Source organism: Osmia bicornis, chromosome 10 (assembly GCF_907164935.1).
Source record: "Osmia bicornis bicornis chromosome 10, iOsmBic2.1, whole genome shotgun sequence".
Lineage (NCBI taxonomy): Eukaryota > Metazoa > Arthropoda > Insecta > Hymenoptera > Megachilidae > Osmia > Osmia bicornis.
Window position 1 is genome coordinate 9,776,510 of NC_060225.1, and position 223,491 is coordinate 10,000,000.

The following is a 223,491-nucleotide window of genomic DNA, read 5'->3' on the forward strand; positions in this document are numbered from 1 at the left end:
TATCAGGATAAAAGAGAATTATTACGTCCGGCTCGAATGTACCCCGTCGCAAACAAATAATAGATTTCAACGATAGAGACACACCTACTTATTCCATAACTAGAAAGAAAGACTTTTTCCTTTCTTTCGTTCTTACTAAATCGTTGGATCTTCTCGCCCCTACCTAGTATTCTCCTTTTTCTATTCCCCTTGGTACGGTGGCATAAGCCACATTATACGATATCCAAGAAAATCGAGAGCACATCCTGGCCAAGGAATGCCCCGGCGAAACCTGGGGCCAACAATAGGGGCCAGGTTTTGCGCCATTATGTCTCTGGCGGATCGCATTACCAACCGATACGATCGCGCGTTTTCAGCAGCTTTTAGATCCTATCTTCGGATATCTTTTTTTCCTTCTCGGTGAACGCAACCCAGCCGGAACCACTGAATTTCGCAACGGCCCTCGAAATCGAGGGTAATTACGCGGATTTACCCACTCGGCTTCTTTTCTTTTTTTATCTCGAGAGTCCTTTGAAAATTTCCCTCGACCGTTGCCCCATGTTAGTTACAGAAACGCGTAGAGTAGTTTCTTATGTGAGAATAGTATTCTGAAATGATTAGAAAAAATAAAGTGAAATTTTAATTGATCGAAGAAGCGTAGAAATTGATTGGAAATTGAAAAGTACCTCTTTTTTTTTTTCTTTTGCCGTTGAAACACGGTTATCGCGTCTTTCGAAAGATCAGAGCGGATGGAACGAGACCCCCCAATGTTGATATTGAAACGGTGGAAAACAGAGGAAACACAGACGAGCTGACTGACCGATCGGTATGCTATCCCCCGGTATTTCGCTCTGGTTTGCGAATCAGTTGCTCTCTGGTCTCGCGAGCCGAAAAAAATCGACTATTCATGCGCAACACCGATAAAATCTGAAAGCTGCTAAAAGCACGCGCGATCGTATCGCCCAATAATGTCGTTTCCGCAACGGCAAAATACAGAGGCGCGTTTAAGCTGGCCGGATTCACCGTAATTTAACAATCTCCGTATGGCAAAGGGATCAGGAACGATCCGTGCACGTTTTCGTTATGGGCCTTTCAAACGATAGAACGGAAACTCAAAATTTTGTCTTCTCGTTAGGTGAAATGTTCTGAAACGACTTTGATCAAAATAGATAAAGAAAAAGGAAATGTGTTTTCGTAGGAGGAAGAACATTTTTTCTTCTGAGTTTTTTTATCCGTTCAGGAAACATTCGAACCCTTATCCTTTTGGAAGTATTTTTTAACACCACAGCGATGATCACTGGAGAAAAAGGGAAATAGAAAAAGCGAGTTCAGGTTGTTGAAAGCTGTCGCAAAGCATCGATAATTACTCGTTGATCAGGGTCTCCGTGAAGAAATCGCGGGGAGACAGTTCATTATGCAGTTTTTGCGGCGGCTCCTTTCAACCGCGAGTTTTTCCGCGAGTTTTTCTTCGCCTCCGCGCGTGTCGGTCATCCTGGTGGTCGTTTCGGTTCCTCGTGCGAGCAGAAGTGCTGGTCGTCATCCTAGAGAGAAAAAAAATTTCTTTCCAAAGCGGCCGCAGGGACTTTACGATCCTAATAAAACGGCCACAGTGGTGGCCGGGTTAGAAGGAAAACGTCTACGGTGTACGCAACGCCTTTTTAACCCGTAGAATCCCATAAAAATTAAAAGCATCGTCGGTGCACCGAGGCCTATTGTCCTGCGGCTGCTTCGTTTCCCCTCGCGGCTCCTACTGTTTTCTCCACCCTCTGTTTTTTTTTTTGCGCATGCCAAAAAAAATCGAGCCTTCGGGTTCGAAGAAGAAGCGCGAAGAGTGCGCGCGGAAAAAGAAGCCCGACGCGTTGCTTTTCCGCGTAGCAGAAAAAAAAGGCAGTTGGAAAAGAGCAGCAGAAAAAAAAGTTGCAAGGAAAGCAAAAAAAAAAAGGGGCGAGTTGTCTTTTTTCCGGACTGTAAAAACGAAGCAATCGTCGCTGTTGTAACTCCGTAAATCGTCGCCTCGATCGTATATCACTCGTTTGAAAAATAATATCCAACCTCTCTCACCTTTGCTTTTGCAATTTTTCTTTTTTTTTTTTTCTTCTTCCTTTTCATTTTGTTATTTTCGTTTGCACGTGAACGAACACGTCGATTTCCTTTTTCTTCCAAAGCACCCACACACAGAATTGGCCGTTCGATTCGCGTGCGCGACACTTGAAATTCTAATTCATGCAAATACACCGTCTAACGGGGTAGAAATGTTTCCCTTGTATTTTAATGAAAATTTACCGGCAGCCCTTTCCTCCCTCGCCCTTCTCTCCCTTCTCTCTCTTCTTTCTCTTGCAATCTCGCGAACCTGGCTACTCTTCGACTCGAATATGAAACGACACCGAGCGTACCTACGCGATCCTCTCCACGAGTATACAGTACTTGAATCAATTTTCGCGTTTCAGCACGGTGCGAGGGAAAGTTTCGCGCGTGATTTCCGAGCCGAATGTAACGCGAGCAACGGATCCACGAATTATTTATAAACGATTCGTTGGGCAACTTTTGCTCTCTTCCATTCTGTGTTTCCATTCCGTGACGAACGTTTGCGGTATTTCAAAACGGCTGTTCGAATGCAAATTTTCATTTCTTCTCTTCTTTCAACCCTTATTCGGATCGATCATTTTCTAGGGCCATTATTTCCCTTAGATACCATTTTACCATAGGTTAAAGAACTATGTAGAAAAAAGTAAACATGCCGGGAGATGTTTGTTCAAAAAATTACAAAGTGGTAAGGGGTTAGTGTTTCATAAAATTTATGTATCTTCCGGATCTTCGTGTTCCTTTTTCCTGGGTAAAGAAAGAAACAGGCGACTATCACAATAACCCTTTCTCGCGAAGTGTCTTTATGACGAGCGAATGTTCTACAGGGAAGAAAAGGGACTACCCCTATCTACTTGTTCTCGTTCCATTTTTTTGACTGTTAAATGAGAGACTCAAATTCTCAGCGTAAATAAAAAGCGACAGAACAGTGTTTCTCTTGGAAACCGAAACAGAATGTAATCTTGTATACGAGAAGATGGATCGATATTTTTCTTTTTTCCTGTTCGTTCGTCGGTAGACACGCGAATGGCTTTTGACTATAACGAAGTAAGGCAGGATGAATTCAATTCCGTCGGATGAAGAGATACGCTTTTTATGGGTGTCACGTACGCGTTGGGAAAAAGTTCTAATCGATCGACAGCTCTATTTCAAGCTGGCTCTGCTCGTATATATAGAGTTGTCCGTGCGTATCCGCGAGGCTGTGTTTAGAAACGGTATCCGAAGAGGAATCGAGTGATCTACTGCTTTTAGGTTGTGTTTACGCGACGATCAGCGCCGCCAATTTCCCCCCCGGACTTTCCACGGAGAAAGCTTTCGAAATGGACGTGCAACAGCTGTTACCGTCACTCCTGATGGAAACTGGCACACGTTCCTCCCCTTTCCTCTCTCTGTAGAAACGTTCACGAGCACGTACGACTTATGCCTGTCTACGAACGACAGTTATCGATTGTTGTACGACCTTCCCTGGCCTTGCACACGCCGAGTCTTGCTTCAACTTCATCCACCCACCACCGTTCCATCCTCTTTATCAAGATCCATCTATCCCTCCAGCTGTGTTCCGTTTCTTTCTGGCCATTTAGATGCGTGGCAGGTTTTTTCTTTCCTTCACAGGCAGAAACTTTTGAATTTTCTGCAACTTTTCATCTATACCCGAGTCTTCCTTTAGTTGGCTTTCATTTAGAGATCTTTGGTAATTGGATGCGATGATTCTCGTTGGAATTTGAACCTGTTAAAGTCTGGAAAAATGGTCGTTAGTTGTTCGAAAACCGGATGCTGTCGCCACGACCAGTCTGCCTGACGATTCGCAGACATCTTCGGGGGCACCGTAGGGCCAACTGTTCCTGACAGTTGCGACAACAAGGGCACGCGCTTCTAGCCGGAAGGCACCCCCTGCGACCCTTACCAATCATCCAGAATCCCACTCTAAAAGCTCGCGCAATTAACCTCCTTGATATCCTTAACGCGAGTAGATATATCTGATTCGAGTGATTTGTTGATGTCGAAAAAGAAAGACAACTTGGCAAGGAAGAGAAATTTGAAAGAACGCGTTTGATGTCTTTCTTCGCGATTCGATTCGATGGTTTTACGATGACTGGCTTTCGTAAACAGGTAACGAAAGGATCGTCCATTGTCCTGGCCACGGCATGAGTAGCGATCGGGACGCGGTGTTTACAGACAAAACCTAGTCAGGCCCCCCGTTACGGCCCCTTTTCCCTTCTCTTTTTCGTCTTTGCCCTTTTTTTTTTTTTCTTCACTCTGCACCTTTCTTTCGTATCTCGCTCTCTCACGAGCTACGGTAGCCACACCGTTGACACGCAGGGTGACAACATAAATATAATGTCACGCTTCTGCGCCCGCCAATGCACAGACTTCGGGGATCCTCTTCGGGGACCGGCTACGTTGAAAGCTTACCGGGGGCCCCCATTCATCCGGAGATACATGGACGACGATTTTTATGGGGCAGATGAAAAATGAGGTTAGCCAGAGGGGCATTTATCGCGAGGCCCTTTCTGCTTTGCGTCTTCTTCGTGTCGTGGAGAAACCTTTGGCGGAGTGCCTCTCAATATTTTGCCACTCCATGGGTCGGATTCTCGTTTCATTGATGGCCGTGCAACGCTTTCCTCGCTAGACTCGAGAAACGTTCGCGAGCTTTTGGATTAAACTTCCACCCATGAAAACGATACGGAGAAGGGGTTTAATTTTAGGGAAGCATCTCTTTTCTTCGAGTTCAGAATAATTTTTCAACTGTTTACGTTTTGTACGGGATTATCTTTTGTATTATTTATATTTTCAATGATTGTAACTTCCCAGTCATTCTATGACGAGTATCTTTGTGCTCTCCCTTTTCACCATACGAGCACTCGATGGGCATTATGGGGGGTACCGCGAATAGAATCGCGTGAATGGTTCAGGCCCAATTATTATATCCGGCCTATTTAAAGCGAAGCCAACGAAAGGTCCAAGTTTCTCTTTCGATTCCACGGGGGATCAGTTCTGGCAATGGTACAATGACATCCGTGACATCGTTTACGCGCACCCCCCGTGGTCTACCACGGGACCAATGGGCCCCGTGTACAGAGGACACCCGTGACGAGACATCTTCATTACTCTGTGGCAATGGGGCCCACTTTGGTCACCTCACGAAGGGACGAGCAGAATTTTATTTATCTCTTCTACTTCCAATCGCACAAGAGAAAAATTACAATCACAATTAGGTACTGGTTTTCGTTCGCTCTCTGATTAGGCTTTGTTCATTCCCGTTCTTCGCTTGCTACGCGTATAAATAGAATATGTAACGAGACGATTGAAACAAATCGACGCATCGTTCAACACGATTTTCCAATAAATAGCTGGGAAACAGGAAGCTGCTGGTCGATACTTGAGATGATTACACATGGAATTCTAAAGTGTAAATAGAGCATAGCATCGGATTTCTGAATGTTCGAATTTCACTGCATTTCGTGTACCAAATGTATCGTGTGACATTAATAACGACCCTGTGTTTCCTCGTTTGTTTAATCCAACCTTTTCCATCGATCCTTTACACTTCCATAATGTTCATTCTTTTTGTCTTTTTTATCGCAATTTCGTTTTACGATGTCATGGAATTGATGACCATCACGAACGCATCCGTGGCAGCTGGACGATCGAGAAGGTTATAGATATAGATAGGTATAAACGGGGTAGGGGGTTAAAAACGAGCAAGAGGGTCGGTGGTGTGGTGCCTTGGTGGCCACGGGTGCGGTACAGCTTCCTCCGTAACGAGGGCCAACCTTTATGACCCGTAAAGATACGTGCCGTCCAGTTTACCACCCTACACCCCTTCTCTTCACCGTTGAAAAGCCATTGCACCCCAGCGACTTTCACGCGATAGCCATACGAGGCTACGGTAACGTTGAACTCACGTACCGACATTTTCGACCCCCTTCTCGAGATGGCGAAATCTCCAACAGAGTCTCTCCATAACCAGCTCCCTCCTGACCAACCCTCTCGATCGAGCCCCAATCCAACACCACCAGCATCGAGAATTCCCTCGGGGACAGTTTTATAATACTGGCCGTGATTGTGCGTGATTGTTCGAACAGCAACCGGCTCCTGCTGCAAAACGATTTTATTCTGCTTTCGGGGGTCTCCTTTAATCCCGACGCGGCAGAAAGGTAATGGTGTTATTAGGTTGATTTGATGAAACCTTTAGTCCCGTTCCTTTTTGATTTACAGATAGGAACTTTGCATACAAGATGATGTTCTAGCAGAGAACTAAAGAAGTACACTTTATAGTTTGAAAATTTTTCAATTTTCCGCTAAAGTATTAGCCGGACACGTAGGAGGCGGTGAGAAAATTAGGGTTGGTGTATTGGTATGGAAGCAGGAAGGAGGCCTTGGCTAGCTAGGTTGATGAACGGGTGTAGCGGGGTGTGTAGCTCTGGGAGGGCAATCGTGAATCAAAATTAGCCGCTCTTGTAGAGGAGTGTTGAACGTGGAAGGCTCGCGAGCTCGAAGGGTGCTGGCGCAGAGTTTCACCCTCTCGCTGGAAGCCACTCACCCCCTTTGACCCTGTTTCCACGTCGTCGCATTCCCGTCTTTCCAACATCGGCTCCGAAATTACAGGCTGCAAGGCGTTGTAAATCCCGTTGCATCGGGAGGAAATGGATCCCCGTCTGGGAAACGGTGCATCAGAATTGATTGCACCGATCTTCGTGTTTTGTTTTTACACGATCCTGCTTGCCGGTGAACGTCGCGTAAATTAGTGACACCTGTTTCTCACAACGGAATACCATTTGTGCTCGAACGGATTAGCTTTACTTTTCGGGGCTAATTAACATCCTAAACCAGTTAAACGCGATTAATTCGATATCTCAGAAATTCTCGTCGTAATTTCCTGATTTTAAAAAATATCTGGAAAAAGAAGTCGAGGAGGAAAATCGATGGAAAAAATGAGAAGGGACAAGCGTTGACGAGTCGATCGACTAATTAGCAAAAAATATTTCCTGTAAGGGTAGCAAGAGGGAGAAAACGCCTCCAGATGGGCAAGGTAAGCGAAGCGTTAAGTCGAGACGCATTAATTGGAGGATGTGATCTCTCGTCGTCGCTGGAAAACCCGTTTATCCGCGCTACACCGTGCTTTCCTGTTGTGCAGAATCTCGTTCCTCTTTTTTTTTTTTTTTTTCCCTCCCCTAAACCACCCACCGCCACCTCTCACCGGGTGACGGGAATATTCCAGCGTCAAATACATCCGCGTTGTGTTGTACGCGTGCACACGCACACGGACCGAAACAATCCACCCCCTCGACACGCATCGACGACCAATCCACAACCCCCTCGCGTGTCTGTACGTAGCTGAAGTTCACCCAGACCAAGCAACATCGATGTGGTGGTACGTACACGGGAACAGAGGGGGGTTGGGTGCAAACGGAGGCAGGGGGTTGGAAGCGGAGGTATTGAAATTAGCCGACCGGTCGCTAGTGATGGCCATTCGATTCTCTGTGTCGCGAGTTCAAGTAATTTGGCCAGTCTCCGCGCTCAAGTAATTTAGCACGGGATCGAGCAGTCGCTCCAACTATGCAATCTTCCATTGAACGATGTTTCGGTGATCTTGAAAATATTTCAACGTCCAATGAAACATGCTTTAGGGATTAGGCAAATTAAATTAATCACGCTCTTAGACTATTTTTCTTCTCGATTAATAATCGTCTGACAATCGCAGTTCCCTTTAGAGAACTGACTCCACCGTTCTGGAGTTAACAGAAACATCTCCAAGCTACGTCAAATTGATCAACCAATAGAATCGAATATTCGAAAAAGTTTGAAGTATTCGGGGCCTGTTAAATGTAAAATTTTCGATGGAGATGATAGGAAGCGTGTGTCGAGGCCATCGCTAGCGATCGCTGAAACTATGTGTGCCCCGAACGTGCTCGTCGATGGTGGCAGGGATCGGGATCCGAGAGGCTTGCATATATTCACACCGAATTAAGTCACCAACACACCGACTAACCGGTTGGCCACACTCTTTGTGCATCCACCAGCCCTTTCACGCACGCAGTGTCAGTCTGAGCGTTGACCAGCCAGAGCGGTCGCGTGTATGCGCGAACCAGCATCCTGTACGTGTGTATAAGAACGCTGGGCGTCGCGTCGGGACGCGGACAGGGGGTTGCAATGTTTGAATTTGGATGGTGGTGGTCTAGCTTTGGCCGTAGACCAGCGAACAGAGAGAGAGAGAGAGAGAGAGGAACAGAGGAGGCTGCGTGCGTCGCACGGTTTACTTTAAAACGTTCATTGTGGTGTATTTCCTTTCTACACCGATGATATAGGCTTGTTGGGATTTCGATGTTTTCGGACCCTATCCGTGCAATTTTCGCATTGATTCGATGCGTTTCAGAATAATAAATTATGCTTCTGGTCGAAGAAAATCATTTGCATGTCTGTGAAAAGTAATTTAAAAGAAGCTCTTCTAGCTGGAAATTAACCATAGATTCGTTAATTAACCTGTAACCTCAACGAACCATACAATCGACCTTTTTTTCACTATTATATGTACAAGTCCTTTCACACAGAAGGTATCGGTTTTCAATGGTACGAGTGTGTTCGTTTGAACAAGGGATGTCGAAAAAGCGTGATCTAGCAGCTGGCACATCGCATCACGTCGCGCATTCGAAAGCGTGTATTAGAAGAGATTACCGTCGCGATTAGCATCACACCGTGCTTCCCTACACTTCTCTGTTCTCTATTATTCCGACGATTTTCATAGATAAAAGCAATACATTTCGAAAGAGGAGTCCGTTGAACGAGCATCATCGTCGTAGAACGAGAAATATCCTTCGACCTAACGCGGTGCAGTGTCCTGTTTCGTGCAACAGTCACCACCGGAAGAATGAAAATTGTAAATCAAAAAAAGGAACACTTCGAGTTTATTTCTTTACGGCTGCTCGTGACAAGAAAAAAAAAATGTTCCAGATTCTATGAGGGTCGAGGCCAAAAAACTGCCCTGTTTTGGTTAGAAATTAGTCCGGATGGTAGGACTTATGGTCCCAGGGTGAACATAAACGCGTAAAACCGTCTCGTACATAGTCGTTTTGGGACTGAAAATAAATGGAAAAAAAAAAGGAAGACTCCTGGCAAAATATACGACACCGTTATTAAAAACAAACCACCGTTAGGTGGCCCTTGATCTAGAAATACACGAAACGGGATCCCACTTTTTGGGTCTGTCCATTCATCGGTGTCCTTGTAAAAGCATAAAAATCGGCATAAAAATCGGCCATAATGGTCGACACTGTTAACCGAAACTGGGTCATCGTTTTGCCTCGACAAAACTTTGCTGACCTTTTTTTTTCGTACCTGAACGTAAAGAGAAGTTTCCCGTTAACTGTTTCGAGGCGTTTTGCCTTCTTTGCTCGTTTCGCTCATTATTCTCGTCGATTGCCTACGATTTCACTTTTCAAATCGTTTTCCTTCTATTTCCTTCGAATTCATTGATTTATGAGTTATTAACATATAATGCTTTCGAGAATGTAATTTTAGTACTGTTATAAAACCTGTAGAAACCTGAACAAAATAGTATCTTGGCATAAAACGTAATTTTTATAGTATCATGAATATCAATAAATTAGTGTAAAAGTGTATTTTCTTAAGAAAATTAATAATAAGGATATGAAATAATTTTGTTCCAGATTGCAAGAGGCGTAAGAAGCAATATCAACATAGTCAACTGTTTGATCTGTTTATATTTTGAAGTTTGGAATGTACAAAGGACGCATGAAGCTCGCTGTTCAGTCTATCGCGAACCGTCGCCTGATTTACAACCGGTCGTTAACGCGATTCCTGTAAGACGCGATTGTGCTTGCATTTGATTGACAATCGTTCACTAACTTCATTTAGAGACTCATTGTGTATCGGATAGTGCAATTGAAAGACTAATAGTGCATTGTGTTTTGTGGTTCCCTGGTCTGCAATTAACTGGACGATTAGGACTACTCCAGACAATGGGCTACGAGTATCTCAACGAAGAGTGAGTTTTTAATTTTATATTATAATTTATTCAGCGTTTTAATTGAATATGCTAGATAATCTCTTAGAATATTACGTTATCGCGTTAAGAAGCGTTAAACCATAAAGATATAAATTGGTTTAAGCGACACAGCAAAACGCTGGTAAAAATATGCGAGTAAAAAGAGTGTCCCTCGGTGTCGAATGATTTGCAAGGGGTAAATCGATCGTCCATAACCCTAAAACGATAGGGTAAAATAGCCGATGTACCTGGATGTCCGGAATGAAGGGTGAACGGGGAGGAAAAAACGGTAAAAATGTAGAAGTTGATGTAACGGGCCGTGCATAGTGACCCACATGCAGCACAGCGAAAAAGAGGAGAAAAAACGGTACCTCGACCCTTTCCCGAAAAATCATAAAACATCTAAAGGCGAAAAAGAGTGACGGGTTAGAAGTTCCATCCAGTTGACTTTTCCACCGCTAAGCCTTTCGGTCCGTAATAAAGTTAATTTAACCCTAGGCGAAGAAAGAATGGCAAAATCCCTGTCGAAGGTGGTTGTAAAAAAGGAAGAAAAAATACGCGACAAGCCCGCAACAGTCTTACAACCCTTGAAAGTCAAAAACGCGGATGGTAAGGGGTTAGTCCGGGTCTCGACTTGGCATAAATTCATAAAGCACCGTTACGTTATCGTAAAACGTGTAGACAACCCGTTTTTTCCCCTAAATTTTTACAAAAGAAACGGTAAAAATTTCCTCTTCGAACGGTCACGTAGAAAAACCGTTGTTTTTTTCGCCTGTTGAAAAACATTCTCCGGATGGCGACTGTAAATCTTGCTCGAGATTTTTGCAGAAAAATCTTGTCGATATTTTTGGCTACTAGCGAGCCCAAGAACACCAACTTCTTTTTCTTTTTTTTTGTATTTCGAGGTAGATAGTAATTCGTCTGAAAATAATCGTCGAGTCAAAGAACGGTTCTCGTGTAGTAATTTCGTCGAAGAAACTCGGACTTTCGTTGAAAGGGGTGAAAAGGAAGAACGAGTGGTTGAACGAGTTGCACGCCATGGGTAACCCAAACAGTCAGTAAAATCGTAAATTTTCGCGAACCCGTTATGCGTGCTCCTTTTACAGTGGACCCCCACGAGCGAGTCTAACTGGTTCGGAGCCGCGAAACTGGATAATTTACAGGGACCAATGCTTTTCTTGGGGTTGAATACCGTTTTCGGGGTAGAGTAGGCAAGGGTTGTCTCGGGGTCAGCTCCCTTCAATTAACGAAATAACTCTTTATTGGTCTATTATTAGCCCTGACTCGCACGCCTTCACGATTTCCTCGCACCATTCTTCTGATTTTCATCCCTCAATACTGTACTTTACTTTCTAACGCCCTTTCCGACTCGTTCCTTTCAAAACTCGATGCAATAAAAATGCAACCGTACACCCTTCCCTTTGAAATATCGATTTATAGTAAAATTCTTGGGGAAATTTTTCATTTTTCTACTAGCAATTTATCCGAATTTTATCTCTAAACGAATTTTTCGCTTTCGCACTGCAATAGTCTCGAGCGAGCTTTTATATTCTTGGGAGATTTCGATTTTACGATGCGACCGATATTCGCAGCTCTAACTGGTCAGAAAGTAGACTACCGTGCGGTGTTCCCTCGTTGGATTGCTGTTAAAGGTAACAACGAGCCTTGAATAGAAACCCTTCCCAGAATCGGGAACGCTTCTTCTTTAAGCGCTACTCTAACCCATCCTCTCTTAAACTGTAAACGAGCAATTCGCCATTCTATTTGCATTTCGTTCGACCGATAATGTCCCCGTTGTGACGTTACAACGACACGATTGCACCCTCGATACAATGTCGTAATACCATAAAAGTTGTGGCATCCACGGTCCGACTAGGATATACGTCAGGCTTCGTGGAAACTTTAACAGTCATTGTTTCCCCGTTGATTTACATCGTTTAACTGTTTGGTAGAACGAGTTTTACGATTCGGTTCGATTTTATTTGAAACACGCATTCAGCAAGATGGTAGCTTTTATTCGCGAGATATTCGGTGAAACGGTACCGGTACCTTGTGTAAATTTTGAGTGAAAATTATTACAGCCGAAAAATGTTGAAAAATTCTGGCAATCCGAAAAATTGTGTACGAACTGGATAGAAATATCGAGCGATAGCACAGGTGTTTTCCAGCTTGCTAGGACCACCCTGTGTCCCCGTCGATCTTCTTCGACGCTCGCTACAAAAAGGGGGTTGACGGTGGTGGTAATACTTGACTGACGGTTTTATTTGAAGTCAGCTTGAATTACGAGATCGATGGATAGGAAGGGAGGGGGTTGTACGAGGAACGAAAAGCTCAGGTCGAAGGAGATTTAATACGATCAGCAGCGCGAGTATATCGGCTCCGTTCACCACCTCTCTCTCCTACGGGCATCCTGGACTTGATCGTTCAGGTGGTCGTTGTCATGCACTCCGGTGTAGGTACGTGTACCATATATATATATATATATATATATATATATATCGTATATATCGAGAGGGGTTCGGGGGGGCTGGCGGAAGGGATGGTCGGAGGGTTATGTCGCAGGCCGCGCGGACGTTCATTAGCGGCTGCACAGGGTGGATCTCGGAATTCGTGTAGCAACGAGCGTACACGAGCAAGGAACGAGAGAGGAAGTTGAACGAGGAGGTGGAGTACACTCCACTCGACGGAGAGTTAATCCACGTGTGAAATTCGAGCGACCTCTGACCCCCTACAAGTGCCTCTTCTTTCTCGTTTTACTCGCTCCTCCTCCCTCTATCTCTCTTTATCTCGTTTTTCCTCCCTCCTATTTCCGTCTCTTTCTTTCATACGCTATCGTACGATGATCGCGGCTCGTTCTTTGTCAGCTGGACACCGATCGGCGACGAAGGAATGCTCTCTCGCGCGAAATCTGTGCCGGGGAATTTTTTCACAGCCGGCAAATTAAGCTGGAACTTTTTCGCTGAAACGAACTTCTTGCTGATGATAGATCGGGTATAGGGGGATGGATTTGTGCAGTCGGGATCCGGAAAGTCGTGGCTGGGAATATCGGAATCGAGAGAGGGGGTGGAATATATCGGAACGCGATGTTCTACTCGCAACGTGATTCTTCTGGCTAAGTCGCGTTCGACGGAAATTAATTGGGAATCTCGAGGCGCTGCTTTTAACGAAATGTAATTTTTTTTCTGATAAAAAGAATTTTAACAGAACGAAGGTTATTAGAGACCTCCGCTTCTTTTTCGTTCGCGAATGATTTATCAGATTTCATCGGAGTATTCTTGAAGCAAGTAGCCTGGTAATTTTCTCGCGACATCCGTGATGCGTTTACGGGGTACGCCGGAAGACCCCTGGACAGACGCGGGAGGTGGCCGGATCTCGGTGTGAAACAGGGTCCATTGTTGAACCCATTGTGAGCCATAAGTAGTTGCGAGTCCCTTGGACTTTTACAGCTTCCGAGGAAACTTACGAAATTCATCTTGGTTTCGGGGTTGAAGGGAGAAGAAAAATGGCCTACAAATCGTCGCGTTTACCCTCGCAGAGGGTGTTGCCGTTTAATTTCTGACACCGATGCGTTCTCCTCCACTCGTCGCGCGTCGCGCGTGAATTCGATCTTGCATCAATGAAACGTTTCTCTGAAAAAAAGTTGATCTGTCGGGAAAAGGAAGGATGGCGAAAAGGTTTCGAAGCGATTCTGGAAGGAAACCAGGACACGGATACCGCTGGTAACCGGCGTGGAGCAGTCGGTTAGCTTATTGGGAAGCCGATATCTGGCCGCAGGAGGTTAGAGAAGGAGGAAGAGGATTGGGATACCGGGAGAGCAGAGAGTGGTTCGACGTATCCAGAGGGGAGTTGGAGGAGTATTGGCTCCTGAAACTAGGGAATACCGAGGAAACGAGTTGTGTCGTATAACGGGCTCGTTCCTTTTCTTTTTCTATCTCCATCTCCCTTTCACGATAAAAGTGTGGGCCGATTTTCGCGTAGGATACACAAGAAGGGGGTAGAGGGCTGTATTGTATCCCGGACCGTTTGTTCGCCCTTTCTCTTTTTCCTCGTGGTATCCCTAGCAGCCGCGTGCGACCGCCCACACCCTTCGATCCATATATTTAAAACAAATGCTATCTGATGCGGCGCCGCTTTGTGGAGGCAAGATGAGACCAAACTCTCCATCCCTTCGTTCTCTTTGCTCTTTCCCTGTCTCTCTTTCCTCCCCGACCGAACGAGATGCTTGCTTCCTTCCCTCTTCTCTCTTTCTTCCTATCTTTTTTCTTTTTTTTTACACGCTACCCACGCTTTACTCTCTTCTATCCGCTCCCTCTTCTATTCTCTTTCGACGGTGTCGCTGAAGCAGGGGTGCTTCCTGCACCATCCAAGTGCTTCCTGTTCGTTGCATACGACGGTTATCCTGGACACGCTCGGCATACCGTTTTCCACTCTCGCTCTCTTTCCGCGCTGTAAGCCACCGATCCATTTCCATTCCGTACAATGCTCTGTAATTTAATTGCTGCTGGATGGTCCAGTCGCAGGATTTCAAGGCTTTTACGTGTGCTTGGAAAGTCGAGACGTTTCGTTGGTGAAATTTCAAGACGTTAGATTGAAAATCGCTCTTGTCAGAAGGGACGAAGGAAAAATTCTTTGGCAAGTTTGAGGATCGCTGAGAAATCGTGAGAGGGTAGGTGTCGCGGGTCTATCAGCCAATACGCGAGGGTTCTCCTATCTCCGCCAGTAAATCCGGCCGTAAGTTAAACTATTGGGGAATCGAGGCGGTTCTCCCGACGCTTCCAGCCGCGTACTCGAAGCGAGTATAGGGTCGCGGAAGATCCTCCAGAATCAGGTTTACGTATATCTGCTTGCCTATCATCTCCATCACCATAGATTGCCCATAAAGAACCCCCGGCAATCCGTGGTTATACGCGGCCGGGCCACCGTCGACTCCGCTTTATCCTCCTTTTCGATCCTTCGATCCGGCAAACTTACTTTGCTCGCGTATCCGCCTATTCTCTATTCTATCTCTTCTCCTCGATGACGATTTCGAAAGTCGATTCGCTTTTTAACCCCTAACTATTCAATCGTATCGTTTTCTCGTCGCGTTAACGATCCTGATTTTACGATTTCATTGCTTCGTTCGATCATTTGATTCGCGACGAAATGAAAGAGAAAAGAGAAAACTAAAGTCTAACTAAATGTTGCGAGAAAGCGAATGACGATGATCGAGGGAACGTGGAGGATGAGCTAGGTCGAAGCGGAGTCTGTCCCTTCCGTGGGGGGTTGCTGTCGCACAAAACAGAGTCTTTAGGTCTCCTTAGCACGTCCAGCGGGTCTATAAGTTGGGAAGGAAGCGTGACGGGCGCGGGACTGCCGGACACGCTGCCATAAACGCATTACAGCCGGAACGAATCCGCTCTGTTAGCCTCGAAATTGGGGAAACTCTCTCTTGTGCACGGTCGCGCGACTCCTGCCTCCACCTCCTCCTCCACTTCGTCGCTTCCTCTTATTGTCATGGAACGGGACGGATAAATGGGCGAAATTTGCGACGATGACCGTGCAAGCACCGAACGAGATAAAGGAAGCGTGGTATAAACGAGTAAATATATGGATGGAACGATGTTGGGGGTCTTTTGCTCGTAGATGATTCATTTTTTTTCTTTTTATCGGACGATCTTCTTCAGATGTTAGAGAATTTACACATTTTCTCTTCTATGGGGGATGATGGTGAACATTTAGGTGATTTTTACTTTGATTTTACGTTCGACAGCCTCGTAAGATTGAAAATCTTTTTGGAAAGTGGTAACAGCTGCCGCGGTCCTGTCAAAGGCACACGGTCAGTAAGGACGAAAATCCTAAGAGAATACAATTGAGGTTTCGGAGGATGGGTGAAGAGAGGGAACTGAAGGGGCGTACTGTTGGCTCCATAAACACCCGCAAAAGCCAACCTCCCGGTCGCCTCGAGGAATGTCTCTGTTGCGGATGACTGATGGTCCAGAATTTGGTAACGATCAGCCCTTTTGACTCGGTATTAGCCAAATTTTCTATCCAACCTGCCCTTTTCATTGATTTTCAAGACTAACATTGCAAACAGAGAAAATAGCATTCATTTTCTTGCCACGTAATTTATTAGTTATTATTTCACGAGTTTCTCTGAAATACATTTCAACGAATGAATGAAATAATCGCTCAATAACGTGACGAATCTCCGTGACATCGTTGAGGATCATTTAAAATCGTCGTCCTCGAGGGGGAGACCGTAATTTTTGGTCGAAAGAAGTTAAATCGGAGAAATATCTGAGGAGACAAATTCCAGAACGACCCCCTGCGAGTGTCGAGGTCGAGCTGCAGGGGGTTGGCAGCTATAATGAGCCGACGCTTCTCGAAAGTGTCTCCTTCTGCAACGACTCGTCCCCTTTTTTTTTTCCTCTCCCGCTTTAGGGATGCCGACTGGCAGGAACCGATATCCCACAGTGCCGATAACGCTTCTCCCTTTGTTCGTCGAATTTGTATTTTTAAGTGTCGACCCACCGTTTGGCAAGCACGAGGTTTACTCGCGCAGACTCTGAGGTTTCGTCTCGGCTCAGCTTCCGACACAGACTCTTTCTTCCGGCTTTCGTGTTCTTCCTTCTCTCTCGGTTTCGAAAACCACGCTGAGGTTTTAAGTTCTTTCGAAATAGGAAGCGTTGCTTCTCAGAGGATTTCGAAGCGTACAGCGCGTGTTGTTTGCGGTTTAATTAAATTTCAACCACAAAATTACATTTTTTTTTTCTTTTTTTTTCGTATCGCGAAGCAACCAAGTATTCGGACATTAGATGTAGGAAGCGTTGGAAATTTACGCTTACCTCGAGTTAACCAGCGATGACACAAGCGTGTGCTGGTGTGTTCGTCTAAAAATATGGAAACCAGAATAGCCCCGGCTGCGGCACCAGTGCGGTATTCCGCTGGTGGATGAAGTTTAACACGAAAATAACTTGTTGCGAAGAAGTGTTACTTTTTCAACAAACGAAATCCCTGTTTACTTTGGAACAACGAAACTGACGCTAGCAAACCAATACCTTCCGACCGAACCAACGTTTTACGACACCTTCGAATTCCTTTTGTTTTCATTATTTTATCGCTCCGAGCTATTGTAAATTATTTAAACAACGGGAAACGATCAACATTTAGAGTTTGTAATCAAACAAAACTTTTACAACATCATTTATTTGAAGAAATTTCAAGGAAAATCTTTGCTTCTTGAACGTTTCAATATTCCGCCCAGAACGGGCTTCTCTTACGCAACAATTTAGCCAACAATGGTCAGCAGGTCAGCCCCCGATGGTTCGGTCGCATTCAGCCGAATCTTTCAGCAATTTGTTCGGGTTTTTAGGCTCGGTCGGCCTCATTTTTCCCCGCGTTCAAGCGGGTTCCTCTTCTCGCCGCTCGAAGAACACGCTTTCCTCGCCGAACAAAGCTTCGAACTCTCTCGCACGAGATCTCGGTTCCGCTTCCTTTCCCATGAAAGCTGTCGACTTCTGTGTAATCAAACGCGACACGCCCCTTCAACCTTCTCTTCACCGATCCACGGGGAAAAGATTAACGCGCTAGTCGATGCACGTGCAAATGCAAGCATTTGAATCGCGTTAGTTAGACGGGGGTGTTTGTTGATACGCATTGCGATTCCAGAAACTGGCACAGTCACAGCTTTTTCGTGAAGGATAAATACGGAGAAAAATAGACGAATGGATCGACGTGATCGATGACATAATTTTCTAGATAAATCAGACAGCAGGTCCGAGTTAGACTTAGGTAAAATAGAAAGGAAGCTGGAAACCTTTCCATCGGGGCAAATAATAATTCGAGCTCGCGTTCGTTATCAAAACCAAACCCTTTAACAACGATATTTTTCCCGCGGGCAGTTCGCGTCTCCGTTTCCCATTACATCCTCGTATCATCTCGCGTACCGAATAAAATTCCTCGCTGCACGCGCCGCGCCTCGCCGGTAGCTCTGGCTGGAAAACGAGAAGAGGAAAAGCTCACGCGAACAGAGAAAGAATATTCGTTTTCCCAGAAGAGACAGTAGGTAGAACACGGTGATTTCGCGATGCTCTTTTTTCTCGTTTTTCTTTCTTTCTTTTTTTTTTTTTTTTTTTCAACCAAGAGTGGCGTCCAGCACCGCGAGTAAGCGAAACAAGAGGGTGGTCGAGGGTGCGCGAAGCCAGGCTAAGCCAGGCCCACGTTCATTTATCTCGCGTTTTGTCGAGCAAAAGCTAGCCCAGTAGAATACGGCTTTATTTGGCGAGAGTTTTGCGTTTTTCCAGGACGTTGAGTTCTCGTTCGAAAACGTGTTTATTATGCGATCTGGCCAACAGTTACGCGCGTCCACGGCCGCATTGTCGGCCAGTCGAATGCGGAGAGGCGGGTTCGAGTTGCTGTTTACCCTCTGCTCTGCTCGCATAAAGCAGATTTTCCCAGTGATTTATGTCGAGTCACCAAATAGTCAGGAGCCGCGTGGATGGATCGGATCCTCGTGAAAACGCCTTCGACTACGCTTCGCATTCTCCATTCATTCGCGTGCTTTTCCACCCGCCTGCCTCGAACTCATTCATGAGCCTACAGGTGTGGGAAAAAAATCGCGTCCACGATTTATACGTGTGCGTGAAACACGGTTGTTTGTACGGCTGCACCTCGGTGCTGATTTTTATTTTGATAGCACGTTTACTCGCGACCTGTCGATTCAACCCGCTAGCGTTTCGTGTTTGCTTCGAATCGTGCCGTTGCTTCGATTTAGATTGCTCGTGGTTTTTTGTTTCGGTCCATCGAACGGTTCGTTCAATTTCGAAATTACTTATAATTTATTGCAAAGCCCAAGGAAAAAAATTTCAATGTAACTTTACCGGTGTCCGTGGAAAGTTGGAAGGGAGAGGCACGAGAGCGGGTCCAATGATCTTCTCGTGAAAGTCGTTACCTTTCCACGCGACCCACAGGACGAAGGGTGTGCCCGTCCTTGACCATGACGTGACGCTGCTTATGCCTGTATTTATTACTCTTAAAACTCAATTATGCCAGTGACAATTGACGGACCGTTAGTTGGACCCGAGTTAGCAGCGTCCTCGACTCGGTTGACGCGTCAACCTTTTCCAATTCGTTTCTACAAACAGCAATAAACATAGAAAGTTAACCAAACAGCGGAGAATGATTTCGTACACTCATCTTTCGATTCGCTAGAAGAAAAAGTAGAACCAGCAAGTGCTAATTTTCGAACACGGTCACGGTAGACTGGCGACCCGATGTTCGTCGGAGGATTCTCCCACGTATCGTTGTGGGTGGATCGACAGGTAAAAGCAGGTAGGATCAGGTAATTGAGACGTCTTCGATCCTCATAGAAGACGCGACGTCGGGAATCCGAGCGACAATCGTTCGTAACGTTAGACGATGTCTCCGAGGACAAAAGCGTGGATGCGTATAATGGTAGCGTCCTGGTGCGACCGATAGTGAACGGGAGAACGTCTCTTCCGGGACATTCAGGGAACACTGACACGCCAAGTGCGGAATCCCACGGGTCGCGTGGATCCCCGTTCGAACTTTCCTGTCGCGAAGAAAAGTATAAAGGATCTGAAATTATGGGACTGTTGGCTAGATTTTCTTGACACTGTCTTATAGAACATAGGCTTGGAAATAAAAACGATCATGAACATCCCTCGTTTCTCCGAGCAGCACACCCTTCGAGCAAATAAAACCACAGAAAAGAAGTCTCCTACGCTTAACGATCCCCCACAGACGTCTGCTTCTTACGAGTCTCGATAATCCGGTCGTCGGAATCAGATTTTCATCCCACCTTGAACCCTCGTAAACATCCCTTAAAGGAAAAACGGGGATGCTTTCTCGTCGAAAGTTGGAAGCACGACGCAATCGACTCGTCGCCGTTCGTACGCCTTTACGATCCTTCCGGATAGAAAAACCGGAAACAGAGAGACAGGAAGAAGGTCCACGCTTGGAAAGTCGTAGATTTTAGGTCAGTGGGTCTGCCTTTCACGCGAATATTTATGCCTGACTGGGATTTTCGTACCCGCTCGCACGAGACAAGGAAAACGAACGCGGAAGCACGTGTTGGAAGAGTGAAAAATAGAAAGAGGCTGTCGTATTATAAACCTGCTCACTGTTCGCAGAGGGGATAGAGAGAGAGTTTTCTCTGCCGGAAGATCGTAAAGGTGAAAACAGAGGGCACCGAGTCGAGTGGCCTCAGTGTGTACTTTGTGAAAATTTTCGGGAAAACTTTACGATTCTTCGTCTCTCTGTTGTACGCGCGCAAGATCGCGATGCTGTCTTTGTTGGACGAACGGGGAGGATAGTTTAGGACAGTACGGTGACTGGCGGCAAATTTATGACGAGTCGTACGCCCGGCCCTTTGGATGAGCCGCGTTAGAAAGCTCCTGTAAAGTTTTACGGCGCGAGCGCACCTCTTTATTCGGCTGCTTGGAAATTATATGGCGCGTGGCCTGCTGCTGCGACCACCATCGGCCACACCGAGGCTCACCCAGTACCGACCAAACGAGATGGATAATTTACACGGAGGATGCAGTTAAGGATGGCGAAAATGATGAAGGGCGTGCGACTGCTACGCGAAAACTTTCCCCTCGCGACCTTCGACCCGAGGATTTTTACGAGCTTCAGATTACCGTGAAAAATCTGACACAGATCGCGATATTTGAAAACCGGAAATCCCTTAATCCGATTCCCTGGACGTCTTCTTCGTGCGCAGGGAACGTGTCTGTCTATGGTTCAGGTATTTGGGAGCAGAATTTTGGCCGGCGTGCAACCTAGGAAATTAGACACGCGTGGGCAAACGTTGCGATTTCGCAGGGTGCACAAAGTTTCGAGGGCATCGTTTAACCGATACGACTGCCAAGGCGTGACGAACGATCTTGAATCGAAATGAAGCGCAGGTTGGCCCTTGTCGCGCACCACACCCCCGCTTGCCCTTATTTGTTCCGCAACGGTCCGGAAACCGGACGAATTCGGAAAGTTTTGAAAACGAGGAAAGCATCCTGTGCTCACAGATCTTTTTCCTACGCTTGATGGAACGAGATAATACCAAATAACAAACTTTTCTTTTTTTTTTTGGAAAAAGAGATCTGCTTTCGTAAGATGTAGACAGGTCGAAGTATGTAGAAGGGTGAATAGAATTCTATTTCGTTTCTTTTTTAATTACAAATTTTTTACTGCAAAATATCAGAGCTTCTGCAATCCCGAGCGACTCGGCGCGTCGCTCGACGATAAATCGAGGATCGAAAAAAGAAAATTGCATCTTGCATCCACCGGTGCCACGCCCTGGCTGCTCGCGCGATTGTTTTATTGGTCGTGCGAAAAATGAAATTAACGCGAGAATCCCATTGATCGAATTGCGCGCCACGGTAATCCTGTAATTCGGATCGGTTCATAGTACGAGCGACAACGACCCGTGTATTACTTTAGGATATATAGATACAAGCGATTTCTATGCGACGGACTATAGTCGGTGTTAGCGGCGAAAGGGTTAATGAAGCACGGTCGAAAATGTCCAAATATTTACCTTTCCTTATAATTGCATTAATCGAGAAAAGACAAAAGAAAGGTGCGCAGCAAGGGGTATCCTCGAATTTTTATACCTGCGGTGCGATTTTATAGTCTATTGTTTTCGATCAATGACAATTCCTCGAAGCTTACGAATCGAGGCTTTTGTGTATCGTAATTAACGCTTTACGGTCGTGAGCGAATAGCGATTTTCTCTAAGATCCGTTTCCGACAACGTAATCTCGCGAAGCATCGCATCGGTATAACGTAACAAAGAATCCGCTTTGCAGCTTGTTATCCGTAATTAGGGCGGGAGTAGGGTAAATAACGAAAGGGGGAGGGTGGAAGTAGCAGGGTGGAGGATAACAAAAGAAATAAGGATGGGGTGAGAGTCACGTAGGATTGGGCAATCGGCAGGATGACCGTGGAGCCGAGGTTTTCGAGAATGGTACAGTGGCTCGTAGCTGGAGCACCACATATGGGCACCCAGGAGTATTAGATAATGGTGTTAGCTCTCCCCCGTATATCCCAACCACCCTCCGGCCTCTGGCGCAGCCCTTAGTACAAAGAACCCCATCTACACAGAGGGGTAGAATGCACGCCGCATGCATTATTGCTGGCCCCGTTGCTGGATGCCCTTTATAGGGCCCCTGATTGTGTTTCAAACTTCAGTCTTAACTTGCCACGGTGCATCGAGAATGCAAAGGGCGCTCTCTGTCACCGCCGCTATATTTGCAATCCCTTTTAGGATCACCCGACCTGTCGCTTGGATTGCATTCTTCTTAAAGGAGAGCCGATCGAACCCGGTACACGTTATATTGCAACACCACCTATATTGCTACTTTCGAATTTGATCAAGTGCCCTGTGTGTGTCGCTCTTGTTCCCTTTATCTTTTTGTTTCTTCTCGTTGAATAAAATTTCAAACTTTGCGCTTCGTTCACGGTTTCCTCTCTTTCTCTTTTTCAGTGAAATTCAAACGCCCCGATGCGATGATGGGGAAATTTTCCTGGGAAATAGGAAACAAAGTGTCTTTATTTAGGAAATATTTTCATCGATAACTCCTTTCGCTCCTTTTGAACGAAAATAAATGCTCCGAATCTTCATGATCTTTGGATCTTCGATCGGAAGGTCCATATTAGCCCATTATACTAGGAGGAAGGGTAGCAGGAGCGTGGTCGGAGTAGGTTTAGGTTTCCGAGCGAGAATAGGGCACGGGTGGATGCCTCTCGCGGTATTAACGTCTACAGAATGGATCCTGAGTTTCTAGAAGGGTAGAGGAAGGAGGAAAGGGGGGCGACCGAAAGGAGCACGCGGGGAGTAGAGTTCGGTTGATTTTGAGGGGTTGCTACGGGGGTTGTCGTGGCGTACCCCTGCGGGCTCCCGCTCTCAGCTCCTAGAGGCCAGGGTGGTTTACCCCCGGACGACCGTAATACGGCTGTACGAAGGGTGAGAGTGGAGTGAGAGTGTGCAAGTTTACACGTACACCGTACACGTATTTACAGCAGTCTGTGTATTAAGAGTGTAAGCGACTAGACGCGTGCTTTCGCGAATAGTAAATGATGTTAATGGAAGAAGATTTTCTTTATTCTTTTATTTTCATAATTAATCTACAGGGCATGTAATGTTTTAATGACAAAATAATCGTTCAGGTCAGGAAGAACGATCGATAGAAGCTTTGGAATCTTTTCTATAGCCAATAGAAGGGATATTACGGATGTTTGCTGTCGTAAATTTCGCGTGTTGTACACACACACGCGCACACGTGGTGCTACATTGAACGAAAGGGGACCACAGGACTGGGAATAATCGATAAATCTGTCCTCGATGAGAAAGACCACCCCCTTCGATCTCTTTGTCAGTAGATTTTCGTGAGAATTAGAAACAGGTCATTAAAACAAATGATTTACAAAGCTTCGTGGTGTCGAGTCGAAGGAAAATCTGGGGAAAAATCTGCATCCACGTTCGTACGTGCTTTCTCGAGCTGTAGATCGGTGGGTGTAGGGTGAGGAGGTTATAATCTACGTGAGAACCTCTGTAGGGTAAGTCTCACCCCATCCAGTCATGTGTGATGGACCTAAATGGATGAGACGCACCCCTGTAGCGGCTGCTGGCCTATCGGCTGTCCATAATTTTTGCTGCTATTCCAAAGGGTAATATCTAGAGAGGGTGGGTAGCCGGGGTTGTGTGTTCTGCCTCAGAGAGGGGTGGGCTACTAAGTACCCTCTTGCTTCCGCGTGACGTTAAAAATGTCGCTGGCTTTTGTACTTTCTAGACGCAAGTCTCTCTCTCTCTTCACATCGCTCCCTAACCACCCCTGTCTCTATTAGCTTTGCCGATTTTTCTTTTGCTTGCGATTTCTTCTTGCGCTGCTTTCAGCATCGATAGGATCGCGTGGTCGACGTTATTAAAGGGTGAAGTGCTAACAGGGAGGAATAAAATGAAACCATCCTTCTTTTCTTTGTGCTGGGAATTTATTTTTTCTTTTTTTTTCTTTCTTTAAATTTCCGTGTAGGATATTTCCGACGACCCTTGAATATTTTCTTAGGACATTTATTTATGTTTCAAACAGTTTCTTACTGTTTCTTCTCTTCGTTGTTCTTAGAATTTGTCGATTTCTCGTAATGGTAGCTAATTAAGAAAAAAAAAAAAATCACAGTCAACTGGAGATAGGGGTGGTGCGAAGAAGCGCAAGGGAGAATGTCGGCCCTCGAGATATTACGTAGGTTCATTTCGACGTGAATCGATTCGGCAAATTGGTCAATCGCTGAGGGGGTCAAAATTTCAGTAGCGGAAAGGGTGGTAACGGAAAGGTCGAGAGGAAGAGCGCGAGGGGTGAGGGAAGGGTGCCGTGCTAGAGCGAAGCAGAGACGGTGTAAGGAAATTGTTCCGACGTGTCCACTTCCTCTCGGCTTGATGAGTTCCGTTTTGCTTCTGGATGGCAGTCGGCGGCTCTTGAAAAGAATTCAAGCCTTCGCCAACGTCAACTGGATCAAACTTACCTACCGCTTCGATCCATTGATTTATCGAGTTTCCAACCCCCTGCTCGGCCTAACGGTGTCCACCGCTCGATTAACAAGCCTGAAATTGTAAGAAAAAGATATTTCACGAAGCAGCGAAACGTTCACGCTCTAAATCGTGGAGAATTAACGGCACCTCGTAAAAGGGTAATACCGTAAAACAGGCAAACAAAGGGTAAATGAAATCAAACCACCGTTGGTCAAAAGATTCCTTTATCCTATTCACAATACAACAGCATTTAGCAAATGAAAGAGGATTAAGAATGACCCGAAGACAGTAAGGCACCGGTGGTATAAAGATTTCAATACTAGGAAAAGCGTAAAACAGCAGGGGTGGATTGTTAGGGAAGAAAAAAGAAATGGAACGGAGGAACGGCTTACGAGCCGTACGGTGAGCAGTGGCACTAATTAAATTAGAATTCTTCGCAAGGAATCCTTAAATTGGTTAGCCAGTTATTGGTTCAGGTCTTTCGCCGGACCCGCACGGTCGTCAGGGGTCCGTGGGAGGTAAAAAGAAACAAGGGGGTCGAAGGAAAAGGCATGGAAATGGCTCGTTATAAAACGAAATCATAAAAGTTTATACGGGCTTTCGCCATGCAACGACCGCAACTTTTACCTCAACCAATCGTCCGTAAGACCGGGCTGGCATGAATATTAGCTCTAGCCTGCTTATTTATACAAGTATTTTCCGTTTTCTTGCTGTTTCCTCGACTTAACAGGACTAGAAACGTTTGGGAACCCTATCGTAAAGTCGATGATCAAATTGTACTCGTAAACGACCGCGAGAAAGGGACTCTCGCGTCCACCTTTACACAGTCCCAAACATGCCCTAGTCCCTCGAACGGACCCGCCTGAGTGTGGTTTTATAAGCGGTCCGCGGCAAATTTTTGCGGTTTATTACCTTTTACGACACCTCGACCCTATATTGCTTTTCTCTATTTCTCTAATACTCGAGGCTCGGTGAAAACGCGTTGCTACACCTAAATTACTTGTATTCGATTTTCTATATTTTCCAGCCGATTGCGGCAGGGCTGGTGAACGGGAATCGTGTAGCCTAGGTCTAAGGGCGACCACCCTTTGCGGGATCCGTTAATCCGACGAAAACACGACTGGTCCTCGCGGCCAGAGGAAATCGCAGAGGAACGCGGCGCGTTGACAAATTGCCGGGCAACCGGTATGGTAATCCGATAATAGAGAGCACAGGTTGATTCGGGACTAACGAGATTAATTATCTTGTTTGATCTTCTGACACTGGCCCCGTTAATGCAGTCGCGCCTGACCCCCAACCACTTCTCGTCACTGCCTGCCTGTCCGGTGACTTGTACTCGCTCGAGAGACGCTCGTTACTCCGCTTGTTGGTGAGCTCGATGAAGTTGATTTGTCCTGCTGCTGCTGCTGCTGCTGCTCTCGTTTGTCTTCGCCCTCCATGATTTTCCTTCCTTTTTTTCTTGTCCTCGTGTCTCTTGATTGGACGCGAATGCTGTGGAATCATTATTTAGAGTTTTCTTTTTACCAAGAATCATTTAATATTGCTCTGTGAAATGACTCAAGGAAAATGTACGTGCTACATCGGTATACAGACGAAGAAACTGTCGATAATTGGAGGTGGACGTAACGCAAAAACGTTCGGTTCGTTTAGCCAGGCATCGATCGTCGCGTTCCCCGTAACAGCGAGAGCGGTTCCTGCTGATTTAGCAGCGGCCGCCTGAAAATCGGTGGTTTCCGCGAAACGATGCGCCTTTTCACCGGCTCCCGGTTCGCAATCGGTCAAACAAGCGTGTATGGGTGCTCCGCTTCGAAATATGTTTGCAACACGCGTGCACTCGTTTCCTGGGTGGAACAGGCAGCCTAGCCAGGGCGCAGCTACTCTTTAATCCACGACTAGTCAGCTAGCGCGTTCGTTCGTGACGGATCGATAACCGATAACGAGGTCGAAGCATTGCTATGCAAAACAGCTCGTTAGGCGTCTCCTAAGGTCTCGCGGCTGGGTGATCGTTCTTATCTTGGAAAGACGCCCCGTGCCTGAACATCTTGGCGCCTTTTCCTCAGATCCTCAGATCCTCTGACGAAGGAACGAGAACGAGACCCTCGAAAGACAGGAGGCTTATTATTCCCGCGGTCTCCTTCGAGGAGAGAGACCCATCCTCCTCGAGGAGGAGGACCTCGTGTAATCCTCGACACGTTTCGCGGATACGGAAGATGGAGGCAATTAGCGGCAGCCCTCCCTTCGATTGATTCTGTACACAGGACACCACCGTCCACCGAGTAGTTTTCAAGCGGCTCGAATAATGATTAAAACGATCCTCTGAAACGAACCAATGGTTCCTTTCGATGCGGTGACGGACTTTTAATGATTATCCATCGCTTTGGTTTCATCGTTCCTTGGATTTCTTGTTCGTCGAGTCCGCTCGACGATCCTGTAATTAGAATCATTGTTTCGTTTGACAGGGAAACAACGCGGCTTTCGACGGACTTGTACTGCATCCGTGTAATGAATTTTTAGAAGAATTATCAAAAGCTGACATTGTTTCTGCGATAAAGAGGAAAGCACTTTAGATGAAGCGTGATCCAGACATAAACGTTCGCTCGCGTCGAACAGTCTCTTTCGCATGCGTGGTGGCTGCGGTCGGTGCGTTGTTAGGCAGTTTCACTGGTTGAATCGGAGGCTGAAGGTGCGGGAAGATACGGGGGCAGGGTGGTTACTAATTGTCCAAGCCCTTCACCCCGCGAGAGAGCCCCCTCATCAACGCTGATTGCCTAACTCTAGGACCCTCGAGCTCTGTCCTCACGATCCTGCAACCGGCAGGAGGATTCCTCTCTCTGACGTGTCGACACGCCGTGATCGTTCGAATATTTTCTCCCCTTCTACCCATTTCGCGCTCCTGTTTACCCTTTCATTGCCTTTGATGATATTTCCTCCGATAGAATCACTTCCTTTCACTGATTCTTTTGTTTAAGTACCTACCTTTGTTTCATGGTGAAATTTTCAAACCATGATCGTCTATTTTTCAATCGGAATATATTAAATTATTCTTCGTTAGGCGAGCTCACGGATCCGTGAATTAAGGGAGTCAAACATCATCCATCCGTTTCGAGGCTGAAAAATCGCGAGTCGGAGAAGTCCGTTCAACAAAAGTCGATTATTCCGGCAGTGATTCGGGCGCTGATTTTTTCCTCTCCTCTCCTCTCCTCTCCTCTCCTCTCCTCTCCACTGTTGGCTGACTCAATTATTCGTCGCGATTCTTTGGGCAAACATTAGTTAGCACCGGCTGGCTCGTGTTCACGGATTGCCTCCGATCGGTTTGGCCTCGGTTCGTGCGGCGACCCTTCATGGTTGCTTGGTTCCGTTGTCTACTCGTCAACGAACAGCCCTACGGCTACGGGGTGTTAACGCGGTTCTCATTTCCCTCTTTATCTACAATTCCATGGAATCTCTATAAAGATCACTGGACCATCAGCCCTTCCTTTTCATTTTTATTTATTCGAAATTTAATATGTGTCGCTCATCAACGCTAAAAGCAATTATCATCTTCCATCGATTCCAGAAAATGACAACAGCTGTCTCCGTCGTCGCTTTTTAATATTCATTCTATTTTCCCGAGGCATTCGTTATCAGAACCGATAACTCTGATGCCCGCTTTTCACGGGAATTCCGATGGTTTTCTTCGGGACACGCGTCAAGTATTATATTGCCATGGGGCGAGAATTGAGTTATACCGTGTCACCGGGATTAACTGTCCTCGACTTCCATGCACTAGCTTGACAAACGTATCCGGCAACGATCGAACGAAAACGAAAACAACCGGTGGTTTAAAAAAAAAAAAAAAAGAGAGAGAAGAGAGAACTCCCTTGTCCTAGGTTATGTTTCACAGTGACATAGTGGCGGCAATGGAGGCTTCGACTATCGTAACACGATATCCGCTGGAAACGTCGAATTTGAAGGATTTCTCGTCGCGTTTTGCAACGAAAATCACTACTGTCCCCGAATTTCACAACGAAAACCCACTTTTTCGCCATCGAAAGATTACATCGTTGAAAAGCAAAGAGTCACTTTTTAGACTCTTCAATTTTTAAGCCGTCCGTATTAGATAGAAAAAGTATTACTTTTCGAAATACTTTGGACTTTGATAGAATACGAAATAGTGTTGTAAAATAAAAGCAAAGTTTTAGTAGCACGATCGAGTCAATAAATAGAATGAGAAACACTGTCGTTCTGCTGGCCTATCGGTACTAATACAGATCTCACGCACTCCCCTCGATATAAACCATTCTCTACCCTTGTGTTCGCCGTATGGGAACCCATACGTGCACACGCAGGAACCTCGAACGACCACGGCGGAACGGCCATTCAGATTTAAATCGCGACAAAAAAAATATGGCATCCCCTTGCAACGGCACGAAGCGACGTTCAGTCTCTTTCACGCTTCGCTCCGCTCTCTTCTGCTTCTTCGTTTCGTTTCGAACGCGTGCAAGACCGATCTCTCTTCGTTCCTTTTCACCTAAACTGAATCCCGTGACCGAGAGAGCGATAAACAGAATCGTGTTAATGGGTCGCTTGAATAGGGGACCAGTTAACTCTTTCCAAAGTTCCTAATTTCTTTTTTTTTTTTGGTGAAGGAAGAAAATAAGTTAGTCAGAATTTAAATTTTCGCATCGATTTCGTTTTTATTCGTCTCGTTGCGTATCTATATAATAGCATCTGTGTTTATACATTAAATTAGACCTCTGGCTTATAAATAATATCAATATCTCTGTGTCTTTTAATCTCTCTTTGCTCCATACACTCGCTCACGCATACACACCCTTTCCTATACACAACGAAATTTACATATAATAATATCTTTCTCCTCTACATTATTGTCCACGAACTATCTACACGAATATATACAAGCTATCCATCTATATTTACAATAATTAATGATACGCGAATATACACACGGGTTGATTGATCGAACGCGATCAGCCTTCGATCGAGCCTCGTAAGGTTAGCATCCTCGTAAAACCGAGGACGATGTATCGTTGTCGTTCATTCCTGCCGGAGAAGCGACACGGTAGAGAGCAAAGAAATCTCGTTCACTCTTGCAAGAGCCTCCGTTTAACGTCGGTCCACTTTTCCCCGGCGGAAACGCGAAGAGACTATACAATCCACCGACGACGTCTAAGTAATCACTAGCCTTCCAGCGAGAATCCTATCCTCGTTTCACCGAGTCCTCGACTTCGCGTCCTCCTAATAAGGTCTCCAGACTGCTTTCGTTGGCAGCGGCGAGGAGATCTTGGTCGGCGATGGACTTCTGTTGGGCGACACTGGCATCTTCAATTTGTTCCTCGTACCCTCGGTCGGTTTTTTCGGCACGATTCTCTCCGGCGAGGAGGAAGAAGCGGTGATTACCGAGGTGGTGGGTGGCAGGGTGTTCAATCTGATGGGCACGAACGCGCTGCGGACCTCGTCGCCGTTCGATTCGCTTCCAAACTCGCTGGGACTCTTTGGAGGCGTCCTCGATGGACTGTTAGGGATGGTCGCCGGCGTGCTGCTAGTCGTGCTGGTTTTCGCTGGTAGAGTCGCGTATTCCGTCGGGTATTTCACTGGCTCGAACGGATACGACGGCAGAACCGTTGGAGGGAAGGTCGGTGGAAACAAATCCGTCGGTGGCATTGGAATAGATCCTACAGAGAAACAGAAAAATGATACCATTATGCTTGCTTCCAACGTACGACAGTTTCAGTGGATTATATTGATCAGCTGTTCGATATCGGCAGTCTGATTTCGTTTGTTATCAATCAAGCGCGATGATCAGTGTATATCTTCTCCATTATCATACTGTACATGTGTTGTAACCAGGTGAGATCGATAGGGTATGATTTATCACAAATGCTTAATGATAGGGACTGTACGAAGCAGTTAACCCTTCAGTTACCATGTCTGAATCCTACGTTAGGCTATAGTATTATAGTAGAGAAAGATAAATTTATGCTTCTTGACATGCTGAAGGGTTAAATTATTGCATCGTTAACGTAGCGGCAACACTTGTCGCTCATCCGAATAGGGCCTTGCAATCTGACTAGGCGATTTCCGAGACGCTGCGTCGAAACAGAGGAGACGAAGGAGGCGGAGGAGGAGAGAGTTGGTGGGTGAAAGGGGAGCCAAGTCGTATTGTTGTTGCGTAGCTGTAGCAGGGATGGTTGGATGGGGGTCGAAGGGGTCCGTTGTGGGAAAAGGGAGCTCGGGCTCACCCCTCGGTCCAGCCACGGGGTATGAATCATCGCCGGGCGTCGCGGACTCTGGCGAAATCGATAACGCGCGGACTAGCTCGTGTGTCCTCTCATTCTCGAGGGCTTTTTTCGAACTGAAATCAACGTCGTTTCGAACGGCGGCAACCGATCCCGATTCTTTGGCCGCGGACTAGCTTGCCACGTGCATTGTTGCCCTTTGATTGATTGCGAGTCGGGCTAGGGTGAAGGGCTGTTCGATGGAAACGATTAGGTGCACTCTCCCAGACTGTTTTGATCATCGAAAGATACCCCCGGTTGGACGCGTTTCTACCCGAGTTCGATTCGTGGAAATTTCGGACGCTATTGTTTAACCCTTTCGTGAAACAAAGAAGTTCGGCTTACCTTCGACGAAACCAGGATAACGAAGATGCCACGCGTGACCTAAGTACGCGACGTCCACCCACGGGTTGAGCAATCTGAGTCCAGGGAATCCGTGTCCGTACTGATAATCTGTAACAGAAAAAAAGCAATATCCGTCAGCATGATCGAACATTTCATCGTTGAAAATAGATCGTAGAACACGCGCCTGGTTCGTGTATTTTCTCTATAAATAAATCGTACGATCAAGGTTTCTCAGGCGGAAGGTGGAGGAACCTTGACGAACTTTTCAGCGCTATTTCGCCAGCTTCTCGATCTCGACCAATAAAAAAACGGGGAAAAAAAATGTGCAAGACTGAATTATCGTCGGCTAAGCTGATGTACGTCTAACGAACTGCTGAAGAGTAGCGATGGGCAAAGAAAAAAGACGGGGGAGTAAGGCAGGATCCATCTCGTAAAAGACGGATTAACGACGCTCTCCGGAGGCGAGCTAGCGATCTATGTTTACAAAATCGCCGCGTTCAGACGACGCTTGTTCTCCTCGTAGCGAGCCACATGCTACCGCCATATGTGGCGCGATAAACAAACGCATAAACGCGGCTCCTTTGCACACGATGTTGATGCTTCTATACCTCCCGCGGCTTTCGTTCGGCTCTTTTGGCCGACCGAATGCCGCCCAATAAACAGACGGACCTTTTACTGTTCTCCAGACCAATCGCGACTCGTTTCCCGTGAAAATAAGCGAGCACGTTAAAGGACGACGATCGTGGCTTGAAACGATGCCAAACCTTTCGTAGACTGATCCACCTACGCGCCTTCTCATCTAACTCTCTCCTCTCTCTGTGTACGTGTGAGGGTTGGAGTGCGTGTGCGCGGGCGCACACCTAACAACCCTTATGCACGTGCACGTGGAAACGACTGACTGAGAGGAGTCCTGCGACCGCCTCGCGGCTCGCGGTTTGAGGTACACCGGATTATTAAACGCCTACGAGAGGATCCGACACCCGTTTGTGGATTCCTCGTTGGTCACACGGATTCTACCGATTTTCTCTCATTTACCGACGCGATTTTCAGATTCTACTCGAATACTTTCTGTTCAAAGCTAGGGGACTTTGAAGATTAAAGTCAAGAGCTTGTTAATTTAGATCGTTTCGATAAACTTACTCGACTTGGACCTCGGTTCCCTTGGCCCGTCCACGGTAACTTTGATGGCCTTGGTGTACGTAGCCACTTGGACTGGTATCGTGTTGATCTGGATGGTCAGAGAGAACAGTTTTCCTGTAACCAGGCAAAAATCACTCGATTATTATCCGTGAACATCTTTGACGATACGGTTTGTTGATTTTTGCTACGGTAAAGAAAAGTAGGGGTTGATCGGACACTGACCTCTACCACTGCGGCCAACGAATCGCAGATCGTTGAACTTGGCGACTTGATTCTTCATCACTGCCGAGCAGTTCTTTAGTTCGCCGCAACAGTTTTCGTCGTTTCCGGCTCGGATGGTGACCGGGGTGCCGTCGCTGACCTCGTCGAGGGCGACGACCTTGAAGGCCACGGGAAGCGCCTTGTTCGACCTCCAGTGCGATGGTAACGCGCTGCAGAGGATGGCGGGACTTCCGGTCCTCACCAGCTCACCGGACTGTAGAGTCTCGCTGATCACGTTCAAGTTGTCCATTCCCAATGATCCTTCCGGTAGATGCATCGTTCCAGCGCGTTGCGATCTTTTTTACTCGGAATTGCAACGATCAAGTCCAAGAACGATAATCCAAAGAATAACACAAACGTTCGCGTATCCTTGGAACAACACTTTCGGTAAATGTTCGATCACTGATGCGTCCCTGTCTTTCAGTTCACTGTACTTAACGCACTTACATCTAATTAAAAACACTAATAATATAAAAAAAGAAAAGTCTCTGCTTGCTCGGATAAAACGTCGGGCTTCTGGAGCCACCGATGACCCGTGTTCCGTTTGGAATACTAAAAAACAAAACGACTGGAGAAAAAGTTTTTGCGGATCGAATCGACGCGCACTCGATGCCGGCTGAGCGGATTCTAGTTTTTCGCGGCCGCAGCCGCAGCTATTTAGAGGGGATTTTTCTCCCCTCCAATTTTTCCGGAGCCCCACCCAGGGCAAGCGCGTCGACCAATGAGGACGGCGGTCGTGTTGTGGCCTCCGCGGCTCGCCGCCTTCGCCCCTAACCAGGCTTAGGGGGTGCCTTGCGAAAGGGGCTGCTAGCCTGCTGCCTCTCGCTTGCCAAGGCTGGCTTGTGCCTACGTTCTTCCTTACCGTATCGTCACGCGTCTGTCCCACTCTACCCTCTCTCCGTTTCTCTTCCTCTCGTTCGTTTTCCCTCCATCTTTCTCACCCTTTTTCTACGTCTCTTTGTTCGTCTCCCGTTCGTTGCATCATCCCTCCTCGTCAGCCACGCGAGTACGTTTCGGTTGCAACTCGGTTTTCCCTCTATCTCGGTCTTCTTTGCTGGTCTACCTAGCCAGCCACGCCACGCTTACTCGACGACGTAAATTTTCACGCGCACGTGTTCCGTCCACCCCACCCGCGCGATCGTCCACGCTCCTCCACTCGAGGAGGACTTCTTTTCGCGCCATCAAGGAGCACGCGGTTCTTCCTTGACCTCGACAAGTATTTTTTTCTTCTTGAAAAAATTAGATCTTTTCCTGTTGGACCACCGTTCCTGGAACAGCCTGTACAATCAAGTGGTTAATTAGCCTGTCGCGGTAGAAGAGGGGCAGAATGAAAAATAAAAGCAACAGATCCGGAAATTTAATCCAGCTTCGTTAAACCCGTTCTCCTCTTCTGGAGCAGCGTGCCGGACGAGAAAGGGGTAGCAGGGGTGCAATTTCGTTGTAAATCTTGCAGCAAAGCCACCGTGAACGACACGCTGACCCAGAAAGTCAAAGGGTTGGGATTCCGTCAAGATCGATTCGAATTTCGTGCACGGCCAACGCGAACGCTTTACGACCTGTCCTTTTCGAGTTTCCGCCAAAAGGGCTGAATTGGCGCGCCTCTTTTGCGCGAAAATCGGTGAAATGAGCCTGGACACCCTAATAAATCTTTTCCCACCTCTGCTCTCCCTCTTTCTCTCGAGCCGGACGTTCCTATCCAAGGCACCCTACAAAGATACCACCTCGATTCTTGTCCAAATATTAGACCCTCTTGCTAGTCGTACGATTTTCACTTAATAAATTATACCATTCAATTTGGTGTAAAAATTCGATTGAATACTTTCCACTTTTAAGTGGGCGTATTAGAAAAAATTACGAAACGCTTGTGTCCACGGTCTCCATTGTCGGAGAGGTAGTATTTTATTACCCTTACTTGGGGTTGTACAGCTTGAGGGAAGTAATTAATTCCGAGGATAATATACACTTTATTGGCTATTTTTATTATTTCATTGATACCAGGCTATTTGCCAGTGAATAGGTACTAGGAATTTCTAAAGGGGTGGGACGTGGAAAATTTTCAATTCTCTCTACCAAATATTCAAAAGTGTAAAATATTATACTTTGTTTAATATTTGCATAAATACCGGCAGTCCGGCGATAACTGCCGGAAAAGCCGGAGGTCGCAGCGATCAGGGTAGAAGGACCCCCCTCTGGAGGACTTATGCAAACGTCTGTCCAAATATTGTGAAGCAACACGATTTACGCCGAGTAAATCCGTCAAAGCGAATAAATTTGTCAAGAGTTAATTCAACGCTTACCGCAAGCTTATCCAGACTTAACGAGGGCGTGATTTTGGAATTTATACCTTCTTCTGTTGTTCGGATCGGTTGGATTAAGGCAGTCTCGTGTCTCGAAAAATAAGAACGATACAAAATTAAATGGTAATTTAATTAACTCGATCAACTTTGTCGATATTCGTAGTACCTGTACCTTCGAAAGGAAAAATCACCGATATTGTCGTGCTGTTTCCCAACCAGAGTGTTGTATAAAGATACAGGGGTGCCTTAAAATGATAGAAGGAATTACTTTCTATGGAAAAATAGCATAGCCATCGGTAGCCCCTTGGCAAAATAGAGGCCACGATCCATAAAGCCCCAGTTTCGGAACTTTTATTACCGATCGTCACGACCGACTTGCCTCTGAAAGGTTCGCAGGCTAATTTCTAGGTAAAAGTAGGTACGAAGAAAGGATCCCTTCAATTTCGTTTGCTTTCACGCGTTTCGAACCTTCGTGTCCTTCAGCCAACGTTTACTTCGGTGTCTGATTCTTTCACCTACCGGTGGATTAGCACCAGATTAACCCCATTTTTTCCACCCTCTCTTCGTTGCATCATTTTTTGCCCTCCTTCAAGATGCATCTGCGACGATTGCGTTCCCTTTCTCCTCGAATCCGTTTCAGAAAGAAATTTTCTTGTTAAAAACGCTTTTTGGACGGTGAATTTTTCAGCATTAATTAGGAATTTATAAACGGAAGCCGCAGCTTATGCCAGGAAGCGATACAATATGTAAAAAAGTGGTTTAAAAAATAGAAGGTAACGATAAATTATTTAACCCTTTATCCACTGAATATTTTATGAAATTCATGGCTGTTGTAATTTCACGTCCTTTTTTATATTTAACACGAGGAAAGCAAAGTTAGTAATTTTTTAATTGTAATCAGTAGCTGAAAGAGCGAAGAAAAAGTTTTTTGATCCCGCGTAATATTTTAGCAAAATGTTTGAAAGCAGACAGCTCCGATACACCGGCGAGAGAAGAAGGTGTGCGGATTGTCTGTCGGGTCGATTGTTCGTCTGTCAATTCACGGTGCAATTAATTAATAGTAGAGAGAAGAGAGAGCGTAAAAAATTGTAAAAGGCGACCGGTGGAGTGGCATTTCGCGTAACGAGGCAACGCGTACGACTAATTTCTTAAAACGTGCATGCACGTTGGGCATCCGTTTCCTCGCCAGTGACCAGCTAAAGGCAGCAGCCTTTTTTAATAAAGCCTAGTGCCTCGCCTGGACAAAGACAATGACTTGCATGCACGGCATCAGCGACGCCACGGTTAGACGAATATGAAAAAAAGCGAGAAAAGACGCACGGCCAATGCCGACAGGGACGTCGTTTGATCTCTTCGTTTGCTCCGTTGCTTCTCACTTCCAACGAGAAATCTCTCATATGTGTATATTTTTTATCGCGGCTGGATCAACTGGACAATTAAACAGGAAGTAGAAAAATGGTTGGAGTAAAAAGCTGGCTTTCGGGTGTCACCGGCTGAGCTTGAAATTTAAACGTTACTTTGACCAGCCTCTATTTTTTATTCACCTCTCGGAGCTTCGCTACATTTCCTCTGTTTTAATACTGTGCGATCCTTTGATTAAGTACTAAACTCTCGCGAAATGATGTAGGAAATGAAATCTGGAACTCTTCTAAAAGGAAATAGTGGACAGTTTGGTGGAATTGTCTGGCAAGCACGGCACGAGAAACTTGTTGCTCGTTGCGGAAAGGAGCAAGGGCGCGATTAAACGTATCGTCGTCCCTGGCTGGCGCGAGACACCCACGAAATCGCCGCGTTTCGGATCCGAAGAGAAGAGGGTGTGTTTCGACGTCGTCGGATGGAGAACGAGGCACGAAAAGGGTCGATGGTTGAGGAAAGGGAAGAGAAGGTGGAAGAGCAAGCACACGGGGCACAGAAGTTAACACGGGAGAGTGCATTGTGTGCGGTGAGCGAGCCGGAAGCGTCGCCATACTGCGTATCGCCCCGCGTCGCTTTTGTTTCCGTTCTCGTTGCCCCGATCGTTTTCTGCCCCCACCTCTCTCTCTCTCGTCTACACCCACCTACACCCACCTACACCCCTCTTTTGTTTCGCCGCCTCGTCTCTTTCGCAAATCTCTGACGTTCGAGATACTCGCAGCTCGTATCGCGAAAGTTTGTCGGCCGATAAAGGGATCCAAGTCTACCCTTTCCTCTCTTCTGCATCCTCCCTTGCCCTGTTCTTCCTCTTCTTGATTGTTTGCTTGCGGCATTCAACGGCTTCTTGCCAGGAGTTGCTTGGAAATTATAGGGTTTGTTCGTTAATTAACGGTAACACGATACGTAAGTTTAATGAAGCTTTGCCACAGAATTTTTGAACCACTCATTGTTTGCGACCGATCATCCCACAGTATTCTCTAATCGCGTGTGAGGGTAGTAAAAAATTAGTGTCGAAAAAAAAAGGGGAAACGCGTGCCGAAAGCAAGAGGAGGATTGATTAAATAACAAGGTAAAAGCGGCTATTACTATTCCCCATGTCGCGCTAAAACACCGCCCTTTGATACCCATTATCACCGTCTGGTTACCTGCCATTAATACCCGATATCGATGCCTATTAGCCAACACACCTAATAACCTACAACCAGACTATAATGCTCTCAGCACGGGCCAGTTCAGATTCCAGTGTAGCCTGTGTGCCACATTCTCGAACCAAATGCCAGCCTCGCTTCCCAATAAACGTATCCCGACCAACCCCTTTTCCCTTCGACTCCAACACCCGTCTCTCTCGCCCTCTCCTCCTCAACATACACCCCCTCACGATCAGCCCGCTGTCGTCCTTAATTCGAGTCAAGATTACAAATTGATTCCGTAGCAGTCTGTGTATGAATCAGGCGTCACGTGTTCGGGACGCACCCCTCGAACGTTGCTCCTGCACTCCCTCTCTCCATCCCCTCTTGTTACCCCGTGCACGGGGTGCACCTACACTAAATCTAAATCCGCTAGTGTACAGGAACGACGGGAGAGACTAGCTTCTACCTACTAGCCCGTTTCGATATCAGATTTGCTTTTTAAGATTGTTTTCATAAAAAAATATCTTGCTTTTTTATACATCTCTGTTTTGTACGTCTTTTTTCTTTTTTTTCCCCGAGATCTCCTGCAGTTTGTTGGTCGCTCGAGTCGCATGATCGATGCCTCGGGCCATTATTACTAGCAGACCCCTTACGTAGTATTGTTACGAACCCCCATATACACGGGCTTTGTCCGAGGGGCAAGAGTCGAAAAAGAGAAGGATGCGTGTGGAAAATCGACGCTACGTGACAAATCGTAATTGAACAATTTTAGTTTGACGCGTTCGCGCGTTGATTGGACAGCGTCGAATCTTGAATCACGACGATCGATGTTTCCAGAGGCTCATCATCCTTTAAATAAAGGGTCCTCCTAGATCGTTTGCGATATAAAATCTCCGTAGGTGCGGTAATTTAAGGGGGTGATAATCCTTAGTTGCTCAGGGGTTCGCTTCAATTAGCTTAAACAGGCCATTTAAGTCTGAGACGCTCAAAGTTCTTAGCGTAAAAAATCCAATAACTATCGTTGATTTCACCCTTCTTGGAACACCCTTCATCCCCCTTAAATCACAAAAGCAACTACGTAAACTGGCGAGCAAGCACTGTTCACACTTTCGGCGAACGTTAGAGACTATCCTGTTACGAAATGTCCGTTGAAGACAATGTAATTCGTGAAACGACTCATCAAGCTCGGATGAGACAGAACTCCTCCGAATTCCCTGCTACTATTACCTCATTAATGACCCTATCTTCCATCGTATTCGACGATATGGTAACCCTTCGTCTAGCCTGCCATCCCCGTAAGTTTCTACTGCCTTCAAGTCCTAAGTAAGGTCACCGAGCAATTTCCGGTAGCCATCTTGGCCAAGAGCCGTTGCTGTATTTCCTAAACGCGTTACACAAATTCGTAGCACAGTATCCACACCCTTATAACCATTGGAGACTTTGGGATACTTGGGGGATGATTCGATTGGATTATGCGGTGGTACTTTAACGTTCGAATCGACTAATATTTTATTGGACTTTTGGAAGAAATTGGAAAATCGTTTAGCTTAAATTTACTACGTGTTACGAATTAAACGCGTCATTCGCGGCAATTCGCTTCGCTAATAGACTAGAATGTGAAAGGAGGAAGAGGAATAGAAGAAAAAGGGTGAAAACAAGGGAGCGATAGAATCGATCGAATATCGGGACAAATATTAATTAATTACATTCATCCGGTGAAACGAGCTCGGTGGAGGCAATCACAGGTGGAAGGACATCGAGAATGGGGGAAAAAATCGGGACTGGGATAAAAATTCGCGATCGAACGGGCGATCTCCGCCGGTTTCTGTGGGGCTGCTTTTCGCAAAAAGTAATGACGATAGTGACGATAATAATCCGTTTAATTGGCGCACCGCCCAAATCCAGACACAATGGGATTAATTTGAACCAACAGCGCTGTTCGCAACGGCGGCCGCGCCTCTCTACCGCGCATGATTTATTTTATTAGAGTAGCTGCGCTTCAATCAAACAAGCTGGCCATCATTAGAATCGTAAAATCCGCCGCGGATGCGCCCGCTCTGCAGACACTAATGAGACACGGATTAACGGTTATGGCTTTCAACGAAAAAGAATACATCCTGTTCGGAAAATTATCTCTACTTTGCGTTCACTTTAATTCTTCGTCAAACGATACTTTTATTTTTATTTTTATTAAAAACCTGTTTCATAGAAATTATGTAGTAGAATTTCGAGTAAATTCTTAACCGAGCGTTAATTCTATTTTAACGACTGCCTCGAAGCGCGGATCGAAACTACCCCCTAAGACCGATGCATATTTCATGACATTTCGCAGCCTTCGTTGAAGTTCAAAGTCTGAAGACTCGCTTGATTGATAATTTAACGTTAGCCCTGCGATAATATCGATCACCCTGCCGTGGCTTTGACGAACATCCCTTCCTTAGAATCTTCCATTTCTTCGCTTTTGTTCCTCAAAGAAAAAAGGAAGTTAAGTAGACCAACTTGAAACGCAAACTGTTGCACGGACTTTTGCCTTCGTATAAAATCCTAATCGCTCTGCAAACGTATGCTAGGTAATACTCTCCGTAGATAAAAAAAAAGAGAAGAAAGGATAACAAAAATAGTCGAGAGGCTTCCTTTCCTAATCCTGTCAGTCTGAAGCGATTACGAGCGAAAGAAATAGATAGACTCCCCAGAAAAGAGTGGTAAACATTTCTATCGAGGCATCGTTTTGTCTGCTGGCACGAAAATCGAGCTGATCTTGTCTAGAAGTGTGCAGGGTGCTTCATGGTGCCCCGCAGATAAACGTTTGTGTGTGCAAACATAACCAGAGAGGGGTTTGGGCTCGATGCGGCGCAACCCCCGTGTGTCGTCGAAGGAAAAAAAGAGAGAAAAAAAATTATTCCCATGACATACCTCGACGCGGTCTTTGTGCTTTTTGACGTGTTAATCGTATAGGTCGTGCAACCGGGGATGAATCGTCTATCGGGGATGAATTATCCGGCCTGGAAGGGAAAAAAAGAGAAAAGAGGAGCAGATGCGCGTGTGTCGTCGACGTCGTCGTCTCGTGAGGCCTCGGAGAACACGCTCGTGGGCATTCGTTTGAAAAGTTTTCGACCTCCCTGCTTTTTCTCTTTCTCCCTTTTTGACCCACGTTCGTTCGGAATCTCGCAAGTATTTCGTATCGCTCGGAATGTATCCGTGGCCACAAGGGATGATTTTTAACGACGCGACGATCGGAATACTAAATTTTGAATCGATGGAAAATTTGTGTGATTCTGTATCGGTAAAGGGTGAATGGTACAGATCTTATAGAGGATCAGGTGTGTCGTTTAAACACACGATAATCTATTTGTCGAAACATTTGTAAGGCTGTTCTTCGACAAACGCGTCTGCACAACCCTTCGAAACTAATTCCTCCTGCTTTGAGGCTTTGGAGATAGTTCGGTGAAAGTTTAAGACGAGCTTGGCACACGACCTGGGGCTACTAGCTGCTTTTCAGAGGAGAAAAGCGAGGGAGAGCCTCGAAGGTTGACCACCCTGAGCCATCTGTCGTTACGAGGGTGAACCAGAGTCACGTGTGTATATACGAGGGTTGGATTCGTATGAACGTGTTTGGAATGTTGTTTAAGAAGATTGATTTTTCAATAGTTAACATCGTAAAAGCTCTTAACACCTGGATACCAAGTTTTCCAGTAAAAAAAAAATATAAAAAATTCCCATTCTTTTGGGGGATAATTTTTTATCCGTGACTAGATTCGAAGTGGAACGACACGCGAGGAACGTGAAAAGAAGACGGGAGGGGTGAAAAAAATAGAAGAGGCAGAAGACTTCCGCGATGCTGAACTCGGACAGCGTCCTCGAGAGGAGGTCCGGATCGTTCTTTGTGCGAATCGTTCACCTGATTTAACGCGGACACTGGCTCACTAGGGGAGTGATACCTGACAGATGTTTGGGGATTTCGAGTGCTCTTGCTTCCGCAACAATGGCCATGACTTTGAAGTAGCCGATCGTCTCGTTATTCCCGATTTCGGAACGCCTGTCGATCGCTGATCGAACCCCCGAAAATTCTTCGACTCGAATTCGTTAGGGAACAGGGGGAAGAATATTAAAACACGCGGTTTTTTTATGTTTCTTTCATCTTTGAAACCAGGTGCGTTCTCTTCTTCCTTATTTTTATGGTTATGACGAATTTCATGAGTTTGGCCACGGATTTGAATCGGTATGTTGACGATCCTGAACATTGCGGTTTCACAGTCAGCCATTCCGTCGACAGTTTCGTGAACATTGCGGTATTCTAGTCGGCTATTCTGCTTTCGATTTCGTTTGAACGAGAGTGAGCTTTGTTTGAATGCGAAATGCATGGACAATAGGGTTTCGTAAAATTCTTAATATTTTTGCTGATATTAGTAAAAAATGGGTGTGAAATCTTAATTAGTAGCCACATTTGGTACCTGGCTATCGGTATTCACGCAGAACTGCAACGCCGCGTAAACCGGTAATTCCATTGCGTATGAATCGTGAATGCCTGGCTCGAATGCACCGCGTTGCAAACTGCATCGTCCTTTCTCATATAGCCTCTCTCTCTCTCTCTCTCGCTCTGTTCGAAAGTTATATCGAGTAATCAGCGGTGCATTGTTTTACAAGCCGATGAATCGGAACGACGATTGAAACGGCGATCGCGATGATAGCAGGTCGAACTAATCTGTCGAGGGCGGAGAATCGGTGGAGCATTTTTTCGGGCGACCACGAGGATCGGTCTGGAAGTGGCTGGCCAGTGGCCAAATTGCTCGAAACTTTCGCCCGAATTTCTGCCCCCGTCGCACGTCGCGGGGCTGGAACCTTGTTTGAAAAATGTTTCATCGCGGAAAGGGGTGAGAGGCATCCCTATCCCGGTGACTTTTTCGGCCCGACGACGAGGGACGGGTGAACACCCTCAACAGGTGGTGTTTAAGTTTCTGGAATTTAATAAGCCGACACGACTACCACGCGGATCCTTTCTATTCAGACTTTGCGTTTGACAGATTTTGATTAGTGTCAAAAGCTTCCTTCTTCTCTTTGTTTCTCATTGCTCTCTTGAATAGTCATCGACGCGTGAATAGCGTAGTAATTAATGGTTTCCTCTATTAGGAAATCATCAAGCAAAGTGTTGATCCGTGATTTTTTCTTCGGCGTGTGTTATCCTGATTTATTTATCGGTCTCGAAACGGGCACGTCGATGTTCACACGATAAACGCGGGCCGATTGCTTGGACTGTGTGTCGTCGGATCACTTTGAGGATATTTGTCGGATCGTTGGCCAGACGAGTGGCCTGTGCTGCCGTTGATTAGCGGTCGAATCAGCCGTAATTGTCTGTAACCGAAACAGAATTATCGATCGATCCCTTTGGCCCCGGCTATCCCATCCGGTTCTTGCGAGTCGATAAAAAAGTCATTACGACCTACACGCAATTATAACGGCATACGTATGACTGCTATTCCCTTCCGTTTTTCGTGTTTTCATTTTCCGAACACGATATCAGGTGTAATTTTTAATGGATCGTACTCGATAATTATCAACTCGGCTACTTCGGTATTGCGATAAACAGAACGTAAAGTTCATAGTCAGACACAGAGTAGCATGTAAGCAAAAACAGTCGAAGAAGATAGGGAAATAATTAAACAGCCAAGCAGAAAGTTAACCGCAAGCGTCACCCACAAATCACCCTTTCACGAGGGTCTCCTTTCCCGGACGATAAATCAGTTGGCTAGTCGACGCGACGGGGATGGTTGAAACGTCGCAAAACTCGAGGATTAACTGAATCGAGAATCCCCCCGGTACAGTCTTGACGATCCTCCGGCAAATCCTGCCTTGTAGATTCGTCGAAGGAAGAAATCCACCCCCTGGTGGCAGGTGTGGTAGCTGGTGGTGCACGCGGAAACACGCGACCGCCGGAGACAATTCGTTTAGCATCGGTCCATGGAAACTTTATAATCACCCTGTACAGAGTGGCGGAGAGGCATCGCAAGGGTAGTTGGTGCCCGGAGGGTTGGTCGACGGTTTCAGCGAGAGGGTGCACGGCGAGGGGAGGGGTGTACTGGTCGGAGCAGGGGCGGTGGGGACGGGACACATATACCTACCCGTGTTAGCAACCCCATTGATCTGGCGGTGGACGCGGCAAAAACGAGCTGGAATAGAGGAAGGGTTGGGGGTTAGCGAACCGTGGGTGGTGGTGTGAGGTGGAGAGTGGGTGGTGGTTGAAAATTTGCGGAGTGCCGAGCTGCACTGCCTCTCTCTCTCTCGGTTACTCTCTACCCTCGAGTTTCTCTTTATCTCTTTATATCTGACCACGTCTATCGCTCTCGCTTTTTCCTTCCTTCTCTCTTCTTTATCTCGCTTTATCTCTCTCTCTGGACGAAGCTTTCGTTGGTCGTAGCCAGTGTGGCGGATCGGTGTGCCACGTTACGGGTAACTATACCCATCCACACACACGAAATGGTGACCCGTACACAGATAGAACAGCCTACTGGAAACTGGCGCGGAGTGGCAACGGTGAAAACGCGGCCTACCCATTCGTCCTGTCGAGATTCGGTCGGTTTGTTGGCCCCGCGATATATGGATGGATTCTGCCGGCCTCTGTACTCTTGCTCTCTCTTCCCAACCACACACACACACACACACACACACATCCACATACATCAACTCACCTACAAGTACACATATAACTTGGCTCACTCGTGATTCTGTCTCTTCTCTTCGCTCGTGTCCGCCACGATATCAGCCCTGGAGAGACTATCTATTTCACTGGGTTAGCGTTACGCTGCACGAGGGTGTGCCGGCCATCTCCGAGGGGACCAGCATACGTGTTCTCCGTTGTTTCACCTGCTAAATGTCAGGAAGTGCGGATCCACGCTCGCGTTAAATGGATCCCGACCGGAGGACGGACTTTGATCACCGTGCATTTCGAATTCGTTTCTCCACACGGATGGAAACACGGAAGGGTTTCGCTCCGATTCGAGGATCTTTGTGATTTATCGTGGTAGAGAAGGCAGCAGTATAATTTTAATCAAGGGTTTAATTCGCTTTTTTAATAATTCGTATTTGTTCTCGAAGGTTCAGATTTTGAAACGAGGTATATTATATTTAAGTAAAATTAAAGCGTGTAATTTATATCGTGGTAGTTTCACGAAGGAATTTGCAATTTGGAATTCTCTTTTAATCGTAGTTGTTCAGTATAAAGTTCAGACACTTGTTGCTAAAGGAGCAATAACAATTCTCTTCATTTTTATTGTCGATAGTTTCAAAATAATGTGTCATTTCCTAACGCAGAAAATACGAATGATGAAGCGTCATTCTTTCACAATACAGAGCCACGACGAAAGTTATCAACCCCTTTCGATTAACCCTGGTAATTTTTCCGTTCTCTACCCTGGCAATTAAGCGTGACGCGTGTTTCACGAAGAGCCAAGCGTAAAATATGAAATATTAATTGTTGCTCGCTATACGAATATTTCGTGAAACGAAACCAAAAGAATCTGGAATTTTGCCTCGACTCCGTTTTCCTGTTAATTCTTACGCATCTTCGTTGATCAAAAAAGAATACACGGTCTATGTTGAAAGAAGAAGAAAAAGAAAAAGCGTTCGATGTCGGACACATCTCGATTCGCAAGGAAAATCGAATCGCCCCTTCATTATCGCTCAATTTCATCCACGCAAATACGTCGGAACAGCGGCGGAGAGTAGGAGGATATAGGAGGAAGCGGAGGAAAGGGGTGTGACGAAGGAAAATCAGCCGGATTGAAAAACTGATGGAGTCGTTGGGTATGTGTTGGAGCCGGTAAAGATAGAAGAAGAGGAGGAGAGAGAAGGGACACAGAGGCTTCGGTCGGTCGTATTATAAAAATCCACAAAATAACCGACGCGGTGGCCATTAGCGATGCTCTTTTAACCCTCGCCATTCAGCCATCGCCCTCGTGATGCGTGTAAATTTTCCAGCGGCGGTCGCTCTCTGGCTACATTTTTCGTCGAGTGCCACTGTGTGTGTATTGCGGACCCATAGCAACCCCCTACCCCTCGGCGAGCCGCGCGCACACCCCTCACCATCCGAAAGAACCCCCCTCGAATCACCCTGCCGGTGGTAATCCGACTGGCTAGCCACTCGCGCCAACAAATACCCTCACCTTCGGCCACCCACTGCCACCACTACCGCCTCATCCCCGTCCGCTCACCCTTACCATCGTTGCCGGCCAACCCTCTCGCTTCAACTCCCGCCCTCCGTTCACTCTCCACTCTCCACTCCACTCCATTCCACTCCACTCTCGGCCTAGCACAGCGTGGACGCGACTCATCCCAGCGTGACCCAACCCGCGGTACACTCTCTGGTGAACCACCCCCGACACCCCGAACACCGCGAAATGCGCGGCGTTAGCCTCGTACACGGGCCACCACACGTCGACGGGAAAATTTTTCACGGCTACTTCCGTCTCTCCAGAGGAGCACCAACGTTGCTAGATCGACCGGGATCCCGCGATCCGACGATCAACCCTGACCACCCTCTCTGCTCCACCTACCCCTCTCTCTCTCTCTCTCTCTCTCTCTCTCACTCTCGCCAACCAGCGGGACACGATTTTCGTCGTAGCCTGTCTGACGTTGTTTGTTCCACGTCCTCTACGCTGTTTGCCTGTGTTTTTTTATACTCTTTTTCTTTATTCTTTTAACCTCGTGTCCCCGCGGAGATTGCTTCTCTTCCCATTTCTCTCGACGGATCGGTTATGAATTGCGAATAGAAAGTTATCGGCAATGACCGCTTGTCGTTTTCATCCTCGACAGCTTTCTTTCCTAGTTGATATTCCATTCTAAAGCGAAGTCGGACGTTTAAAAAGGGTCAAGTATCGAAAGTTCGATGGCTACCCGAATACCCAATTTATGATCGAACGATTTCAGTGTCTGTGGAATACCATTTTACGCTCGCGGCTTTCGCGTCGTCCCTTAAATACCCGAATAGTATATCTCACGATGTAGACGCAACCATAATGGGTTAAAGTCCATCGACGTGGTCGGCTGCGTGATGGGTGCAAGCATTAACTAAAAACCGAAGCGAATAGTTCGCTCGTGGAACCCAGGATGGAAACGGTGAACGAGAGGGGTTTGAAAAGGGGGTGAAACGGGGATGCCAGAGAACCGTGACAGGTACCGCGTTGGACCTCGCTTTAACGTGGAAACCGAGGCCAGTGTGTACGCGTACACCAGACCGAGAGCACGTTGTTCGACGCTGGAAAATGCCAATCCATGTTCATCATCCCCTCGCGACCATCAATGATAGCCTGCCATAATTTCGCAGCCAGAGAAAGAATCCTTAATTACATTTCCTACTCACTAGTTTCTTCGACCTTGCTCTTTCTAGATCACTTTTGTAAAAATAATTTTTTTCTTTTATTAACCTTTCACCTTTGGATGGTGAATTTCTAAAGGTTAACATTTTCATATTTTTCCCAATTTTATTGTATAATTTTATAATTATGAAGGCTGTTAATTACTCGAGCATTACGCACATAAGCTTTCCACCCACGCGTTGTATCGAATTTTTATAATTGAACTGTTCTCATTCGAGAGTACTCGACGATTATCAATAATTTTTGAAGCGTTACACGGTAATTTGTATTCTAATAACATTTGTCTGAAGTTGTGACGTATAATATACCAGGAAGGTAAATAAAAATGATGCAGTTCGCTCGATTAATCAACACGGCGGTTCTCGGACAACGTCATAAATAAAGGATGCGAGCTACGGATCATTCGGGAACGGATAATTGGTTTTTTGTTTTTCGTTCGACCCGATCAAAATTAAAGTTTCATCTTGCTAAAGCGGCAGAGCCGGTTGCGACAGAATTAGAGATGAATAGCGAGCGACAGGGCAACTCGTTTACCAACGATAACACATTGCGGCGACGAGTTGGTTCGTTGGCGCCTGTATCACGGTTTACGTTTTGCTGCTCTTCACGGGCTCCATATCACACGGTTGTTTGTCTTCTCCTATCTCTCCGTCTCGCAGGCTACCGGAAAATTCTCGTTCAACGGAACCGTAGTCTAACCATCTATGTATTTTTATTTTTCCAGGAGAAAAACGGCGGAGGAGCGTGCAACGAAGATTGCGATAATCGACGGAACGAGGAGGCCTGATGCCGGTTCTCACGGGCGAACGACAGTTGTATCGGATGGCAACAAACTACGAACCAGGTATGTCGTTGCTCGGCCAACCGGTTAACCGGCAATTAGCCGATCTCGCTCGTAAATGTAAATTAGCGCCGCTGCCCGCTCGAATCGGTGACCGAAAAAAGAGTAAATTATCGCTGGGGCGAAAGCAGGTGAGCGGATGCTCCTAAAACGCTCGGAGGAAGCGGCGTTTTACTCGCTGACCCGCCACGTAAACGATCACCCTAATGTCCCTGTCTAACCATTCTAAAATACTTTCTGAAACTTTCGATTCTTTATACATCGTTTCTAGCGAAATGTTTAAACAGTTTCTAAGGATCATTAGAGCGCATCGTTGCGAATGATACAAACGAACATGGTAGTTTAGGATTAACGATGCAACGTACCGATAGGAGGCAATTTACCGTCCTCTGAACGAAACGTCGACGATTCTATCTCTTTCACCCTCCCGTAATCTCGAGCCTCTCCGCGTGGGCGAATTGTTGTCGAGCTGACGGTACAGATTCCGAGGTGCTGATAGACTTCCGGTCTTCCGCTGCCCGATCGCTTTCTACGTCTGCAGACGTTCTTGGCAAAAACTAGCTGGCTTCGGTGCCTTCAACGCGAAGCGTTACTTTCAGAAACTATTTTTCTCTGTCGATTCGAAAAATATAATATAAATAAATCGTTGGTGATAGCTGAAAGATTTAATCAGTTTCTCTCGCCACGTTAGGGGAGTTGAAATTTTGCTTTGGATTGCCATAAGGGGTAACGTTTTCACGCGCACTCCAGTTCCCCAGGGCTGAAAGTTTCTAGCAGTCGTGTTCTCTGCTGTTTCTGGTTACCCGTCGACCTTATGTCGCTTCCTCGTGGCCGTTTAATAATTCCCGGGCAACGCCGGCGTGGCTGGCAGCTGCGTAGTGAGATGCCGTTCTTAATTAGCGCACGTCTTAAACGTCTGTCTTATACGAAGGGAACTTGAAGTTTCCAGGGTCAGGATACGGGGTCGCAGGAATTCGAACAGGTGTGTAAAAAGCCGTTCGGGATTAATTACCATTTCATTCTGTTTGCTGACCATCGAGAGTCCCGCGAAGTAACACTTTACCGCCGAGATTGACCCGAAACTTTGTTGGACCTTATCACGGTTAATTTAAATCATTAACAGCTTCTGTTGAAAACGTTCCAACTCGTGAAACAAACTTTTGCAATATCCATCCACGAATCCTACTCGCGAAGGATTAATGGGCGAAAGAAACAAACGACGAAACCGCCGCACCAATCTTTCCTCTCGTTTAACAGGAAACTAAAAAACAAAGGGGTGAAAGGGAGAGATCAGAAAGCAATTAGAGCGTCCAACACGATCATAGAGTAGAGAGGAGTAGTACTCGAGCCGCGTCAACACTAGCGGCCAGCACAAATTTCTGGCCCTGCTCCGAAAAAAATATGATACCCATCAAGCTACCGCGACGTTTTTATCGTTGCGAAAAAAATGTATTCTACCATCCTCCTAGTTCGCTCGCGTCAACGAAATTTCCGAAGTTTCGTTTTTTGTCACACGCCGCGACTTCGCCGCTGCTAACGGCAACCGAAAAAAGGCAACGAGCAAGCAAAACCAAAAATAAAAAAAGAGATAGACAGAGATAGAGGAAGCCAAAAGAGGAGGAGAGTATACCAGAGGGAGAGAGAGAGAGAGAGAGAGAAAGTTGGATAAAAAGCGGGAGGGAGAGAGAACACGCTTGACGTCACGCACTGGTAAAGGCGCTTTATCGAACTCTCATTACCAACGGGAGGGAGGAGGTGGTGTACGGGGGTGTAAAAGGGGGGTAGGTTTGGCGGAGAGTGTGTTTTTCGGCCTCGTGTGGTCGGCCGCCACTCCCTCGTTGCACACCACCGTTCCAACCCTCTCCCACTCTTTCCTCTCTCTCTCATCCTTCCATCCTGCCCCAGCCACCTAACCCTTTTCAACCCCCCTCGTCGCGTAAACTACCCCGTGCTCTCTTCCACACCACCCCACACGACCGCTGGACGCAATAATAAACAACCGCCGGTCGCTATGGCGACGCGTCCATCGCGCGCGAACAAAACACTGCACCCTCTCTGTCACTCTCACCCCCTACCACGAATTTTACTCTTTCTACCCCCGTCCCCCTCTCGACGTTCATCTTTCTCTGTTACACGCCAACTGACCACCATACTCACCCGTTATTCTTCTCGCTCTGTCTTTACCTGTACGTACACCGCCGTACACCCCGTTCGCAACTATTCACCCTCAGCCCCCTTTCGCCTTCCTCTCTTTCCCACTCGGAGGGTGTCTCTTTTCGGCTCGCTAGCTGGTCGACGGGTTTGTCGCTCGCGCTGTTACATGCGTGCATGAGCCGAGCGACAAACCGGTCCTGGAATTACATTAAAACAGTACCATTCGGGTGGTTAAGGTTTTGCGGGATGTTTGCCGTCCCCCTTGTCAGAATCACGGATTTTTTCCCGGATCATTATGATGCTTGCTACTCGCATGACGCCGTGAAAAATCATTCTGATATAGTGGAAGTCGATGAGTATTTCATTATTATCGAGGTACTTAATGAATTTCTTCGTGGTCTTTAGAGCGAGAAATATTGGTCCAAGTTGTTATTAATTAATTAGGGGAGGGGTTAAAAAAAGAGTGAGCTCGTATAGATTCTATGTATGAATTCAGCCCTGTGGTATGTCACCGGTCTTTCGTCTCCAGGGTGATGTTTACCATCGAGTTAATTTCGTTCTGGCCTCATTTCGTGGAATAATTGCAGCCGTAGTTTCACGCCTGGCTGGAAACGCGTTTTAGAAAAATTAATTAGCATTTCGTTTTAATATCGACATCGGTGTCGTTTCGTTTTACGCGCGTGTTTTCGTTCGGTTGAATTTTATTGAAAATTCCTCCTCCATCCTGGATACTGGCCCCGGAATTGTTGAAAGCGAACAAGGGTTTTACAAATGAATAGCATTTAAACGATACGTTATTGTATAATGAACAAAAATGCTGCGTTTGTAGTCGAGTTTGTTTGTTACAATGATATAAAGACGCTTATGAATTTATGTTTCGTTAAATGAACCCCCCCGGGGGAGAATCGCGGCAACGATAATCGATGAAAAATTTTCAACAGCGATACCGTGTGCCGTCGATGCGTAATCATCGAAGCTTCGTTCGTTTATTATGATGATACGATCGGGAGGCAGTAATGGCGCGTGTCGAAAAAGGGGTTTCGCACCCCCGTGAATGAAGGGTGATAAAAGTACCTCGGTGTCGCCATCTCTGAGCCACACTTCGAACAGACCTACCGTTTTCCAGCAGCCCTGCTCGAAAGAGCGCTCGAATATAAACGATTTTATTTATGCCATCTGTACTGAAACATTCAAATGCGTTAAAAAACGAGACTGGCAACGTGTAACTCTAATTTACACCCGGTTACATTATTCCTTCGCCAACGTCCAACGCTGTAACTTACTGCTGGATTTTGGCCGCGTACGTAGCAATTATTCGCAAACGGATTTTTTAAAATTATACCCTCTGTATTTTATTTGTTTTTACATTTCACCAGCTTACACGTGTTTTTTTTTTTTCGTACTTTGAAATTAATTTATGCTTTGTGTTTATATTTATTTATAACCGTGCTAAATTTTTACCTTCTTCGAAGTAATCGTATTATTCAACGAAGATTTGAAAAGGACCTTCAATTATTTCTTATGTCAGGAAGACGCTATAAAATTTCTGTAAGAGTTAAACATCACCGCCTCCGAAATGCCATTGGCCGTCGATTCGTCCGAAGAAACGCGTAAAACGTAACCAGACTTCTTTAACGATTCACGGTTTTCTTTGAAGCAGCCGCCATTCACGATGTCTGGGCGACGCAGGAACTTTTCCTGTCTACTTTTAGTCGTTCGAAAGGATCCATCTTTCTCAGACACGCGTATCTCTCGCGTGTGCTCGTTTCTGTCGCACCCCCTAGTCTGGAGGCAACCTCCGCCCTCTGAAACCGCAGCACCCGTTCACCCTCTGCACCCTCTTCGCCCACCACATCGCTACTAACCGTTCAGGAAATGTTTATTCTGCCTTTTTACCGGCTATTCCAAAGGATTTTTGGATCTCACTCCCCCGACACCCGCAATCTGGAAGTCGACGACCCCTTTTTAATAAAGGAATGGGAAGGGATTAGTCAAAATTTGAACACAGTTATTATGAAATATTTTATTGCAAAACTTTCATCTTAGGAAATAGTGAAAATACAGCGACAGAAGAAAATAGAGGTCTTATGTTTTCGCGAACGTAGATTCTTGGAAGATCTTAGGCCAGAATCCGAAAGAGAATATGAGGATGCGCCAGTGGGCTGGCCAGGCCACAGCGCCGCCCCTCTCGACTTACTTTTGCCATCTTGCCTCCGATTCTGCGGTTAGCCCCACTTCGGTCAGAAAGCAGGGAAGCCGCTTGTACTACTTCTCTCGGTCACAAACTGGCCCCATGCATCGAGTTTTCGCGATTGCGTGCCCCAGAGACACCTTTTATTTCATCCTCTTCCAGTGGATCTAGCAAGTCTTTTGATCATGCAAAAGCCATTTCCAATTTCGTGACGAGGTTGCTTCCCGAACAGTAACAATTATCCGGTTCACGCGTTATTTATTTTATCTCCTATGGAATATAATTCGAATAATGGGTCGGCTGATGAGCTGCTGAAGCAGACAAACGGTGGCCGCATCGAACAACTGGCATGGAACGGTATTCTGATATTTTTTCCCCTTTCATTGAATGCACAGGAATTAACGCGGTTTCCATTGATCAACGCTGTGATCTGGTTTTAATGTTTCTTTACCAGGATACATTTATGAAACCAATTATTATTTCGTTTGGAAAGCTACAAGAAACACACGAATTATCGGGGAACGTGAAACGAAACTGTGCGAACCCATCCCTTGTTATCTCTACAGAAAATAAAATTTAAAAAAAATAAAAAAATTCAGTGAAATCACCGTGACAGTGAAACGATCACCGAGGATCAAAGGTCAAGTGACGCGTGGTGCGCTTAACCATTGGTCGAAAAAAGTAGAAAAAACGAAAAGGAAAGTAAAATTGGAAGGAGAGAGGGTAGTAGCACGATCAGAGGCTATAATAATAATTTTTACAAGGCCGCGTGTAATCAAGACTGCGTGTTACACATGTTCGGTCTGTGGCCACCCCTACTCGTTCCACGCACGACCCCCATCGTCGACGAGGTAGGGGTGGTCGTGGCACGTGGTAGGGGTGTTTGGCCACGGGAAGGGATCGCATTGGTGGCACGGAGGGGAGAGAATTGCAACGAGCAGTGGGGCGTTCGTGGTCGTTAGAAGGAAACTACCCTCTGTGGAACAGAGAGAAGGAGAAACCATCTCGGCGTGGGCGAGAGGGGCGGGAGGGGGGGCTGGTGTAGTATTCACGCGGTACGGTTGCTGGTGGTGCTGTGCTGTTCTGTTGTTGCTGCTTCTGCTCGTGCCCCGGTACCGTTCTTCGTGTATTGTTGTCCAATCGAGCGTACCGACGAATCGGTTTCGAAGCACGCGCGTCCGCTCTCCACCGCATGGTACGCGAGTCGACCTGTTTTTCTTTTTTCTCCTCTTTTCCGCGATCCGCGATCCGCGTCCCGTGACACGTGCCGTTGCATCGTCGTTGTTATTTCACAGTTTTCACAGAGTATCGGTAAGAAAGCACCCTGACTGCTTCTGACGTTCAGTGGACTCGTGGTAGGATGCAATGAGAGTGTCATCTTTGGGATAACCGTGTCTTTCGATGACCTTAGGTCAGTTCCATTACTATGGTAACTTATCTTTGATACGGTGTTGCAACTATGGATGTGTCGAGATTGAAATAGAATATTTATAACAATCAGGGGAATGAATGGTTTGAAGTTTGAAGGGGAATTAGTCGGCATTGGTCGGACGCGACGATACCTCTTCTTTCGCGTTTCAATCGCTCGTTTTCCATGTGTCGTTCGATCGAGCACTCGTTTCGCGAGTAATCGATTGCCGCGTAACGCGGTTTTTCGTTGAATCGCGCCGTGCTGCGTGATTCCGTTCGCTTCCTTCAACGACACGTGCTCCGGATTGCGTTTCCATTAGCCTCGTTATTATCCGTTCGACTTTGATCGTTTACACGTACCGTATTTACTTAGATATTTCCGACGATTCCCCGTGCACAGACGTCAGCTCGACTTCTCCATCAACAGTTTTGATTGTGAGTAATGAAGCCATTAATTACCGACGCTTGTTTGCTTCTCGCGCGATGCCTCGGCTTGATCCAACTATCCGTATGAATTGCGAGATCGGTGATAATTGGTTGACCAATTATCTCTAAGTCTTCGTCAGTCACCTGAAATTTTTGGAACTGAACCACGTGGATTATTCTGAAACGATTAGCAACTTTCCGGTCGCTCTTCTCAAAGCGGACGATTTAATTTAGAATCGCAAAGAATTCTAGGGGGAATATTCCGCGGTTTCCCGTTCGCGCGCTGATCGGAGCGTGACGAGCGGTAATTGAATGTAGGTATGGCATTTGCATTGACAGGCTGGAACAGAGATAATTCGAATCTCGTCGAACGCAACGGTCCACACGGGCGTTAGGTCGTTTGTCAATACGACGACGGCCGTCCAGTTTCCACGTTTCCAGCGTATCGCTGTTTGTCACCGTCTCGTCGACGATCGTTCGCCGCTACTTCAACGATTCATTCGCGCGCCACCTCGTTGCCTGCTGTTATTCAAATACGCGACAAATTGCAGGGCTACCGCGGCGCCGTGCCTAACTTTCTCCTCCTCCGTTTCTGCAAATTTATTCCCTGCAGCTTCGGGAAATTCCAATCGGTACAGCATAGCGAAAGGATTAAGGGTGGCTTAATTCCTTCAGAAAATTATTATGAAATAGGTAAACGCAGCGATTAACCCTTTGCGGTCATGCGGCTGGATTTAATATGCAAGGGGGAAAAATACAGAGAGGGCGTTTTCTTGCAAGTATTCTTCCGATTCTTTGGCGAATTCGATTGAAATCGGCAGACAGATCGGGCCGGTATACACGGTGCCGACATACGTTACAATGGAGGTTCACTTTCGAAAATCAAACAGAGAGAACCGCCGAGCGCATCCTCGCAGCTGCACTGTTTGTACGAACGTGCAAACAATCGAACTACCCATTTCCTGTGCGAATATATCCTGACGATAGCCGACCGTTCGCGGACTTGCCGCCAGGCAAACACACCTACCGATGACACGCCGATTTCTGCTCGAAAGATCGATACTTTCCTCGTCAATCTGCGATACACTTATTTCCCCTGGCTCTCGTTAATCCAGCGATCTTTGATCAATCGCTTGTCGAAAGAACCTTTCATTCGAATCCTCTCCATGTTTCTTTGATCTGCTACTTAACTCTTTCACATGTTTGACAATAGTTTTCGCTAATTCGTGCGAGTAACTACAAAAAAGAAAAGCGAAGGGTTATAAAAGCTTGCGATATTCAATTTTATCATCGTATCGAATTCTCCACAAAATCGAAGCAATTTCATCCCACCGGGTTTATCTAACAATTATCTCGCGACCCAAGTAAAATGTTTCCAATCACTTTCAGCCAATTAGACGGCGAAAAAACATCGCCGGCCCCGTTCGAAACACGGCGTACATCGTCGCTGGTTGTCGATATTAAATCGTTCTCCGAGTTCATATCGATGTGTAAACAAGCGGCGGGCAGCAAACACGCGAGAACAATGATGACGCACGCGATACCGTCTCCTCATTAACTTTCGTCCTGGTCGAGCGACTAATTAAACATAAACGGCAGGCTCGTTACGAGATGTTCGCGAAGCCGCGAATTTCCAGCGGTCCGAGAGGATGAAAACGAAGGAACGGGAGCGGAAGAAAGATAGAAAAAAAAAGAGTGACTCGGTGAATCGCGTTCGATAGATCGATCGAAAGCTGAGGTCCGCCCCAGCAGCGACGGGGTGGTCCGTCAGACGCACGCGAGCGAGCGAACCACACCGCAAAAGGGTCGAACAGGGAGGAAAAGAGAGAGGGTAGGAGAGGGTTAGCGGTCCGGTGGGAGATAAAGCGATAAAGAGCAACGAAGGAGAGCGAGAAAGAGGAGCAAGGCTAGCGGTGAACGAGAGACGAAAAGAGAGAGAATGCCGAGGCAAAGTGAACGACAGAGAAAGATACCGGAGATCGGAGAGAGAGGAGCCGATGAGAAAGAGTGGGGTAACTGAGGGGTGTGAGAGAAAGCAGGAAAGGGGAAAGGGATGCTGCGTGTGTTGGCATGGACCAGTGCGTCAACGGCTGTTGCCTCACACGAACCGCCGAAATTATAGTTAGTGGCCCCAACGGGTATATTCCGAGAGACTGTTTCGACTATCAAAACACTGGAACCTCTTCTGGCTCTTCCGGCGATCCTACAAAATTCTGCCACTCCGTTCGAAGCTTCACGCAACGGAAGATCTTGCGAGGATCGTTCGATTCGCGTGTGCTTATTCTTTTAATCGGTGTCGCGACTCTCCTGTGATTAGTACTTTAGTGAATGAGCGTTTTCGAATTGGTGACACGCACCGGCAGGATTTATTTAAATTAGTTGCTTCGATACGTGGGAAAAAGAAGGTTCGATCAGAGTGATTTTGTGCGGAAGAGAGTGACAACGATAGCCCGTCGCGTCGGTTGCACTGGTGAACGCGATTTACGAGTGAGTGCACCCTTCAGTGGAATTCTTTGCCAAAGAGATCGGATGATTAATCAAGAACATCTTCACGATTTTTCCCAAAGAATTTCGTGTGAATCGTGAAGAAGGGAACCGATCGCTTCCTCAAGATAGACAAGAAATTCAACGAATCGCTGTAATCCTCTAATCAATTTCAAAATAACATCTTACAGTAATATTTTCAAAGCGAGGGAGAATATTTTCGCCGGAAGTACGAGCACGCCGCTAGCCGAGTAAGAGATTTGAATGCGAAGTTAAGCGAGAATCTTAAGCGTAGCCGTGTCGTTCCACCTTCTTTCTCAAGACTCTTCATCCCCTCGAGCTTTCTTCTCTCTAATCTTCGATCAACCCTCCAGATTTTTATCATCGCGATATTCTGACAGCATAATCTTTCTTCGAGAAAACCGTGTAATCGTTCTCGGCAAAGGACCCATCGGTCGATGAATCTCATCGAGGACCGTCATCAATGGTAATTGAGAGGAATTGAACGGCTCGTTGATCGTTGTGTCCACTCTCCAATCAAACGCTTACGCGTACGAATGATCATCGTGCGTGTCCAAGTGTCGGAACGTTTCGAGTTTCCGATTGAAAGCTGATCCAGTCTGGGTTCGCGGGAATCTTGTGTGTTGCGTTAGGTGGTTGTCATTGACGGGAACGCAACGTGGTAACGTGCCACGTGCACTTTGACACGCGGTGGTTGTACGTGCGTAGGGGTTGGTTGGATATCCGTGTGGGGGGTTGGCTACCGGCGGGCGTTCTTTTTCCCCTATTTTTTCCGTCCCCACCACGGCGCGGACGGTCCAACCCCTCCTGGAACACCACCTGGATCCGGTGTGTCAGCCCCGGTGACGTGCGCAAAAATTACTGAATGAACGGTGACGTCACAGGCCGACCCGGTTGAAAAGTGTGCGAATCGTTTCTGTCAACCTTCCTCTTTCACTCCCGTCAGCTCCCGATCGGCATGGCGGTTCCTAGTCACCATCGACTTTGTTAAATGGCTCCTCTCGCGAGATAAAGCACCTTCCGAACCCTCGTTAAATGGATTAGAAGGAAGGAAGGGTTGGTCGCGTCGGCGACGGGACTTGGGGTGCCGTCGCCTGCTATTCGAACTGTCTCTTGGGACCAACCCTTCCCCGCGGCTAGCTGAATCAATTTTTGACCTTGCTTCCGGTTGGACAGCTTGATTTTTCATTTTCCTACGTATCTTACGCTTTACATCTTCTGACCAGGTGTCAATTTTTTTCTTGGTTACAGAGAAATTCAGGGGAGGACTGTTTTTGGTAGCTGAGAAGATGCTTAGAAAGAAAGACTCTCGAAACTCTGTTAGCTAAGAGTATAAAACGATCTTTGAAATAATCAGCAAGTTCAAGAGACAATTGAAAAAGAAAGTCTTGAAAATAGTGATCTTGGTTGATAAAAGAGAAGAGGCGTTAAGAAGTATCTCTCACCGAGGTGTCGGCGATAGTTTCGTGGAAAAGAGGTTGGTGAACAGGAAGCACGGTATCCGGAAGTAACGCTGGCACGGTGAGGGGGTCCAGCAACGAGTCCAGCTGTGGAACAGCGAGTTCCGGCAGCGGAAGCGGTGAAGCCAGCGGCAGAATGCAGTTGACAGAAGCCTCGACTCCTGGCGCTGCCGCGTCGCCGGAGTCGGGCGTTTCTCCTCTGACCGATGCCTACACCAAGATGACCAGCGACATTCTGGCGGAAAGGACCCTCGGCGATTTCGTCAGCGAGCATCCTGGTGAACTGGTTCGAACAGGTGCGAATTCACCGGACAATAATAGTCGTTTAGTTGTAAACAGTTTGAAGTAGTAAACGTGAACGAAACTGTGTTTACAGGTTCACCCCATTTGGTCTGCAGTGTCCTACCGGCGCACTGGAGGTCCAACAAGACCCTTCCGGTAGCGTTCAAGGTGGTAGCCCTTGGCGAGGTCGGTGACGGCACATTGGTGACCGTTCGTGCTGGCAACGACGAGAACTGCTGTGCCGAGTTAAGAAATTCCACCGCACTTATGAAGAATCAAGTTGCCAAGTTCAACGACTTGAGGTTCGTCGGCAGAAGCGGAAGAGGTGAGTGATATTTTCCATCCCCTTGTTGGCCCATATTGAAATTCCGAGAACGTCAAAGTCTCGCGAAAGTTGGAGTATCAAACAGTCAAACGGGCGGGTAGCAAACTGGAAATTACCCAACGACATTTCCTCCCCCGTTTCTTCATTCACGAAACTGTGCAAAGTCGTTGATCTCCGCGTTGACAGACCACCTTGCGGAAGAAAATGCTTCTTAGGGTGAAACGATCGGTCGGGGGGAGAAGGTTCTTCAAAGAATTCGGCTATAGTAAGGGTAGGTCGTGGACGTCTCGGGACACCCTTGTTTTTCCTCGTTCCTTCACGAAAAGTCTACGTAGGCTGCGAGGTGTAGAAAGGGGGGTTGAAATTGGACGTTTCGCTGGGGTTGCTGTGTAAGAGAGCAGATTCGAGGAGAAGACGACGCGTTGGAGTGGGTAATGGGTTTTATTTGTCCGCAACTCCAGCTAGCAACCTCCTCTCTTTACTTTCCTTCGTCGAGAACAGGCTCGTTTGGGAGAAAAGGACGAGACACGGGTCGAAGAAGGCGACGCCCCTCGAAACAGGCCTGCTTGATATTAATTGAGGTTTCAGTTAGATTTTAATTAACGTTATTAGGCCAGCTGTCTTCCCTTGTCTTTCGAGCTCGTGCTTTCTACACGATTTCTCGACTACTTGCTACGACCTACTTTCTGCTGAACTCGTTTTAGTTTATTTTAATTGATTTTCGTTTTGAAACTTTCGTTTATCGAGAAACGCGAATAGACGCGGACGGGGTCGAAGAAATTGGTTAGAAGAGGGAGACCAGGGCGTTCGGAAATCATGAAATACCGGAATTTTCTGTCCAAGGGAGGAGGGTGAATCCCTTCCCTAGAAGCACGTCAGTCATTTGTCTGGGATTAGCTCTCAATTGTTTTCGTCGAGCGTGGAATTAACATAAGCTAGGATGAAGAACGTAAGAGAAGTGTCTCTCGTCAGGATTCCTGCGACTCCCTGGGCTCCTTGAATATTCCCTGGGAACCGAACTCTAGCGAATCCTTAATGATCCTCTCGTTTGTCGAACTCGAAAACATTCCTGTGTATGCACGTGCATGTGACGGAAAGGCTTGCTTTCGGAGCTCCGGAAATCATTAGTTTATTCATTTATTTCTCTGAATCATGATGCGATAGAAAGGATCTTTCCAGAAAATAAATATAAAATAATTTTCCTAGGAGAAATTATTCGGTAAGATTCAACGCGATCCCGTCGCTAGATTTAGATTTAGTCGCGAGAGCAAAGTTGAAGGATACCCGTCTACCACGGGCTGAAACTATAAGCGCCCAAATGATCTATCTCGTTATAGGGCTTAGGGTTGAAGGGGGTGGAAACGATCCACTACCTTCGGGGTAGACTTTGCCACGATGAAGCTGGCATTACAGACGAACGTGCAGGAACGAGGCCATAGCTTATCATCGATATTACAAAGCTCTCGACTATCCTGCTCGGTTTTGCTCGAACCATGAGCACTTTTGAGTGGTTTCCACAGGAAAATGTTGGATCATTGCCTTTCGAATATCGTTGCTCGTTTTCTGCCTTTTCGGTATGATTTATCCAACGAAATTACAGAGCAGAATAACGAGGAAAATATAAGCAATGTTTGAAGTCTGCTGACGTTTTTCTAATTAATACAAAAATCATTTCACTTTACAACGATAAGTACGGAATCGAAAGAATAAAGATCATGATCAACGCGAAACAGAGAAATGCAATGAACATTAAGAGGACGAATTGATTTGGCAGCAGGTGCGACTGAAAATAGAGATAACGCCGGAAGTGAATCGAGATCGATTTCCTGATAATGCTCGTTAGCATACGATTCTCTGGGAAAATGTGAACCGGCACGTGTACACACTGGCCTATGCACGGGGTAGACTGTCGCTGGCCCGTTGTCGAGCCAATTAATTAATTTCAATTTTCCCCAAACGAATCGCAAATGCGCTATTGTGCGCTGACAACGAATTGATTATGGTCAGGATGAACTGTCGTCACTGCGCTCGCTTTTCTTTCTACTCGAAATATCGTTTATATAATATTTATTAATTACAAAAACAACAGCGTTCGATCCTTTTCCCTTTTATCTTTTATTCGATCATAAATGATGCGAAAATTCGGAGAACGAGTTTGTTTGTTCAAAAATTGTTCTCCAGAAAATCGTGGAAGGTAAAGGGGTAGAAAAGGGCTGGTATAGCCGAACGACTTTTAATGATTCCACGGCGACTGGCACCGAGGGTGATACCCTACGTGTAGGTAGCTAACTGTGGAACCACCAACTCCCGCAATAGGTGAAAAGGTTTGCCAGACTAGACCATGGTGGATGCCGTGACTTGCGATAAACTGACGGGATCCCCTACTGGAAAACGAGAAGCTCGCGTGGTGAACCACCGTGTGGCCACGCTCGACACTCGCCATTATTCCCCTCCATGCTTTTCTTTCTTTCTTTCTTTCCCTTAATCTCGTAAACGTCGAAGGGAAGCTCAAGATTCGTTTGGAAGACGAATCCGAGTAGACGTTTTATGGTTAGATATTCGTAGAATGGTTTTGTTTTTCAAATTACAGAAATTGTCGAAGATTCGATAAATTTATTTGTGTGAAATTAACGCGTTCATTTTAAATCCCGTAAATTGAGAATATCGCGTTGCTCTGCGTCCGATTTCTCTGATTTTCACCCCTGTTTTCGTCATTGAAACTGCAAGGGTCTGAAAAAAGAGGCAATCGATGCGACAGAACGATACAAATTATCCGAACGTGTCGAACACAACACCCGCTCATTTTTCGACACGTTTGCCGTATCAGAAAGGGCGAGATAGAGAAAGGCTGGCGATCAGCGAGCCGCTCGGGGTGAGAAACGATGGGGACGAGAGAAAGAGTGAAAGAGTGAAAGAGGATGTACGTGGAATTGCGGTGAACCTCTGCGTGTGCAACCACTGTGTTCTGCGTGGCGTCGTTTTTTTTTCACGCAACATTGTCCCCTTTTTAACGAGCCTTTCATCGAAACATCCCTTTCTTCGTTTCGATACAACTTTTCGCATTGATCGTCGACGTTAATCGATGACAAATTAACGTGGAAACTCATTAAATTACAAGAGCCATCGGTTTCAGGTGGAATCTCTCAAAATATATGTAGTTAACGGGGGTTGTTTTTCGGGATAACGCGTTTAATAGGCTTTTTAACATAACTTAACGCAGCGAACCCCCATGATTCGGTCGCGTTGGCTGGCCACCGTCACCGTCAACGACGCCCTCGATACATTACCGACGGTTAATTCGATTACCACCGAGTTTCAACCGGCTAACCACGTTTGCGAACTTCCGGCGCCGTTTCAATCGACGGTGATCCACGGAAAAAAATCCAAGTAACATTTTCCTCTACGTTGTTTCAGGGAAGAGTTTCACGTTGACGATCACCGTATCCACCACACCGCCGCAAGTTGCTACCTATACAAAAGCCATTAAAGTAACGGTGGATGGGCCAAGGGAACCGCGATCCAAGACCAGTGAGTATCACTGTAAGCATTACTGTTTTTTATTTATTATTTGTATTGTAATTTTCTTAGCGCGTAACGTTCGTTAAGCTAGTAACACGGTGAACGGAAAGGGGAACGGTAGGGTCGACAGAAGGCATTCGAAGCCGCAAGTTTGAAATGGCCCGAAGCTGGTGCGGTGGGCCGTTAGCTCGGGAACGCTAAGTTTCGCGCAATTGCCATTATTTATAACCGCGGCCGGCCGCCATAACATTGATAAAGGGCTGCGGCTGTTTAGCCGCGGAGATATTGTGCGACGCCTACCAAGTTTCCCGGCTCGTGTCTCGCAAACCGGCCACCGGTTTCTCCTTACCCTTACGCCATTGCGCGGAACATACAATTACCGGGTGCTCTGGTTATTTGGTGGGTCGCAAGCCCCGCAGACGACGCGACGCGGCTCTGAGCTTTCCACGAATCAGGAACTATATTCTCGGAAAACCTCCCTTCTCTCCCTACATCCGTTACTATTGTGTTCTAGCGACGATCGAAATTTACTGTCTTCCCCTTCGTAAATCTAGTCTGACGAGCATTCTACTCGAAACGGTTCTCTATATCACTGATCTTCTAATTTCTCGAATCGTCGAGAAAATTATTTATCGTCCATATAAAAGTTGAAAACACGATTCCATGCCAAAAATATCTGCTTTCAATACATTGTGCCAGTCCGTGCGACAGAGATAGATCTTGGCAGATTGCAACCACATCCGCTCGTCTGTTCGGACCACCCACGAAATTTTCATCGTAAAATAACCAGAGTACGTGAACTTCAAAGTGCGCTTTTGCGTTCGTCGAAAGTGTACGCGAAGCTTATTCGAAATTACTGTAGAATGTGACAGAAGATTAGACGTGATTTCATTTGAATAATAGGACAGGCGCGTGGTGGAAAATATTTTTGAATAGGCGGCGCGTTATATCTTCTATGAAAACGAATGTTTTCCCTGGATAAAGGGACTACGTCTAGCCGAAGGGAAGCGGTAAAAGATGAAAGGGCTACGAGGTGTGGGTGGTCGATCGGCGTTTCTTTAAACCAGCCGCTTCCTCGTCTTTGACACGCTCCCTAATTTTATTACGCTCACATCCTCTGAAAGCAAGTCGTTATCGTGACAACCAATTATTCTTCCTTAGATTTTCCGAACGGATTTCGTGTGTGTATCAACGGGGTTGGTGAATTACGAGCCTTTCTTTCAAAGACAACAAGCAATAAATCAATCCTATGAATTGTATTCAATTGGGAGACACGGGCGTAAGAAGGAAGGAAGGAAGGAAGGAGTTCCGTTGTCGAAACGAACGGCGTGTGGCTCATCCAAACTCGAGAACGACGGAACGGGCGTCGTTCGAGGGTCGTAATTAATTAAACAAGCAATTCATTACACATTCTACCCTCGTCCCGTAGCCAAAGGTGGCCGCCGCAGAAAGAGGATGCAGGGCTAAGGAAATTGATCGAGAGAGATGTTGGAGGCGGTAGCTCACGGACGCCTCTGGCGGAAGTTGGAAACCCCCGAAATCCGGGCTTGAACACCACCACCTTCCATCGGGGGCTGCCGAACGATCCGTCGCGCCGTTTGTGTTAGAAAAGCTCGAAAATGGCCGGCCACATAGCGTCTACACTGTGTCGACGGGGTAGATTGGGGCCGACTGAACGAAATGAGGAGCTGTCGTTGCCAGCTGGTAACTCTCGAGAAATTCCCTGGCAGTCACCCTGCACGCGTAAAAGGGTGTCCAATGAAATCGATAGTAACCGAGTCTGGAGAAAGTCCGAACGGTTTCTGAGCTCGACGCTAAAAAATTTCAAACAAATCCAAGGGAACTATCGAGCATAGTTTGACGTAATATAAGAAAACGGCAAAATTTCTTGAAGGGTCGTCCGCGAAACGTACGAACGGCCGGTCGTTTATCGGGTAGATCTCGTTAGCCTGGTTGCCGGTCCGTATTCCGTCCTCGCGTCCCCATTGTGTGCCCAGGATCGAGGCAAGCGTACCCTATTCAGCAAACCGGCGGGAATTTCGGGTTGCCGAGTTCGAATTAGGGCTTCGATTGGATTATCAGTACGGTGGGGGGTCAGCGGTAGTTGCTCTTCTCTCTTCGTCATCCTCTGACTCGATCCCTCCTGGTTTCGGTCTCCGGTGTGCCTTCGGTGTCGGTGTGTGGGTTCGTTCGTAGATTTCGACGGTTCACGGGGTTGTAGGGAAGCTCGAGCCACCTCCACGTATGGGGCAGACTGGCCTAACCTAACTTAACCGACTGCTGGGGTGGACGGTAGCCTCGTCAGATAGGACGGTCGCCTGTTGGGACGTCTTTAATTGGGTTGGCGACACCGTACCCGGGAAATAAAATGAATCGGTGCCTCGACGTGTCTCTTCTTCCATCCTTCTCTCTTTCTCTATTCGTTTCTATCTCTCTCTCTCTCTCTCTCTCTGTCCGCCGTCGCGCCGTTTAGTTTTACCCGTTCGTGAATGTTAGCCAGCTTGCAACCCTAGGAGAAGCTGGACACTCGGTGTGTCCGACAGGGAACTGGTTGCCTGGGGAAATAAAGGCAGCCGATCCTTCGAAAATGCGAGAATTAGTAGACTTTTTGAGAGGTTCGAACCCGATCACGGGCTCTCCAGGGTACGCGAGGAAAACGAAGTTCGTGAACCGTAGCGATTAATCAGGGTTACAGAGTTAGCGGCGAAATTCTAGACGTAATTAAATCGTCATCGAAAAGTGATTTTGAAACGCGTAGATGTTTAATGCGGGTACCGGAAGTCCAGTGGACAGGCGCACGGTTGATCGCAGTGTTGTCTCTTTTAGGGCAACAGCAGCAGTTCCACGCGTTTGCGTTCGCTTCCCAGAGGGGTGGTCCATTTTTCGCATCCCCTTTGGTGGATCCTCTGCAACCCTTGCCGAACCTTCAACCGCTGTCGAATCCGCTACCACGGAATCCATTGTCCTCGTTCAGGCACACGATGCCTGGAAACTGTCAAAGTAAGTACCCGATCGTCTTTTCTCGCATGTCGCATGTTGCATGTTGTAGCTAAGTCCTGGCACACAATGATAGCCTGTGTTGAGCATAAAAATTCCGACCAATGTTTGTTCAGTTTAATTCGCGACGAGCTGGAGATTCGGTGTTTCGTTATCGAAATGAAATTTCATCGCTGATATTGTAAGAAACGTTTTCTCTACCGTGGAAGCTGGGAATATTTCCAAGCAGACAGTGTTGGCCTCCGTTGGATATAGGCAGAGAGCTTTAGGCTTGGTAGCTAGCTTCTCGACTCCAGAGGCGGAAACCGCAAGCCTGTTCAAAGCTAGATTAAATATTATATTAAAGGGGTTGCCACGAGAGCGGCGAGCTCGTTGAAGGGGGGTTGGTTCGTCGTTTTATGCTTGCCTAACCCCCGTCCACCTTCTCTGTACGTTTGCAACCAGATTCGCGAATTTGTAGCCGAAACATTACGCTTACAGTTGCCTCGTTCGTTTTCGACGCTTACTATTCAGTTTCTCCTGACGAAAGAAATTATCAACGGCATTAATTTTCACGTTAGGGATTGATTATCTTCTCGCGGAAAGAAATCCTCGCGGAAAATATTCGAGAGGGAATGGAGTTAATGAGTCACGCGATAACGCGGAGAATTCCTCGATAAAGTATCAAGCATGCTAGGTATTTCCTTTATTAACTTTTTTTCACCGCATCGAACATCGATAATTCGCCTTCGCGTGTCTTGATTTCACCGATGAACGTAAACGGTGAACATCGTGAGCATCTTTCCCATAAACGTTACCTAACGTAACCAATCGAACCAATCGTTTCGTTTCGATTTAATTGACGGACCACGTCGAATTAGCGCCGCGTTAATCAAAGGTTCTCCTTACGTGGCGATATCAGGAGGATAGCTCTGCCGAAAATTGAACGAACGAGCTGAAAGCATGCTAGCTTGCACTATTTAGGGTTAGGCTGTCGTCAACGACGGCCCAGTGGCGCTGGTCGAGGGAAGCCCCGGTTATTTGAGTTGGCCAGAGCCACGCGGGGATGACCAACCCTTTGATCTCGTGCCCTCCCCACGTTTTCTGTCCGGCTGCACCCCTCTTCGCAAACCGTGCTCTCGACCTTTCTACCTTCAACCCCGTAACTCATTGGAAAATCTATCGGGGGATGCTGCCTATCCGCCGCAAAAATAAATCCACCTCTCGAAGGGTGCAAAAGAAGTTCGATTATGGCGTATATAAATCGGTAAAAGTCATTTGCATCGAGTATTAACCTGACTTTACCTCCCTCTCTTTCGTGTTCTTTTGCAATTGCTATGTTTCGCTTTTTAAACCGCTTTCCATGCTGTTCCTTTAATTTTAACTTCTGGCTGCGCTATGTTGTAATCGTCGTCCTTATGTTTCGCTTTATTGATGAAAAAAGATTTTGGGTGAACGATTGCGTTAAGTTGCTCGAGCTTGCTTGTCCAAAATTTGTTATTTCTTAAATCAATTACCACGGGTTGTGAAATAGCAAAGATTGCTATTTTGATGCTCAAACGAGCACAATCTCCTCAGACATGTCCCAGTTCGGTCTGACTGCAAGTAATTCATGGGGATATGGGAGCACGGCTGGTTACGCTGGTTATCTTCCTGGCCCTTTGTCGTCGTGCGCGGCACAGGCGTCGTTCCCACCCCCGCCACCGCCACCTCCACCTCCGCCACCACCCCCGCCGTCATCGTCATTGGCGTCTTTCGCGGGCGCCGCGTCTATGAACACACCGACGGCGCCCGATTCCACAGCGGAATCCACTGTCACTTCCGGTACCGGTGCGGGATCCACGGCACAGCAGGATGCGTTCTCAGCGGTATCTTCTCGTAAGTCTTGTCGATTTTCCTTCCTTCGTTCTCGACCAGTTGCTTTTCATCCCTCCGAAGGACTTGTTTATGGAAACAAAATATCATTTTAACTCCGTGAAATTGCGGGTGCAATGAAAAAATTCCCGGAAAAGATTTTTATGATTGCAAGGAGCAGTTTAGCTAACAAAATTTCTATTGGAACTTTGAAAAAAACTTGTTCCAATACAGTATAAGTGTAGTATCAACTTTGATCGTAAATTTCAACCGGAAGGACCAAACAAATTTTATAGGATATTTATTCAGAGGACAGAGGAAGGTGCGCTGAAGATAACGCACTTGGTTTCATGTCGATATCTCAACTGGTTCCCAAGATACAGCCATTTAAAACTGTAGCGCTCCAATGATGCGCAGCGCAGGGTTTTATGAATGGGGCGCGCGGTGCGCGGGAAACTCCGTGACCTACATTTTTTCCAGGAAGTGCGTACGCACGATAGTAATAGTAAAAATCCTGCTGACTCGGCTTTAGCGAATGACCGGTCACGTGACTTGGGGATAGGTCAGTGACCGAGGTGTGAGCGCGACAAGGACGGACATAGTAAAATATTAAAAGTTATGCTTCTCTTTGAACGACGATATCTCGGGAACGGGTAGGTGTATCGACATGAAACTGATACCATTGTAAACTAGAAAGTTCACCGATGCTTTAAATGTCCCAGTTATTAAAAAATATTAATTACCTTGTTAATAACAACGGGTTAAATTTTTAGTAATTTTAGTACGATTCTTACCTGTGTTTGAAAGTGTATTGGACTTGTGTACATCATTTTTTATCACTGAAAACGGGTTTAAATGTTTAGTTATATTGTTGTTAAATGTAATTGTTTTATAGGAATTAGTGTTAATTTGGCTTAACTTTTTGTCTTACGCACAGTTAGATTTATTTTTCATTGTTTGAGAGTTGAAACAAAGGGACAAAATGAACAGGTTCTCCTTAATTTGTTGTTGCATAAAGTTTATTTTTCAATTATTATTGGTACAGCTAAAAAGCAACTTGTAATTATAACAAACAATAGGATCAGAGAGGAAGAGAACCATGGAGGTCTCAATTCAACTGACTTTAAGAATGGTTATCTCGAAGAGTATAAACGATACGAAAGTTATCTTTACAGATATTTATTAAACAAAATCCTGTTTACAATTTCCAGTATTAACATATTAAAGAAAAGATAAAATGGCTGCGTAGGAGCTAGAATGGCAGAATGCCGTACATGATGTAAATATTGATGGTGCAAAACGTACAAACTGTGATTGTCGCTTGAAATAATTTTCAAAAACCATTCTTAATCTATCATTCTGAGGCCTCCAGGATAATTTTACATTACAAGTTAATACGGATTGCAACGTGAAACACCATCTGCATCATTCTCCCAGCCATCCATGTCCATCCTTTTCCTCGACGAGTGGAAAATTAACGCCCAAAAGCTGTTTTCTCTTTTGTAAACGACAGTGGTGCCAGACTCGACGACGACGGGTCAAACCGATTCACTGGATCCACTGAGCAGCCTGATGTCTGGAACGTCGATCCGGTACCAGGAGTACATGTCACCGAGATCCCTGTCGACGGACTCGAGCACCACAGAGAGTCCCGTACACGAGGAGCAAGCCTTTGGACAAAATTATGGCAACTACTTTCCAACTTCCGGTGTGCTCCCTAGCATCCTGTACTCTCAGCTGTACGGGAATCAATTCCAAAATTCTGAGAGCCCTGAACAGAGAGCAGTGACGGAAAGTTGCAGCGTCAGAGAGGGAGAAGTCAGACCGGACAATAACGTGTGGAGGCCTTATTGAAACAAAGGTCTTCTTCTAGGAATTTCGTCGAACGAGCCTCTATCGTTGGGTATCGTCATCTTTTTTCATTGAAAAAAAAAAAAAAAAAAGAAAAGAGAAACAATGAATTATCGTCGACGAGCAAAACTGTGATCGGTGAGATGTGCTGGCTCGATACGAAACTAGCTACTTTTAGTGGGCATTAACGAACGAAAGATTTGGAAACATAACAAGTTACGGTATTATGGTGCAGGTTCGGTGGTGAAACGAATCACGATCCTTTCGCTGGTTGTGTCTCAACGAATCTCCAGGGTGGGTTGATTTGTAATTAAACAAGAGAGAACGAGATTTTTGCGAATGAAAAATACGGAATGAGTGAGACGCGCGTGAATGTGCTGGTGCTGGTCCGGTGATAATGACGATGATGATGATGTATATAAACACTGTACATAGATAGAGCATTGTCGTTTCATCGTGTCATTCATCACTGTTGACTGACTACGAGAGGTGCGACGAAGTGTACCGACTGCTTTGACGATGGTTATTGGTGTTCTGTTTGTCCGTATACATATTTCTCTGAAATTACTTTTGTTTCAAGCTGAATTGGAGTGTGAAAATCATACAGGCCGTTTTTGGTGAATTATTTTGTTGTAGAAAATTTTGATGGAGAAAAGGTGTTCAGGTACGACTCAATCAGCGTCATGCGTCTACGAAACAGTCGGTATAAGTTCGATTTCTTTCGATTATGTTTTCATAGTATAACGCGATCGATTTGACTGCGGGCTCGTGCAATGTCGTCCGAGCGTGATCCGGCGTTACAATTCTCGTCGAGTTAGAAACGTGGAAATTTGTTAAAGAGAATTGTGCGGACGGGATCGCGTTTCGGTCGAGTCGACGATAAAAAAAAGAAACGTCTCTCGCGAACGAGGAATGGAAAACTTGTCACGATTCAACGAAGGAAAGCTTGTCGTCGCGACGGTACGCGACGCGGAAACGTTTTCACATCGAAATTCTTCTGGTAAAACGAAACCGAAACCGAAACTTGCGTCACAGTGTCCTATGGCGTGAATCAAATTGAACGCGTCGGTGGGTGATTTAATCGTTGTTTTTTTTTTCTCACACCGACGACTTAACATTCTGCGCCTCCCCCTCAAAAGAATAATTTCCGATATACATATCTACCGACCTATTGTTATCGTAGTTTTTAACCTAGTCGAAATAAAAGTGTATTTCAAAATACAGCAGAGGAGTGGTTCTTGCCGGTCCATATATTGGTTCGTTCTTAGTAATTTTCAAGTTGTTTTGGTTTAGTTTGGTTTCTTTGATGTTATTTTCTATATTCTATAAGAGTATTGTGCAAAGTATTTTAATCCTTTGCATTTTTGTATTTTTCTTCTGTTTTATGTTGTACAAATGGTACTCAGTTATCCACCTCCCATAATATTCCTACCTTCTAAATGACAGAAAAAGGGAAAAAAATCCGACGTTTATTCGTGAAAGTTGGCAATCAAAGGAGTTAATCGGTTTACGGTTGCCGGTCAGGTGTTCAAAACCATGGTCCCCTGAACAACAAGGGATCGACGTTATGCGGTCCGTAAAAAGTACATAAGATCGGTCTCTTTAATGACGTGTTTCAGTCAGGTAAAGGGTTGCACAGGTAACGATACGAATCTCTACAAAGCTTCTCTCCCCAAAAGCCGGCGTGTTCCAAAGGATCCTTGCCAACGTAGCTGCGTGTATGTAAATTCGCAAAAGATTTAATTAAACGTAGACCCCGAGAGAAGACTCTGCCTTCTGCTTTCCTCTGCCACCGCCTGTGTAAGCGGCTAACGAATTCGCGTTTCGAATTTACCGTTTCAGAGCTTCGGTTGCTCGATATTAGCGATCCTCGAGATTAAATTTTCCTGGCGGACGTGTTTTAGTTTCCTGAATAATTCGCTGATTACCAACCCCTTTACCATCGATCGATGTTTTCCAATTCAACTTGAAGAATTCAAATGGAAATGTTTAGGAACCGATTACGCGGAAACAGGAAAGCCCAAGCCTCCCTTCTCTCAAATCGTTCAATATCTTTATTATTTTTAGAAATTTTACAAATTTCATTAAAAAGGTAACGTTTTCGTCACGTGTCGCTGGTAAACTAGCCCCCACACGTCACACAGAGTGGTGTTTATCGGTGTTTCGCGAAGGTAGTCGGCTGACGGACACGACGGTGGCGCTTGGAACCGCGCGACTCCTCGTTTATATACGCGTTGCCAGCATAATGGAGCAGAGTGGAGCGGAGCACGGATAATGGAGTATGAAGAATAGCGTGCGGTAAACGTCGGGATAGTCTGCGTCCCTCTTTCACCCCCTTCTGCCTTTTCATCCCTCTCCTCGTGTGTTCCACCGTTTTCTCTCTCTTTCTGCCGACCGATCTATTCTTCTTCCCTCTCTGTACTATCTCTTCCGCGAACACAGGGAGGAAGAGAGCGAGAGGGAAAGAGAGGAATTGGTTGCAACGAGGGACACGGCTCGTTGGCTCGACCAGTTGGCCATACCGATTTATTGTGCTGCAGTCGAGCCGCATTACCAATTGCCGGTAAATTCAACCGTGTCATCGAGACAGCCTCGCGATTTTTCTTGATACTTCTCTCTTCTTGGAGACGCGGTCTCGTAAATCGAATCCGGGACAAAGAACAATCGCGTTCGGGTGGTTATTGTTCTGTACTGGAGAGAAAAGGGGTTGCTTCCTGTTCTGGTTCTTTGTTGTTTTGTCCAGAGCAAAGAGCGTTGCAAGCTCATGGTTGTAAATTCATAAGATAGAGTACAGTTTTCTTTTGAAAATCAGCAGAGGAAAAATCAAAGAAATGGAATTCGTAAATGGTAATCGTTAGCGAGTTAACGTTACTTGGCCCTGCGATTTAATCGTAGAACGACGGTGGTCGGGTAACGAAGCACGAGACACCCCTTCTCGCTAGTATCTCGAACCAAAGCCGTATCTCGTTCGAAATGATCGGGTCTCGTTGTCCGAAAATTCACCCCGTAATCGACGGACAAAAAGTAATTTCCTATCGAGACCGGGACAAAGGGTGATTTTGCATGGGGGCTTGTGCTGGCGATAGCCAACGGGGGTGGCAGTGACCGGTGCGTGTAACGACCAAGGCTCACCCTGTTCACCCCCCTCAACCCCTTTCGTTTCTGGCTTGCCAAGCCGAACGAACGTTTACGGTGAACGCCACGTGCACTCTATGCGTGCATAAGGTGAGAGAGGATCGACAGGGAATGAGAAACAGAGAGAAAAAAGGGGAAGGTTTTTCGATGAGGCCGTGTGTTGTGTGTTCGATCCGTATGGTATGTGGGGCTCTGGGGCATTTTTCGTTCGCGTTTTTTTCACCCCCTCTGCATACTGAACAGACATCCGATAGTTGTTTCGAGATCGACCAGCAAAATTTGGTCAACTCGATGAAGCTTCAGGGAAAGCGATTATGTTTATCAGGGGTGCATAATTGAAAAATTAATTGAAGTTAATTAGACGAGGGTAATTCATAGAAATTTTAATAAGTTAAGATTCTATGCGTCGAGACGAAGTTTTAAAAATTCCCTTTACAAAATTCACGAGAATCTCGAAAGGGTTGGTGGTAAGGGTAAGAGTGTCTGACGGATCGCGGATCGCATGACGACGGCCAGAAATAAGTAAGACTTGACGAAGTACGCCCGCGGGGCTGCAACCCTTGATTACCAAGATCTTCATCTACATGCTAAACATCGTTCCTCAGCACCGTCTTGAATACTCTTGTACTTACGTATGTATCTAGATTCCGAGTCTGCAACCACCTCCTACTCCTTCTACCCCCTGTTTCCACCCTCTATCTTCCAGCGAGTTCCAACCCTCCTTCAACCTTGCCTCTACCCTGTGCTACACATTCACCTACCATCTATATGATGTTTGCTTAGATTAAATTAACCGACCGTCAGCCTATCCTTTGTTCTTCCTACTGTTGGAACACCCTGGAACATCCCCGTTCCATGGGGTGGTTGGAAAAGAGGGTGAACCTGGGAAAAAAAAGAGTTTCTCCTTCTGAGGGAGAAGGTTCCACGTTTATGTGCCAGCGAAATACTCGCTCTTGGATTTAAATCGTAGTAATTTCGCTGGGAATTATAGAAATGTCTCAACGTTTTGTTTAAATTATTTTGATTGTTAGATAGTTGACAGCAGTGGTTTGGCTTTCGAGAAATGTAGGGAAGATTATTTTTTTTGAGGGGGTTGAAGATCTGCCGGAGGGCAAAAAGGGGTAGTTTTCTTCAGCATAGGCGCCATCCTTTCTTAGTGGTGAACAGAAGTACTAAAGAGTTCTTAAAAGGAGGCGCCACTTCTTTAAGAAAGTCGTCTTATTCTTTTCCTTTCTTACCGACAATTCTTTGAGATTCTTCTGCTTCTTTACGCACCTTTTTTAGAACTATCCAACGGTAAATTATTATACATTTACATTTTGTTTTTCATCTCATTTTTAATTACTCATTTAGTATTTGATGATTAAGATCGAAATAAAAACACAACCCCCAAAGTATTTATTTCTCTTTCATTTCATTTTCTAACAATATGTTAGATACGTTTATTTTTAAATGAAATGAAAAGTATTTCAGAATTTTAAATTTGGTCCTTAGTTTAAAAGAAATTTTATTTTTTAAATACTTATTGCAGGTGGATCTTTACCGACTCGTTCGTGAGCTGCCTTACCACGAGGGTGGAGACTACTTTCTTAAGGGTGGCGAGAAGAAAGAGGGTGAGTCTTCTTAAATGTCTTTGCTGTCTTGCTCGCTTGAGGGCGGCACTAGTACGCGTTTTGAAAAAGAAAGTATCCCCACTTTTTTTTTATTTCAAATATTCAAAAATTTCAATGAAAAAGTATGAATGAAACAAAGTTCTTACAACATTTTATTTTATATTTATTTTACAATAACTTTGCTCCGTCAGTTTTTATCAAAGTTAATTTTTAACATATTGGGGATACTTAATTTTGTCCTTTTAGCTAATGTTATGAATATGGTGTGCCCAGTCTTGAAAAAAATTCACACTAAAGATGTAGTGTGACAGTCTATATACTAGACAAGGATAGTCTAGAAAGTAATTATTTGTCGAAAAATATTTATATTCGGGTAAAAGGGGGAAGGGGGTGAGTGGTCTTGTTAAGAAACACGGGAATAGCTTTTCACGTGAAATTTGCATCGGAAACGAGCAAGAAAAAGTACACGGGATTTCACGAAGGGTCAGACACTCAAGAGTTTCCCTCGCTTGGGCTTCAAAAGTGCTCCCAATTATTTTCCTCCTACTCGTCGTGATTTCTTTTTCTTCTCCCCACCTCCCTTGGATTGATGTTCAATTTTTTATTTCCCATTGCCTATGCAAATACGAAAAGAAGATTTCCTCCAGTGTAAAGAGCACCGTGCTTGCCGGAGGAAGGAAATTAATTTCCCTCGTCATCTTCGATGCCTTGTTATCCTTCTCGTTCCATTCGGAAAACGTTTGCTCAGACTTTTATTCCGTTTTATCGACATTTATTTAATCGTGTAACCCCGTGTAACGAAGAAAGGAAAATTAACTTCGAGTACATGTTTCCATACTTTAAAAAAAATTATGTTCAGGGCCCATAATTATGCTCCAAATCTTTAGAGAAGATGTAAGTGTTGAGAGAAGGTCTATTTGAATATTTTTCGTCGTTTCGTCGTTTCATTCCCGTGGTTGTTGACCAAGTCAAAGTTACCGAAAGAACATGGTCAAACTCGATGGCAAAATATGCGAAGCGGACCTAAAACAGTACAGAGAGAGATCTCCGAGTATCTTGGCCGGGTCTCGCCGGTAGCTAGGCAACCCACCCCCGGATCCACCGCCTCCTTCTCCTCACTTTTCCTCACCCTTTACCCCTTTGCCAGCTTTTACTCCACGAAGCTGCTTCTCCTTCGTCGTCTCCACCTCCACGTCTCCACCTCGACCACCGACCCTCTTTCAAAATCCCTCCTCCCACCTGGCTCCTTCTCGCCCTCATACCCTGACATCTTCGCACCCACCCCTTTCGGCTGTTCTCTCACCGCGGGTGCGCGGCATCCCCCAGCCGCTGCCGCAACGGCCACGCTGGGGTACCTCAGAACCCCAGCCTTCTACCCGCTACCTCACCCACCTCTCCGAGGTGCCAACACTCATGAGAACTCACCCAGAAAAATTCTAGTCGATCCACGAGTTGACGACGATTACTCTTCGCCGCGTTGTACCTCACCTTCTCCACCTTTTACATCTTCTCCTTTTCTCTTGGATGCTTTTTTAAATAATTACGAGTGCAATTTCAATTTTTTTTCTATTTTGACTCAAAGATTTAAAGTGATAGATGGAAGATCGAAGGGTTAGAATTTCAATTAAGTACAACTATTGTACGTTCCACCTTTATTCGTATCAAATATCTCAACTCTGATCAAGTACACCATACAATTTTTTCATTTTTATTGCCCTTAATTTTCTTCTTCTTCCCCCATAGCACCCGCTAGTGCAACTATTACATCACCTGAATCCTCGTTACGCACAGCATACAAAAGCCTCCATCCTTTCAAGCCCCCCCTGGAGCAACCAAAGACATAGTTCCTCGGGGGTGATCACGGTGGAAAATCTTAACACCCTTCTGGGCACCATTTTGTTTTGCGGTCGGAATGCGCGGTACGTGCGTGAACGAGGCGGTTCTGCGCATCGTCTTGCGGTTGGTTTGTGGTCCTGGGGGTGGCTAGGCCCGATCATTGGCCGCGGGGGTGCCAGGGATGGTTTTTGGGGGTGTGGTGGCACCTTGCGGTTTGCGGGCTGATCTGCCATCAGCAGGGGGCGGCCCTCTTATCGACCTTCCATTGGCTCCCCTCGACCTGTTCACAGAAACTTGGTCTCCGTTGAAGAATTCCACGAAGATGTCACCTGACTTTCGAACCACCTTCCCTTTTACCCTCTAGTAACATCGCGAATTTGACGACGACGAGGTAAGACTGCTAGTTGCTTCGCGAGTAATTTCGTTCCGATCGAAAAGGGGTGAATCTCGGGTAAAGTTCATATTCGAAACGCGAAGAAAATGGTATTTGAATATTTTTTTATTTTTCTATGTAGCAACTGAAGTGACTGAAGTTGAAATTTTGTGTGATTTTTAAAATGATCTACAGTGGATTTATTTTTGTTTTTGAAATGATTGTTAAATTAATCGATCGAAGTGATCGATAAATCAGTGAAAGAAAGTAATAATTAGAAATTGTAGCTTTTTCAACTGGGCAATGTGCTACATTAGCCAGTATGCGGGGCTGGTAACGAAACAACCCTCGCCAGGGGGAAGCTACTCCCGACGTTTAATTACGCGTCCCTCCGTAAACCAGGCGAAGGTTCCCTTTCATTAAGGCAATAATTTTAATAATTTTTATCTTTCCGTATAATCTGCCTAATTAAAATTACGCTTTGATCGCGCCGCACTCGGCTACCCTCCTCGGTACCGTATCCCGAGACGCGGCTGAATTTATGCGAATCTCGCCACCCCCTTGCTTTCGCTATTTTAACTCCTAGAACAAGATTCGGTCAACGTTATCTCGTTTTACTTTTCCGAAAGTTTTCAACTCGATACCACGTCTCCCAGTTTCTCGGAATCTTTTCAGTCCGACTATTATTCTTACGTTTTTCTAGGTTTGTTAATTTGAAAATTACACATGAAATCTCTTAAAGTCCTTCTTCAAATTTGTATCAGATCCTCTGTATTCCGTTTCATGTCCATTGCTTAATTAATTATACATTTGGTCGACCGATTAATCGTATCCAGGGCAAAGGAAGATGTTTCATCCGGTCGTGGGAAAGGCTCGAATCCGTGAAATAGAATTTCGCTGGAAGAATCCTCCGTTTGAAAGTTGGTGGAATCAGTCGAAAAGAGCATCGCGTCAGTCGGGGGATGTCTTTCGGAATGTTCGAGTTCCACGTTATCGGCGCATTCGTCTAACGCTTCTCATTTTACCCAACACTTTTCAAAAGTTCTCATCCCCCATCCTCTTTCACTCCGTTTTCCCTCTCTTTCTCGCTTTTTCACTCTGTCTGCTAGCTTCTCTCGACTCGTTTCTCTTGGCTCTTTTCGCAGTTCGTGCAAAGAGATCCAAAAGGCTGGGGTTGTTTCGTTGGCTCCGGCGAGCGGGAGATAGCGGAAGAAACGCGACGGACAGAGAGAGAAAGAGATCGTATTCAAATGTTGATGAAATTGACCAGACACGCTTTGATCTGGCCTCTTCAAATATTCCTCGAAAGATTGAAGTGAACATCTGAGGAGAGCGAGAATTATCTTGGCCAGCCTGTCCGCGTAAAAAGCGAAAATCTGATGGTTGGATTTTACCATCCTTCTCTAAACGTCCACGCGAAAAACTTTTATTTAGTTAGAAATTTTAGAGTGTTGCAACATGAAATTTCGAAACGTAGAAAGTTTAACGTATCGCATAGCGAAGGCTATTGCCCCTTGGACTGAGCATTGAAACAATGCCAATTTAAATTGAATTTCACATTCTATTTCATTTTCATTTTCTCAATTTTATATTAATTTCATCTGGTAGCAAACTTTTCCGTTCCCTTTATTTTCGAAGAAACATTCGACTGGGTATCGAAATGATTCGGGCAATCGAAGCACAATAAACTCGTCAATTCCGGGAAACAATACCAACAAGCTTCGAACGGCAGGGGGTGAGAAACATTCTGCAACCCCTAGAAGTAGCTCCATCGTGTCCCAAGGAGGATCAAAGCGGCAGCGAGGAATCAATTTTTAAGAAAGAAGATGTCGAGCGGATGTTCTCAAGTCTGCCGTTCACCGGGGGGTGACTGCACACCCCCTCCCACCCTCGTCCTCTTTATTCTCAGTCGAGCTTTTCTGCAGTCCATAGCAGCTAGCTAGCGAGGGTTGGTTTTGATTTATGGAAACCGGCCGGCAGATTTACGAATATCAAATTCACGTTTAAGAGGGTCGATCGCGGCGCGGCTGGGAAGGACCGCGAGGGTTGCACTGCCACCCTTGGTCTCATGTGTGTACATTACCGGTGGATTTACAGTGCCATAGGGTCGAACGTTCGCGCATAATTCTCGAAGAAGCCGGCTGTCTGCTCCTTTGCGTGGAATTTCTGACAACCACCCTTCCTCGACACGACGGGGTGACTTTTCTAATTAGACGAAACTCCCTGTGTGTCCAATGGAAAGTTTCCTAGTTCCTGTTCCGTCTTTATTATCTTACCTTCTTGTTCGTCCTCGGTATTTCCGAATCGATCGACAGAGAAAATTAAGTTTCGATAAGAGTAAAGAATACGATACGAGCATACGTGTTGGCTGAACAAATTTGAGAATTCTAATTTGGTACGAGCCACCCCTTGAGGGAAGTCACACCCGAGATGAACTCATAGGTCAGGAAGTAACGCGAGGAATAAATCATCCAAGGACGCGCTATGGTGGCCCTAAGAGGCAACCCAGTCCTCGAACACCCTCGTGTTTATGTTCCACAATCGACATATTTCAGATGCGCTTTTAAATATTAAAACTTGGGGGCTGTGAATATGCTTCTCTTCTTCGACTTTCTTCTTACTGTATCCTGTAGTCTGCGATATTTTCGATGAAGGAACTTTGCCAAATTTATATATGTATCTAAAGAGAGAGAGAAATAATAGAAAATTAGATGAACCACCACAAAAATGACGATGCTTCTGAGAAAATTCAATAGTCCAGGTATAATATATCCGTGAAGAGGAAAGAAAGTAAAACGTCGATCGGAAACGATCGAATCGGTGGTTATTAAATAACGCTGGCCGAGGAAGAGGCCAGTCCAACGTAGCAGCTACATGGACGAGGGTACAGGGGGTGGTTTTTCGGCAAAATACCTCGCACGATACCGTGCATTCTTGGCGTGGGAGTCACCGCCGCGGCCTTAATTAAAAATCCAACGAGCCCCCAAAAATGAGCCGCGAGCGAGAGAAAAAATCCGGCTACGTTGGCTTTTTAAGCGAGCCAGACGGAGGAAGGGCTAAGGGGTCGGGCGAGAGGGGTGGCCTGGTCGTACGTCGAGGCAGACCGCATTCTTTCGTTTAATTCCCGCGAATTTATAGAAGCGAGAGACGACAAACCGTGCCGCAATACCCGGTTGTACGGGCCTTTTCCGTGTTCTCTCGTTGCAGACGCACCCCTTAAAAAGTATTGCCATCCCCGACAGAGCTGCGGGACGGGGGTGTAATTGGATTCGACGCCGTCGTAGATGGGCACGCGCCTTTATTGCGTTTTCCTCGCCTGCACCTCGATGACCTTAGCACCGTGTTCAGGCTGAAAATGTTACGGGGTCGATCGTGGACATCGATTTTTTTTTTTCTTCCCACCCTCTCTTACGAGGGAAAATATAAACTTTCTATCACGCACCCTCGCGAAATCTTCTATCTAATATCCTGGGTGTTATTATAAAATTTTATCTCTTGACAATTCAAAAAGGTTTAAATACATGAAAATAGAAATATAATTAACAATTCATTTTCGAAAACGTAAAAATTAAAAGGACGCGTTTAAGAGAGGGTGAAAGTGTCTGCTAATCGAAAAAGAAATCTTCGGCTGTTGTTGTCAGTTCCGTTTAGCTCGGAGGGTGGTGTGGAGAACAACAACCCCCCTAAAAACGAGGGTAACCGAGCAAGGAGATCGGCAAGGGAGGCTGCTCTGAAATAATTAAACCGGCGCAAGTTTTTACGACAAGGTGTTCATTACGGTGGGTAATTAAGACGCCCCTTAACTAGACCCGCTAACCACCCCCGGGGGTGGTAAACCAACTTCTCAGCCAAGGAAGCCCCTCCAACGTCTTGGAAGGTGAACCGACCAGGGGATGGTAGGAAAGTTTTCCCGTTTTTAGAAGCGGACCGACTATTATCGGTGATTATGTTGGCCGAGGGAGATCTTCGGCGAATCGCTTTCAACGGAACACCCCTCGTTCGTACGTGGCCACCTTTCTTCCTGTCTTTAACTTCTTCATTAATCAGTTGACGCTTTTGTCGGATAGAAGATAGAGTGGTATGTTAAATGTTAAATTGTTTCAAGACATAATCCACGAATTTGTTAAAAGCTACACGATCAAGTAGTAAAATGTTAGCAAATCGGGGATTGCACTCACCGTAGAAGTTTGTTCTGCTACGAGGACAGTTTCTAAGTATCTGATAGGTATTAGCGAGAGGATTCAAATATTGGCTAAGTCCTTTCTAAGCTGAACCCTGCCTAGGGAATTACTTTGGCCCTGCGCCCGCATTAATAAGTGACCGTCCCCAACAAACACCCTGATCCCTTGATTTCAAGACTACGTTTAGGATCTTCCGTGTTGGCATTAAACTTTAATCTCGGATCAAACGTAACGATTCATCAGACGACTTTGTCTAAACAATTATTGTAGATTTCTGACACAAATACTAGACGAATAATCTACTTTCGCTAAAGAAGCTGTTCTTCCCAGATCAAAAGATAAGCCCTCAAACAATAACGTGGTCGATCATAAATCTAGCCGAGTTTCCTTTCTCTCTTTTGCTCGCAACTCGCGTGCACTTTGGCTTATTAAGGGCTGATTCACCCTTGCCACTGTCTCCACCCGATAAACCTCGTCCTCCTCGCTGTCCCACAACCGCTGTACATCACTGACGTTGCCCTCAGGGAATGAGTTATGCGCCCCTCTAGTATACAGCCCTGTCTTCCACCTACCATACAACCCCAGAATCCTCCAGCCTCTGTCAGCAGCTTGGGTACACGCCACTATTTTCGATATATATACATATATATATCAAGATCTGTCTGAGGTTCGCCAGTCGAAGATTTGTGGATCGTGCGCGAGAGGGTTGAGAATTTTATTGAATTGCATGATCTTCTAACCTGTTCTCTTGGAATCTGGATAGCAACGAGTATAAATCTGAAGACGAGAAGAAAAATGACTTTTGGAAATAGCACCTGCAATAATTCATCGACGTTCTAACGATTCCTCCTTATCGTCGCACGCTCCCAGTGTCCCATGAATCGAAGCTTGCTGAAAAACAGGAAACGTGCACAAAGAACATTGTAACCCTTCCAGGATGGGCAGTAAAGAACGTAGAAACGAAACAACGAACGAACGTGGAGACACCGACCACCGCCATCACTATGGGGTGAAATTCTGTGTGGCAGAATTATGGCCCTCCGAGGTACTGCTCGAGAGAGCCTGTCTCCACTATGACCCCTTCCTCTTCTTTCGCTTCTTTTTTCTTTTGCATCCACCGTTCCATTACGAAAAAAAAAAGGAACGAAGATCGTAAAATCGAAGGGTGGCAAGAGAGAGGAGAAGCGAAAGACTGTTGAAAGACGAAGAGAAGAGAGAGAAAGAGTACTTGCAGGCTCGTTTAAAAGTGATAAATGCGCAGCTGGGAATATGACTGAGAAAAATAACATCAGGGGTTGGTCTAGGGAAGGGGATTCGGCGGCGGCTGAGTCGTCGATCGGGGCTCGAGGAATCGAAAAACTAATATCCGCCCCCGGGGGCCGTTTGTTTCGTATTGTTTCGGACGCTCGCCTCCCAGGCGGTTGTCTTTGGCGTGATTGAGTGTCGCCATTCTTCATGGCTTTCGCAGCTTTCTTTTTCGCCACCAGGATCGGGTAACGATGAGACGGAGGGAAAGGGGGTAAATACGGTGGTCGAAAGATGTAAGAATCTCTGGTCAAACTGGTATTCCTTTAAAACTGTTCGATAGAAATATCAGTGGGAGAATGAAGAAACAAGGGGTGGGAAGAACGTCACGGTGCATAAGCGCGACACTTTGTTCTGCAAGCCGGCTAATGACAATTTAAATGCATGGAATTAACGTAGTCGAAGCGGGAAACGCGCAGGCAGGCAGGCAGGTAGGCAGGTAGGCACGCGACAGCCAAATAATATCGTTTCATCCCCTATGGGACGCGCGTCGATTCGGCTAACTAGAAACTTGCCCCCGGACTCGACCGCGACGGTTCACCGACAAAAAATAATCTCGAACGGCCGCCAGCCGAATCGACACCCGCGCAGATTTTTTCCATCCCCTACCCACCCCCTCGTTTCGATCGATAATCGACGCGCGACGATAAAAACACGCGGCCGGAAAAATAGCGCGAGCCTCGTTTCGATCAACTTTCAAATTTAAACAGCGATCGTGGCGCGTATTTTTTCGCGAATCAAACAAATACTAAATTATTAGATAAATGAATATTTTCATAAATCCACGATGCGTGCTAATTAATCAAGAAACTTTCTCGACTCGTTAAACGCGCCGCCTCGGCGACGATCCGAATTCCGACGGAAGCGTCGCGTTTAGCCACTTGATCGTTCGACACCCATTCTTTCCGGGGTGGAGCTTTTAATTCGATGAAATTCGCCGAACGATTGGCTCGGTCCTGCTCTGAGACAGGGGCTGCGAGATGAAACGAAACGCGCTGGCTGTGTAACCGAATTTAGCGATTTTTAATTCCCAGAGGCAGCCGGCCTCGAGTCAATACTACAAGGGGCGAATCACCCTAAATCGCTAATAAGGCTTCGCAAACCTCCGTACATCCCACCAACAGGGATTCCCGTGCTTGGTTCTCATTCACGATGGTAATCCACGCTGATCTGATCGAAATCCTCGCGAACAAGATCCCCTTCTTGCTCGAAAAGAGTCCTTTGAAAAACTTTCCAACTAGAACTATCTATCATTTTTATAAAATAAATTTTGTCGAAAATTCGATGGTTGAAAGTGATGGATGTGCTATCTCGTTGGAGATATACTCGTTGCTCTGGCCAATGCTTTGAATCGGACGAACAAATCTTCGTGCATCAACGTGCACGAGAAATGGATACGCATCGGTCGTAATTCGTGACCGCAGAAGTGCAGAGCAATTAATTTTCTCGCTGCAACCTGCATCCGCAGTCTTTCCGCGTTTCGGCGGTCGCTCGTTCCGGCCAGCCTTTAATCTCAAAGCGACGGTTGCCTTCCAGAATGAAACGTTCGTTCTTGTCGGAAATATTCATCGTAACATCAACACCAACGTCATCTAGAATCTCGTTTAAAGCAACGATCGTTTGTTGAACGATCAAATTTCATTTTATACTTCATTTACTAAAATCTAAGCCACGGGAAATTCTGTATCAACGATTAGTCTTGCCTATTGCCTATCTAAAGTGCAATTGCAGTTTCAAATTATCGAACGGAAACGTGAACTCGACGAAACACCTAAAAGGGAAATAAATAATTTAACAAACTGATTATACAATCAACGTCCGACTGTGATTCAATAAGTCGGAGAACCACTGGGTATTGATGCTCGATCAGGCAGCCTGTGGAGGTTTAATTAAATACAACCCCCAACCCCTGACAGCGCAGCCTTGCTTCTACCGCCTGTAAAACGAGCGGTATTTTTCACGAAAACCACCTCACCGGACGATCTCATATCTGGCCTCGGTATCACGAATCAGACCTACAGACCCGATAGAATTATTAAGTTCTACTCCAACTTCTCTGATTAATGCGAATGGAATACACCAAAATTTCCAATTACTAGTCATTCATATACTTGAAAGGTGTAGTCATACTTGGAAATTTATCCAGTAAAAGATACCGAATATTCAGAGTGTTAATACGGAAAGGAATCCCAAAGGGATCTGTTTAAGGAATTGTCGAACAGATGATATCTGTGTTAAGATAGGATCGTTTCGCGCATATATGTAGTAGAAGGGCGTGATTCGAAATTAAGCTGATCGCGTCAGGATACGATCCTGTCGTACCTATGGGCGCGTGACGTTGGTAGCAATGTTGCTGGGGATATGACAGGCGCGCATGGCACGGAGTGTTGCAACACCCCCCGCGTCAAGAATTCATGCAGCCTCGATGGGGGACCATAATTAACCGAATACCGATACTCACCAGCTTACCCGACTCCATCTGCGACATACGCCATGTATATGCGTGCGTGGATCTATATATACATATGCGGCCGGGCGCGTAATTCTGCGTGCATCTGTTCACGCGTCCCAGCTATGCACCTGAAACACGCGACCGTCGGAAAAATTTCATGTTTGCATCACTTGATTGCGCTCTCCCACAGAACACGCATCGTCACGAAATTGCCTTTGCTTTTTTTAGAGAAACATTCTTGCAACGATTTCACATTTATAATTGCAATTTGGAAAGCTGGTAAACATTTAATTTACTACTTATGTAGATGTCAACGTCTACTAATGATCAAATCATCGGTAACTATCCAGCTGTAGACTCAAGTTATCGCATCAATAACCAAGCCACCCAAACATCATCCAAGTCGATCACCCCAAAACAAACCTCGTACACACCTCTCAGCATCCCAACATGCAAAACCACCGACGGGACAGGAGAGCAGCCAGCATGCTAATTCCCGAAAACCAGCCACCTCCGTGATAATGCCTATCGATATCAGTGTCGTTTAGCAGGTCAGTATCCAGGAGTTTTAGGCCGAAGAAACTGGCGGATAGAGCGTATTCTCGGTATCTCGGTGATCGCGAGTTACACGGAGTGCAACCAGGGTGGCGTAAAGGTGGCTAGATAGTCGTGGAACGAGCAACGAAGCGAGACGGGTGTGGAGAGGGTGGGTGGGTCGAGGGAAAGACAAGGAAACCGAGGTAGAGAAGGTGAGCCGAGGGTGGCTGTACGTCGATAGAGCGGCGCGCCACGGAGGCCAAGATACGACACCGCCGCCACCGCCGGCAGACCCGTAAAGGGGCGGGGGTTTTCTCTCCTTTCCTTCTCGTCTAACCTCTCTTTCCGTTGGCCGTCGAGCGGCAACGCTTTCCAACGGGCTGGAGTCTAAGGGGTGAGCAACCGTTCCTCGTTCCTTTCGAAGCTTCCAAGGAAGCGAGAGAAGGACGAACGGAATCGTGCATCTCCTCTTTCTGCTTGGAGACCCACGTTGCTTTTCGTTTTTGTACCTCGGCAGATGTTACACACCGGGGACTCGAGCACGTAGCGCTGGCCGAGGGCAGACGGAATTTTTAATCGCTGTCTAGTCTATTCGTTTCTTCGTTTCCTCTTGTAGAAAGATCGCTTCGACTTATACTTTGCGGTCATCGAAAGTAACGACGTTTCACTTCCCGTAAATCTTGTTCAGAAATAAGATTATTTTTACGATGGTTAAACGAAGGGCCAAACGATCGGGATCAGAGATTCGCGTCGAAATCAGGCTGGAATTGGTGAATGGAAACGTTGCAGGATGAGATGTATTATCATGAAAACGCGTTATTGAGATCTCTATGGGTGAATTAGCTTCCCTCAACAGTTTGCGATGCACGGAGCGTCGGTGTACGTTCCTGAACATCGGGGATTTCCTGTAGGTTAGTTTGACACGACGGAAAATAGATATCGCGGAATGCGAGATTGAAGGAAGACTGTTGCTGTCGGGAACCCGCGATTACCTAGCATTATACTCTAAACAATTATATCAACCGCTTCCTATCTTCTCTAATTGATTCGTCAGTGTGTCTATGCATTGAACGTTCACAGTCGAATGCTTATACTTTTAGGAAATCATATTATCCGATTTCACGAGTTGGAAAATTGAACAAAGACGAAATGAAATTTGTCAAAAACTTGTTAACCCCTTCGATCCCGAAAACAGTTAAAAGGATTGTAGAGTAACACCTAGGTATATGCTTCTAGTCGTGATCTGGACGAAAGGGTTTCGCCCTTTGCTAGGTCCAAGCACCTAGAACGTGTCGTGGGGTTTGAGAGGCCGAGAATTCGAAAGAGAAGGAAGACAGGGTGGAAAGGATGGGGTTAGCTGTCAGGGAGATAAATCGGCCCCGGCTTAATTAAATCTTCTTCCGTGCTACCCGGCCAAGCCAGTGCCTGCTGCCGGACACCATCCTCGGAGGGTCGAATTGTTTCGAGGATATCAACCCTGATTTAGGACCACGCGTATTCCCCAAGTACATCGCGAGTACCTGACCAGCACTCGTGATCCTTGTGGACGATCCTGGTTACCCTGGTCCCATGAAAAAATATCCTCCAGGACCTTCTCTCTTTAGTTTGAACAATGTCCTGTCGAGATACGTGTAAGTTAATCTTCTCATCTGTCTCTGTTAATTATTTCAGTTATGGAATTTACTCTAAGATCTTGTAGAAAATTCGGTATGAAAATTTCGAGAAAATAGGGATGTTTGTTCAGTAATAAGGGAAGAAAGATCGATAACGATCGGTGATCTTCATCTAGGAGAAGCGGTTTCCACCACGTATGATCCTCGTCTTTCGCTCTATCTCTGTCGTCGTCCCTCCTAAGGGACCGATGGCACCCTCTAGCAATTATTAATTAACGCTCCCCTCTCAAGGCATTAACGCGGCTAAGAGCAACCCCCTTTGCATCTCCGCCGCCTCTGTCGACCTTCTCCAACCCCTTGCCACTGGCTCAAAGCGCCACCAAGTAACGATACACCTTTGGCTATGAAACGACACGCTCGAGGAGGTCAAACCTCCTGGACGACTTTGTTCGACAAAGAGACGGATACCGCGTTACCTACGCGACACCCTGTACCACCTAAGACGACCCAACTTATTACCTGTCATCGTAGAATCCCTGATCTTCAACCTGTTTCCTCTTTGAAACAATCCTATCCTCCATAATACTTCTTTTAAGGTTTACTTCTTTCAATTTTCTTTTCTAATATATAAAGAAAAGGGTGGGAAATGGTTTTCCACGTCGGACTTCCACCACTGATACCCATCTCTTTTATTCGTCGATTTGAAATACAGAATTTCTGGTGTCCGTGAATCCACACACCACCCACGCGGCAGTTTATAGTGCCAAGGTTCCAATAAACCGTCTTCCAGCTCGTTTCTCTTTCTTTTTTAACCCCTCGGTTACAAGCCATTCTTTCGCAAGCGACCTCCGACTCTCTCTTTCTCGGTGGCGGAACATCGATCCCTAGCACGCGTTTCCAATCTAACGAGCGCATTTACACGTCTAAACGGCCCCATCAAACCGAAACAAATCTTCCTTGGAATCCTGGCAACGGTGATCGTTGGCGCAGGTTGCTCGGTCAAATAGCAAGGAGACAGAGAGAAGCGGAGAATCGAATGGTTAGGTTGTGTGAAAGCCTAGGAGAATCCGTAAAAGGGGTGGCTTCCCGAGAGGGTGGCTGGCTCTCTTGCTCGTGTGCGGATAGTTTCTCTCGGGGCTTGAAAATGTGACGACGACCCAGCCGGCCGAGATATTAAACTATAAATCCTTATCCCGGTACGCGGACCGCCACGACTCAGACCACCCTACATGCTCGACCAGGATGCTGTCCTCTCTGTCGCAGCGCTACCGTGCCACATTCGACCCGTACGCTTACCGCGATGACAACTCGTTTCCAGCCCCTCTTTCGCCCACCAACTCGTTAAGCTTAACCTTCCTCTCTCACTCGGGATATACGAGTCGAAATGAACATTACGTTTCCGTAATTCTTTAAAATATTCAGTGTTTGCAAATTTTCCTCGTGTTGCGCGATTGATAAACGAGGAAGGAAAGTTGGTAAACGGAAATATTCCGTGTGCGCGTCTCGATTAAAAGTTTCGTTGCGACACCAGCCGCGACGGTCGATTAGCCAATGAATCGGACAAGCTTCCGGCAACACTTTGAAATTCGATAGCTAAAAATTCCCTCGACACAGCTGACTCGACGGATGATAGATTTTCGAGAAGAATTCAAAGTTATGAAATTCTTAGGTCTCTATCGGATGGAATAAACGGAAGCAAAGTTGTTTCGAAAGATAAGCAAGAGCGGACATTTTCATTTAAATATACCGAGCACCCTTTCGATCTACCCTTTATTGGCCAAATCTCTCGCAGCACACGCACGTCATTAAAGCTGGCTCGGACTATCGATATCTAGCCTACGCTGGACGCCAGTGCGTGGATCGTGTTAAGCGAATAAAAAGCCTATTGCCGTGAAATAGTCACCAGTAATGGTGGAAGTAATGTCCGTGACGAAATGGTCTCATCCTGAATCTATGCTGTTTGGAAAATGCTTCGCGTTGCATCTAACAATCTGCAAATATCTTTTCTAATCAATGGAAAAATGTAGAAATTCAATTGATTTAAGAACGCTATTAAAATTTTCATCTTTCGAATTCTATCCACACTTCCAAGGGAAAATTTCAAAGTTAAATATTTTCGTTCAAGTAGAAGCCAAAGATTCCTGGAAGTCGAAAGCACGGGGGTTGAAACATTTAGGCGGCGGATGCGAGACTCTCGTCGACGGTATAATCTCACCGGAAGTCCCTAAGACTCGGTAGGGTGGCCATCTGCGGATATTAAAGGAAATGGCGGTATGATTAGTCGAATACGTGCGCTGGTTTCGTTTTAAGGGAACACTTCCTCCCTGTTACTCTTCGACACGATTCTACCCTCGTAAAAGCTTTTTGATTCTTACGAAACTTGATATTACTTGATCAATTATGACACACGATAACATTTTTAATAACGTTTGCACAAACGTTCGGAGCAATGTTCCAGCAAACAAAAGTGAAAAGTTGGGCGACAGAGAGTCGAAAGATTCGCGACATGGTAATCCGGAGCATTGTCGGGACCGCAAATGACCAGCCGGCTGCGTAACTGCTCGGCCTTGCCTGTTTTCAGGGGGTTGTTTGCTTGATTTAGGGGTTGAACGCCGCGTTCCTCAACCGAGGAACAAGCCTTTCTTCCGTCTCGTCAGAATGGAACTACGCATCGAACGAGAATACCATTACCCTGTGTCCACTAAAAGTGTCCCAACGCGATGACAAATCTTTATTACGACCCCAACGGCAACGCGAACGTCCAAGAAATGATATCTTTCTCTTTTAAGTGGCAAGCAATTTGTTTGTACGCTCAAAGAAATATTTTTACCAGGATTTTTATCCATACATCGTGTATTGTTGAAACAGAAAGATATTTAGAGGGAAGCAAATCAACGTGCAAACATTTCGGTTATTTACATACGTACAATATTCGTTGGCTCTACCTCTCCCCTCTCCTATGGTTTGTCTTATAATATTAATAAGGGTAGTTTCCGGGCTGGCGTGCTGCGGAATCGTGGAAGGGGTCTGGCTATGCTCGCTATGTCCGGCAAGGGTGGTATGTTGTAGATAGTCCTCGGTGTAGCCCCCTGAGGGATGAAGTCTGGACCTTGTTAGAACGAGAATGCTAATTTATTAGGGCGCGTCGGGAGCACGGAGAAATGCGGGTGCCTGCGATTTTCGGATGCTTCCTCGAAAGAAAACCGACGAGTTCTCACCCTTCAGATAAATTATCAAAAATCTGATGATCTATACTGCGGCCACCTCCCAGCATCCGAGGATACGAAAGCAATTAAAGCTATCGTTAACGAGCAAAAACGAATGCACAAGAATAGACCAGGTTGAACAAATCTTGAAATAACATTCTCTGGAAAACCTACCAAGATTCTTCCGCTCGAAAAGAAGAAGAAGAAAGGAGCAGAAACTACAGTCTATTTAAAACTAAAAACAGAAAGGAAAGAACAAGTAAGAAGCCACGATCAATGCTGATGGCGAGGATATCGGGAGTTATACTTTTAATAAAGAGCGAACCGGCCATCCGACACCGGTATTCACCACCATCAGCAGCCTCAGCATCGTCGACACACCGATCTCTGCGTTGGACCGTGTTGGAACCGTGTTGGAAGTGGGTAGAAAGGGGGATGGGGGGGGATGCGCGAGCGCCACACGTGTCTTGAGGGTGGTAATTACGCGGCATCTGCAGCCAAGCCCACACCACCATACCGTCCGCCAGTTCTCCACCTCCACCACCTTCTCCGACTTACTCCACAACCTTAGGTGGGCTGGTGGGTGGATTTGGGCGGTAAGGTGGCGGGATGAGGCAAAAGGGGTGGCAAGGGATGGGTGGCCACAGTATTGATTTTGTCCAAGACAGCCGACGCCGCCGCCGCCGACGCCGCGGCCAACCAGACCCACCTCTGGTGGTACCCACTCGGCTACAACACCAATCCCCACCCCCACATTCCACCCCGTCTCCTCTATCTCGCTCCTTCTCCTTTCCACCCAACCCACCCACACTTAACCCGCTCTATCTGTCTCTTTCTCTTTCGTATTCGTAGCTCGCGTGTATATCTGTTCAGAGTGGCGTGTTCGCGCTGGCTGCTAGATAAGATGCCTGGCAAGCTGCTGCGAGTCGAGTCGTTTTATCGACACCCTGTCATCGACTCTACCCTCCAATCGATTGCGGCCACTTCTGATTGATTCGACTGAGATGTATTAATCCGGCGTTACAGCTAGGTTCGTTCTTCTTTTTTTTTTTCGATCGAACTATCGCGAAGGTTGATCGAGCACAGGTGTGGGATTTGATCTGTCGAGATCGTAAGATTGACAGACAAAAAAGGAGAGAAAGAGAGAAGGAGAGAGCGAAAGCTGACGAATGTCTTTAGAATTCACGAGCTCTCCACCCTCGGTCCAAGTAACGATAGTTTAGAAACTTGACGATGGCTGGGCGACGACGGGGCAGCGTGAGAGCCACGGCATCTGGACGGTAGTTAAAATGCATGTAGTCCTCCGAGAGTCTCGTATTCAAATACAGGATCAGTCCTTCTTCGACCTCTCCGTAACTGATCCCGATCCCGATCTCGATCCTGTGTGCCTCAGGAGAAGAAGAACTTTTCGTCTTGTTGGGAGGGTTCCAGGATCCGCTGCCTCGACTTGGATTTTCCCACACGGGTACACCGTAACCCGTCCCCTTCCTTCTTTCCATACGAAAGGATTTCGATTGCGAGGAAAAAATTCTTTCATTCTCAAGGCAAATTACAAAAAATTTTCAACATCTCTTTAAATCGACGAACGAGCGACAAAATAAAAAGGGATTTATCATTCCCTCGCGGAAGATACAGCCTTCTGGACAGCGGTAGGATGACGTTCGGAAAGGGGAAATGAAGAAAAGCACTCGATGGCTGTTTCGCCGGTTCGTTTTTATCGGCAATTCCGACTTCATCCCATCCGGCCTGCCCACCCCTCTTCTTACCATTCGATATTGTATTCATAGGCAGCGTTAAGAGACAGAGAGATATCGGAATGATTCACGAGCGAGGAGCTGACGGAATTCGTATTAGGAGAAAAATCTCGCGTACCCTTCTTTCCACGATTCACCACCCTCCGGAGCTAACTGCTTCGATGTCCACTGTCGAGCGTCGCGTCGCCTCCCTTCTCCCTTACCACATCGTCGTCGTCACAATGTTACACATGACAATTGTGAACTACGAACCGAATTAAATGGAAACGCTGGGAATATAACTGGAATACAACAAAAGAGAAAGAGAAGGGGGTAGCCGCGCGTTTCGCGAAGTAAACGAAACATAAATGTCCCGAGGGCTTTCAGTCGCATCGAGTTGTTGTTGTTACGTTGAAGTTCATAAGGAGTAAAGAGGATCACGCGATCCAGATAAAAGAGCGAGGCTGGGTCCACGGGACCCTCGCATGTATCCAGCTTAGCCGAGACCGCAGTTTAAGGAGCTTTGGCTTTTGTTTAATCCAGAGTGAGTAAAAACGAGATGAAGCGATTCAGCCCTGCACCCAGTCACTTCTGGCCCTTGATTCGCGGGAAAATCCCTCTCGTTCCGTGACGCTGATACCTCGGGGGATCAGACCGGAAGTTGACAGCCCTCTCCATCCCGAATCCGTTTCCTTAATCATTTTTCTTCCCCTCTCCCCCTTAATCCTGGTCGTGCTTAGCTTCTCGGATTCTTTTCCTCGGCAACTGTTGCTGCGAATTTCGTTTTACGCGATACGAGACCGACGATATCCGATTAATCGCGGACGAAAGGGTGGTGCAGAGGGTGCGAGGGCGGCTCGAATATTCCGCGACATGACGGCTCGCGTCGTGTTTTCTCCTCAATTACGTCAATCCACTCACGACCCCCGCGTAACGGACCGACTACTCGAATCGAAGCCCTCCGCTTCGGTCCTTAATCGGTCAAGTGATCGTAGACTCCGCCCGACAACCGGTTGCCTGACCGACGGAGAAACAGAGACGGACAGGCGAACGATAGGGCAATGGGGGAGGGTTACGCGAGGGTGAGACCGTACAAGAGAGGGTAGAAAGAGAGAGAGAGGTCAGGAGAAATGGCTAATTCCGGATATTTATGTAGGGGGTAAAGTAGGGGTTGTTACGGGCCTCGAGATCGCCGCTATAACCCTGGAGAGCCAGAAGCGACCAACTGACCAGAAAATTAACCCTCTAGCCGATCGGACGGAGCCGCGCTACCGGAACAGGCCGATGCCTTGACTCGCGTCAACCTTTCAGACTTTTTCTACTTTCCGTGAATCTCGTCCCTTTTGAATTATCCACCGCCACATACAACAGCCCCCTCTTCGGGCTGGATCTTCAATCGGCTATCAGAGAATCGTTTGCTCCCTTCTTCCCTCCGTGTCCCTTTTTTAAAGTGATTTTATACCGGACAAAGATATATGGTTGATCGTTGAAGTTCTTAGGCTCAAGAATACAGTGTAGTGATAATCGAAAGCAGACAATGCGAATCGAAAGCGCGCACCAACACACCGTGCCAGCCAACGTTCCCCAATAAAAGTCAACAAAAGACTAACGATTCATTCGGCTAATGGAAAAGTCCGAAAACAGAAGCGAACCATTCTCTCTCCTCACCGTCCCTTGTCACCCTCTGGCGCGTTTCTACCGCTCATAATTAAGCAGACTTTTAGCAGATTAGATCCGCGATTTCGCGTACCGTCGTGTCGCGCGAATTCTTTTTTAACCTGACCGTGCAAAATATCCCGCAAAAACGTATCAGGGAGGTATGAGAAAATTTTCTACTTATCAGTAACGACAAGATTTTTCTAAAAGTGTCCTTTTGAAAAATAGATTTCATCCTTTTCTTAATGGAAGCCTGTATCCACGATAAAAGTCCACCGTAGCCCGTGAACGACTTAACCCGTTCCGTTTCCACCAAGACGGGAGAATTAATTATCCTTCTTTCCACGAAACCCTTCGAGCGTACGACACAGGATTGTTCCAGCCTCTCGTGGACCATCGCGAAATCTGGATTAGTCGAGCTTAATCCGTTCGACTATCCGAAGGATGCCGACCAAGACAGGGTGAAGGGAATGGAGAAAAGAAAAAAGAAAACATTCTCGAGCACCCTCTTAATCTGTCCTCGAGTTTCAACCGGTTGAGTAACGTAAGCCCCTTGTCGGCATATTGCGACGATTCGCGGCTATAAAAACGCGCGAGAAATGGGAGGGAGAGATTCGCGAGAGGGTGTCGGAGAAACGAAAGGGGTTGTCGGGTTGCCCGAGTGACAAATGGTTCGGAATAATACCAGCCGGGCGAACGGGACGACACCCAGCACCCAACATCCGCCTCTGGTTCCCCTCAAGTTCGCCTCGGAGGAACCGTGGCTAGCCCTCCAAGGGCTTACTCTGACAATATCGTTAAACGATCTTCTTTGTTTTCGTTCCGTTTAAGCGGCAGACTCGCCGAGAAACCGTCTCGAACGATCTCCTATCTACCGTGCTTCGCTTTTACTTCGATGCCTTTTGGAAATTCATTTTCTTTCTTCGACGGGTTGAAATGGTGATGCTTTGTTAATTCTTGCGAATAATACTGATGAAATTTGTTTAGATAAATTCCCCGTACAAGGTGAAAAATGTTACAATTGATTTCCAAGTACCTACACGTTGAACTTAAAGAACGTGCTTGATTCAGGATCGAGGAAATTTTTCAGCCGATCTTTCTTTGCCGCATCACCGTTTTTTCATTAACTTGGCGAAGCCGCCGTTAAAGAAATTCGATTCTTCGGGGGGGTAGAATGGACGATCGAGATTCGAACTGCACAGGCAGCTGGACGAAGGGGGTGGAAGAGATCGGAGAGGACACAAAGCTACTTTAAATAAAGGAGCCCTCCATCCATTGAACCTATTGTCAACCTCTGACGTTGACTGAGCGAACGGCAGGTCCACCGAATCCATCATCTCCATAGAAAACCTTAATTATTTTCTGATGAAAGAAACCCCCTTTCGGCTTCGATTGCTCTTTTACTTCCATCCTATCGTCTCTTCTTTCTTCTCACCCCTCTATACCGTTTCATCTGTCTTATCAAATTTTTCCAAAGTATCTTTAAACGTGTCGAGAAATGACTTTAAAAAATAATTGAGAGAATAAGGCAATTTCTTCTGTCGTTGTCTACTTTCGTTTCAAACATTTTTCAACGTCCCTTTCTCTTTGACGAAAATTAGAAACAGTCACACGCAGCAGGGGGTGTGCCATCCAAGGAACGCGATCTTCCGCAGGAAGGTGGATCCCTTCTCGAAAGCTTTGCGCGAGCCATTAAGCAGAATCGTTTGGCTAACCGAGACAAAAATCCGACGGTGATATTTTTTTATTCCATCCTCCTGCACCCCCGTTGTACGATGTAGCTATAAGGAGGGGTGAGAAGTTGAATTCCGTGCGTGCCAGCACGGACAAAAGACAAACGCCGTCGTCTTTCGTTTGTTTCAAGCGTCATTTGTTTGGTATACTGGATGGGCTTGTGTCTTGGTCGCTCGTAGCCGCTCGAACGGCTTGCCGCCGCTTTCTGGGGGAAAGGATGCGGGAGATATGGGGTTGCATGGTCAGAAAGGCCACATTTGAATGCCAACGGAAAGGGGCTGAAACGCTCTTTCATCTCTGCTTTGTCGTGCCACCTACATCCTGAACCGAGCCCTGAAAACACTTCAGGCATGATGGGACCCTAAACTTTTGACCTGGTGTTCGCCAAAACGCGACCGGATCCGGAAAATGTTGCACGGAGAAATTTTTATTGCCCGATAAGAATTATTTGCCTCTGGGGAATTTCAATTATTCGACATTTTTTGCAACTTTTCAAAATTATGTTGGAGTTAAGATGTCAAAGAGGATTCGTTCGTCGCGTCGCGTCGTCAGGATGATCAGAAACGTTGATCGTTTGCGGAAGGGCGACGCAAGGGTGAACGGAGACACCGTTTACAGCACCCTTCTCCCTTTCTTTCAATACCTTAATGTCAGCGAACGTTACGAGCCTTTGTCTCCGATTCACTCTCACCCGCTCCTCCTGCGCCCCTCTGCTGCAAAGGGGTTTTCACCGCCGCTTGAATCCTACTCGAGGATGAAGCTTTATTTAGCAGATGATATTTACGACTTCCAATCCTGCGCAACCCTCCCAACTTTTATATTGTCTTTGGCAAAGTTCGCCGCTGTGTTTTGTGCCTTCCTCTTCTTCCCTTCTTCTTCTTCTACTCCGTGTTCATCGATTGCGTCTTCGAGGTTCGATTCCATTCAGGCATGCTTCTCGACGATTCAGAAAAATGATTCTTTTTCATTTTGTCAGCATACGAGGGTGAAATTAGTCGAAATTATAGAATGTTTCGAGAGAAGGTTGGCACGCGTTATCCGATACTTTGTTCCGTCAAACGTTTCCAACAGTCGACCTGGAAACAAATACGCGTCTGTCTTATCGTCGAGCCACCCTTCATCCGAGATTGTCATCCGGGGTACGAGCAGTTGTAAACACCAGCGGCAAACATAATATAACGAACGCTCCGGGCTATGCGTGAAACAAACCCTCTCTCTTATAGTTATTCCTGCGTATAGATTAATCCGCGACGAAGAAATTTTTCCAGAAGAAACGATAATGAAAGATACGATAAAGGCTTTCAATAAATCAGATGTTAATTGTAGCCGATGGTAACGACGCAGCAAAGTTTTGTCTTTTTCCTCGAGAAACACCAGATCCCGCCACCCCCGATAAATTATATGTCGATAAATTAAAGCCCCGGACGGCGTCCGCCGATAAAAATCGAAGATGCAAACCGACCAAGCCGATGGAGGAGAAAGGCCGGCGGTAACAGCGATTCATTTTTCATCGACCTAACCGAATTTGTCGAACTCGGACCCGCGCCAAGGGTGGGATCTAATTTCAGGGCCATTACGATGTATACGACCTTCTCTCTACCCTCTACCGCCCGATACCCGTGAACTATCATTTGTACGAATTACATCGCCCACCCCACCCTCTATATCGGCGATCGTTTATTATTATTAGCATCAACCCCCAACGTGTCACGTTTCCGTGATACCTTTCCTCACGGATATTCCATTAATTCTTCGAAGGAAACTTGACTCCGAATTTCTATCAAGCATATTCGATGCAACTTGAATTTTCATACAATTAACCCTTTCCCGATGACGAGGATTAAGGCTACAATACTCGCGAGACAGGCGAAGCCAATTAAAGTGTGCCGAAGAAGGAAAGAAGTTATCGAGAAATTATTTCACACGTGCTCGAGCTTCTTCTGATCTCTTCCATCAGATAGATGAACCCTTTCATCCCGCAAGAGTCCTGATGGGTTTCGTGCAAGCTTCCGATCCGCGACGATGGAAATTACACGCGTACATAAGAGGAAGGCGAGAGACTGGTACGTTAAAGAAATTAGAGAGATAATTCCTCGGACGAATACCCAATTTACCCTTTCGTCCGTGCCGAGCGTCCTGGCCTTATTATCTAAAGTGCTCGACTGCGAGAGGCTGGCAGAGAGAAGAAAAAAAAAATAAAAAGAACATACACCCTTCTGGCAGGGCAAGGCGGACGGTTCGGTAGGGGGTGGTGGCCGGTTGCAAGGACAAAAAGTATTAAAGGATACCTCGAAGCTTCTCCTCACGGACTAGCTGACTGGAGATGCTGGCAAACTTTTTTTTTTTTTTTGGCTCCTATCATTTATTCACGCCAGAGTTATTTTCCCTTCCCAGCTTTCAACGTCCACCTTCGATCCTTCTTTTTCGTCTTTATTTTTATTTAACCCTTTTACTGGAAAATTTCTTTGACAATAGTGCGGCAGAAATTTATCCTGAAAGCATCGAGATTAGGAAGAAACGAATATTCATCAAATTCCACTGATGAATATAGGTGCAACTATCGCACAATGGACGCCGCAACGAAAGGGTTAACCCCCCTAATCAAGTACTATCGATTCCCTGCGATTCTCTATTTTCGCGCAATCACCTGCAATTTTGTCCCATTCAAAAATCAAGATACGTAAAACTACTCTACCCAAACGAAATCAATTTATCGATCGATCAACGGAGGGCAGATTCTCGTCCCCCCCCTGCGAATTTTACTCTCAACCGGATCGGTATCTTTATGCGACACAGTTTAGAGGATATGGGCAAGTCGCGTGCAGTGGCGAAAATGAATCCTTGCATCGCGAAGGCCGAAAACCACCCCCGGGAAACGATTCCATTCGCGATTCGGTGAAAAAGAGAGCGGGAGCCGCATGCGGCCGCACGCGATTGAAAGAACGGCCCCAATCATCCCCCTGGTGGAAATGCATTTTCCGTCTCTCTGGCTTCTGTGCCCGACGCCGTGGCGGCGGTTTCGTCCATGGCTTCATACGACCTGCACCACCGCTACAGGAGAGCTGGCCAGTCTTTGTCGCTATTTTGGGGGGATGAACGAGCCGGGGACACGAATACGTGTTCGATCGATGAATCACTCGGCGTGCACCGTTGACGTTGACGTGGAACGAGACCAGGACCAGGCCAAACAGTGCATCGGAAAGGGAGAGAGAAAGTTTTGTGACGAAGCGGGAAGAGGATGATAGAGAACAGAGAGGTTGGATCAGGGGATCGAGGAGAGGGATTCGATGCACCCTCTGGTATACAGGGTGTACCACGCAACCGAGGCAAAAGATATCTTTAACAATCAAACGATGATGCCCGAGTCAATCTTGACCCAGACCTCTGAAGCTCGTAAAATGAACCTTTGATTAAAATTAGACATTTAAATTTTAAAAAGAATAAGAAAATTCTACTTCTCAAGAGTGCAACTGCATCTTTTTCTTTTGATACAGTTCCACAGTTTCATAAAAAATGATTTTAATTTAAAACGTTACTAATTATGAAGCAAATGATAGCTTGTTCCAGTTGCGTGGAACACCCTGTATAGAGGAGCAGCTCACCGGTTACGGGTGTAGAGTATGCAGGCGCGGGTGTATTAAAAAGCGGGGGTGGCTGCGGTCGCGTACCAATCACCCGACGGGGATGAGGGGGGTAGGAGGTGGCTCTTCGTGAACGAGAGGGGGTCAAAAGGTGGTCTGGGGTGGCTCGATGGACGGGAGCAGTCACGGTGGAGAGAGGGATCATACAGAGAGACGGTTTGTTCCGAGAGAGAACACGCCCGAGCCACGCAACCCCCGTGAAATTTTAATCGTGTCGTCATTGGGGTAGTTTGTTGCGATAACCCGACCAGCATGGACGTGTACGGGTTTTGCCGAAAAAAGGACCGCAGTGATCGCTGGAACACGTTTCTACCGTTCTCTCTTTCCCTTTTTTCAGAAGGGTGGAGAGAATACTGATTCTCGTCTTTAAGGGTGATGAATTGTATTTTCAGTGTAGATTTTGGGATCTGTCGCTCGATCATTCGGTGAGTTCTTTTTTCAGGTTAAGATTTTTTTTATTTATCGTTGAGATAAAATTTTTCGTAGGTAAATTAATTTACCTAGTAAAATTTCATTATCAATTTTCCACTCGTTCCCAATAATCATCGTCCCAATTTTTCGAGAATAAAACTCGAAATATTAATCTACTTTTACTTTCACCGATCGGATTTCACCCCATACGAACGAACTCTTTTTTTTTTTTTTTTTTTTTTTTCACGCCGCAGAACAAGCGCGTATATTTACCAGTGTCGTAATTAGCAGCGTTGACGGGACACGTTTTCATCGATGAACGCGTTTGTGCACACGGGGGAGGGGGTTAAAAGAGGGGTGAGGGCCACGGGTGAATGCATCGTTTGAAAGATTCATGGAGATGCGGTGTACCGGGCATTATTGCTCATTTGATCGGGCGGCGCATCGGAAAATAATGTAGAAAATTGTTTTGCGGTCTTTTTATCTCGATTTCAGAGACGTGACGGCTGGTATGCTGATAGCAACACAACCGATCGCTTTTCGAGGGAACAGTGGGAAGAGAGATGCTTTGTGTATCCCATCAATCACGCGGACCTTTTCACCGACCGGATATCGGGCCTGGCCGTTTTTGCGTGCGGTGCATCCCGCTCGATTGCAATCGCGGCGAATTATTGAATCTGCTGCATCTCGTCTGTCCGGATTAGGTTGGGTTAGTTCGCGACTTCTCTGGGACGATTTTGCATTTTCCGAAACGCGCTCAAACATTTCTATCCCTTTCTCTATCGCGGACACCGAAGACTATCGGTCAATCATTTTGAAATCGCGTTCAAAATTTTGCATTAAAATTTTCTGAATACCTCAACCATAATTTACCAATGAACTTGTACTTACTGGTCGAAGATCAGCCGCACCTTCTTCAAGGATCGTTGAAGACACGCTGCGTAAAAAGATCATTCATGGAACGGATGATATTACTTTATTTGATGACGGTACTTAAACAGTGAAAGATATTTCTTTTTCCAAGCCAGTCACGTTTAACACAGAACGTCAACAGGCCTAAGTTATTACGCTCGATCTACTCCCTGTTACATTTGCTGCCGATCGTCGGTTAATATTCCTTGTAAAAACAGCCGAAAAAGAAAAAAGGAGTAGACTCGCAAGAACGTGACTTAGCTGGTACTTTGTATCCTTAATTCTGCGATATTTACAACGACAGTAGCTCTTTTTCTTCGAACGATTCGCATCGCGCGATAACTCTTACGCCTCGGTACGATGAGGATCGTCGAGAAAAATCGCTTAATCTCACTCCAAGTGACAATGGATAGCGTTTAACACGTACGCGAGACATTAAACCTAAAGTGATAATTGGACGCCGCTTATATTTACAAGCTATACGAACGTAAACCCTGGTTAGTCCTCGAGTCCTTGATCGAAGGACCAAGTATCTCTCACGATTGACTCCTGACTAGTACATTCAGTCGAAACGAGTCGAGAAATTCGATAATCTCCGCGGACCCGATACAATATCTAACGTAAACTGATCGAGATTCGGGCAAATTTACAAGCAGATATCTTCGAAGATATTGCTGCGTTCAGATAATCCTTTGAGCCGACTAATTTCGTCCTTTAATACGGTCTCCAGACCTGTCTGGGCTTAGGGCTCGTCTCTCTTCTCGCTCTGACTTCATCTCTCTCGACCTCGCTGTCTTCTTCCTTCTTCCTCGTGGTCAAATCCTGTCCCATGTTTTCTTTATCCTGTCCCCTCTTCGTGCTTAGATCCACGGTACCCTCCAATCGGATTTTAACCGCCAGATCTCGTCGCGAAATCTGCTCGTCGCTGAACGTTTCCTGATCGTTCGAATTCTCCATGCTGGGCCTCAGGTGAACCGAGGCATCTTGAAACGTTACATCCGTGGTGACGTCTTCGAGGTCGCTTCTAACCGGAGATATCCTCGGAGAATCTTGTTCCGGAAGAGACTCGTCGCTTCTCGCGCGATCTCTGTTTGGATCGTGTTCGTTCCTGTCGTCGACCTCTATACTTCCGTCAGGGCTGTCGAGACCGGATCTAGGGAACGGATCTTGCTCGTCGTCTCGTTGTTTCTCTTCTTTCAAGTCGATTTCCGGGCTGTTGCTGTGACTTCGAAGCTTCCTGGTTTCTTCCAGTCTGGCTTGGTCGGGCCTCTGCAATCGTTGCTGGGCTAGTCTCAACGCCAGAGCGTGCCATTCGGGCTCCAAAGCGTATTGCTGCGTGTGATAGAGAGGATTGTAGAGCCAAGACGATTGTGGCAGCAACGGGGCGAATATCGATCCGAAGATTGACCCTGTGGCTCCCAGAAGATGAAGACCTGTCGTTAGAACGATCGTCAACTCGATTACTAAGATTCCGATCCGCTATTCGAAAGTTAACGTACTGATTATTTTATCAACCCCAGTACCTTGAAAATGAGAATGATGTCCAGAAGGGCTGGGCGTGGTGGTGGTCGTGGTAGGTTCGGCAGGTGGTGTGGGTGCCGCGACGGTAGCCGTCGTGAGCAGGCCAGGTCCGGGATTGCCAGGTGACGATGTCGGTGTCACCACCCTGACGGAAACGCTGATTGGAACCAAATCGTTCCTGGACGACTCTTTAAGAAACCCATTAACCGGTGAGCTCGAACCCATCACCCAACGACCTAACGATCCTTCGACACTGTCTCTCGATTCTGACATCCTTTCGATCGATTTGGCTAAATTAAACAGGACTTGACGCGAAGGATGTCGTCTCGCGACAGTGTCAGAGAAAAGTCTTCGAGTTCTTACCAGTGTTAGGTGCAGGTAGTCTAGGAGATCTTTGCTCGATGCTGTGGTGGAAGGGATTAAAGGCCGACGCACCAGCTGTTGGTGGATGTGTATGCGAGTGGTGACCAGGAGGTGGTGGAAGACAGTGGGGTGGCAGAGAACCTCGGGGTAATCCACCCCACCCTTGACTTGCTCCTTGCTCCAGACTCAGGTGTTGCAAGCCTGTGCAATCGAAACGATCTCTGAAATTATGTCTGTCACTCTTTCGGCTTCTTGCCCGGTATCTTGGTTACTAGGAAATTCCGCTGGACCTGTTGGCTGGTCAAATTTAATAAAATTCAATAAAACTGGAAGGAATCAAAGGGTACTAAATAAAATCTGTCAAAAATGTCAAGTTCGAACCTCGATTGATGCCTGAAAGCGATCGTAATAAATGACCAAACAACTTGGTACGAAGAGAAAATAGAAACGTCCTCGGAAGATCTGGAAATGTTGTATGTCGGACGGATAAGCGATCACCCGATGACAGATAGAGCTACAGAAACGTTTCCCTTTGACGTAGCGAGCGTTTGACGTGGATGGACAGTTAAATTTATCCAATAGAGAATAGAGGAACGATCGATTTCCTTTTTTTTCTTTTTTTTTTCAATGGTAGCCAATGTCACACGACCATGGAGAACGTTTGCGTATAAACGTTACGTGCAGCTATGCAATTAAATTCACCACATCGAAGAAATTAATTTATTCTAACGCGATTACATCTCTGATCGTTGAAAAATTTCATCGAAATTCTGCGAAGAAAATAATCGAGCAAAGAAATGACTAAACCGCGAGGAAAGGAATTAAAGTTGGTCGTACGAAGGTACGTAGGGTGGAAAGGGGTGAAACGAAGCCCGTAGTCAACGGTATAGTATCGGTTTTTCGAAACACCTTGATCAATAGCAGATTATACCGTCATCTGTGCAGGGCAGTTTAAAAATTCCGTGAAAGCTCCGAAGCCACCGACTTCGAGGGGTGGGGATCGCGTCGGAGTGGCAAATAGGGGAAGCTTTCGAAATGGTGGGGAGGGTTGTCTGGTCACTGGAACGTGGGCGTGGTGTATCGTGCTTGCGAACGCTACGATTGGACCGTCGTCTATCCCCGCCAACCATCAGACAGCCGATGGTAGGGATGTAAAAAGCTCGGTAGGGGTCGAAGGGGTGATTTTTAAGCTCTCTTTAAGCCGAGCTTGCCAGAGAGGACACCACTATCTCGCGTTCTACCACATCGTCGTGGAACAGCGAGCAGCCCAGCTGGAAACTCGCAAGGGTAGAGAGAAAAAGAGACAGAGACAGAGAGAGAGAGAGAGAGAGAGAGAGGGAGAAAAAGAGAGAGCTTGTAGCTGCAGCTATTTTATGAGAGGATTAAGAAAACGATAAGAGGCGAAAGCTACGCTGCCTGCGAGCTTAAGGAGGCCAAGGGTTTCCCTCTACCAGTTGCAACATAAGTGATGCGTTTCCTCAGAAAAATCCTCGCTTGATATTTCTTTCGAAAGATACCCTATGCATTCGTATTTAAATTCGAGCTCAGTTCAAAGACTTGGTAGAGCAGCTGATCGTTAATAAGACAGAGGGTTCCCGAATTCAGAAGTTTCGGTATTTGACAGCGGCGCGTATCTATTTCAAACGGCTCGTAACATACTTTCAATTTAATAAACCCCCAAAACGCCTGGCACCCTCTTGGAAACGGTGCTCGCGTGCCAGGACGGGGGAGGGTGGCGGGCGATAATTCGGAAAACAAATGAAGACTAATGAGGGGAGAAGCCTGGCGAGATCTGTGAAAGAGTCGGGAGAGAAAGAGACGGAAGGAGGTAGGCGTAGAGCCTGAAAGGGTTCAAGGAGCCGCTACCCTTTAAGGGGTGAGAAATGTTAAGCTTAAACGTTACGGCCCTAGGGTTAGTTGCCTTTATGTGTACCTTCTACTGGGGTACCGAACCTTTAAGGGATGATGTATTATCGAGCAGCATGTTCAAAATGCGCTCTAGCTGTTTCAACCACGCGCCACATTTCCCTTAACTTTAACTTCACGCTTCCTCTCGATATTTGTCGTGTTCAATGATGAAACTCGATGATATACCTTCATAGTTGATTAAATTCTTACGCCACTATACCTTAATCAATAATCAACAGAAGAAAAGATAGAGAAAAGCAGCGATTCCCTTCGATGAAACCAAAACAAGTAGTACAAGTCAATGATATGTCAGACATCGGGGAAAAATTAATCCTAACGCTACAACACTCGGCCCTGACGCGAATTTTTTGTAATATAATCCATTCTGAGAACTACGGTTGTTTTGTTGCCATGTAAATAATTTGTTACAAGCAAATATGCATTTGCCATATTAAATTTTGCAAAATCTTTTGTATAGGAGAAGCGAGTGCCTTTCCACGAAATTGATATCAAGTGACATAGAGAAATATACGCGACGCATTTTTCGAGCTGCACGATACGGAAAAGAGTTACGCTTGTCACGGCCGAAAGATAGACAAAAGAACGACGGTAGAGAAACTTAAGGGTTGTTTAAAGACGTTGGGTTAAAGGCTGACGTCCGGGGCCGAAAAGTAAAGAGTAAAGCCGGTTCGTTCAGGTTGCTCGCTTAAAATTCCCCCGCCATGAAGAAGCCCAGCCAGAGATACATAATAAATTAATTCGCGTATTTTCCTGTCCTCCTTATCTATTCAAATCTATGCAAAACAGGAGTTAAAACGCCCTTCTTACTGCTAAGGCATTAACCCTTGTGGAGCTTGCACACCCTCCCCTCTTTTCAGCTTCTTCTCTAACCCCTGCAACCTCCACACCAACCCTCATCCTCCTTTCTCACGTCCTAGCCTCTCGGTACCGTCGGTCGGATGTCTTTGCACACCCACCCTTTGCGCCCGTTCTCATTATCGCGTCGCAGCAACCCCTAAAATGCCACCCTGGAAAGGTCCCTGGTACCGATCTAAGCTCTGCGAGGAGATATTTCGAGAAAGGACGAGAAAATTGCTGTCTCTCTCGCCACCTCTCGTGCCACCACCTTTCATCCCTTCTCCTCGGATCACCCACCCCTGTTTCTTACTCCTACCACCGACCTGTTTTCTCCTTCTCTTATATTTACGCTTGCATCCTCTTTGAAGTTACGAACGCGCGCTGATAAAAACGGCCAACTTTCGAAACGTTCATTGTACGCTGCTTCTCTTTCGTCTTCGGTCATGTCTTTCACGGACTTCTTCTTTTCTCATACCTTTAATGCTGTTGCATACGCCGGAAATGGAGATTGAATGGACGCTGCAGCTATTTCGAAAATGATACAGTTTTATTCTTTGGACATGTAAAGAAATTAGAAATCAATTCGTCAAAATTTAAGGATTCTCGTGTCGCGCGAGAGAAGACGATACGAGTAAGGGGACGAAGAACGACGAAAGGTATCATTAGTTACCGTCGCCTACGTCGAAAGGTCCTGGTCACCGGGCCTGATTAAAAGACGGGACACCCTTGCAAGACACGCAGGAGGGTGAAATGTGACGCGAATTTAAAGGATCCGCCGTGATTTGACGCAGGGGTGGACAGGGACAACCCTTAAAAAGGGAACCTTTAAGGATCCGGCACCGCACTCGTCAAGGGTTACTTGGTTTTCCATGTACGTGAAAGGACCTTTTAAAGACAACTCCCAGGAACCGAATCCCTGAAAACCGACACTTCCCGATTCAATGCCTTTTCTTGTCGGTATTCCTCTGTCTGTAATTAGGAAAAGCTTTCCTTCGTTCTCCGGTGAAAGTCAATCAGACAAATTTCAAAGGTAAAATTTTCTTAGTAGGTCCTCTTTAAAGAAAGCTACCGAATTTATTGTAAAACGATCGGCAGAACGGAACGCGACAGTTTTAAACTGAACGTTCCTAACAATCTCCCCCAAATGAGGTAAAGGCCACCTTATTGAAACAGGGGTTGCGATTTTTCCGGTGCCAGCCCAACCCCTGCTACGCGGTTAATTGACACTGGAGGGTGAACAGAGGGGGTTGGGAGGTAAAGTGGGCTAGCTGTGCGAGCTGTTCTTGTTAACTCGAATCCAGAGTCTCGCGATTTTTCATCCCCTTAGCTAGACTGACAAAGACGGTTCCCGAGGCCTCTCGGGAGGCACGCGATCAGGGTGTTTTCTTTCTTGGACAATCTCAGCGAGGATCTTTCGCGTGTTGCCAGTCACCGAACACATTAATTTTCTTCTTGCTTCGAGACGTCACTCTCTCTTCTTTTCTTTTCAACGACTCTTCATTCTAATACGCGTAAATTGAATCGTGGAAATTTGGAACAACGTAGTCGCACTGTCAACTTTTAACGGATGACTATTGAATAATCAAACGTGTCGAATAATTGGTGATGAGAATAAAATGACCGTCGTTCTCGGAAGAACGCCACTTAATCGACCCCCTGCTATTTCTGTCTTCGACGAAAAAAAGAGATAACGATCGGAACGGATAACCAAGCCAATTAGAAAGCTGCTGACCAAAGTGTCCTTAAATAGAAGAAAGACAGACAAGGAATGTAGCGGAGTTGGAACCTTCTCGTCCTCGGGGAGACCATAAAATTCAAGCCTCCCCTCGAGCTAGACCCGAACGAAATTTAATAACATCCCCCTAGTTACACCTCAATGGGCACCTTAACAACCCCTGTTCGGGTAGCCAACCGTCTCACACCGTTCTCTCTTTTCTTATCAACCCCTCGGCGTAGATATCTAATAAACCAGCTCTCGAAACGCATCTTTATCCGAGCGACGATACACCACCCCCACGGCGTGGCTAAAGTTCGGAAGCTGGCCAACTGACCCCTCGGCAACCGACGAACTGGACAGAGGCGCAACCTGTGCGCTGCTCCTCGAACTACCAGCGAAAGGGTTGAAAAAGTGGTGGACACAGTCGCGAATAAACCGATCGATATGCGGGGGATGTTGGTCGCGAACTAAGTACACGCGACCTAGTTACGATTTAAAATTCTACAAAATATATGGTCGTCTCTTTTTCTGAGGGATTACACCCTTAAAACGATGACTGGTATTCATCATTTTTTGAAGGAAATTTTATTTCTTTTTATCTAAACTATCGAAGAATCAAAGAACACGTTTCTTCACCGGTGCACAGTTTCTCCGCAAAATATTCAACGTGTCAAAGTTTCATCGGTTGGAGAATAAGAGAGACAGAAAACTCGCGTTCCACGGTAATTGAATTTAGTCGAGCTGCACAGCCGCGTTACGACACGGGGCTGCGACACTTCCGCACCCCGATTGCCGTGGAACAATTTTATGCAAGCCGGGTCTGGAAATTGTTGCGTCGGTCCTCGTTAGCTGAAATTACGATGGAAATCTGAAGGAAAGAAAAGAGAAGTCGAGAGAGAAGCGGGCGCGGCACCGTTGGTCCTTGATTGAGTAGAGCCCACGGGGGTGGTAGCGGTGGTGATGGTGGTGGTGGATGGAAGGGGGACGAGAAATCGACGGCAGGACTGCATACCATTCCCTGAGGGGGTGAGAAGGGGGGGTGGTAGCAGAGAGTGAAGCTCCGTTAAGCCGCTTATCATGCCGAAACAATACACTGTCGGTGCACCAGTATCAGTAGCCGACCCTCGCCGCTCAGCGGGGGGTTAGTCCCATCAAAATTTCGAGCTTCGAACGAATTCGAATTGAAATCCGCGCCCCCAAACTTGCCCGTCGATGCGCCACCAACGGAAAACACTGCGGAAATTGCTCGGTTTTTCGCCAGTTATTTAATGAAAACAGAGGGTTTAGTTCTCATGCTCGAGATGGTAAAGTTTTTTTCTATCCAATCCTCTGAACATTTCGTCGAATTGAAAAGCCAAAAGAATCGAAGAAGGTGCACGCGCTTGCATCAGCTCGAAGCAGCTCGCGTTACTTTTCAAGAAGGATCAAGAATTTCACGAAGCAGCCTCGGTACAGGAAGTTACTCGTCAAACGACAGAGGAGAACAGGTCGCAAAGTTTTGGCGAAGAGCGAGCGCGAGGTGTCGACAAACGAAAAGGCAGAGAGAGCCGGTTGCCGGGGCTTAATCAGAGTCCTCTCCACTTAGACGCCCGCTGGCAAAACTCAATTTTGACTCGGTGCCTGCCGACGCTCAATTTTGACACCCTTCCTAGCCACGAAGCCAGCCGGAGAGGAGAGCAACGCTCCTCCCCGCTTGAAAGGAACAGCCTCGCCTTACGCGCGACATCGTGCCAACGGAAGCTACACGCTTGCAAACTTAGTTATCCGCCGAAGCGGAGACGTTCTCAGGGATACGAAGGTGTACTTCGGGGATACAGGTAGATCTACGCCCACGGTGAAACACTTACCGGACAGCTTAAATCCCAGAGGATCCTGAGGGTGTCCGAAGGGGAACGGTCTGGGTCCGAAATGAAAAGGATGAAACGCTTGGTGTCCTGAAACATAACGAGGATTCGTCAGCTGATACAAATTTATATTGTTTAAGTTTCGTAAAACGTTCATCCGGTATACAATGGCGTGTGAAATTTTAAGCAAGCAGATATTTAAATGAAGGGTGATGTATAAAAAATTAATGTTAATCTATTGAAACGACGGAATACTTGGAGACAGAGTTACCTACAGTTGGTAAAATCCTGTAAAACTCACTTGTCTTGGACCTGGGTTCTCTGGGTCCATCCACGGTGACCTTAATCGCCTTGGACAGGGTGGCTATTTGAGGCGGTGACGTCTGTAGCATGATCGTCAGAGTAAAACTCTTTCCTGAAAAGAAAGGATTGGTCAGTTTAGGAAGGAGGGGATGAAATTATCACCTGGCGGTAAAACGAAGGGATCAAGTACTTCTATTCTATTAGCTCTTACTTTTTCACTAATTGATTTCCATAACTTTCGGCTATTAACTAAATTCTGAAATCGTAACCATATCGGTGTAAGATCCATACGAGCGTGACAGGAAACATCTCGACAAAAGTTCGAGAGAAACAAGCCCGATAGATCGAAGTGGAAAGGTGGAAGAACGAAATCGCGCGTAACAAGCGGCCGCGTATATTTGTCGGGGTGGGTTCGCGTTTACCGTCCCTTCCCCGACATTAACATATTCCGGCCGATTCGGGCCAAACATCGACGCAGCGGCGCCACTCGTTCACCCCTTACTTCCGGCACATTTGTGTTTTGTTTCCAGCGAACGCACCCTCTGCGCTTTGGCATTGCTATTCGGCTCGCTCTCGCGAACAGTTGGCCGCGTTTCTCGCGAAAAAGCATCGGGAAGAAGCGCCTACTAAACGACCAACACACAAGGGTGGTTCGCGTTAGGGATGTTTACACCCTGACAGAGAAAATTCTCTCAGAATATTGTCTCCTTCTTTTTTCGTTGTTTCGATCGAAACAGATTTATTTGTTGGAGAATTTATTCGCGTTCAAATAATGGGCTGGCTATGTTTTTCTACGTTTCGTTAAAGCATTTTTAATAACGAAACTTTCTCGTCGATTCAAGACATTTTAACGACATATCGTAGAGGAAAGAAAAAGGATAGAAAGCGAGAAGAAATAGAGGCTGGTAGTTAAGCGTGTTCTCTCGCTACGAGCATGAAGTTATACGGCTTATAATGGGGTCGGGGTGCGTGTATGCACGCGGTTGCGTAGTTTTATTTCATAGTGGCGTGGCTTGGACGGCAAACGACCGGGTTTTTACGGTGAACCACGACATTTAACCGGCTTACCGCCGTCGTCCAGCGAAATATTCAGCCCCGGGACTTGAGCGTCGCCGAGGGAACGACGCTCTTTTATCGCGTACCACTCTTGAAACAAGGATCGCTGCTTCTACCCTTTGAAGGATTTTAATTAGTGCACGGATAACGGGCTTCCTGCATTTTCTTTCGAATTCAGACATGTAAAAAAGGGGGGATAATACGCGCACTACCGTGTACAAAAATTTCATATATTTCAGAGAAAAATTTGAGGAGAAAAAGCAGAAAATGGAATAGGAATTTCAAGTTGGGAAAGGGAAGTAGTAACGAGGCTAAAGTTTATTGCCGGTGCGGTGTCAGATTCGCGATGGCGGTAGCGGCACGAATCGAGGGTGATGGCAAGCGTTTTGAGGGTGTTTATGAGGCATTATGTGTAACTCGCTGGAAGAACGATCCTCCCCCTTGAGGTCTGCTGCCCTCCACCTGTCTACGCTTCCCGAAATCGTAATTCGTTGCGTGTTAAACGGCGGCTTTGCACGCATCAATCTGCGCCCCTTCATACACTCTTACTTCCCGCATCATTTCTCAATCTACTCGTACTCGGTTATCTACAGATTTTTCAAATATATTTTCGTTTGTCCATTCGTTTCTTTAAATGTATTTACTTCTTGTAACTGCGCCGAAAATACTCGTTCAGAGATCGATGAATTTCTTTTTTTCTCTGGCGAATAAAAAGTAGCATAATGGTCGCGCGTTTATGGGCTCGCGATGGCCCATGCCCATTTGCGACGACAAGGATTTGCACACCGCGAGAAGACACGAGAACGCTCGCGTACACCCTAAGTTTGCCCAGGGATCATGCAGCGTTAAAAACTCCCCTGTTTGCCGGCGAAGCTCGTAGCCGAGGGTGGCTTGGATCGTTATTTCAGAGTGTTTGTCGTGTTTTAAGATTCTGACGTTTTGACTGGCCGAATCGGTTGTGAAACGATGCTCGGCCGTCGTGTACACTTTTATCGACGCTCCTCCTCTCTATACCGACTAAAGAACAATCCTCGTTCCCGTTAATCTTACCTCGCGTGCCACTTTTTCGGCTCATTATTTATTCACCGTGCAAAAGAAACAGGTCGAGGCAATTATAGACTGTCCGTGGAATGTGGAACGTTGTTACTTTTAAAAATTCTGAATAAGATTATCGAAAATCTGGAATTCACGATTCCCTTAAAATCTTTTAGACTTGGAAATGATTTAATAAGTCGTAAAGACCCGTCGACGTTGAAAAGGGTCGACGCATTTTTTTTCGTAGACCTCTGAAACCCATCCCCGCATTGCAACCTTGAAACAGCTGTTGCGATTCACGTTCCCGAAATTTGCTTTTGATCGCGCGTAACTTACGCGAAACATCACCCTTTGTCTCCTAATTAATCGCGAGTGAAAAACCACCCTCTAACGATCCATCTCCGTATTCCGTGGTTCAATCAAGTTTCAAATGAAATTTCCTAGATAACGAATATAAAAATGAAAGTATCGTTTGTCTGGTCGCAAGAAATCGACAGATCGCGAGAGGAACAACGGGGGCAGCTCGGTGAAATGCACGGGCAGCCCGGTGGATTTCGTCGACCGCCTCGACGACGTTTTTTTCCCAATTAAAAATTAAAAAATCCAACCCTCTCTCAAGTAAAGGATCGCGGAAGAGGGTGAGCGGGTAAAGAGGCGCGGAGAGAGAGAGAGAGAGAAGTTCTATGGCGGATGACTGCACCGAGATTTTCTACCGATTAAACATTATTTTTCCCGCTGGTCTCCGCTCGTCCTACGTGCCTGGCCGCTCTGTTTCTTTTTACATATGCTAATTCCACGCTCTCCACGTTTTTTCCTGGCCCTTTTTAACCGTACACCGTGCTCGCTCCGATGAATCCTCGACTCGATGTCGACGAGCTTGTACCCGTCTCTTGTCTGAAAACTTTTCTCGCTCGCAATCGTTGCTTCGATTAGCCATAAACGCGACCCCCGGCTTTTCGTTTCGCCACCCTCGCGTTTTCTCTTCATTCTCTTTTATTCCCGTGTAATCGTTATCCATCGGGGAATCGTTCTTATTCCAAATACACGGTAACTCTTCTGGTAAAAAAGAAAAGGCGTCACTGATCTTTTCGGTCCGTTTGAAAAATTTCACTAAAACTCAGGATGGGTGGCAACACCCACCAGATGGTCCATCGAAGATCAAGAAAAACGAGAATCGACGAGAAAAAGAAGAAGAGAAGCGGGCGTGAATCATGAGCTAAAAGAGTGGCGAAGTGAGAGGAGGAAAAAGGGAATGTATCGGGCGAGGACATCGGTCAGGATCTGGCTGTCGATAGTTGGAGCTTTGCCTCGGGATTCTCGCGTTCTCCTGCCGCCTCCGAGCACGTCATAAAACACAGGTAACTCCGGTATTTATGTCCGTCGTTTTTACGCCCCTAGCTGGCCACCGGTTCCAGCGCAGCCGAACGCTACATACGCGCGTGCTAACTCGCGTCTCGACTCCTAGACACGATCGTGAGCTGAAAGAGCAACAGAGCGACGGAGAGAAAGAGAGGCAGCCAGTTTCACGCTAATCCCTGTCGGAAACGAAAGGGGTGGCCGAGTGATATACGCCTCTGCGCCGCTATGATAATATCCCCTCTGACCCCTCGCCAGACCGCCCTTTTGTTTCGCGACTTTCCGCGAGAGATCCGGATGAAACCTACTCTCAGATGGAAGACAACCCATTCTTATGCTGCAACTGTTTTCAAGGCATCCCCCTTCCGGAGTGTAAAGTAGACAGACGCGTTTTCGAAACTTTACGGCTGGTTAAATGGTTGATCGATCAACGAAGAATACAGTATCTCGTATTGCCAGGAGTTTAAACTAAAATTTCAATCTACTTTCGTTTAAAAATCGATCGACTAACAAAGTGTCGTCGTTCTCTTTCCATTGGATGATTCGAAAGGCGTTAAAAATGGTCGAGAGAACAGATGGAATCGAGGGCAGCCGGCTCATTTCAATTTTTCGAGCAACGCACTCGTCGTTTATCTCGACTAAAATCATTCCTCATCCGCATTCGCAATATTAAATTGGCATGGCGAAGCCCGCGAGCGAGCATGGAACAAATATTTGCCCCAAAATGGTCAGTGAGCGCGGGCCGCGTACAAAATAACGGAGGCGAAAAAAAAAAAAAGGAACGGGGGAAAAATGTACACGGAATCCGTATATGAAGCGGACCAGCCAACGACTCGTCTCCGTGGTATTATGCGCGATACACCACGTCACTCGCTGGCAAACATCATAAATTTTCGATTTATTTAGCAAATCTGTTTGCGCGACTCCGTAGATGATAACGATTACCTCTGTTATCGGTGATCGGCGGCGAGCAATCGTGAACGTTGCGTGCTTGGAAAAACGCGTCCCGGTGATATTTTTTCGCGAAATATCGAGTGTGGTTGATATCGCGAGGCGTTTAAAATTGTCCAGAAAAAAAAAATTGCTTCCTACAATCGAACATGGATCGAACATATTGCGCGTAGATTGTACGACATTTGAGCATGTAACGATTGCCCCGCCACATGCTTCATCAACTTATTGTTAGATTCGTCACGAAGGTCCATGGAATGGTTTTCACAATTTTTTCGCGAAACTCGTCGGATGAGGAGGATATCGCGGATACATAGGGAATCAGAGAATAGGAGGGTGAGAGAGGAAGGTGGGTGTGGGTGGTCGAGGGGGGTGGTTTGGGAGTAGAGTGGTTGGCTGTAAGCGGCTTTGGTTTCCATGGCAGTAAGCCCTCATTACTGTATTACGGGCAGCCCCTAACTACCAACCGTACGCAACGATTTGCCTCTAGAACCTCTATGAGGGTGACGGATCATGCAAGATTGTTTTCCGCGTGTCCGGGAAACGCCGATATCCCAATCTGCCGGAAATATTTCCTCCTGACGGTGTTCATCTCGAACCGGTACGCGGTAATTTGCGAATTTATCTTCTTTTCAAAACTGCTGTCCATTTCTCCACCGTTGACGAACTTCAAGTAACCCGAGATCGTTTGCAAAATTTTCACCCTTCGCCAGAGGAAACAACTTCATCGAGGAAAGTGAGCTTTCGTTGGGGAAAGACTGGGAAAATATTTGAAAATTTACGTCCTCCGCAGACGCGCGAGTCAAGAGGGTGATCCATAAAAAAAAAAGCTGGCATTTAAACCACCACCGTTTAAGATTCGACCTCGTCTCTCAATCGACTTCGGTCGAAGGAAGAGCGTCGATACCGGGCCAGACCCCGCAATTTCCTTTTCCAATTTGCCATAAACAAGTCGACCAACCCCCCTCGTTAACCGAATACTACCACCAGCAGCGTCGCGTTCGTCGCTACGAAAGTTACCGATCGAAGGAAGAAAGACGAGCCTGAAGAAGGGAAGGGACGTCGTTGCAACCCGGTCGAATTAAAGGAATTAAAGGACGCCTCGTTACTCGTATCTCTCGATCCTTGCCACCCTCTCGGGTCGGGAAAAAAACAAGGGAGCGAGTTTCTTCTTCTAAGTCCTACTAGTTCGAGCGCTCGTAATGGCAGCGATTATTAGGTCGCATTATTCAACGAAGCTAGGGCCCCGTTGATCTTTTCCTTTCCCTTCTCCGTTCCTCCTACGAACTCCAAAGGAATGGCTGAATTATTGAGACGCGGAGGCGGGAAATTAAAAAATCTCGACGACGTCGGCCAGGCCGAGATATCGGAGTCGTCGTATTTGCCGGGTGAATTAAAAATGAGGATGAAACGAAGGGGCCAGCTGGTTCCTCTTTCTCGTCCGAGGAAAAACGAGGCCATCAGTCGGCCCACCGCCTTAATGTACCGACTGTTGAATGATTTAAGACGTCTTGGAAAAAGCTTCTTTTCTCGGTACGAGTCGCGCTGATCGAATCTTTCTTTTTTCTTTTTTTTTCAATCGCCCCTAAGAGAACGTATCCTTAATTGGCTCAGTTGATTTGACGTTGCGATTTTTACCAGGAAGGGGTTGAAATATCCGGCGTGATAAAATGATATCAGAAAACGACTCACCTCGACCGCTTCGACCGACGAACCTGAGGTCGTTGAATTTCGCTACCTGGTTCTTCATCACCGCCGTGGAATTTCGCAATTCCGCGCAACAATTTTCGTCGTTGCCAGCACGAACCGTCACCAGGGTCCCGTCACCGACCTCGCCTAGGGCTACCACCTTAAACGCAACCGGAAGGGTCTTGTTTGACCTCCAGTGTGCTGGTAGCACCGTACAAACCACGTGCGGCGAACCTATCGTAGATAAATCTTCATTGAAACAAACCGTAAGCCGGAAACTAAATATTGCTCGATCATACGATCGACCATTCATTCTATTCCAAAGTTTATGAACACGCTATCCAGTTCAACTAGTTTTCTACTTGTTGAATGGGATCGAATACGTAAGAAACAACATGAGTCGTTGAAAGTTTCTCCCATAGAAAAATATGAAATTTTTCATATTTCTTACCTGTTCGAACCAGTTCCCCCGGGTGTTCCGCGAACAGCCCGTCCAAAGTTCTTTCGGCGAGCAGATCCGCGGTAAGGGCATAGTCCGGTAGATTATTTCCGCCAGTGGATCCTTGCGGAGGGACCTCGTTCGTCAAGTGCATTCTTCTCCTCGATGACGAGGTCCTTGTTCGTCGGATTCTCCCGCCACCGATCTGATGCACCGAGTTCCCTTGGTGATCCTGATGACCGTTGCGAACTAATCTAGGGTCAGGATAGTCTAAGCCTGGAGGCCGATCCTCGGGGCGTGCATCTCGTAAAGGATTCGTCATGAGAACAAGATCATCGGACTCTTTACTCGAAATATCCTGCTCGCCGGCAAACTGCTGCGAAGAATTCGACTCAATTTTCTTTCTTTTTTTCACTCGATCACAGCACTGATTAATCTCTATAAACTGACTAATTAATTCGAACTCTGTCTCCTAACGTCTTTGAATCGACAAGTTTGTTCAGCAACGATGAATTAATATATAATCATAGTTCGGTTGGTTTCCTCGGACGACACGCGCCAGTTTCCGCGTGGTCCCAACGATCCTTTGATCCTTATTTCATTATCCCGCGACAGGGCCGAGGTAAGAGAGCATCCGTTTGCAAATTCTTCCTCGTCTCGATTGCCAAGTCGCGGAGAAAATTCGTTTTATTGGAATCGTCGTCGAATCGACCCCTCGTTTCTTCGTTTCTTTGATCGGTTGCCCCTCTCTCCAACGCTTTCTTTTCTTCATTCATTCATTCGTTCGTTCGATTCGGCTATCCTCGCTCCGACTATTAATACGATTTGAGATCGATGACTTGCCACGTGCCGATCAAAATTATCCGCCACTAATATCACATCAGCACTTGCGGTCGACCATCTAACAGGTGTTAATTCCGCGCCGGGAATCCTCGAAGCCAGCTCCGACCGCGACACAAATGCCACATACGCACATTATTATTCTTGCCAATTGAAGGAACAGCACTGTATCGAATCACCACATGGACACGCGTGCTACCTCGAAATCCAATTGTCACTGGAAGGGTAAACGCGTCATTCGAAGAGGACATCCGGTTCGTTGTTATCCATACCGGAGGAAAATTGAATTTTCTTCGCGCGTTGTTGGTTGACAACGGTTCAGGCTGCCGGTCAGAAGAAGCAGAGATACTTCTTGGTGGCTGTTAGTTCGGCGGGTGGCAGCGGCAACTTGCACGGGGAAGTAGGATAGGGTGTTTAACTCGCGCGGTCTCGTTTCGGTTCGCCGGTGGAAGATGGCGGCTTCTGCGGTGGAGCCGCGCGGTGTGGTTGCGGTGTATTTTTGAGGCTGCCGCCCCCAGCCACCACCGAGACCACCCTGGCTAACCTACCCCTCCGTGCCTCTCTTCCACGCCGCCGCCGCCACCGCCGCCTGCCCGTACTAAGCGACTTGGTGGGGGTTCGTTTTTCCAAGCGGTGGGGAAAAATCTCTCTCTCCTGCTGCACCCTCTTCCACGATATCCTGATGCTACTACCGTTCCTGTTCTCGCTACTCTTGCTACTCTTCCTGATCGCAACACACCTATCCTTTATCTTTCTCCCTCGCACACGCGTCGGAATGTCTTTGAAGAGTAGACGATTCGCTATGCTCTAACTTCTAGTTCATCGTTCACAATTAACACCTCGATTGACACGGCACCCATATTCGGCTGACGTTCGAATTTCGATCAGGATCTTATTTACCTTGTTTAGTACTTGTACGCGAACGTTAATCGCGCAAGTTAAACGATTATGCACCACACTGTGATACACTCGAAGCAACACTGCGAACGATCATCGGATCGATATTCGTCGGTACGCTTCATATTCACTTTAAATTTTTTCTTCCGTCATCAGAATTTGCTCGTCCCCACTTTCGCGACGTTTCGAAGAATCCGAGTCACGTTTGTTGATATTGCTCGATCAGCCTTGGATCACGAAGAGATTCAACACGTCAACAATCACTTTACAATTAACTTCGCGACGTCGAACGCGTTTCGTTTTAAAATTCGTACGAGCAAGTGCAGTTTCGTTGGTCCAAGCGGTGGTTAACCCGGACCATTCGAGGGTTAAACCGGCACGCGCTCCACCGCAATTTCCAGCAAGCAGAGGAAAAAAAAAAGAAAAGGATCCGGTGTAATTAGTGGACGATCTGGTTGATCGTTTCCACGTTGCGGTTTCTCGGTACACCGATAACGAACTTGCCACCGTTTCGATTGTCCTTTTTTTTCTTTGTTTCCTCGTCGAGTCGTGGCCGCTTCCGTCGTACAACGACCTCCCCGCGCGAGACTGCAAAACGACACTGGTGAAGAAAGGGAAAACAAAGACGGCAGAAAGGTCCCTCGTGTAGTTGCGTTTTAGCAGCGAGCATCAACCGAGGGGGTTGTTCGGCGATGCTCGGGGGTCTTTGCGAGGGTGCACAAGCGAGGAACGAGAAGCCGACGAGGGCTGAACAGAGATATCCGAGATAGAAAAGCGGTGAAAGAAGGGGAACGGTGAGACTTTGTCTTAATGTCAGCGTCATACGTGTTGTCGGCTCCTGAACGCATCCAACGTCTACGAGAAACCTTTGCAGCATTGCTCGGAAATTGGCAAGGATCTCTTTTCTTCAACCGGTCACAATTATCGTTATTGCGATACGTCGCCGAGATTAAACGGTTCCACGGAGATGCCAACACCCACGACCAGACGCTGATGAAGCTTCGAAATTAGCGCAAACACGAACGTAAATCTTTTCGCTTGAGTTTTGTTAATTAAATTATTAATTATCCTATGATCTTGAAGAGAAGATTTCAGCTTTCGAAATGAAATACAGTGAACGGAATAGTATAGAGTTTCTCTTTCGACAAACGATAGAAGACTATCGATCATGACGGATCTGTAGCAAGTTACGAGGATCCCTGTACGACACAGACCACCCCATATAACCCTACACCCCAACGAGTAACAATGCAACGCCTCCGCGTCCCTAAACGTCGAGTTCCCGAGATGCATTTCGTCATACATCGGACCCTCGGGTGATACATCGTCTCTCTTTTTTCTGCCCTTCCATTTTTCTGCCCCCGTTTTCGACGCACAACGATGCGTTCGTTTCTTATTTCTATCGTGCGTGTATCTTACAATTCTTCAAAATCATTTCCTACTTTTCTTTCCAAGAAAGATGCGAGGAATTTTGTTTCTTTAAATTCTTCGCGCGTTCAAAGTTCCAAGAGAAAAGATAGAGAAAGAAGCATTAAGACGAATAGACGGTGTTGCGTGGAGGGAATTTTAAATTCGCGAAAAACGAAATCGAATATTCGAAATACAACAACTCGATGAAGTAGAGAGAGGTGAGCGAAGCTAGATATTTAGCAGGTTTCGAATATTTCAATAAAAACGTGCCCGACAGTGTTCCGTGGCGCGTCAGTTTTTCACGGAAAAACAGGTATTTAATTATATCGTCCAGTTTGACGTGATTTCATGTAATTAAATCCTGTCGCCATAAAATTACCGGTCGAAACGGTAGGCGACGATATTTTTCAATTAAAAGAAAAATATATTCGATTACGTGACCGGTGTTCGTGTTTCGACGGGATCACCACCCATGTTTCACTATTTTCTTTTATTTCCTTTTTTCCCCTTTTTTTTTTGTTTCGTTTCTCGGCCTTTTTCACGGTAACGATATTCCATAACCCGCATCTGACACGGTCCACATAATCGGTATCGCGGCGGTGAATGCTGGACGATTATCGACGCACTTTTCCGTACAAATTAATTGGCCCAATTATCGACACCGAACAATTACCTACTGGCGACCAATTAGATCAACGCTGCTCGTTGTTCCCGTGCTGCCTGGCAAGAAATAATTGGTGCTCACACGTTCTCGCCTCATCCCCATCCCACACCCCCTCACTTTGCCTACTCTCGTTCAAAAAATGAACACAAAATCATTGAAACAAAAAAAAAGGCTTGATATTGTTTATCGGTACGAAACGAGAACTTGAACAAGAACTTAAGAAATGAACACAAAATTTCACTGAAATGGAAAAGAAGTTGGTACAAAGGGAGGGAAAACTCCCCTTTCCTCTTAACACTTAACAAAAGCTTGACATTATCTATCGGTAGAAAACCGAAGGGAAGGTTTCGAATCACCCTCACTTGACCACCCTTTCTCTTCCCCAAAATGAAAACAGAATCTCTGATAAAAATGAAACGAAACAAATTGCCAGATAGATCCGGATCGATGACTCACTCACAACCCTTCGTTCACGAAACTATCCTTCGTTCCTTCACCAGTTCCATCGCGAACTCGTTATCCTGATGATTCTTAGTTGTCGGATCTTCTCCGCGTTGGATGACACTTTGATTTTCGCGGCCACGGTACGTCTCCGCGGGTGCGGGTGCAAAAGATAGCAAGGAGGGGGGTGGTCGCGTTTTCGTAGCGAAGGTAATCACACACGGTTAGCACGTGTTAGCCGGGGCCAATTGTCGAAAAAGGCCGCTGCTCGTCCTCCAAGACGACCGCGTCTTGAGGGGGGGAGGTCTAAGGGGGTGCGGGTGTCTAGGTGAGAGGGTCGTCGCGGGGGGTGGAAAGAGGCTGGAGGCGGCGCCGGAGGCGGGTCGCAGTTTTTCACGAGTTTGCGCATGCGGCTACTTTTATACCCCACCAACGTTACCCGCCGCCTTGACGTTCTTAAAGGCTTCTTAGGGTGAGTTTTGTCCCCTGCCGTCCACCACCCCCCTGTCATCCTGGCTGTGGAGGATGGCAAGGAACACGGTGGCTGGCTTTACGCCGATTCCAAACGGTTGCACCACCGACACGATGCTTGCCGACCACGACAGTCTTGGCGAACCTCGATCAACGAGAAACTTTTTCTCCTTCGTCGTTATTCGATCGATTCCATTAACACCTTTGCTAACGCGGGTAATGACTGTTGATACTTAATAAATAATTTCTTTAATATTTGTATTTATTACAGGATAAACTGTTTGTAAGAACTTAAGTACTTAACAAGCTTCTGACTAGTCTTTTTATGTTTCAGGTTGGAAAAATTCCCCTCTGGAAAGGGCTGTATATATCAACCAAGGGATCACGTGTAAGTATCATCGGCACAAGATTCCACGCTCCCAACTCCCCCGTCTATCCTACGTAACAAGATTGTCGAGAGAAACCAAAGGAGTAGAGCTAAGGAGTTGTTGGTCTGGAGGTGGCTGAAATCAGATTAGCAGCCAGACGCGTAATCGGGGCTTCTCACCAGCGGACATCGCGTTTCTCAGCGAGAAATTGCATCGTCTGATCATCCCTGCTCCTCGTAAAACAATTCCACGTACAAGCACGTTAGAGACATTTTATTTTTCCTTACAAATTTTCGCGTTTAACCTTATTAAATATCAGGATCATTGCTACACGGTTTTCTAAAGAAACTGAAAGACAGCGATTCATAAAGAGAAAGGCATCTGCAACCCCTCGGCCCGCGAGGAACCGTCCAAATCCGACTCGGTTACAACTAGCAACCCCTCTCGCCATCCCGTAACTTACCGTCACCTCATCCCAACACCCTCGATCCCGAGGTGAGGGTGCAGAAAGAACGCGATGGGGTGGCGTTTCATTTTTTGACACCCGGTGTATTTGATTCCACCCTTGTAATAAACCCCAGGGGTTGCCAGCCGTAGGTCCCTTGTCTCCCTACATGTCATATCGACACCTCACCCCAAGGGGTAGATGACTGCTAGGTAATTTGCTTTCTTATTTTCTCCGCGGCCTGGCGACGCGTCCTTCTTCTTCCTCCTTCTCTCTTTTCCCTTCTCGTTCGCACGGTACCGTCTCGGTTGCAATCCCTATCGAAAAATCAGCCTCCCCGTATCCCTGCTACATTTTCCTTTGCCAATTTTCTTCTCGACGGAAAAGGTTTGGCGCTGTTGAAACGCGTTGCCACGAAATCACGTGTGCGTTAGCTGACTTAGGTAAATTTTCGAAGAAATAATCAATTCTCCCTGCAGCTTATTACAGAAAATCGTTGTCTCTCGCGGAAGCATCGGTAAGGGTGAAGTCTGAGGGGTTAGCGGCGTTCCACCCCTGCATCGTCACCCCATTTGCCGGCTTCGCGCTCTTGTTTGTTTCGTAATCTTTAAGATCGGAAGGGTTCGGAGCTCTCGAAACGCCTGATAATCTATTGTCGAGTTCGCCGACAACTTTCCCACCTCGGTTGAACCGATAGAATCGAACCGACTCGATGGGAAATCGAGCCACGGAAAATGAGTATCGATCGTGAAAATCACTCGAGGAAAAATAAAGAATTTTCTTTCGAGTCCGGACAAGAAGATCTAGGAAACACTCTTCGTAACGAGGACGATTCATTTCCGTCGCTGAACGAAGAAACTTCTTGCAGAGAATGGGGAGAAGAAACGAGTAGTGATTAAATATTATGACCAGCGCGATCTTCGAGGACGCGTCCACGAAAAACGTTACTTAGTATAATTAAAAGAACTTTTTGCCAACGGAATCTGTGCGCTCAGCCACGCGACGGGGACACAATTTTCCCATTCCGATCCCTTGATCGCGTTAATCCTACCGTGCGGACAGTTCGCTGTTCTATTTTACTTTGCCCTATTGTCTCGAATCAATTTCACGAGAAACAGAGGACAAGATTTCGCGTGGTACAGCGATCACTCGTTCTGTGACTAATTATCCGAACCAGGAAAGGTAATTAGAAATGCGCGCTCGTATGATGATGATGATGTACGATGAATATGTCTCTCAGACAACTGTAACGTCGTCTTGGACAGAAGCAACAGAGAGACGAGGGTCTGTTAGTGTCAAGAAACGACTCGTCACACGAGGGGTGTACACCCCACACCTACTACAACTTCACCTAACTTTCTCACCGTTTCTGAGCAACCTCCGATTACCCTGGTTACGGGAACAGTCTCCGGTATCCCTGCTTTTGCACGGGATCTCCTCTTAATGAATACTCGCGCGTAAATGTTCGAAACTTCTCGGTAAACTTGTACGAAGGGTCAATAGTTGAATACTTAAATTTTTAACGACGTTACAACGAGCGTAAGGAGACACGAGTGAGTCGTTCGATGGGTTAAGAAAGGAGGAGATTATCGAAGGGTCTCTTGACCACCATGCAAGCGGTGTTTAGCCAGCAATTACTAAGAATCGAAACGCCGCATGCGTTAAGTTACGGGGTTAGGGACATCATCGGAATGCGACCGCTCCTTAATCAGGGTAGTTGCGTTCCCCTTCTGCCTCGCAATCGTCATCGTCTCTGACCAAGAACGACCCAAGAGAGAAGCGAACCGGAGGCGATCCTAGGGTCATTTCCATTCGCTCCTTGCAAAGTGGTATCATTTCCCAAGAGGCTGGGGTCTGCTTTGCTGGCCTTCAAGGTCCTGTGCCGCAGCTGCCCTTCTGCTCCATCGAGTACAGTTCAGTCCACTGGCTCTAAAGATCGATATACTCTCGCCGGGTACAATTCGCGATACGAGGCTATCACTGATAATGAAATTGTCCCTGACAACAGATGTAACCATCAGTCTGGAACTAACTACAGATTCTTGTAATTTTTTCCCCGGCTGCCGCTCGCTGGAATTATGGCCAAACGATTTGCATGGAAATGGGAAGACTTCTGTGTAGATCAACTCAACCAGGAAATTCGAACAAGAACTTTGCGAGTATACAAGGGTAACGATATAAATGGATAGAAATTCTTTGTTTGAAAAAAGCAAAAATTCTATCTGTGACAGTTTATCAAATTGCAGGGCTGCCCGGTCTGGCCGTAAAGGGATGTAAGGGTCGTAAGGTGGAAGGAGGTTTGGGGGTAGCTTATTAGAGGCACGACAGCGGGTCGAGCTCCACCTTGAAACCTCCAACCAACCGCCATCCTGCCGTGAGTCTTACCACCTTGCTTCCTTCCATCCAGCCGTCGCCTTCCTATCTTCTCTCTCCACATCCCCTTTCCCTTACCATCTCTCCCTCTTCCTCTTCTGCTTCTATATAGTTCAAGCACCGTGGAAACGTGGCTGAACATAAAGGGTCGCCTGGGACCGTCGTACTTGCCGTTCGTCTTTAATCTACGAGGTCACCAAGCAACGACAACGACGACGACGAAGACTACCATCCTCCAAGTAAATGAGCACGAGCTGGGCGAAGATGTCGAGGCACATTCGAAAGGTACCGAGTGTTAAGCCAGATTTAATATTCATCCTGACCAGTGGAGATGGAAACATCCTCTTTTTACGTGTCTTTCACTAATACAAAGTTCTTATAGCGTTGAAAGATCTCCCTACGTATGTTTCGAATTGAACATCAGGTCGTCGATACCGAACGGAAATAGGTATCGACGCGTGGTCCCCGGGGATTTGTACTCCTTTACGCAACACCGAGTCCCCCGTGTGTAGCAGTGTGATTCAAAAAGACGGGCCTCGCCAACTTGCCGTGTCTCTCTCCAGGGGGTAGTTTTAAAATTCAACCTCCATACGATGTCTAAGGGGCCACACGCTACACGGTACTCATATCAATCCGTACGATCGATAGAAAAGTAGTCTCCCTGTGTCTAGATAGAGTGGATTCGGGGCCAGGATTATCGACGATTCCCTGCGAATTACACGCGATAAATTCTAACCCCAAGACACCCCTATCTCAAACAATTATCGTAACGCTGTAACTCAGATTTCAATGGGTTTCTTCTCTCTTCCAGCACCTCTTTTCCGTGTAGAAACACCCTGTTACCAATAATCTTATCGACGATCATTTGGATTATTGGTACATTTGCTGTTATTAAGAAATTATTTAACAACGATCGATAACAGCGTCCATAGGTGAATGTTGATTCGTTCGCAAACAGTCTTTCAACCCTTTTTCGATCCTTCATCCGTGTTTCTGTCAGTATTCATCGACTTTGTTCGACAGATCAGCCTGCAGCTATTCTTTTATTATATTTTTTATCACGTCAAACCGTTTACACTGTCCCTGCGCGCGCCTTCTAGCCTCGAGGGAATCCTTGATAATCCAGATTTATTTATCTCTCCCGATAATGTCAGCTACCGCGTACGTGCATTTACAGGACTTCTGTGTTTTTCCATAAATCAAATCCGTGCGTCTGCGACAAAAATTGATCGGCAATTGGGTTAAGTTTCGATTCGCCTCGTTTCTCCCACGCGTCACTCTAATCGTATCGATCGGCTACACTTAATCCATTAATGAACTTCCCTAGCGGGCTGGTTTTACTCTAGCTATCTAGGCTTTTCGTTACACTCTATCGGTTACACAGGATGTAACCTGTAACTGTATCCCTGCCACGATAAACGTTCCCAGTTCCAAATTCTCAGCCTTTAAATTTTCTTTCCCACTCTGGGATTTTCAAGTATCAACGTTCCGCGTAAAGGGTTAACGAGATAAGGATAAGGAAGAAAAAATAGAATCATGTTTTCTCACGACAATTAAACGTTCAACCCCTTATTTCCATCGCTATTCACCCTCGCCAGTTTTGTGTACAATGATTGACTGAAATCCTTTTTTACAGGGCTGGTAAACAGGCGATAGGTCTCCCGATCGTCGCGGAAGACGACGACAAATTCCTCAAATATTTATCTGTCTTTCCCTACAAACCCTTCAATCGTCGCCGCCCCCAAACGCCACTTCCGTTTCACGCTCACAGACTGTGTCAACGCTGACGCCTATCGACGTATGACAAATACCTCATCCCAGATGCTTGCACTTTCTGTCAGCCCTGACAACCGGGACAAAAGGACGAGTCGAAGGGAAGAAAAGATTGGTAAGGGTGGCCGAGTGGGTGTCGTAGAGACACCCGTGGCTTGGCATTTCATCGGAATAAAGTGAAATATCGTGCACACGCGGTTTGTCGTACGAACACCAGAACCTTTTCGCGTATTCTCTTTTCCCAATGTTCTCAGAGTTCTGAAACTTCGCTAAAACTTCAGTTACGTTTCAGAGATTTCGAGAACAAGCTGTACAAGAGCCCTCTTCCTCTACCCAACGATCGAGATTAGGCCGCGTGTGCCTGACACGAGGCGTTAGATTCCAATTAATTTATTTTTCAGCCGTTAATTGTTAAACTTAGATGGGCGGTCGTCGGCAATCCCGCAGTTAGGACTTGGAAGAAAAGAGACGAGATAGGTTGGCGGTAGCGACGATTCAGAAAGGAACAGAGGACCGAGGTGAGAAGGAGACGAACCGTTCGCGTTCGAGAGGGTAGAAAATTCGCCAGGCAGGGTGTAGGAATCGAGACGGGAGAATCGAGAAGTTCGAGAGAGGGATGGAAAGGCGGGAAGCCAAGACGCGACACGAACACTGGATTGGGTTACCGAGATAATTAGAATGATGATTAGGAGCGAAGCACGCCTCGTTGACCAATTCTTTCCCAAACCCTTTCTCCCAGACGAGAACTCTCTTTGCGAAAAGATCAACTTTCTTTTTAAAGGGTAACGAGCTGAACAGGAGGTAAGAACAAATAATTGTACAGTTATCTTATCAATAGGGTCATCGTTAACTTCTTGCGATGGAAATTGATTTACAGATGAGCTCGTCCGTCCTAACTCGACCCCAAAGATGATCAATCGAAATTCATCGAACAGCATCGACAACCATAGGCGAAATCGCTCTCGACAAGCTTCTACGAGCAATATTACAGCACCCCAGTGACACATTTTTACGTTTCTAAGCGTGATTGGTCGTTTAACTTGGTCCCCGTGAGATCGCTTGACCGAATATGGGTAACCATCGTAAAAAAAGGTAAAGGAAAAATAGCTGAGAGAAGGCACGATGGTTCTGAATACGAACATCGCTGTCATTGAAATTACTTATCGTTTCTTCTTCTTCTTTTTAACCATCTTCTTCTTCTTCTTTATAGGTAAGGAGCAGTTCCAGAACACGTATCAGACAATTGGACCTGACTTCGAAGATTCTTCTTCTCTCGGTTACGTTTACGTGCTCGACGCTGCTTAGCTCCATCCGTGTTGAAGTAGATGTGAATATTTGATCGGTCCTTCAACCTTCGCCTCCTTCGCCCTCCCACAACCTTCGCCTCTTACCTAACCCTCGGTCCCAGCTGCGGTGAATTATTTAACGCCCCCAGGGACACCAGTTACCAGCTCTGTATCCATGTGTCAGCGAGATTTTTCAAACTCTTTGTTCGCCTACCATTGTTCTAAGCGTCACCAATGACGCAATGGGTAATTAAGAAATAGTTGATTCATTTTTATACCGTTTATCGTCGTAGAAACTTTATCGATGGATGAATGTAAAATGTACAGCTCATTATTCCTTATTTAAATCTTCAGTTTAATTTCATAGATGATTTTATTATATTAAGCGTCATTTTATTATATTAGTTAGATATAACGAAATGTAAAGTGCTGTACTGTTCGATCAATATTGTTAACAGATTAAAAAATCATTTTTAGATAGGAGGAATATATTTCATGGAAACACGCATTCAAACGATACAATTTGCTTTCATTGTTTTCGACGTCAATGAATTCGCGCAAATGAATATGCGGTCGAGCGTGCAATCACGTTTAGATTGCTTTAATTAATCGGCAAGTACAAGGTGAAAGACAAGTTTGGAATGTTTAACAGCCATTCGGTTTAAATTAAATTATGCTGACCTACATAGAACAAAGAGACCACGTACAGCGATCTCATACGGAAGAGTATAGAAACTTCTAAAGAAACTTAAATCAATGCATCGAGCATAAACTCAAACAAAATTATAAACTTATAAATTTGTCGAAAATAAACTTAATTCTGCAAAATGTTCAATGTTTAAACCATTAAATTAGCCTACATAACACTACATCCATAATAAGATCAGTAAGGTAAGAGCAAAAAATATAATATAATTGTCCGCATTGGCCTGAAATGCGTCAGTCTGTCTTTAGACCCTGAAGAAATAGAAGTCTTTATTATTATCTTTTACAGTCGGTTTACAAATTAGGACGTTAATTATAATTTAATTGCAAAATTAAATCACCCGTAAAAAGAAGTCTCAAATTCGACATTAGCGCCAACTATACAAAAGAGCTTGATACTACTCGACGACTTATTCACTTATCGATCAACCCATTGGAAAGTCGGTAATTCATTAATAGCAGAACATCGGTCGATAAATTCAGTTTCCGCGCATTGCATACAGCTGCAACAATGACCGAATTCGAGACTACCATTACTACCGCGAGGGGTCCTCGACACCCCAAGTGCGTTCGCATGGGGGCGCCTAGGACCCCTCGTAGACCAAATTGAAGACCACGTTTATTACCATATGGGATCCTAGGAACCCCAAGCGCGTTCGACTGGGGCGTCTAGGACCCCCGTAGACCTAATTGAAGACTCCGTTTACTGCCATCTGGGATCCTAGAAACCCCAAGTGCGTTCGGCTGGGGCGCCTAGGACCCCTCGTAGACCAAATTGAAGACCACGTTTATTACCATCTGGGATCCTAGGAACCCCAAGCGCGTTCGACTGGGGTGTCTAGGACCCCTCGTAGACCTAATTGAAGACTACGTTTACTGCCATCTGGGATCCTAGAAACCCCAAGTGCGTTCGGCTGGGGTGCCCAGGACCCCTCGTAGACCAAATTGAAGACCACGTTTATTACCATCTGGGATCCTAGGAACCCCAAGCGCGTTCGACTGGGGTGTCTAGGACCCCTCGTAGACCTAATTGAAGACTACGTTTACTGCCATCTGGGATCCTAGAAACCCCAAGTGCGTTCGGCAGGGGTGTCTAGGACCCCCCGTAGACGGAATTGAAGACTTCATTTGCTGCCATCTGGGGTCACATTTATTTTACTTTTTCCAGTTATTTATATAATTTTATCACTCATTAGAGGCCATGGCCATCTCGGTATCCCTTACATCGCTGCATACTTTTTATCCCTATATTCTTTTCATCCCTACATTCTTTTCATCCCTACATTCTTTTCACCCCTACATTCCTTACGTCGCTTCATCCCATAAATCCCTTCATTCTTTTCACCCCTACATTCCTTACGTCACTTCATCCCTTACATCCCTACATTCTTTTCATCCCTACATTCCTTACATCTCTTCATCCCTTAAACCCCTACATTCTTATCATCCCTACATTCTTATCATCCCTACACTGTTTTCATCTCTTCATCCCTTACATCCCTACACTGTTTTCATCTCTTCATCCCTTACATCCCTACATTCATTTCATCCCTACATTCTTTTCATCCAAAAATTGAGCAAAATTTAGTTCCTTTTTTCGCCACCAGATGGCGCTGATTCGACGTCGAAATTTTAGTTCACATTTTTGCCGCCAGAGGGCCAAAAATTGAGCATGATTTAGTTCCTTTTTCCAAAACCAGATGGCGCTGATTCGACATCGAAATTTTAGTTCACATTTTTGCCGCCAGAGGGCCAAAAATTGAGCATGATTTAGTTCCTTTTTCCAAAACCAGATGGCGCTGATTCGACATCGAAATTTTAGTTCACATTTTTGCCGCCAGAGGGCCAAAAATTGAGCATGATTGAGTTCCTTTTTCCAAAACCAGATGGCGCTGATTCGACATCGAAATTTTAGTTCACATTTTTGCCGCCAGAGGGCCAAAAATTGAGCATGATTTAGTTCCTTTTTCCAAAACCAGATGGCGCTGATTCGACATCGAAATTTTAGTTCACATTTTTGCCGCCAGGGGGCCAAAAATTGAGCATGATTTAGTTCCTTTTTCCAAAACCAGAGGGCGCTGATTCGACATCGAAATTTTAGTTCACATTTTTGCCGCTGGGGGTCGCTATTTTCGAAAATTTTGCGAAAAAATAAACTTACCTTTACTTACCTTTACTTACCTTTACTCGAAGCAGTCTACTCGAAGCAGTCTTTACTATATTTATTATAAGAGATGCAGAGATGTAAGGAATGTAGGGATGAATGGAATATAGGGATGAAAGGAATGCAGGGATGAAAAGTATGTAGGGATGTAAAGGATGTAGGGATGTAAAGGATGTAGGGATGTAAGGGATCAAGCAATGTAAGGAATACTGAGTGGTAAGGGTTGCTGGGATGTAAGGAATACAGTGATATAAGGGTGCAGAGATATAGTGGAATTAGAGATATAAAGAGTGCAGGCGGAAGTAACAAAATCAACACGTTCGTCCTCCCAAGGAGTTTATTCAATAAGCTAAGAAGATAATTACAGCAAATTAAATGAACGCAGAAAATAAAATAAGGGTATATGTATGCCCAGTCGAACGCACTTGGGGTTTCTAGGATCCCAGATGGCAGCAAATGTAGTCTTCAATTCGGTCTACGGGGGGTCCTGGACACCCCAGTCGAACGCAATTGGGGTTTCTAAGATCCCAGATGGCACTAAATGTAGTCTTCAATTCGGTCTACGGGGGGTCCTGGACACCCCAGTCGAACGCAATTGGGGTTTCTAAGATCCCAGATGGCACTAAACGTAGTCTTCAATTCGGTCTACGAGGGGTCCTAGACACCCCACTCGAACGCACTTGGGGTTTCTAAGATCCCAGATGGCACGAAACGTAGTCTTCAATTCGGTCTACGAGGGGTCCTAGACACCCCACTCGAACGCACTTGGGGTTTCTAAGATCCCAGATGGCACGAAACGTAGTCTTCAATTCGGTCTACGAGGGGTCCTAGACACCCCACTCGAACGCACTTGGGGTTCCTAGGATCCCAAATGGTAGTAGTAGTAGTCTTCAATTCGATTTACGTGGGATCCTAGACACCCCAGTCGAACGCGCTTGGGGTTTCTAGGATCCCAGATGGCAGCAAATGTCTTCAACTCGGTCTACGAGGGGTCCTAGACACCCCAGTTTAACGCAATTGGGGTTTCTAAGACCCCAGATAACAAATTTTAGCAATCTACAGAATAAAATCTAACCGAGAATGTTTTGATATCGTCGTGTTAGTTAATTCATAGTTATATGTTTATTCAAAAAGTGATAATAAATTATCGTTTATGAAGTACAATGTGGTTTCGGTATACCCTTTCGAATGCTCGTGCTTTTCTCAGTGTCGCAAGTGCTGAAACGTGTAAACAATGTAGCAGCCGAGGTAAAATAATCACGCCGATACAATCGGTGCAACGTTTGTTTGCAACAAACGTGCAATGCCCCACGGTCGGTGAAGTTATCGAACAATGGAGCGAACGGTTTAAAAAGGAAAGTATTCCAGAACCCGTAGAATCGATCGAGCACATCGTTGCACACATTCTAGGCACTAAGAAGGTATTAAACGAATTAAATGTTGAATTCATTCATTACGTACTTTTATTCTTTTATTTTGTTTTGTTCTTTATTAACCGGCTGTTGCGGTCATCAGCCGGCCTTTGCTCTTTTCAAGATACTTGCTTTATTGACCTCGTTATGATTATTTATTATAAAAGAAAATAATAAGATCTCGGTGGAAATTTATTTTCAGATATTAGATCTCGTTAACACGCGAAATAAACGACTTACTTCGAAGCAATGTGATAAATTGGAATCACTGTGCGAATGTCGATTATCTAGGTAAAAACGTTATCATCAAATCCTTAAATAACTATGTTTGTTACTCCTTTTTATATCCTCCACAGAATGCCAGTGCAGTATATAATAGGAGAATGGGATTTTCGAGATATTACTCTAAAATTAGTTCCACCAATTTTTATTCCACGGCCGGAAACTGAAATGTTAGTTCATTATGTTTTAAAGGCATTAAATTCTTCTCAAAATAAAAACCATGAAATTTTAGAAGTTGGATGCGGTTCTGGACCGATATCTCTTTCCATTGCGCATACTAATAAAACAGTAATTATCATAATGTTAATGGAACATGCGCTATATTTTAATTTAAAATAATGATGTTATGTTTTAGGCAAATTGTATAGCGATCGATTCGAATCCAGATGCTTGCGAACTAACTAAAGAAAATCGAGACAGATTAGGGTTAGAAAAACAAGTTGCAATTATGCATGCGACACTACAAGAGAATGGAACGATTGATCTTTCAAATGTATTAAGTGGCCCGAAAGACCTTGATTTAAATTCGAAAACTTTTGATTTTATCGTCAGCAATCCCCCATACGTGTCGACTAAGCAGATACCTACCTTAACTCCCGAGATTAAAATGTAAATCAATCATAATTTCCATTTAAATGTCGCAAATAGTAATCTTTAATTATTTAATTTTACGCTTTAGTTTTGAAGACTTGCCAGCACTTGATGGAGGAGAAGATGGTTTAAAAATCATTAAACCCCTGTTGAAATACAGTGCTACAGCTTTGAAGCCTGGTGGACGTTTGCTTTTAGAAGTTGACCCAACTCATCCTGAATACATACAATTTTTCACGAAAAAATATTCAATGTTCAATCTTCGATACGAACATACGTACAAAGATTTTTGTAATAACGAACGATTTGTTGAAGTATCAAAGATATCATAAAAATGATTTCCACAAGACATTATTTACATTTATATAATTAAATGCGATATTTAAAATAATTTATTTGCCCTTAATCAATTATAAAATTGCATGTGTTATAAGAAATCGATCCTTACTGTTTAAATAAATAATTCTTAACGAAGAAGATGAACCTACTTGTATGATATGTACAATGAAACAAGCAATATTATTTTTCAACTATGACAATATTATTGCAATGTTATATGAATGAAATATCTTTTATCGGATGTTAGAATGAATAAGTTTATATAAATACGTTCGATGTGATAATACAAACATTATCAATAAAAAGTGTACGTATAAAAAATTCCTGAAATATTTACACGAGTATAATTTTTAAATACCGATTTAAATATATCTAGCATCGAATGTATGCATTCCTAACTTTCAAGGATTAAAAAGACCTTGCTATCACTCACCAACGTGATCATTTATCGTGGAGAGAATTTGTCCAATTCTTTTTTAATCGAGGCTATCAATGGTACTGCCGGATCCTCTGGCGAAAGTTGACAGTCAGTAAGTATACGTCTTGTGTCTATATCTGGTAAATTAGGTCTATGAAACGGACCAGCACTCAATGGTCTGCTCCCCCAACCGCTACGAGACTGAGGTGGTTTACAATGTTCATTAACACTTTCCTCGACGGATTTTCCCGGTAATGAAGTACGGGGTCTTGGCTTGATTTCGGTTACCGGTGTTGTCGTAGGACTGAAAAGAAAAATAATCGATGAGTTTAAGGAGCCAGGAAACGTTGGATCACACTGGTGATATAAAATAAAATTATAGACACCTGATATAGATAGATCTTCCTTTGGTCTCTGAAAAAATTGTAAGGACATCTGGGGCATGTATCGCGGAAGTTGGTCGAGTTGACTGCTCATTCTTTGGATCTCTACTTCCAAAAAGACTGAAGGAATCCTCCAGCAGCTCGTGAAGCCTTCTTCTTGCTCTTCCTACAGGACCAGATGGTGCTACATACGTTGGATCAACATCGGTTCCAGATGTACCATTACCTTAATAACATTAAATAAATTTTTCATCTAAATTACACAGTGAACTTAAAAGAAAATCATACCTTCTGTGGACATGTGCTGTCTACGAAGATTCCAAACAATAGGACCCACAACTCCAGGATCTCTGATCGCGCTTGAAGTTCGCGCAAAAATTCTATCAATTGGTTCATCTCCTCTGAAAACATTCGCGTAATCGTTATCCCGTCTCGCCAGTTCTGGAGAATCTATGTCCAAATGTTTCACCTAAAGGGAAAAAATGTTGGTTATTCTTTAACTTCCAGTAAATTGTACAAGTAAACATACCATAACTGGTTCAAGAACTCTGGAAAGTGGCTCGACGCTTTTCATGCTGGGGAACTGTTTGCAAGAGGGCATGGAGAGGTAAGAATGCGGCGAAGCAGTGGCTTCTTCGTCTTGCCTGCTATAATTGTTTTCCAAAGAATCAAAAGTTTCTAAGTGATCGGCAATCACATCTGTTGAATCGGAAGTCCTAGACGTATCCATAACATTTGTCTCAGACATTCTCCCATGTGCTAATCTATATATTGTATAAAAAGCAATTAATAAAAGACATTATCTAATAATTAAGTGTTTCCCTTTATTTATCTTTGATTTTCCTACCTCGATCTCTTCGGAGGATGTTCCCATGGGCTTGGTTCACGCGCCTTTCTTTTCTGTTCCTCGTCGTTGTCGCTTGAAACCTCGTGAATACTTGCGTCTAGACTGTCAGGACTTTCAAGAGACACCGGAGTCCTCGATAAACTGCCAGGAGTCTGTCTGTGACTGGTACCGTCAGTCTGCGAAGAAGGATCGATAAAGCTGTATACATGATATAAAAGTATATACCCAAGAAAGATGTAAAATACTTTGGCTTCTACTTCTGATGTCGAGAAAGCATTGTCAAGATCGGCAGTGGCTTGTATGTAATCCCGTTTCTTCTTCAGAAGATGATGAGTCGGTGGCGCAGCTACCGCGCTATGCGCTCTTTTTCTTTTTGCCGCAAAAATTAATCCCGCAACAATCAAGGCTAAGAGAATAAAACCTGCACTTGCTGCACCAATTAACAACCAGGCATCCCTTCTTCTCGAAAGAGCCAGTGGTTGAGTTTCTTTCAAATAAGCTACGTACATGGAAAAATATATAAGAGAATATTATAATATATATAATGCATGACTAATTACAAACACTTACGCTCACTTTGAATAATAACTGGTGCACCAAGCTCCAGTGCGACTTCCTGAGGTGATAACAGAGCCATATCTCTGGCTGCTGTTTCAGCAGGCACAGGTTTGCCACCTAAGTGAACAGAATAGATCAACTTGGTAGCACCACTTTCGGTCACGCTTGTATTTTGCATTCTAACTTGAACGGTTTGATCTCCAGGATGATCCAACAAACGGAACTCTGAACGTTTATTCACGTTTGTCTGCTCTGTACTAATATTGTTTAATATCTGCTGTTTGGAACGATTACTCAAGGAAAATGGTGACAAAGAAGATGAATTAGAGGATACATCTATATACTCGGTAGTACTTTCGTTGAAATCCACTGGTGTAGTTGTAGATACATTTTCATTTAATACTTCTTCTTGAATGAGACTCGACGTTTTCAAGTACTCGTCCACTGAAGTATGATCTTTGTGATTCTCGATATTACTGATGTCAGGTTTTGGTAGAAGAGTATTTCTGAACTTGGATATTTGGAATTCTGAATCTGTTCGAGCTGTTAATTTACTTTTCTCAATCATTTCTTTCTGGCTATGGGCAACGTCTGGCTAAAAACGAATATCGATAGAATATTGATAAAACAATTCTATAAAACATCTTTAACAAATATACCTTTCTTTCAACAAGTGTTTGATCTCTTGCCACCCTTCGAAGTCTTGGATCTGTTTGCAAAAGACCTAAGTGACGTTGCTGTTGTCTCGAGAATGCGGTTCTATATAAACGTGCTAATCTCAATTCGATCTTAGGCGGTACAGTTTCACCAGCTCGTAATACTGTCAGCAACCAGTACCTGAAAAAAATATTACACATTAAAATCAGTGAGTGCTTTCATAGAATGTAATCGTTAATAAAAACCTAGGCCCAGGATCTTCTCCGATAAGAACTCCGATATTTTGATCCTCGTCCTCGTCAAATGTAGGGGTTGGTTCGATACAGGAAGTACACTTTGGGTCGTAAGAGTCAGTTCGATGCGGGGATATTGGTTCATGATTATCTTTATCTTCGACAGGTGAGTAAAGCGTTACCGTATGATGAATTGTTCTAGTTTCATAAAAGGTCAATCCTTGATTAGGATCCACCCATGGTGGAGCATCTTTAGCGTCGGTCCAGAAGAAGTCTTGAAGATGAACCCTTCGTCCAGGCAGGTGTTCGATTAATATAATCTCGTCCTCTAAAAAAAAAAAGCACCGAGTTAGAAATTTGCGAAAAATGCTTAAATGTCAGGAATAAAATTTATTAGAAATTCAAACCAGCTGCAAAATTTTTATTGAAAGTTACAAAAAGAAAAGGATGAAGGTGAACGTATTGCTGTGCGAAAGCTTCACTTTCCCAGGAATTTATTGGACGTCGATAAGGACAATGACCTAAAGTCATGCGAATCGCTGGCAACGACATGCGACATCAACATGACAAAGATGAGCCGATTGTAAACTCACTGCCACGCTAAGCACAACTTGTACCTGTACCAGGAGTTTAAAAAATGATGTGCTCGTGGAAATAAGCAGAAGACTTTAACCCTTTGTTAAGGGGAGCCAGATAGAGTCTGGCATGTGGCATTCATTGCATGTCCAATCATTTGAAACGTCCTGTATAAGTATGGATAGGGTTAAAATACTGTCTTCCGTGTCTGTAGAAGGGAGAAAGGAGGAATAGTTGAGGAATTATTGAAATTCATATTTCGCTGGAAACAGGAAACGAGGAAGTTATTGCCATCGTATAATTCATCGCGTGCTGTCGCTCGGTTTACTGTCCTCTAAGATTAACAGTGTCTCTTTCAGTGTCATTAACAAGGACATTATTCGCAATATGTTAGTCATGCAATCTCTAATTTAATTATATCCGCGTTTAAAGGGTGAAATCAGAATTCCTGTAATACAGTTTGAACATTTTTTCCTGCATGAAATTAAGGCAATAAACTATTTCACGCAGGTTTTCGTATGTACTTCTGAACGTATTGTTTTGTTTTGTAAGGACGACCTGATTTTATGGTCCGTTTGCGGTTCCGCTCCGGAAGTATCATCCAAGTTCCGCGTGCTCAATGCCGTCTGCAATTTTCTGATCAGACTATACGCTAATTCGATGTAGCTATCGATCGCGATATTAATTTTCTGAAAATTGATCGATCCCAATGGATCGTCGACCGCTGAAACTTTTCACACGTTTATGTAAAGACTCGGTGATGCACACCTTGGGTATATTTAGTCGGTGGTGGTAGTGTTAAATCGATAGCGGGGCAAGTTCCTATGGTGAAAATAATGTAAATTGATTCTGATTCAAGCACGCGGCTTTACCTTCGATTCCGCTACACTCTTTGTCTTTTCAACCCCCTTCAAACCCGTTACGAATTATTGCTGATTGTGTAGGTAAACTCTCACCTGTTATCGAGAACACGGAAGTTTGTTGGTAACAGCTCGATCGCACGATATTGTCAATCTATCGTCACGAAAGGGATGTACTAAGTTTCCCTAACAAATTTCCCTTTGCATTATTATATTCTCTTAGAAAGTTTACAAGATAAGTTGATGCAACTTCGGTGCACGCAGCTCCGCTATTCAAGTTCAATATCATTCGTATCCAACAGATAGTTCCGGTTGCATGGAAGGGTTGAAAGGCGGCGTGACCGGGACCGGTACGAAATCCTCGTCGTGTCAGCAAATGGTATAGTACTTACATAAAACGCGACGTGTACCTGTACGTATACGTACGTAGTTACGTACGAAGAAGCGTGCCGGCGATAATAATATCGATTTACTCGACGCACACCAGCAGCTGACCGCTGAATTACTTAAGCTGTCTTCTAGATTTCTGCCACCTAGTTTCCTCGGCGACACCGTTTCGAGTAGCCCGACACGAAACTTCGTGCGGTACTCTAATACACACGGTCACGGAACTTTGATTCCTATGACGTAGGAAGCTGTTCAACCTCGCCACAAAGCACATTGCGATATAGGTGTACGTATACATATATACCTTGATGAATCTGTTTCGAAAGGTGCGCGCCAATGGTAGGGCGAATGAATCGGAATCGATACGTCTGACTAGATTAAATATTTCCCAGTTACATCCCTATTTGTTTTTTTTTTTGTTAATATTTCAAATCGTTCCGACGTGTGAATGATTTAAAAATAATTAGCAGTTCGTCGTGGTGGAAACGATACAAAGACAAAAGTGAAGAAACGAATGAGAAAGTAAAAGGAAAAGAAACAGGCATACGCAGATTTAAATGTATCGCAATTAGCTAACATAATTATTTTAATCAGTCTGTTTCGTCTTACAAATCCTTTCCTTGCCGGTACATAATGTACCAAGCGACAAAAGTTTGAATTAAAAAAAAAAAAGAAAAAAGAAAAGGGAAACTGACCAGCTCCCGGTGGAAGGGAAGCTTGTACTCTCAGGATGTTTGAATTTTCTTGTAGAAATATTAGGATTTGTACGATTGCGCCGAAAGAAACCGATAACACAGTACGGAAAACACCGCACACCAGCATCGCGCCGGATGCGCTCCGGTCTACTAAGAATACGCTGTTCACGTTTCTACTACGCTACATCAGAGATGTCCAAGGGAGCTATGGACTTCTCCCACTTTCTCTCGTTTCCCCTCGAATAGTTTATGATAAACAAGGTAGAGAACAGAGTCTATCTTCCTCTGTCACAATCTATTCGAGGGGAAAATGTATAAAGTAGGGGAACCTCGAGCCCCCTTGCATATCTCTGCGCTACATGCACGGTTGTACAACATTGATTCATGGCGCAGGCGCGTTTCCCCGCGCATGCGCACAGTATACTTTGCTTTTTCATCAAACGAAATAACTATTTTTTTTTTTTTTCAATTTAAAAAGCGTAGCAGCTTACCACATCACTCGGACCACTTGTTAAGAATTCTTTTATTATACCATTGCTTAGTTAATCACATTAAAAAGCGGTTCAGGGATCAAAAGAAGTATATTAATCATTAAAAATCTGAGAAACAAAATTCACGATACAAAATAATATGGCAAGAATATACTGTATTTTTTTCTTTTAATCGTTATCATACGAATCACTACCATTTAATCATTATCATTACTTACAAGTCATACTGTGGTTGTTTTTTCGGAGGATGTACGTGTTTATGTATGTGTATATTTCATTACGAACTTATTATTACTGTTATTACTATTCTTATCGATATCAGTACGATGATTCATATTTCGTGTTCTATTACATTCACTGTCGTCGTTTTAATCATTGCCATCGTTGTCAACATTGTCGTCTCCATACCGTCTCGATACCCTTTATTAGCATCGTTATCGTTGCTCTTTCTTTTCCTTTTAATGTTTCTATTGTTATTAATATTTCCCTATCATCGTCGCTAATCAACACCATCATCGTTACACTTGCTTCGACGCAGTTAGACACAACGTCACACTGGTATATAATACATTAATAATAACGCGTTAATTAAATACATACATACGCGTAATAGGTTCAATACACTTTGTGTCGATGTAACCCTACTACACGTGTTTTCGAACATTTCATGCTATCAGTAAGAAAACGTTGCACAAACCTTGTACACGTACATTTTTTTTACCATGAAAATGTATCCTCGCGGCTGATACACAAATTTACCGCGTAATTTCACTGTCTATATATATATTTATATAGATACATACATACATTATGTGGACACAAGCATACCAACGTCCAATACGTAGACGTGCACGCATACGTTTAACATACATAGTTAAATGTATATTAAATCGCATCTGCACCTTGAAATTTTGCAACGCTTAAACATGATTGTCGGATGCGTATATACAAAGTTATTTACACTCCTGCTGTTTCCAAGATTTTTACTAGTCACCCAGAAAATATCCAATTCCTACCAGGTTCCTCGATTATTGTATAAAATGATATTCGAAATATTAAAACTTCAATTTTTCATGGTATCCTTTCAATTTCATTTTTTCTTATTATTATTAATTCTAAGGATCAATAGACGAAGAACGAGAAGCGTACAAATATTCAAAGCTAATTGTGAACACGTTGGAAAATGGCAATAATGGAATCGAGGCAAAATTCAGCCAACCAGGGCGACAATCTTTTCCTCTTTCCCCTTTACCTTCTTTTCTCTATTGGATTTTCAAATTGCAGTCCAGCTGCTCGGTGGGGTTGTGTGTGTGTGTGAGAGCTCGAAAACGCAAGGGAAGCGAGTTTACGCTGAATGAACCGGTATGGTGTAGAGGAACCTGATGGAATTCGATTAATTAAATAATTCTCGCATAAATCTCATTTAAATAATTTACGTTCTCGTATGTACAGAGCGCTTGGGTCGCGCATTTTTCGCTATCGCCTCAAAATCTTCCTAGAATTTTCACGGCATCGCGTCGTCACGTCGATAACCAATAACAATAACAATATCGGCAACACTTCGTTAAATTCGTTGTACTAGTTACACTAACATTACATATTCACCGTTATATGAAACGTTAAAATGTATTTCGGTAAACAGTCCTTTTTTTAAAAATCCATCTTCATATTGTGCATGGCACCTTGAATTCGATAAAAGCGAGGAAATAACATTTCCCTTCTTCTTCTTTCCATTCCTTTGCTGATTTAAATTATTTATGGTAAGTCGTAGTACGTTAATTAACGAGTAATTCGGATGGACCGAAAGGTCCATCTGTTAAAAATCAAATAAAAAAAAAAACAAAAGAAAAGACACCTAATGTGCGAACGTTACACTTCGACACCGAGAACTCTGTCTACCACGTACTCGTATCTTCGTGGCTCTTCACCGTCAGTTTCTTCGGATGTCTTCAGGTTCTCACCTTGACCGTTCTCCTGACAGTGCGCGTTCCCCTCGTTAGGTCGACCTTTTGCGTTCACAGATTTATTTGTACTGTTCGTCGGAACGTCTTCGGCTATGTTTGTAGTCGTACTCGCGTTAGTGGTCGCGGCACCGTCAGTTCTCACCGCAGACGCATTTCCGCTAGGAACACTGTTTGACCGTGTAGCCGAATTCAATGCACATTGAGCACCAAGTTTACTAACCATGGATTCAGTGGTAACTGGTTCCGAGGCATGTCTTTTGTGTTGAGCGGACGACGGGGATGGTGATAACGCGATCTCGCATGGCGAATCTTCAGGCGGAAGTACAGGAACATTGAGATTAAAGCGCGTGAAGAAAGCCATCTTTTCTCTGTAACAAGAAATCAATTTTCATTTATAGAAATAATTTTTTTTTTTTTTCTAACCTGTCCGACCTGTATTTAAGTCGAATTATACGTACTTGAAAGAAATAATATCGGGTTTTCCTTTGCCAGCCTTTGTTTTTCTTAGTTTGTAAATCTCTTTCGAAGTTTTCTTCAGCATCTTTTCCACTCGCTTATCCTCGGCACTTTTACCGTTCTTCCCGCTTTCAGCTTGCGCCATAAGATTCTGGAACTTGTGGTCCTCCAACAACCAGGTAGCAAAGTCGGTATCTCCTTTCTCTCTAGCTTGCTCTAACCTTTGCTTTAATTCGCGCAATCTGCTTAGCTCGTCCTGGAGATTATTTAATCTGGCGTGTTGCGCTTGAAGATCCAGTTCGAGATCTAGCGAGGTTCTAGCGGTAGGTGGCAAATTGGTGGATTTCTTCGAAGCGGTTTTGCAGCTCAGAGCAGACGAGGGTCTTCGCCATCGAAGGGATCGTCTTTCCACTGAATTTCGTTGGAAAGGACCACCTCTGCGATAAAGCGGCATGCTACTGTCGCTGTCGCTTCGATTCAACTGTAACAGAAACCATGACATCGAAGAAATGATTATACGAAGTCAGAGCGAGGGATCGTTTTCAATAGGTCCGATATTTACCCGACAAATATAGTGATTTTTGCTAACCGCAGCACTGGGCGAAAATGTTTGACTTCTTTTGATTACGATTGAATTTTTATCGTCGTGCAGGGTATTAGAAACAACTCCGGCAGCGGAAAGTTTCCTCTGTTTTCCCTGTTCTGGTATAAAAATACATTCGGTGTTCGTTTCCTTGTCTTGAGTTTGCCTTGCTTCCTCGTTTAGCTCTTCATCCTCCTGTAATTTGTAATTTGTTCAAAGGATTATAATAACATGAATAATAAAGTACTTGATCACGATAAACTGTAACGCTTGTCATATTTATTTACCTCGTGTTCCAAGACATCCTCCAAAACATTGTCCTCCATCACAAATTCCACGATGATGCCCTCTTCGTCACTGTCCTCGCTTCCACTTTCACTGCCGCCATTCTCATCCTCTTCTTCCGGGCTGCCCAAGCAATTAGCTAACTCCTCGAGCCTCAACGAGATGGCCGTTTGCAATTCGTCGCAGTCTTGATTCCTGGTCAAAGTGGACGTCTGAGAGCTGATGATCGTGCTCTCGTCGCTGCTCTCCTCCTTGGCGTTCTGTCCACCACGATACACCGATATATCCGACTCTTGTTTGTCATGCTTAGCCTGTCTCGCTACGCTGGTGGAGATGCTGTTGCTGTTGCTGTTACTTGTGCTAGTGCTAGGGCTATCGGATGGCTGCATGAAGCGAAAGGAGAGTATGTTGTACCATTTTACGCTTGGCAATTCTGGACTGAAGTCTGCAAGCGATACTTGGGCGGATCCCTGAAACAGAAGTTTAATAACACGATGAAGATAGTGATTCTGGAAAATACTTGAGATCCGTTTCCAATGGTATCTGGTTATTTTACAGCAAATTCGACTAAGCACGTACCAAGCACTCCTCAGACTCATTGCCCGTGCACCAAACGTTAACCTGCAGTGTCTTCGTGTATAGCTTGTTCAGTGGTACCGCGATCGGGAAGGTTTCACCGAAAGTTGGTTTGCGCAAATCCACAACAGGTTTCGTACAACACATGTGATTAACGGGAGGCTGCATCGGAAGCAACGCAGCCTTAATGTACCTAAACATAGACGGATAGACAACTGTCATTTTGATTCTTCTCAATTTAAAAATACAAAATCTCATTGAATACTCACACTTGCGCGTTGTTAGGAATAAAAAGGGCAGCTAGATTCCTCGCACGTTCAATTCCAACGTGAAGTAGACCATCACTTACAGAGTATCTAAACAAATAATTAATCCGATTACATTGAAACCACTAAACTACCACTCACTGCCACTGCCTAGTCTAGTTCGTAAAAAGAAAAAAGAAAATGAAACCAACCTAAGCTTAATTTGCACCTGCGCCGTCTCCAGGCTCATCTCCCCGAGCGCCAACGAATCCACGTCTCCGATCACTCCAAGTACTTTCCTGCGATTAGAGGCTTCGAACACACCCGAATCACCGGCAACACTTTCGTCGGAAACCGCAGCTGAAACGGACCTGGTATTGGTACCGGAACTGCTGGCTCTCGATCGAATTCCGGTCGGTGGAGGCGTCTCGCTGATCGGCGAGAGAGGCGGAGGCTCCTGGGAAGGCAACTGGTGTTGTATCATACACACAGGCCTGCCTAGACCGCTGCCTTGCGACATATTTCCGGACTGCAGTTCGACGGGTGGATGGGGACCACCGACCAACTTCAATCGGTCCTGAGAGCCAAGGCAGGATTGTTCGTGCGACGAGGTTTGCTGTTGGCTGAGCCTGAGCTCCGCCAATCGGTCCTCCAACTGATTCCCATCCAAATGAGCATTCGACGAGGTGGTAGGTCTTTGATGCTGCCGCCTTTGCATTTCCACGTGTTCGTACGCGGGAGGTGGCCCCATCGGGGCATTTTCGTAGAGCGGCGAAACAGGGGGACTGACGCTGGACAAACTGGATCTCGGTGACAAACTGGGCTGAGATCGACCAGGCGACGGAGTACTGACAAGATTATTCTGTTCGGAGCCTCTGAGCAATCGTTCGACGCGTCTGTGGAGGTCGACCATGTCGACGGGTCGGTCTTGTTGCGAGCTAACAGGACCCAAACACTGAGGACCGCCATAGATATCGGTGAAACTCAGCCCAGAACTAAGAGAACCCTTGCTGCTGGTCGTGCTAAGGCTTCCCAGGCTGGAACTGCTGCTCACCGAAAGGGTGCTCGCGCTCAAAGTCTTCAATTGACCTTCGAGCACCGCCATGGAACGTAAAGCGTCGCTTAACTGTTGAAGCAGTAGCTGCTTCTCTTCGTGAAGCCGTACACGATCGGTAATGGTCTTGTTCGAAAGCTCGAGGGCGTTATTCAAGTCCTGCTCGAGACGACGGATCTCGCTCTGGATCTTCTTCATGTCCTGCTGCGTCCTGGTGCGAGGAGTGATGCTCCTCAGCTCTCTGAGCAACTGTTCCTTCTCCTGGAATAGCAGCAGCTTGTCTTTGTCGCTTTCGGTCTGACCCGGTGTCACTTTCTCCTCGAGGTCCGCCAATTGCTGTTGAATATGCTGTATCCTCTTCCTGGCCTCGTCGTACTGCAACCTGATACGCGCCATCTCGGCCAAACGGGTACCGATCGGCACCAATTCGCCGGACAAGTCGGTCTGGGATGCTGTGCTCAGTTTCTCTTGCGGTAAGCTCAGGGTGCTAGCTTCGGGGCTACCCTCGCATAGCTGCAATCTCGTCAGCTCGTCCTTCAGCTGCGCCAGAGATTGCATCAATTCAGCCTTCTCCTTCTCCCCTGAACTCAACGATTTCTGAATGTTGCGAAGCTCTGTCATGATCGCCTGGGCCTCGGTGATGTTGTAGCAACCTCCATGATGTCCACTCAACTTTTGTTCGACACTGCATCAATAACATATCATGATAATATCGTTAAAGGTACCGTAACGAACCGATGCTGGAACTGTGACGAAATCCTAAAATAAAACGATGTTATACCTTGAAAGGGTGTTCACTCCTCGTTGCGTACAATTCATTTCTGCTCGGATCTGCTCGAGTTCTCGTTTCAATCGAGAAACTCGACTCCTCGCGAGTGCAACGTCGGATTTCAACAGATCCGGATCGTACTTGGTACTCAAGGAACTCGAACTGGAGCACACTATAGGCAAACGAACGAATAGCTTTGTTAATTGAGTTTCGTTTCGAACGCCTTTAAAATCTTCATATTATTATAAATGTGAACCAAATCCGAACTGAAAATCCAGTATCTAACTAACTGTTAATACAACCGTAAATACCATATTACACTTCAAAGGATATTTCGAACGCTAAAAAGTTCCGGAAAATAGATACCGCTAGGGTTAAGGTGTACTCACAACTTGTACGCGATGCGCCGAGCGTCGTTAGAGCGTTGTTAAGGTGATTGTACTCATCCTGGGCCAGACATAGCCTCTGTTGCTTCACATCGTAGATTTCCTTCTTCGCCTGCAACACAATTAAAAAAAAAAAAAACTATTTTTAAAACCATACCGGTATCAAAGACAATTGCGTTTAATTAAGTGCTCTGAGCCAACACTTTTCACGAGGAATTTTTCGATCAAAAGTGACCTCGAATTTTCCTTTGCGCCTAATGTGGCTTACGATAAAAAATCAATTGAGATTCAATTGAAATCACGTTCAGGTGGAATTTAAAGTAGAGAAACGCTATTACACGAGGTGCTGCGAGCATCATAAGATGCTGCATCCTGCATTCCTCCACCGTCAAACGTCGTAAACATGGTACAGTACCGTGTACTATAATTTCGAAGAATATTTCGGATGCACGGTAACATTTTATCGGAATCTCGTTCCTTTGGAATGCTCTGCCCTGCTATCGAGGTACCATTCTGTTTCGCATCACTCCACTGGCGAGACACGAGCGTGTTCGAAAGGGACACACGAAAACAACTTGAAATTTCTTACAGAGAATTCTTATAAAATCATATTTTAATTTATCATATTTTCGAGCTCTGTTCTAGCTGAGTATTCCGGGGAATTTCACTTGAACAGAGTGGAAAGGGCGATTAAAACACACCGAAGAAGCAGTGTATCGAGATTCCTGTAATCCTTACGTATTCACAGTAATAGTATGCGGTGGCGTCGGTGTCATCACGTCTGTAGCACTGCTCCCAGTAGAATCTCTGTATCTGCTCGTCGTTCTCGTAGTCGTTGTGGTAGCACATTCTCATGCGATATTGGGAGACGACGTTCTCGTAAATTTGCTCCGGCTGATAAGGCTGCTTGCAGGAACGTTGCTGTTCGGGATATTGTTGGCGTTGATGCTGTTGAAAACGCTGATGATGAGCGTGCTGATGGTAATTGTTCACGTAGGTGCGGTACTGGTGCGCCGGTACGAGTACGCAGAGTGTGTACTGACGGTCCATGCCGGGTACACAGTAGACTAGGCACGGTTCCTCTTCTTCTTCCTCTTCTTAGTCTTCTTCGTCGTCGTTGTGCACGTCGTCGTCCTTAGTCTCCTTCTTCTTCTTCTTCTTCTTCTTCTTCTTCTTCTTCTTCCTTCCCTTCAACTTTTTCTACTCCTCCTTCGCCTCCTTTTTCTTCTTCTCCACCTCCTCCACCTTTTCGTTCTTCTTCTTCTTCTTCTTCTTCTTCTTCTATCCCGTCGGGCGTCTATCTCCTCTTCCTTCACCTCATCTTCGCGAAGGCCTCCTCGAGACTGGCCGGTTTACGGGGCCCGAAATTCCGATCCCCACCTCTGTGGGTCTCAATTTTTAAGGGATCCCACCTTTTTTCCACCTTTTTGCCTTCTCTTCCTTCGCTTCTTGCACCACCCGGTCGAACCTCTCCTTCCCTTCTCCTTTCCATCCTGCTTTTACCTACCCTTCCCCCTACCCATATCCCAACATCCTTCCTTTTTACTCTTCCATATCTCCTCCTTCTCTACCTTCTTCCGTTTAATCCTTCGATCTCTCTGCTTCCTTCTCGCTCCTCCATAACACTGGACTTGGGCCCGATCTCCGTATAGGCATTCCTTCTATCCTCTCTTTCTGTCTGCTCCTTCCACCGTCCTTTCATTTGTCTCGCTTCAACCACCGTGGCCTCAAGCGGCTCTTTCTTACCCGGTGTAAAAAGGCGGGCCTCATCCTGAGGCCCCGCAGGACCGTCGCAATCCAGCCCTTGCTCCCTCTCCCACCTCCATTACTTTTCCTATTCTCTCTTTCTTATTCTCATTCCACCTTCCTACCCCCCTCTTCGATCCTCTTCGATCCTCTTCGATCCTCTTCGATCCTCTTCGATCCTCTTCCTTTCGAATACTATGCATTTCATGCGACATTCGTTTTTAGTCAATCTAATTGATACTAGAACGTACGCACACGTGCTACGCGAACTACCCTACCGCCTGTCAAAATTCGATCTTCCCTTCTTCACTTTCTTTCACGGTTTTACGCGCAGTTTCCCTCGTGGCAATAGAAATTCCACGATACCTGCTAATTATCTTGGTGGAACGTTCTCCCTCAGCGTAAAGGGAAGAAAATGATTTGTTACTTGTTATCGCAAAGGGTAACTAGTAGAGAGAAATTACAGGGAAGAGTAAGAACGGTGAAATATCGAGAAGGTCGCTCGTCGAATTTCAGCATCGTTATTCGTCATCGAGACTACCCCCCCGAGGGCGTACATTTTTTCAGCGATGCGGAATGTCGTGGTATGCAAGCTTGACATGCAGGGCGCCGCGGGGAGAGCACACGATCCTGTCGCTGGCGGAGGCCAGCCTGTAAGGGACGACAGAAGGGATGGGAGTAGGGGCTCTGAGAAGCGGGAGAAGAGGGGAAAGAGGGCCTGACGAGGTCACGGTACGACCCTGTTGAACGTGGTCCCATCTCGGACTCTCTGATCGGTAGTAGAACCGACCTTGAGTCGCGCATTATGCCTCGTCCTTGTTGGAATTTCTGGGGCCACTACTGGCCCATCAGCCGTGTCTTTGATCATCTAAGAACAGGCCCGGTGGACCTTGGTATATGTCCCCTCTCCGTCAGAAGGCCCGCTCTGAGCCAGTAGCGATGGCACCAATTTCTCTTACTTTGCACGCTCGCAATCTTTTCCCCGATATTATTCATTAACAAATCACCATCTCGCTTAATAATTAATTAATTGCAACCAAATTAAATTTATGTTGTTTCATCGAATGATAAATATCGTAAAGGCATCATTGAAAATCCAATTTGCAGGTGGTTTTTTCAACCAAACCATTCCATTTTAATGATTTTATAACAACTTAACGAGGAAGAAAGATGGAATTGCTCGGAAATTCCAAGTATCGACACTCGATTCCATCGCTATCCTGCGGAGAATTTCGCCCCTCCACGGGCTTTTGCCTCCGTACCAGCACACCACCCCAAAACCGCCGAAGGATTCACGGGACTCAGGCCCCGCGCGCATATTTCTCGGTCCACACTATTATTGTCGGAGGCTCCGTAGATGCTATCGAGTACGAGCCGGTTCGCTCGCCTCGCGGAAAGAGCCTCTTATTTTTCCCCATCCTCCCCTCTCTCCTCCTCCCTCTCCACCTCCACAAGCGTACCTCTTCTTACCTCAATCCTTGCATCTCCCTATGTATCTATCATTTCTTTTTTCTCTTTCAAAAGATCCACTCCGCTTCCTTCTCGTCCCGTGGCACATCCGAAATCTCTTCCGCTTTAGGTGCTTTTTACACCATCCCCCGTCACCCGATACGATTTACACCTAGTCGCGTACGGAAATTTTGCGAATGTAATTTCGAAAAACGAAATACAAGGCATCGTCGAGAAATAAAACGTGGTCGAACGAGCAGGCAATCGAATAAACACTTTCTCCATCGCGACTAAACTTTAACTCGCAAATCACGTGCGTGTAGCAACCGCGGAGGGAGGCTAAAAACGAAGCAACGTAGAGTAGGAGGCACGCAACACTCGTGTATCATTAAGGAATTCCTCGTCGAAAAATATTGTTAAGGAATTCCTGGTTGGCAAAAGGGGCAGGATCTTCGGGCAAAGGGGTCATACGCCTCTGTATTAGAGTCCCGTATGCATTTTGATGGAAGATCCACCACCTACAATAATAATTCTTGCGAAACACAACGTGCACGCACGGGCGCATTCATGAGTTGTACCCCTCGTCTGTACGTGAGCGTACACGTGTCTATCGATCCCCCGATCTTGAAGCTGTAAAAACCAGAGAAGAACCTACCTTTTTAGTACACGAGAAAGAGAAGCAAAAACTACAAGAAACGTAGGAGAACAAAGTAAGACAATCCCTGTAAGAAGAAGAAGAAAAAAAAAAGGGACGGGGTTCTGGACGAAGACGAAGGAAAAGACGAGCTTGGCATCTCTTCGTGGCCGAGCGAAACAGCGAAATGAATATCTTTGATGGGCCTTCTAGTAGAGACAAGAGAAAGATGGCAGGGTAGTCGTGAACAGCCGAGTGAATAACTGAGCAAAAAGGAAATCAGCTGAACAATCGGGAATAACGATGAAACGAGCGTTGAAAAAGTAAATTATACGTAGGCCTATTTTGCAAAAAGTTAAAAAACCATTGGTGCAGAGATAGGAAAAAGTTGTGGTTATTACTGTAAGCTATTGATGCCGATACTCGATGATGCTTCGTATCGCGAATAGAAAAAAGATATTGGAGTACATCTGGAAATACTATTGCTGCCATTATCATCATTATGATAAGGGAAAAAGAACGGGAAGAAAAGTCTACTCGGACCTGCAGAAATTGATAGGGGTGCAATGCCCATGTACCCCTATTCGACGAGCCAGTGTACACTCAGGGGCAAAGGAGTTTATTGTTGTTCTTACTGTCATCGACATCGGTGTCGGTGTTGCGTTGTGTGGCGATAGTGGCAGCCAGGTAGTAGTAAAGGTTGCAAATAACAACGCCGGTGGGGCTGTGGATGGTGATGGTAGTGGTAGTGGTGGTGAGATGGCGGAGGAGGAAGAGCGATTGGAATGCAGCCGAGTGAGGAATTCCGGCCCCTCCCGCATATTTATCTGAACGCTGCTCGCCGGGCTCTGCGGAGCCCCGTTCCGAGGCGAAGGGCCCCCTTTTATAGTGCGCCAACTACTCGGCCGCTCATACCATGAGGAGAACGAACGAAGAAAGAGGGATAGATAGCCAACGAAGCCAGTGTCGGGCCCACTATACGTATGGATCTCTCTGTTCAGGAATGCCCGCGGTGTTTTGTAATTGGGCGCATTCGTGAGATTTTCTTGTGAATACGCAACCCGGTGGAAATTTCGAAAGCCAGCTTCTTCCGGCGAATACGAAGGGCGACGCTGAACAAGGGACGCAAAGGGGCTTCGTGAAGAATTTCCGACCGTTTGAAGATTGAGTTGCTAGCTTGAAATAATTTTTTTTTTTTTTTTTTTATGTATAGATTTATTAGAAGACTGAATGATTAATTACATTTTTTGATAGGTGGACGCATAGTAAAAAGATCATAAGTCTTCTACGCGTCCACCTGCAAAAATAAATATCTCGGTACTGTAAAGGCGTTAAAAGAAATTCTAAGAAACAGATTGTATATCCGTAAGATTAAATCTGATTACGCATCAATGACGAATTTATTTTTTTTCCCAAAAACAAAACCGTTTCGAAATATCTAAAAATATGTCGGCACAATCAACTCGAAAATCTCGTTCCTCTCTTATTCATTCAGGGAAAAAGAGAAATGTGAAAAATAAAGAATGAATTCGGTAATCCAATTGAAATTTGGTCGTTCGGTAGCTGGCATGCAGGAAAAAGAATCAGGAATGAGTAGACTGACGATGGAGAAAAGCATTTCTTCGGTCGGACAGCTGTTGCCGAACAAAGGCCGAAGGATACAAAAGAGGAATTTCTTAGGGCGCACGTGGCTCCCGAGAGAAAGAGAGAAGAAGGGGAAAGAAAAAGAAGAATTCACGGCTAATGCAAGGGATCGACTACACACGTGACCCGATGCACCCTTTCGGGAATTCCTTCTCTTTCCCTCAATTTCCCCCTTTTTCATACTTTCCATGCATCATTCCTCGTCCCTTTTAACCCCATATGCTCTTCCCTACTACCCTCCGCTTACAAATGCAATTTTATTTTATACTTTGCAAACAATTATTAAATTTGACCATCTCATAAGGGGGATAAGTTCATCGAATGTACTTAATTAATTTAATTAAGCTTTGTTTTTCATTATATTTAAAGAACAAAGAATAAGTTAGAATTCAGAGGAATAATGAACTAAATTGCACTTCATTCAGCTCATTAGAAACGTTTTAAAACGGCCAATAAGAAGAATACAGTAAAATTACATAGTCCCATTAAAAGAAATGAAAGTGGCATTGGAGTCTCGAAAAATAATTACTTTTCAAGGAATTTATCCTGAATAATATACATCACGCTCGTACCGGATGATATTTTTATTATTTTCACGATAGTTTTCGATTTTTTACGAAAATTCTTTTCGAGTTTTAGAACTTACTAGCTACATCCGGTATTAACATGTACCAAGTGTACTATGAAGTACGCGATTTTACCCATAGAAGTCGCCACGATCCCCGACTTCTGGCTGATTTACATGAAACATTTATCCTTTTAGCAGATTATTCATTTTTGGAATAGTAGTATTTTCGAAGTGTAACTCTGAGACCCCCTTACTTTTTAAAAGTGCGAATTTTTCGGACGACAAGAGAATTTTTCGCGCGTCCTGCGCGCGCAACTAAACCGGGAAATTATAGATCACTCGTTATTATTTGAAAAATGAAAAAATCAAAGAAAACGTTTACTATGTGCATTCTCGGATAATCCGCAACAAAACAATTCTTAAACTGAAATAATACCGACTCAGACTTTATATTTACTGATACATGCAGAGATACCAGAAATTAAGATTAAACAATTTTAAAGTCCACGATCTTGAATTCAAAGATTATTAGATACAATCGCGCGAAAATCCTGTTATGAAAACAGTGTCGTTTCGAAATGCATTTAAAATTTAATTGAACGTATCTCTTGACTTTTAGATATACATGTTCAACGATAGTGAACACATGTATTAATGAACATGCTTTTCCTGTTACGAACTTACTTTTATCGTACGTTTACCTATTCTTATAATTGTTGCGTAATTAATACGTTATTATCATTATCGAAACAAGTATTAGGATTTGTTTACTGTAAACATTTTGATCTATATTATTATCAACATACCGAGAGGATGTCCAAAAAAACAGAAATAATTTCATCGATTCTAAACCAATGAAAAATTACTGGAATATCTGGTGACAGTCTGGTGACAATCAAAGTGTTAGAGGTAATTAAAATGAATTTCTTATCATGTTTATAAAAAGTATCATGTTTATATATGTGAGTCATGCGTACTCGTACACAGTGGCACGTGCACATTCACATAATAATAGCTGGCATCTTATCGGTAAGATAGAAGAATTCTTCGTAGAGAAAGTTTGGATCTATATTGTGCGTTTGCTATTTATTGTTTTTCGCATGAAGCACGCACTTCCTCTCGCAACTCGCATTCCACGTTCACACGTAACGAGTGTAGAAATGCTAGTCAACATAAATCTAGATCTTTCATTTCCTCGACTGACCACGTCAGTAGATTCGCGTGAAAAACAATTATGAGAATGAGACTGGTACTTGTATTTCCCTGAAATCTTGCATAAATTAAAGAAAATTCGATTTCTGAAAACGTTCGAGTGTTATCGGTTCCCGGTACACCCGGCCAGATCGCGTTCTCGAGGAAACGTTTAATTATAAAATAGGAAAAAAGCGGGCGGAGTGTCGGGACGAATGGGCGAGCGATCGCGAACGAGCCGAGCGCCTCGAAAGAGATAAAGTTTCCTCCGCGTGCTGTTTTCCAGCAGTTGTAGAAGGAATGCGCACCAGGTGAAGTCAGCATGACGATCGGCCAGGTAAAACTGCGTTCACAATTGGCGAACGCGTGCGTCGCGGTTGAACGGAGCGGCGAGGCTGCGCGATGCGCGCGCGTCGCGATGGAACGGGCCTCGAGGGCACCTCTGACGGGAAGTGGTCGGAGGGGCACGGGGCACGGGGCACCGGGGCAGAGGAGACAGGGAGAGGAAGGGAGAGCTGCGGTGGCGAGCGAGCGATGCTGATATGAATGGAATGCGATGCCATTATCGTGGTGTACATACCGATAACTCGATGCCCCGTTGAGCGAACGAAGGTGTCTGCAGACGAAGCAAAAGCTCTTAACTTTCGAGCAATCGTATCTCCTTGCACGAAATGTATCCCCCATCTTTCTTTCCATTTTTTTCTCCCTTTCGAACCAACCACCGGCAACCAAATTGCAAACTGAAAATCTCGGACTCCGACGCGACGCGAATTCCCTCGTTCAATTTTCGCGGAAAATATTCAAGGTCGATTTCCAACGGAAACAAACAATTGGATGAATGGTAGCGATTGAGTAACCGATGAATACTGGAATGTAAATGGGAATGAATAGGACCATTGGAATGCTTATAATGACAATGGATTTATATAACCCAAAGTAGGATGACTACTTTTTTAATTAATATGACAGATTGGATGATTAATTAAACGTTGAATAAACCGCCTGCTACGGGGTTAGAATAAGAAAATTCTAACGTGCTTTCGGAAAGCTTTTCTGAGAAAAGCAGATGCTGGAAGAGGCTAGAAATCCTGACGAACGTATTCGGTATGCATATCGCTTTACGGTGCTCTCCCTTTCGGAGAAATCGGCATCTGATACTCGTGCATTCCCTTTGGATGAATGTTCAACGTTATATCGAGATTTCGAGGAAATCGTCTTATCAGGGAAATAAAAATGACCAGACAAAGTGGCGTGTTTCATCCAGTTGCGATGCAATTAACCTAGTGTCGTGTATTTGTAGATACATACTTAGAAACGTAAAAGGAACGAGTCTTCTAAGGAGAGCTATTGGTCATTTGTCGTAAGACGACGTATGGAAACTTCAATTACTAACAATACGATTATCCCTTATCAGTAAAAGAAATGAAAGAAAATTCTTTTGAGAAATAAATACGTTCGCAGTGAGTTAACAAAACAACAATGTCGATTACATTATCCATTTTCCACGAAGAAACAGAATTTCGTCGTAACGACGAGGTGACGTCTGAAACGCGAATATTTACAATCATTATCTCGTGACTGACGAAAATTGTACGAGATACCAAGTTTATTAATGTAACGCGTTGATTACTCTATACACAGTGGCTACAAATTTTCATCGTATCCCTGTTATTTTCGAATAATACAAGTTTTTCAATATCGTCTGTTAAAAAGATAATTGGACAACACATTTCCTTGAGGTGTCACTATTTTTTCAGGAACACGATGATAAACAGTAGCCAGATCTGATCCGGACTACGTCACTAAATTGCTCGTTATCATTCGATGATAACTCTGATAATCAAGCTTCGTGCATTCTTTAGCTGATAAGAGACAATGCACGAAAGAAGCAGGTGGAATTTCGTTCGAGAAGCTTAAGTTTCTCGCACGTAGCTTCGTTTTCGAGAAAATTGAACATTTTCCAAAATATCCGTATTAACTTCAACCTGCTGTGCAACAGTTGCTCCGATATTTCTCGTCTGTCGATTTACGCGATAAAGAAAGAAGAAAATTAAGGGAACTTCCTTAATTATGATCGATCGATCCCGGACGAGAACGATTTGAATAGACGAAAAGATGGATGAACGAGGAGGGATTAAAACGTGGAAAGAAAGAAAATAAAGAAGGAAAAGCGAAGCGTGAAATTCCGCTGGCGGTCTCTAAAAATAGTCGGTTACAAAAAGGAATAATAACACGGGTACGTATCTATCTGGTCGCCGGGTAAAAGCGTCGGCCTATTTATGTATCGCCCGGTAGAGATGGAATTCCGATCTCTTCGCGTGGTCGTTAACATTGTTTGCCTCTGGAAGAGAGCCGTAGGAATGTGAAAAGCTGCGTCGGCAAATGGCGAGCAACAACGCCATAAGGCCTGTCGCGTTCCTTTGCCGCGCTCTCTATTTTCTTCTATGGCATTTCCAACCTCGGCCCTTCCTTCCCAATGCGTAAGAATTTCACGCAAAATCCACCCCCTTTTTTTTCGATCAAACATAAAAGTACACGCGACACGCTTCACCCTTCGAAGACCGATGGGTCCTGGATTTAAATCGCGGAATGTACAGTACCGAGAATGGAGGAGTTCGCTTGAGAAAATTGCGCTGCAGGGGAAGGAGGCCCCCCACCGCTCGAATTTCCGCGAGGGTTGATGCAACTTTACGAAAGAAGAAAACGCGAAGCGAACTTGAACTTGACGGTTGGTTCTGAAAGAAAAAGCAGAGCGATACGTAGACTCGCGAGCGTACATAATGGAGAAAGGGGAAAAATGCGAACGGTGAGGCAGACGCGTCGATCGATATGTAACGATAATATTCTGCGTTCCTCGGCCATCCTATTTCTTTGGTGCGAGTGGAAAAGAGCGAACGGTATAGTCGATTCGCAGCACCGCGGGGCATCATCCAGAGTATCGAAGGACAGTAGCACATCCGCCCGTGCACACGATCGTACACCCTCGGGAGTCCTCGTAGCTCTTCGTGGATCCGTTCGTGGACCGCCTGGGGGCCCTACGAGCGTAACACCGGTAGCCACTACGCCAAAAGGGTCGCGTTGGTGCGGGAAGAGAAAAAAGAGAAACACACAGAGGGACAGAGGCTGAGGAGAGAGAGAGGGAATTAAAGAAGCAGGCGAGGACGGAATATCCAGGGCCGAGGTCCGAGAGGACAGGCAGGAGGAGAACTTGGGGGAACTGGCATCTTTTCTTCAAGATGCATTCAAACTTGGGAGAAGAGTACGCCTTAGCGATGGGATCAATATCCTTGCGTACTCTTTCCACCGTTCTACACCATTGATCGAACCGACTTATTTTCATTGGAATTCGTTCGATCTACCGATACTGCTGCTAATGTAATACCAAGTTACGCTATTAATAAATTCATTATCTACAGTAATGTCTATTTATTTGCCCCTAACACTGAGTCTCACATTCCAAGATCATCTATTTCCTCTTACGACTTTTGCCCTAGGCTCCGCAAACTCTAGGGATAAATGAAACTTCCAAAAAGATCCCTCTATGAATTTACAAATTATCCGAGCGAATTGCTCGAAAAACTATAAGCCAACCGTTGAGTTAATCCTATCACTAGCTAAGCTTTCATCTTTCTCTATTTCCTTCTCTCTCGCTCTATAGCCACGCATAAACTTCCTCTCTCTTTCTCTCTTTCCTCATACATAGCCGCTACCTTCCGCGCCGGGCCCAGCGAGCACGTCGTTCAACGAACAGAGAGGAAAAAGAGAGAGGAGGAGAAGTTAGTGGTAGGGGCCAGTGAGGAGGAGAGGGGAGGAAGGGGTGAAAGAAAGAGCGACGAGGAGGGATGGGGGGAGGAGGACAGGGTTCGAACGGACGGGAGACATTCCAATCTCTCGTGGCAAGCTTGCCTGCTTTGCTTCGCTTGCTTGTCTGCTTGCCCGCTTGCCAAGATATCGTCGTCCTAAAGCCGGCCCACGCTACATCCAATGGCACACGGATATCGTAACCGTGTAATCTCGCGACGCGATCGTTATACTCGATTTTGCGGGATATAGTTAGAGATGGGATCCAAGTAGCTTCGAATCTGACTGGATAGTCGAGTAGACTCGAACCGATCGCTTGATAATGCCGCCAAATTACGGAAAGCTATCTTTTCCAAGTTAGACTCTCCCTAGACTCACCCTCTGAATCAACGAAAGCCTCGATGCACCCGAGTGTACAGTAGAGGGGTAGGCTTTCCTAGGGGAAAAAAGTGGGCACAACGCGCGGTAACTCTCCGGTATCGGAGTGAGTGGGGAACGCCTCCTTCCCCTGCCATTTTCTCTAGGGAAATCCTCCATCCTCGGTACTGTACGCATTGAACTTGATCCCATCTCTAGATAGAGTAGACGAAGCGAGCGTTTCTTTGAGCATCGTATCGGTATAAATATCGCATTAGTAACGTATTATGAAAAAAGCCTGTCCTCGGGGAAGGCAAGAAATTGTATAACGTCGTGATACGTTAAAAGAGCTAATGGTAGCGGACGAATATATCGAAACTGGTTATGTAACGACGAGAATCCTGCCTAACAGATGCTGGACCGTTTCTTTCTACGTTTTGCATGCTTATGCCAGCTTTCTATGTGTTCGAGAATCGTAATCGAGAAATTGTCTGAACGTCCGGCGCATGCGTTCAGAATTTGGTTATACCGACGATACGAATGACGATGTCAATGACTGCTGACTTCAGTCCAAACCGTTATAACGTGTAACGTGTATGTATGTACATATAAAAGGATGTCTTGGCTGAAATACACGCGTTACATACGGTAAGCACTATTTCAGGAGCAAAGAAATACGTATCACACGTATAGATAGACTTTCTACAGCATCATTTGCGTTTACGTTGCTAGGTAATCAACGCATCGCATCGGGCCAGAGATTACACCTGTCGGTACGTTTTAAATTAACAGCCAGACGGTTCCTATTTGCTGAGAGTCACGATGTTTCTTATTTCGTTTCACGAGCTAACTTGGACGAGAATCATTGAGATTGGTCAGTGATGAGAGCTGTTGCATAGGAGTTACGTGACGATCCATAGATTTTTCATTAATTAAGGTGTACAGCTGCGAGGATGGTAGTCCTTTCTAGGATAGATGGCGCTGCTGTCGGAGGAGGTCCCTATTTTCCTTACTAAGGACTACCATGCTCGGTACTGTACGCGCGGCAAGCGAGATTTCTCTTAAAAGTTCGCGGGAATGCGAAAAATTCGCTGCTGGATTTCTGCGAAGGATTCGAACTATATAATTTAAAGCATCGGGGATTCGCAACTTCCTCCGGCGGTGTCATAATCGGTTTTGTATCTGTCCGCGCGAGACTTGCAGCGGTACGAGCAACTGAGCGAGCAAAAATAAATGGCAATTAAAATTCCACTCGCATCTCGCTGCCTCGTAGAGTAGAGAGTCGTGAGGCATCGTAAGGCACTGGAGGAAACGAGACATCGGGATACACAGCGATGCGAGAGGAAGCGAGAAAAATAGAGAGAAAAAAGGAAAATCGTTGGAAACGAAGAGGGACGACGCGATCCTGCTAACAGAGAGGAAGAGGGAGATACGAGAAAGACTTAAGCTTTAAACTTTGAGATCCGAGCCAAATTTGAACGGTCTTCAACCGTTCAAGGTTATTCCTTTCAATTTTTTTAATGAACCTCACTTTTCTTCTTTTTTCACAACACATCGTTTCTATTCAATTTTACTTGAACGAATGTTCACGAATTTCATACTTTTTATTTTATTGTTTAAATATCATTTCAAAAGAATAAAGGGTGTTTTTCACGATCAGAGTGTTCCGAGTATGAAAGGGTTAACGTATCAACGATGAATCAATCAGGTCGGTCTTACTGTGTTTAGTGCTATAAATCGTTTTTATCAGAACACAGTAATAATTCTGTTATCGGAACTATAGATAGGTGAGTATTCGGATAACAGAATAAGTATCCCTGACATTTAGCTTGATTTATCGGAACAAAAAGTGAAAACAATAATTAAAATTCCATTTGTAAAAGATGAGCTTGTAAATTAAAGATGCCCTTCGATTCTAACTTGTTCGCGTGATTAATTAAAAACCGAGGAACAGTGACCCACTTGGATCGATGAATTATTAAAATGGATAAACGATTTCAGTTATTTCTGTTCCTCTGTTTTGCTTTCAATCCTTTGAAACCTAATCTTCCTTTCTGGTTGTTTCAATATTTTATTCAACCTTCGGTGGGTGCCATTAATTCTCTTAATCTTTTTACTACCGCGAGGGTCGCGTGTGACCTCGTTCAAAAAAATTCATTAAACACCAAAACATGCAGCGTAGAATGACTTTAATCGTAGCCAATATATCAGTCGTGTCTCGAATTAAGAAATCGATCGTACAATCTTTGAACGTTAAATAAACTTTTTCACCAAGGTTAATCATCTTCCTCTTCGCAAATTCCACTCTAAAACTTTCGAAATTCCACGAGATTACGTCATAGCCTTGTCATCGTTGTTCCTTGGTCTCATTGCCATCGGAATCACGAGGATTCGGTTAAGGATATCATGATCATCACCGGTCAAAATAATGTCGCAAATAATTTGTGTCGCTTCGGATGGTCAAGGGGTTGATGTGAAAAATTTGAAAAAATTCTCGGTCGTCCCGCAAGGAAAGGAGAAAATGAAAATGAAAAATCTCGTCTAATGGATGACTTGGATCGAACCAGATGCCTGGCAAGAGTAAGTGACGATTTTTGTAGCGAGCGAAGAGCAATGATGAGACGCGATTGGCCACGGATTATCCATTGCTCAACAGAGAGAACGGAGATCCTCGGGGAAAGGGACACGGAGATGGAAGAAGGTACGCGATGAAGCGAGAAGGAAAGACAGAGTGGCGAGGACGAAGAGGAGGAGAGGGCCATTTGCATCGGAATGCAAGCCTGGCTGAGCCAATGTGCTGTGCTCGGCAGAACGCGTGCACGCACCGCGCGTATACACGAGCAACGCGTGAAATTTCCAAGGGAGGAAGCCAACCACGCATTTCCTTGTGGCGAACCCTCAAATCTTTCCTGTCCAAACCGATATGAATTGCCTTTCAACGTGACTACGCTCGCAGACCCTTCCACTCGTACTTCCGACAAAGCCTCCGGAATATTAACCCTTTCGATGCTACGAATGCATTTAAAAAAATTTGTGATTTATAACGTAGCAGATAGCTGATGTTAAAAATAATCTTAAATGAAAATACAATCGATCAACATCCAAGAACTATTCGAGAACTTCAAAGTCAGATAAATAAACTAAATTAATTTTGGACCTCCCAGCGTTAAGTCATCGATCGAAATTGCCAAAAATCCTCGAAAAACTGTCCGCTAGATTTAGAATCGTGCATGTTACAAGATTTCGAAATAAAAAAGAAAGAGAAAGCTTCGAAACAGAAGCGGCGAGCAGAGGGTGGCGATGCCACCCTCCAAGAGCCGCGAGATCCTACAAAAAATGAATAAGAAAATAAGTAAAGTTTCTAGATTCGACACTGTTCCGGGCAGAACTGTTGTCGCAAGGTGTTGTTTAGTCTGTGGACCAGGGTTACCCCCTTGCCTCGCGAAACTCGGTTTCGCAGCTGTCGTCAAAAAGTCTCCAGAGGTAAAACTGAAAACTAGAATCCGAGCCGCTTTGCCAATCTCGAAAATCGACGATGACATCATGCAAACAGCATTTCGACCGAAATAAATATACCGTACATCGACATTCTCCCACTTCCTGTCTTCTCCCACGTGAAACACAGACTCCCTTCTCGTGACATTCGACCAATTTCACCAATCAATATTACTTAACTTTCCATTTACCATCGTGTGTACCAAACAATTTACAAAATATACGATATAACAATCAATCTTATAGTAGATATTTTATCGTTCCATTAAAAAATATTAATTTACTTGTTGCGTTTCGGAATTATCCAAGTTAACCGATTAATTAGAACATCCCGCCGAGATAATTCAATCTAAAGAAGAAACAACTAGTTAATCCGATGTTAATCGCTGTTCCAACGACAAATATGAATTATCGGTATGTGAGGGAGCGATGAGGGAGCGGTGAGTGACCGGAAGTAACATGATTTCTCACGAAATAACTTCCTGTCTAGAGCTCCCACCGTCCCTCATTTAAAAGTTCATCGGTCCCTCGCTGCATGTAATCCCAACTAACGGAGAGGTTCATCGGCACGAGGGTTAGAAGAGAAATATCTCTGCACTACTAACAACGCCGATTCCACCATGTCACTATCGTTTTTATTACTACACGGTATTAAAAATATTCCTTCGCTCTTTAAAAAAATTGCATTTGGTTGGAATCGTGAAAAAAAATACTGAACTATTTTTCTTTCTTTCCCCACTGAAATGATGTACGTAACAGCTGATATTTAGACGCTTTGAATAAACAGAAGGTTACTGAAAAGTCGCCGAAGGTGGTAAGATAATGATTGGTTGCGTTATAAAAGAAGTTGAAGGTGACGATGAATTTGCATCGGCACATTGTGCTAACATTTATAATAGAACCATGTGTTCTACATTTATAGTATCCACGTCCTTGGATTCATTATTTTCTAATGATATTTCTTAATTATTGAGATTGGAAGTTTCATAGTTCGTAACATTCAGTCTGCGTGATCTTGAACGATGTGTAATTATCACTCGTAAAGGTTCTTTTTATATTCTTACCGACGCCTCGCGTGTTTAAGGACAACGAAAATAATTAAAAGGACTTCCGGGACTTACCTCGAGCACGTCCTGTGCGGTCTGAAGATATTCTCGAAGCATGGCCTCCTGAATGGCTCGCCATTCCTGCCTTGGGTCTTCGAGCTGTGTCGTTTCTGAAAATTAAAACGAAACAAAATGTTAGAACATAAATTGCGCGCAACTATTATTCCTCTAACAATCCAGCGGGGAACTTTGAACGAACCGCGGGAAGACTTACATCCGGCCGCGTCCGCGTATGCGCCTAGCTTTACAGGAAACATTAACACCTTATAAAATTATATAAAAGTTATACTCACGATTGACATGGTTAATGTAGTATGCACCAACGTGTTTATCATAAGCTTCCTCCCAACCAAGTGGAAGCTCGTTTCCGATGCAATCTGCGAATGTTTGAGGTTTTGTGAACCTGTAATTAGAAGAAAAAGATGGTTAAAAAAAGTTCTCTTACCTTGCCTTTTTTATTATCATATAATTTTATGGACGTGAATATATAAATCTGCCTGATTACACTCTATCATCTAAAGAAAAAATATATATATATAGCATATACCATTTAAAATAATGTAAACGGCCTTGAAATGTCCTCCGGCTAAGCAAATAATCAAGTACACATTCTGATGTTCCCCTTGAACTACTTCAGTCTCTAAAAAGCAATTTATTTTTTTTTTCCTTGTCTTCAATGGATTCTCGCGAAAATACATTAAAAGGGGAATTTGAATAATCTTGAAATGAAATTGCAAATAAAATAATGTCCAACTTTGACCAAAAATTTATTATTATTTCCACGACCTCTGAACACCAACGACACCATTGCGTAATCCTGAAAGATTTCGAAGGTTTCGAGAGGAATTCACGAAGACGAACACACATCAGCCTTGGTACCAAAGAAGAGTTTAACATTGAACGATCAATTTCTTAATTCAAGACGCAGTAAGTGCCACTAAATTCTGCCAATTTCTGATCGTTGCTAAACATCACTATCCATCGAGTAATACGAAATCTTTTCACAAATTTTTAATAAATAAACCTGGGATTTTTCCATTTGCTCCACGAATAATCTATTCGATGGAGAACGAACATTGATGTTTGAAAATTTCCTTCGGCCTAATTCGATCATATTTTCATATCGTATATACGGGTATGCGCAACAACGAGATTGTATCTTGCATACAAAATAAGCTGACCTCCGCAGGCCAGCGACCAACTCGAGTTTATCGTGACGAAAGTGAAATGGAATCAGTAATCGACACAGAAGAATGCGAATACCAACGAGTAGCTACGTAGCACAATGAAAAAGTTCAATTGCTACCTTATTTCTCAATTGCCTTTGCCATCGTTCGTTCCTTTAGTTTAAACAAATGATTCGTTGCTGAAACTTTCAAGTAAATTAGGGATGTTGAAAAATCTTTCTTTCGATATTTATCGAGAAAATTAAATCTGTGTCTCTGGGTAGCACCGCCCCCCATGGTAGATCAACAGATCCATCAAAGAATTTCATAGACGACCCCCCTTTTAATTCCTTTTCCGCCGCGTGATTCACGATTTTAATGTGCCCTTGGCCTTACCCCGAGCTGCTGCCCTACAATATCAAGCAGGGAGGAGGCGAAGGAGGGTCAAGAACGTACATCACGAGGAAGGAGGAGGAATAACGTGAATAATGCGGCAGAGGTGCGGGAAGGGAATTAGGGGAAGGAGATACAGCATTGAAGGAAGATGAAGGTGGTGGAAATATAAGTATACCGTAACGTTATTTTCCACATAGTCGTTTCAGAAATATCATTGTCCTTCGAAATGGCCCTTCGACACCCCCTCCGGTATCCTGTCATTGAAACAACGCGGCGGTTAATGTTACATCAACTATTAACAAGTACAATAGTAATTGTTAGTAATGTTACACCATCAAGAGATACCACTTGTTAGAAGTTTTCAAAGGCTACGTTTATAGTACGTTCACCTTTATTTTGCTAGGCTTCTTCCTGTGAGGAAGCTGAGAAACGATGTTTGCCGAGGGAAACAGAAAACGAAATGTAAATTATAATCGCTGTGTGTGTGTGCTTTAATTATACCCGATCCGTTGTGGAATACGCAAACATCGCTAATTTCAAAAGAACTAACGATGTAAAACGAACTCCTTTTTATAAATATTTAATCCTCCGATGGCGAACAACTGAAATTAATTCTAAGTTTTAAATTACTTCTTTAACGAGACAAGTTAATCATCGCTTTTTTTAAAAATTGAATGTTTACTTGATAAAGCGAAATTCCTGGAAGCCTCATCACCTAAACCATGCTGATTTAGGATGGAATGTTTCCGAGGTGTCTCGAGGTTATCAAACATAATGCAATATAAACTGCATAAAAGACTGAAAGCACACATATTTCGGGGACAATTTTATGGCATTCGTTCGTCTGTTTGCCGAGACGTTCGCAAAATACACAAGGCACTCGTAAAAATGTTTAGTCGCTCAGAATCATTTCGAAAATGAATTTTAATTAAAATTTTTATACCAGACAATATTTTTCACCAAAACCATCACCCATCGGAATGCACTGATTGGCTAAGCTTATGTTAATTTCAATTTGATTAACGACTGTTACATAAACGATTGATTCGAACAATGGTTGAACATTTTTTCTCCTCGAGTAACGCATCAAAGAGCCTTCAAGTAGCAGCAGACAGAGTCGAAACGTTTCCTTCGAGCAAACACAGACGACGACAAATAAAAAATGATAGAAAACGCGAGGAATGATGTAAGGCAAACTAGAGGAATGTTTTGAAAGAAAGTTTTTATGGTGTGAGTAATATTTGGAAATTTAATAAGAAAATTGTTTGACTAATAGAGCAAGCGTACAATTACAACCAAGGAATGTTATTAAACCTTCTATTTATCGAATGACCCTCGTATATCAGGTAAGCATTACGTTTAAAGATAGAATCGTGTATGTGAATGAAATTCAATGATTTGTTGCCGCATACCTAGCGTTGCGCCTAGAGAAACAATGGGCATAGAAAACGACAGATTATAGCAATAAAGTAATCTTGTTAGGTTTCCCGATGGATGATTACGGAAACACGCCTACGCGCTCGTGGTCAGCTTTCATGAACCCCATAAACTCTATTTTAATAAGGGAACAGCTCGTTTCGTATTAGCAGTTGAACGAGCGAGAAGTGTCGCCTTTATGGCTATTGAAATATCGAATGGTTGACGGTTCAGCTGTTTATGGTGTTTTTATCGTATTTCTATTACGTACGCGGAATTGAATACCGTCGTTCCGTTCGGGATAATGCAAAATTTTCAGGACGTTATCTCCGGTACCCCATAAAATTATACGTCCATTTCGAATTCTAAATTGATACCCCATAACCGTTGGTTTACTGTAATTTAACGTCATCAAATTAGTTTTGAAATTGGCAATTTAATGGTTAAAATATACTTCGGTATACGTAAGTAATCCGAATCAATTTCAGTTTGTACATAAAGGGTAAATCTAGTAGAAAACAGGTGTGACTATTTATTTGGTGGCTAGGTGAGACACACGGCCCTGAACGTAACGTCAACGGAGAACAAACAAGCACCCATGCGTGGGCATACGGATCGCGTAGGTGTCCCTCTTCGACTACCTCGCTTTGACCCAAGGGCATTACTTGTGCATCACGGAACGCGTGCACCAACTTGTCGATATCTGTCTCCAAGTGCGATTAGAAAGTTTCGAAATTTAATGACGACATCGAGGTACCATAAGTTCCGGAAGTGGAAACATTTCAAAAGCGTCGATCATTTCGTCCCTCCATTTTGGTACCAATCACGTTTTTACCGTTTTCATAATAAAACATCTAATGTCCTAAATTCACGAGTCACCGAGTAAAGCATCCTTTACATTAGCAATCATCGAGAATTACGTTAATCTATGCAGCTGATGTGACATTGAATTCTGATATAAAAAGAAAACGTCTAACATGATAAATGTACTATCCTTCGAATAAGAATGATATAATAATGAATCGTGAAAATATGTTACAATTAATTCAATAATGACGATTTAATTTACACGAGCGTAAATTCTATAAATGAAATGCGAACTCATTACAGAAAACAACATATTATTGTGCGTTAAGTTTCGAGAGTAAAAGTGAAAATAAATAAAAAATAATATATAGAATGTACTCGGTCAGAAGTATTTCCGGTGCGTAATGAGTTAAGAACTCGCTCAATGAGTTAATGGGTAGCTGCTTCAAATTTTACACACGATTACTGAGCACCATTTATAATAATATATTAAACGCATGGTGCACATCGTTGGAAAAAATAAGTTACATTTTACTTCGATTAATATTAATAAAATATATACCGAAGCTTAATTATACAAAATTACTGCTATAACATATTTCTTACACTTTCTCTTCCGTTTTTCTATGTGCTATGACATTTCAATATTTAATCAGAAAATACATTTTCTTTGCACGGGTATCCGAAATTAGGACTCGGAGATCAAAGTCGATTAGAACATTAGCACGTCTCTAATTAAAAATATAACACCGATATGCAGAAACGAATTGAAAGTATTTAATTACGACAGTCGCTGTAAAGATACGTCAGGATCGGTCACGTACCAGCCGGTTAACCGTATGAATCGTGATTGCAAATGATAGCTGAAAATATTTCTAACAACATAATGACTGTTTGCGTGGACGGAGGATGGTCAACTAACCGGAGCTTTAGTTGGAGCGTAAAAAATTCCAAGAAGAAAATAATAGTGTATATGTCAGCTTACAGGAATCTCTGTTTGCCTTCGTTCTCTCTCGGTGCGTGGATGTGTCACGGCCTAGGAATGTTTCGAATTTCCAAGTTTGGGAACACTCCTGCCTTGTAATTCGTGCCATGGCTTTGGTCACGCACGTGTATACGCAATATCACGCTGTCCGCACCCCTCAATCTTATTTCGTTCGAATAAAAAAACGAGATAACAAATAAATTTCGTCCAGGAAAGAATGACGGATAACCAAAGAAATTGAAAAATTCACTACCTGTACTCCTAACCATCTGACAGTCGTCGCCATCGTTTTCTAGGTTATGTACCGAGACGCTTCAAGTAATAAACGTGAAAACACCATTTTCCTCGCTCGTTTACTTAAAATTTGCACGAAAACTCCAAAAAGTTATGTAACGAAAGGTTAAAGGTGAGTTGATACTTGAACGGAAGCACGCGCTCGCAGGAAACGGCAAAAGGCGCGAGTGTGCGCACGCAGGCGCATGCGCGTTAGCGAAAGAATTTTCCTAAATACAGATGTCGAGCAGATGCCACGCGCTGCAATATGCGCTACGATGGGAAAATACGCGGCCGAAAGAAACGCGTGATTCCTGCAATTGACGAACTTAGGTGATTCCGGGAACGAAATTTCGAGATTTCGAGGAACGAAAATCGGCACACGGAACAAGTATATACGGCTGTTGTTCGTGTGCCAAATGTTCAAACAAAAACAGGAACGAACGTAAATCGAGTAATCTGCGCTCGAATTGCAAGACGATAACTCGAATGAGAAAATGGAGGAAGAAAGTCGAAAAGGCAAAGTGCTCGCGTAACGAGATCAATGTATGAACGCGATATCAAAATCGAAAGAGTAATACCCTTGTACCAAGGTCTATTTTTAGGTACCGGTCAGTTGCATGTTCGTTATGTACCGGTTAGCCCCGTAAGATGGTTCACTTACACTAAGTTCCGAGGCTACGCACGTATTTTAATCTAGGCAACGTGGACACAAGGAACATCGTCCGTAGAAGCTAGTTTTATAACGAAATTTCAATCTTTTAGACGATAATTGGTGCTATTCGTTACCTTCACCGTCTTAGGGGACAGTATGCGAAATGATAATTCGTTCGACAAATGAAAATCTGATAAAATGTACATACATATGTTATTGCTTTCAATTTATATTCGAACGAAATTGACCATCACTCGTATAATTATTCATTTAATCACCTGTAAGATGCCATTTAATTCATAAATTGAGAATATAATATTTATATCATAATGCTAGCACGTATTTATTAGATTTAAAAATTCAACGTTTTCGTTACTGACAACTGATCAAGCAGAATATTTAAAAAAAAAAGACTATAATTTGAACAGGAAGAATTTGAAACGAATAATAGTTTTATTTTCGCATTCGACCGTGGTCACCAGATTTCTCGAGTTTTTCATCGACAGCGCGGCGGCCCTGGCGACTGGAATGCGGGCGCGGCGAGTCCTCGATATATGAATATACGCATACACGTAGTAGATACACACGTTCGAAAAGAAACTTAAGGGGTGTTCACACGAGGGCAATGTAACGTCAGAAATATTTCGCATTCCCGTTTATACATGCCTACGAACACTTGTACGCTAAAGTGCACTCGTTAATTCACAAAAAAAAATCATGACCTTAAAAAAAAAAAGATATATGTACGTATAACCTAAAGGGTCGTATTACATGGAAATTTCATGCATTCCTCGTGTATGTATTTCCTTAGCTTAGCACGTGTACACGTGCATACACAAAACATATACATAGAAAATGGCGTACCTGTCTCTAGGATCGATCCACGTTGTTTTTCTTGTGTTGTGATCGATGAAATACACTTTTCCATCAAAGTCTCGCGCGACGTCCCACCCTTCCGGAAGCGGTATCTCCCCATTCCGTCTCCTTGGCATATTTCACTGCGCTCTAAATCCATCCAAAACTCTCTATCACCGACCAGTCGACAGGCACATATTTGTGCGCGCGAGCACACACTCCTCGTGCCACATACACGCTGTATTGATACAAGAGAAAGAAAGATAGTAGACGTAAGAAAAACAAAGAGGAATATATCGAAGTTGGTAAAGAGAAGGCACGCAATAGTAATACACACTGATATACAGTGGAATGGAGATAGAAAGGATGTGTTGCATGCTACGACACACATGCGCGCGCACTCGCATACAGATACTGCGTGCGTGTCGACAGAGAAAGAGGTAGAAGGAGAAAAAGAGATAGAGAGAGAAAGAGAGAGAGCGCACGTGCATATGTTACATATACGTATACACATGTAGTATATAAAATGTACATACATGAGCGCTCTCTCTCTTCCTCGCGCGCTACTCCGCCATCATGAATACCTCATTATCATGAGCGGAGTGACGTCAGAGTCCCCGCCTTCAGATTCCTCTCGAGCGGAATTCCACCGTTAACATAGCTGGCCGTCGAAGAAAAGTCCACTGTTGGTATCTTGCCTTGAGACAGTACCGTGGTCCTACATTTGCACGAGAGCGTGCACAGATGCTTGTTACATTATTGTAACACTTTTTTCCTTTTTTTTCCCTTAATCTCACACTGGGCACTTTTTCCAAATTGGAGGAGAAATATATTATAGCACAGCCTTTGAATGATTTTTTTTTCCTTTTCACACCACAGAAAAAACTGACTTCGATTTTGTAAAAGCACTTTCACCCCTTCTGTCGTCTCACTTATGGTTCACTTCCATTTACACTCTGAACCTCTGTTTAACGAGGCTTTGATTTTACATCACGTGTAGTGATGTTCTGTCTCTGCACCTTTCTTCGATTTCTACTGTTCTTACACAATTACGGGTTTTACACGATTGGAAAGCAGGTTCACTGGAGAAATACTTACGGCACTGTGCCGGCAAATAAACGGGGGGAACACTTGCGAACTCGGTTTACACAGACGTTTCATTGACCAATTTTCGAAAATAAAATTGGTACGAGTGTATCGGCGAACAGTCGCAATCACGTCGTGCTCCTTTTCGTACAACAGGAACAACGACGAGTTTCTCAGAGCAGAGACGGGACAGCATCTGCGTCTGCGACCCGCTTTAAGAAATGCACGCTAATGCCGGTGCTGTCGAGTACATTTCACCGTGCTCCCTTTTCCTTCTTACACTAAACTTTACGTTCGTTGCGTGGAGAATATGTATACCAGCAACGTATCCGATCTTCCTTCGAGCAATGTCAGAAATCGTCTTGCGTTCACCCGCACGCTATTTCACTCCGCTTTTACTTAACACGGGTAGAGCCACTCTCTGTTACGGTTACCGCAAGACACTTTTGCTCGAATTGAACATTCCCTCGCAATAATTGTGCACTGTGTCAAGTCCGTTGTTTCAAGTGCCAAGAATACGCACAAACTACTCTTTCGTTTCGACGATACTACAACCTCGCGCCACTACAAGCATGTTGAGTGTTTGAAACATGCCACTGAACGTTCATACCGTGTGCGCTTGGCAATGTCTCTCACTCACTCTCTCTTCCTCTTCGCCTTAACGCCGTACACCGATGAGAACCGAACGTAATCCCCACCGAAACTCGTATGTTCCTTCTTCCTCTCTCTTTCTATCCAAATGCCCCTTCCACTAACCGAAAGCTCTCGTGTCTCTGACCGCTGTGCACGAACGGCGACGGGAACAGACGAACGCGATGCCCTTTCGATAGCTTCGCATATTTTCCGTTATGTTGCATTGGCGGCACCACCGTACAACTTCTAAACGCAGGTGCACCCGAGACCGTTGAACATCCGGGACGAATGAGTAAACTGATGGTAATCCGTCGGCGCCCCTTTAAGAATGTCTCATAAGCTTCTGTGGTATTCGCGTGTATTGCTTCCTCCTTCTTTTCTTCCTTCTTATTTTCCTTTATTCGTAACTTCCATGTCTTATCAAAATTAGAACGGACCAATAATGTATTTTTCTACTTCTATTTAAGATTCAGCCTTTCATTTTAAACTTTGCGCTCAATTAAATAAAATAATGATCAATGTAAAAAATGAATCTACTTTTCTGATGTTTTTTCAGCATTTTGCCATTTAAATAGCTTGTTTGCCGTAACATGGAAAGTGTATTTTTATGATTATAATTTTTTTATGTATCTTGGAATGGATAACCAGTTTTACTGGTGAGGTTCAAGTTATAGTATAAAGAACAGATGTATTAAAAATCAAAGAGTACTGCGTTTAAATTCCACCGGCCCTGGATTAATTTTCTCGCATGCGCGCTTTATTTCCCCTAATCCATCAAGTTAATACGAATTTTACGAAGTGAATGAATTATTACTTATTTAGAGGGACACGTGTACACGACTGCAGTTGTGCATGCGAGTACGTATGGCGCAGGTATGCGAACGTATGCGCCAGTGTTCTGCGAGTACTTTAATGTTTATTACTTTATTATTGTAATGTTGACGTCAACAATTAAAGTATGACTGTAACGCAAATTCATGACAATAAAGTTTAAAGTTTTCTTCGGTTATTTCTAATTGAGAACAAGTAGTTTGGTGTCGCACGAAGTAATAAACATGGCAACATCCGAGAGTGATGACTTCGAAAGTGCTGACGAAGAGATGAACCACAATATATCAACGAAAAGAATTATTCAATCTCAACAGTGGAGCACACCAACTGCGATAGATTCCGAATCTGATGACGACACAGAATATGTACCACGACCGTCTTACGCGAATGTAATGTATAATAAAAGGACAGAAAAATATTATGCGGGAACTGATAATGCAACAGACGAAAAAAGGCTCGATAAAGATATCAGTATTAAAGATACGCGTAATAAGAAAAAAAAAGAATCAATTAGTAATACTGACAGAACTTTAGAAGAAGTTAATGATAAGGTTACATCCTGTGATTTACCAAAAGAGGAATCTACAGAGGTAGCCTCAAATTTGGAAGTAAAGGAAAATCTAAATAAAAATGAGGTAGAGTTACCTCTTAAAACAGACGTCAAAATGGAAGATCCTTCTGAAATAATTACATCTAAATCAGATAGCAAACCCAAGGATCGCAAGCAACAGAAGTTAGGTGCAAAGAAATTAGGAACTAAAATCACATCCGGTGATAATGCCAAGGATGACACAAGTAGCATAATATCTACCGATAAAGAAAGTACATCTATGAAAACAGAAGATACTTCTCTTACAGAATTCTTAGTAACAGAAGAGTTAACCGAATCAAATATGCCAGAAGAGATGAAATCTGATAAAAAATTTAAAGAAGTATTTAAACCTGATGGTTGGGAAGGTCTTGGCAAGGAAATTGAATTACCCGAAGAGTTAACTGAAGAAAAATTACAACCAATATTAAAAAAACTATCGCTTACTGACCAAGAAACAGACAATTCTTTGAAAGGTTGGGGTTGGGGCAGCTGGGATGTGACTTCTTTTATTAATTCAGCTAGTGCTGGAGTTTCTACATTAACTAGTCATGTAACACATGGTCTTACACTTTTGGAAGAATCTATGGCTATACCGGATGAATCTACACCGACTGAAATTGAAGAAGAAAATTCTGCAGTTGCTGGTGATATATTCTTTGATAAATGTCAACTGCTTACAATTATCTGTTATTTAATATACAATAAATGTTTAAAAATTGTTTATCATGTACTTACTTTAACTCATTGAATTTCCAGATGATAAAAAAGAAGAACCTGAGGAACAATCTCTTTTTGGATTTGGGAATCTAATATCGGGTATGTCTTCAATAACAAAATTAGTTGAATCAACTGGGAGCAAAGTCATGACTGGTGGGTTGGATACATTAGAAGCTATTGGTAAGAAAACAATGGAGGTATTGCAAGAGGGTGATCCAGGGTTGAAGAAAAAGAGAGCCTTTTTCATGAATGAAACAGATAAACCAAATTTATCTCAAGTACTTCGCGAAGCTAAAGAAAAAGCAGAAACTGTTGAGAAAACAGCAGAAGAGAAACAGAAGATAAGAAAAGTACATTTTGAAAGTCTTTTTGATGATTATCAAGGACTTGTTCACTTAGAAGCATTGGAAATGTTGTCAAAACAAAGTAACATTAAAATACAACAGCACTTGAGTGGTTTGAATACAAATGAATTAAATTCCATGGAAGAAACATTGGAAGATGTTAAAGAATTATGTGATTTGGGTGAAGATGATGAAAACGAGGATGAGGTACATGACAAAGATCTGAAATGTAGATTGCAAGAAGCTTGTAATGACCTTGGAATTAATATTACATATGAGAAATTGGATGATGTAAGTAATTTTGATGCTGAAATATGTCGGATGCGATTTATAAAGTTAAATATTAATTGTAGGCTTTTGAAGCATCTAAAATTTACACCACCCCACCTATAACATACACCGGTCAAGAAATATTTGAGCATGCTATTTCTGTTCTGGCACAATTTACAGCCTTTTCTGTGGAAAGGTTTCACAAAACTGCAGAGTTGCTTCTAATCAAGGAACACAGAAGCACCGTTAACGAGGCCGATGCATTAGTTCGTTTAACGCATATTTTGTCCAATCAAATTGGAGTACTAGCTAATACTTATTGTAGCTGTTTAAATGTCATTGCCGAAACTTCCGACAAAGCGGATGATATTAATGCTAGTATAACAACAATTTTCATGGAGGTAAGAAAATATTCTGTTGACCAGTTTCATGTATTTTGCGACATTAATTATTTTTCTTTTCAACAGGCTTCGAATGCAAGTTCTTACATCCAAGATGCCTTTAAACTATTGATCCCCATTATACAAGTGGGTGCTATGTAACGGTCAACAGAGATATTTTTTATTACTTTTAATACATAATTGTACACACACGCATCCGCGTGTATACGCAATTATTAATATATATGTATATTGAACAAAGCCATGAACAGTTTATTGAAGATGATTTGCCCCCTATACCGTTTCACTGTCTTTTCCCCGATGTATGTGTCTGCTACAGGGACCAAGAGAAATTTGAATATATATACGAATTTATACATATACTAATTTCTTAATTGTTATAGTAAAAAATAGTTATGTATATAGATTTATAATATAAAAAATATAAATAACTCTGAAAATTATGAATTCACAAATGTTTTGTACTTGAATCACATGGTTATTACATAATAACAATTATCCATTACGAAAATATATTAAAAGTGTAGAATTTATTCAAATATGAATGTACGGAAGATAAGCTTTTCAAGTAATTCGTAACCTACGTACTTTCAAACATTATTACAGTACCATCGAGAAAACGGAATGGAATGAAACGAAATGATGGGCATATAACTATTGAATAAACAATGACATCATTGTAAATTGTTTTTGCAAGAAATTAAAAAAAAATAGTTTGAAGATATTTTTATAAAAGGGAAAACACGACCAACATTAGGTAACGTTAATGTCACATTATAGGACAAAAAATGCCGGATATTTGTAACCATATAATAAACACATGTCAGTGTAGCATTAAATATAAAAATTATTTTATCAATGTTTCCCCCTTTTATTACCAATGGGAGGTTTTTGAAGTTGAAAACTCGAACCTGAATCAGTCGTTGGTAAAGGTGCAGTAAGATTTGATGGGGTATTAAAAGTCAAACTTGCGGTTGGTGGTTTCAATGATGAGCCTAGGGTAATGTTAGTAGCAGATGATGTTGATATTGTATTTCCCCAAACTGTAACAACACATATACTGAATTATTTGGAATCTGTATTTAAATAGTTACACTGCTTTGCATGAACAATAGCTGAAGCTGCGTAAATTTCAATGAATTAAAAAAAAAAGTATCATTGAAATGTAATTATATTAGCAATACTAACGTCATTGTAGAGTTAAAGAATATATGTCCTTAATATATTAGCAAAATTCTTGTGCATGATACAGACTCCATATACCCTGTTAAATATTATATAATTTAGTGTAAACGCGAACATTCTCGCATGATTATCAAGATGACAGAAGCAATTAAAGCACATAGAAAATATACAGCCATTCCTTAAACAACACATGTCTTAACTTTCCTTCATAATTTTCTATTTCCTAATATACGTGAAAACAAATAGAAGATAAATATTTATTGTACCGTTATTGCGAAAACAAGTATATTTTTTCATATAAATAATAAATGTTAGATACACAAGCTTTGCATCCCTTCCCATCACTGACAATACAAAGAGAAACAGAACAAAATTGAATACCTCATAAACTACAATAGATCCCTTACTCTTTTCCTGGAAAGGTAAAATCAAAATCAAATTACAGAAATGAAAATATAAACGAAACATATTTTGTAAAACTATACAGTTGCAACAAGTTTGCTATTTATACACGTGAAAATTCTACAGCGTTTAGTAAAGGGCATTATATGTTAGTAAATCTACCTCATACTAAATCCACGCAAGACCTGAAGGTAGGAGATGTTTATGGGATAGTTGAAACAACGAGATTACGTTGTTTTAGGGATTTCGTTTTCAAAAGAGAAATATATTAATACTATAAAATCACGTGACAATTTCATTTACCTAATGGATTTCGTGTTTCATAACTTCCGGGTCTATTAGAGCTTAACGCTGTCGAGGAGAGAAAACTTTTATTTCCTGTAAGAATATATTTTATAGCATATATATTAATATAAAACCTATTCCTAAGATGCAAGAGAACAATAATCAATCACCTGGTCCAAATGGAGTTGGCCCACTTGTAATTCTGCCTATACTATGTGATATTTTTCCGTCTGATTTAATATCCTCGAAAACATTCTTGTTGTCTTTTAAAACATACTTTCGAAAATTTAAGTATTGTTCCTTTTGCTGTTGCACTTTAGAATGCACGCCTTGCAACTTTCCAGCAACCGCTACCAAAGACTCGTGAAGCTTATTCATAGCCATTGTTAATTCTAAAAAGATCCAAACATATAGTAAAATCTTCCTAAATAAAAATAGTAATAAAAAAAGTTACCCTGTGGTGTTAGAGTTTTTGGAGTCATCATTGTCTGAATATGTTTTTCTGTCGTTTCGATTTGTGATTTAAATAACATTAAATCATGTTCAAAGTTATCAGCTAATTCCATGAAAAACAATAATGGTGCATTATTTTCGTACTGTAATCCCGGCGGGGTATCGTGCGTTCTTTGTGATATTTCAGCACTTTGCAGTACTTTAGCTGTATCTTGTTTTAATTTATCGACAGCACAACGATCACGCTGAACAGCCCCGCCTAATGTGGTCAAAATTTCCATCAAAGAAGCTGTATCTTCGGCGCATCTAGTTAATGGCCGCGCAGAACCTCTTGCTATCTCTGAAGACAACATTTTCTGTTCTTTTACAAACTCCCTGTAATTAAAATGGTATAATAAATCAATTTTATATACAATAGTTCCAATGCATTTTCTTTATTATATAACAATTACTTGAATTTTTCTATTGTCTGTAATAATTCTGGTGCCCAAATATTATCTTTAGCTGCTACTGTATTGCTATTTCCTTGTGAAAGTCCTTTATTGCTTATAGATACATCTAATCCTCCTAATCCTTTATTAGTGGTAGAGGTAGTAACAGTAGTGCCAGCAATTGATTTTCCACCTAATAAACTACCACCGCTAACAGATCCACCAAAAAGGGGTGCTAAGAATAGATACCATTACATGCATGTACATAAATATTTTCATTAATAATAGCATTAAATTTTCAAATATTACACACTTGAAGTAGTAGATGTACCAAAACTGAGATTTCCAGCTGTAGATGTAGCAGATGGGGTACCAAATGTTAGACTAGTACTTGCTGCTGGTGCCCCAAAATTAAGACCAGTAAACAATGGTGCAGAAGTAGTTGAAACAGGGAATAAACCAGTAGCAGATGTTGTAGTAGTTGTATTTGAACCTAATAAACCAGTTGGTTGTGCCTGTACTGTAGTTGCAGGTGTGCTACCAAATCCAAAACTAAGCCCAGTAGTTGTTGCTGATGTTGAAGAAGTTCCAAAAGATAATGTAGGAGCAGTGTTAGTGGAACCAAAAGGTGTACCACCTAAATTAAAACCAGTTGCTGGTCTAACATAACAATATAAACATTATGATTCATTTTTATGATCAGATGCCTTGTTCAAATCTTATTACATTTAAGCTATCTGATAGAAAAAATAAAAATTATACATATTTACTTCTGACCAAATCCAAAACCTGTATTGGTGGTAGTTGCAGGCGTTCCAAAAGAAAACGACATATTTCTTATGTACAATTAATAATTCTCGACACTAAAACAATTCAAAGTAGAGGTTATTCAAACATCATCGATACAACGTGCCTACAGTAAACAGTGACCAATGACTACAACTACAGAAAAGAACTGGACATATTTGTTCTCGAGGATTCATGATTTTGGGGTCCTAAAGATCCCCAAGCGAGATTAGGTTTGCATATACCCTCCATTATGCGCGGCCTCTCTAGTTATACTTTTTATGCATAAATATCCTGCTGATTTGTATTAATTATTTATCTCTTTTGCGATATTGAATGACTTATGCATGCCCCCGCGAGATGTAGTACCTGGAAATCTTTAGAACCCCCTAAACAGCATGATCCTCCAAACAAAGGCATGTCGTTTATTCTGGACCGTTCTGCGCATGTCTTGATTTGAAAAATTGAAAGGAATTTAAAGATTAATGCTCACGTTAAAATTAAATAGAAACGATACATGATTAGTTCTAAAAAGACTTGAACAATTATTAATTTGAAACTGAACGATGAATAAGTTCTAGGTATTATTTCGATTTATTATTAAATATACCTACACTACTATATGATATAAATCAGAGGGCAATACAATGTCTTTATTATTTCATAAAGTAGTAAATGGTTTCTTTGTGTGTACGCGCCAATGTTCTAGTTAATTATATATTCCATCTATAGGAAATGGGATCAATTCAACAAAGTTTGCCAGATCAGTACACAGACTATCACAAAGTTGATTGCTGGTTCGGGTTCGTACATGGGCGTTTCTAAAATGATCACAGTTGCGTAGATTAAAAGAACACATCTAAAAACATTTTTTTAATTATCACTAATTAATTCAGAAATTACTTTTAATATCCTTTTTGTCAGTAATTTTATGTATTAACATTTTCCATGAACATTTAAATAGTTCAGTCTCATTTAAAACAAAAGGAAACGGTCATGTTTAACGCTCGTATGCAGTTTAGAATACACCCGGTACGTAATGTCGTACAGAGTACGAGTTACTTAATCGTAAAATGACATCGCAATATTATACTCTGTTAATTACAAATACAATGAGATACCGTAGATTAAAAAAATCTTCTTTGCAATACCTATTAAGAATATATTTCCTAGGTACTTTGCGATGGCGTGCGATTTGTTTCATTTTCTTTCTATGCTAAGTATAATACACTAAAACCGGCAAAGTATTTTTTCAATTCAAATAATACAGTCAAGTTTTTTTCATAGTTTTAGAAATCAATCGAAATCAGTGCCATTGCAAATAAAAGAAATATTTATGCACTTCGCACATCACCGACGATCTTTTAATTCCGATACATTACTGATTTTTTTTCCTCCTTTTATATGTAATTCTCTACCATTTATTATTTAGTTTGTTTAAACACTGTTTTAACAGAAATATATAAGCTAACAACTTACGTGTACCACAAGCAATGTACAACTTAATCAACCACCCTTCCATCCCTCAATGTAATAAATAATTCATTTTATGTACAAATTGAATTGTTTCTAAAATGTTCAAATCCACGAAGATAGTTTTCTAAAATACCAAACACACTTGTATTCGCCTTAGCATTGTGCATACTCAAATTCAATTGCTGCTTTCAGAGTAATAGTTGCATCTCATACTTCCAGAATTTCTTTTTTTTCCCTTTTTAAGTGTTAACAATCAAAATCTAAACGCTAAATATTTATGTTGTATTCATTATTCTGATAGCAGCATCAGAGCCACATGTGTTATATCATAGAATGGAAACATTATTTATAATATAATTTTTTTTTTTTTTAGTATTAGTACAATATTTAAAATAGAGTATTTTTTTTTTTGGTTGAGAAAAATTACTATATCATTGTGACAACAAAATGAGCATCTATAAAATCATGATTAATTATCTATCCATTTCTGGTTTCTTCTTATGCTTTGGTATGGCACTAAGGTTCATTTAAAAATAATTTACTTCAATATTATGCAGATGCAAGTTATGTTGTAAGACAAGCAGGCGTAATCAAATATTCTATCTTATGGTTGTTGTATTTGAATTTGTGCATGTGCAGCAACCATACATATACTAAAATTCTTAACAATTACATAACTGAATTAATGTTTCGAATTACCAGTTCACACATAGCAGTCGAATCTGTTGATTAGAACTAAATTAATTGGGGTAATTTAATGTATCTGCTAATTTTAGAAAGTTATCGTGTTGTATTAAATGCTTTTGTCTGTAAATGAAGGCCATTCAATATTGTAGAGTCTACAGTAACAGCTGGATTTTTTTTTTTTTTTTAATAACGAATCGATAGAAAACTAACTTTTAATTATTAGGCCATGTTTAAATGATAATTAGATCCGTTTGTTTAAAAATCTAAATAGAAAGTCAGAAACTTTATATTGCTTTTGCTTTAAATTTCGGAAAATAGGAATTAAGTATGTTAGAACCAGAATATGTTAATATTAATGTAAATATTAATAAAAGAAGTAAATGTAAGGAATGTTTCACTTTTAGTTTATATATCCATATTAATGTGTAATTCATCTAATTTTAAAAGAGCTAATGCCAATTAAGTCTCACAATGCTCATGTGTATAACTTGTTTCTTTCTGTTGCATTTGAATAAAACAAATGCACTTAGTATAAATAGTCATTTTGTACTATTATTGAAATAATACACACGCTGCCTTTTCATTTAACAGGACATTTCTTAACTGACATTTTAATGACAAAATACGTCATTGGCTGATCACAGCATTAGATATTGTCACATCACCACATTTAATATACATACAAAATATTAAACTTTCAATCAGATCCAACTGCCATTAAAAAGAATGTTTCAGTGCCAATTTTATCATTACTCAGAACATGGCAGTTTAACATTAAAGCCAAAATATTGAGCTACCCATATTAAATCGAATATTCGCTGAAATTTCATACGAATAAATACCAAAGAAACACTGATATAAACTTGTATCTGCAAGTGCTTACTCATTTTTTTTTTTTAATTATCCTCTATAAAGAATATCAATAAATATTAGATATACCTTTTAAATTAATACAACAATTAAAACAACACATTCATTTTTTTAATTTACACACGGAAAATGTATAATTTTATACACAACTCTGCCTTTTAATTGAATTTTCATTGTAAGTTATATCGAGTATTTCAAGTACTCAAACAACTCTAGATACAAGATTATACAAATTTTCTCATTGTTTTAGCGCGTAAATTTAGTACGGAGATCTTCACTTATATTAACACTCTGCCTAGTACGTGCAAAGAAATAGCTAAAAGTAAGTTGACATACATTGCATTTAATATATTTGAATGTCGAACAGCATTTAACAATAACGAAGATATTTAATTTACTCTAATTCTTTTATAAACTCTTAACATTAAATTAAAAAACCAATATAATAATTTGCGGTAATTTAAATAGTTTTATAACAGAGAAAACTATATATTTAACATCCATACATCATGATTGTGTGGTCATTTTATCGTTTAAAAGAGGGAATGTAATTTTAAGTAATGACCTCTTATTTAAAATTTAAAAAAAAATGATATCTTCGTTATTTGATAATTTTTTTTTAGAAATAAAACATACCTGTGTAAATGTAAAAACAAAAACCCGTGCACACTTGTAGATACCTATTCCAATGTCATGATTATAAAATATACATCACCTATAAAACTGACTAACCCGTTAACTGCCACGCTTGCGTATGCATAAAATGCAAGATATGTATTATGAATGAACTAAAAGGTACTTACAACAATTAGCAACCATGAAGATGATAATAATTTACTACAGAAATATTTAACAATAATAAAGTCAAATGTACATTACACAGAATGGCAGTGAACGCGTCAATATACTGTAAAACTTTCAAGAGAGATTTTTGGTTCTGTAGCTACACGCTGCATCCATTTGTAGCACAAGCACTTCATCCAGTTAAAAAATTGAAATAACAAAAGCATACAGGAAATAAGTTTTACAACCTGGCCGATATTCAAAAATCCTCATTTAAGGAATCAAAGAATTCTTTTCTTAACTCCCCATTTATAGATCAGACAAATTTTAAACATTGTCAGTAACAATTGTTTTCAACGATGCACGATATATTGTATGTATCTTTTTAAATGCGGGTTCTGAATATGGCTTGATGTATTCGAAAAAAGGATCGACTTTTGTAAGATGTGAAAACTGAAAATATTTCGACCCATAGTTATATCATACACTAAGCAATTCCAAAAAGAGTGTATATGTTCTTTTTTTTTTTTTTATACATCATTAATGGCTGTTACTTATTTCATTTTACATATTATTACTGTATAACTGTTACGCTTTGTTATTTTTTATGATGCTTATATGTTACATTGAGAAAATAATTTTTTTTTTTTGTTTTATATAACAAGCAATGTGTTTAATTTGTTCTTCCATAAATATTTAATTTTTCTTAAGTCTTCTTTATGGATCAATGGTTCCCGTAGAAATGCTTAATTTGCACGCAAGTTTCAAAGTATATTCCATTTTCATTAGTTCTAATGAATAATTTCTATCTAATTAAAAAAAAATATTTCTAACCACTGATCTCAGAATCATTGTGTATATTAATCATTAATTATTGTATTATATCCAATAGTGAGCTTGTCATAATGCTAAAAATTGTTTTTTTTTTTTTTTTTTTTCATATAATACGAATAGCTAGAAAGCACAAAATGTGTTACGACTTCCGGCACGCGATTCGAGTCTGTACCGAAAATCTTTCTAGCTTGCTTTGGTTTTAATAAATTTCTGAATATCACGAGTACATAATAAATCTCTTACTTGACAAACGATACGTTTAAACATTGTCCTATCTTCTTGTGAATCACTTTAACTTGTTCACGTGATTAAACGAGGGCTGTGTAAACCCTCGACTTCGGTGTCAATTTGAGGACAATGTTGAGTATCCGGCGGGCCCCAGTCATGTAAATTTCCACTGTTAGCTAATCTGTGCGTAAGTCGATGTGCTATTGAAAAACCTCCACTACCCTCCAACTGTGTTAAAACTATGATGACCTGTCTATAATGAATTTATTATAATTGATAATTATATAAATCTGAAATTCTTAAAAATGAGTAGCACCACTGTGTTACCTGTGAAGCGGGGGAACACTATCGGCAGTTCTGAGTTGTCCTCTAGTGGACACGACATTATAGCTTTCATGGCAGTCACATTTTACATGAATCCATTTATTTACATGACGATTTTCTACCATTACTACAAGTCCAGCCCAGCCTTTAGTTAAGTAATAAGCAGTCATTCCTTCCCTTCCCTAATTGGATAAATCAATATTTTTGTGAATGTTCGATTAGGAGAAGGTACCAGTGTTTTTTACAATTAAATACATAAGTAATTACACAAGTAATTAATTCTTACTTCGTGCCGCTGTCCCTTTGCTAGAGTTAAACTTATAATAGCATCGGCTAAGACGAACGCCGGTGGAGAAATTTGTTCAACTAAAAGTCTTTTTGAGCTATGAATGGCAAGAACATATTCAGGATAACTGGAAGTATCTTCCATTCCTGTATGCCAATGATTGAAGGCTAAACATACAACAATATACAAATCCCTTTCTAGCATTTTGTGACATCCAACAAACCCACGTACTTGTCGTTTACTATGCTCTACTAATCTTCCAACTTCCGGTGCTGCTGGTGAACGTGTACGAAAAACAACTACACACAAATCCAACTGAGATCGTTGCGATTTTTCCGAATTCCTAAATGCACGAGTAACGATATCAAGTTAACCAAATACGTTGGACAATGAAATAAATTGATGCAGTAAATGGATGTACCTTTGTCCTTCTTGAAATAACGTGAATTCCGTTTCAGTAGGTTCCAATACTGTTAGAAGTACACAGGATAAATGTCGAAGAGAAGATAAAGGCGGAAGTGTTCCACGTAATCTAACTTCGCTCCATCCAACTCTAGTTTTACAAATATCAATACAGTCGAAATATTTTAACACATCGTCGAAGGAAATCCAAAAAACCCCGTCGGATGCACCATGCGGCATAAGCATTTCTCTTAACTGCGGCGTCCATATTGGACTATCATCAGACCAATCACCCTTCCAGCTATAATGACCCCAAGGATTACGCAGTCTCAACAGTCTTATTCCCTGTACATCTCGCACATCGAGAACAGAGTAGGCATGCCTTGGCCTTAAACCTTTACGTTGATACTCCTCCTCGTCGACTTTCATATTGCCTCCTCCACAACTAGCACCCATTAAAAACATAGCTTGCCTCGAAGACAAAAGTTGCGCCCATATTAAATCCCTGTCAAGTTCGTCTTCGCTCGGCAAAGCAGATGGTTGCAAAGGCACACTTTCGCAAGGAGCACCTGTAAGTGTAGCTAAACCTTCTATAGCACGTCCAGATACTAAAGCTTCGTAGCAACCATGAATTTTAGCCACTGCTTTTTCAATTAACGGAACCCAAAGTTGTTTTCTTTTGGCCTATAATATACATGTATATTTAATTAAAATTACAAAGTTGAATTAAAAATACATTTTAGTTACTTTATTAACCTGAGAATATACTAGATGGCCTCTTTTATCACAGGGTAACAAGTCATCAACGAGTACTGTGGTCCATTTTCCATCTTTACACAATCTTACTTGATAAGCTCCTTCTGGACACGTTTCTCTCATTACTAATACTCTCTTTACAAGTTCATCACTTTCAGCTAGAACAGCTAAAGCTGAAAGTAGCCAACAATTTCCTAATACACCTTGTGAGATATCAGAAGGTAAGGGTGTTCTAAAAACAGCCCAAGGCAGTTTGGAATCGACAGTAGAATCAACGTTAATTTGATGAGGCCTTCTCCATTGAACAACATGGTTGTCTTTCGTTTCTGCTGGATTATAATACAATGATTTTGGAGCCGGTGGAAACGAGTCGTCGACAAAAGGTTCGTTCGTCTATAAAATAAACAGATAACATAGAAACATATTTTTTATTACACCAACACGTTTGGATAAAAAAGGAAATTATAAATGAAAATTAACGTAATACATGCATATTTGTTTTATTTAAAAATGAAAAGAAAACATTCAATTTCGTTCGTGTTAACCAAGCGATATACCTCTTTGCAATATCGAACAATTCGTTCCCATTTCTCCAATGCTTCTCGTTCTTCAAGTTGTCTTAAATTTTCCATAACTACACTTTCCTGACGTTGTATTGTGAGCGTGCTTGTGCCAGATTCGATAATTCTAGGCCTTTCACCCAGTAGCTGAGATAAATTTTTTGAGATTTGGCACATTTCACAGATTCCATTAGTAGTCTTATTTTCATATGTACACAGTCTACACTGCCACTAGAAAAAATCGGTACATATTATACACGTTTAATTGAAATCAATTAAATAACAATAAAAAAGGACCAATCATAAGATAATCGTACTTGACCATGAGTAGAATCTTTAATCCTTGAATGTCTCTTATCCCCAATCGAAGAACCATTTCTCCTAACAGAATTTCTGTGTCTCGGAGTAACAACTTTTGAATTTATAGGAGTCGAACAAAGCCTTGGACTTGGACTTCTCGAGCCGAAGAATCTACTATCTTTCGGTACTTCGAGAAAATCAGCCAACGTTTTACAAGCGTTACAGGTTTGCGCTGATAGCGGATTTCTTAAAGTACACGACGGGCACACCCAACTCTCGCCTTTCCGTAACGTTGCATCTTCTAAATGCATAATACTTTTTAATTTCGAGCCACCGCATGCTTCGCACGTTGTTCTCGAAGCGGCATTTAAGAGAGTACATTTTTTACAAGTCCATACAGGCGATGGTGGATCGATCTGATCGTCTAAATCGGATTCTGCCGTGGCCAATGTAGCAGTTTTTTGTGGAATGTATCTAACGCTATCTCTAGATACAACGATCGGAGACTGTGTATGCATGGAACAACTTGTTTCATCTTTTGTGACTGTTATTAAACTAGGCTGAGTAAGCGAAGGTGGTGATCGAGATGATTCGCATATATCGCAACCAGCCGACCAGAGAGGATTATACGCGTAAGAACATTTCCGACATGTCCACATACGCTTTAGAGAGCTTATATTAGGTACATCTCCAACAGGACTAGCTGCCTCGCTATGCGCTTTCGTCGGTACAAGACCCAATTTACTATTCTGCTTTTTTGGTAACGGTGGCGGTATATCGGGATCGGTTATTCCAATGTAAGAGTACTTTGGTCTTGTACTGAAACCAACCGAATGAGGTGGTACCGCCGGAGGTTCATCTTCGTTCAGACTTCTACGATTGACAATTTTTTTTTCAGCTACATGTGCAACAGATTCAATGTCGGAAAACGATCGTCTATAAGATAGTGCACTTGCAGAAGATAAAGCACGGGGTTCCCAAGCAGGTACACTGATAACTACTCCGCTGCAAGGCGCTGGACTTCTAGGAGCTTCGCAGGCCTCGCACTGTTCTAGGCCAGGTGCATTGTCGAGAGTGCAATTGTCGCAACTCCAAAGGGCATCGTCTTGCTGCGAATCTGTTACTACTAAACTTGTTGGTCTTTGAGTAGAATGTTCCGATAATTTATGTACAACAGAGCCATTAGATAGAGAGCGACTAACTTTAGATTTAACTCGTTCGTATATCGAAGGACTATGTCTTTTTGGTGAACGCTGAGAGGTATTGCTGGTATTCGTATAGGAAAGTGTAGTAGAATCCATGGTCTCTATCGGTGGTAAACTCCAATCTTCCCTGTCGATTTGTCTCCTTTCATTACGACTTATACTCGTTAATTGTGCCATATCTGTCGAACATAAACGAAACGCTATTAAATAACATTACTTCCCTCCGGTAATATTTATATTTACGTAATATGCACCTTTATTAATATCTCTTGCATTATTTATAGATATACTTGTCGCGTTAAAACCATCCAAAATATTTGCTAAAAGCTCAGATGTGGTTTTCAGACGATTCGTTTTCCGTAAATTTAATTTTCTACTTTTACGCGCTCCAATCTGCTTTTTGTCAGTTTTAGATATTGAATAATTAGCATCGCAAACTACACAAGTTACAGCTGAACTGCAACTGTTCTCTGATAAACAACGAACGCAAGTCCATTGTGTTACTACCGAAGGTAGAGAAGAAGATCGCTTAATTGGCTCCTTTTTATAACACCTTCCATTCCATAGGTCATGATGAGATTTGCTTGTATGATTATTAGGTACACTTAAATTTCCTTCTGAGCTGAAAATTAAAAGAAACGATACAACAGTTAGCGATATACCAGTGGTGAGAACATTTGTGAATATAATAACAGCAAAAGAAAGCCGGTATTCTTGGATGCAGTAGCACTTACAGAAACATGCAACGAATAAACTTTAATTCTTAATCTTGTCGTTTACTGTTCGTGTGGTAAACTGACTTTGGCCAGCAGAAAGCAAGGGCAAAAATACTTTATTTGAAAAAGGGTAAGGAGTACCAAAAGAATTGAAAGAGTATTGAAAATTGTGAATCTGACAGACTGTGTACAAACACACGAGAAATCGAAGATAGGGGGATGGGTTAAGAGAGAGGGGAGAAGAGCTACGGAGGGAGACGAGCTAACAAATTTTCTCACCGATGTATGAGATCGGTTTTGACGTATTCGTTAACCGCCAGACGCGTATCGTCCGCTGTTGGTTTATCCAGGCGGACTTTCAACGAAGGTGTCGGCGGAGCGGACACTGAGGAAGTATTACATTCCTCGTTATCCCTTTTCTTTTTTTCACCTTTTTGCCGTGGAACTTTGTGTTCCAAGCTCAGGCTTAGCCTGAAGTTTGCTTTTTCATCACTCTTAAGCCGAGTAAGGCCACACCTGGCGCATCGCGTGCTCTCCGTTGGATTTATCAGAGCGCACTCCGAGCAATGCCACTGCAACACCGATGCGATCGAGCCCATTCTTTACACGTAGTCATGGCTCTTTTGCTAACAGGATCACTGACTTTTGTAGCCACGATCCCTTTATACGAATAAACACCACACCTCGACACGAGGACGTCGAATCAACGATATCGTAAAACACGTTCCGCGAAAATTCCTTTCGGCAGCGGCGGTTGCCCGCCGTTCTTTGTCATATGTTTCGAGACGGCCATCTTTTTTAGCCCCTTCCTCTTCCTCACCCAATGTTTTATTCTATCTTTTTCTTCCTTTTTTCTCCCTTTCTTTTCTTCGTCGCATCACACAGTAAAAACACAAATGCACGCACGAACCTTTAGTCTAGCTGTGCTTTTCTTTTCCTTTCATCTGTCGCACATACTTTTTTATTTTACACAATCTTCGTTCACGACTTATATAGTTTTCTATCAACGACAATCTAACACAAAATATACGGCGAGTAGTTAATCGTTTAATTCATTATCGTTCACTTAAAATTATAATACAAGATAAAACGTCAATTGCAAATGGAGCAGACATCATTCGTGTATATGTCATTATTCGGAGTTGGTTGTGTTGACTACACGAGTTGCAACACAGGGCTGTATGATTATTTATGTAACTGAATACTTTTAGATTTTTTAATTACTTTAGATTTTTAATTTTCTATAACCAGTGCTAATTACTACCAGTTCTAGAAAGTTTCATCAAATATGATTGATTTTATCGCCTAAATTTATTTTGACCTCGATTATTAGAAACTTCTCTATTCGTTTCAAATAATAAAACAATCCTTGAGATAGTATTTTTATATATACGTAAATCTACTTGTTAGCTTTAGTGCAGCAAACATTTCAGGTTTGAAAAGGTTATGAAATCGAAATGAACAATCTGATTACAATTGATGAACGATATTCTTGTGGTTAAACTAACGTTAACGAAACGTGCTTTTTATATATCAAATATTAACTTATACCCGACATTTTTGCGCCAATTGTTACGATTATTTCAACTTTGTTTTTTATACGTCACTGGTTGACAGGAAGTATCATACAGGGTGTCTCATCAGTAACTACGCAACTATATAATTTTACTTGTAACTACAGAAGAAAATATTTTATATATAATCTGAATGGTATTAAAAGACGGACATGCTGTAAAGAATACTAATATCATATTTTCAGGATATGTTTAATATCGATATTTTCTAACATTGAGATAGTTTATTTTTCACACATACTGTAGCTAAAACACTTTGCGAATGTTAGCGACATCTATGATCAAATTTATTATGGCAGTGATCTATAACTATAAGAAATGTTACACCACCAAGTCCCTGTGGCGCAGAGGATAGCGCGTTGGACTTCTAATCCAAAGGTCGTGGGTTCGATCCCCACCAGGGATGAAAAACGTGGTTGATAAAGGGGTTTCTCTTTATAAACCATTTATTTTTTTATTTTGTTTCTTCGAATTAATTTTATTTTACGCTAATGATCTATATCATTTTTTATTAACTCTTCATCAACTTTTGCAGAAACAAAAAATTTCTTTCCAACAGTTATCTTAGATTTACCACACTCGCTGTTAAGTTTGTTTTAATTTTGGTTGCTTCTGGTTTGGAGCAAAAATAATACCGAATGATGAGCATGCAAGAGAGGGATGGACTCCGAGGTGAATAGACTTCGTGTAAATATGTATCCCCGCGTAATAATCGTATTGTTCCCTTTATGTCGTAGCCAGTTATCTCTTTCTCTGCATTAATGAATTTAGAACGTTCACGAACCTCTGTTAATGTTCAGTTCCACATTCTATCATTAACTACATGTTCCATTTGATTTTTAGAAAAATTGATTTCTAATTACACTACAAACTTAAAATCTTCACACGATGAAAAGAAGAATTATATAATTTACTGAATTAATATTTATGTTAAGCAGTGTAAACATGTTGTTCGTTTACTTTTTAATGATAAATATCAAGTTCCTTGAAGGAAATCATTCGTTTAATTGTAAGAACAATGAATCCCACTCGAAATCTTCTGGAACAAAGCCAATTGTGATATAGCACGAGACAGTTAGACGCTTCATTCGCATTTTTATTATAGAATCGTGCAGAAACCTCATAAATAACTACTCTACGCATTTTATCTCTGTTGTTACTGGTAAACATTACAGAAGATCGTGACGTCTTCTTTTCCAAGAACAGACAATGTCTTTCAAGAATGATTCTCCTAAATATCATACACGATTCCTGTGAGTTCGAAGCAATTTTCAGTAATATTTTCCATGCGATCAGTATTCAATAATTTCACATATTAATTAGATTTGAATTAATAAACAAAGAATCTTATCAACAAATCTAAATATATACATGTTTATTAATACTGATTAAATGCTTTAATTGCCAGGTAATTTCTTTTTTTTTTAATTATTTTTACGCAATTTATGCTATTTGTGCTAGACGATTCCACTTATCTGAAATAGTGACATTTTTCTATTTTAGATCCTAATAAACATCCGTATCTAGAACAGCCTCTTTATCGCGGTTTTATTTAAATTGCGATACGTGCTAAATTAGTCTCACATATTACAGTGTAAACATGCTGTGTAACTGAGTTTTGGAAAACAAGGTAATATTCACTAGTAGTATTTTTGATTTTTCTCAAATTCGAGCATCTATATCTTCAGAAAATTTTAATAAGTGATAAAAATACTTGTCTTTTATGAATTTAATAATTCACATAGAAGAGAAGTATCTAGACTTTAGACGTTCAATCTGTCGAGCTGGTGTTTACCACATAATTTAAGCCTGTCTGTTACGGATATTGATCGATACATCATTAATTATTAATGGACACCTTTTACATTTTACGATCGCATCAATACACTGCCAGAGGTGTCGTTTTCTTCTGCTCAGCAATTTACTACTGATTCTAAATTGCTTAATTAAACTCTGATTTTCAGACGACAATCACGTGTCTGTTTTACATTCAAGAACAAGCCATTTTTGTATATTTAAATTAACACGAAGACTTGATTATTCAGGAATTTTTTTAGCACTAGAACCGGTCTAAATGACCAATCTAATATTCCTCCATTTTTTCCTCTTAAATCGCAGAGATTATCAAGGTGCTTTATTCGTGTGTTAATTTTTAAATTTTACTTTCATGATGTGATTATCTTAAAGGATGCATCAGATGCATTTGTGTAAGAATCTTCTTACAGTACTAAACGAATTAATAAGTTACACTTTTGTGCGTCAGGTAGTTAAACGATGAACTAAAATGCAAATTGTAGCGGATAAGCGTGACTCATATCCGTAATTAATTCCTTTTCCATGTCCACGTATGACAAATTTACCGCTAGTCATAACAACGGGGCAACATTTTAAATTGCTACTTCAAATATTTTACTTCCTGATTCATGCTGGATCAATTTCCCATTTCCTTTTATTGGAACTCTTTTATTTGCCATCACTGATACGTAATGCTTTCTATATAAAAATAAACGGTAATATACTTCTCTTAATTAAATAGGAAGTTAACCAGGAAACATTATGTCCAGTAGAAAATAAATGGATCTGAAGTAAAAAGGAAAAACTTGTACTTACTGGCTAATGGATATGCGTTTCAGATTGAACATAGAAATAAAATCTTATTATATGCTTTAATGAAATCTATTCCACGATATAATTAGCAGACATATTGATTAGACGTGATTCTAATCTATTAATTTTCTGTTAAAACGTTTACATATTAACTTTAATGTATTTGAAGATAACTAGTTCTCATGCTTTACGTGTTGAGCATGTATAATACTTTCTTTAATAAGCATTATGCTAATTAATATAGAGTACGAAATGGATTTAGATTCTAGCTACATTAGCGAGGAAAACTTCTTTAGTCATGTTATACTTTCTCTGTTTTTCCACGTATAGATCAAAATATTACTATATCATTTTTCGAAGTTCGATCACTGGATCACGATTTAGGATACATCCTTGACCCGTTTTTACAAAATTATTCAACACGTTGCGAAACTCGTCCAATATTGTGGGGGTGTATCGGTGTATTTTAGAAGTAGACATTTTATAGGTTTTTCACCGTTTCTTGCAACACGTTTTCGTTTACTCGTGAACGATGGAATTAGTCACGTATCGCGTGAAATTTAAATGAAACGAGTGTAAAGTTAATATAGTCGTTCTTGGAACTTTAAACAGGTACAAAATACAGAAAAGCGATAAACCGGAGTAAGTAAAATAAACTGTTCGAAATAAATAAAGCGTGCGAAATTATAAATAAATAAAATTGACATTATTTTTATGCATAAAATGCATTATCAGAGAGAAAATGATATGGAGCATCTTATTTTGTCAATGAGCTAAAATTATCGCTTATCAGCGTTATCGTCGCCAGATTAACACTATGCATTTGGCTGTTTCAGATAATTCGTCAAATACATATAATTCTTTTAAACAAAAGTAGATAACATTTAGGAATAAATAAGAAACGGATCATTGCAAATTTTATGGGCGTACTCTTGACGTAGTTAAAAAACAAGCCAGCGAAATTGTCATTATAATTTGATAAGTTTAACTCTTTCTTCTTTCAAGATGCTTCTACAAAATCCAAAAAAAAAATTGTAACCGAAACAAATTCCTTCCGTACCTGTTGAAACGATTACGAACTTAGTTAATCTCGGTCTGGACGTTACTTTTAGTCCCTTTGACACCTTTGTATTAGATTGTAATAATACACAGGCAACACATAATTGTAGGACTGTACAAATTTTATTAAATAACAAATTTGTTAACTACTATTAACTTAGAAATTGTAATTAGAATTTAGAAATATACGATTGAAAATTTGGAGACAGAAAACACGAGTTTCGAACCTAACATCTTTGGATTACGAAGCCTAGACCCTACCTCTTTCCTTACTTCTACCCTGTGTAATATCTCTTTATTTAGAATACTAATTGCACAAAATTGTATTGTATAAAAATATTATTAAATTGCTAATAAGTTTTATAAACAAAAATAGATTAATGTCTAATAATTTAAAAATTGTTACATAAATAATCATTGACCACATTGTTATAATACAATTTTAAATAACACAGAAGTTGATAAAAAGTCATTTTTATACTATGTTACTAAATTAAATTCCTTCTTAACATAATGTTACACGTGTCTCACATTATGATGTTCATGCTTCTGCTTCATTAACCAAAGGACACGCTCTATCACGTTAATGAAAATCAATATTAAACTGTTTCAGCGATGGAACCTAACGATGAAGAGTTTTGAATTGGTATATCCCCTTTAAGCTGGTTCCTAACTGGTTTTACCAACATTTTATCCATATAATCTGTCGTAGCAATGCTTCACCTGAACTGTGGTGCACTCTATTTCAAATCTTCTGTGTCCCTCAGACTACAGTCGAATCTTTATCACTCAAAAACCATTATAAGGTACTTTCTCAAAATCTGTCTACTAGTAAATGCTGCAGATAACTCTTGAAGATTCGGTATTAACATTTTTCATAGAATCGTCATCGTTCTCTGCTTCTGGCAAGTCAGATAGTGAAAGTGTTGGTCTCGAAGCAAGACCATGAACATGGTACTGTTCGTGACTTCTGGCACGAAATCTTTATAACGAGCATTCAATTAATAAATTTTTGAACAACTGAATCATTGCTGTAGAAGCAAGAGGATATTATTTTCAAGATAAAAAATAATAAATTAATATTGTAATAATACAGCAACGAATATTGTCAGAGTTGTAAATATTCTTCTCACTAGTTTCTGCTGCTTTCACGAGATATTTAATTATCTCTTCGCCTCCCATTTATACACGCGCAACGTAATCACATTGCTCTAATCAGGAAATGGCGGAGATGCATTTCGTGTACACACGCTATAAGATGCATATTTCATTCTTCGATTTACTGCTCTCCAGATTTTAACAATTAATTAACTTTTCTCTCTCGACAGTAACGACGTTACTTCATCGTACACTATAGCCAAGTAAACTTGAAAGGCTGTTTCTCTCGCTACGTTCTACGGATGCTCCTTTTACCTTATTCCACCGTGAAATCGCACACTCAACCTTACAGTTACACGGTACGAACGGGTTAAGTGACAGCATGAAGATAATGACGTCAATCGAAGGGCTTAATTAATCGATAACGTTAATTAAATGTCGTCATTATCAACTACGACATCCGGTATTCGTTATTAATGAATCTAAAAATTGATCAAACTCAATGAATGAAAGTTCTAACGAATAATATCTTGTCGGTTAACCGGACAGTGAAAGGTCTCGAATGATCCAACATCTGGAGTTAAGATTCACACCTGTATTCTGAGAACGACGTGTTCCTAAGCTGATCGTTTTACATGGAAATTTACCAGAAAGATTAACCTACTGTTATTGCGATCGCGTGGTTATTATTTGCTTTAATGCAACCTTATTCGAGCAGATTAAAATCGTCATTCCAATTGACCTACGGAGGAGGAGGACCCCCTGTAAGCATATCGATGTAGATACATAAATCAAAATCAATTATGTGCGGACAGTTACGTAAAAGAGACGATACCATATCGTGGACATGTTGTACAATACTCTATAAGTGAATCCAGTATATAACCTGGTGAAACCGCTTTAACTAAATTGCATTACATAATCTTGAGTCACACTGCGGTCTGCAGTGTTATGCACCAGAAAAAAGAAAAAAAAAAACACCTTCAAGACTTTAAAAGGAATGTTTCGAGATCGTTTTGAAGTGACATGACGTCGAGTTTGCGTTTCTGATATTTTTGCTCAAATATCTGCTAATTGGAGCCAGACTAGTTTGAAAAAGAATTTAGCGTATGCGAAAAAGGGAATCTCTGCTGGAAATAGATATACATATGTTTCTATTGTAAGAGACGAAGAGGCTGACGTGAAACGCGCTCTTCTTCCGGTTTCATTATTCTTCTACGGAAATCTCACAACTCGCAATAAGTAAAGCTTATTATGCAAGAAATTCGTATCCCACGTTAGGAAAAATCACTAATTTTAGAGCGTGGGACGTTCTCATACCTCGAACCCCGAATTAGTACTGTTCCGCAGCAAGCTTTTATTCGTACACGAAATTAACAGTCCAATTACCCTGTTAATCGTTCATTTTTTCATAGATTTTCATTGACATTTATGTAAATGGAGGAATAAAAAAAGAGTTGCACGAATTGACGAATGCAAGAGAGGATGGATGATGTTCTTTGACCATTTTCTTGGGGTCTTGGTTGGTCGTCATGGCGACCGGAAGGGTCTACGCTCTCTTGTGCTCTCGAGGTCGGCAAGGACGAGTCGTCGAGGGGTGCCAGCTACACTCGTTTCTACCATTCGTCACATATTTGCAAGAGGCTCTCTTTCATTCTGACAAATCCTACGTTTCTCCCATAACAACGGTACAGTCTAATTTAAAAGAGGGAGGAATTGTATATTTGAAATTGAAACATCTTTTTCAAACTTTTCAGCAATGCTGTATATGCTTGACATGCAAATTGGGAAATCAATAAGCAATAGATTATTGATATTCAGAGGAGGAACATCTCTGATAGCTCCTTTTCTGTGCAGAGTACGCGTAAAATGAGAAAATGAAGAAAAACAGTAATAAAATTTCTAATCTCTTTGTTAAGAGCTGAATGAAAATGACCCTGAATTCGTCATTAAAGGAAGTTCTACTCCTTATCTTTGTCAAACTTAAAACATTTACTTTGATACTGTGCTGATATAAACTTGCACTATAAATTTTCTATTTATTTATCAATGACTGTACGTTTACTTTGACTCAGTCCCTTGAACTATTGATTAACCATCGGGGTCAATGGTTCCTTCAAAATCTTGCTTCTCAGGCAAGGATCATCAATCTCTTCTTTCGTGGACAATACCATTGAAACAGTCGCTATATAAATAAAGGCGGACTGCAAAGTTCTAGAAGTCCATTCATGAATCACCATTTCTATTTAAAAGTCAAATACCCCTGACTAACATTTTTCGTGTTTCTCCTATTTTGATAAATAAAATTGAAAAATTATTCCATCGAGTATTTTTTAAAATTTTGTTCCAAGTCAACTTCTCTAAAAAATTTGTCACCGAGTGGAATAAACGGATGTTTGTTGACGACAGTTCAAGGAAATATTGTGCACACGGTATCAGTTCCCAGTTGTGCCGTTTCACGTTTTCCAATATCACTTTGTTTTTCAAGTAGTTTGTCATCGAAATGCATTGTTGATAGTTTTTCGCGTTCAAAACATATTTCTCATGCAGCTCGCAAATGTTTGTTCAACCATCTACCATTTTAGAGCTGTACTTTCAGAATGGCACACACTCTGTATATAGTATTTTTAAACAATCCACAACAGTCCAATTTTGTAGGAATTTTATTTTTAGAAGTTTGGAAGAACGTTTTATGCCTTTTACCAAGGACCGAAAACATTTCCATATTAATCTTAAATAGCTTCACTTTATTACCCCGATTCTTACAGAAGGAATTACAAAGATGCACTGTTTTTTTTCATACCGGTATTCTCGTCAAAAATTCCCCGATTCTTGTTATCTTTATTCGCGAAAACTGTACAGCATACGATCATGAAATCTTGAAATTTCAATGAAATGCTAGTTTATCGATCTTAATTCTGCTATATCTAATCACGCGAACAGCTATCGCAGACTTGTGCCGATTTCAGTTCAAAGTTTCCAGTCCAAGAGTCTGACGATACCGTAAATCATTATTCATATTTACAAAAGTACTTCACAGGAAGGTATCATTTTCTGCAGACGTGTAAGAACACTTGAGGTTGTGACAAAGTTAACGATCGAATAATCTATGTATCTGTATCATTATTTCAGGTCGTGATATTCTTAAATACACGAGTGATTGCGTTTACGTCATTAACAAGCATCGACGGTTTTATTTCATTCAAGTAAGTACCTTGTTTAACGCTTTGAGTCATCCGTGTCTGGCTGACGTAGAAATTTTTATATGGGCTTGTTATTTAGTTTAATTGGATGATCCGCACTATTCTCGATCATCGTTAGAGAAAAAAAGAGGTAGATTCTTTGGCAAAATTTCCTTAGAAAAAGTCAGCGAAGAAATTGATAGCTAGTTCGTTGATTAAAAACGCCTGATAAACAGAGAATATTGGATACACCTACGCACATATCAGTACCGCAGAGCGTAAAGCTTCAGAATATTTTTATTAATAAACCACGTAGCTGCGGTGCAAGCTTTCACCTTTAAACTTTAACAACTCTCGGATTATGTACACCGTATATCATAGTTATTATTCTGCACAGGATATTAAGCAAGCCATCTCACTTCGTTTCTTTTATCCTCTAACCGAGCGGAAAAATCAGCACGTTTTCTTTTGTAACAGCGAAAAGAATAGAAGGCCCGACCTTTAATGGATTAAAATACTCGGATAAATTTGGAAAATTTTGTTTATCGTTTACTTGTATCGGTACTCGATCGATCTCCCATTGTTTCCCACGATAAAACTCATTATTTACCATTTCTATTTCGCGACAACCGACCTCTGACCCCCGAACCGTACCGTTTCGCGGTAAGATTAGAATACACTTCTTTGCAACATTGTCCTGTGGATCTTTTACGTAAGTACATCTTTCGGATAAAAATCGTTGACGCAAGTCGTACACGCATATTTATTCACCGGGGTCGACGTATCCGAATCTATGAAAGACTTTTCGAAGAATATTTGACTTGACATTTTTATTGTCCGATTTTTTAGCGGCACAGAAACGTCTCGAGCTTTGTCAACTAGTATTCCTCAAATCAATTATTCTATTTTCTGATCTAATTAAAACTATCTCCCAAAACGTTCACCCAGATGCTCGAAACACCTTTGTGCCTCACATCCAGCCAATTTTATGGCAGAGCCTTATACATATGTCTCTTACACCGACAATACCGTCGGTTCCCGATATAAAAGCTGCTTTCTTTTTCATCTCAAGACTCTGCAGATGCGCGAAAGCCGTTACAATTGTTACCGACAAAAGAGGAACTCCTGTCCACACTAAGGTGTACCCTCCAGGTGCTTTCAATTCCGTCAAATACGTTATTTCATTGAAATTTCCCATCTAGATAAGTCGCGTACCTTTGCTTTCGTTTATTCTGTAGCCACGAAATGGCAGTGATAAATAGGAAAAAATTATTCGCTTCTGAAGAATGACGTCCGTTAATTAAAAAGATTATTCCTTTATAAAATTAAAGCGTTCAGGGTCATCGGTATTGTTTTTTGCACGATATCGTGTGTTTTTCAGTATATACAAACTAAACGGATAGAAAAAAATGGCACATGTTGTTTACTTGGAATATTGTACGTTTCAAAATGTTTGATACGAGAAATCTAGAAGAACGGATTAGAACTGATATTTTATTGTATATATTTTTTTATATGCAACCGAAGTCTAGATCATTTTTTTAGATCCTTTATATCAAATTCATTTCGCAACACGAAGTTTTTTATTAAGAAGTAAACAGTATTTAATATCTTTCAATTTTATTTTTACCCGTTCGTTTGCTTAAGATTCCTCTGTTCTATTCCAGTTTAACAAGAACATGTAATTCTTTGTTGAAAATAATACCGATGGGAACTTGGACACTGTGGCCTTGAAATAAATGACCTTTACCAAACAACTTTTGTTCTTGTTCTTTTTTTTTTCATGGCCGAACGTTGCAGTGACATGCAAGCTTATAATTTTACCTTGTATCGTATGTAACAGAGTTACACATATATTGGAATTTATAATTCTATGATTGATAATTATCGTTAATAAAAAAATAAACATGTAACGCTTGCAATATCTACATAGGAAATATATTGACGTAGATATTGACAAAAAGTGCTAAAAAAAGATTTAAAAATAGTAGACATTTAGTGTAATCAATGTCGCGAACCGATACAATCCTTATCATTGATTACCATGTATTACACACATGTCAAAACAAATGTATAGACAAGATTGCTGTTTTGAAAAAAAATTTCTATAATCGTGGGTGATTTTTATTCAATTAACCTACAAAGTAATGAATCTAATGTAATAAGATTAACAGATGGCAATCACGTGTATTGTTCAACGTTAGCTCGTGTTATCAGGTTGGGGCAAACAGGACGCATCTCGAATACGATAAGAACCAAGTGTTTTTCTCTTATCTAGCATTCGAAAGGCTTGAGACAAGGATTTCATTAAAATAATTATATATTAAAACGATAATGAAACAGCTTTACGGAACAGAGTCTAAGTACCGATCGGCATCGCCGATCTATGGGCAAGCAGAGTATGGAAGGAAAAGTTTCTAAATCCCTAAAGGATAGAGATTCAAGGCTAGTTCTGTATGTATGATCAAAGATAATTCATATATAAAGTAAAGAAAATTTATTTTACTCATTTTGGTAACTCATTAATAGGTGATAAATAATGAAAACGTTCCAACAGTCGAGTGGACATTATTGTATAATTACTCATTCATACATAAAAATGGTAAGATTTATGATCATTCGTAATCATTCATTCGTTATTCATCTAATATTTACAAAAGAACAAAAGAGAAACTTAATATGTAATGTTATATTAATATACGAGACGAACATAAAGGACAATCAGTATCGACATTTGAAACGCGACGAGTTCTCGAATCGATATCCAAGTACAATCAATAAATCGAAATGAACACGTATCAGACGGCGACTGACTTTCGAGAATCGCAACAATTTCCTTTCCTTTCTTTCTTATTATTCTTCCTGCACGTCATCTCCTAATGTAACACACAGAGTACATAGTACCTTGAAGCCATTTTTTAACTATGACGCCATCGTCTACGTAATATCACAGACAATCTTAAAGTTTACCACAAAAAATGATAATTGGTTACATCAATGCTTTGAAATGATATCGATATACAAACATTTCATTTTCGATCAATTTAACGATCGATGATATCAGACATGTTACTCCTGATTGAACACGTAAAGTGGTTCAAGTAACGTGTCCGAAGAAAAAAGTTATAAAAGTTGACATTCATCAGACACGGTGTATCGTTCATTCCACGAACAACAAGAAAAATGAACACTCGATGCATGTGCGATCGAATCTGATCCTGGTTCGATGTTAACAATTTCATTTTCTATATGACTTTTTTCTAAGGAAAACTTTCGGTACCACCGTACACTCTACGTGACAAAATGGCTACCATAGAAAATAATTTCTTATATACTGTAAATGCACTTTACAGTTAAAAAAATCGAAATCGCTTGTGCGTAACAGAGATTGTGCGATTATGTTCAACAAGTATAATTTACCGTTATATTTGTTAGCGATTTCGGTAATCAGCTTTTTAATTCGAATTAATTGCAAAATTGAAAATGAATTTCGTTGAACATGCATTGATCATTAAGATAATTGCTAATAAAATGTCCATTCCTATCTATCATTCGGTATATTGCACGTTCTTATATCTATCATTTGTTTACTTCATAAATCATAGAATTCCAAGTGAAATTCGAAGTTGATGATGATTCATCGTCCGCATCGAAAGTAAAAGTTAAATTAATTTTCTTCTATAATATCAGTTAACGATTAAGTGATCATCGTATCAGTTGATATGTATCATTAATTGGCCGCGGTTGAATTAATCCCGACATGTGACTCATTTCGAAATGCAGCTATTTTAAACGATTCAAAAGTATCAGGATTATTTTAAACACAATTGAAAATACACGTAGCTGGTCCTTTCCTTAGATTAAGGTTCTGGTATTTTCGAGTACCTAATTGTGTTAATTCATCGAAAGGATGAATTAATAAATGATAATTTCATCGAGATCAGGTTCGATTCGAACGTCCTTCGAGACCTGGTCAAGGTAAGAGTGAAGGGATGATCGAAGGAAACCGAGCCCTCTCACTCGGCTGATTCATCAGGATCCTCTTTTTAACTATTAATCAGAGGCTATACGCGGTAGTTTGCAGTTGCCAGGTCAAAGTTAACGGTTATTTTCGCCGGAAAGAAGAGAAGAATCAGCAGTGCACACTCGGGCTCGCGTGTTGGTAGCCCCATAAGAGAAACGTTGACCTCCTCCTCTGTTGCTTCTCCTTCTACTTCTCCTACTCCTTCTTCTCCTTTTCCTCCTTCCATATTCGTGTGTTCTCCTTTCTCGTTTCGAAGACTTTGATTTTCCTTCGTATCTCCATGTCTCGTTTCAAGCTGCACGCTGCGCCGGCTAGAAGGAACGCTGCGATTGGTCATGGCTGGCTAGGATCGATGATGCTGCTAGTTGCTGGAGCCTAGTGACAACATGGCCTCGCGGTACTCCTCTTCAACTCCCGATAACACCTTCCGAATGATTCGCTCACTCGATTTGTTTCCAATAAATCGGGTGGAGCCGATTTAGAAATTGGCCGTACCTATATGATTCCGTTTCTCGGTTCAGATCCACGGATATATCGTATTTGCCGGATGCTTCTCGAACTCAGAAAAGTGGTTCTTCGTGTAAATTAAACAGATCCAATGAAAAACGGCGATTTCGCACACAGGAAGATGGAGACGTTGGATCAAGAAGGCGGGGGTTTAAATAGTAATACTTTTCTTTTCGAGTGCGCTCTCTCCATTATTGCGGAGAGGAATTGATCGTTTTGGCTTTCGGCCATTCGCCGTGAACGACGAAATGTCACGACGCGCCTGGCTAACAAGGTGATCGTCCTTAGATCTCTTCCTCCTCGACGATCGGCAGGCTGCTCTGGTGCATCAACGGGCTCGTTCTCGCTGTGAAGGCCATTATCCAGTAATCGAGCTCTTTCTTATTCTCCATCAGAAAGGTTAACGCGATAGGCGAATCGAAACCTTTCTGCCTAACGAGGAATCCTTCGTCTCCGTAACGCTCGATCGTCGTGTTTCTCAAGTTCAACACGCCCAATGGTCTGCACACCTTCTTCTGTGGATAAATTACGGCGAAATGTTCGACGCTTGTCCGGTAGACCTTCACCTGAACGCCCTGACGATGACCGTTCGGACCTACCAAGGTCATATAGCCACTCATGTTCTCCGTGTTCCAGCAAGAATCCACGTTCGAGTCCTTCAGGCTCGACTGGTTAAATTGCAGGAAGTTAGTATGCATTGCTACGTCGGCTGGCATCTCGCTTGTTGCGTTTTTTCTTCCTTTCAACTCGCTTCAACTTCAACGAGATATCAGTTGAATGCCCCCCAAACGATTTGGTTCGACGATAAGATTGTTAAAAATTAATTCAGAAAAAAATCTGAACACGCGCAGAGTCAATGACTCGTTTACGTAAAGTACCGTGAAAAATCAGCTACTCGCACTCCGGACTAGTATGCGACGCTCTTTCGCACCGTACTGACGGTTCAAACTTTCACCGCCTCTATTTATACAAGGTGCGCGTTTCGTGGATGCTCGCGCATGCGCAGTTCTACCTGCGCAGATCCTCGTGACAGATGTCACAGCGAATGATAGTATTCGTGAGTTATTATAATTCAAAATTATTGGCCGAGACTGCGACAAAAATAATCGAGTTACGGAATAATTTCTTCAAATCGCACGTGCGTCGTAGTTTAATGATGTTACGTACTGTTTATTAGCGACCCTCATTAATCATCATTTTGTAATAATGTTTTCCTTCTCTAACTTGTCGGGAAGTTTATTTCCCGTAAACATTGTCGTTCGATATGTCGCAGTAGAACGATTTTCAGCAAGAAAACATCAAAAGTGTTTTTCCTTTGCTTCGATGATGATTTTCTGGTGGTCAATTTTGTACCATTCACTAACCATTAAATCAATCTTATAGTAGAATTTCGATATGTTAAAAATTACACAATGTATTCTTATGTCATTATAGAATTGGAAACATGTAAGACTTATTTTTAAATCTTTTTATTTTCCATTGACGTGCGATTTGAAAATAACGCCGCTGGTACCATCTAACGCGAAGTAGCAACACTAACTGTGGCGGTTCTTTCAAACTAGATCATGGTTTCATACTTTGTCGAAAGATGACGGTAGTAGTTATCTTTTATGGTGGGAATTTCAAAACAGAAAATTAATATGAAAAAAAAAAAATTTCCTAAACAAATTGCTTACACAAATTGTTTAGTTGCATACCCGGATATTTACAAATTCATTTGTTGCACTTGGTGCGTTCCAAATAAACAACAGAGTTTCTGTCAAACTTATTGCGCTTCGTTATGCTCTTTTTGTAAGTGTTTCTGGCAAACGGTCAAATTTCTCGTAGCTCTCTCAGTTTGTGGAATGTACTTCCCGAATTTAGAGGAGGAAACTAAGCACTTTGGCTGACGCACAGTGTGAATCAGAGTTCACAGCTCGAGTGTCCCTTTGCCAAATAACAGGTTGGTACACTCATCGGTATTCACTGAACGTCAGCTGTTCTCATTCCCTCCATCAAATAATTAAACAGTTGTACTTTACTAATCGAATTCCGCGTCGGTAAAACAGTCAACGTTTCATCGAAAATTAGGCCGAATAGAAACTGATTTAAGCGCCACCTCAATTATCGCATGCTATCAACCCTATCAACTAACGGCATGCTATACTACCTTTCGCCTCACCTAAATGATACCTGTATGCTACGATAGCTATATGTATAAGTACATAATTAAACAATAATGACCATGCATTCATTATTATTAATTTTCGTTCCGTAAAATTGTAGTTGCAATGTGATACACTTCAGAATCTGAAAGGCATAGTTCCTGAAAAATGCATAAATTTCACAGCCAATTCGCTCGTATTATTTGCTGTATAATTAATAAATGTACCATAGAAATAATGATACAGTTATTAATTAGTCATCAAATAATAACGATTGCCCAGTTCTCACCAGGAGGAGGTTGCTGTGGTTTGGAGACCCGCCCTACCTCATCCCATCCACCCTCCATTTATGCAAATTTTTACTTTCATTCACGATCAGTAATGAATTCCTCTTGAAAATTGTTATAAGAAAAATATTTGTTAGTCAACGTAGCGAATTTCTATCAAATGAAAAGCAGAAATTATCTGTTCTGTGGACAAGAGCGAGATCTGTCTCTGCTTGAAATATCTTCGCCGGGGTTGATTTCTTTCTACCATTGCGTATCAAACAACTTCGTTCTTTCTAAATTCCATATTTTGTGATTTTCTTTTTATTTTATTTTTAACCGACTTCGAAAAGAAGGAGCTAATTAGTCATTTGTAATTAGTCAAAAATCATACAAGTTCCTTTTTCAAGAACTATAAAATTACTATAGTTATACGTTCTATATGGTAATATTGCAATCCCGAAAATACTTTTCTGAATTTAAACTATTGTTTCCCAATTAAAAAATATATAAATCTTTTTATTGTAGCTCTTAGCTTGATATCGCTTTCTAAATGTTATCTTTAGAAAACGATATCAATTACCGGGTCACACCACGTGGAGGTGGCTACGTTAGTGACCCACCCTAAAATCATAAGAACGTGAAACCATTCAAAACAGACAACATAAAATAAAAATTGAAACAATACAATCTTGAAATAGAAAATAAAATTAACATCCTAATATCAGAAACAATTGAGAAAATAATAATAATTTAACAATAAAATGCTGAAATAGAAAATATAATTAACGTCATAATTTTAGTAACAATTAACAAAATAACAATTGAACAACAAAATGCTGTAATAGAAAAGATGATTATTATATACATGAGGAGAATAATTTCCTGAAATAAAATAGTGACCTCCCTAAAATCACAAAACACCCCAAAACAAACAAAATAAAACTTTCGACAATAAAATGCTGAAATAGAAAATATAATTAACATCATAATTGCAGTAACAATTAACAAAATAACAATTGAACAACAAAATGCAGTAATAGAAAAGATGATTATTATATACATGAGGAGAATAATTTCCTGAAATAAAATAGTGACCTCTCCAAAATCACAAAACCCTCCAAAACAAATAAAATAAAACTTTCAACAATAAAATGCTGAAATAGAAAATATAATTAACATCATAATTGCAGTAACAATTAACAAAATAACAATTGAACAACAAAATGCAGTAATAGAAAAGATGATTATTATATACATGAGGAGAATAATTTCCTGAAATAAAATAGTGACCTCTCCAAAATCACAAAACCCTCCAAAACAAATAAAATAAAACTTTCAACAATAAAATGCTGAAATAGAAAATATAATTAACATCATAATTGCAGTAACAATTAACAAAATAACAATTGAACAACAAAATGCTGTAATAGAAAAGATGATTATTATATACATGAGGAGAATAATTTCCTGAAATAAAATAGTGACCTCCCTAAAATCACAAAACCCCCCAAAACAAACAAAATAAAACTTTCAACAATAAAATGCTGAAATAGAAAATATAATTAACATCATAATTGCAGTAACAATTAACAAAATAACAAATGAACAACACAATGCTGTAATAGAAAAGATGATTATTATATACATGAGGAGAATAATTTTCTGAAATAAAATAGTGACCTCCCTAAAATCACAAAACCCCCCAAAACAAACAAAATAACAATTAAACAATAAAATGCTGAAATAGAAAATATAATTAACATCATAATTTCGATTACAATTGAAATGAAAAATGCAGAGAACAGAAAATATAATTACCATTACAATCTCACCCAGGCTATGTTTTAAATAAATTGAACCTATTTAAAATGAGAACATGAAATATAATAGATGGGCAAATCAATGAGAAAAGAATAATTTATTTCAATAAAGTAATAAAGAAAAAAGAAATAGGAGAAATAAAATCGCGAGTTGACCATTCAACGAGCTGGCTATTGAACTCATAAAATTTCGAGTTCAATATGTTCTCGACGATATATGCAAAAGGATCATACAAAAAAAAACTAAAAAATGAAAAAAACAAATTAGCGAGCATAGTGACAGAATGACTGTCCATCCGAAGATGGAGAGCCATTAGTAGTTCCCCTCTTCTGGGCAAATTTTGCCGGGGCTCTTCAGCATATAGCCTCTTCTTTCTTCGGCAATAGCCTCACAAAAATCACTCGCGAAAATTTTACGTTTGCTCAGACATTTGTAAAAACGTAACACGTAAACGAGCAACGATCCCTTGAATCGCTACTCGCATACCTGCACAATTTTTGCAAATGTCCAAGCACAAACACTTTTTAATTTCACTTCACTTCACTGCACTTTCACTTTAATACTTCATTTTTGTAATCGGGTCTAGTACCACGACTACGACTTACAAACTAATAAGGCTTGGCCTTGAAAAAATCAAGAGAGAATGCTAAATTAATTAATTCATCAATTAATTAATTTGCATTTTCATTTTTCCTCTTGATTTTTTAATTTCCAACCCCAGATACAAGCTTCTCACGTATTAGAGGAGAATACGAGGAGAAACATGAAAGCTTGCTCTGGCCCTGCCTACTTATAAACTAAACTCAATCACACCAGAAGTAAACTACCTGCCTGCCTATCGCTATATTTAAAAAAGGGCAAAAATCATTCTCACAAAAATTCACTCCACGGTTCTCATTCTACCACCCGGGTGCAAAAAAGCCTACTCCTAGAGAGAACGTCCCGGGACGCCTCCGACACCCGAGTTCAATTCAACATTCACACTCTAATAATTTCATACCTTTTTGCTGAAATCGGCTGACAAATAATAGTGAACATTATGCTAAAGTAATACATTTCATTTTCGTATTATATTCAATTATCTAATGTAAAAATTTTTCAATTTATTCTTGATAAGTATTTTGTAATGTTATAGTAAGTTAAGATTGTTAATAAACGATACAAATCCCACATCCTAACCACACACACACATGTGGAACTTATATCGTGGTTCACTACTGGTTCACTACTTTTGTCAGTCGCCAAAATGTATTACACTTAAAACTAAACCTTGTCCACCGCCCTCCGCCCACGCGAGTACATCTAAGTACCCGAATGAGCTTTGGGCATAAAAATGAACAAGGCCAAGGTATTTGCACCTACCAGTTTTCTTCATGTGTGCTGAAATGCCTAAGCTAAAACGTATGATTAGTAAAAACTAAAGATGATATTCTCACTTTATTAAAACTAAGAATATCGGCGAAATTTCACGGCTCCGATATAGTATATGGGCTGGCCACCCCAGGGGGGTGGAGTATAATCGGATGGAGAAAGCGAATGGAGAAGATAGCGCGGAAATAAACTAGACTATTTTAATAAAAGTGACTCGACTTTGCAAATATAAAGCTTGAAGAGCAAATACTAAAAAGCAAAATTGAGCAACTATGACATAAAACATGGTGCACTGCTAATATCAGCTGGCAACGGAGGTTCTTAGGCCCCCTGAACTTGCGCTCGACGCTACATACCACCCACCCCGCCTGGACGTCGTAACGCCAGGACAGAATGCACCCCTTCGCTAAGAGCGCTACCCGCCCGTCCAACACGTTGCATCCAACGGTGTCAGATTGACGGACGCCCATAGTATAGACAAAAGGACTACAGTTTAGAATATGGTAACATATTTTCATATGTTCCGTATTCTAAAGCTGCGCCTGCAAAGGCCTAGTAATGCATGGGTTTATCTCCCATGAGATGGTGTTTCACGGTCTTATGCCGCGGAATCCTTGTAACTAATTTCATTAAATCACTAAAATATTGGATTGAGTTTAAAAACCAAAAGGATTCCCACCGAATACTAGTCAGTGCATTGTCATATTTACTCACGCGTTAGAAATTTTTCGCAACACTAATTAAAATAGAAAATCCTGATCTAAAAACATGACTAGTACATAAACATCGAACGGGCTAATATTTCACTATACCGGGGTATGCGGGTGGATAAATGATTATGTGATAGAGTTGGTGAAGCTGAAGTGTGAATGATGAGTGTTCAGGATCGAGAACCGTGAACGTGACAGAATGAAATTGAAGTATGAACGAAGAGCTTTCTACAATGCTTGAAGAGCAAATACTGAAAAGCAAAATAGAGCAAGTATGACGCTAACATGGTGCACTTCTAATATAGGGCTGGCAACGGAGGTTCTTAGGCCCCCTGAACTTGCGTTCGACGCTACCACCACCCACCCCGCCTAGGATAGGATGCACCCCTTCGCTAAGAGCGCTACCCGCCCGTCCAACACGTTGCATCCAACGTGTCAGATTGACGGACGCCCATAGTATAGACAAAAGGCTGCAGTTTACAATATGTAACATATGGTCGTGCGCCACATTCTAAAGCTGCGCCTGAAAAGGCCTAGTAATGCATGGTTTTATCTCCCATGAGATGGTTTCACGGTCTTAGGCCGCGGAATCCTTGTAACTACTTTGATTAATTAAATAAAACATTGAGTTCAAAAACCAAAAGGATTCCCCCACCCTATACTCGTAAGTGCATCGTCATATTTACTCTCGCGTTATTTTTCGCAACACTAATTAAAATAGAAAATACTGATCTAGCAACATGACTAAAGGGGAGCTTTAAATTATGCTTGAAGAGCAAATATTGAAAAGCAAAATTAAGCAAATATGACTCCACATGCGTCCACTGCTAATATCAGCTGGCAACGAAGGTTCTTAGGCCCCCTAGTTCATACGCCAGACGCTACATACCACCCATCCCGCCTGTTTAAGGCACCTGGCCGCAATGGCACTTGGCCATTAAGGCAGGATGCACCCCTTCGCTAATAGCGCTACCCACCCATCGAACACGTTGCATCCAACGTGTCCGAGTGGTGGACGCTAATAGTATAGGCAAAAGGACTTTAAAACAGCTTAGCGTATGGAGTGCGACATACTTAAATGTCCCGTACTCTATGGCTGTGCCTGCAAAGGCCTAGTAATGCATGGTTTTATCTCCCATGAGGTGGTGTTCACGGTCTTATGCCGCGGAATCCTTGTAACTAATTTTATTACATAACAACCAAAAGGATTCCCACCGAATACTAGTCAGTGTATAGTCATATTTACTTTCGCGTTGGAAATTTTTCGCAACACTAATTAAAAGAGAAAATCCTAATCTAGAAACATGTCTGGTACATTAATATCTAACGGGGTAATATTTCACTACACAAAGGTATGCAGGTGGATAAATGGTTATGAGACAGAGTTCGTGAGGTCGAGAACCGTGAACGTGACAGAATGAATTTCAAGTTCGAAAAGGGAACTTTATACAATGCTTGAAGAGCAAATACTGAAAAGCAAAATTGAGCAACTATGACACTAACATGGTGCACTGCTAATATCAGCTGGCAACGGAGGTTCTTAGGCCCCCTGAACTTGCGCTCGACGCTACATACCACCCACCCCGCCTGGACGTCGTAACGCCAGGACAGGATGCACCCCTTCGCTAAGAGCGCTACCCGCCCGTCCAACACGTTGCATCCAACGTGTCAGATTGACGGACGCCCATAGTATAGACAAAAGGACTACAGTTTAGAATATGGTAACATATTTTCATATGTTCCGTATTCTAAAGCTGCGCCTGCAAAGGCCTAGTAATGCATGGGTTTGTCTCCCATGAGATGGTGTTTCACGGTTTTATGCCGCGGAATCCTTGTAACTAATTTGATTAAATAAATAAAATATTGGATTGAGTTTAAAAACCAAAAGGATTCCCACCGAATACTAGTCAGTGCATTGTCATATTTACTCTCGCGTTGGAAATTTTTCGCAACACTAATTAAAATAGAAAATCTAACGGGCTAATATTTCATTATACTGGGGTATGCGGGTGGATAAATGATTATGTGATAAGAGTTCGTGAGGCTGAAGTGTGAATGATGAGTGTTTATGGTAGAGAACCATGAACGTGACAGAATGAATTTCAAGTACGAAAGAAGAGCTAATACTGAAAAGCAAAATAGAGCAACTATGACGCAAAAACGGTGCACTTCTAATATCAGCTGGCAACGGAGGTTCTTAGGCCCCCTGAACTTGCGCTCGACGCTACATACCACCCACCCCGCCTAGAACAGGGTGCACCCCTTCGCTAAGAGCGCTACCCGCCCGTCCAACACGTTGCATCCAACGGTGTCAGATTGACGGACGCCCATAGTATAGACAAAAGGCTGCAGTTTATCAAATGGAAGATTTGGTACTCCGCCACATTCTAAATCTGCGCCTGCAAAGGCCTAGTAATGCATGGTTTTATCTCCCATGGGATGGTGTTCACGGTCTTATGCCGCGGAATCCTTGTAATTAATTTGATTAATTAAATAAAACATTGAGTTTAAAAATCAAAAGGATTCCCACCGAATACTAGTAAGTGCATCGTCATTGTTACTCTCGCGTTATTTTTCGCAACACTAATTAAAATAGAAAATCCTGATCTAGCAACATGACTAAAGGGGAGCTTTAAATTATGCTTGAAGAGCAAATATTGAAAAGCAAAATTGAGCTAATATGACTCAAACATGCGTCCACTGCTAATATCAGCTGGCAACGGAGGTTCTTAGGCCCCCTGAACTTGCGCTCGACGCTACATACCACCCACCCCGCCTGGACGTCGTAACGCCAGGACAGGATGCACCCCTTCGCTAAGAGCGCTACCCGCCCGTCCAACACGTTGCATCCAACGTGTCAGATTGACGGACGCCCATAGTATAGACAAAAGGACTACAGTTTAGAATATGGTAACATATTTTCATATGTTCCGTATTCTAAAGCTGCGCCTGCAAAGGCCTAGTAATGCATGGGTTTGTCTCCCATGAGATGGTGTTTCACGGTCTTATGCCGCGGAATCCTTGTAACTAATTTTATTTAATAAATAATACACTGGATTTAGTTTAAAAACCAAAAGGATTCCCACCGAATACTAGTCAGTGTATAGTCATATTTACTCTCGCGATGGACATTTTTCGCAACACTAATTAAAATAGAAAATGCTGATCTAGAAACATGACTGTTTCATTAATATCTAACGGGGTAATATTTCACTACACAAAGGTATGCAGGTGGATAAATGATTATGTGATAGAGTTCGTGAGGCTGAAGTGCGAATGATGAGTGTTTAGGGTCGAGAATCGTGAACGTGACGGAATGAATTTCAAGTACGAAAGGGGAACTTTATACAATGCTTGAAGAGCAAATACCGACCCCCCGGGGGGGCCAGCCCATATACTAAACTGATGCTAATTTCACGAGTAAAATCGGAATAACGTTTCAATTTCAAGAGCGATTTCGTTATCAAAGTAAGTAGTTTTAATAATTAATAGTATTCATGCTTATTACTTTGATATTGAAATCCGCTCATCGCGAAATAAATTCTTGTACATATAAAAAAGAAAATGTATTGTGAAGTCGGAGGGTCATCCGACTTCTCTACATTTTTAAACTCGAAATCTATATATGTAAATATGTACAAGAAAACCCTATCCTGAGCTAAGGCATGAAATACACAAAAAAGCAATTTGCACGATTATCATTGTATAAAATTATACAGTGATATTCGTGGGTCACTATGCTCGCTCGAAAAATAAAAATTACAACCAATTCCCGTGTCGCTACGGACCATTCGTCCTACGACATGATGGGAACCGGAGGAACTTTAAAGCATGCGACTCACCGATCGTTGACTTGCACCACTGCACTCGCCATGTATGATTGATCCATAATTGATCCATTGCACATCTGTTGGCTCGTCAAAGAAACGGTACCCCCACTGGCCAAAGCACTCATCTAAAAGCATAAAAGTCACGATTCTTGAACGATATATGTTTTCTCTCAATTTGTTGTAGTTAATATGTTAATACATAGGATAATTGAAAAATATGCATGCAAAACTATATGGGAATAACTACACCATAAAACACGGTAAATCACATGCAAATACATCCCAAAACACAAGAAGATCAAAATCATAGAACACCATAAAATATTTGCAAAATTATAGTAAAACACATAGGGTACCACTCCACAAAACCTACTAATAAATCCATATAAATATGCCAAAACACATAGGGTACCACTCCATAAAACCCACTAATAAATTCGTTTAAATATGTCAAAACACATAGGGTACCACTCCATAAAACCCACTAATAAATCCGTAAATATATGCCAGACCACATCATAAAACACAATAAAGCACATGCAGGTATATGGGGTACCACATCACACGGCACACTAATGCACTTGTATAAAAATGTCAGAACACATGGGTGACCACACCATAAAATGCACTAATATATCCGTATAAATATTCCAAAACACATGGGAAACACTATGGGAAGCACTATAGGAAACACACTGATAAATCCATGCACGAATATCCATGTTATCAACCCGTACCGGTATACGTTTGACAGCTCGATCCGTATCCTTTGCCGGTCGCGATAAGACTGATTAGATTTGACCTCTCTCCAGGTCGCGCTTGTACCGGCGCGCGGCGCGCGCATTCAAGCATGACGTTCCGCTTCACCGGTTCCGCAGATTTAACTATTTCTATCTGATATTTGTTAATATTTGTTTAATTATTATTTTATATTTTATAATTGTTTATTAATCAAATTATTGTTATATCTATTTAAATTGTTTATTTTTTTACATTTCCGCGTGGGTATATTGCAAAATTTTGTTTCATTATTCTATTAAAAATTATTTAATTATTATTGTTAATTTTACAATTGTTTATTAATCAAATTATTGTTATATCTATTTAAATTGTTTATTTCTTTATATTTCCGCGTGGGTATATTGCAAAATTTTGTTTAATTATTCTATGAAAAATTATTTAATTATTATTTTTAATTTTACAATTGTTTATTAATCAAATTATTGTTATATCTATTTAAATTGTTTATTTCTTTATATTTCCGCGTGGGTATATTGCAAAATTTTGTTTAATTATTCTATTAAAAATTATTTAATTATTATTTTTAATTTTACAATTGTTTATTAATCAAATTATTGTTATATCTATTTAAATTGTTTATTTCTTTACATTTCCGCGTGGGTATATTACAAAATTTTGTTTAATTATTCTATGAAAAATTATTTAATTATTATTTTTAATTTTACAATTGTTTATTAATCAAATTATTGTTATATCTATTTAAATTGTTTATTTCTTTACATTTCCGCGTGGGTATATTACAAAATTTTGTTTAATTATTCTATTAAAAATTATTTAATTATTATTTTTAATTTTACAATTGTTTATTAATCAAACGAACGAACTGCGCCCTACAGAATGAACGAGAAACTAAATTTCTGGTCTGTTTTACCTTATTGACGTCTTTCGCGAGTGAAAAATCAACGAAATCGTAGAACACACTATTTTTCTAAACGAAACGTCAAATTTCTTTGCAATCTGTTCAGCAGGAACGAAAAATGGTGTGTTCTACGTTCTAGGGATTTTTCTCTGTTTCAAGAGAGAAAATAAATTTGCGTATAGCAAGAGGAATTTATAAAATGACTAGAATAAGGAGGAAAAATGATAGGTCGGTAGCTGATACAACGAGGCAAGGATGAAACACGTAAAATTGTACAGCACGAAATGTGCTTGACTGCATACCACGCATCGCTTCTTTAATAATAGATAAAAAACGTGGGCGTAGCGCCAGAAAAAGAACGACAAACGCGTAACGACTAGCCCGAAAATTTGAGTATGGAGTATCGAGCATCGAGCATCGAGCCTGGAAACGTCGACCGTTCAAGCGACGGGTGTGCGATGAAAGGAAAGAAAAAGAGAAGAAAAAAAAATAATTAGAATGTAGAGATTGTACAATTTATCTTTTTCCATATATTCCAAGAATCGAGCAGTGCCGATATTCAAGAATCGTGTGTTATCGCGTTGCAACTGTTGCCATTGCGAGAATAAAACAAGGGAAAGAAAAGATAAAGAGATAGGAGAAAAAAGAATAAGAAGAGGGTGCGCGACATGGAAAAAGATTGTGAACGAAACGACTCTCCTGAGCGATGACAGCGTTCGCGCAAAGAACTCTCTTGGGACTAACGATACTCGTCGCCCTTGGCTTAGTGACTCTGTTAGCATCGAAAAAGTTCGACGTTCAATTAAGACAAAGGAACGGACTGTTAATGGAAATGATCAACAATGTCAGCGTACAAGTAGACAGACTCGATTCGGGATACGAAGGCTTAACGACTCAGACGAATCTAGCGAGAAATCGTTTGGCACGATTGATTATGTTGCATCGTGAAAATCTTTTAGTATGCGCGATACTTGGTCAAAAACGGCACGAATCTACCTCGGACATAGGCAACCGTCACAGGCGGGTGTGATCTTCAAAATAACACTTTAATGGGTATGCCTATTAATTAGCCCGATGATTCGAGTGTCAAAGAAATATTGCTACTTCGTATCCCTCTATCTCGTCAGTCTTTTTTCCTTTCTCCCTCTCATCCTCTCTGTCTCCGTAAATAGATACATAAATAAATGTTACTTTTCATCGCAACTTATCTGAAAGATATCTGTACTCTGCTTGCTCAAATAGCTACACGTGTACGCGCGTAAGGTGACGTTTAAAATTTCACGCGACGATGATTCGTCCAATAGATACGAGCGGCAGAATTGACAAATGTACGCTTGCGCGTACACTATAGACTGCGTGTGGTAAATTCGCGTCCCCTTCCAGTAGAATCATTGCTACTTACTTGCGTCGCAGTTGGGACCGCGTTATCTGGCATTCGTTGTCAGTCGAGTTGCGAGAATCTGCTAGTGTCTGCACAGCGGTCTAACCACCAGTCAACGTCGTTCATTCTTCCCCTTGGATCTCTCTTGAAATCATCGGATCCCATCTTCTCGACTCTCTTTGCCGTTGCAGTCGACGCTAACATGCTGAAGAAGAAAGGTACAGTGGTAATTCATCGTTATCGCGGTAGTTACTCGTTGAGTTTACGTTTTACCATCAAAGTTTCAGAATGCTCGAGTTGCGTGGGTCCCGGCTACAGGTCGCCGAAAGCCGCGATGCTCGAAGGTCCCCGCGAAAAGCTGATATATGTTGTCTGCATTCACACGGATCCAAATAAACCGGACGTTCTCTCCACCGTCGACGTAGATCCTGAAAGCAACAATTACTGTCAGGTACAGTTCTGTCGGCTCGAAACGATTTTACATACAATTCTCTGTCGGCTGTTTCTGTTATCTTTCGCAGATTATCCATAAACTACGGATGCCCCACGTCGGCGATGAACTGCATCACTCCGGTTGGAACATCTGCAGCAGCTGTTACGATAAACCGCGTAAACGAGATACTTTAGTGCTGCCTGGTTTCGTGTCCGATCGCGTTTACTTTATCGACACGAGCAACGAACGGGCTCCATCTATCAAGAAGGTTTGCCGTTAGTCTGAAAATTCACAGGAATGATTTAGGAATGATCGATTCGTTGTTCGAAAGGTACTGGAACCGAGCGAAGTGCATCGACACGGAGTGTCGACTTTGCACACCACCCACTGTGCGCCAACTGGAGAAATTATGATTTCCACGATGGGCAAACTAAACGGCGATGGCCAAGGAGACTTTCTTTGCATCGACTCCGAAACGTTCGAGGTGAAAGGCACCTGGACTCGCGGGGATAAGAAAGCAGGCTTTGGTTACGATTTTTGGTACCAACCGCATCACGATGTCCTAGTCGCATCCGAATGGGGCGCACCTAGGGTCTTCAAAAAGGGCTACATCGAGACCGACAGATCCGATCCTGGTTGGTTTCTTTCATCCTTTTCTCCATTCTGACGTTCGTATCTAACTCCTCCTTTCTCGCAGCAATCTACGGCAGAAGCTTAAACTTTTATTCCTGGAGCGAACGAAAATTGAAACAGGTGATTAATCTTGGCAAGGATGGAATAGCACCTCTCGAAATTCGATTCCTACACGATCCAAAGGCCACCGTTGGTTTCGTCGGATGCGCAGTCACTTCGAATATTTACAAATTTGATAAAACACCGGATTCAAAGTGGTATGCCAAATCGGTTATTCGAATCCCTCCTAAACAAGTGGAAGGTTGGGCTGGTTCGTGGATGACAGGTATGTCGATAAAGATGTTCTCATGCCCATTGTATTACCATTACGGTTCGAACGCTGTAACCCAAAAATGTTGCATTAGGAATGATAACGGATATCCTGATCAGCCTTGACGACAAATACTTATACCTTTCCAACTGGCTTCACGGAGATATCAGACAATACGATATTACCGACACGGACAATCCAAAGCTAACTGGTCAAGTATTTCTCGGTGGATCGATCGTCAACGACTCGAATGTCCGCGTAATTCAAGACGAAGAGTTGACTGCTCAGCCGGATCCTGTTTATGTTAAAGGTCGTCGACTTTTCGGATCTCCGCAGATGCTTCAGTTAAGCCTCGACGGGACACGCTTATACGTGACCACGTCGATTTTCAAGCCATGGGATAAACAATTTTATCCCGAACACGTCAAGTAATTTTATTAATCGAATAATTAGTTTTACTTAACGAATAATCGTTACTCAATACGCGTCGCTATTTAGGAACGGTTCGACCATGCTCAAATTGGACGTTGACGTTCAAAACGGTGGAATGAAACTTGACGAACAGTTTCTGATCGATTTTGGCGCGGACAAAAACGACATTCTACTTGCCCACGAAATGCGGTAAATTTCCTTTTAAATACCTTTACGCGTTCCGTCCGACTGTAACAATTTCAATTTTTTCTTTCAGCTATCCAGGAGGCGATTGTACGTCGGACATATGGTTACCGGAAACTGCTTGAGTCCGTCAGTCGAGTATTCGTTGATAAAATTTTCAACGCACATTTCTTCTATTTTCTATATTACAATAAACTTTGTTTTCTCTATTATTTCCCTGTCACTTTTTCTTAATTTCACTCACATTTTGCACGCTTTCTCGTTTGCTTCTTCGTTCCACAGTATCGAAGCGTTTTGTATCGCAGCACTATCGTTACGTCGAGTCGATTCGATTCGATTATCGATCAGCGATACGTTCAAGTTGTCCCGTTGTTTTCTCGGCTTTAGGTTATGTTCGACTAAGAATAAACTCGTTCTGTTGGCAAGCTTACGTGTTTCATTCTCGAGGTAATTAAATACTGTTCTTCTATTAATTAAAGAGATGCCAAAAGTACGAAGAAGCAAAAAACCTCCACCAGATGGTTGGGAACTTATCGAACCAACTTTAGAGGAATTGGAACAGAAGATGCGAGAAGGTAATAATATATCGCGTAGAGGTTAGGCGAATGGAAAGCGTTTGAAAGAATATCTGTTTCTTTTCAACAGTGTATCTTCCACGTAATTTCTTGTTCCGTGTTTGAATTATAGCTGAAACGGAACCTCACGAAGGCAAGCGGAAACAGGAATCTTTATGGCCGATATTTAAAATTCATCATCAAAAATCTCGATACATATACGATTTGTATTACAGGCGGAAAGCCATTAGTCGTGGTTAGTATGCTTTATTAATGTTCAAACTTTGTTCATCCTTTGTACCGCCTCTTTTTTCATTTCAGAATTGTACGACTATTGCTTGAACGAAAACATAGCGGATAAAAATTTGATCGCCAAATGGAAGAAAGTCGGATACGAAAACTTGTGTTGTTTACGTTGCATACAAACGAGAGACACAAATTTTGGTACAAACTGCATTTGCCGGGTACCGAAAGGGAAACTTGAAGAGGGTAGAATAGTGGAATGCATTCACTGCGGTTGCAGAGGCTGTTCGGGATAACGTTTGCCATTTTCGAAGAGCCCTTTATTTTTATTCTTCTCGTTAACGTTTGTTACGTAATTCTGTAGAAACATTACCGAGGATCGACGAAAGCATCCGTTCGAGGATTTCTATGGCTCTGTCAGCCACTTTTGATGATCGCACATTTTGCACCTTAACATTCATTGTGCGATTATTTGAAACACCGCGTGCGCACAGGTGAATGAAACAACATCTTGATCTTTCATGATCATTTATGCGCAACAGGAGAGGTATTTTCTACTTAATCGTGTGATTAAACTAAGTTGGTCGTTTGAGCTGAAATGTGACACGATAAAAACTAAATAAAGTAAGAATAACAAAGGTAAACGTGTAATGCTCCTCTTTCTTTCTTTCTCATCATTCAATAACTTTTTTTATGAATTTCAAGGAAAGTAGTTTGATTCGTCTTATGGGCGATCGTTTGCGTGCACTGATTATTCAGTAAGATGAATCTTTTGCCATTTCGCCAGACGGTAACGGTTTGCGCAGGCTCGCTTGCCTTCATAATATTGCCACGAGGCCGTTTTATTTTAGCGAGTGAAAACGAGGCGATGGGATGACCTTCTGCAATCGCAAAATCCCTTTTAGAAGTTTGCGTAGACATCCCTATGATTTGCCAAGAATATTTGATAGCGCACTGGTGGATCGATTCGTCGTCGAAGCTGTTCGCTTTGATTATACTTTCCAAAAGCGTGCGCGACGTTTGCGAACCTTTACCGACCACTTGCCACGAGTACTTTATCTTGCAGGGGTGTTCCTTTCTAGATGAATACGTATCCTCGCAACGCCATCGAGATTGATCTTCCACGAGCAAGGTGAAGGTTGAACGATCCGCTGTATTCCTCCGCAAATTTTGAGGACTGTGCTTGGACAATTGTAACGCTGCTGCCTGATGCTTCATCGTCTCCAGGAAGCTGTTGGACGTCGACGAATCGATCAGACATCGCGACGGTTCTTTTACGAGCTTGGACAATTGTAACGCTGCTGCCTGGTGCTTCATCGCCTCCAGGAAGCCGTTGGACGTCGACGAGTCGACTAAACATCGCGACGGTTCTTTTATCCGATCGATAACGTTACTGGATAACGTCTGCTTTACTTGATCGATCAGAGCGATCTTCATTAACGCGGAATCGCAATAAGAGATCAAAGAATATCTGGAGAAAATATTGCTGGACGCTGTCGTGTTTGTAGTCGATGTGTTCGACAGAGCCAACAGATCCAAAGATTTCTTTGAAGTTTCTCCGTTGCTCTGATTCTGGCTTTCTTTTCGTTCTATTAATTTGGGAGATTTCTTGATACTTTTGTTCGGTGATACAGCCGTACGTGTTACTGTTACAGGCTGAATCAAAATTGGACAGGGAAACGGTAATTCCGTTCTCTGTTGCTCCCTTTGACTCTCCTTTGGTTTGGAACGATCATTTGTAAGGAACTTCTTTTCTCTGCTATTCCATCCACTGTCGCTCTGGAAACATACGGACATGTTACATTTCAATTTTTCATTTCTTTCGTAGCAGAAAGTTGATCAGCTGAGAGGACACCTGTTCGACCCGGAGCAGCGTACTCGCATATGTCTTCCCTGGTACATTAGACGGCGGTTTTAACAAAGGTCCGATTACGTTATCGTTAGATTGGCTCGGCTTGACGAGTTTCACGCGCCGTTTCGAACGATTCGTTTCACTATGGCATTTCGTGAAGATCGTCTTTGTTACCGGCAGCAGCACATTCTCTGTAACTACATGAACATTCGAAATCATCGGCGAAGTCTTTGATTTGGAGGTAACGCTAAAAGGTCCACGATTCCGTTTAACCGTGCCTTTTAATTTCATTTTGCTCTTCAACCGAATCCTCGATACGGAGAATTCACCACTTGTCAATTTGACTGTTCTTCAAGAAGAAGGAGAAAGGAAAGAGGAAGTGGAGGGTTAGAAGGGAGGAATAAGGATGCGTAAACGGTGGTAAGGGTTACGTGATTTCCTTAACAGAAATTAGTCGATTCTACAAGATATCGACTATATTCTAACTGAACATGCTAACAGAACAAAATGAACTGAACATTCGTCGAATAATGTTCAACCTTTCTTCACCTCGTCACCAAGGATATTCTTTATTTGTAAAAAATATAATAATATAATGATGACACGTTACTGGCAGTAGCAATAATGTCTGCAACGATGGTATCGAGGGGAGTAAACGACGAGAAACAGTAATAACGATAACGATAACGATACAACGATTACGTTTCACGTGATCGTGGTAATAATAATGATTGCGATATCGACGACGACGACGACGACGACGACGACGATGACAAATGATGACGATGAGGATGACCGATAAAGGTAATAGGTGGAACACAGAAAAATGGGTCACATCGATTGAATGGTTCAAAGTAAAAACATTGACGGTAGAAAAGAGTAAAAAATACGAGAGCGTCCAGTGCGCACAATACATAGTTTGAACGAATAAAGATTGAGCAGCGATCGAGTATCTTGGCGGATGAAGAGTTACGATTGTCGGGAACGATTCGATGGCTGTTGCCTCTTTCATCGTTCGAGTCGACCGCGCCTGAACGATGCTCAACGAAAAACGGTAATCTCCCGGTCGACTCGATCGATGGTTTTTCTTTTCGCAACTTAGAAACGGCTACGAATCGATAGAACGAACAGATATTCGCGATAAATGTCGCATCGTCCCTCGGTGTTTGTCTGTCTCTGACTTTTAATGGTGTTTGGTGTTTATGCGTGCGCTCCGTGTTTCTGTACGCGTACGTTATCGCGCGTCTATTAGATTCGTTACTCTATCTCGTAAAATCTAAATATATTTCGTTAAATTCAGTTGGATAGAACGCGAACTATATACAAAAGAAGATGATTCGTTTCGCCACGGTTCGTTCAACGCGGAGGATTACTCGTTCGGTGTTTCACCGCTTATACTCTAAAATAATGGATACTTTTTCTTAAACGCTACGTATACGTATATACAAATTTGTTGTCAGCATATATTCAAGAAATAACATACGCGCGCGTATCTTGCGTGACGCGCACGTGCGAACATTCGCAGGCACTCTCTTATTAACGATATGTAACGCGACTACATTGCGTACAAGTTGACGAATCACCATTTTACATCGATCAAAGGTGCGTAGATAAATCGAATCACACGGACCCGTGTTCCTACTATTATACTTTACCCCTTTACCACCGCGTTTACCGGCGAACGATTGTATTTTACTTGTTGTATCTAGTTTCGGAATTCTCACCCTACCACCTACGATCTGCGGATTGCATCACTACGCAACGCGACGACGAGAGTTCGTCGATCGACGATGCGCGTAAACCTATCTTACCTAGCTATACCTATTTAATCAGTCGTTCAACTAATTTTTCGCTATTCTTCGTTTTCCCGCCGACGAACGAGAAGAACGAAACGGTCGTAGCGCGATTACCATTACACGTACGAAACCCGCTACATCCGTCGATCACATTTGCGAAAGTAAAGAGAGCGAACAGGTATCCGTATTTGAATCTGAATTTGTATACGTGTCAGTAAGGTACGTGGATGTCTCTCGGGGTAGCGCGTCGTCGACAAATCTTGCAAACGGTGATCAAACAAATTAGAGCGACCAGTATGGCCAGACCGGCGCCTAATCCGGCACCCGCCCAGCCAGCTGAACCAACGACGCTCGCCAAATTTCCGACACCGTTTCCAGATCCAGCTACGTTACCGCGGTTACCGAGAGCATCGTCTCCGCACAGTTCCGGAGACTCGTCGTTCGGTTCCTCCGCGATGGTCAGCAAACCGCTACCGTTGTACGAATTCCGGAACACGGACCTAGATTCCGGCAACGGGCAATTGACCACGCCGTTGCAAAGCAGTCGGGCTGGAATGCAACCGGCATCGCCCGGACACTGGAAGCCGCAATACTCGTCGAGCTTCTGCGTGTTCAAAGCTCCCGAGGCGTCGCGCGGTAAATGATACAACTCTGTCCAAGCGATCTTGAATGCAGTCCTCGCAGGAGCCATCGAGCCGGTGAACTGAATGATCACCGTCGGCCAACCGTCGTACTCTTCCTGTTGCTGATCCGTCGAGGAGGGCGACGGCGACACCGGCTGCTGCTGATTGATTTGCGCGAGAGTCGGTTCTCTGTTCGTGCCAGAGTTACGATCACCGGCGTTGAATCCCGGGGGCGCGATCTGTGCCGCTGATATTCTAGGCATCTCTCTAACGTAACTAACGTTCTCGCCGCATATACCGATGAACGGTTCGCTATTCCCGGGCAGAAAGATCTCCAGTTTCCCGTCCTCGCAGGATCTCGAGGCGAATTTGATCTTGTCAAAGTGCAGCCAAACGTCTCTGTCCCGGTGTACCCGCAGTTCCCAGATGCATTTGATCGATCGAGGCGGAGTCACGTATCCGAGCACCTCGTAATGAGGGAATTCGATCTCGCCGTCGGTGGTGGCGGGCAGAATCGCCGGTCCGCACAACGGGCTATGGGCAAATTCGTATCTAGCCTCGAACAACGGCGTCGATTGTTTAAAATAACTGACTGCAGCGTGTGCACCATCCACCAGCAGTTTCAATTCGAGCCGTTCTCCTCGCGACACGATTCGAAACACCGATTGTTGCCCTTCGGAGTTCGCTTCGCCTGCTGTCGGCGTTGATCGACAAATACAGTGGCCTCTACCGATACTCATATTCCTTTGTTGCTGTTGCTGCTGCTGCGATTGCTGACGTTGTTCCTGCGGTTGCTGTTGATCCATCGCGTCTGTGACGATCGGTTCTTTAATGATCAATCGATCCACTCGACTGTCCCAACAATGACCGCACTGCGCGTACGGATGTTCCTTGAAGGAGACCGATTCGATAGTGAGAATAACTCGCGCGTACAATCGTTTATCCGTGATGAATGTATAGGTACAAGAAAGATCGGCCGGTGGATCGCCTGGTCGCTTGTAAACGAGAGTGTTGAGCGGCGATCGGAGGCGACCCGATCGTCCTTTCCACGAAGCAAAGGTCTCGTCGCATTCAGTTCCAGGCACGGGCACGCCGAACCTCGTCGCATTGAAGAAATCGTAGTGGGCCCAGTAATAAAGCGAGCTACCGGAATAACTTCCAGTTTTACTCTCAAACTTAACGAACAAAGCGTTCGAGCTCGATACGAAATCGTGCTTCTCCATAGGTTTGCTGAAGGTGTCGCAGAATGTTTTGATGATCTTCGCGTCGTCCGGCCAATCTGCATCGTACAGCGTCAGACTTTCGCCGCAATCGCCGTCGTACGGTTGTATCGGTGACTCGATACGATTCACCCGGAAACTGGGGAAGTAGAGCCTGGCGATTTCCCCGGGTCGACCCTTCAGGAGATAGGTGCAGCTGGTGTGCGGTGGATACCAATGAGCGACCGAAAGGAATATACCCTCGGTACCGTTCCGCAGGGGTTCGCTGTTCAGCAACCAGTCGCAACTGCCGTTTCGTACGCCCGCGGTCTTCACGTGACCGGGCCAATTTCCTACGTTGAAATGAAAGCCGGTGTTCAAAAGAGGTCCGGCCGGCGACGAGACAAACTCCACGTAGAGATCCTCGCTGGTGCCGATTATGCTGTACGGGAATTTACCCATGCCGCAGAAGGTGCCGATCGCCGGACTGTTCTCGTCCTTACCGTCGTACACGCGTATGTAATCGTACGGGCAGTGCTCCGATCCGGAGCTTATCGGTCTCATCGGGCAGGTCATTATGTTCTCGCATCTCTGCCCGTCGATGTTGAACTCTTCGTTCTCGATGTACAGTTTTATAAATGGTAACCGCGTGTTCAAGCGGTACTTGCAGTGCAACGCGCGCGGGTAAATGCCCGGATAAGCCGGGCTCTGTACGTAACACGTTTGCAGCCGGCAATCTTTGAACACTCGCTCGCAATAGCTTCCGGGCACGATCTCGCCCCTCCGATTCGGATAAAGCTCCGGATGTTGGCCATACCTCAAATACACTTCGTACTGTTGTTCCGCTCGTGAATCGAAGCTAAAGTACGTTTGATCGGTAAAGTTGTCCGCGTGAAATATCACTCGAACAAAACTCGTTTCCGAGATGAACGTCTGCGGTTGTTCCGATTCCCCGCAATACACTCCCGGGTCCTTTCGATTGCTCACCTCCGTTTTCGTGTTCCCATCTACGATCTGCAAAATTGTACACCGCGTTACAATTTCCATCCTTTACCTTGGTTACGCAGGAAACGGAGAAGAAAATTACCTGCAGGTAACCGCCGGTGCACGTGGTCGCATTTTCCAGCACGCCGACCTTAAACTTTTTAAAACGAACTCGCAGAATCCAATCTCGCGGTGTTCCACGAAACGCTCGAAAACGGTACCAACAGGACAAAGGTTTCCCCCAATTCGCCGCGGTCACAGCCGGGCTCGATACATCCTCGTATATCTCTACCGTTTTATTGCAGTGATCTCGATCAGCTGAAACGAATCGCGGCTAAATGGAAATCGAAGGAACGGTGCGCTGAAGCAAGCGTTACCTCTACGGATGGCGGCAGGACTGGGGCTGGTGAAGATGAAGAAGAAGAGAAGAAAGAATCCCCAGCCCCAAGTGGTCGACAGCACCGGTATAACCATTCCAAGGTAGGTGGTCCACTTCGGTCTCCGCGAAGCCTCAATCCGATCTATCAATTTCTCTCCTTAGCATCGCTCGTTCTTTTTCACCGTCCACCTGTAACTATAAACATAATTATAGGAGCAGGCTCGCGTTGGTTACGTCAAAGACGAATTCTCAACAGAAATTCATTTGCTCGTTATATGAATTGACCATGCCCGGAAGTTGCTCGTTCCGTCGGTTCACCCGTTCACTCCAAAACGGGGCTATAATTGATTCAATCCGTGTTAACTCTCCTCTTGTTGACAATTCAGGACCGAGCAAATCGCATATACATATATTCTCTACCTCCCACTGTTCTACGCCTGATAATCTCCTCTCTCTTTCCTACACTTATTTTATTTACCCCTTTATCCGAGATTCTCCGCAATCGCATCGATACCGCGATTTTGAAGCTCTTTGGTATAAAGAAAATAAAAATGAGAAAGCACGAATCGATCCTCACGCGAATCGAAGAGAAACGGTAGAACTTTGAATTCTGTAGAACAGAAAGAGAAGAAATGATCTCGCTGCTAATGAACGATTAGCCGTACATTGATGATCGTTACGTCGGTGCCGCGGTACGAACACGTGCTTTTACGATATCTTACACTACACCCTGTATTTGTTAAACAAACTCAACGAAACCCAAATAAATAAATAAATTCTGTTACACGGAGGCGCGGAAAATTATTTGCACCTCCAACTACCACCTCCGTAACGAGGTCGATGTTATATTTGTCACGATAGGCCGATGAAACGTTACGGATAGTAAACAAAAAACTCATTTGCAAGATACTAATTGTTTTAACACAGATCGTCGCGATGAAATGATGAAAGGAAAGGGTTACAAAGGTATGCGCGAGCTTTTCGACGAGAGACCAAAGAACTCGGTGCGACAGAAATGAATGACATTTCCTTTTCCCTTTATCCCTTTTTCTATTCAAGGTATACCTCGCATTATCGTATCGGCACACCGAATACGCGCTAAATACTGCGCTCGCGCAGACAGGGTTCCTTCGCCAAATCATGGAAACCGAAGATATCCATAGCATCTACCTAACAACGTAGAAAGTATACTGGCAAACAACTCTTTCTCTCCGTACCCAGAAACGTACTCGTTAATCGCAATCACCGAAAACCCCGTCTTCCCTATCGAATTTTCACATTTCCTCCGCGTCTCTAGCCACTCGTTTTCGTTAGCACCGCGTCGAATCTTTCTGCCGAATTATTGCTATGCCAACCTGCGCGTACACATACACACACACGACACAGGTACACAAACGTGCGAGATCAACTATGTAGATCGCGATCTCGTACACAAATGTAAAACAGGAGCAATTTTTTTTCCCACTAATGATTCGATGCTGAGCTAACGATAGGAAGATCGAAAGCAGGGAAGAAAAATGATGAGGAAAATAAAGAGAAAATAAAAAGAATGAAAGTGTGTATGGTAATCGTGATAGAAGAAAGCTCGGGCAATGAGAATGGAAAAAAAGGTATATGGTATCGGTACTGTACCGGTTACAAGGTAGCTGAGCTTCCATCGATGGCTGCCTGGAAAGCTTGGAACACGGTTAAATCCGAGTTGTCCAGTTGACTAGCTGGCTAACTGGATGGTTGGATAGCTGGATAGCTGGATGGCTGGCTGGTTGGCTGGTTGGCTGGTTGGCTGGCTAGCTTAACGTTCGACGAGAGATTCGGGTCGAACGTCGCGCAAGCTCGCTACACCCTCTTTCTTCTTCGCTTTCCCTCTTGCCTTCTCTCGCCTCCCCCTTTGCTTCCCTCTCTTTTTCACTTCTGCTTTCTCTAACGATCCTTTTTTTTTCTTCTTTCTTTTCTCCTTTTGCTCCGGTGTCCACTTCAAAAGTAGTTTCACATTCGACAGCGATCTACCTTTCGATACTGTTAACGATCGGGCACCTTTCGAGCGAATCGTTTCAATTAGCTGCTCGTCGTTTCCCTTCTTCGATCGTGCCCGGAATCCTTCCTATGCTGGCGTCCGTGTCAACCAAATCAAACGATCGATCGAAATAAATTAATCGATAAAAGCCCCGAGAACGTACGCCGTTTCGGAGCTTAACAAACAACGACGACGCTTCCTTCTCTTTTCACCCTGTTTACCCTCTTTTCTCGCTGCTCGAAATCGATGGACCAAATTACCAGCGATTTGCGTTCAACGAACAACCTGATGATGCACTGAAAGCTTATAAAAATAGAAATAAAATGGTCAAACGTACGAACGAATGGTAACGCGAGAGCAATAAAGCAAGTCTAAAAGTAGAAATAAGAGGTTTCGTTAATCAGGATGCGGTCAATCCGTCAACCCTTCCGAATCGAACGGGAACTTCGTTCCCTCCCCCGAAGTTTATCGTCCGACTGCAGTTAGTTTCGACCAGCCAACGCTTTCGAAAACTCGATCGAGAGAGAAGAAGAACAGAGAGAAAACAGAAAAAAAATAGGAAAGAGCAAAACGGTCCCAGCTGTTCCTCTCGTGAAACAATCGTGTTCAATTCGTACGTTACTTGTTCGACGATTCGATTCTCTTACAATCCACTTATCGAGGAAAAAAAGTCTCTTTTCTACTTTTGTCCGGATTACAATTGCATCTCTGTACAAATAACAGACCGACGAGTACCGTTCCACTATCGTTTAACGAGAGAAACGAGATCAAGTTGATCGGTATCGTTTGCAACGCGGTAAAAACCTAGGAGAGACACTACGAACGAGAACGAAACAGCTCGTAACGACAAGTACTTATTCGTTTAAGAGTTTATTTACAAGTGGCAACAAAAATACTATCACCTCTTCCTGTTTGTGATTATAGTACGTTAATATCTTCGTTAGATAAACAGGCACGTCAAAAAGAAATTTCGATCGACGTATTCAGCGTAAAATTATTGCTTGTTCTTTAAATAGAAACTTTGTAGAATCGTACGCACAACTACAATCTACGATTCGTGTCTACGGCTTCCCGGAGCATCCCGACGAACATGAACAGCGGCATCATCGATACCGATCGATCGGCGAATAAACGACAATGATCGGGAACACGACGTCTTTCCCGATTTTGCCAAACCTTTACAGCGATAGTTGCGCGTTCAACGAAACACGTGTACAGAAAAATTACAAAGACAAGTCGAGTCCTCCGACTCGACTGCACGAGGCTCCTTTAATATCGTTTACTGCGTTCCACCAAGAAAATTCATCTTGAACGACAGGAGATACTAGCTTCTCTTCCTTCTCTGCGTACACGCGAA

At 43.3% G+C, this 223,491-nt stretch overlaps 14 protein-coding genes and 1 non-coding gene across 44 annotated transcripts in view; 6 read left to right on the forward strand and 9 right to left on the reverse strand.

The window, feature by feature from the left end:
* Nucleotides 1-29,237: 29,237 nt before the first annotated feature.
* Nucleotides 29,238-33,221, reverse strand: LOC114874269 (segmentation protein Runt-like). Its single transcript, XM_029183430.2, has 4 exons — nucleotides 32,573-33,221; nucleotides 32,351-32,464; nucleotides 31,211-31,318; nucleotides 29,238-30,262 (listed from the first exon to the last, which is right to left on the reverse strand). Exons 1-4 carry the CDS (start codon nucleotides 32,886-32,888, stop codon nucleotides 29,826-29,828), a joined length of 975 nt encoding a protein of 324 aa, XP_029039263.1. The 5' UTR covers nucleotides 32,889-33,221; the 3' UTR covers nucleotides 29,238-29,825.
* Nucleotides 33,222-47,573: 14,352 nt separating this feature from the next.
* LOC114874264 (runt-related transcription factor 1-like) lies at nucleotides 47,574-125,789 on the forward strand. 14 transcript variants are annotated; one of them, XM_046287299.1, is made up of 15 exons: nucleotides 47,574-47,663; nucleotides 57,598-58,102; nucleotides 58,183-58,413; nucleotides 61,828-61,953; nucleotides 64,744-64,932; nucleotides 66,487-66,786; nucleotides 68,276-68,907; nucleotides 73,280-73,361; nucleotides 119,049-119,102; nucleotides 119,860-121,696; nucleotides 121,774-122,185; nucleotides 123,537-123,788; nucleotides 124,075-124,474; nucleotides 124,551-124,765; nucleotides 124,884-125,789. In XM_046287299.1, exons 2-7 carry the CDS (start codon nucleotides 57,943-57,945, stop codon nucleotides 68,614-68,616), a joined length of 1,347 nt encoding a protein of 448 aa, XP_046143255.1. In that variant the 5' UTR covers nucleotides 47,574-47,663; nucleotides 57,598-57,942; the 3' UTR covers nucleotides 68,617-68,907; nucleotides 73,280-73,361; nucleotides 119,049-119,102; nucleotides 119,860-121,696; nucleotides 121,774-122,185; nucleotides 123,537-123,788; nucleotides 124,075-124,474; nucleotides 124,551-124,765; nucleotides 124,884-125,789. The 14 variants fall into 14 exon arrangements, with proteins under 14 accessions (XP_046143255.1, XP_029039232.1, XP_029039235.1 ...); XM_029183399.2 differs by having other exon boundaries at nucleotides 120,007-121,696; XM_029183402.2 differs by having other exon boundaries at nucleotides 121,637-121,696.
* Nucleotides 98,999-118,500, reverse strand: LOC114874260. 2 transcript variants are annotated; one of them, XM_029183388.2, is made up of 8 exons: nucleotides 118,259-118,500; nucleotides 114,004-116,316; nucleotides 113,556-113,786; nucleotides 107,464-107,577; nucleotides 107,166-107,252; nucleotides 100,836-101,036; nucleotides 100,475-100,660; nucleotides 98,999-100,384 (listed from the first exon to the last, which is right to left on the reverse strand). In XM_029183388.2, the coding sequence occupies exons 2-8, from the start codon at nucleotides 114,311-114,313 to the stop codon at nucleotides 99,666-99,668; spliced, it is 1,848 nt and encodes a 615-aa protein (XP_029039221.1). In that variant the 5' UTR covers nucleotides 114,314-116,316; nucleotides 118,259-118,500; the 3' UTR covers nucleotides 98,999-99,665. The 2 variants fall into 2 exon arrangements, with proteins under 2 accessions (XP_029039221.1, XP_046143252.1); XM_046287296.1 differs by lacking the exon at nucleotides 118,259-118,500 and having other exon boundaries at nucleotides 114,004-116,748.
* A 3,083-nt stretch (nucleotides 125,790-128,872) lies between the features above and the next one.
* Nucleotides 128,873-130,587, forward strand: LOC114874241 (MTRF1L release factor glutamine methyltransferase). Its single transcript, XM_029183361.2, has 5 exons — nucleotides 128,873-129,249; nucleotides 129,443-129,531; nucleotides 129,597-129,810; nucleotides 129,878-130,131; nucleotides 130,202-130,587. The coding sequence occupies exons 1-5, from the start codon at nucleotides 128,992-128,994 to the stop codon at nucleotides 130,443-130,445; spliced, it is 1,059 nt and encodes a 352-aa protein (XP_029039194.2). The 5' UTR covers nucleotides 128,873-128,991; the 3' UTR covers nucleotides 130,446-130,587.
* A 102-nt stretch (nucleotides 130,588-130,689) lies between these two features.
* LOC114874237 lies at nucleotides 130,690-136,547 on the reverse strand. Of its 4 annotated transcripts, XM_029183353.2 has the most exons (11): nucleotides 136,067-136,547; nucleotides 133,561-133,876; nucleotides 133,318-133,495; nucleotides 133,013-133,253; nucleotides 132,671-132,775; nucleotides 132,346-132,599; nucleotides 132,101-132,276; nucleotides 131,783-132,017; nucleotides 131,542-131,722; nucleotides 131,257-131,479; nucleotides 130,690-131,174 (listed from the first exon to the last, which is right to left on the reverse strand). In XM_029183353.2, exons 1-11 carry the CDS (start codon nucleotides 136,191-136,193, stop codon nucleotides 130,898-130,900), a joined length of 2,313 nt encoding a protein of 770 aa, XP_029039186.1. In that variant the 5' UTR covers nucleotides 136,194-136,547; the 3' UTR covers nucleotides 130,690-130,897. The 4 variants fall into 4 exon arrangements, with proteins under 4 accessions (XP_029039186.1, XP_029039184.2, XP_029039185.2 ...); XM_029183351.2 differs by having other exon boundaries at nucleotides 132,677-133,253; XM_029183352.2 differs by having other exon boundaries at nucleotides 132,358-132,599; nucleotides 132,671-133,253.
* A 148-nt stretch (nucleotides 136,548-136,695) lies between these two features.
* On the reverse strand, nucleotides 136,696-166,938 carry LOC114874236 (protein kibra). 4 transcript variants are annotated; one of them, XM_029183349.2, is made up of 13 exons: nucleotides 166,004-166,938; nucleotides 165,429-165,569; nucleotides 159,160-159,269; nucleotides 158,882-158,976; nucleotides 142,879-142,987; nucleotides 142,502-142,661; nucleotides 140,879-142,405; nucleotides 140,691-140,777; nucleotides 140,425-140,614; nucleotides 139,848-140,315; nucleotides 139,540-139,755; nucleotides 138,980-139,458; nucleotides 136,696-138,889 (listed from the first exon to the last, which is right to left on the reverse strand). In XM_029183349.2, the coding sequence occupies exons 2-13, from the start codon at nucleotides 165,554-165,556 to the stop codon at nucleotides 138,427-138,429; spliced, it is 4,032 nt and encodes a 1,343-aa protein (XP_029039182.1). In that variant the 5' UTR covers nucleotides 165,557-165,569; nucleotides 166,004-166,938; the 3' UTR covers nucleotides 136,696-138,426. The 4 variants fall into 4 exon arrangements, with proteins under 4 accessions (XP_029039182.1, XP_029039178.1, XP_029039180.1 ...); XM_029183345.2 differs by having other exon boundaries at nucleotides 165,429-165,657; XM_029183347.2 differs by having other exon boundaries at nucleotides 165,956-166,938.
* A 104-nt stretch (nucleotides 166,939-167,042) lies between these two features.
* Nucleotides 167,043-174,073, reverse strand: LOC114874239 (nucleoporin p58/p45). 7 transcript variants are annotated; one of them, XM_046287560.1, is made up of 8 exons: nucleotides 173,820-174,055; nucleotides 173,363-173,709; nucleotides 173,071-173,284; nucleotides 172,620-172,993; nucleotides 172,336-172,557; nucleotides 172,184-172,258; nucleotides 171,860-171,892; nucleotides 167,043-167,458 (listed from the first exon to the last, which is right to left on the reverse strand). In XM_046287560.1, exons 1-7 carry the CDS (start codon nucleotides 173,879-173,881, stop codon nucleotides 171,882-171,884), a joined length of 1,305 nt encoding a protein of 434 aa, XP_046143516.1. In that variant the 5' UTR covers nucleotides 173,882-174,055; the 3' UTR covers nucleotides 167,043-167,458; nucleotides 171,860-171,881. The 7 variants fall into 7 exon arrangements, with proteins under 7 accessions (XP_046143516.1, XP_029039189.1, XP_029039188.1 ...); XM_029183357.2 differs by lacking the exons at nucleotides 167,043-167,458; nucleotides 171,860-171,892 and adding exons at nucleotides 171,244-171,336; nucleotides 171,482-171,557 and having other exon boundaries at nucleotides 173,820-174,059; XM_029183360.2 differs by lacking the exon at nucleotides 167,043-167,458 and adding an exon at nucleotides 171,273-171,336.
* Nucleotides 167,788-170,533, forward strand: LOC114874238 (protein FAM114A2). Its single transcript, XM_029183354.2, has 4 exons — nucleotides 167,788-169,205; nucleotides 169,318-169,913; nucleotides 169,976-170,293; nucleotides 170,360-170,533. Exons 1-4 carry the CDS (start codon nucleotides 168,194-168,196, stop codon nucleotides 170,432-170,434), a joined length of 2,001 nt encoding a protein of 666 aa, XP_029039187.2. The 5' UTR covers nucleotides 167,788-168,193; the 3' UTR covers nucleotides 170,435-170,533.
* A 2,897-nt stretch (nucleotides 174,074-176,970) lies between the features above and the next one.
* Nucleotides 176,971-184,913, reverse strand: LOC114874192 (calpain-D-like). 2 transcript variants are annotated; one of them, XM_029183258.2, is made up of 9 exons: nucleotides 183,542-184,913; nucleotides 182,801-183,168; nucleotides 181,359-182,725; nucleotides 181,039-181,272; nucleotides 180,482-180,874; nucleotides 179,745-180,409; nucleotides 179,324-179,666; nucleotides 179,041-179,219; nucleotides 176,971-178,966 (listed from the first exon to the last, which is right to left on the reverse strand). In XM_029183258.2, exons 1-9 carry the CDS (start codon nucleotides 183,859-183,861, stop codon nucleotides 178,786-178,788), a joined length of 4,050 nt encoding a protein of 1,349 aa, XP_029039091.1. In that variant the 5' UTR covers nucleotides 183,862-184,913; the 3' UTR covers nucleotides 176,971-178,785. The 2 variants fall into 2 exon arrangements, with proteins under 2 accessions (XP_029039091.1, XP_029039092.1); XM_029183259.2 differs by lacking the exon at nucleotides 183,542-184,913 and adding an exon at nucleotides 183,281-183,532.
* A 256-nt stretch (nucleotides 184,914-185,169) lies between these two features.
* Trnar-ucu lies at nucleotides 185,170-185,242 on the forward strand. Its single transcript has one exon. It is a non-coding gene; the product is annotated as a tRNA-Arg (tRNA).
* A 25,295-nt stretch (nucleotides 185,243-210,537) lies between these two features.
* On the forward strand, nucleotides 210,538-212,702 carry LOC114873393 (methanethiol oxidase). Of its 2 annotated transcripts, none has more exons than XM_029181669.2 (8): nucleotides 210,538-210,717; nucleotides 210,781-210,950; nucleotides 211,021-211,200; nucleotides 211,264-211,567; nucleotides 211,630-211,890; nucleotides 211,970-212,303; nucleotides 212,374-212,496; nucleotides 212,564-212,702. In XM_029181669.2, the coding sequence occupies exons 1-8, from the start codon at nucleotides 210,702-210,704 to the stop codon at nucleotides 212,613-212,615; spliced, it is 1,440 nt and encodes a 479-aa protein (XP_029037502.2). In that variant the 5' UTR covers nucleotides 210,538-210,701; the 3' UTR covers nucleotides 212,616-212,702. The 2 variants fall into 2 exon arrangements, with proteins under 2 accessions (XP_029037502.2, XP_046143482.1); XM_046287526.1 differs by having other exon boundaries at nucleotides 210,787-210,950.
* A 93-nt stretch (nucleotides 212,703-212,795) lies between these two features.
* Nucleotides 212,796-213,931, forward strand: LOC114873397 (protein BUD31 homolog). Its single transcript, XM_029181674.2, has 3 exons — nucleotides 212,796-213,065; nucleotides 213,178-213,300; nucleotides 213,366-213,931. The coding sequence occupies exons 1-3, from the start codon at nucleotides 212,972-212,974 to the stop codon at nucleotides 213,581-213,583; spliced, it is 435 nt and encodes a 144-aa protein (XP_029037507.1). The 5' UTR covers nucleotides 212,796-212,971; the 3' UTR covers nucleotides 213,584-213,931.
* Nucleotides 213,932-213,956: 25 nt separating this feature from the next.
* LOC114873394 lies at nucleotides 213,957-215,608 on the reverse strand. Its single transcript, XM_029181671.2, has 2 exons — nucleotides 215,143-215,608; nucleotides 213,957-215,066 (listed from the first exon to the last, which is right to left on the reverse strand). The coding sequence occupies exons 1-2, from the start codon at nucleotides 215,428-215,430 to the stop codon at nucleotides 213,966-213,968; spliced, it is 1,389 nt and encodes a 462-aa protein (XP_029037504.2). The 5' UTR covers nucleotides 215,431-215,608; the 3' UTR covers nucleotides 213,957-213,965.
* Nucleotides 215,609-215,667: 59 nt separating this feature from the next.
* LOC114873388 lies at nucleotides 215,668-222,900 on the reverse strand. 2 transcript variants are annotated; one of them, XM_029181659.2, is made up of 4 exons: nucleotides 221,753-222,900; nucleotides 220,119-220,309; nucleotides 219,845-220,059; nucleotides 215,668-219,771 (listed from the first exon to the last, which is right to left on the reverse strand). In XM_029181659.2, exons 2-4 carry the CDS (start codon nucleotides 220,213-220,215, stop codon nucleotides 217,147-217,149), a joined length of 2,937 nt encoding a protein of 978 aa, XP_029037492.2. In that variant the 5' UTR covers nucleotides 220,216-220,309; nucleotides 221,753-222,900; the 3' UTR covers nucleotides 215,668-217,146. The 2 variants fall into 2 exon arrangements, with proteins under 2 accessions (XP_029037492.2, XP_029037491.2); XM_029181658.2 differs by having other exon boundaries at nucleotides 220,119-220,315.
* An 85-nt stretch (nucleotides 222,901-222,985) lies between these two features.
* LOC114873390 (forkhead box protein K1) overlaps nucleotides 222,986-223,491 on the reverse strand; it is a 5,410-nt gene continuing 4,904 nt past the window's right edge. Inside the window, exon 7 of the mRNA XM_046287525.1 lies at nucleotides 222,986-223,491. This exon is cut by the window's right edge and continues 200 nt beyond it. The gene's annotated coding sequence lies outside the window, so the exon portion shown is untranslated.

Coding starts and splice junctions, on each gene's coding strand:
- LOC114874269 (XM_029183430.2), bottom strand. CDS start 32,888: ATGCATCTACCGGAAGGATCATTGGGAATGGACAACTTGAACGTGATC. Junction 31,319..32,350: donor GGAACCGAGGTCCAAGTCGA/GTAAGTTTATCG, acceptor TTTCTGTTACAG/ATTATCAGTACGGACACGGA. Junction 30,263..31,210: donor TTATCCTGGTTTCGTCGAAG/GTAAGCCGAACT, acceptor GTTTCTCTGTAG/GATCTATTCCAATGCCACCG.
- LOC114874264 (XM_029183397.2), top strand. CDS start 57,943: ATGCAGTTGACAGAAGCCTCGACTCCTGGCGCTGCCGCGTCGCCGGAG. Junction 64,933..66,486: donor GATGCCTGGAAACTGTCAAA/GTAAGTACCCGA, acceptor CAATCTCCTCAG/ACATGTCCCAGTTCGGTCTG. Junction 66,787..68,275: donor GTTCTCAGCGGTATCTTCTC/GTAAGTCTTGTC, acceptor TGTAAACGACAG/TGGTGCCAGACTCGACGACG.
- LOC114874260 (XM_029183388.2), bottom strand. CDS start 114,313: ATGACGAATCCTTTACGAGATGCACGCCCCGAGGATCGGCCTCCAGGC. Junction 107,578..113,555: donor CGTCGGTCGAAGCGGTCGAG/GTGAGTCGTTTT, acceptor CTTTCTTTTCAG/GAAAGAGTTTTACTCTGACG. Junction 100,385..100,474: donor ACATCATTCTCATTTTCAAG/GTACTGGGGTTG, acceptor TTCTAACGACAG/GTCTTCATCTTCTGGGAGCC.
- LOC114874241 (XM_029183361.2), top strand. CDS start 128,992: ATGTGGTTTCGGTATACCCTTTCGAATGCTCGTGCTTTTCTCAGTGTC. Junction 129,532..129,596: donor TGCGAATGTCGATTATCTAG/GTAAAAACGTTA, acceptor TATCCTCCACAG/AATGCCAGTGCAGTATATAA. Junction 129,811..129,877: donor TTGCGCATACTAATAAAACA/GTAATTATCATA, acceptor GTTATGTTTTAG/GCAAATTGTATAGCGATCGA.
- LOC114874237 (XM_029183350.2), bottom strand. CDS start 136,193: ATGCTGGTGTGCGGTGTTTTCCGTACTGTGTTATCGGTTTCTTTCGGC. Junction 131,723..131,782: donor GAGTTCTTGAACCAGTTATG/GTATGTTTACTT, acceptor TTTTCCCTTTAG/GTGAAACATTTGGACATAGA. Junction 131,175..131,256: donor GGAAGATCTATCTATATCAG/GTGTCTATAATT, acceptor TTTTCTTTTCAG/TCCTACGACAACACCGGTAA.
- LOC114874236 (XM_029183349.2), bottom strand. CDS start 165,556: ATGCCAAGGAGACGGAATGGGGAGATACCGCTTCCGGAAGGGTGGGAC. Junction 140,615..140,690: donor ATTCCTAACAACGCGCAAGT/GTGAGTATTCAA, acceptor GTCTATGTTTAG/GTACATTAAGGCTGCGTTGC. Junction 139,756..139,847: donor AGGATGTCTTGGAACACGAG/GTAAATAAATAT, acceptor TACAAATTACAG/GAGGATGAAGAGCTAAACGA.
- LOC114874238 (XM_029183354.2), top strand. CDS start 168,194: ATGGCAACATCCGAGAGTGATGACTTCGAAAGTGCTGACGAAGAGATG. Junction 169,206..169,317: donor AGAAAATTCTGCAGTTGCTG/GTGATATATTCT, acceptor TTGAATTTCCAG/ATGATAAAAAAGAAGAACCT. Junction 170,294..170,359: donor TAACAACAATTTTCATGGAG/GTAAGAAAATAT, acceptor TCTTTTCAACAG/GCTTCGAATGCAAGTTCTTA.
- LOC114874239 (XM_029183355.2), bottom strand. CDS start 173,881: ATGTCGTTTTCTTTTGGAACGCCTGCAACTACCACCAATACAGGTTTT. Junction 172,994..173,070: donor CAGACAATAGAAAAATTCAA/GTAATTGTTATA, acceptor TTTTAATTACAG/GGAGTTTGTAAAAGAACAGA. Junction 172,558..172,619: donor AAAAACTCTAACACCACAGG/GTAACTTTTTTT, acceptor GGATCTTTTTAG/AATTAACAATGGCTATGAAT.
- LOC114874192 (XM_029183258.2), bottom strand. CDS start 183,861: ATGGGCTCGATCGCATCGGTGTTGCAGTGGCATTGCTCGGAGTGCGCT. Junction 183,169..183,541: donor AAAACCGATCTCATACATCG/GTGAGAAAATTT, acceptor TTTAATTTTCAG/CTCAGAAGGAAATTTAAGTG. Junction 182,726..182,800: donor TGCAAGAGATATTAATAAAG/GTGCATATTACG, acceptor TATGTTCGACAG/ATATGGCACAATTAACGAGT.
- LOC114873393 (XM_029181669.2), top strand. Junction 211,201..211,263: donor GGGCTCCATCTATCAAGAAG/GTTTGCCGTTAG, acceptor GTTGTTCGAAAG/GTACTGGAACCGAGCGAAGT. Junction 212,497..212,563: donor CTACTTGCCCACGAAATGCG/GTAAATTTCCTT, acceptor TTTTTCTTTCAG/CTATCCAGGAGGCGATTGTA.
- LOC114873397 (XM_029181674.2), top strand. CDS start 212,972: ATGCCAAAAGTACGAAGAAGCAAAAAACCTCCACCAGATGGTTGGGAA. Junction 213,066..213,177: donor GGAACAGAAGATGCGAGAAG/GTAATAATATAT, acceptor TTTGAATTATAG/CTGAAACGGAACCTCACGAA. Junction 213,301..213,365: donor GCGGAAAGCCATTAGTCGTG/GTTAGTATGCTT, acceptor TTTTCATTTCAG/AATTGTACGACTATTGCTTG.
- LOC114873394 (XM_029181671.2), bottom strand. CDS start 215,430: ATGAAATTAAAAGGCACGGTTAAACGGAATCGTGGACCTTTTAGCGTT. Junction 215,067..215,142: donor CGCTGCTCCGGGTCGAACAG/GTGTCCTCTCAG, acceptor GTATGTTTCCAG/AGCGACAGTGGATGGAATAG.
- LOC114873388 (XM_029181659.2), bottom strand. CDS start 220,215: ATGGTTATACCGGTGCTGTCGACCACTTGGGGCTGGGGATTCTTTCTT. Junction 220,060..220,118: donor TCCTGCCGCCATCCGTAGAG/GTAACGCTTGCT, acceptor GATTCGTTTCAG/CTGATCGAGATCACTGCAAT. Junction 219,772..219,844: donor GCACCGGCGGTTACCTGCAG/GTAATTTTCTTC, acceptor ACAATTTTGCAG/ATCGTAGATGGGAACACGAA.